This window comes from Eulemur rufifrons, chromosome 12 (assembly GCF_041146395.1).
Source record: "Eulemur rufifrons isolate Redbay chromosome 12, OSU_ERuf_1, whole genome shotgun sequence".
Taxonomy (NCBI): Eukaryota; Metazoa; Chordata; class Mammalia; order Primates; family Lemuridae; genus Eulemur; species Eulemur rufifrons.
The window spans coordinates 11,502,973-11,733,501 of record NC_090994.1 but is presented as its reverse complement, the minus strand read 5'-3'; the positions used below and the strand labels follow the sequence as shown (position 1 = coordinate 11,733,501).

Sequence of the window (230,529 nt, the reverse complement as noted above, 5' to 3'; positions counted from 1 at the left end):
TTTTTTTTTTTTGAGACAGAGTCTCACTCTGTTGCCCAGGCTAGAGTGAGTGCCGTGGCGTAGCTCACAGCAACCTCAAACTCCTGGGCTCAAGCGATCCTCCTGCCTCAGCCTCCCGAGTAGCTGGGACTACAGGCATGCGCCACCATGCCCGGCTAATTTTTTCTATATATATTTTTAGCTGTCCATATAATTTCTTTCTATTTTTAGTAGAGGTGGGGGTCTCGCTCTTGCTCAGGCTGGTCTCGAACTCCTGAGCTCAAACGATCCGCCCACCTCGGCCTCCCAGAGTGCTAGGATTACAGGCGTGAGCCACCGCGCCCCGCCCCACTGCGCGGTTTTGAATGTGTGCCTGGCCTGGGTCCACCCTGTTGTGTAGACTCATAACCACAGGATCAGGCTTTATTTCTATGCGTTTTTGTGTGTGTGTGTGTGAGTGTGTGTTGCTGTTGTACGTTATACATTACTGTCGGCATTTAGTTGCTTTGTTTGCTCCATTATTTACTCAACTGGTGTTTTTGTACAGTGCATATTTCATCTGGGCACATCCTGGTGTCCTCAAACCTCTTGAAATTTCTCGTCTACAATTTTTGCTTAGATTTGGTGGGAATGCAGCTTTTGCTGTTATGCAACCTCACACTGGAGCCAGCTCAACCTGGCTCACATTTTATCCACTCCTCAATCCTGCCCAGCTCCTTTCTTTCCTAGGAAACTCCAAGCAATTGCCAAAAAAATATTCTCGTTTGCAAAGTCCAAGATGGTTGTGGGATTTGAAGTTGAGCGTGAGAATCTCAAGCCTACAGCCCTGCTTAATAAAGTGCAGGCAGCGCTTCTACTGGGGGGAACGATACTTAATCCCGTGCCCAGAGAGAAGTTGGCATGAGTTCAGTTTGTAAAATGCAGCATTAAAATGCTCCTGGCGGGTCCTCATATGTGATTGCTGATGTGGCGGAAATGCAGTATTCAGTGTCACTTTTGAATAAGGCAGAAGATGGCCAGACAAAATCATTTCAGATAATCCATTCACTTGTTTATACCCAAGATGGCAGTCTTGGGGGCTCAGGAAACGACTTCAGTTTCTGTCTCCTGGCTCCTTCCCAGCCAACGTGCACCCAAACCATGTAAATGATTACAAACATCTGCCTAAATCAATTAGCATCTGTTTAAATTGTAATTCATGCAAACAATGAACATTTAGGAGACAATCGGCGAAAGCGGAATAGAGACTGAATATTTTATAAGAAATAATTGATAAGTTTTAGGTGTGATACCAGCACTGTGGTTGTGTTTTTGAAAGTACATATATAAGTATAGACTATTTATGGATAAAAATACACATCGTGCTACATTAAATTATGTAACAGTTTTCCTAAACCTAGGAAGAATGTTTTTCCTGTTTCCAGTTGTGTGGGGGGTTGGGGCCAGGCACAGCCAATGAGAGTGGATCACGCCCCCTCCCCCAGTGCTGGCCTCCAAATTGGCAGGTTGGTAACATGCTGCCTGCCAGGCTATCCCAAAGCCCAAACTGGAAATCCAAGGCCCACAAGTCAACTTGTCCCACTGCCTTTCAGTTTTTGCAAACTTTGCCCTGCCTTCTAAAATGCTTTCAATTTTTGGAAGCAATGTTCTTTCTCCTTGGAAAGAGTGAAAGCTGGAAGGGCACATAATATTTCATGGCATCAAACTGAGGCATGAAAAGTCAACAAATAGCCCAAGATCCCACTTAGACATTGATCACGGCACCTGATGTTCAGCATTTATATGGAATATGTACCATTGAGTTTATTGATACACTGCTGCTAGAAAGTATAAAATCCCAGGCACTTACCAACCTTTGATTACCTACGTATTTTTATTCAATGTCAGGAGCAAATGTTAATGTATGTGTTACTGCTGTTTTGGTGAACAACACCAGAGCCTTGACCCATGCTAATTTAATCTTCAGTCTAACATGGGTTTATCTTGCATCTTAGGAAAGCGTTTTCTTTCTGGGAGGACTAAAGAGATTCGTTATGGTATCAGGGCAGTACAGCCAGATCTGTAGAAAGGCAAGGACAGAGACAAATGATAGTGATTCTCTAATCAAGACCCTGTCTCACGTCTGTGTCTTAGTTTATTCCTTGGAAAAAGAGACTAAAAATTAGTTCAGAAATCTTTATAATGAAAAAAGAATTGTAAGATTCCTCACGTTTTATGAGTGCAAATCATGAAGGGTTTGAAGCATTTAGGATCTTTGCCTGTATGTTTCACATACAAAGTAATCTCTGATCCTTAGAGACAAAAAAAAAAAGAAGAAAGAAAAAAGTTTGAGGGCAAGAGACAGGGAGAGCCAGGAGATTAGAGGAGGGTGAAAAGTCCTCAGGTGTGTTGGTTTTTCCTGGAGAAGGTTGTAAAACTCTTTCTTTGCTCATGACCAAAGGAAAAGACCAGATAATAAACAAAGACATAATTTCAGGAAGTGCTAAGTGGCTTGAAGAATCATTCATCAGGCTATATTAGTTTCTTACAACACAGTAGCGTGAACTTGGAGGCTTAAAACAACAGAAGTTTGTTTTCTTCCATGCTGGAGGCTTGAAGTTCAAACTCAAAGTGTCAGCAAGGACAGGCTGCCTCTGAAACTCAGGGTGGCATCCTTCCCTGCCTCTGCTGGCTTCCGGCAGTGGCCGGCCACCCTTGGCGTTCCTTGGCTTGCAACTGAATCATTCCGATCTCTGCCTCTGTTGCCACTGGCCATCTTCTCCCTGTGTGTCTGTCTTCACATGGCCTTTTAGTCTTCGTATGTGTCCCTTCTCTTCTTAGAAGGACATTAGTCATAAGGGATGAGAGCCTACCCTAGTGACTTCATCTGAACTTGACTACATCTGCAAAGACACTATTTCCTTCCAAGTAAGGTCACATTCACAGGTGCTGGGGGGTTAAGATTTCCATGTATCCTTTTAGTGGACGAAACCAACCAATAACTCAGGGTAAGCCGTGGATCAGATTGAGGAGGGGAGTGAGGGTGCTGTGCTGTGTCCTCACAAATTCTCAGGTTGACATTTTATCTCCAATATGGTGCTGTTGGCTGTGGGAGGTATTTGGATCATGGGGGCAGATCCTCCATGAATAGGTTAATGACCTCCCTCGAGGGTGAGTGAGCTCTGTAAGTTCCAGGCAAGAGCTGGTTGTTAAAAAGAGCCGGGCACCTGTCCCCACTTCCTCTCTTGCCATGTGATCTCTGCACAGCCAACTCCCCTTCCATCATGGGTGGAAGCTCCCTGGCGCCCCCACCAGAAGCAGACGCCGGCACCGGGCTTCTTGGACAGCCTTGTTCTGCTGATGAAGGGCCTCCCCACAATGGGAACTGATCCCAAAGGACCAGAGAAAAGAAACATGAGTTTATCTGGGAAGCCTACATGCCAGGGCTCCAGTGGTGGCTGACCAGCCCCGCCATTCTCCGTGCCATACTCAGAAATAGCAAGTGATTATATAGGCAAGGACAAAGAAACACTAACTTGGGGACATGGTGCGTGTCACCAGGTATGGTAGGGCATTCTTCCATGAAGGTTGGCAGGGTCTCAGCCACCCCTGGGGCTGGGGAGAGGGGGCTTCTTTTCTTTTTCCTTTCTTTCTTTTCTTTTCTTTCTTTTTTTCTGTTTTTTTGTTTTTTGTTAACTGTGTTTCCTCATTTCACCTGAGCATCTCAACCTGCAGCTTTCTTTAACCTTTTCAACCTCCCAGAGCGGGATTGGGGCTAAGTACTCCACAAGCCAGCAGACCCGTGAGCCAAATAAATCTCTGCTTTATACACAACCTAGCCCGTAGGTATTTCTTTATAGCAGCATAAAACAGACTAAGTTAGAAAACTGGTGCTGAGCACTGGGCATTGCTATAAAGAGAACTGAAAATGTGGGAGCAGCTTTGCAACTGGGAAATGGGCGGAGGCTGGAAGAGTTTGGAGGGCTTAGAGGAAGACGGGAAGATGAGGGAAAGTTTGGAACTTCTTAGAGATTAGTTAAGTGGTTGTGACCAAAATGCTGATAGAAATATAGACAGTGAAGGACACGCTGATGAGGTCTCAGGTGGAAATGAACAACATATTGGGAACTGGAGCAAAGGCCACCCGTGTCAAGCTGGAGCAAAGACCCTGGCTGCACTGTGTCCAAGCCCTGGAATTTCAAAGTGAAGATCTAGGATAGCTGGTGGAAGAAATTTCTAAGCAGCAAAGCACTCAAGAAATGGTGGATGTGGCTACTTTTAAAAGCTTATGATCAAGAATAACTGGCAGCAAGGAAATGACCTAAAGGTGGAATTTACAATTAAAAGGGAAGCAGCGAGTAAAAGTTTGGAAAATTGGAAGCCAGGCCAGGTGGTAGAAAATGAAAGAGCATTTTTTTCAGGAGAGGAATTCGAGGTTGCAGCTGAGAGGCTGCTTGTTAAAGAGATCAGCGTGGCTAAAACTGGACCCAGGTGCAGGCAGCAAAGACAATGGGCAAAGGCCCCACGGGCATTTCAGGAACCTTCCATGGGCCACTCCCACAACAGGCTCAGAGGCCTAGGAGGGCAGAATGGATTCGGGGGCACCAATCCCCGGTGCCACCTCGGGATGCTGCTTCCTGCATTCTGGCTGCAGCCTCGGCTCAAGGGACCCAGGTACCGCTCTTTGGTCACTGCTCCAAAGCCTTGGTGGTTTCCAAATGGTGTTAAGTCTGCAGGTGCCCAGGATGCACAAGTGGGGGAGGTATCAAAAGCCTGGCTGCCCAGGCAGAAGTTTGCAACAGAGGAGGAGGCACCACAGAGAGTCCCTACCGGGGCACTGCCTAGTGGAGCCGTGGGAATGGGGGTGCTGCAGGGAACCCAGAATTACAGAGCCCCCAGCAGTGTGCACCTTGAAGCTTGGAAACATCACAAGTATTTGACTTACGAGAGCAATTGCGTGGGCTGTGCCCAGCAAAGCCAGGGGAGGGGTGCTGAGGCATTGGGAACCCTCCCCTCACCAATGTGACCGGGATGTGGGACTTAGGAGTCAAAGGAGATTATTTTGGAGCTTTGAGATTTAATATCTGCCCTGCTGAGTTTCAGAATTGCACGGGGCTTGCCATTCCTTTCTTTTGCCCTGTTCCTCCCTTTTGGAATGGGAATGTTTCCTAAATGTCTGTTCCACCCTTGCATGTTGGAAGTAAATAACTTGCTTTTGATCTTACAGGATCACAGTCATAAGGAACTTACCTTGAGTCTCAGATGAGACTTTCAGACTTTTGAGTTGATGCTGGAGTAAGTTAAGACTTTCGGAACTATTGGGAAGGGATGATTGTATTTTGCAACGCGCAAAGGATTTGAGTTTGAGGGTGCAGGGATGGAATAGCTATGGTTTGGATATTTAACCCTCTCCAAACCGCACATTGAAATTTGATCCCCAATGTTGGAGCTGGGGCTGAATGGGAGGTGTCTGGGTCGTGGGGGCGGATCCCTCATGAATAGATTAACGCTCTCCCTCTGGGTGAGTGGGTTCTCGGTTAGCTCCCTGGAGAGCTGGTTGTTAAAAAGAGCCTGGCGTCTCCCCTCCCCTTCCTCTCTGGCCCTGTGACCTCTGCACACACCAGCTCTCCTTCACCTTCTGCCATGAGTGGAAGCAACCCAAGGCCCTCACCGGATGCCCAATCTTGAACCTTCCAGCCAGCAGAACTGAGAGCTACGTAAACCTTTTTTTTTTTTTTTTTTTAAATAATTGACCCAGACCCAGGTATTCATTTCTAGCAGCGCAAAGGGACTAAGATAGCAGGAGCGCCAGGGTGGAAGCTGGGAGCTACTTTGCAGGTGGTTTAACAGTCTGGGTGAAGAGTGACTTGGCCCAAGGCGGTAGCAGTGGACAGAGGGAGAAGAGGCTGGGTTCAAGGTCTGTTTTCCAGGTGAAGCCAAAAGGATTTGCTGCTGGATTAGACGTGGTCTAGGGGAGAAAGAAAAGAAGGCAGACTGAGGTTTTTGTCCTGAGCAACCGGGGGAACAGAGTTGCCATTTGTTGATTAAGGAAACACCGGGGAGGATCGGTGTGAAGAGGCATCCAGAGGTCAGTTTTGGACACGCTGAATTTGAGATGCCTACTAGTCTCCCAAGCGGCCCTGCTGAGTAAGCGACAGAATATTCAGATCTGGAGTTCAGTGGCAGAGTCAGGACGGGACCTAGGGCAGCTTTCAGCACAGAATTGCGGCAAGGGCCTTGCGTGGGATGGCTTGAGGTCACCTGGAGAGTGAAGGTAGTGCGAGAGGAGTGGTCAGGCAGGAGAGAAAAACGAGGACGAGCTGCCAAACGGGCTGAAGTATTGTCAGGGACATAGGAGGACGACCAAGACAGCATGGTGTCCTGGGAGCTGCGTGAATCTGGGTTTTCAAAAACAGTCATCAACTGTGTTCTAATAAGAGTTCTGGAAAATGCTTCAAATGAAGGTCTTTATCCTGAAATAGAAGGATCTGATTCTCAGAAAATGATACTTTAGAAGCGGCAGGAGAGTTTTTTGGAGTGGGGTTCTCGAAGGCAATGGGGAAAGGAAGGATTCTGATCTCTCTACATTTTCATCTCCCTAGTGTCACCTTCTCAGCTTTGTTCTTGGAAAAGTGTGTGCGTTCCTGTGGGGTGTTTCTGAAGAACAGAAAAATGAGAGGGGACTTTTTGTGTTCATACAACTACTTGGGAAACAACTGAGCTGCCTAGGAAATTTATAGTGTGGTTATCTGGATGCCACCCACGGGGCTGGCCTTTCCCCGTAACTGCCCATTAGGGAGGAAAAACCAAACAGCTCCAGCTCTTTGATACTAATGACCGTAACATGCAAGCCTCGTCCAAGCAGTGGTCAGTGATTCTGCTAATGAATTTATTTTCTCCTCCACAGCTCTGTGGAATTAGAGAGGTTAGTAGTCAGATCACTTTTAATGAGGAAGGTTTGATTGCAATTCTCCGTTGATGCTGAATAATCATGGTTCCTTTTCCCTGCTTCCTTCTTGCTTTGTAACATTTCTTCATTCATTTTTGAAGATGAGTTTTTGGCCAGCATCACTTGGGGATTCTAATGTGTGCCTGGGAACGGCATCTCCAGCCCTTCAGGGAGGTTGGGCTCCCATCCCCAGCATCAAGTTCTGTTTGACTTGGAACTCCTCATCCAGTCAAACAAAGATGTGTGCAAATACAGTGAAGCCGCAACAATATGCTAGTCTCTGAGCGAATCGAGAGGCAAAATGGCATGAACCAGAGAAATCTCTAGGCTTGGAGTCAGAGGGTCTGATTTTTTTTTTTAATACCTTTTTAATGACTGAGGGTGAGACGCTTGGCATCTATAAACTTAAAAACAAATAATAGCTGCTTTGCTTCTACCAGGAGTTTGTCATGGAGGTCACATAAGACAACCATGAAACAAGTAGCACTCAGCAGTTACTTACTGTGGCTCAGACACTATTGTCAGCATTTTAAACATTAACTCATTTAATTCCTGCAACAAGCCATGAGATAGTTATTCTAACCCTATCATTCTCAATTTACAGATGAGGAAACTAAAAGAAGAGGGCAAGTAACTTCCCAAGGTCACGCAGGTAGTAAGTGGCAGGCTTGGATCTGAGGTCAATGATGATATTTAATTGTGAATTTTGCTACTTACTTCTCTATAAACTATACTATGCAATGATCTCAAAAATGCAATAGTAATGGACTTTCTCTTATCTACAATATACATTCTTTAAGTCTTTGGAAAATAACTAATTTACATCGGCTGAAGAGTCATATTCTTTCAAAAAGTTAGACATGGGATTTGGGAGTCACTCAGTCCCAGGACTGTCTGGCTATCTGTGGGGTCGCTAGGCTGGCTCCTTTAACTGAGCATCGTTGCCATCAAACCGTGGACCCATTCTGTAGTCCGACAGCTGGATCAAGTATATAGTTAGATCAGCTGGTCGGGATATTTGGTCGACAGATCAAATTATCTTACAGGGATAATAGCAAACATTTGGACACGTAATATCTGTAATCAGCTAATCTAATGTTCCTGAGTAGCATAGCAACACAAGATCTGATAGCTTAGAAGTCAGGCAGGTAGCACTGATAGCCTAAATTCCATAGGCTTTACAGATGATGATTGTTATTTCTGATGACTGAATTCCTGTTACATGATAAAACACCCAATTAGAAGTAATCCAGAGGTTCATTAATCTTAATAGGCATAGTGTGACTAATGCCATAAAGCACAGATTACTTGGACATCACAATGATAGGCTTTTTCTTTCTTTCTTTCCTTTTTTTTTTTTTTTTTTTGACAGAGTGTTGCTTTGTTGCCCGGGCTAGAGTGCCGTGGCGTCAGCCTAGCTCACAGCAACCTCAAACCCCTGGGCTTAAGCAATCCTTCTGCCTCAGCCTCCCAAGTAGCTGGGACTACAGGCATGCGCCACAATGCCCGGCTATTTTTTTTTTCTATACATATTTTTAGTTGGCCAGATAATTTCTTTCTATTTTTAGTAGAGATGGGGTCTTACTCTTGCTCGGGCTGGTCTCGATCTCCTGACCTCGAGCGATCCACCTGCCTCGGCCTCCCAGAGTGCTAGGATTACAGGGGTGAGCCACTGCGCCCGGCCAGCTTTTACTTTCTGTCTTAAGAATAATGTGACTTCTACACTCTTGGCAAGCTGAGGGTTGTGCTTCACAAGTGATGTTGCTGAATGAATGTATTTTTGTTGGTCTGACGTGTTCCCACCAGTTACAAAGCCATTCCTTCTAGGAGGCTGGGGACTGTGTACATGTGAGCCATTGTCTGCCGCTGTTTAGCATTAGAACCAGGGCCGCCAAACCCAACACTCAGGTTGGTGGAAGTCTAGGCAGACAGCAGGTTCAGCGGCAGGTGCTGGGGACTCGGCCTTGGAGACTGGGGTTCAAGGACACAGCTCTGCTCCCTGGAAGGATTGAGAAAGCTCAGCAGGAGCCATAATGCAGAGAAATGAGAGTAGAGAAAGAAAAGGAAATAAGAAACTCAGGCCTAGGAGAGGAAAGAAATCACAGCCAAACCTGGGGTCACAGAAAAGAGGGCCATAGATGGGCTCTCGGAGAGCCAAGAGGGCTCCGGGAGGAAGACATAGAAGCTTGAAGAGTGAGGATCGGATGTTGACACTGAGCTGAAAGGTCCTAAGAGCAGCATTGGTTCTAGAATCAGGCCAGACTGAACCAAGAGTGGAGGCTAAATGGCTCTTAAAGGTCAAAGGGCAACACACAAGAGAAGACAAGTTTCATCATTACACAGTTGAAACCAAAGCAGCTGAGTTTTTTTTTTTTTAAAAATTATCTTTTTAGATATGGGGTCTTGCTATGTTGCCCATGCTGGTCTCAAACCCCCAGGCTCAAGTGATCCTCCTGCCTCGGCTTCCCAAAGTTGTGGGATTACAGGCATGAGTCACCACACCTGGCCTGAGTTTTTGATAATTTTCTCTTATTGCATTTTCCCATTTTATACAAGTGCCCTGTAATTCTCTCAATTGGCCAAGGTGTGTGTATTTATTTAAAATATGTACAGAATGTTTATCTCCACATAGTGAAATGAGCACTTTGGAATTGAGGCTAGGAGACCTAGGTTCCTGCATTCTGCCACTAACCAGCTGAGTGACTTTGTGCAATTGATTTAACTTTTCAGGGCCTCCTTTATTTATGTTTAATCTACAACATGAGGACTTTACCTAAATAATCTCTAAGAATCCTGTAAGTTGGGACATTTTGTAATGCCATGAGCATATATCGAGGTGGCCTTTGAGCTTCTGCAGACAGATGGTCAAACTGAAACTGGAGGACAGTCCCCTTTTCATCTTTGCTGGGTGGACACAGCTGCAAGGCTGCAGGGACCCTGGCTGAGATTTCTGGAGCCCGGTGGCCTTCCGAGGGCAGGGCAGTGGGAGCGACCTTCCGTGGGTACAGGCAATAAGGGGTTCATTGTCTGTAGAGGAGGCAAAAACGATAATAAAACCAACTTAATTAAAGTCGGTCAGCTCTTTATCATCACTATTTACTGGCGACTCAACAACTTCAGTGATAAGATACTCCTCCCCCTAAAAATATTTTGTTGGCTACATTCTAAACCATAGCTACAGTTACTGTTGAGTTTTAATAACTTACTTTGTAGGCTTTAAGTTGGCATATGTTCAGTACTTTAGTAAACATTGTGTTGTATTAATACATGGACATTTTAGCCCCCGACAAATGTAGATGCCACTCAATGCATTTGTTCTCAGAGTTCATTATGGTTCGAAATCTTTTGAGTGCACTTTCAGTACAGTTCATGTCTCCAGTCTCTGGGAGGCTACATATTCCTACGTTTAAATACTAGATGCAAAATGAGCAATGATAACATAGAAATTGCAAAGACAAGAAACAGACCCAAGTGCCTTCAGTTCTGCCATTGTGTGTGACCACTTGGAGATTGTGAGACAGTGTGTGAACTACATGGAATAATACTTTTGTAAGGACAAATTTTAGTTCATACGTGATATATTTTGCTGAATTTGAATAATATCTTTGATGCTGAAATATTTCTTTTTAAGTGCTTTAAAACTAAAGAATGAATCAAAATGATGGTTACTACATGATTATCACTGAAAGTAATTCTGACATATGGGGAGGGAGGCGTTCATCTTGCTATAGGTATCAAATACTCTGTGAATGCCACTGCTATCGCCCACTGCTCTCTGCTCACATTCGTGCAGTGATTGGCCAACACCCTCCCAAGAACAAACGTCCAAAGGAACAAGGAGAAAATCGAATCAAACCTACCAACAAGAAGGTGAAGCCCAAAATTCCTAAAATAAAGGACAGGGACTCGGCTGATTCCACTCCAAAGACACAGTCTATAATGATTCAAGTGATGGATAAAGGTCGCTTCCAGAAGCCTGCTGCTACCCTGAGTCTGACAGCAGGGCAGACCGTAGAGCTTCGATGTAAAGGGGGTAAGATCGGATGGAGCTATCCTGCGTATCTTGACACCTTTAAGGACTCTCGCCTCAGGTAAGCATTTAAAAAAATTTTTTTCTTAACTTGTGTTGGGAAAAGAGTTTAGTTTCAATCCCTCATTAAATATTATTTTGTTTCTGACATCTACCATTTCACCTTAACAGATGATAAAAATGGAAGCTCAATGAGCAAAAGCCACAGATTTTATTTCTTTGCCCAGTTAAAAAAAAAATTATTGTAAATCCCACCAACATTGGTTGAAAGAGCAAAATTTTATAGGAAACTATACTATATGGTAATTTTATATGAAAACATGGCAAGAGAGAAATGTATAGAAAACCAAAATTTTACAGAAAACTGTAATGCATAGAGATGGAAATTTAAGAATTGTGAAAAATAATGGACTGTTAGCTGTTTTTTTTAAGTGATCATAATGGAAACTGAAATGATCTAACAGATTCCTATGAGCAACTTGACCAGACACCAACTTAAATTACTTTTAGACTTTTCAACCGCTCGTGATGATTTTTACTTTCATGAATAGGACTTTTAGATACAGAAGCCTCAGTGGGTAGGACAAAGATTTCTCGTGTTTGCATGAGTATGTTTTAGGAGGCTGGGCTTCTTGTTCAGGAGAATTGGTAAAGATGATGGTTGTAACAACTGTGATGAGTGAGAAATGCTGTGTGGGAGGGGCCCTGAGCACTGGCTAGGGCTTAGGGCATGTGCGTGGTTTAGAGTCCTGGTATCTTTGGTTTATTTCACTTTGCATAATGCCCTCAAAGTCCTTTCATGTTGTAGCATATGATGGGGTTTCCTTTTTGGTTAAGGCTGAGTAATATTCGTTGTACGTATATATATTTTTTTATCCATTCATCCAGTGAAGGACATTTAGGTTGCTACTGACTTCCGGCAATTGTGAGCAACACCACAATGAACATGGTTGTGCACATGTCTCGTTGAGATTCTGCTTTCAATTCTCTTGGACATACACCCAGATGTGTGATTTACCATGTACATTTTAAATGACCTTATTCAACAAAGGCAAATTCACACATTTTGAAAAAAAAAAAAAACAACCCTGAATTGATAAAATTTAAATTATTCTAAACAGTTAGCCTTTGACTTACAAAAAGTATCTTAAACTTAGAGGATTTGGTACTTGAAGATTTAGTATTTTTCTAAGAGTATTTTCAGTGTTAGAGCTAAATTATATATTAAAGTATGTTTGAAAACATTTTAAGGACCCAAAGTGAAGTGAGCGTGAACCTTGAATCAAAGAGAATGTCCAGGACCTGAAAAAAACCAATCTTGACTTTTTAACATGAGTGTTCATTCAAAGTACAATAAGGGCATTATAAGTAAGTAAAGACAGATGTGGGCCCCCCAAAACCTCAGGAAACATGTGAAAATATGAAAAACATGTAGTCATAACTCTAAATTAAACAACAACAAAAAAAGCACGATTTATTTGACACTAGAGATTCAAGTAATGGAGTCTTGACATCCTTCCCAGAACGCGGTGTATTTGGATGGAGAAGTATTCATCCTGCATTTTCTTTTCCTGTGGAATGAATTCTTTCCAATGCTATGATAGCCCTGGGGTTGGAAGTTCCCCAGGTGTTCTTCCAACAAAGGTTTGTAGTTTTAACTCACATCAGTGGCTTTCTGGAACTAAGTTCACATGTTACCACGTTGCTTCAAATTTAATCTTCTGACTACTTAATTTTTTACCACTAAATTGTGAGATGTTCCTTGTCACTAATCTGTAAAAGCAGCCCAACAGGGAGAGCGATTCACGAAGAAGATAGGTCTAATGAGATTGTGGAGCCCCAGGAAGTAAAACTGGACCCAAGTAGAGAAAAATGCCTATGCATTTGTTTTTTCCCAATGTGCCGGGAATGTTGTCAATGCTTATCAAATAGCTGAATGAATTAGTATGTTTGGCTTTGTTCATCAAGGCATTAAACTTTTGGTAAATGATTAAAACATGATATCAAGAAAGGAAAATTAATGTTACCCAGTTATAATTTGGTTTCTCTGTAGGGTTGAAGGATGCAGAAATCCAGCTCTGCCTGTTGATTTTTCACAGTGGTATTCTAGCATGCACGCTGCCTCAGTGTCTTAGCCTGTAAAACAAAATGGTCTCTAAGGACCCTCTCAACTATGAATCTGAGATTTGAGAAAATGCTTTTAAATCAATTTTCAGTAGGTTGACATATAATTTTTTATAGATTTTTATATAGATCTATTTATAGTATACTTATTTATCATTTCAATAGCTATATGGCATTCCATCAACATAATATGATATTGTTTTCTTAACCGGTTCCTAGTTTGTGGCTGTTTGAGAAGTTTGTACTATCATAAATAGTGCAATTATAAACATTTTTGTATTAAACACTTGGTGTGATTATTTATATGTCTAACACTAAGAGAAGGAAAATGTTCAATTTCCTCTATCAAATCATAAGGATAAATGTGTTACTTCATATCTTTCCTATGAAAGGAATTTTCATGTCTGTGAAAATAACTACATGTTGTATCTAAATTATATGTTAAAATATGTTTGAAAACATTTTAAGGACCCAAAGCGAAGTGGCTTTGTTGGAAGAACTACAAGGCTTTGTTGGAAGAACACCTGGGGAGCTTCCAACCCCAGAGCTATCATAGCATTGGAAAGAATTGATTCCACGGGAAAATAAAACGCAGGATGAATACTTCTCCATGCAGACATCCAAAGAGGGGAGCACATTATGGAACAGAAAGGCCAGATTGAGGCACAGCTAGATTTGAAACCTGCCTTTCCCACTAACCAGCCAAGTGATCTTTGATCAGTAATTTCCTTAGAAACTCATTTCCTGATCTGGAATATGGATATAATGTTACCTATTCCAAGTGCTGCCAATGCAATGCCTGGCCCATTATATTGGTAGGTGTTTAATCTCATAACTAATTGTTACTAGGCAAAGCATATTTCTCAGGCACAATAATCCAACTGTTCTGGAACAGTTCTGACCAGGATTAGCACAAGTGAGAGAATTGTGCACAGCTAACATGGCGGTTGATATACAGGATCCAAGATAGTTCATACACCTCTTTCCCAACAATGTATGTACTTCTATTAAATCGATTAATTCTTTGTAATCTGGGGTCTGGTTGGTCTTCCCTCATGAGAGAAGTAAGCCCCTTGAGGGCAAATACCATATCTGTTTGGTTCATCATTCAACTCCTAGAACAATGTCTGACACTCACTGGAACTCTGGAAATGTTTTGGTTCCCCCAGGGTATTAGTGCTCATGGAAGTCAGTTCTTAGTCCCCCATTCATTCAGTATTTAAAGATCATAACTTAGTGCTGGTGCATGCACTGCATGTATGGCAGGGAGGAGAGGATCTGCTAGGCTAGTAGTAATGTATTTCATGTCGTGATGTTGTGCCACCTGAATCTGTCTGCACTGTTGCTTGTCCTCATGGAGCCATTAGTCAGTCGACTTCCTCTTCTTTCTCCATCTCTGTCCACACTGCCCCCTTCTGTCTTCACTTCTCTCTCCATTCATTTCAGCTTCTGGGGTCTGGCATTTCTACTAAACTCTTGAACCTGTCCTAAGTTCCTTTGCTTTCTGCTCTTCCTTCATTCTCACTTGGAAACTTCCAGCCCCAAATGAACCTTCCACCCACTTTCTCTTGCCCACGTGTGGATGCTGAGTGCTGCAGGAGGAAGCCATGCAGCTGGCCACTGGGGTGTCATTTGATTGTGGGCACCTTGATTCTGCCTGGTAAAGCTGAATACATTTCTCTAGAGAGCTCACTTTTTCTCTCTTCTTAAACCTTGGAGCTCCTCCATCTCTCTCCCTCTATTTCAGCTAATGGAGTTATCACCTAATTTATCGAGAAGTTGGAGCTCCAGTCGCCTCAGCTTTCTCTTACCATGTCTCCTCCTTCCCTGCTCTGCCAATGACAGCGGAGGAAGGGTTTCTGTTCCTAAGGACAAAGCTCTATGCTGGATCTCATGCCTACCCACATTCCCAACCCCCTATGTTCTGGGTCTTCAACCTCTCTCCTCCTTGACTGGATCCTTTTCATAAGTCTCCACCAAATTGAGCATTTCTGCTGTGACTCTCCCATGCACCCTCCAACCACCTTCCTCTCTCTCCTGACCTTCACAGCCAGCTGCCTAGAAGTGATACTCATTGTGTTCGCCATTTCCTCCTATTCACTCTTCATCTACTCCACCTGGCCCCATTACTCCACATGCATTTTATCAGCGAGGTCAACAGGGCGCTAAATTCAGAGTTCATTTTTCCATCTCCATGCGACTTGCTCCACCGGGTCCACTCAGCAGACTGAAGCATTCTCGGCATCCACAGTGCCATGTGTCTCTGGTATTTTCTCTCTTGGTTTTCTTTCCGTCTCAGCAGCTCTGAATCCTCTGCTCTCCCAGACATTAAATGTTGGTTCTGTTCCCTCTTCTCTTCTCACTAGATGCTGCCAAATGCCCTGGATTTATCTGATGCTCTGGTTAACTGTTTATACTGAGCACTCCCAACTGCCTGCTAACCACACTCACTTGCATCTTTCATGAGTCTTTCTTAACTTAACCATCTAAAGCTGAGCTCATCTTCTGCACACCTGGGCATCCTCCTGTGTCCGTCAGTTCAGCGAATGGCACTAACTCCATCCAGTTGTCCTTGACCAGAGGCCGAAAATCACCTTGGATACTTCCCTTTTTCATTTCCATATCCCAGCAATGATACTGTGGGGGTGAGGGAAAACTTCCCCTCTCCCCGTGAAAATTTGCTGAAAGATCAACTCACCATTAAGGCAGATTAATAAGAGAAAGATTTATTTATTGTGTGCACAGGGAAAATCACAGAGCAATTACCCAATATCCCAGTGAGGTCCAGAAATGTTATGCCCTCGTTTTAGAGGGGAGGGGGGATGAGGAATATAGATAATTCTGTTTAGGGGCAATAAATGGTTGCTAGGGAGGGTGAATGGGTGGAGGAAACAGATTGACTTCTAAATGAGTCTCTTTGCAAATTAAATTAACCTGAGAGACAGATACTATATTTAAAATGATTTGGGCCAGGTCTGGTTGCATTCTTGCTTTTTCCTGCAATATATTGAGGTAACAGGGAGGGAAATGGAAGTCAACTGTTCTTTTGATGGGTCTGTCTGGTTTAGGCAGAGAGAGGGAAAGGCCTGTTGATCTCTGAGGGTCTTTAATTCAAAATACTCTGTCTGCCAAGAAGTCATATTTTGGGGTGAAATTTTCTGAGTTCCTTCAATACTACTATCTAATTATTTCTTGAATTTTCCCACTTCTTCCTACCCCAACAGCAGTGGCCCTAGTGTCTTACCAAAGATAGTGTCTGTTTATTTCCCTGGTGTCTCCATTATACCCAGCACAGTGCCTGGCATAAGTATTTCAATGAACAAATGGTGCTGGGGACACTGAGCCTAGAGTGGGTCTCATTTCAGGGCCCTGAGGCCATGTGACCTGTGGCTCTGGGAATAGGCTCAACAAACTTGAGACCTAAGAGAGACCTTAGTGGTTATTTTGCTTAAGTCTCTCTTTTTAACACATCAGGAAACCAAGAGGCCAGTCCACAGTGACAAGCTAGTGAGTGGCAGTGTGAGTCCTAGAACTTGGGCCTCCTGGTCCCCAAGGCAGAGCTGCTGCCTGATTCCAGAACTCTATAGTGTGTCTAGCAGGATACATTTAGATCAAAGTACACTCTTGGTCTGATGAGGGTAGCTTCAGGGAAGATGGATTTGTTGTCTACTTTTTTTTTTTTAGCTCTAGACTAGCTTAGACTAGACTAATAAATCTGATTTCTAAAGTTAAGATGTAAAACAGAAATAAAAAGGATATGCTCATCTGAGTGATGCCTGGATTTCTTGCTGGGCTAGCTTTGAATTGAAAGTGGTTGGCATTCCACATTGATTTAGGCTAACTTTTTGGACACTGGGGTATTAAAACATTACATTGGGCTATTTAGAAAGGAGAGCTCTGTCAGTAGAACCCAGAGGTAGCCTTTCCCTACCCCTAGAGGTCAGGGCCACCAGGAGGTGGCTCTGGGAGTTCTTCCAGGTCTCCTGTGATGCTTGTCTCCTTGGCATCAGCAAAGAAAGCCATGTCAGTAGAAGGTCCACTAGGTGGCAGGTTTCAGCTGTGTTAGAGTTAACCAGGGAAAGAAACATTTTAAACAAACACTGGGGCAAAATATGTGCTCACTTGTGCCTGTGGGCCTTTCACCCTTTTAGGTTACTCAGTGGTCACAGTTTCAAATTACAGTTTAAACAATATAGAATTCAATTTACCAACAAAGAAAGAAAGAAGGGGTGGGGTGGGCATTTGAGAATTTATTACCCACACAGAGATAAATTCATTTATAGCCCTGAGCCCTGCTGAGTTTTTGAAGAGCAATGGCTATCTTGGACAGTGTAGTTGGTCCCTCGGAGGCTAACAACAGCATGCTGAAGAGTCTACATTTTCAGGTGCTGAAATTGATTCAGATTTTAATTCCAGACTCCTTGTATCCTTGATCATAAAGGTATCCCCTTTCTTTGAGCTCAAAAACAACAAAGATATTTTTTCTGATAATAGTTTTTATTTTTTCCATTTCTTATTTTTTTTAAATTTTTAAGTATTATGTTGTATATATCATGGTTGTGTATATTTATGTGGTCCGTGTGATGTTTTGATCCAGGCATATAATGTGTAATGTTCAAATCAGGATAATTGGGGTATCCATCACCTCAGGCATTTATCATTTCTTTGTGTTAGGAACATTTCATTTTTTAAATTGGATTATTTGACTTTTTTCCTATTGAGTTGTTTGAGTTCCTTATATATTCTGGTTTATTAGTGCCTTGTCAGAAGGGTAGTTTGCAAATATTTTCTCCCATTCTGTGGGTCGTCTCTTCGCTTTGTTGATTATTTCCTTTGCTGTGCAAAAGCTTTTTAGCTTGATGTGATCCCATTTGTCCATTTTTACTTTGGTTGTCTGTGGTTTTGAGGTCTTACTCAGGACACCTTTGCCCAGACCAATGTCCTGGAGTGTTTCCCAAATGTTTTCTTTTAGTAGTTTCATAGTTTCAGGTTTTATATTTAAGTCTGTAACCCATTTTGATTTGGTTTTTGTACATGGTGAGAGGTAGAAGTCTAGTGTCATTCTTCTGCATATGTATATGCAATTTTCCTGGCACCATTTTTTGAAGATACTGTCCTTTCCCCAATGTATGTTCTTGGCAACTTTGTTGAAAATGAGTTTACTGTAGCTATGTGGATTTATTGATGGGGATCTGTATTGTGTTCCATTGGTCTGTGTCTGTTTATGCCCGTACCATCATGATTTAGTTACTATAGCTTTATAGTAAAATTTGAAGTGAGGTAACATGATTCTTCTAGTTTTGCTCTTTTTGCTCAGATGGCTTTGGCTATTCTGCATCTTTTGGATTTCCATATAAATTTTAGGATTTTTTTTTTTTATTTCTGTGATGAATGTCATTGGTATCGTGATAGGGGTTGCACCAAATCTATAGATTGCATTGGGTAGTACGGATATTTTAACAATATTCTTTCCTTCAATCCACGAGCATGGAATATCTTTCCATTTTTTGTGTGTGTCCTCTTCAATTTCTTTCATCATTGTTTTATAGTTTTCATTGTAAATATCTTTCACTTCTTTGGTTAAGTTTATTCCTAGGTATTTTATTAGTAGCTATTATAAATGGGATTACTTTCCTGGTTTCTTCTTCGGATTGTTTCCTGTTGGCATATAGAAATGCTACTGATTTTTGTGTGTTGATTTTTTTAATCTTCCAAATTTGCTGAATTAATTTATCAGTTCTAATAGTTCTTTGCTGAAGTCTTTAGTTTTTTCTAAATATGAGATGATATCATCTGGAAACAAGAATAATTTAACTTCTTCCTTTCCAATTTTGTTATGTGTTATTTCTTTCTTGTCTGATTGCTCTAGCTAGAACTTCTAGTACTGTGTTGAATAATAGTGGTGAAAGTGGGCATCTTTGTCTTGTTCCAGATCTTAGAGGAAAGGCTTTCAGTTTTTCCTTATTCAGTATGATACTAGCTGTGGGTCTGTCATATATGGTTTTTATTGTGTTGATGTATGTTCCCTGTACACCCACTTTTTTGAGAGTTTTTATCATGAAGTGACGTTGAATTTTATCAAATGCTTCTTTGGCATCAATTGGAATATGTTTTTTGTCTTTCGGTCTGTTGATGTGACGTATCACACTTACTGATTTGTGTGTTTTGAACCATCCTTGCATCCCTGGGATTCATCCCAGTTGATCATGTTGTTGAATTTGGTTTGCTCTTAATAGTATTTTGTTGAGGATTTTTGCATCTATGTTTATTAGTGAAATTGGCCTGTATTTTTTCTTTTTTTGTTATGTCTTTGTCTGGTTTTGGTATGAGGGTAATACTGACCTCATAGAATAAGTATATGAGTTCGGGAGTATCCCCTCCTCCTCAATTTTTTGAGATAGTTTAAGTAGTGTTGATATTAGTTCTTCTCTGAATGCTTGATAGGATTCAGCAGTGAAGCCATAGGGTCCTAGGCTTCTCTTTGATGGGAGACTTCTTATTACTGCTTTTATCTCATTACTTGTTACTGCTCTATTGAGGTTTTGGATTTCTTCCTAGTTGAATCTTGGTAGGTTGTGTCTAGGAATTCATCCATTCCAAGTTTTCCAATTTCTTGGCATATAGTTGCTCACAATAGTCGCTGATCCTTCAAATTTCTGTGGTCTCAGTTGTAATAGCTCCTTTTCACCACTGATTTTATTTATTTGGATCTTCTCTTTTTCTCTTAGTCTGGCTATAGGTTTTATATATCTTTTCAAAAGACCAACTTTTGTTTCATTGATCTTTTGTGGTTTTTTGCTTTCAATTTCATTCTGCTCTGATCTTTATTTTTTTCCTACAATTGTGGGTTTGATCTGCTCTTGCTTTTCTAGTTCTTTGGGATGCATGAATAGGTTATTTGAAGTTTTTCTACTTTTTTGATTTAGGTGTTTATTGCTATAATTTTCCTTCTTACTGCTTTCATTGAATGTTCTTGTTTCTTAACTCCTCCATTCCATCTGCCAACAATTTTTTTTTTTAAAGCATGTTCAAGATCCCCTGCTTGGTAGATGCTGGATATAAAATGGTGAACATATTAGACACAACCTCTCTATCCATAGAACTTTTAATCTTATGGGAAGACAGACTATTAAATAAGCAATTTTAATATGGCTGTGTGGGCTCTTTGCTAACAGAAATACAGCATGAGGTGGGAGAAACTCAAGCTAATGTCTGAAAGGTTGAGAGTTCACCAGGTAAAGAAGGATGTAGAAGGAGAATGTAGGAAAATTCCAGAAGGAGGGGACAGCATGAACTGCCAGAGGTGAGAAAAAGAGTATAGGACCTGGAGCATTTTGAAGGTAGGTAGGAAGATGAGATGGTTGGAGCCTGGGGGTTGAGGGGAGGAGGCTAAGAGGAGAGATGATGTTGAGAGTTGAGCAGGAGGCAGACCATGGAGGGCCTCGTTGGCCACGTGGAGGGATTTAGAGTGAAATCTAGGGCAGTTATGAGTCATTGGCTTAAAGCTTTTATAAATATATATACAAAGAAAATGCAGAATAATACAGACCACTACATGAGGGTTAGCACTCCTCATTGCCTTTGGAAGAAATACATGTCTCTTCCTATCTCAGGTGTCCCCACCTGTCCTCCTTGTGTCCTGCACCCATTTTCCTCACCCTGGGGTCTATAGACATCTTCTTGGGTATAATGCTTTTTTGGCAGCATATTTTTTTTACTTTTTGCTTTCATTTTGTTGATAATATTTTTAAAATAGTATAAGAATATTCTGGATCATCTGATCCACCCCTGCTATGGGGGATCGACATGATCATTTTCACCTTCTCTGAAAACATTTTATGTCTTCATAATACAATTCCAAAGTTTACAGCAGGGGGGATTCTTGGCTCAGGGAAGAAAATGAGAAGAAACTCGGTATAGGCGGCCTGAACCGTGGCTTAAATAAATCACTGCTGGTAAGAAACAAGGAGATGTTAGAGATTGCTCACAGCAGTAAAAAAACAAGCTGGGCAGATGTGGGAATAAACCCCGATCCTGCTCCCTAAGAAATAAGGGTCCGGGCATTGTCTTTCAGGATGTGTCCGTGGTGTCTGGCCGGATGTTAGCATTTTTCAGTGCAGAACTGGAAGTTGGGTGGAGTGGGCGGGGCATAGGAGATCCCTTTGATGGCTGGTTCCTCTGAAAACAACAAATAGCTTTTGGAGAGAAGGAGGCATCTGGGTTTTCACTTGGCCACAGTTGGCGACAGCTCACTCCACCCACAGGCCGCCCAAAGGGAGGGAGGGCCGGGGGCGGAGGGGAGAGGGGAGCAGACCTCCGGGCTCCAGGCCAGTCTCGTCTGCTCTCGGCATCTGGAAGCAGAGTGGGCTGGGAGCCATTTTAAAAGGAAAAGATGTTAAAAAGTGTTTATAAACAGAAGAATCCCACAGTTGACAACCGATCTGCACAGACTTTGGCAAACACTGTGGACAACACTCCAGTGTTGGGCTGAGGGCAGGTACCTTTCTTTTTTTCAAATTTATTTTAGGACAATATACAAAACATGAAATTGACCATTTTAACCATTTTTAAGCATCCAGCTCAGTACATTTAAGTTGCCTTCACATTGTTGCGCAGGTGTCTTTTTAATTGAAACTCTTTTTAATTCAAAGCTCATTTTACTTTATTTTCTGAGCATAACAAATGACGATGATGAGGTTCTACCTTTGCCTTCATCCTTACCTTGGGGATACAGTTTGGGTCCCACTTGCAGTGGCAAATTGAAAGCAAACGCTGCAGCCAAGCCCTGCTACTTCCCTTTCTACCCCAGAAATGACAAATAATTGATCCAACTGAAGGTGGAACTTTCTCTTCCCAGACCAAAAGGCACCAGCACCAGGCCCTCCAGTAGATGGCTGGGTGGGGGCGGCAGGATACAAGACATCCCCGGGTGTACTAAATGTTCTGACGGTGTTCAGGCTGCAGAAAAACACAGCTATGCTCGGTTCAGGACATGGGTGGGGGGAGGGTAATAATAGGACTGATCTCATTGTGTTGTCAGGATAGAATGAGGTCACGTGTGGAGAACGCTTGGCACACTTACCGAGCCATCACAATTGCAGATGAGCTATTTTGGTTCACCACACTGTACCCAGAAGAGGTAAACCACAAGAAAACAGTTTTTCAGGAAATTTGTTTTAAGAGAATGTTTTAGACATGCGTCTGGGTCTCCTACAAACTCTGTGTCCATAACCCTGGAGCAGTCACTGATATTTATGCTAATGGTCCAGCTATTCTGCCAATCTAGTCATTAAGGTGGGGGAAATGGGTTGAAACATATTCTGTGGTTTTGGGGAAAATATTTTCTGCTAACTCGTATTTAAAAAGAATGTTTCATTAAACAATACATTTCTTGAACATTCTGGTAAGCCTAGCTTTGCTTATCCCAGATGCGTTTCACAGCATTAAACTAGAGTAAGAAGATTATAATAAAATTAAGCTAATGCATCAAATGGAAGACACTATAGGAATATCACAAAATTATTTTAGATGATAACTTTGGAGACTTGCAAAATGGAACATTGTTTACAGCGTAAGTGATTGCATGTCTTCTATGAGTGAAATCTTTAATGAATACATACATGTGGATGAGGTCTGGGATTTAGTGCTCAAAAATGAAAATTGGTGTAATGATCAAGAGCAAGATCCTGGCCGGGCGCGGTGGCTCACGCCTGTAATCCTAGCACTCTGGGAGGCCGAGGCGGGCGGATCGCTCGAGGTCAGGAGTTCAAGACCAGCCTGAACAAGAGTGAGACCCCGTCTCTACTAAAAATAGAAAGAAATTATATGGACAACTAAAATATATATATATATATATATACACAAAAAATTAGCCGGGCATGGTGGCGCATGCCTGTAGTCCCAGCTACTCGGGAGGCTGAGGCAGTAGGATCGCTTAAGCCCAGGAGTTTGAGGTTGCTGTGAGCTAGACTGACGCCACGGCACTCACTCTAGCCCAGGCAACAGAGTGAGACTCTGTCTCAAAAAAAAAAAAAAAAAGAGCAAGATCCTGAGCAAGATCATTTTTTACGAAGTATTTCAATGTGTAAAATGTGAGTAAATTTGTGAAGGGTATGTCAGAGGGGAGCAAGAAAAGTCGAATAAAGCATAAGTTATAAAATGGGAAGTTTTACATCCACTGGGATATAACTGTATAAAATGGCACGTCATAAAACAGCAAAACACGATGTGAGGGGTTTTTGCCTCCAGTGTCTGAACTCGGCTCCATCCCACCCACACGGCCGGCTGCAGGTGGGCAGGTGCTAAGTCACTGCCCAGGGGAGTCTGCCCAGAACCTTCCTGTCACTTGCCATCCTGCATTCCACTCTTCCTCTCTGTCCTGGGGCCTTGGGGTCTTGTCCCCTTGCCTTGCCCATGCGCCTTACTGCTCAAACCCTTTGGTTGGATTGCCTTTGGGGCTTGATCTGGACTTTGGCCCTGGACGCTGCCTTTCAGAGCACATCGTATTGCCCAAAGCCCTGCTGTCACCCACAGCCCACTTCTAGAACCCACGGGAGATCTGGTGTCTCACTTGCCTTGGGGCAGAGATCAGAAAGCATAAGCTCACCCTTCCCTGTCACAACACTGCCCTTTCTTATGAACTTGACTTTGTAGCCAGGACAAGGCAGGGGGGAGCTGGGACCCTGTATACCAAGCAAAATTAATAGGCAAGAATGTGCCCTTGTGCATTTATTTACCTAAGTGACTCATGGAATGGCACAATGTGTCATGTCGGCTGGTGGGCATCTGGGGGAAGAGGCAGATAGGACGGGAGGGGTGACCACGGCTGGAGAGTGATGGGTGTTCAGCTGAGCAGGATGCATGCCGAGGGCAGTACTTGTTTGCCTAACTTATGTATGAGGACAGTCCACTAAGTCAGAAAGGCATATGAGAAGAAAACCAGACGTGGTCCCAACCACAAGCAGCGTAAGAGCTAGTGAGATAAAGAAACGTACACACCAGGTGTGAGCGCTGAGCAACAGCAGACAGCCTTGGTCAAGTGTCTCTTTGGGAAAAAGATGGCGGCTGCCAGCCGCGGCTGGAGAGGTGGATTGACCCACTGGGTGAGCGAGGACCTTGCTGTTGGAGACCCGGCCCTGCAGATAAGATGGAGACACAGGAAGGAAGGGCCCAGGAGAGGAGCATCGAGCCTCCCCGAGGGACTGCAATATGCAGCCAGCTCGGGGGATCACTGGTCTGCACCCGACATTTTCCATATGATTCGGTTACACCCACAGAGGGTAAGAGGCTTTCCCGAGTTTGCACAGCTTTTAGCAAAGTAAATTAGAACAGAGCCTGGCTCCCAAGACCCTTGTAGTCTCTACACCAAGAAAGCTATTTCTTTAGGTTTTTGGCGATCGTTCAGTTTTCTGTCCAAGTGGCATTAGCGTGAGCCAGTGACCTTGAAAATGTTGGCAGCAGGGAGAGCTGGTGGATCTCTCTCTGCAGTGTGTGCATCGTGCCAGGTGTGAACGGGCCGCTGCTGTCACTATTCTGATGCAGCACAATATGCTCACTGTGCCTGCGTGGCTGCCGTTAGTAACCCGCAGCTTGTTTTCCTAGCACGGGTGGCAGAGGCTTGCTCCATTGTCTTGCTGCATTGTCTTCTGTCCCTCCCCTTCTGGGGCCTATTCTTCCTGAATATGTGGCCGTGAGTGTTCAGCTAAGCCCGGTGTGGGGTAGGGGGGTGGGAGCGGCGGCGGTGGTCTTTCTCATGTTACCCATAGAAAAGTGCTGATGAGCTCGTTCTCTATGGTAAGACTGGACTTGCTAGAAGTATAATACCGGCTGAGCACTGCTAATCCCCAAATGCGCCAGAATCCAAAACTTTCTGAGGGCTGACATGCCACTCAAAAGAAATGCTCCTTCAGACATAAAGGCTAATGACTCATGGAGTTCTGACCCTCTCAATGGCGTTCACTGTTCACCAGTGATTATGTCATTAGGAATGAATGAGTCAGTGCGGTCGATCTTTACATCAAAGCTGCCACTTGGAAATTTTCAATAATCTCTGCACTCGTGGGATTAGGGTGGTGTTTAAGCCATTGCTGTTCTGCTGTGGTTACGTGGCCATGAAAAATGGTTTTCTTATGGTATCTTTTTCCTTCTCTTTCCTTCTTTCTTTTTTCTGAGTAGCCGTATTTATAAAAGCTTGGGCTCTCTGATGATTTACTCTTGATGCAAACAGCGAAGTAGAACCAAAACAACATGCTATTTAATATCTGGAAATTGCAGGAAAACAATTGAGTAGAGGTCAGAGGACTGTTTTAAAGAGTGGACATTCCAGAAATACTGATAGATGATGATTCTTGCCAAAGAGGGAAAAAAACTCATTGGAGCATTTCAGATTTCCAATTTTCAAATTAGGGATGCTCAACTGGCAAGTGTTATAATGCAAATATCCTAAAATCTGCAAAAATTCAAAATCCAAAACACTTGTGGTCACAAGCATTATTGGATAAGATGTGCTCAACCTGTAATGGCACTTTTTAAAATGAATAACCCCTATGCATCTGAATCATGTGGTTGCAAAGTTTGAAAGGTGACTTTGTTGTCAAAATTAAGAATGATGATTTAATTGTTATCTCCATAAGTTTCTTTACATGGTGAGTGCACATCTGCTAAGCTATATGGTACCATCATCTGTAAATCTCCAAGTCACTCATCTGGTTTATGTAATTGGAGTCAGACTCATGCTGCTTTTCCAGTGCCCAGTGGGAAGCTCACCAGACTCTTCTCTCAGGAGTCCCCAGGGATTCCAGGCCCAGCTCTGACTCTAACTGGCCTTGTCACCTGGGATGAGTCACTTGGTATCTGTAAAGTGAGGGATCCAAGCAGATGATCCGTAAGGTTCCGTCTAGTTCCAAGATGACTTATGGCAAGTAACTGACATTAGATAAAATGGGGGACAAAAAGTAAAGCCCCTTGTACAAGTTATTCAACTATCCTTCACTCATTGAATTCTGTTCTATTCTGCACACAGTCACTTTTAACTGTAGTTCAAGGTCACACAGCCAGTAAGGGGCGGAGGCAGGATTTGAACTGAGGAAACCTGACTCCTGAGTGCACGACTCTTAACCACTGAGCATGAAAGCTCGCCTTGAGAATAGCACCCTGAAGAGTAACCAGGTTTTGGCCAGAAGGGAGAAGAGGGCCTTGCAGGGGGGAAAGAGACGGCTGGAAGGCTCAGAGGTAGAAACGAGCCGATGTGTCTGGGGCCGGTGAGGAGCTTGGTTGGATGGAGACCAGGGTCCCTGCTGGAGGGGCTGGGTTTGCGGAAGACAGTGATGGCTGCATGCAACTTTGTACGCACCACGAGCAGCTAATATCGTAGAACTGGAGGTAATGATAAAATGGTTTTAGGAAAGTATATGTGACAGTTGGTGAAGAGCATCTGAAGGGAATGGAGGAGACATTTTTCCAGACGGATCGATTTGTCCACTGATGGAATAGAGATGAGATAGGGAGTCAATGGTGATGCCAGCCTGGGTGACAGGTAGAGTTACGGCTCCATGAAAAGAAAAGAGAGATGTCAAGAGGGGAAAACCAATAATAAGGCTCTGGGACATCGAGGAACCTGGTTAAACTCCAGGCAGGTGGCAGAGCCAGGGCGGGTCCATGCAGGCAAGGGAGCAGAGTGGCTTGAAAGCAAAGTCCTGCTGTGCTCGTTATTTTTGGCCAGTATTCTTATCAATCAGAACAAAATAATATACTGGAGTTTTTAGGCCTCTAAAGGAATTCCTGCTGGCCCTGCCTGCTGGAAACTGATGTTCTAAAAAGGCAACATCACTTTGTCGTGAAACTCACCTGCAGGTATTTTAAGTACGCATAAGCCATTGTGCTCACCCATTTACAGTGCATCTATTCAGCACTTCGTTAAGTGGTTTAGCTTGTTTTGCTTTTATTATAGGTTTTCTTATTATAAAAACATACTTACTTGATTTAGAAACTTTAATTATAGATGAACAAAAAGAGATCACTGAAAATCCCAAGATACACCCTTAAAAAATCCCAAGATACTGTTAATATTGTAGTGTAGAATCTAGTTTTTTTTTTTACATGTAAAAAATTACATAAAAATGTACAAACAGTTATGATTAACTTTTTTTCTAATGTGACTATTTTTCTGTGTTACGGCTGTAATGTCATCATAGATGTAAATAAATTTCTTTGATCTCTTGGTCTCTTAGCTTATGCCCCCTTTTATATTATCAGTCATTGCTACAGCTCACGTCTGGGTAGCAATGCTCTGTTTCTGAGGGTGGAATTGTTGGGCCCCAGACTACGCACAGTTTAAGGCTGTTATTTCAGGTGGCCAGACAGGATTTGCTGTTGGGTGGATCTCTGGTGCGTCACTCACGCCTGGTTTTGGTTTGTGGCATCAAAGGATAGCCACTTATCATTTTCTCAGAATCTGGGCAATCTCTAAAGGAGGAAGAAGAGCTTTTCCTTTGTAAAGAAGCCAGAGGTACAGGACAGAGAGGCAGAAAGAATGCAGACCTCAGCAGGCTGGCAGAGGGGGAATGACAAGGGAAGAGGGGGACATTCCAGCATGGTGGTCAGGGTCCAGTCGATGCCAAGGAAAGGACCCAGAGAAACCAGAGAGAGGCTGGCAGGGCCGGTGGGTGTCGTGTGTGATTTCCTATGGAAAAGCAGAAAAGTGCCTAGTGTTGCTTTTTTAATAATACAGAGGAATCTGGTATCAGTCACTGTAGAAGAGAGACCTGCTCACATGTCACGTGCACTGACATAACCCATACTGTGGAATGGTATGGAAACATTGCAGTTCTATTGCAAGGATTTTAAGTGGTTCTTTGGACAGTACTCAAACATGAAGATGACAGAGTAGATAGAGATATTCCAGCCTTGTTTCTGATATTGGAACTGTATTCACTTTGAACTTCCTTCGCTTGCGTGTTTGGTTTTCTATGAGTTTCTCATGCATATTTCTTTTATCTTTATTTAAAAAAAGAAAAAACATAAACAGCGACAGCTTCGATATGTTCTACCCAGCTGTCTGTTTCCCAGAACCTGGACGCTGTCATGTGGCTGTGTTCCCAGCATGTCGTGGAGCAATTCTTTTCTGACACATTCTTAAATGGAAACTTGGAGTAAACACAGGCCCTGTTCGAGCACTTGAAACACGGACAAGCAAATGCCCATGAGCCTTTATCTCTCTTGGCTCTTGGCACAGTTCCTTACATGCAGTAGAGTGAAATGAATGTTGAAAAAGGAGGATATTCGACTGTATCTTTGCACCTTACCCCTTATGTTTCTGTTGTATGCCAATGGAGGCAACAGCAGAGTGTCCAAGGCAGAAAATCTGGGTTTCCATAGTCGAGTGGCCCTGGGAAAGTTATCTCAACTGAACTTGACATTGTTCTCCTGTGGCTCCCACCCTTCCCGTGTAACCTTGGGAAAGTCACCCAACCTCTCCAGCCTGTTTGTTCACCTGCAACATGGCAATAATAATAGCAGCTATGTCACACGGCTTCCTATGAGTCAAAATGGGGAAAGGGCTTACAGCGGTGCTTGGCACATAGTAAGCGCTTCTGAAGTTTAAGTTGTTATTAATTTCATTATCACCATCTCATGGGATTGAGACAAAGTAGTGTGTACTGTGGGTATTATCACAGTAATAACTGATGGTTTTCCTGCTCTGGTTTTTCTTCAATTAGTTACTGGATGGATTAGTGTCGGGTTAACAGAAAATGGTGCATTTCTGTTATGGAATTTCTAATTCGCAGCTACTTGAATCAGATCTTCCATGTTTTCACTTATGTGTGCATATGCCCATATTCAAGTCAGAGGCACCACGTCTCAGTCAAAATTGCTTCAGTTCATCTCATTTCACTAGGATGAAAACCTATGCCCTCTTCACTTACAAACCTTCCGAACCTGTGTCTGGAGGACACTAGATTTAGATGCTTTGCCGATTACCAGCGGGGGCGCCTTGGACAGTGACTTCTCTAAGTCCCCGTGTCCTCATGAATAAAAGGGAAAAGATGGTGCCTCTATCCAAATGTGGTTATAAGATCTAAGAGGGACCATTATAACATTATCTAAAATGTACTGAGCACTTAGTCTGTGCCGGATGCCATGCCCAGTACTCCGTAAGCATCTCTTGTTACTATAACTCTGGAGTGTAATTGTAGCCAGACCGTGGAAGGCATGAGCTGTAGCTAAGGTGTCGGAAGGTCTTGGTGGAGCTGGTATTTGAATCTGGTCAGTAAGACTCCAAAGTCCATGATCTTATGCCTCTCACCAATCTTCAGCCAACTGTGCTCCAGTCAAGCATCTCTTTGATGCCTTTTTTCTCCACTCAGGAGAAATTCCTTCCCTTGGAATTCACATCCCCTAATTGTGCATATTGAAATCCTCCCCTTCTACCAAGACCCTCTTGGCCCTAGAAGCTTTTCCTGGTTACCCTCGGAATTCTCATGGCCCTTTGCACAGGAGAACTTGAGAGCAGGGAACTCTCTAGACATCACTGTATCCTTCCTCTCCTATCCAGCGCCTCCCACTTAATTTGTACTTATTAAGTATTTGTGGGACTGATGAATAATTATCTGGTAACCTAGGGCTCACCCCCTGCCCTTGGTTTGCAGAGTCTGGGGGGAGGACAGGAACACAGGACCCCACCACTCTTACCTGGTCACCAGCCCAGGTGAGATGCACAACGGTCCCTAACTTGGGAGCTGTCAGCTCCTTCCTCTGTGCCATCCCATGACTTAGGTGGCCTCCAGGAGAGAGTAGGTTGGGCTGAAGGCAGCAAGCCTCAGGCCTCCACCAATGGGAGCAAGACTGTTTACAAAGGCCATGGCAGCCCACCGGAAGACTCACACACACAGTCTTAAATTTTGAGCAAATGCTCCTTGAAACCTAGACTTTTCCATCACTGACCGCTCGGTGGATCGAGGCTAGAAGTGCTAGATCAGAAAAAAAAGAGCTGAGGTGAGCTGATGTGCTGGGAAGTTCAGAGCTGCCTCCAATTAATGCAAATTTTGCTTCTCTTGTGATGCTGTTTTCTCTGGCACTTGATCGTAACACCTTTATTTTTAGCTCCACTCAAACTTCACATCCTCTACCTCTTCCATCCCTGGGGGATGTTCAGTGGTTACAAGAAAAAGGGAGAGTCTTTGGTGAAGCATCTCCACTGAGGCTGTGGCTCTGAAGGGGTCAGTGAACTCTTGTCTCTGTTTCATGGCACAGACACGGTCGCAGGGCTCTTAGGTCATTTCCGACCCCTTGGGGAGCCCGCTGCCGGGACTAATGCGAGACCATTAGTAGAGATGGACGTTTTAAATCCAGGCGTTTAAACTGTAATCCTACTAAGTAATTTGTTTCCTGTTTTATATTGTTTGCATAGAAGAGGGGGTGGAAAAATGCAGAAATGTTTTCCAGTGCATTTCCTTCCTTCCACCCCCAAACCTGCTAAAGATACAGCGTGCAGCTTTCATGGTGTTGGTGGAGTTCTCCCCAGGGTTAGATTTTTATGTGCTCAGTTACTTTCCTGGTAGGAATGACTTCTTATACTTTGTATCACTAAAGTGAAGGTGCTCAGTGAATTGATTGCTTACCTGCAGATCTCATACCCTCGTTCTGAGCTCTACGGGAATGTGGCCGGCAGATATTATGGTCCCCAGGGGCAGACTTCCACCTCCATTTTTTCTTACCTTTTCCATTTTTTATCCACTGAAGTCCTGCTCCATCCTTAAAACTGAAATTGATCTTTTGGTGGTTGCCGAGACTTTCAGTCCGTCAGATGAACGTGTGTGTGTTGTCATGAATCTTAGAGGCCTCTGAGACCGTCCAGCATCCATTCTTGAACCTTTCTCCTGTGACCTCCTTTCTCTTTATTTGACTTGACATTTTGTGCTCAATCTTCTCTTTTGCTTCTGCTCTTTTTCGTTGAGTTCATCCATTGCTTTGGCTTCTCCTCCCACCCCTATGTAGATGACTCCCCCAGATACAAATCTAGTGCTGTTTTCTCACCTTTGTCCCAGTCTTGTGTGTCCAACTGCCCACAGGACATTCATACTTAAATGACCCACATTTCATCACACATTCATAGTCTCCCGGGGGAATCTATTATGTTTGCCTACTCAGATCTCTTTTCTCTTCCCAATGATTCCATTTCAATCAGTTACAGCCCCGTTCTCTCCAACACACAGAAATGCAAATTGAGAGCGCTGTAGCACACTCTTCCACCCCCTACACCCAGTCTGTCACCATCCCTCCCTGCCCTTGGATTTGCCCTTGATTCCCAGCTACCATCCAGCCCAACCCAGACACTTGGTGTCCTTGGCAATGACAGCCTCCCAGGCTCTCCGTCCCTTCCTGCCTTTCCCACTCCGGTTCTCTGTGCCCATGCCTGAGCTATGGGGTCTCCCCCACTTCCCACCTCTCAAACTGGGGATCGTCCCTGCTGCTTGGTGAGTGAGACATGCACCCCTCTTGCTGTTGTCAACAACATGCCATCATGTCCAACCCCCTCTGCGCTCTCACTCTGTAATTAGTGGATGAAATCCCCAAGCCCTTGTTGAGTGCCCTTGATGCAGACCACGTCCCTGGCAGCCCTCGTGTGGCTGGCAGTTTCCTGAGCAGGTGTGCTCACTGCCCTTGTGGTCCCTCCTTGCCAGCTCCTCTTCCAAGTTCAGCTTCTCTCAACCCCTCCTCACGGCTGCCTTCAACCTCTTCAACCCACGGGGATGAGTCCTTTTTCAGAATTCTTACTGTTCTTGTTGTGAAGACCCTTTCCGTTATTCTGATTTTTTTCGTGTATATTAGTTTTAACTGCTTGACCAGATTGGAATATTTTTAAGGTCCACTGCATTGTATTTGCTGTGCTAACTGTTCACAATACTAGTTGTGTATTATTTCTCATTGCTGTAGTAGTATTCATGATTACTACTAATCTCTAATTATATGTAATTAAGATACAATTAGGATAAGACAATAAACCAGGCATTGTATAAAGTGCTGTGTGTGCATTTTGTTATCTAATGAGTAGGTATTCAGCACATACTTAATGGACTTAAGGAAAAGACTTGCTCATCTGTTCACCAGCTGTGGGTATCAGGGACACTTCTGTTGAAGACTCAGTTTCCTCTACAAAATAGCGGGCTGGCATCTTGCCTTTCTGGGTTCTTTTCATTTCCAACACTGTGGGTTCAATTCAGTTCACTCGTGCTTAGGGAATCCTTTCTGTGTACTTCGCACAGATTTGTTGCTTAGAGAATATAAAACAAATAGAACTCGGTCCCTTCCCTCGGAGGTTTTACCAGATAGTGTATTAACAGGAAGCAGGGGTATCCGAGGGCTGGAGCACAAGAGAGTGGATTACATCATTAGGAAAACATGGGGAGATTCCTGAGAGTCGATCTTAATTAGAAGCTTCCTGAAGGAGGAGAGATTTCCGTTGAGTTTAAAGGAGCCGGTTGATGGAGTGGGAGTAGAAGTACCACTTGGGAGAACCGGTGGGCAAAAGAAGCTGTTCAGCAGGGAACAGAACAGGGCTGTGTTTAAGACCAACCAAGCAGACATTTTGCTGTATGCTAAAGTTAGAATGGCCACCGTATTGATGTTGCTTTGAGATAAAACCGGAGAATCTCCACTATATCATGAAACTATGTGGATTTCAGAGGAGTAAAACATTTGGATATTCAAGATGGACCCCCAGATTAAAAACCTCTTATTTTGGCTCCCCCATGCTGACTCATGAGCCACAGGGGAGCTTCCATTGCAAGCCTGATACATCTGGATTTGTCACTGTGTAACATAATTAATTACCATTACCACTGGCTAATGTTTAATAATAAATATTTATGCCTCTCTTCATTTCAAAAAGAAATTGAAGAGGTTTGCAAATATATTTGCCAGGAAACAAGTAAAAAAAATACAAGAGATAAAAAAGAAAAAAGTAGAAATAATAGAGTGAGGTCAGAGGAAACATTTGAATGCCCAACAGCTCTAAATACTTTATTAGAGGTCAGCTGCATACTTAGAGGTCAAGTATCTTAATAGCCAATGCATTTTTTCCCCTAAAGGAAAAGGTTTTATTTTTAATATGATGTAGCATCTCTAAGATTCCAAGTTCATATTCAGAGGCTTATCCTTATTGATGAAAGGGATTTTGGATATTGGATAATGCTGTGTGCTTTCATTCATGCCGACTGCTTTTAAAGGAACTCATTAGAAACAGGCTGAAAGCAAAACACTAGCCCAGGGCTTCCTGGCTGAGCTTGTGAGGCTGCATTGCTAATGCACCTATGATTCTACTTAAGGAAACCCCGGCTCTGAGGTCGGAGAGAATTTCCTCTCCTTGGAAAACTTAATTGTCATTTATTATTTCCTTTTAGGAAAGGTTTTTCTCTCTGCCTCCCCCAACACACTCGTTTATCACTTTGTGTCATTGGAGGGGGAGGGCACGGGGTGGATCTGAGAACAGTGGAGCCCAGCGTGATGGCTGGAGGGTCCCTAGACTGGGGCTGACCTGCTTTGAGTTCATGTCTCTTTTTTTCATAGCGTCAAACAGCATGAGCGCTACGGCCAGTTGACCCTGGTCAATTCCACGTCGGCCGACACGGGCGAATTCAGCTGCTGGGCCCAGCTCTGCAACGGCTACATCTGCAGGAGGGACGAGGCCAAAACGGGCTCCACGTACATCTTTTTTACAGGTAAAACGTTCGGTGCATTAGTGAGGCTCTTCCAACTTTTGGACTTGGCCCAGATCTGAAGGGTCCCACTACATGTTGAGTAGCAAAAGATGACAATAAGAACACACGCTGTTTGCCAGGCCCTCCCTGGGCTACACGCTTTACGTCAATTATTTATTACTTCATGCAAGTCTTGCAGTGAGCCTTGAGGGTAAATACTAATATCATTTCCATTTCTTTTTGAGATAGGAAAGTAAGAGGTGTTTAGAGATTAAATCCTTAAGGTCACATGGCAAGTAAGCAGTGGTAGCAGGATTTGAACATAGAACCGTCTGATTCCAGTGTCCGTACCTCTACTGTCCAATATGGTAGCCACTGGACACATAGGACTACTTACATGTAAATGAAAACTAATTAAAATGAAATAAAATATAAAACGGTTTCTCAGTGCACTTGCCATATTTCAAATGCTCAGTCGAGACACGTGGCTAGTGGCTGTTATAACGGACAGCACAGGTAGAGAATGTTTATCACAGAAAGTTCTTTTGATCAGCACTGCTGTTGGCTTTTCTTCACCATGCTCTCAGAACCTGTGATGATCTCCTTCCTGGAAACTCCATAATTATATGATTCTTTGCTAAAGATCTCCTCCCATTTGTTCTTAGGGGTACTATAAGCTGAGGTTTTGGGGACAGGATTCCCAAAGGTGGTGGTCCTTTAGGGCTCCTCCAGTCCCTGTCCCTGTGCCGAGGTGGGGTGCCTGAAAATGTCAGGTCACAGTGGAGAACTCTTTTCCCCTGCAGCATGAGGTATGTTTGCATGGTGGAACTTGCACTTTGAGAAAAGGGCCTTGCAGAGTAGCTGTTCAGCCTCTTTCCTCTGCAGAGTTCTCTATGCTGAAGTCCGGGGAATGAAGTTCTCCAACAAGGAGAATCTTGCAAATTCTACACTTAGGTTCTGTTGCCGTCGAGGCATTTCAGGGGAATCCAGAATCCTTTCTCAGTGTCTGGGCGGGGGATTTCATGAAATTTGTCTATGCCCTGAATCCACCTACCTTTCAGGCCTAGAATGACTGAGGCCTATGACCCAAATGATCTTCTGCCCTGGCCATTAATGCTTTAGCAAAATTTCATGTGTTTTTCCCCTTCCTGCCCAAATAGCTCCTCTCTGGCAAGAAGATGCATTAGCAGGGCATGCTACACTTCTGGAAATCACATGTATCTGATTTCCACAACATTCCTATGAAATAAGCAAAAACTATTTTCTCTATTTTAGAAATAATAATGCTGACGTGGAGACTCAGTGCTCCATGACTTGTAGTAGCACAATAAGGAGTCCAACCCTGGTGTTCTGACCCAGGATTCAACGTTCCTACTGCCCTGAACCTGTTCTAGGACAAGGTAATGGGTGGACTGACAGACAGACGCCAGCTGGCAAAACTGGTGTTGTCAGGAGAATTGCTAACAGTTGTTCATGGGCAATCCCTTTGGATCTTCATTTTGGAATATGATACACAGAATTGCCCATGTCCCCTTTGTATAATGTCACACTGTGGAGCAACAGTGGAAAAGGCAACCAATGAAAACCAATAAAAGTCTATTGTTACAGACAGGACTGATGCTACATTGCAAATTGCAGAATGAAGACTCTTGCCAAAATGAGCACTGTTGTGTCTTCCCAAAGTATTGGTTGGTGTTTTGAACTGAAGGCTCTCTTTCAGTTTTGGGGGCAGGTCCTCTTTCTTAATTTACTGAGGTCCCTTTGTGAATCAAAGGAAGGCTAAAACATACTTTTCAACTGTCAAGACACCTGGATCAAAAAGGGAGGCGACTTAATGTATTGTATCATTTTCTTAATCCTCAACACTACGCTGGAAGTCCAGTTGGATTTTTAGTACAGAGTTTAGCAATTTGTCTTTTCAAGCATGGGTGGGTTTGAAAATCCAAGATGGGCCGTTACAGAAGCTGAGGTTCCCATCCTTGGCTCTGGATTCTTTCCGAACATATGTTTCCCAGCTACCCACGTAGAGAAACGTCTGTCATTCATTATGTTTGTATGTTTCCTAGCATGAAGCTTCTTTGGCGGGAGGAAGTGATTGTTGTTAATTTGTGCAAGTTTTGCTTAAGCAACTGCCATATGTATTTCCTCTTTCATCTTTACTCAGGAGGCTTTTGGAGGGGTTTTCCCCCCTTTTCCTCTGTTTAATTGACATGTATAAAGAAAACACTCAAATCCTAATCATACAACTCAATAAATTATCCTGAAGTGAGCAGACACATGCAACTACCACCCAGGTCAAGTATGAGAACGTCACCAGCCGACGGGGCTTTCTCGGTAAAAGGCTTTGGGCTCTAATTTTCATATGTAGGAAAACAATATTAATAAGTAAGTACTTTATTAAATATTGAGCTTGCTATCATTCGGTTTTAGTTTATAGCTTCCTAACTTTATTTTTTTTAGAAATATAAAATCCCATGTGCTCACTTTTCTTAAAGTAATATGTTTGTCATCTACATATGTGGCTATAAATATACTTGCAGGGGACATATGTCAACTGTAACTGTTAAAATGAACTTCAACACACGTTTTGCTTTTGTAGATGGAGGCTACTGACTGCAAACACATTTTTAAAGCAATGGGTGTGGCCACTTATTTCAAAGCAAGTATTTTAGTAAAAGAAGTCAGATGACATTTTTGTGTTCTGAAATCCAGATGGTTGAGTTATTTTTTTTATTTTTATTTTTTTTAGACAAAGTGTCACTCTTTTGCCCTGGCTAGAGTGCCGTGGCATCAGCCTAGCTCACAGCAACCTCAAACTCCTGGGCTTAAGCGATCCTCCTGCTTCAGCCTCCAGAGTAGCTGGGACTACAGGCATGCACCACCATGCCTGGCTAATTTTTTCCATATATTTTTAGTTGTCCAGATAATTTCTATTTTTTTTTTTTTTTTTTTTTTTTTTAGTAGAGATGGGGTCTTGCTCTTGCTCAGGCTGATCTCAAACTCCTGACCTTGAGCGATCCACCCGCCTCAGCCTCCCAGAGTGCTAGGATTACAGGCATGAGCCACCGCGCCTGGCCTGGTTCACTTATTCTACTGGTTTTGCTTATTGGCTGAGATTACTCTACATACCCTTATTTAAAGCAAAAGTTGCCTCTGAATCTTATAATCATAAAATCCTGAAGTGTCGTTGCTAAAGAGACATGTTTAATATTATCTATGCCAGATTCTTCTCTTTACGAATGGGGATATGGAAGCGCAGGGAGATTCACATATTGAAGGCCACATAGACGGGACTGTGTGAACACGTGAACATTGGGCACAACGTTAACAAAGGTGCCCCTGGCTGAGCCTGAAAGTGAGTGTATTATAAAGTAGCACAAATCACCCGGACTGATTATCAAGCCTTGCAAGAGATAGATTCTTGATGGGCTAGGCCATACCATTTCCTAATCTTGGAGCCAGGAGAAAGAACCTTCGTGTTAGCGCACTCAGCAATCATAGCCCAAGAACTCTTGGCCCATGAAGACATTTGATGTTGTGTCCAGGAATTCTGTCCCCAACCTAAAACACCATACAACTGTGACTCAAAGGCTGCTGGTGGAAGAGAAAACCAAGAATAATTATTTGTTTCAGGAACATTGCAGGGAAAACACAGGAAAAGATTTAACAAGTGTTGGAGCATGATTAGCTCCAGAGAGTTCTCTTAGCAATTACTAGAATATTCCCTCACAGAATGATCCAGAAAAAGAAAAGATTTAATGTACCAAAGGGGGAGAAAAAAAGGAAATAGAAAACCCACCATTAGCTTGAGCTAACCACCTTTTTCTGTTTCTTTTAAGAAGATGCAAAGTAAAAATTATTCATCCAGAAAATGAAAAGCATTTTTAAAAAAATCAGCCTTTTCTGTTCATAAGGACGCAGCATTCTGAGTATATTGCCGGAGTCCTTAAGGCACTCTCGGCTCATTGCTCCAGAGTCAATAAACCTGTGTCTCCCCCTTTGCAGAGAAAGGAGAACTCTTTGTGCCGTCTCCCAGCTACTTCGATGTTGTCTACTTGAACCCGGACAGAGAGGCCGTGGTTCCCTGTCGGGTGACAGTGCTGTCCGCCAAAGTCACCCTCCACAGGGAGTTCCCGGCCAAGGAAATCCCCGCCAATGGCACGGACATCGTTTATGACATGAAGCGAGGTTTCGTGTACCTGCAGCCCCACGCGGACCAGCAGGGGGTGGTCTACTGCAAGGCCGAGGCCGGGGGCAGGTCGCAGATCTCGGTCAAGTACCAGCTGCTCTACGCGGAGGGTGAGTCTGGCCCAGCCCTGCCCGGATTCTAGTCATCTCCGTGGCCGGTGGCCGGCATGCTGTTCCTTGTGGGGGGCATGCTGTTCCCTGTTAGGATGGGAACTCGTGGCACGGGATGAAACAGAATTCTCGACACAAAGATCAGGATAGAAAGACGTAAAAAGTTTATTTTACCCTGAGAGAAGGGGGAAAGGGGTTTGGCACATGAAAGAAAGAAAGAGTGTGGCTGGAGGCTAAGCAGCTGGGGGGTTTTTTTGGGGGGGGGGGAAGGAAGAAAAAAAGTGTTGCCAGCTGATAGCAGAAAATGGCTGCATCTGTTTTTCCTTTTTTTTCTTTGTCTGCAAGGCTGACTTATCAGGGTGGTTGGAATGTGGGCTGGCAGGAGCTGGGGATGCATCAGCTTCTGTCTGCTCAGTTCTGTTCAGGGGCTGTGAAAACAAACTCTGAGAGGCCACAGGTGGTTAAACAAAGGGGTAGTTGTGTTGTGATCTTTCTCTTCAAAGGGCCATTGTGGGTTGAGTTTATCCCTGTTTCTGTTAATTTTTCTCTGTTAGTTTATTAGTAAGGCCGTCCTAGCCTAGCATTCCCTACTTACTAAGGGGGCACAGGATGCTGTTCTTAAAGGCTCCCCTTTTGCGCCACTGCTTCTGGAATGTTCTACCACCTTGCCTGGGACTCTGACCCAACTCCCCTCTTTCCCTTCCTGCCAGATCGTTCCTTCCTTCCCTCTGGTGCTGCCTGTGTGTTTGATCAGCAAGTCCCCTCTGTCCCTGCCTCCTTTGGAGCATCCTCCCAGCCTCTTAATTCTAACCCAAATCTGCTGTCTCCCAAGGCCCAGCTGGAGGCTGGTGTCCTTCTTACGCCCATTCCTGCTTTGGACCCTCAGTGTCTCCCTTCTGCTGGGAACCTACACTCCTCCCGTGGCCTCATCTCCCTTCCTGTCGCTCCTCTCCATTCCTCGAACATTTCAGCAGTCGGCCCTGACGTCCCCTGGCTACTCTGTCCATCCTCAGGGTGACATGAAACGCAATGACTACCCCGTCCACTCCACCCCATCACGACAGGACCCCAGCTCCGGCCACAGTCTCAAATCTTCCCGGACTGTTCGCTCAGTGCCCCCCGCTGCCCTCCCCTGTCCCCAGGCCCCCCCACTCCCTGGCTTGGATCCGGGTCTCATCACACCAGCGCTCTGCTGACACTGCACACCTTGCCCCTCTGCACTTTCCTCCCGCCTGTCCGGGAAAAACCCTCCCAGATGAACGTCACCATCCCGTCTCCACTATCCTGTCTCCCTGTGCCTGTGTTGCCTAAAGACTAGGGTTCTTTCAACGCGCGAGTGACAAATGACTCTTCGGGAGACAAGGGTCTTGATCTGTAGGAGTTTTAGTCGCTTGTAGCCAGTGACCGCTGAGAATAACCTCCGAATTCGTGTCTCCCTGAGGGAAAGTCGTGGGGCTTTTACAGGGTTGTAGACAAAGATGGGTCCTGGCATGTAGGGGCGGAGTTTTCCTTACGCATGCGTAGTTGTCACAGGTGTGTTACAGTAATAAAGCTATAGCTGTTCCTGGGTGGAGACTGTAGCATAGTCATGAGCAAAGTTCACTGGTGCTCACCTACAGGCGGCCAGGGTCTGTCCGGCTGGTTTTAGCCAGCTGAGTAGCAGGGTAGCATGTGCCAGCACACCCAACTAATTTTTAAAAATATTTTTTTGTAGAGATGGGGTCTTGCTATGTTGTCCAGACTGGTCTCAAACTCGTAGGCTCTAGTGATCCTCCTACCTTGGCCTCCCAAAGTGCTAGGATTATAGGCATGAGCCACCATGCCTGGCCTATGTGCACTTCTTTCCTCCAAGCTGCAGTGTGGTCTGAGAAATGTTGGAATCCTGAAGTCTCTGTGTCATTCCGATCCTGTCTCTGGAGCATGTGGCAACCAGAAACTTATAGCAGGGACCCAACCTGGGCCCCCTTGCCTCCCGGCAGCCCCCGCCTGGGCTTATGGCACAGGGTGGCCAGTGAGCAGATCCCCCACAGAGCTGTACGCCACCTCCCTTCCCTGAAAAGTGGGTCCCTTGGGTCACTCTCCCTCGATGGGCACCCCCTGGCCAGCCCCTGCGGGGGAGCAGAGGAATTGGTTTCTCTTCATACACTGTAGTCCCAGAAAGGTGACTTCTGTCTAAGAACTCTCAGCCTGACCCGGGTGTGTGGTCTGTGGGCAGAGTCCGTGCTCCCGCAGTGGTGTTGGGCAGGCAGCCCTGCGGAGGGGTGAGTGGCCCCACAAGCTGGTGGCCCTCTGGAATTAGAATTCAGGCTCCTGCCGGCTTTGTGTTCTTAGCCGTGGTGTCATTCAGTGGGCCATGGCCCCAACGCTCTGTAACCAAATGACTCTCACAGCCCTGCTTTGACCCCACAGGCTCCCTGAGGCCAGTGCCCTTTGCTGGCACATCCGAGTCCCTGCTGGAGCTCTGTGTCCCCTGCCCCCACTTCCCTTCCTGTCCCACGCTCCTCAGCCCACTCTCAACTGGCTTCCCTCTTGCCCTCCGCCCAAACAGCTGCGGCCAAGGTTCCCAGGGACTCCCAGCAGGCAACTCCTGTCCTCCTCGTCTCCTGCAGGAAACGGCCTCTTCCCCGTCCCCCTCCGCTGCCCCCCACTGTCACTCTGCTTGGTCGGCTCTTTGCCTTGCGTCAGCTTTTTGGCATCAGAGCTCCACAAGAACCTTCTTTCTCTCTCCTGGTCGCTTCCTGGGCAGCCTGCGCCATGTCCCTGGCTCCGCTTTACCCAGGTGTGCTCTAACTGCTAAAGGGACACGTGTGGCCCAGACTCGCAGTGCCAGGTTCACCTGTCCAACTATCCACCGGAGGCCTGATGGCCCTTCAGACTCCTTGTCCCACCCCGAACCCAGGGTCTTCCTCCCAACCTGGTTCTCCTGCCTTCTGTGCCCCGGTGAGGGCACCTCAGTCACCCAGGGGACAGGCCTGTGGCTGCAAGTCAAGCCCCACCTCCCTTCTCCTCCTGGTCCTTTCTACTCTTTTCATTAAATCAATTTCAAATCCTGTTTCTCTCCATCCTCACTGCAAAAAAGGGTTCAAGCTGTCATCGTCTCCTCCCAGGACTAATGTGAGTAACCCTGTCATCAGTCTCCCTTACGGTCCCTTTTTCTTTCTCCATTTCCCACCCTGTAGATGACAATAACTCCTATTACACCATTCAGTAGGTTCTGAGTCTAAATCTTTTGTGTTCTCACCTGACCTGCCTCTGCCCTCCGCCCCAGCCTGGTGGCATCCGTCCCTGCCCTCTGCCCAGCCTGCCTGGACCGGGCCACGCCCTCCCCTAGGGCCTGTGCACGGGAGGTTCCCGTCCATGTCTTTGAAGCCCACCCCTGAGACTTTAGTTCAAACATTGCTTCCCCCCAGCAGCCTTTCCCGGCTCTCAGACTGTCCTGAACTTTCTGGGCTCCTGTGTTGTACCTCTTAACACAACTAAAATTTTAAATTAACTATATGATCCCTTGCTCCGTGTCTCCCCGTCCTCTGGCATACAGCCTACAAGGGCTAGAGCCCAGGTTGTCCCAGCTCCTGGCCCCCAGCCTTGCTCAAGGCTCCTTGAGGGAAGCAATTTGTTTCTGAAATGCCGTGCAGTAAAGGCACTGCCAAGCCAGGTGGCGCTTAGTGCCCTGCGTGTCCGTGTATTTAGACTTTCTCTTCTGAGAATGGGCAGCCACACGCCTACCATTCCCTGCCCCCCTCCCAAGGCCCCACCCCCGGGCTGTTGTCACCATGTTCTATCTGCTGCCCTCTCACTGTTTTATTCTGTTTGCATGACCCGACAGACCTCTGAGCCTCCTCCCCCTAATCACAAGCTTGGTGACTGTCCCTGGGAGTTCCGGACCCCCAGAGTTGAGAGAGAAAGGTGGCTTCCAAGGAAGCCGAAAGTGGTGGGCTAGTGCTGGCCTGGTGCTGGTGGGGAAGCCATGAGAAATGTCACCTCTCCCCCGAGACCACGTGTGTAGGTTCACTTCCAATGTCCTGTTCGCAGTCTCATGTCACTCTCTCGCTGACTTCCAGTTCCCAGTGGCCCTCCGTCAGCCACCATCGTGGCCTCCTCCACCAAGGTGAGGGGAGGAGACGACGTCAGCGTGGTCTGCACCGTCCTGGGGGAGCCCGCCGTGGAGGTGGAATTCAGGTGGATCTTCCCGGGGCAGCAGGTAAGCGCCACCCCTGAGCCTCAGCCGTTTTAATTGTTTTGTCCCCACCCAGTGTAACCAGCCTTAACAAAGTACCAGAAAGGTGTGGGACTATGGAAGGGGCCAGGGCTTGTTTTCTACTAAGAAGTTTCAGTATATTTGCAGATGGATTTTTTTTTTTTTTTAAAGGCCAGGGAATAAAAGATTGGTTTCTCTTAGGCAACTGGCTAAATGTACCCTCTTCATCCAGTTTTTCTTTAATTATGGGGGGACTGTGGTATGAAAGGGAAACAATCTTCAATCCCAGCTTCTGGGTTCTGAGGTCCTTCAGGATGTTCTTTATATAAGCTGCGCCCCGGGCCAAGGAGCTCTGAGCAGACATCCACCCCGTGGGCAGAGACACACACACAGGCCCTGGCCAAAGGTGCTGTGAGGCCAGAGAGCATTTTAAAATAGGCTTCCCATAAAGGCAGCTGGAGCATATTTAGCCCTGGTGCACGGCCTGCTTACTGAAATAAACAGCTCTGCCACCACCATGGAATCATCCCTCTGTTGCCAGCAGAGACTGGGCCTCCTCGGATACGCTCAGCAGCTGATGTACTTCTGACCTATGGGGCATGCGTGGTGGAAACTCACCCGCCCTGGGGAATAGGGTTTACCAGCGTGCCTGCACTAGGGAGTTGCGAAGATGCTGTCCTCCTTACAGGTCATTACCGATACTCCATAGAGGGTGTGGGTTTTTTTTTTCTCTATTGCTAGTTGGTATTTTCTAAGCAGAAAAGGGATTCAGTTATAAATATTATCACCAGAGTAGGCTGAACCATCTCAAAAGTGCCTCCCTTGCTTTCCAGAAATCGGGGGTCATGTCATCTCATGTCTTCCTTGGCACAACTTTTCTCCCACCGGAGTCCTATGACACATTTGCCTAATCAGACTTGTCCCTTTCCTAACTCTGTCACTGGCGCAGCGAGTGCTTCTTCCAGCCTCTTTCAATTCTGTAAATAAGCCACGAAGCCGGGGGAGAAAGTAGGCAGCATTGAGGAGGGGCGCAGTGGAAAATTCTGGCCCCGTTTGTCATGCTTAACACCAGTTCTTCTTCCGTGGCATTCCTAAAGGATAAATTTTATATTAAATAGAAACTTAGTGAAGAAAAGGCCCAAGAGAGAATGCCAAACAGCTTAAAGATTTTCTTCCAAATTCAATGGGAAAAAGGCAGCCTAAAATGATTGTACAGTCCAGCAGCGCCCACAGCCCGTGAGCTCTGCATACCACGGTCTTTTCCCAGCATGTGTTTTCCACTTTGAAAGGGACACTCCCCAGGGGTGGGTGAATGGAGCTGTTTCTAGCAGCTTGTCCCTCGCACTTCAGTCTGTGTGGGTGTCGTTTAACAGGATGAAAGGCCCGTGACCATTCAAGACACATGGAGGCTGATCCACCGAGGACTCGGACACACCACGAGGATCTCCCAGAGTGTCATCACGGTGGAGGATTTTGAGACCATTGACGTAGGGTATTATATTTGCACGGCGCAGAATCCTCAAGGACAGACTACGGTAGCTACCACTGTTGAGTTTTCCTGACTTGGAAAAGCAGGTACGATGAACTTAGGGGAGGCCGATGTGTGCGCACAATCAGCCTTGGGGTTTTTTTCTTATTAGTGCTCTGCTGGAGGCTGAAGTCCAGCACCAAACCCCGACCTTGCTTTGTGAGTCACACCCAGACATTCAAACTAAAAGCAAGTCAGGTGGTCTATTAATGGAAGTGTTAACTTTTCTAACAGAAAGCATATATTTTGATTGCTTGCCTAGTTTTTATAAGTATATATGTAAACAACTTTATATAATCATTTCTATTAAATGAGCAAGTTTTTGTAAAAAAAAAAAAAAAAAAACGGGCTAAGTGCTTGTTTTTTTTAAAAGTTGGCTTAAAGTATATCCAGAAGGACTCCTGGCACCAGGACTTGCGTCAATACCTCGTGTTCTTTCCTATGATCACCACACTATATTAGAATTTTAAGATGTACTAATGTATAGTTCAACTATTTAACCACACACAGCAACTCAGGATTCAAACGTGTAGACCTGTCACTTCTTCTAAGTGGCAACATTAAAAGCAAATGTGAGCTAATTTATGAAGGTATTGAAAAACATCACGGGTCCTTGGCTTTTCTCTTAAACTGCTATGCTCCAAAGTACTAATTTCTAGATTAGGCTATTCAGTAAGAGTAAAAAAATGTTTTTAAAAGTTTAACTTCCACTATAAAATAGATGCACAGATTAAGGAAGATTCAACTGTGTTTAGACATTTTTACCATCTTGAAAAATATCTCCACCACAGCTATTCTAATTTTTAGGTCATACAGTACAAATTGTTAAAATTAGCCAAATGTATTTTTTTCTCAAATACACATAGCGTTGAGTTTAGAAACGCTTAGCTCTAGCTGTGAGCAGAAGCTCTGCCCTGACCACGTCTGGGGACGCACTGGACAGTCCTAGGAAATAGCTTCAGCAGAGACACAATCTTAATGACTGTGCTCTGAGAAGGGCCAGAAACTTTGCAGAGTGAAGTATGTCAGAGGTTGCAATTCTTATATTGAATATTCCAGCATTATTTATTTGATCCAAGTAAAATACACTTTCCATCACTACAAACTGAGCACAACTACAATTGTTTACACATCCATATTTTCATGACGTGCCAGCATTTTGCGTCCTACGTGAAACATTTGGTTTTAAAAAACAAAACAAAACTGAAAAGTTCTCTATTGTGTTTCCTATCTTCTCTCCTGTTCTATCGTCCGAAGAACATTTTATATTAATTGCTCTAAGATTTATTTCCCAGACACATAGTAGGGAGGACAGCAGGGAACAGCACAGGACTTACCATGTGTAGGGGATGAATGGCAAACCCAACTTTGGCTAATGTCATCGAGAACACCTTGGAAGCGAGAGCAGAGACGTTCTGGGAGGTGGCAGTTTCCATTTGTCAGAAGCAAACGTGGAAGGTTACATACGTCATAGACTACTGGAAGTTAAACTTCAGACAATCACTAATTAAAGAAAACATGCATCGTGAATATCAATTTGGTATGCAATGTACAGGTAAATGACTCAAATATCCACCTCTCGTATCCTGAAGCTCTTCTTACTACAGGGGTTATTTGTACGGCCACTGAACGCAGAGTAGTAGATACATTGCAATGTTGACAAATGCAAGGAGAGGGAGAAAAAGCCACAGTTCTTCCTTCTGCCTTTTCCAAAGTCTTAGAATTGGGGGAGGTAATAAGTTTTGTAAGGAAATCGAAATGTATCTTGGAGAAGAGTCGTACAAGCCACACTTTCCACTCTCTGGCCGTTCTACCAGCTTCCCAAAGACAGAGGGATTCCTCTAACCGTACCTGAAACAGTAGCATGATCTTCCCTCACTGTTTTCTTCTAGTAAATACTGCATCATTGGTTTAACGCAAGGTGCTTCTATTCATCCATACGCACTGAATCCTATTTTAGTTCTACTAGCTGATGACTTTTCCTTGTTCTTTATTCTAAGATTTTCTCCAAAACTACAGTGCCAGATCCAGGCCTTAGTGTATTTGGAGAGTGGTTTCAGCACCTTGAAGATGAGCTGGTTCTGGCAAAGCACGTTCCTTTGTCCTTGTCCCACGGCAAAGCAGGTTGGAGGTAGGAGGTTTGCTTTTGTGGCTCTGGATGGTGGAGAAAGGAAAGGGGGGATGAGGCGGATGGGAGAGCAGGGGACAGTGTAGGTCTGCAAGGGTAGCTCAGATCAAGGTAAAACTATACAGATCTAAGAGAAAGTAGGGTCCTACGTTTACTCGTAGCCTGAGAGAATGGATCGTAGTATAGTGTTGGCTCACGTGGGTAAGTAAAAACTCTACAGAAAAATCAAGCTAGTTTCAACAGACATGGCTGAACGTTGAGAAACTGCCAACAAGTTACCCCAAAAACATAGCGAGAAGGGACAGAGCGTAGCCTCTCCCCACCGTGTCCCAGGGCTGAGCGGAGTTGGTGGCAAGACAGAATTCAAGCGACTATTGCTTTTGTTGCTATGGCTTTTGCTGAGATGTGCACGCTGACTTGATTAGTAGGTTATCCAGGTATGTTCAGCTTTTGACTTAACACACAGCCGAGGCGGCCGCGTCGGACACGTGACACTGTCACAGCCAATTCATTCACACCCCACCCCCCAGCCAGACCAAAATAAAACTCACAAGAAAGGTGTCTGCGGTGAAGAACATTATAAAGGTTATAAATCTTTATCTCAATAGGCCCCTGAGAGTTTTTCCCCTTACGCTTAGGTGAAAAGGCAACGAACAAGATTCTCTCGTTCTTTAAGTGCTTTGTGCAATAACGTCCATGTCGGTTCCGAAATCTTCTTTGGAGGAGTCTTCTGGACCGAGTCCAAGAGTCTCCCCTCCAGAGTTCCAGTCTCAGAAGCAGCCGATTCTGATGGCGGTGACGTTTCCAGTTATCCCGCGGTAATGCCACGTGAGCCAAGGGAGCTCTTGCTCCCACGATCACCGTCAGGGTCAGTCCTGCAGAGCTGGGTCAGAACGCGCTCGGACAGTCTCTGCGCCTTCACGAGGTGTCATCTGGGTGAAATGCTGGGGTTGGAGAAGGAGCCGGAATTCCTGGGTGACTGGAAAGGGACAGCAGAGGACGTGGGGGACCGCTTGGGGCTACACAGGTCCCCATTGTGCAGCTTCCACAGAAGCTCCTCATTCTCCATGGAGAGTCGCTTGTTGACTTTCGACTCCTTCTCCAGGGACTCCTGCAGAACGGCCTGCTCAGTAGACAGTTGCCTTGAAGATGAAAAAGAGCCAGAAACCATGTGAATCCAAGTTAAAAAAAAAAAAAAAAAGAATTCAAGATTTTTTGGGTTTTTTTTTTTTTTTTACCATTTTAAATTTCAAAGTCCCCAACTATCAGCTTTGGGATAAAACAGAATCCTGCACAGGGTCAAAGGTATTTGGCTGGCTAAGAAACCCAAATAGTACAAATATGACCTCGAGCCAAAAACAAACAAACTACACTTTGAGCAATTTCACTGTAGGCTGAGCGATACTTCTGCAAGTATCCTCCATGTTTGATGACTATGTCACATTTGGGGCTGTTTTCTATCACTGTTTGGTTTCGTGCTGCTCCTTCTCCGAGAGCATCCTCACGGTCAGTAAGCCAGAGCTTCTGTGAGAAGGCTGGCGCTCCTGGGTCTCAGTGTTTGGCCCAGGCCCCTCTGGTGAAAGCATCGACTGCTACAATCATATTTTCCAGAGAGAAATCAGGACCCCTTAAGCACTGGCTTCCGTGGCAGCTCCAGGAGGCGCCCGGGGGGAGTGTGGCAGGAAAGTAACACCAGATGTTTGAGGAAGGGAGGAGCTAGGGAAAAACAGGACTGTTTTATTTTTACCTTGAAATGGCCATGTGCTTGTCCATCCGAGCTTTTAATTCCTCGTTCTCCTGCTGGAATCTCTTCAGTTTGTCAACCAACGCTGTGTTGTTGTCCACCTAGACACAAACAAGAATTCTGACATTGACATAACAAAAAATAACCCACCCTCATTTTTTTTTCCTTCCAGAACTCACAGTCTAACCCCTCATTTCTTAAAGCACATTCATGATGGAAAGATTTAATTAAGGAAAATCTAATAGCATACTGAAATACTTACACACAGACGTACCACAAAAAGAACCTCCAGCAGCAAAAATAGAGCATCTAGATATTATTTTTTTTTAAATGTATGCCAGGCTGCTTAAACACGGACATTGCCCAGGGGGAAACGGATTTGTACCAGGGCACACAGTTCTAGAATGGCCCCTGAGAACTGCCGCCCTGGGCAACCCTGGGTGCCGTGTCTCCTTCTGTTTCAAGGTGAAACCAACACCACAGCTGGACAGCCCGCATGTAACAAAAGCTACTACCATTGTCTTATGGTAAATTTTGCAAAACAAAACATTCCCACATTTGATGAAGACTCATAGGCTAACGCTTCACAGTTCTCAGCAATGTCTAGTATGGCCTTAAACATAGTTTCCTGGTTACTCCTTAGCATGTACCTCTGAGTGGCCACACAAAGTGACAATACGACAAAGCACTGTAGAGCATTAAGTGAAAGAAGTCACACTGCAGAAGGCCACCCTCCTTGGTTCAACTAAAGATATGTCTGTCCCGTTCTCCTGCGGGCCTGTCCAGGCTAAACTTTCAAGGAAAACAAATTAATCAATGGAGAGACTAAAGGATAAGATTCCCTGAAGACATTTAATCACTTAACATGATGAAGAGCTGATTACACCCCAGCTCACTTTCTAAAGGTAAGATTTTATTACTTGCTCAGGAGGCGACATTACAGCTCCCTCAAAAGTAATCCTAAGTCCCTGTCCTTGTAGCTTATGACTAACTTTCCAGAAAACAAGTCTGGAATATATGAAAAAAGGAACCTCGAAATGTTCAGGAATTATAGAGGAATTCTAGGTAAAACATGGGTGGAAAAATCTGGAATCAGAGACTGAGCAGTGATTGGCCTGTAAGTACTATCTCATCCAATCCTTCATTCTACAGAACAGAAAATTAGTCCTGATGGTGTCACAGAGCTAATTATTGGCAGAGCTTTCCTAACCAAAGCTTTCTCGCTCAGAAAACCTCCTTGTGCTAAGTGTCTTAATTTCTTCAAAGACCTGGAATTTACAAATCAATAAGGTACCAGTAGGTTTCCCCGTCATCATGTTAACCCATTCTTCCACGACCACACAACGCAAGGCTGATAGATATTACCCTGATACTTCTTGGGCATGGCAAGAAACAAATACTATGGATCCACAAAAATTAAAATGTGTTGGTAATTTTTGGAGAAGTTCTGATACATGAATTGCACACAGAGCAACTAATTAACAACAGGATCACCTGAGTCACCACTGACTGGGGGATTAGCAGAGTTATCGGACTTGGTACAACAGGATGACCTCTGGCAGGGACTGACATGTATACTAGGTTGGGTCCATTAACAACCACAGGTTCCTTGCCTGCCTTTAAAAAGACAAAATTTCCTGATAATTCAGAGTGTCCATATATCCCCATGGGGGCTTCGCCCTGACCTCCCTCCACAGAGAGGTAACACTCTCTACCAGAAAACCAAACCAAACCCCCAAACCAAGAAAAAAACAAACAGAGTGATCACCACGTTCCCTGCTGTCCAGGGCTGGTTTGGGTTTTAACGAGGTGCTTGTTCAACGATGCGTCTTGCGGGGAGAAGAGGCAATTAGTGCTCGGCAGCTGGTACAGTCAGGTGCAGACGACAGCAATGGCTGGGATCACTTAAGCCACCCTGCCAAACCCTGCCCACGTGGGTAGAGTCCTGCCTGGTAGCAGTTGTGTTTGGGGCCTGAGCCAAGACTGACATTGAACACCAGGCACTCCACTCAATCACACAGTTCTGGGTAGACTTGTCACATGCTACATCATTCTTTGTCCTGTAGGCTGCAAACTACATTTTATATTCGTATTTTTCACAAGGCTTGGCTGTATGTCCAACTGGATTAATCTTATTAAAGCAGAAATTCTTATCGCATGCCAGTCCACAATAAGATGAAGAATTTAGGTAGACTGTGTTGCTTGAATGGGACTACTTTACAGATTCAACTATTTTTGGACATGAGAAACCCGCCCAGAGTTGGTGGTATATTAAAAAATTGATTTTATATTATAGGTATTTAAAAATTTTTCTTAGGCAAGTGAAGATTCACAGACCACTAAAATTTGTTTGTCATAGTTTTCCCAAGAACTGAATAATGCTGCTTCAGATATTCCTTGGGGGGAAAAAATGTTTTAGAAGGCAGCAATGAATAAGCCTTCAACACAGTTGGAAGAGAAACTGTAACCTTTATCTTTTGTATGATTTCCAAACGTCCGTAAGTAGCAGTCAACCTAATGCCAGAGTTCCAAGTTCAGAGCTCAATTCCTATTTCAGAGACACTACACCCCATTCAGTAAGATCCTCAATCAGCTCTTCTGAAAGAGACATACCAGTTTCTCCATTTTCATTAACTTGATGTCTTGCTGATGCAATTTCTCATTCTTGATCTCTAACACAGCTTTCAGGCTCTCCAATTCTTGCTCCAGATACATGATCTGAGGGTTTTTCTGGAAAGGACACAGCAAGATATCGCTCTGACTTATCTCACACAATCACATGGTCCAGATTCTTAATATAAAGAACCTTTGATTGGATTTAGACAGTAGATAAACAAGTAGCAAGTGACTTCCATCTTCTTATAGCAGTTTCAAAGCAAGAGGTAAAAACAGAAGAGTTAAGATCATTTTAATCTCAAAGACTTTGGTCATAATGTTGGAAACAAACATTTTACTCATTTATCAGTAAGTTAATATGGAAAAACATTGGTTTCATCAAATACGTTACTGGAAACAGGAGAAAAACCATTGCTTGCGATTGAGGACAGGATTCTGGCTGGAGAGTAGGCAATCTACAAGTCCTTTATTGGTGTTTGCAGGGGGAAAAGGGGACAATGGTTGCCTCTAACCAAAGTAACTGATTAGGAGTGAAAAACATAGTACATTTATGGGGCTTTCTGGAAAATAACAGAAATAACAATAATGTCCTCAGTCTTCAGATTTTTCTAATGATGGGACTATGCTGCCTGGGCCATTCTTCTAGGGCAGCCATAGTACCCCAAAACCTACTTGGCGTACAGTACATACTCCACTAAAATTCTTCCCAAAATAAATATTATGTAAGGGAAGGTATCCTCTAAGAGCACATCGTCACCGTGGCTCCCTGCCGTACTCCTTGCTTTACTGATGGAAACTCAACTGAACCATCTGCAATTTGTGATACAAATTAAAAGCATAAGATCTACTGATCAGGTGTTTAATGAAGGAATTTCTTAGGTGAGATTCAGTGGTGTAGAGCATCATCAAAACCATTCTCCAGGGCAGTGTTCTCTCCTCTGGACCAATCCTGACTATAGTTAACACTCAGATCTTCAACTCCAGGCTCTTCCGATAGTTACCTGAGGCTGGGAAGGGTACGTGGGTGGGTAGGGGGTGAAGAGCGGTAGATTCACGGGTACAAACATACAATTAGATAGGAAGAATAATTTCTCGTGTTCGACGGCAAAGTATGGTGACTATAGTTAACAACAATATATTGTATATTTTAGACGAGATCGGCCATTCAGGGTGGTATAGCTTGGACTACTGTGTATTTCAAAGTATCTAGAAGAGAAGATCTGAAATGTTCCCAACAAATGATACGTGTTCGAGGTGATGGACGCCCTAAATATCCTGACTTGATCATTACGCAGTCCATGCATGTATGAAAATGTCACATGTACCCCATAAATATGTACAAATATTATGCAATAAAAAAACTTCATAAATTTTATATAATGTCCTTGTACCTCCCTTTTTTCTTTACCCTGAAAATAGCAAATCCTACTTTATTTTAGAGGGAAACAGCGTAATTTCCTCTGTCACTTTTTAAGTTAGGGAGCCTTGTACCAGCGGCACTTTCTCCTGCTTCTCCGCCAGCCTGTCCCTTTCTCCCCGGCCCCCTCATATGCACTCTCCTTTTCCACAACCTCAGCATGCTAACCCGGGGGACAGCCTTGGATATTACACAGTTCCTCAATCTGTTTCCTCCTCAGCTTTTCCAAAGTAGCTGCAGGAGGAGAAACTCCTTCGTGTCCTAGGAAGCTCTTTAAAAACCTGTTCCCGGAACCATTCGTAAGGTTTTCACTCTGCATGTAAGTCCAGATTTTCTTTCGAAATCACTGACTTTTCCTAAGAATCTTCCAGAATAAATAGCTTTGCTGTTTCCTTGAATATGACCTCATCTAATTTTATCAAGTGGCTAGAGGGTCTCTTAATGACATTATCAACAAAAGATCTCACTGAGAGATCCACGCATGCACTTTGGGAGCTGGCCGCAGATTTTTAAGTGGTGGAAAAGCTTCGCTTCTGCAGTCCCAGAGCACACACACACGGAACGGAAATGGTACTAAAGGCGCAGCAAGAAAAATTCTTTTCTCAAAAAAAAAGGGGGGGGGGGCAGGGGAGTACGATACATGTTGCAAGAGAAAGTTGAGCTTGCAAGAGATTTGTACTTTTCAAAAGTGACATTCATTTGTACAACGAAACATTATTCATGCATAAAGAGATGAAGTACTGACACGTGCTACAACATGGATGAACCTTGAAAACATTATGCTAAGTGAAAGACACCACTCATAAAGGACCACATATTGTATGATCCCCTCTGTATAAATTGTCCAAAATAAGCAAATCCATAGACATAAAAAGTACACTGGTGGTTGCCTAGTGCTGGGGACTCGGGGGAAAATAGGGATTGGCTGCCAATGGTACAGGGCTTTCTTTTTGGGGAGATGACATATTCTAGAATTAGATATTGGTGACCAATGCACAATTGTACGAATATACCAAAAACCACTGAAATGTAGATTGCGAAAGGGTGAACTTTGGGGTATATAAATTATATCTCAATAAAGTGGATTTTTTTTTTTTTCAGGAAAGTTTCCACTTAAAATCCTGATCCTCATTGGCAGTTTTTTTGTTTTTCTATAGGTGTTAGTTTAGACCACCCAAAATATCTCACACTTCATCTGTATGTTACTTCTTAGGATGCTAAAAAACACACCACTAAATGAAGCTGGTTTAACACAGCTGAAAAAGCACAGTGCTAGACAGGAAAAGGATTCCAAACCTGCAATATTCTTCTGGCTGCTGAACACTTAATTGCCCCTAAAAGGCAACTGAGCAGAAGAAAAACTGAGTAGTGATCAAAGAGCACACGTAACTTACCAAATTTGCTTTCTCTCTTGATATTCTTTTTTGTTCTTCTGATTTCAACTTTTCATTTAAAGCATCATTTTCACTCTTCAGATCATTGATTTGTTTCTAAACCACAAACGATGAAATGCGGAACATAAGTTAACGAGAAGATGCCAGAAACGTAGCTAACCATCCACAGAAACACATCAAAACCACAGAAACATCAAGAATGATGGATTTTGGGGGGGCGGGGAGGAGGTGTTGAGATTCACCTACCTCTAGTGATTCCTGCTTCTCAGAAAGTAAATCTTCGAGTGATTTCTTTTCTATTTCATGGCTTTTCTTGATTTCTGGGGAGAAATATTTTTAAGGCAACAACATTCTATGAGACCACCGTACTGCACAACCGCTAACGCATATAGACGTAGGAGCAGATTAAGCAGCGACAGGACTGTTATGTTACGTTTGTAGGATGCTTTCATGCAAATTAAGCCATCAGTTCTCAAAACAGTCTTGTGAGGTGGGCAGGGAAGATATTCGCATTTTATGACTGACAGCACTAAGGCCCACAGAGGCCAAGAGACCTCAGGAAACACTAAGTGTCCCTTTCAGGGCAGGCTCTCAAAACACTGGCATTTGGACTCTTTTCAATGAGCCAAACAGACGTCTAAAATTAAACTCACTTCTAGCAGCAAGGAGGAAAAACAGTGTTTACTAACTGGCTCCCCTGAGGCAGCCACTTTCACATGTCATTATCTCTGACTTCACACAACTGGATCTTTCTGGTGAGGGGTGTCCTTGCTAAAGGTCACACGGCCAGTTCCTAGCACGGGCCCACTCGCTGCTCAGTAAGACCCAACTGGGTTGGTGGAAAGGCTTCGGCCACGGTGCCGATTCTGTTCTGAAAGCAGCGGCTTCTGACTCTTTTCCTATATGCTTCAACCCCTCCAATGACAACAAATGAAATAATAAAAAAGACTCTTTTTTGATTCAGCAAATGCCATCTCTATTTCACAGTGGCGTTGGTAGGTGAGAGCACGTAGCGCGGATCCTTCACTCTGGCCAGGACCTAAACCGACACTTCCAACTTCCCAGGAATCTAAACTGGCAACCACCACCACAAAGGCCTTTAAAATCTTCCCAAGTCCACCCTAGTCACTAACAGGCTGGCATGTGCAAGAAACTACTATTTGCGTCCTCAGTGGTAAAGGGCATCTGTTAACAATGAACAATGCAGAACGGAACCCAGAACACTCCAGACCCCACGCCACAGGGCTTGCTCAGAAGGGGAAAGTTATGAATCATTTCCGTCCTCAGATATATCATGCTGTTCCATTAGTTCTTTTCCTGTTTAAAGAGGAAAAGAACAAAACAAAACAAAACAAACAAACAAACAAAAAAGCCATCCTTGCCTGAAAGGGAGGCTTCATAGGCCGCCTTCAGCAATTCGATTTTCTCCGAGTGGCTGGCTTCGATTTCCAACTTAGAGGTTTCATGGGCAGCATTCAAGTTGTCGAACTGTAAGAAACAAACAAAACTGCATTTCAACAGGAAAACCGGAAGTCCTGAGTTGAGTGAGCAGCAGCGACATTAGGGGACGGCACGCTTAAGCCTGGGCTGCAGTTTAAGGGCCACCTGGCACACTGAAGGATGGGAAAAGGACCACCCGACTGGGATTCGCCACTCCCAACTCTCTGCTCTGTCCTTCCCCTAGGAACAAGACGCAGAAGCTCCCTGGGGGGCGCCGACGGAAATGGCCGGGTCCCTCCGAAGGGACGAGCATGTGTTTCGCAGTGACAGGACCATACAGGCTCCATGCCACGCGTGTCAGCTGCTGCATCCTCCGTTCCTATCACGTCCTGGCCTGGAGGAGGCACTGTAAATATTTACTAAATGAAAACTGAGTTTTAAAAAAGCAGCCAGGAAATTAAAAAGAGGCTTACAATATGCTATTAAGTGAAAACAATATTGGTTATTAAACAAGTGCCATTTAAAAGAAAAAAAAAAAAAAGAAGAGGAAGTGTAAACCAAGGGTTTGGCAGCACAACACGGGATGCTCACAATGGGATGATTTCTGGGTAGCAGAATAAAGGGTTCTTTAAATTTGATCTTTTCCTTCTTTCTTTTTTTCTTTCCTTTTTTACTCGATGTATGTACATTGCTTTGGTCATAAGAAGAAAAATTTACTTTAAAAATGTTTTTCACCTATTAAGCTAAAAAACAAAGAGCAACTCATCACAGGGGGTGAACAACAATCAGAACTCAAGTCAACAGCCCCGGCCAAGAGCACGCTCCGGTTCCAAAGGCACAGACCTGCTCTTGCAGCTGGGTTTTGTACTTCTCTGCTTCTTCGATGTAAGTGTCCCGAAGCTTTTCATACTCCCTCGTGTAAAACTCCTTGAGCCGGTTCTCTCGCTCCGTCTTATCAGCCTGGTGCTGCTGGACAAACCCTTCGTAGGCTGTTTCTAACTCGTTCCTGGCTTTCTCCAATTTCTCACAGGTGGTGGAAGCAGTGACTGAAAAGAGATGAGAAAGAAAAAAGAAGGTTGACATTTCATGTGTTCCATGTCCTAAATTCCTAACAGTCACGCACGGCTGTGATGCCACCGGATGCATAAACACAATAATGTCTCCGCTCTCTGGGGACCAGATCTTCAAGCGTAACAGTATGGAACTGAACTGTAAAAAGGAACAAGAGGAAATGATCTCTGGCAGCAAAACACAAACCAACAGCAACAACAACAACAACAACAACATCCAAAAAACTGACTACCAAGCAGTAAGAGAAGAACTGGAGGAGAGCCGGGTTGCCAAGTGAAGACCCCCCTTTTGCGTGGTGACCGGTCAGTACAGTAGCCACCAAGACAGGAGCCTCTAATTGGCTGTGACATTACTAAGGACAAGTTAGTCCCCTCCCGGCCAGCGAGTGCAGAGACTCGGACAGAGAAGCAGCAGGACAGGTCGGGGAGAGGAAACAAGAGCACTGTCAGCTTGTGCTTAATTTGACCCGATTTCAAATTGCTATTTCAAAAGTACAGTAATAAAAACAAAGTATTAGAACATAAAAACACGAGAACATAAAAAGTTTTAGGAACAAACACATTTTAAAAGTGCCAATATGCATCTATGGAGAGGTTACCATAGTTTAAACAGGCCAAGTAATTTGATGAACATAATTTAAAATCAGAGCATCCTCCCTCTTTCCCCACTGCCACCCCCAATACAATGACAAACACCACAACACACGGCAGAACACATACAGAGATACGTGTACGCAAACTATAATAATCCCAGATGATCTCGAATTTCCCAGGAAGCTTGACTTTGGCCATTTCTGGCCTTCCATCACCGACGTGTGAATACAGGTACAAGGGAAGCTACTGTCCCTGTCACTGGGATGCACGTTCTCAATACCCGGGAGTGCCCCTGGAGTCACCTAAAGTGGTTACGGGTGAGTCTGTTACTCTTGACGTCTCTTTTGGTAAGGAACATGTATTTCGGGAGTTGTGGAAGGAAAAAGATTGTTTTAGGGCAGAGAAAAGGATAGTTCAGATTAATGATTATTCTCCCTAAGAAATATGAAACTGGCAGCTTCCCGGGACAATTTAGCTACATTATAGACTTTTTTCCTCAGGAATAGCCAGGTGGTGGCAGAAATACCGGGCACTTGTTCCAACTCAGTTCTCCTTCAGAGGCGAAAGAGGCCACATTGCAATAATGGCAACAAGTATCTGCTAAAAAGAAACCTTAAAAAAAATTAAATAAATCTACTAATGTTTATTAGAGGCGGGAGGAACTAACACTTAAAAAACAGACACGCAAACAAACAACTACTACTGGATGCGTGGCACAGGATGGGGCTCTCATCAGTCTCATTAAATACATTGACATCACTGTGCGACCATGACCACCATCCATCTCCAGAACTTCCCCCCGCAAAACTGAAACTCCATACCAATTAAACAGTAACTCCCCTCTCCCTTTCTCTCTCTATGACTCTGTCTGCTCTAGAGACCTCATGTAGGTGGAATCATCTAGTACTCGGACTTTTGTAACTGCTTACTTGACTTAGCATAGTTTCCTCAAGGTCCATCCATGTTGTAGCACGTGTCAGAATTTCCTTCATTGTCAAGGCCAAATAATATTCCATCGTACTTATATGCCACATTTGGTTTATCCATTTATCCACTAATGGACACTTGGGGTTGCTTCCACCTCTTGGCTGTCATGAATAACGGTGCTATGAACACGGTGTGCAAGCACCAGCCATGTGACATCAATAAAAACCTGGTATCGAGGGTGAAAACCGCATTCCAACACGAGAAATAGTGGGAGACTGCGCACTGTGCTCTGGGGACTGAACCACTCACAGAGCAGAAAAGCTGAAGACCCAGAAAGACACTGGATGGAGGCCAGAGGTCAGGGGCCATCGCATGGGACATCACTGACAACTCAGTCCTTTGGGACTAAATATGAGAAGTTTTTCCCTTAAAAGGATTTAGGAAAAGATAAGGGCTATCCTGGTTGCTGAAGAACACCCTCTTCACATTCACTTCGGCTTTTATGACACTATTGACCACAGGAGATAAAAAGATCCAGGAAGTCAAATGTGAGTCAACAGAACCTTAGCTTCTGCCAATGAACCTTCCAATGTACACAACTAATGGAGCCACACGCTTTTGCTGAAGGTTCCTTGTGTGAACCCCATATTAGAACTTTAAGTAGGCAACAAAAATACTTTGCAGCCAATCAGTTGAAGGCATCAAATAGCTTTCTACTCAGAGAAATCCTGCTTTGACGCAGCCTCTTCACTTACTTCCCTTGGAATTTCAGGTAACAGCAAAATTTAAAAAAAAAAAAAAAGTGAAAACATGATCCAAGTCTGTCTGAAAGCTCGTATCAGAGATGGAAGCGTCTAAGTGAACCCAGTGACTGGGGACTAAACTAAAAAGGACCATCGTCACGCTTTGGACTAGAAGAGCTTCTAAGCCGAGGTGAATAGTATGCTACACCTGCGTGATTTTAACACATTTGCTTATCATCAAACTACCGTCAGTTTGAATATACCATATGGGACATCAGATTTTAAAATCAAATAGGATACACAGAAATCCTTTCCCATCAGCCACCGGACAGAGCCATTTCCTGTGTTTACCAAAAAAAACCCAAAAACGAAGCTCAGATAGTGTGCAGTGTTGTTGGCGGCCAGGAGAGGTGAAGGGAGGACAGAGAAAATGGGTCAAATGGGGGAGCGGGCAGCTCGCCGTTGTCATTCTCATAGCCCAGCGAGGCAGGCCCGGCCCCAGTGACGTCAGCCTGCAGCTGTGCACAGACCTTTGCTCTGTTTACCGTGTGAGGAACAGCTGGGTCGTGGCGATCACTCACACGAACAGCTTGAGTTTGAACTAACTGGACCAGGCTCCTAAGGAAACGTTTATCTAGCATAGAGACTCATGAGATATGTTTATGAGGATGCACATGTAAATGCTATATTAAGGTCCTTAGAGTGCTCCTTGTCTGCTGTGACACACTGTGGGGGGTGAGGCAGATGTCACCCTATGATTTTAGGCCATGGGCCTCCCCTTGTACTTACCACAACATAGGAGAGCGTTACGGTGCCATCTGTGTGTGTCTTGCTCCTGTCCTCAGTCCAGTCTCTTCCCACACGTGCTCCAGATTCTACTAGCTCTCAATGGATTAGACACCCAACAAAAAGCCAAAACCAAACAAAGTCTTCTGGAATTTGGAACAAGCATGCTTGGAATTTTCTCCCAGTGCTAGGTGCAATTGTTTGAAAGAAGGTATTACACAAACACAAAACCCACACGACAAAGTCCAAGTAGCCCTTTTGTCCTTGCCATTTTAATCAGTCCACTGGTTGATTTTTAAAAGCATATATTAATATATGCTTCAGGGCACCAAAAAACCACTGCCTGTAGAAGAACTGTTGGATTATAACCTTCATGCACACATTTACAAACTTCGAAAGCTACCTCCAGCAATCTAGCTTAAAACGAGAAATACAGTTTTCGGAAGTGAAAAAGAAAGAAAAGAAAAACTAACTCATTTACAAAATCATCCCTAAAATGTAAGGCCAACTTAAGATTAGAAGTCAATTATTTTCACTCTGGAATGAACGAAGCTGCCCTGGGAAGCCGGCCACCTGCCTTTAGTTCTGTCCTCCTTCATTCCTCTCTTCAATAGCTCACAGTCAATACACTTTTGGGGCTAACCGTAACTTTCTTATCTTACTTCTCCTGTGCCCCACCCCTAGAACCATGCAGGGATGCCACCTTCTCCTGTAGTAGTGTGAGGATTTCACAATTCCAAGGGAAATCCTAACACGACACACTTCCAGGGCAAGTGACTATGTTGATGACTCTCTTAACACAGTGTCTAATCTGTTTTGAAAGGGGAGGTAGGAGTATCACTCAACAGGGGAACCAAGAAGCCAGTTTTAAATAGCAAACTGATACTTTGTAGACAGGCAGCAGCCCACAGAGGAAGAAAAGGGCAGGACCTAGATTGTGTCACCAACAGGCATGTCCAGCTTTCTGGACCTGTGTTTCCTGATACGCAAGGAAGGAATCAACACCACTGTGCTGCCAACCGTATAGTTTGGTGAGAATAAAGTGAAACACAGAGTTATTACACTTTGTAGAGAAAGCCTACACAGGCTGTCTGTGGAATGATCACCGACTCATGAGAGCTCCAGGGTTTGCTTCCCTTAATGTACTTTTTCACATGGCCAAGAAATCTGGCAGACACAAGGTAGTCAAGGGTCTTTTTCTCAATGTCAAAATTAGCTACAAATGGCTTTCTGATCGCTCTTGGGCATTGTATCAATGATTCCATATGATCCAATTTAAAAGTCTTCCCCTAATCCTAACTTTTCCAACAGGCCTCACTATCCAATCAATCCTCCAACAAATAATACCACTTTAAGGCTCAGCTCATACTTCAAACGTGCTCTAGCATGTGTTGTGTCACGTGATATAGCAATGCTCTGAGTTCATAAAATACGCATGATCACAAATCTCATTTTGCTAAAGAGGAAAGGAAATGGCAGAGCTGGATCTAGAACTCCCAGCCTCTTTGAGAGCCTCAGCACAGAGCACCACACAGCATCTGACTGGCTGTTTTCCCAACGAGAGATGAACAGAGAAGTTATTATAATTCATACACACAATGGATGCCTTGGCGTAGTAGGGCTTAATGCTCTTATGGAAGCCTTGCTGAAAAGACTGCAAGATAAGGAAGGTAAAATATGACCTTTTTTCTCCCTACAACACTGTTTAGTCCTGATGATGTCTTAACTCACAGGCGGGAAGATGGTCTGGCCCAGGCAGCCTGTCTTCCTTCTTGCTCTTCGAGCCCAGGTGCCAGCCCGGCCTTCGCTGAGCCCCAAAGCTGTTCCCTGCCAATGCCCTCCCTCCCACATCCAAAGAAAAGTCTCAAAAGCCTTTGCTGTTTTTCAGCTACGCACCAGCCAACAACATACTGCAAAACAGATGCTCGTCTTATCACAACAGCAAAGATTGCATGTGCAAATGAAAACATTTAGGACTAAAAGTGGATTGGAGGCAAAAGCATGGCTAAGTAACTGACAATATGTGCTGAGATTCAGGCCTGAGAAACATAAGGCAGACTTGAAAAGAAATTGCATTTCAATCAAAAAATAAATAAATTTTAATGTTAATAAAAAGTTGATTTTGAGTCTATTCTGCCTTTCCTCCTCCCTGATAAGTTACTTTTTGGGCACAAGGGTCAAAAGAGCTAGTAAAAACCCCGGCATAAAATTTGAAAGCCTAATTGTAAGAATGGACTCGATTCAGTTGCAGCCATTTGATATTTTTACTATGCTTACTTTTTATAGTTTTTTTTTTTTTTTTTTTCCACAGAAGAAACAACATTCCAGACAGCTAGTACAGGGTTAAAGTGCAGTCCTAGGAGCACCTGCATTAGAATGACCTGGCTGATTATTAAAAGTGCAGATTCCTGGACTTTGTCCCCCGCCAACTGTGTCAGAACCCATGGATGCTAGAACTGGGAATCTGCATGGTAACCAGGTCTATTTTATTACACAGTGAAGTTTGAGAACCACCATTCTAGACAAATGACATTAAATTAGGAAAATCAAAAGTTGAGAATCTGGAGTTAGAACAGTGAACAGGACAAGGAAGAATAAATGCTCAATGGACTTTCAGAAGCAGATACCCTTGGTATCTGTTTGGCCTAAGTCCAAATTTAGGTCAGATGTGGAAAGGAAAAGAATGAGCTAAGTTTGAGGTGGCTATCAACTCTGTCTTCAAACAACTCAACGGGATAAATAGCTCTGTTTCCACGTACAGTTGGTTTTCATTACATTAATAGATTTTTTATCAAAGCCTACTTCAAAAAAATCACTTCTGGAATTCTACAACTCAAAAGTGACTTAGCTTTAAAGAGTTTTTAAATTAATTGAAATACACAGCCTTGCTAAACCAAAATTGTAGACAAAATCAGGACAATGGAAGAATTAACACATCCCATAAGGTGCCAGCTAGTCTGAAGTTCATGGACGCTGGTTAAGTATTGATTAGACAATCTGTGTACTGCTTTTAGCAATATACTGTTTTTTGCAAGTTACTTTCCCCAGTAGGTAAGACATTTTAATTTAACAGTACTTCTTAAACTCTTGATTAGAAGGAAAAAATATTTCAAAAGTAGCTATCAATGAAAACTAGTGTTTATTTTGAATAATTTTCAAACCTTTCAAATGGTTTCATCAAGCTTTCTTTCCCTGCTGTGATTATCCAAAATTTTGTATTCTAGCCATCTTGGGTTCTTGTTCAAGCTCTTTGCTTTCTAGCTGGTTGGCCTTAGGAAAGTTACTGAACTTCTGAACCTCAATTTCTTTCTCTCTTCTTCTCTTTCTTTCTCTTCCTAAATAAAATGCAAACTAATAAAGCTGAACGCTGTTAAGAGTTGGCAGCCAATACATGATACTGCTATACCCAGCTCATAAATTTTACACCCAAAGGGCAACATCAACTAGCATTTTAGATAATTCTTATGGAAATTCCAGGCATATTTTGTGAATTAAGGATTAAAATCCCATTTGTTTCATAAATAGAAATAATCAGGACTAATGTATAAAAAGATGTGAGTTAGCTATTATGATGGCTAAGAAATAATTTTGAAATACAAAATAGCTTTTGTTACATTAATTTAGATGAAAAAAGTGATTCTAAGGATTAACATTTATGGAAAGCAACAGGAACTCAAAAGATCATAGTTATGGCGCTCTCTTGCACCAGTTTTTATTTAGCATGATTCTAGAAAGAATCAAAATGATATATCTACCCCCTATCCTAGGGGCAACATGTTTGCTGTGGAGATAGAACCATTAAATTTAACTGTAATCTATTTGAAAGGCTGATACTTTCAAAATGATCTGCTGATTAACTGGGATTGTCAGACATAATATAAAACGTTCCCAAGAGAATGATAGCTCACCTTTATTATTATTCATTCCTAAAGACAGAAATATTCTTTTTAAACAAGTTTATAAGAAAACCTTTCTGCATAAAAACCATTGAGTATTAGCATATTCTAAGGAGAAAAACCACCTTTCCCCACCTAACATCCGCAGTGGCAAAATCACTCAGTTGCTGAAGTCTAAGCACCTGGTAAGTGCCAGGCACAGGGAGGAAGGGCTAAAAAAATGAGATACTGGCCTTGCCCTTGAGGAGCTCACACTTCTGGATGGCGAGAAGAGTGCTATAAACAAATAACCATAAGAAAAAAGTCTTGAGTGTTTACAAAGGACCTAGAAGGACACAGTAGAAGATGCAATTTGCTTGAAAGATTCTGGTGAAACTCATCTGAGAGCAAGCTATTTTATCTAGGACTTAAAAATTGAGTAAACGGGGAGTTTGAGGCATCAAAGACACAAGGGCAGTGGAAAGAGAGCGTGCTTCAGGCAGAGAGGATAACGCGTGCGAAAGGTGCGGACAGGTGTGCACGACAGGTACAGGTATGCGTGAACCCAGGGATAGGACCTGGGGGTGGGGGCGGGGGGAGCGGGAAGGAGGTGTCAGTAGAGGGGAACAATCGACTGGAAGGTTACGGTCGATCAGATCATAAAGGGTGAGCGTTAGTAGTCTGGACTTTTTCCTAAGGCCCAAATGGAGTCCTTCACGTTTGTTGGAAACGTCAGTAGAGGACACACGTCCCATTTACTGTAAGTACAGTGCTGACAGCAAGTGCAGAGAAGCAGCCCCAAAGGCAAGGTGACCTGGTGGGCAGCTACCGCAGTGTCCTCCAGGTGAGACATTATGGGACTCGAATTAGAACAGTAGCGGCCAGAATGCTGAGGAGGGCTGGACCCGAGTGATATTCAGGACACAGACTGATAGGCATGTGGAGGGTGGGGGGAAAGGAGCGTGACTTCAGTTGTTAGCGTGGGCGGTGAGTGAATGATGATGCCACCACGGGAGCTGCCAGATGGACTCTGAGGCAAAGGTTTGAACGAGGAGACGCCGCACAACGTTCAGGAAGCAGCAGCTGTGCAGCCGGGAGGGTCTGACGAAACTGGCCCGGCTCACCTGGAGGCAGGTGGGCAGGAGAAGATTAGAAAAATGAATCTGTGAGTCGTCATCGTATGGGCAGTCGCTGAAACCACAGATTGGGTGCGAAAGCAGCTGACGGTGGAACCCGTGCTACATGGCGACACTGTTTAAGGGTAAGAGAAGTTATGGTACAGCCACTCGACCCACTTCCCCAGTCATCGAGCAAGACCGTAACGAAGACAGACGCAACGTGCAAAAGTGCTCAATGTGGCAAGTTACAAAGAGCAGAGCAGCCTGCAATGACGTGCGTGGATCCTGAGAATATCATGCCATGCGCAGGAAGCCAGACACAGAGAGGAGCTACTGAGTATTTCCACTTACATGACATTCTAGATTAGACTAACCCTTGATGATAAAAATTGTATCAGTGTTTGCTTCTGGGGGGTGGGGGGATCCACTAGAAAATGGCATGAGGGGATTTGCTGGGATGACAGGAATGTTCTATGTCTACTAAGGATTTTGTAGGAATATAGATGTCTGCCAAAATTGATGCAATGATAAACATTCCATTGTACGAAAATGACACCTTACTTTAAAAAATAAGAGTGCAAAGTTGCATATATTCATATAAACTAAGACAAGGGAATATGCAATATAAAAGTTACATCAGGGTTGTGGAGTTATGGGCTGTTTTTTTCTCGCTTACGAATTTTAATTTTTATACACTGTTCTTAAATAAAAAGATTAACTTCAAAACCTCAAATGCCCATAAATATTTACCAATTACCCATGAGAATGGAAAGTATATTGTATTTTGTTCCCCATAGGAAGCAGGAAAGAATCTCTACAATTAAGGACTTTACTGTCTGAAGACAACAGGAAAACACAAAACACAGTAAACACATCAACGTAAAATATCAAGAGATTCCTGGAATGAGGGGACCTCATGGTTTTGTTCTGAGGAGACCGAGGGTTTGGAGTTTTTTTGAAGAGTCTTTGCAGAAGGAAAGGGTAAGTCATTTTGTGAGGGGGGCGTGGCTGAGACACCCAGGCTGCACTTGAGGGATATTAGCTTCACCTGGCACCTTGGGGACACTGGTCAGAGTACGAGTGACATGACAACGGGAAGGTCAGTTAATGACGGGGAAAACTGGAGACTGTGAGAGTCCGAAGGCCAAAAGCACAGAAGACTCTACTTGGGTTTCCGTGCTCCTGAGTTTATGAGTTGCCCTTTATCCTTGCAGTTCTTAGTAGTTTGGGAACCTTGTGTCTCAATTTTCATAGAAAAGATAAGGAAAAATTATCCAATGGGAGAGTGACACCAATGACTCCACCGTTATTTTGGAGGTTTGGGGGGATATTCTGATGACAGTGATGGTGGCAGCTCTCTTCTCTTCCGTTGCCTGGGACTGGTCAGGCATGGTGGCACGGTTTCACATACAGTACTGTTGCATCCGAGCTCCACGACCACCCAGCAAAATACACGATGACTTCTACCCGCCAATGAAGAAACTGTACTGGAAGAAGTTTGGTAACTTCTAACTAGGTGCGGATGGACAAAAACCTAGACTATCGACCCCACACACTGAAGTCTACTGTGTCAGGAGAGGACTCATGGGGTCTCACTTCCATTCAGTCCAAAGAGCCTGTCCTGAGGGGTTTCTGGTAATGGTCTAATTACTATCCCTTTCTGTAGCGTAGTTTATGCCATCACAAAACAGCCAATGTGGTTAATTACCACACAGCTGTAAAACTGCATACATCTCAATACCTATTATTTAATAGCAGGTGACACTTGGTGCCACCTTTGGGGCAGACAATTACTGCCATTTTACAGAGGATGAAACTGGGACAGCAGAGACATCATGTGACTTGCTCTAGGTCACCCGGCTACCAAAGATTTGAACCTGGATAGCGTGACAACACAGTCCTAACCACTGTGCCCTGTCTGCCACCTCAGTGTTTAAAACTGAGTTTTCAACTTTGCTGTGTCAACCTACCTGTTTCCATCTCAACTAATGCTGAACTAGCCACCCGACTGGCACCTCTGAGTGCATTCTCCCCGCACTGCTTCGTCAGAAGCGTTTATAGGTTTTGCTTCTCTCCACGTACAGAACCGAAGCCCTTCCCGAAATGCTCTATACACTGTCACCGAGCGACTCTGCCTGATTCAGGGGCAGCAAGGACACATCCCCTAAGAGTCCAGTGCTGGGTGGCTGAGCCATACGGACGGGCCAACCGCTGCATCCTGACACCCTGACCACAGCAGGAACAGCACACCAGGGCTCTGCCCTTATCACAGAGGGAAAGGTGACAGGGGGACAAACCGTTCCGGCTATTTCCTGTCCATCTGGGTGACTCACTGGCGGTGCTGAGTACCTGAGTTGCTTCATTGTGCCGTCCACTCAAACGCAAGAAGAGGAGTCCCCCATTCAAGCAGAGTGAATGAGCACAGTGTTCCGGCCTCCTTTCTGCCTTGTCTTGGGAGAGAGGCTGAAACGTGAACCACGAGGCAGGCTCACCTCCACCTCCGCCAGGCTGTTACGAACTCTGAAACACACAAAGTCCTCTTTCCTGATCTTCTAACTCTATATCCGTTACGTTATTCAAGGCACAGGCAACAGCAAATCAGGCGGGTCGTCTGGATCATCGGAAGGGCAGCGGTCAAGTTCAGTAACATGGCATGAAGCCCTGACAGTCTTCGAGAGCTGGGCTGCCTCTCAGGTGTGGTTTCCTTGAACTATTTCACAAGAACTCTCAACTTTGGTTCTGAAGTTTCATCTGCCTTAAAATTACTTTTCCATAAAGAGTCCTTCCTTTCCACAGTCTGAAATAAGGTCAGGACTGATGTCGTGGCTGGGTGGTAAGAGCCGCAGAGTCGGCTGTGAGTCTGGCCATACCTCCCGCTGGGAGGTCAAGAGAAGAGGATGCAGAGACAAAGTTCTGACCCCACATTCGCTGCCCTTCCGTTCTTGCCCTGGTGGGGAAGGGGTGGGATAATTGAGTGTGTTCAAAGTCCAGCAAATTAGATGGGCAGTGTTTCAACTCTGGTCTTGTCCAACAGAAAAACGTGTAAGTTTCTCCTAGAACAGGACGAACACAATTTGTTTCTCTGGCTGTGACCTTTGCGTTATTTAGACCTTTCCAGGCACATTGGAAGTGGAGACCGTCAGCGCTCACAGAACGCTGCAAAGCGCAAGGAAATCGGCCTTTGGGGGAACGGCGCCAGATCTGGCTGCAGCCAAAGCAGGAAGAGGATTCTCCAGGCCGAGAAGCCCAGGGCAGACAGGGGCACCCCAAGTCCGTTCACTCGACGTGGCAGTTGAGGTAAAAGGTGGTGTCGTCTCTGCTCCGTGAACCCCAAGGACTTCCCAGAGAGACGGGAACTAAGACACAGCTTTTAACTTTATACTCACAAACCATCCCTGGCAAGTGTCATGTAATTACGCTTATCAGAGAGGGAATATCCCCACCACCCTAAAATGAAAAGTGATTCAGGGAAAACAAAGGAAAGACAATGACGGAATTATTTAGCAGGAAATCATGTAATTACAAAAATCATTCTGTCCCTCCCTTGAGCAAGAGAAATGTTTTGGTCATCAGAAGCTCAGCTAGCTTAGTCACGTCAGTGCCAGGAATTCTGTTGAACTGGAGGTCAAGCTGCCAAGATTCAAAAGAAACGTCGATAGTAAGTGTTTGCACAGACACCAGCCAGTGAGAGCTCACAGGCCCCAGCACCCGTGCAGACAGGAAAACCCAGTCTTCCCATTTTCCCCTCATCCCATAAAATTTGACAAAACAAACAGCAGCAAAAAAAACTCTTACCCAGCTCTCCCCGGAGGTTAACAAGTTCTTGAGATAGCGTCTTCTGTTGTTTCAGCGCTTCCTCCCGCTGCAGAAAAAACACACATCAAGTTACCAAGGTTTGCAAGAGGGTCCCTTTCATTAAGGTCCACGTTTGTTATCGCCTGGGAAACGAGCCCCAGAACTGAGAAGTCAAAGATAGGAATCATTTAGGCTAACAATTTGTGTTGTTTAAAAAAACATAGTCGTCCTTTAGTTGTTAAGGCGATTCGTGTTTCAAAAATCTGTATTTTCACAGGTCCTCAGGAAACTTTCATTTGAGGCGGTGAAGGACCCATTAAAAAATATTTACTGTGAGCCAACGTTTCACTGCTGAACCATAGACCCTTTCAGCTAATGCACGCGTGCTTAGGACGTAAGGCGTTCCGTCCTCCTCCTCCTCCAAGGGCACTAAAGACCTAATCAGTTTAAGATAAATATTTAATGTTCTAAACATAGGCACTTACCCGTACTTTGTCCTATCTTTGCAAATACAAAAACTTTTGTTACAAGGCCAATCCTTCACTTTTCAAAGAAAGACAAAAACTTTGTTAACAAGCTGCAGGAGACAGATAATCTTTTAAAGACAAAATTAATTTTATTCAGCCACACACTATCTTCTAAGGATGATGATATTTTGAGCCAGCTGTAATTCTAAACAGATGTTAAGAGAAACGAACCAAAGAAACCCAGGTAGCTGTTTTCGTATTTAAAAGCAATTATCAACCTTGGGATAAGGGATAATTTTCAAGTTATCAGCAACTCACAGCAATCGCTAACACACACACACACACACACACACACACGCACACATACTTACACGAATACAGTAATTAGACACAGTTCCTTAAAAAGTAGATTCCCTAGCACCAGAGCGTCACCAAGGCAAAGGAAGAATTTCAAAGCTCTCTGGAAAATGCCCTTACTAGGATCACCCGAGACGGAGCTCTCACCGCATCTTGATCACGGTATTGCAGAGATCATGAGACCTGGCCTTTGCAGCAGCAAGAGTTGCTTGTCATTCAAAGCATTTCCCCCAATTCCAGACAACCTCTGCAGCAGTCCCTGACATTCTTCCAGAAAAGCACTATAAACAAATACTAATTACCCTGGTTGCTGCACATGGAGAATAGAGGCACATTTTGCTGCTGGAGCAGCCCATATTCCAGCTTCTGTCTCCAACTCCCCCCACCCCTCTCGCACTCTCCGAGAAGTGCACAGGTGGCCGCGCCACCCACCGGGCGGGTCTGTCTACATTCAAAGCTCTACCGGGAGGTGCGCCATTGGCCCGCGGGCAGCCTTACTTCGTCCTGCAGGTTACCGTAAGCCTCGGACTCCTCTCTCCTGCAGAAGCTGATACTGCAGCCTCTGCCTTTGGCACAAGCAGCCTGCGATCACTTAAAGCCACAGCCCTTCATTTATGAAAAAGGAGAGCCAGACATTCCACTGATCGATTGCCACTTAGTTAAATATCAGCCGGAATGGTGGAAAGAACAACCGGCCCTCTCTGCGTGGATAATGGAGTTATTTTTAGATTTGTGAGCCTTTTCACTCCCCTCTCTAATTGAGGTCATTGGATTATTACACTTACTAATAGAAAAGGGAAACTTGCTCTTCCAAACCCATATACTAAATGAGGTTATGAACTAGGTGATGGGCAATGAATGAAAGGAGGTGTTTGTGACTTGGATGTTAAATGACATTACAAAATGAATGGTGTTTCCCTCTAAATTTAATTGGACCACACAGAACATGGTCCATTGGTGTTTTTGCAAAAAAAAAAAAAAAAAGTCTGAAGTGCTGATTTGAGCATTGGAGATCACACATATTTTTAACATTCACTCTGTAGTTGTCTCTCAGTAAGAGCCAAGGAGGTGAGTGCTAAACGCTAGCACCACTAGCATCGTCGTGTGGGCAGTTAGCAGCGACTGGAATTTAAGAAACATTTTGTCACTGAGCACCTTTTGGCCTCAATGGTATCCTAAATGCTTGATTTTTAAAAAATGTGGTATTAAGTTGTTCTGAAATCACACATCAGTGAGGCTAAGTTTTAAAAATTATTTTTAAAAAAGAAATAAAATAAAAATTAATAAGTAATTGGTTTTCTAATGTAGAAATTGAAGTTTGAGGAAAATCAGCCTGGATAATAATAAAAGAAAAAAACTACATATAACATATACTTCTCTTCATCTTAGATTTAAGCCCTAATTTTATTTATTTAATAATCTACTTCAAGTAAATATCAGCAAATTTTGTCACTCAGGGGACAAGAAAACCAGAAGACAGCTTTACTAAATACCCACAAGCAATTCCAAAACACATTCGGTGAACTTACTTAAAATTCACTTTCCAATAGAGGCTGAATTGCTAATAGAAGGAAGAAACAGAAAGAAAATTTAATCACTCTGCAAATTTATGGAAACTAAAGGGAAAATGAAAAAATTACAGTTGGCATAATTTTGAAGCATAATTTTATGAAAACCATTATGTTCTACCACAAATATATACCAGGTGGTATTTTTGCTTATTAAAAGGGTGCTGGGAACCGGGAATTTCAGTATGCACGTGGACATTTCCCCCAACCCCACTGCACTCAACCTTCCTGTCCTCAATGCCTCAGAAGCCACCGACATCTTCCAACCTCTGCCAATCACAGCAACAGCAACAGGAAAACCCTGAGGTCCTCCCTCATTCTGTGTCTACATGGATTAACAGTCAGCCAGTTCTGCCTTCTTAATGTGTCTGAATCCACTGCACTTTTCCTACTAGTGCCACCTCCACTCTAGTCCCGATGTGCACCAACAGATTCCAGGACTCTCGAAAACATCTCTTCACCTTTCAGAGGGCTACTAGATTATTATTCCATATTTTTTTTAGAGACAGGGTCTCACTCTGTCACCCAGGCGGGAGTTCAGTGGTCTGATCAAAGCTGGGACTACAAGCAGCACTTGCCACCAGACCATCCGTCCATTCATTCATTCAGTTATTGAGACAGGGTCTTGCTATGTTGCCCAGGCTGGTCTTGAACTTCTAGCCTCAAGTGATACCCCTGCCTCAGCCTCCCAAAGTGCTGGAATTATAGGCATAAGCCACCACACCATATTCTTTGTACATGTAAACTCCCTTCCTCAAAAAGAGCCTCTTATTGAATACATTAAAAAACAAACAAAAAAACACAACACTTCCCTGTATAGTTCCACGGACCTGATTCATGTGTGAGACTCCCAGCCTTTCTTCTGGCCAAGTCACATGTGCCAGGCATATCTCACCTCCATAGTCTTGTCAATGCCACCCTCTCTGGAATGCCAGGCTTTCTTCACTGACCCACTGTATAAACCTTCTGGGAATGCTAAATGCCCACCACAGACACCATCCCTTTGCCCAAATGCCTAGAAGGGACATATATGCTTCTGGATTGGTTGGCAAGTTATTACTCAGAACCAATTAACCAAGTGTTTTTTCACAGTAGATGCTATGAAAATACAAAAGAAATTTAAGATATGGTCCCTGCCTTCAAGGAGCCTGGGACCTAGGTCGAACTAAAACATCCAGGCCCAATTCTTTGGTTAGCTATCAAAGCAGATGACCTCACCGAAGGGGAAGCAATACAGGAATGCAATGATAAAAACCAAAGGCTTTAAATATGGAAAATGCAGACCACGATGCCTATACCATAACAGAGACATACTGCTAGTCTCTGCCTGATTCTCCCTAGTAGCTTGCCCTTCACAGGTATTTACCCTCTACTTACACATGATAAAAGGCACTGTGTCACTTAGACACTGATTTAATTTTTTTATTCAGCTGCTCCTAGATCAGTGTTTCTGTCTTAGATAAACTCTTAGCCGTCCAGATAACACGTTTATTTAATTCTCTTTGTATTGTAACACGCGGAATTCCATGCAACGTGAAAAGTGAGAAAGGCGGGAATCTGAACAGAAAGATGTTTTATGCTCATGCATTAAACATATGAAGTGCTCCAAGAAAAAAAAATGGATTTACCATAATTGAATTAGGAGTCCCAGGGACACAGGCACTTTAGTCTCTGGCTGTCGTCCCATGAGCGTGCCTGAATTTTGCTAGCTACCAAGCAGCATCGACTACAGAGGAGATCTTGCAGGGAAGAGCCGTGTCAGATGGCTCAGATGTGCGCATTGTGTGACCTCCTCCTCCCCCATCACCTACCCATACAGGGACCTGCTCCACCTTTGTCGCTGAGACAATTTTTTTTTTTTTTTTTTTTTTTTTTTGAGACAGAGTCTTACTCTGTTGCCTGGGCCAGAGTGCTGTGGCATCAGCCTCGCTCACAGCAACCTCAAACTCCTGGGCTCAAGCAATCCTCCTGCCTCAGCCTCCCGAGTAGCTGGGACTACAGGCATGCGCCACCATACCTGGCTAATTTTTTTTTTAATATATTTTTAGTTGTCCATATAATTTCTTTCTATTTTTAGTGGAGAATGGGTCTCGCTCTTGCTCAGGCTGGTCTCAAACTCCAGAGCTCAAACGATCCGCCCGCCTCGGCCTCCCAGAGTGCTAGGATTACAGGCGTGAGCCACCACACCTGGCCACTGAGACAATTTTACTTTCAGGAGACTGCTAATGTATTCAAAACCCACTTTTGTTTAGGTACTACTTTAGATTCGATTTCACTTGCAAAAAAGATTTAGAGGCACTTTGAAGAATGAGTTAGAGGTTTGGGGGTGACCTGGGTCCTGTTCAGGCTTACCTAGAAACCCATCTGTAGACCCTTTTATGAAGAAACTGGGATTACTACCATCAACACTGTCATTCACTTTGGCTGTCTGTGCAGAATACTGTCCAATTATGCAAGCATAGAGCAAGAGTCAGGAAAAAAAAGCTAAAACTAATGTGGGTGTGTCCTTTGAGAAATAGAGAGTGTGACATTAGTTTCTAGATACATAAGACATTTATTAGAACTTCTGCTATGTAATGTAGTAATATGCCTACCACTGAGGCGGGTAAGCTGTTGCAAGCAATTCAATAGACTTGCAACAAAAGGACAAGTGACAGTTCCAGGATACCCTATAATCAGTCATTTTTACCCAAAATCTAATGCTCCAAAACCATTTAGAAAAGGTTAGCAATAACAAGATATACGTAAACATACATGCAATACTCAATTTATACATACATAAAAAAACAAACACACAACATGTATGTGCGTATATACAGATATACACAGTATATATACTTCTGTAACGGGTATGAGAAAAATAAAGGGTTAAGGGAATTTGTTTTAATTACTTAACTTTTGCCCTGGTTGTATCTTTCCTTTCTAATTGTTTTATAACAGCACCCAGTACACATTAAGCAATCAGTAAATATTTGCTAGTTATAAAAGAAAGAACACTTACATAAAGACTTTATGTTCATCTTACATCTGGTGCTCCACCTTCTCCACTCACTTATTCAGTTACATGTATACTGTGTATCCATCACAGCTGCTAGGGTGGTTCCCTGAGAAAGAACCAGATGCAGCTCCTGCCCTCAGTGAATTTCCTATCTCAAAAAAAAAAAACTGAGCACTAAACGGATCCCTCTAATATAAAGCAGGGAATGAAAAAGAATATAAATCCTCCTGGAATCCAGAAGGTGGACAGGATATAGACCTAGAAGGGTCAGGAAAGTCTTCATTAAGGAGGTGCTTTGGAGCTGTATTCAGTGGAATCACAATTACATGGGTACTGGGACCCAAGTTTAGTTGTAAGGAAAAACTCACACACAGTGCAAGAGTCCTGGAAACTCATTAAGTTTGCCATGTTGAGGACCGACTAAGCCTCTCTCTGCAGATCCGACCCAGCAACATTCTCTTCTAGGGTGGGGCTTCTCTTTCTCCAGCTGAGCACCTGCTAAAGGACTTGGCTTGGTTTAGGGGCCAGGCTGTATTTGGGGAAAGTGCCTTTAAACACCAGGACCGCATAGAGTACAGAATGTTCATGCCATAAGAAGTGTTGAGGGACTGAGTGGACACCTGAAGGGAGGGCGCATTCCTGTCCCTCCTCTAGAATCTACTCCTGGGCCTTTGCTCACTGGGGGGCAGGAAAGGCAAGGCTACCTTCTTTATTTAATTTGCAGGGGTTTTTTTTATTTTAGTTGTTAGTGTACCGGATCCGTGTAAGTTAAATGCAGGTGGTAATGCCAAGCTGCTGTACGACAGATATGAGCACGCAGCTGGCAGGGGCAAGGGCAGTAGCCCAGTGGTGGTGTCTGAACAGAGAATGAAGAAGTGCAGGACGTCTACAGGACACTGCATGTTCGTGGTATCCTAGACCTGAGTTCAAGTCCTGGTTCTCCTCACGCTAGCTGTTTGATGATAGGCAAGTTACTTAACAATTCTCTGCCTCGCTTTTCTTATTAGTAAATTCCAACTCATTGTGGTTTTGGTGAGGATTTAATATGCTAACTAAGACTATCTGGTGCTTAGCAAATAGTCAATAAATAGTAAGTTCCTCTTGTTTCTCCTTCATCTCTTTAACGCACAGCTGGAGCGTCTGATTGATGGAGACGGCATGATAAAGGGCAGTTGGTGCCAAATTATACCAAGTCCAAGTTATAAAACAGAGTCTTCCAAAAAAATATAATGTGCATCATGTAGGCAATTTTAAATTTGCTGGTAGGCACATTGGAAAAAAGCTAAAAAAGCTAGTTAATTTTAATATTTTATTTAACACACATATATACAAAATATCATTTTGATATAGTCAGTACAAAAACTGAGATATTTCGCAACTGTTTTTCATTCTAAGTTTGTGAAATTTTTGTGTATTTTACACTTGCCACATATCTGAATTCAGACTGATTACACTTCAAATGCTCCATAGCCGTGCAGTGGCTACCATATTGGACAGATTAGCTGCAGATAATGGAGAACCACTGGAGGTTTTCATCAGCAGGACGGGATGCTTTGGAAAGACAAAGCTGTTCGCTGTGCTTGGGATGGATTATGGGGAGACAGAGTGCAAACATAAAGACAGCTTACACAGTTGCCATCGTCATCTAGAGGACAGTCGTCCAGGGTCTGAACAAGGATGGCATTGGTGGCCGTGGCAAAGGCAGAAGACGGGAGGAAACACTGTGGATCAGAGTTCACTGATCTCATGAGGAAGACAGGAGGAGAGAACAGAGTTGAAGACGGGGCTGTCAGGCTGGATATGGTAAAATAAGATAATCTGGTTTATCTCTAAATAGAAAAACTAACTGTTCCCTATATTGCATATTATATGGTTTCTGATTTAGCTCACTTGGTTATATAAACAAATTCTTGAGTTCCTTCCTTCCTTACAGATCAAAGGGAAAATAAAAACACTATATACTACTGTAACTAAAAAACTAAATGTTTCCACCTCTTCCTCCTCAAAAAACTAGACAAAACTGTAAAATATTCATCTGTCTACTAATCTGGTAGCTCCTCAAAGGCAAAACCCAAGTCTCATTCACCTCTCCCTCCCCCTCCCTAAACAGGCAGCCACATTACAGAAAGCTCTGCATGAGATCAGTACAGTTTTGTTGGATTGAACTGAACCGTAGAACCACCCAACTGAACAGTTTTCTTCTTCTGAGATGTCATTTCTACCCGCCTTTAAAACAACTGTGATTATAAAATATCCAAAGAGCTCAAGTTACGTTCTTACCCCACTTTTCCCCTCAGATAATTAGAGTTTTTGTTGTGATGTCAATAACATACGTTCACATACACTTGGTTTTCTCAATGAGTTTTAACCAGTTCCTGAATTAACATCCCTGCAGATTATCAGCGAAGAGGAAATGAACAAAGAAAACCTGCCTTGCTTTTGTGGGACCACAGATTATTTTAGGAATGGATGGAAATGTCAGGGAGAGTCCCCATATATGATTCTGAAAGTTACCTCAGAAGTGTTCTTTGACCTTTAAACTTTAAATATAATTAACCTCATTTTTTTCAAAGCATGAAACTAAGTGTGATACAGAAAGCTACATAGAGTCAGACAAAAAATTAAGTGGGGAAAAAAAAAGTTAATGCTAATTTAGGTGCAGCGGCACAGAGGAGTATAACAGGCAATTATCTTTGTGCCATTGTCCTTCTAATCAAGAGACTCTAAGGGAGAAAAGAAAGTAAGAAAAGGTCCCCATCCGAAATGTCTGGAGACTGACTCAGGTATCAGGTGAGTCGAAACTGCGTAAATTGCGTAAATGATCTTCCCAATCATTAACTTAAAGATAGTCACAAGCTACCTGCATGAACACTGCCCCGTCTCCCCACCTCCCACCTCCATGAGAAAGACCATTTCGAGGGTGCACATCCTCACCTCCGAGAGAAGATGCTGGATCACAACTGTCAATGCTTCGAACTTGGTATTACCGCGGGAAAGAAGCTGCTTGAGCTGCAGGATAAATCCACTCTGGTTTTCACATTTCGTCTTGTACTGAGCCAATTCAAGGGTTTTTTTGGAGGACAGCGCATCCGGAGACGTCTGCGTCTGGATACATAAACTTCTGGGATTCTTTTGCCTGCCCTTTTCAACTGCAAAAGGAATGAATACAGGCACAGAGATACGTGATGTTAATTTTTACAATCACCACCACATGGGTTCAGAAACAACCGGCTAAACCGCAGAGCAGCATTTAAGTTATGTTCACATAAGGGGCGCACAGGGATGAGAACTGGAATTCATCAGAGATCTAGATGTCTGGAATTCACAAACACAGACAGTGGCTTCAGTTCTGACTTTACAAGATTTATAGGGACCAAAGAATCATGAACACGAAACAAGTAGAGTCAGCAACCCAGAAACACAAAAATTGTGTGCAAAGTGATGTTGATTTCACAGTTTCTAATTTCCCAGTTAAATTGGCAGAGAAACCTGACTGTGGCTCGTATCCTAACTATTCTGATCACAGATGCTGGAAGAAAAACACAAATGACTGGACTTGAAATGTCTTTCCCTCCTCCCTCCACGTTTTCTACAAACATATCATCCTTTCCCTGATGGTGGCCTGGTCATTACAGAGATTTATACTGCAAATGTGTCACATTTCCCAATCTCTAATAAATCTTCACATACATTGAAAATCTACTCACATTTTGCCTCTTGTCAAGTTCATTGTTAAGAGTGCTGTATGTCTGACTACACTACTCCATTTTTTATCAAACACAAACTTGATGGTTCTTTTTCTGCCAGCAGTGATAATGGCTCTAAATATCTTTTTAAGAGCACATGCTAACACTCCAAATCCATCTAAGATGCCATGCTGTGATTATTCGCTTCCTAATGCCATGGTGCCCAGGTAATTACTCTATTGTAAATGAAAAACTGTTCAGTTTTGGAACCACTCCAAATGTGTCAGGCACTTTAAATATCAAGCAGAAGTGGAAACACAGGAAACAAACTGCTTAGCTTCTTGAAATAAACAAGTCAAATAATCAAAACATATCTAAATCTGGGGAAAAAAAGACACTAAAAATTATTAAATTAAAAAAAAGTTTCCTTATTCTAATAGGCTTTCTCTATGGCATCCACATTTTCTGGTAAACTAAGACAACTTTCTGAGCAATTAGTAATTATTTCCTCTAATCGTTCAGGGAGGGGCAAACTACTACAGTGATTGCATGAAGGAAAATAAAGAAACCTCAGCATTCATGTTCCAAGAACCAATGGCAAAATATATACTCAATATACTCTAAGTTAAAATCAGAAAAAAAGCCTCTCATTTCCTATGGTTGCATTAGATGGTTAAACAACTCATATTTGTATTAATACATAATAATTCTCAGTTCTAAAATTACTAAAATATCCTTTGTGTTTTAATACTTGGAGAGAGGAAGAAATTATTTATCCATTATTGGCAATTATTAATAGTGGCGTATCAATGTTGCCATTTCCACACCAGATGGAGAAAACAACCGAGTTAATATCGTCGTAATATGACAGTCCTGAAGGAAGAACAAATTATTACAGTCACTTAACTATATTCATGAAAAATAATCTATTGGACAACTTGTCAAATGTCTGAGGTTAGTATTCCTTTATGTCATTTCCTAAGTGTTCTTTATATTTGTCACATCACATCATAATCACACAGTGTTTTACTGTTCATGGGGCGTTCTCACTTTCCCTCTCTTTTGATCCTCCCGGGAACCCTGGATAGGGAAGTGAGGATCACGGATGTGGAGGTGCTTGCCCAGGTGTAGACAGCTTCTATGGGATAGATTCAGAGTCAGAACCCAGGCTTCTGATGCCACAGTGCTGCTGTTCCCACATATTTTGGAAAGTGGATTGAGTAGAAACACATTATGTAAATAAAAAATATTTATGCAGTAAGCTTAACAAAATGCTACTTTAATATATTCAAGCCCATTTTAACTCATTTAAATAAACCTACACATAAACATTTGTGTGTCATAATAAGAACACAACAAAAGAACTTAATTCTTTGACTATCTAGATTGTAGGTAGTCCAAATTCTAGATTCTAGAACTTACCACAACATAGATGTAAACTCATTCTCCTGATATCATTTCTGTATGTCCTGCCAATACTTACCCTAAAATTTATTTGATTGGTAATTGCTTTCTCATTTTTTGAGGCCTAAATAACATGATTCTCTTTCTAGAATTTCTATGCTAATCACTGTTATTATTTAACACAAAATTAGAGTTTTAAAACTGTCAGGTTATAATTATTTACTTAATCTCAGAGGTCAATCTTTTATGGTAATATTTCAGAGAAAATATTCTTAAAATTGTTACTTTTTTGCGTATAACAAAAATATTGCATAATACATATAAAACAATGTTTACTTTTTCAGGGAAGAGAAGAGGAACCAGATATATGAAGGATGCCCTAAAGCATTTTTTTATACCTTTTAACCATGGGGTAAATGTATTACCTATTTCAAAATTAAATATAAAATTAAAAACTAAATAAAATTATTTTTAAAAGATGGTTAAAGTGAATTTTGAGCACTTACATCTTTAACACTTATCCATCGGGAAAACATGGTCTATCTGGAGTTCTTCCTTGGGGAATGTACAAAGGAATCTAAATATTACACAGGTTTTGCGACTACTCAGAAGAGGTTCACAATTAAGAATAAAAGGTCAACTTAAGATAACATGTCTTCAAATTTTAACGTAACAGCAAATGAGCAAACAGACTGCCCTCTACCTGTCGCTGGAAAAGCGTGTGCTGACCTCGATCTTCCGCTCCACATACCATGCTCCCTAAGGACAGAATCCTAACACGTGGCAGCCAATGACCCAATTTGCACATCCCTCCCTCTCTCCTCACTCCTGGCTCAACTGAAGATCAGAGAGCATGCAAAATTCTCCAGTAATGCTCAAAGCCCTAAGGCTCATAAATACAAGGATTCGTTAATGCTGAAAAACCATAGGTTTTCCTTAAGTCCTGCAGGATTCATTATTTACATGAAACTAGCATAATCTGAGCCAAACCTTGCCATCAGATCCTGTTTTGATAACGCAGCTGTATTTAAAAGTGTAACATATTTTGTTTATCATACCTATGTACAGGACACATTCTGATTTCAAAGGATCAACTTAATCGGAAACCTTAAAATTAAATGTTGACTTCTGCACCTACTCAGATTTCTCCCAACAAGATAATGACCACCGTCAGCTCTGACCCAGCCTTACTGGGAATCACCCTAGTGACACTGAAACCTCCGTCAGGAAAACAAAGCCCTGAACCAAATACATTTACTTACTTGAAAATCAGCTGCATAGCACGTTTTGCCATCTTTGCTCTTTCTACTCAGAAACCTCAATTTAATAAAAATTTAAAACTAGCCTAGTGAACTCATTTATCATCTTCTTAAAGCAAGTAGTTGGGTAAAGAGGAATAGGCTCATTTTTCAGACGCAACTCACTTGGGCGTGTATACCCCAATCTCAAGACTAAAAACAACTTCTGAGAAGACGACTTAAAACCATTAAGATGCAGACTAACCATCATCACATACTAGCTGCTAAGGATACATTTATTCTAAGGCCAAACAAGCCATACCATTACTAAATCTACTGGTTTTCCAGATTATTAAAATCAAGTTAGATAGAGGTAAGATCTACTAAGAGAGTTTGCCTTGGGTTCCATGAAACATAAAACTAAATGCAGAATTCAGTAACTAATGTTGCCTAGTTCTTTGTGCACTCATTAACCTACTCATCAAATATTTATCAAAATCTACCCCGAGGTATTGCTGTAGTGTGGGCAGACCTGCCTTGGTGCCTTGAGGAAGTGGCGGGGGAGGCATCACACGAGAGGATGGCATTGCTCAGAGATGCACGAAGACACCAAAGATCCCTGTTGACTCATGTTTCCCTAGTGTTAATCTCTTCCTGTTAAACTCTCAGATATCCACCTGTCTGTATAAAGGTGACAGCCACCAGGTGGTATGTACTTTCCACTACATATTGCATTAAAAAGTAATGTCTGTAAGTTAATAAAACGTAGATAATGAGCTCAGGGGCTGGGGAGGGGTCTCTGAATCTCTGCCTTACGCCAGTATTTCCAAAAGCTATTATTCTTGTCATCAATGATTACTTTAAGTTTGTATCAGGTTTTCTAGTGTTCCCTTCATTATGTGTTTACTCTAAAAGAAGAGTAATCACAATTTAGGAGGCACATAAATATTTTTCTATGTCGAGGGAGATATGGCATTTACTGAATATGGAACATTTTAAGCTCAGCAAAGCACGCAGCGTTCAAACTTTTACAATGACTCAAGCCAATTCTTGGTGGGGAGAAGGGACTTTCAGACACCTTGGCATTGAAAATTTTACATCACTACATTGATAGGATGTGTTACAATGGCTTGTATTATATGTAAAAGGGTTTACTACTACTTTCTTCATTTTAAAAGCAGGTTAGAGAATAGAAGCATATTCATATAAAAATTCCTGTCTGGGGTTAATCGTGCTTACAAAATTTTTCCTGAAATAACGTCCAAACCTGACCTTAAACATTTTCCACATAGCCAGCAGGAAAAAAATGCTGATTTTTCATGCTCTCATGTATCCAGAACAGACTAACAACTACAAAGAATAAATAAGAATTCACACATTCAGAAGGACTTTTAAGAAGGTATTGCCGCCCTCCGTTAGATGGACTTCCAAACAACCTAAAAATCCATCTCAATATGTTAACTGTACAGATTGTTTCAGGCCTAAGAAGAGCATGCCATAAAAATGAGACACAACAACAACAAAAATCTGCAAGTAACAGAATTTCAGATTAGTGTTAAATATTCCAAAGATATGAAGATATTTTCATTCTAATCATGTAAAAAACAAAAATTTCATTAAGAATGTGAATTTTAATGTTAAAAATCTGAATTTTTGTTTTAACTTAAACTAGGAAACAAGCATCTTGTGTTTTTGTTCACACTATATATATATAAACAAATTAGATAGGTCTTTTCTCAGAGCACAAGGAAAAGGATAGGATTTAATATATCCAACAAGTTCCCACTGACGTTAACAAGGTGTTGTTTTACAAGATAGCAGCCACTAATACTGGTTTTCCCCTGTCTTATTATATCAATTATAATTTCTCTTCCAAAAATATTAAACACTAGCCTTCATATAGACCTTCATTTTTTGTTTTTGTCTTAATGATCATTTTCACTTACCAATTTTATCAGGTGTCTAAAAGACTGCTCAGTATTACAAAGCCTGCTTATGTCAGCAGCTTTGAAAAAAATTTCAGTAATGACAACATGCACCAACAAAGTGTCCTTTTAAATTTAACACATGGAAGAATTCAGTTCCAGGAATAGTATTCTGTCACCACTAGGCACCGATTCCAAAACAAGAAGAAAAAAAATCTCATGTTCCTTCTCTTTGAAGTTACTACCTCCAGTGCATTTATTATAATTTTAAATGCTGTCTCTTCCGTGGCTTTTGTATCTTGACCTCACCAGCTAAGGTGCCATTACTGCTGTGCCAAGGAGGCTGTGCCCTGTGGGTCCCCAGCCCTCACTGCAATTCTTGCCATCACTTTTTTTGTTAACAGGGCCCCCAGTAAAGCAGCATGGCTGAATCAAGCAGACAAGCAACCTGAGTGGGGAAAAAAATCCCCAAAATACACTAAACTGGGTTAAAAAAAAAAAAATCTCATTATTGTGTATTAAAGACAATAAACTATCTTACAACAGAAACAAAAATTAAGATATCCCATTAAAATATTCAACATTAGGAATATCTATACACAATAAATAAAAAGAGAACCTCATTTTCAAAGTATTAACCAGTTAAGGAAAAGCAACTTAAGAGAGAAGTGCCCATAACTGAGTCACCAGAGCAACAGGAAAAAGGCAAATCTCCCACCCAAAAGAAAGCTCTATTAGTCTCTATTTTTCCCAGAGCTATATAACTGTTGGTTTTTATAAAAAGGACCCTCATGGGCTAAGATAACCCAAAGTATCACCTAAGACAAATACAGAAAAATGACATTCAATATTAGATATATTTAAAATCCAACCTGTTGTCTTTTTACCTAAGGAAACAAGTAATGTGCGATACACTATTAATATAACATTATTTATAGCTCTGAAACATGCTTTAGAGCTAATAAAAGGTATCATTATATTTTATTTATAGTTATTCTCTGCTGACCGAAACGCAACCAGAATATTTCAATTGTCCTAGTTAAGTATTTACTATATATAGCTAGGCGTATTCCCCTAGGTCTTCTGATGAAAAACACTGCTGTACTTCCCACTCTGAATCCAACTCCAAACCATAATTGCTGCTTTACTTTTCATTTTTGTGTGAAAGTAGATGCCACATTAAAACACAATTTAGTGTAGTAAAACTCTAGCTATCTGACACCTGTCACATTAAGATGTGCTGGCTATCTCCTTCAACACTGAACTTCTAAACACTTATCAAAATAGTATGTAGTATGAATGAAAAGTCATTTAACCCCTCACCACCTTCTCCAATGGAATGCCATAACTAAGAAAGGACAGATTTTCATGTCATAGCAAAGCTAGAGCTATAGCTATAGCCATAGCCATAGCCACAGAAGCACAGAGTCAATCTGTGACAAAATGTTCCCAGCATAATACCACTCATGACAGCAGCTCTTAGTAAATGCTCATCGGTGTGGCAAGAGGCCAGCAAAATCTTCAAGACGGCTTGCAAGGAAGCCAAAGAGACGACTCTGGATTCACCATAAAATAACAAAAAAGCAGTGGAAAGACACCTCTCTCATCTGTTATTCTTCATCTTTGTCCTTTTGATTTCTTCTGTGTTCTACAAATGATAGAATCTTATCTTTTTACACGCAAATTCTAAAATAAGCCGGCCATGGTGGCATGTGTCTGCAGTCCCAGCTACTCGGGACGCTAAGGTGGGAGGATGGCTTGAGCCCAGGAGTTGGAGGCTGCAGTGAGTTTATGATCGTGCCACTGCACTGCAGCCTGGGTGACAGAGCAAGACAGTCTCAACCCCCCCACCCCAAATCTATTATATATGTTTTTTTATGAAACCTTTCTAGAATGGCTTCATTGACTTCTATATTTTGTAGCGTGAGAGAAACGCAAGAGAAACTAAAGTTTATTTACTGTCACCTTAACAGTACAATCCATCCAGAAATGCACCACTAATAAAAATATATAAAAGCGACATCTCAAGTTGAGAACATTCTTTCTCGATGTATTTTGTAACTGAAAATTAATTCCTTTAAGAGATCAAAAATCCAATATTAAGACTTATGTCCAAAACAACAGAACTTAGAAGTTCAATTGAAATAATTACAAATAGGCAATCATTAATCCACCATCCCAAAATTCACATAATAGACAAAAAACAGCAAGGCCTCTTGCAAGATTCAACTTGTTAAATCATATACTTCCCTCATTTATAAGTGGCTAACGTCAGCTTCTGAGAAGCAACTCTCTTGCCTTCTCTGTGGTAGATACTGTAACAAGATTCAGAGATCAGATGAGAGAGGGTCAGACGCTCCACTTCCCAGCCCCCCTTGCAGGAAGAGACACCATGTAACAGAGATTTAGTCAATGAGACGTAAGCTTAAGTAGTTTGGCACCAGCCCTTCCTCTCTCCTTTTTTTTCCTTCCTGGAGCAGCCACTGTGAGTTCATGTGGCAACAGGCACGAGAAAAGGGCTAAGAACATAGCAGAACATAGTTCTCTTTAGTGCTGCTTTAAGTAAATAGAAATGTTTTGTTCTAATACTACTTCTGCCTTTCCTTAATACATATGTACGCACATCCCTTGTTTTTGCTTTTAATCTCATCAGCTCAGCAGAAAAAATTCTACTTCTCAGTGCAGTAAGTTGCCTTCACTTGAGTCAGGAAGAATAAATGGTATTCGTCATTCATCATGATAACTAATACAAGTATTTCCAGCTTCATAGAAAAAACTGAATTCTAGGTGGCAAGGAACATTTCTTACAAAAGCCTTTTCTTCCCCTCCAGTGGCTCATTATAAAATTGGAACTAACATGTTCAGGTAAAATTCTGAAACAGACTGAGCTTAATACTTTGGGAAGTCAGTGAAGTGACTTCTGGACTTCTCAGAAGATTCCTCCCTGATCCTGACATCTTCATCCGTGCCTGGCATCCTGCAACATCACGCAGAACAACTGATGAGTTCACTCTCTCTCTTCTCACCTCTGTTATTTACAGAGGAAATGACATGCCCAACTCGACAATGCACGTTGTCAATGGGCGCCACCCGGTAACAGTACAACAAAGCGCACAGCACCCTGCACATGGGTTCAACGAAAGGGCTTGTTCTGCCTGGGTCCCTACCATTGCCAGCCCCTCCCTCGCACCACATTCTATCAACATGTTCAAAAATATTACAGTTCTTTTGTTTCCTTGAAGGAACCATCTTTTCCTTCACCTCCAGGCCTTCACATGCTGTTTTCTCTGTCTGGAACACTTTTTGTTTCTTGGCTAATTCTACATATCCTCAGGATCCAACTTAAAAGGCACTTCTGGAAGACGTGGACAAAGCTACCTCCACGTGCTAAGAGCTGCCGGGACACCTTGTCTTAAATGTAGGTCCTAGTCCCATCCCTGCCACTCACTGTGTGCCCTGGGCAAGCGAATTCACTTCCCTAGGCCTTAGACTTCCTGGTGTAAAATAAGGTAGACTGGATCATCTCCATGTGCATGGTAGCTTAAAAAAAATTATGACCACAATCACATGTTTAAAGATATTTTAATACAAATTGTACCTAATAAAATGCACCTAAAACATCACTGTTAACTGAACTCTTGTGTCTTTTGCTGAAGCTGCCGGGCCCACCATGATGGTCCGTGTCTGTCTCCTGTTAAGTCGTGGGCTGTGCGAAGGCAGCGGCCACGTGGGACACAGTCTGGGCTGTAATTTCAGCACCTAGAATTGTGCCAGGCACACAGTCCCTGTCTAATTGACACTTCTTTGTCAAATGAGTGAATTAATCTGTAATGTGAAGGACAGTTTAGAAGCAGGGAAAGGCCCGAGGTGGCACAGACAGAATATCAAACTCTTCAGAGTGCCCAGTCAAAATCTTAGGTTGGATTATACAAAACTGTCAGTATTTGGCCACTTTTTACTTCTAAGAAGAGCAATTTCAAAGGCTTCGACCTAATAATGCTGGAACTAGGGTAGTAGCAATGGCTCAAAACAAAGACTTCAAAGGATGGAGTCTTACGTGCTTGCAATCAATTGGTTGGGGACAAATGAGGGCAGATGGTGATTTCAAGGTGACAGAGGTTTGATGACCAGATGAGGGGAAAAAAAAGGTGTCATGAAGAGAAATAGGTAAGTCAGAAGTATTAACGGAATATAGGAGGTAAGGAACAGGAGAGAACAGATGAATTTCCCGGAAGAGTAATGCATCCGAGGTTTTTTAATGTATAGCTAGAAAATTCACAGAACTTAAAGTTAAGCGGAACTTGGAAATCATCTCATCCGATATCTTTATTTTGTAGCTCTGTGAGGTTAGGTGCACAAGGTCATTCACTTAGTTACCAGCAGAACCAAGGCTGTGACCCAAGTCTCTTGGAATCCAGGTCACCACGACCGCCACCAAGGCAACCAACACCAGGTCCTTCATTAGGAATACAGACACAAGTGACTACTTACAGTCCACTAGATAAGAGTTACTGAAATGGTTCAATATCCATTTTATTGGAAGATTTCTCAGAACTTAAAACTACACAATATAGATAAGCTCACAAAAGATGCCTTTTGGGGAAAGTAGAATTAAATGCTTTACGTGATTTTAAAATGCTTCCCACACACCAAATCCTTTATCACTACTATTCTCTGGGTCTAACAGAATTACAGCAAAATTCGCAACCCCAAATTCTCAAGCCAAAGATTCTAAGTACAAGTTCTAGGCTTTAATTCCATCACTGCCACTTACTGTGTGCCTTGGGCAAGCTAATTAATTCACTTCTCTGGGCCTCAGGCTTCCTGGTGTAAAATAAGGTGGACTAGATCACCTCTCTGTGCACTCCAGCCCCAAAAAGTATGACTACAATCAAATTTTTAAAAATATTTTAACATAAATTCAGAAAATAAAAAGTACCTAAAACATCACTATTAACTAAACTCTGATCATAAAAGCCTTGCTGTCTCTTGCTTAAGCTCTCTTGGAAAGCTATGGGCTTCACAAAAACACTACAGACCACCTAAAATGTCCACCACTAGAGGACTGGTTAAATAAATCGTGCCTCACCCAACGATGGAATGTTACAAGACTTTTGTTTTTAATTGCGGTAGATAAACACACGTTACTGTGAAAATCAAAGATACATTCACTTTTAAAAGTAAGGTGTGGGAGAATATATAGCATGCTTTCATTTATGCATAACGAAAAAAGGCTATAAAAGACCAACATAGGTTTACACACAGTTAGAAAATTACAGGAAGGATCCTCAACCAGCCGAGGGAGCGGCTGCCTCCAGGGAGAGGGCAGGGAGCCCGGCTGAGAAAGGGGCTTGCTAGGATCGTACCACCTTTTATACTGTCTGATTTTTACTTTTAACTTGGAGCATGGATTGCATCATTTAAAACAATAGCTAAAATTAAAAGCTATTTGGAGCTACTTTAGATCCCACAAATTATTGCAAATATAGGGTACTCTTGTATTGCTTTTTTCCCCCACCTTTTCATTTTGTCAGGTTGGAAGAATTACAGTGGGGCCTGGGCTGGGAGAGGAAGGGCCACTGTTGCTGTACCTGCAGCTGTGGGCTCGGACCGAGAGCCAAAGGCTGGCAAACTCAAGGGGCAGGTCAAGGGCGGTTATGAAACATGAGAAAGAGGTGCTGGAGAGACTGACAACTCTCCCACGGAGAAGGCAGATGCCTCTGGGAAAACTAAAAACAGTCAGCTGGGGAAAAAAAAAGAAAAGAAAATCACCAGGGACAGAGCCGAGCCAAGTGAAAAGCAAGACACGTAAGAGCTGACGTGCAAACAGAAAAAAAAAAAAAAATCTATCCACATCCTCATTGAACAATCCTACAACAGTCAACACTAACCAGCGGGAAACAACTGACAGCATCCCAGTTACATATTTCACAGAATAAAATCAACTCAGTTGACCACAGTTGTAAATATCATCCAGAACAAGAGGTAGCAATGCGAGTCGACCGAATCCCCTGCCAGAGGGCAGACAGGTGTCCACACACCTGAAATGTATCCTCAATCTAGTTCCCCCTTGGGCACAGAAAATAGAAAGCACAGAAAATAGATAAGCATCAGGGGAAGTATTTTGTAATTGCAAACATTTTTCCTATGAAGATTAGGAAAGCTAAGTTCGTGATCCACTTACTACCTCTCCACAACCATTAGGATGTTTTATTTCAGAAGTGTTTAGACTAGAGAAATCTTATTAAAATAACCTGGGAAAACATCAGTGAGACATCACATCATGAAAAACCAGAGAAACCCTCTCATCTCCTTCTGTAAGGGAAAGAGAAATTTTTTTCTTAATTGACCTAAGTCCTATCTCCAAAATCATGTGAAGTAAAGTGTAACTTGACAGGTGTTGATTTTCACAGATTTGGTTAGTGACAGAGAGGAGAGCCAGGGAGCACCCGGGCGACAATCCCATAAACACAACAGAACACAGTCTGCTTGCACACATTGAAGTATCATGCACCCAAGTGCTTGAAACGCAAGAGAAAACCGCTTACTTTTACAAATGAAGCTTAGTTCTCTCATTAGAGAGTGCTTTACTTCCCTTTCCACAATTATCTGTCTCCTTACAAAAATCTCTGATAAACATCTGCAAGTTAATAAGATGCCCCCCACCCCACCCCCACCCCGTGCAACACTGAACAGAGATCTGTGCAAGACAAACCTGTATGGAAAATAACAGTGCTTTTCCTAAACCCCGAAGGCAGTCGAAGATTCCGAAGCAGTCCCTTGGCAGTCAGCCGTACGTGAATGGTGGATAAGGAGAATTTGGGCGACAACAACATGTCTTCAGAGCAGGTAGGAAGATTTCACAGAAGAGGCAGCCTCCATCGACCATCACATACTGTCTTTTTAAACTCAGGACTCTCCAAGGCCAAGAAACACAGCAAGAGGAAACATGCTCCACAGAGCAAATGTTATTCCACCAACAGACGCGCAAAAGGGGAAAGGAAAAAAAAAAAAAACCAACCCAGAGCTTTCCAAGTGTTTCTGGCTTCCGTTCCCACTCCCAGATGTTGCCAAAACAATGCTCTTCCTCCGAATAAAATCTCCTCTTAGCAAACCCAGAAGTGAGCAGCCTCTGAATTACATCACACCGTGCATGCTTATGTTATGGTTCTCATCAGAGAGGGGGAAGGGAGGGACAGTGGGTGGTCTCCGGGGGTTTACATAACAACCAATAATGTCACAGAGGCTGTAAGACTTATGAGATCATTAAGGAAAATTAACTACTTCGAGCGTCCGATGTTAATTTAGTGATTAGAAAGAAACATTAAGATTCCATTCAACTGTGTCCTGATTTTAAAATTTTTAGTTACTTATATTCACATTAATAACATGAGCATTTTTGCATCAGGTGTTTTGCATGTAAACCTATATGTAAAACTGATACCTTGAATGAAGTTTAAAAAAAAAAAGACTTCAAAGCAACAAACGTTCTCAGATACACTCTTATAAAATGTCTGCTCTACTATATTAATAACAGATTGTCAAAATGTTACAGTGCAACTTGCTCATGTGCTGAGGACTCCACAAACAGTCAATAAAAGGTTCATGCAATTTCTCTACCAGATGAGACATAAGAGATCCAGAAGTTCCAGAATTCAGAAATAAATACAGAAATCGTTAACCATAAATAGCCCTATTAAATGATACCAAAATGGGCAGGAAGCAGCTATTTTTTTTTAGAAATTCTATAGAGCATTTAGGATACAAGAAGAAAGGAGAAAGATAGGATAAGAGTCATTCAAGCCCCCAAACTGCCATTTCAGAGGCTGCCAACAAGAGAGACGGACCCAATAACCTGCCAAGTGATAGATACAACCTGGTCATGCACAAACAACGAATCTTCTAAATATATTGCACCACGGCAACGGAAGCATAAATGATCAAGGAATGTCAAGAAAATCTACATTTAAGTGTCGCCTTTTTACATTATCAGTTTATTATTTTAAAAAAACCCAAACACCTTTCTCCACCAGATTCTGAATATTAAAAACATGCCGAGACTTTTCTCTACCCTCAAAACCTTGTAAAACCCAAGATACCCAATTGACATTAAAATCACAAATAGAAGAACAGAGTCAAAAGTTGGTATTATTAAAAATAGACATGACACAACTCCATATAGGAGAGGATTTTTGTTTGTTGTTGTGTTTGGTGTTAGCTAAGTAGTAATAAACTCTAAATTATCCTTGTGGAAAGGAAAATCCTTTAGCCGAGACTGCCTAAAGGAAGAAGGTAGCAATCTAGTCACCAATTAATCAAATTTGTTAACATTTTTAATTGAATTATATTAAGCTACACCACATATATGAAAAGCAAATGTTGCTAATTATCTTTTCCTAACAGCTGAACAGGAAGCTGCAGGAATAAACAGAAATAGTTCCATTTAGAAGGAAAAGACTAAAGTGGATCTTGTTGGTCCAGGGAAGCACACACACAAACGCTTGGACACAACACTGCCCAGGTTGGGTTTCAATTCCTTCCCAGACATAGTCTGCCCCCTGGTGGCCACCTGGCACAAGTGTGCCAAAGCAAAGGAGCTGGTTTGCCAAGCCATCAAAATAGTCAACACTTACAATCTACTATTCCAGGCACTCTTTTATACACTTTATTTTTTGTTTTATAAACTCACTTACATAACTGAATAAGCGAGTATTTTAAGGTTGAAACTATTCTTATAACATATATGCTCCTGGGAGGAGCAAAGATTAAACATTGGTTCAAAAAAGTTCTTTACTGGAGCAGCTCCTATTACTTATACTCTGTATTTTCAGAAATTATACTAAATATGGGAGAAATACCTAAATATAAAAAAGTGTCAGTCTTTGTAAAGTCTTAATTTGATTTAAGAGAAGATAAAGATCACCAAAGACAGTAGGGAGAGAAATTAAGGACATTTTGGTGCCTAAGATCAAACAGTTTACAGGTATAAAATTTAGGCAGAAGATGAGACTTTATGAAGTACAGCAAAGCCTGTATGGGGATGTCAAGTGGGGAAAAAAAACATGATTTAAAATTTTATGCAATGTAGGATATCAACTTTAAACAAAAAGGATAAAGAATACTGAAGCAAATATACCAAAATGTCAGCAATGCTCTGAGAGGTGGAGCAGACATGATTTTTAATTTTCTTCATTGCATATTTCTGCATTTTCCTTTTTCTTTTCTTTTTTTTTTCTTTTTTTTTTTTTTTGAGACAGGTTCTTGCTCTGTCACCCAGGCTAGAGTGCAGTGGTGTCGTAGATCACTGTAGCCTTGAACTCCTGGCTCAAGTGATTCTCCTGCCTCAGCCTCCCAAGTAGCTGGGACTACAGGCTTGCGCCACCAGTCCCCAGCTAATTTTTCTATTTTTTGTAGAGACGGGGTCTCACTCTCACTCAGGCTGGTCTCAAACTTCTGACCTCAACCAATCCTCCCACCTTGGGCTCCCAGAGTGCTAGGATTACAGGTGTGAGCCACCGTGCCCAGACCAATTTTCCTATTTTTTTTAAACAAAGATAATAAACCTGGGGGAGGGGGAAAGCTTTTAAAGAAGTTTAAATGTATAATAGTTTTAGAAAGCCTACAAAATATGCTGAGTTTCCATTGATGACACAGACAAAAAAACAATTAAAAGACTGTAGAAGGTCTAGATTAAGGCCTAAACAACAAAACATGACAATAGGTGTTTGGCAGGTCAGTATGTTGTAATATCACAGTATATTCAAATAATAGAATTCTATTGTAGTCTGTGTAGAAATGTCTGGGTTTTTTTTTTTTTCCAAATCAGTGATTTAGGAAACAATGATGTCATGATTCTAGACATGAGAACATGTGCTGTGGGGGGTGTTCAGATGCTGGGAAATGCATTCAAACTACAACTGACCTGTTTGTTGTTATGATCATAAAGAATCAGGAAGATTAAAATTTAAACCAACTGGTTTGTTTCAGAGAGTCAAACATCTCTATCCAACCAACCTTCCTTAGCCCAATACAGAATAGTAATCTTAACATTTATCTCCTTGTCTTCCCTAACACAACATTAATTGCAACATTTTCATTTTATTCTTCATAATCTTTAATGTAGTCAGTTCAATTCTTCATTCCAATTGTAGAACATGCAACTCAAGGCCCAATTTTTCCACAATGTCCTCTTCCTTAGTAGGAAGATATAATCATCAAAAACTTCACACAGAACAATTAGGAAAAAAAAGATTCAACCTCCACCCATAAGATTATAAGCTCTTCAAGAACAGTGACAATGCCTTTTATTTCTTTGGTCTACCAAAAAAAACCAAAAAACTAAAAACTAAAAAACCTTAATTTAAAAGCAGCAGTACTTTTAATTCATGTACAATGTTTTCTTTTAAAAAACAACCCCCACGTGTTCACTGTAGAATATTTTTTAAAAATTTAAATTACTTTGTACATCATACTGCTTTGAAACTAGTTTTTAAACTTAAAAATTTCACATTTATCTTTCCATGGGATTAAATAACCTCTGTATTATTATTTTAATGACTTCAAAGACGTCATTAAAATGTTCAGTAAAGATAATTTAAATATCTGTGAGACATGCAGGTTGGTTCCAATTTCCCCCCATTTTAGACAATTCTCAAAAGCAATAATAAATAAGTAAATCGATTTTCCTAGAACCAATTCTGACAAATGGAGCTCCCAGGTAGAAGCCCTTTGCTACTTGCCACTGCTGCTGTAATTTATGCGCAATCAGCACTACGGGCGAGCACCTGCTCATTACTCTCCAACACCAGGTGCTACCATTAAAAATTAGGCAAGAACTGATAGTACATTATTTTAGTTAGTATTTGGTAATTTTGTTTCACGTGTTTCTTAGTTCTCCATATCATGTTTCTTTTTTTCTACCTTCACACTTATTTTTCTACCTTCACACTTATTTTTCTTTTGTGTTTAGTCTTTTTTTTTTTTTAATTGTGTTAAGAACCCTTAACCCTCTCAACAAAATCTTACCTGCACACTACCATATTGTTAACTACAGGCACAACATTGGACAACACATCTTTCCAACTTTTTCATCTTTCACTGAACAACGACGTCCCATTTCCTGGCACCCACCCCTCTATTCCCCGCAACCACTACTCTACTCTCTGATTCTAGGATTTTGACTATTTGAGATACCTCGTGTAAGTGGCATCGTTCCATATTTGTCCTGTGACTGGCTTATTTCACTTGGCACAATGTCCTCCAGGTCCGCCCATGTTGTTGCACATGGCAGGCTCTCATCCTTTTATAAGGCTGAGTAATATTCCATCCTATGCATATACCAGATTTTCTGTGTCCCTCCATCTATTCATGGGCATTTAGGTTGCTCCCACATCCCAGCTATGGTGAAGAAGGTTGCAACAAATTTCAGAGTGCAAATATCACCTCAAGATCCTGATTTCAATCCTTATCAGATGTATAATTTGCAAATATTTTCTCACATTCTGTACATTGTCTTTTCATGCTATTGTTTCCTTTTCTCTGCAGGAGATTTTAAGCTTGATGTGCTCTTACTTGTCTATTTTTGCTTTTGTTGCCTCCGCTTTTAGTGTCATATCAAGAAATCATCACCAAGAACAATGTCATGAACTTTTCCTCCATGTTTTCTCCTAAGAGGTTTACAGTTTCAGGTCTTCTGTTTAAGTCTTTAATCCATCTTGAGTTGATTTTTGTGTATGGTGTGAGTTAAGGGTCCAATTTCATTCTTTTGCATGTGGATATCTTGTTGTCCCAGGACCGTTTGTGAAGAGACTATTCTTTCCTTATGGTGAATTCTTGGCACCCCTGTCAAAGGTTAGCTGACTGTATGTGCACGGTATTATTTCTGGGCCATTTTATTTCATTGGTCTATATGTCTATCTCTGTGCCAGTATCATACTGATTATTTACTGTAGCTTTGTAATATATTTTGAAATATGTAATTGTGATGCTTCCAGTTTTGTGCTTTCTCAAGATTGTTTTGGCTATTCGGGGTGTTTTGTGGTTCCACATAAATTTTAGGATTGTTTTTTGTATTTCTGTAAAAAATGACATTGGGCTTTTGATAGGGATTGCATTTAATCTGCAGATTTCTGGGGTTTCACGTCCATTTAACTTCTATCGTGGAGTTGTCTTTATCTTGCTGATTTGAAAGAGCTTTAGAAGGAGTAAGCTGTTGTCCTACTCTGTCCTTTGCTTATTAATACCGTTTACAACGTTTTTGACAAAGGGGAAGCTTAAAGCTTTTGCTGCCTTAATTATCAATCTCTTATACCTGCGCTCCTAGAAAGATCTTCTCTCTTTAAGTCTATGTTCTTACAGCTTTAATTATTTTAATTTTTGTGTTTAAAACTAATTTATTTGCAACACATTTGCATGTGATGTTTGAGAAAGCGATCTGGCTCCTTCTAAATAGGTAGCCAGCGAACCAACAAGGTTTACTAAATGACCCAATCCCCCCACCACCGCTACCAATTTGAAACACCAAATTTATTCCATGTCACAACAGCGGCTGCTTTTTGAGGATGAGAGGACAAGCAACAACGAGAGACGGCCTTCTCTCTCCTCTCACCAGAGGAAACGCTGGCGGCATCACCTCCCTCACCACGGCTGATTCCCAGCGCTTGGAGAAGAGGAGACAGAGAAAGCCACCCTATCTCCCCGTGCCATCTTTACCAAACTGGTACAGAAGGAGCAGCGCATTTTACACTTTCCGAGGCAGACACCATGGCACCCGAGAGTGATGATCTTGCGGAAAAACAATCTGGGAACTGGATAAACACAACTCCGAAGCCTTTGGTATCCCAAACAACTTTAATGTGCCTTAGAACCAAGGTAATAATAGTACGCTGTGGTATGTGTGACATCTTCCTTATCAACAGTGAGCCAAGTTTTATTTAGAGGCAATCTCGACTAGAATCTTGTAGCATCATAACCTTTAAATAAATTATAACAGCTAGACCCCCTAGTGATGGTTCTTGACTTTTAGTGGTCTTCCCTGCTTGCTTTCGGGATTTAAAAGAATACAACTTCCTGGATAAGAACTCCAAAAATATGCCACTAGCATTATGAAAACAATATAAACGATTATCATCATCATCCCTAGCAGCAGAAGTAGCTATTATTTGAGAACCTTTTACACAACAATTCTATAATGTCAAAATTATTCTCATACTGGGAATTATTCTTCAGACATTCTTGTATTTCCAAATGAGAAATTGGAGACTTGGAGACGCCTAGCAAATAGCCCAAGGTCAGGACACAAATAGAAAATGGCAGGACGGAGATTTAAACCAACATCCTATGTCTTAAAAGTTCATTCTCTTTCTGTTCTTCTTCACTGTCTTATGAGATAGTGGCATGTCTTTAAAACAACTGGTTAAAGGTTAAACTGAGACAGTCAGCCTATCCTTTCAAGCTTTGAAGCCAGGCACCAACCACACTTCTCTGGCTAGGGAAGTCTGAGATGGCATCTCTTCCGACAGAGGGCTGTTTCCTCTGCATTGAGGACCGGTTGTTTAGTGTAGTCGCCTTCCTCAATTATCTTAGCTACAGCTTCTGGACAACTTGCTGCTTCACCGTCTACTTTTATGTTATGACTCTGGCTTCTTTCCTTAAACCTCATGAACCAATTTTGCCTGCTTCAAACTTTTCTTCTGCGGCTTCCTCAGCTCTCTCTGTCTTCACAGAATTAAAGAGACTTAGGGCCTTTCTCTGAACGGCTTTGGCTTAAGGGAACGTTGAGGCTGGTTTGATCTTCTATCCAGACCACTCAGACTTCCTCCGTATCAGCAGCAGTAAGGCCGTTTTGCTTTCTTATCATTCGTGTGTTCACTAGAATAGCACTTTGAATTTCCGTTAAGAACCTGGCATTCCTAACTTGGCTAACTGGTGCAAGGGGCCTAGCTTTCGGTCTATCTTGCTTTCAACATGCCTTCCTCGCTAAGCTTCATCATTTCTAGCTTTTGGTTTAAAGCGAAAGACGTGCAATTCTTGCTTTCACTTGAACACTTAGAGGCCATTGTAGGGTTACTAATCAGCCAAATGTCAATATAGCTGAGTCTTGGGGAATAGGAAGACTTGTGAGATGGGGGAACAGTCAGAACACACACAACATTTACTGATGAGGTTCACTGTAGGCGGCACCCAAAATAATAGTAACAACAAAGATCACCCATAATAGATCACCATAACCGATATGGTAATAATGAAAAAGTATGAAATACTCCAAGAATTACCAAATGTCACACAGAGACACAAAGTGAGCACATGCTGTTGGAAAATGACACCAATAGATTTGCTTATCGTAGGGTTGCCACAAACCTTCAATTTATAAAAGACACAACATCTGCAGAGCACAATAAAATGAGATATGTCTATACCTTCCCTTCTCCTGATTCGCTATTCTAATTAGCAATGGATTTAGAAGCCACATAACTGTATTATCACCGTACATGAACGAAGAGGACGCGGCCAGGGCCCTGGGAACCTGATCAGCTATATATGAAGTATAGGAATTGTAGTGAATATATTAAATATTTTATGAAATCTTTTATTGCTTCTCGAAAGACAAAATTTTTGATTCTCAGTTTGTGGTTCAGATGTTAGAGGCTGCAGGCTGTCTTAGGGAGAGATGTGAGTATGTTCAAAAAAAGTATAAAAAAGAAAAAACAAGTACAGGCTGCTGAAATGTTAAAAGGTGCTAAAACCAGATCTTGAGACTGTTTAGCAATTAAAGACTGTCCAATTTAAAAATAGCATTTATCTTAGGAAAACTATATTTTCCATTTCATTTAGACTACAGTAACAAAATCATTTTCTTTAAAAAAACAGAATTATCTATCATTGACAAAATGTCCTTTTAAGCCTCAGATGGCCAATCCTGCTCACCGTATTTTAAGGCTACACTGGCCCATCATAAACAGCTATGTTTACACCTCAAACCTGAAATTCTATTCATCAGCATGCCAGTGAAAAATCACTATAAACAAGTTTAAATACTTTTAATAATAACATGACTTTTCAAAAAGATTATTTTTCCCCCTCCATATTTAAAGTAGTCACTCACCCACATTAAGAGCTGTAAATAGAGTTTTTCTTGAAGGACCTAAGATACAAAAAGAAAATATGTAATATACACACATATTGGAAATATCGCACAAAAACAAATCATTTTGTAAATAAGAGCTGTTTTATTTTCAAAAACAATCAATTCATCTCTAGATTTGAGGTTTCCAGGTGGGAAATAACATTGAAATGAAATGAAATTTTATCATATTATAAGATGATATTCCAAATAACACCAAAATGATAGTTTAAGAGTGATACGAATTCATTGTCACAAACTGAATATGATCAGTTTTAATAGGACATGCCACAGTATTTTTTTATTTTTATTTATTTATTTATTTTTTTGGTCAAGAATAGCTGAAGTTCAAATTTTAACAGTACTGAAGTCACGTATTTGCTCAGTGCAAGATGCTGCTCCACTGCTGACAAAGTCGGCTGCCACACTTGGTGAGAGACAGCCACTGGCATGTGCCTTCTGAAACTGCCAATTAATGCTCAGCTATGAAGACAAGTATAAGCTTTTTCTCCAAACTGATACAATATAAAATACAACCCGGAGGGGAAATAGATACAGTGCTTTAAGTCACTAGAAGAAAACTAACAGTGCCTCTACTTGGCGTAAGATAGTCATTTCTAGGCATAATCACCTGCGGATTACTCATTAGAACAGCTACTATATTCTACCTGAGAAATTTTACAGAGATGACAATCTTTTAAAACATGTGGCTATTATAAACAGAAAGCACTGATTCCCACTCAAGTAAAACCTTTGTGACACAAAAAAACTTACAAATTCAACAGTGAGGCATTTAGAGAATACTGGAGTTCCCTGTTCTATAAAGTCATCAGTGGCATCTCTAAGTCCTGGTTCTCTGAAAGTTACTTTAGTATCAAAGTTCAACAATGTTCATTTTCAGTTAGTGATGTATGAATTATGGGGCTTTATCATTATCAATGAAAAACAGTTTCACACCCTGATATTAACCCAGCAAGAGTTCAATTGATGCCTCAGAAATTTATTTAAGACCCTGGATAAATGAGAACCTGCTGGCATATTGGAGAATCCTCCCTCCGCCCCCAGTATTTATGCCTATCGTCTCTTGGATTCAGTAGAAAGAAAATAGCATGGAAATATGCACTCACTAGATAATTAGCCTCAAGTTAGCACGTGACCCTGTACACCCTCCCCCCATCCAACCCACACACGCAAGGGTTGAGGCTGCAGAGCAAACAGATACTCTTGTATGGTGCTGTGAGAGAGTAACACCTTTTTAGAAGTTATTTAGTAATATATACTAACAATTCAAAGAAGTTCATGCAGTTTAACCCAGAAATTCTCTTTCAGGGATACCCCATGGAAGTGTTTAGAACCGTTAACAATGAACGATGATTCTCATTCAAAGATACTCATCCGACTGTTATGTAGGACAATGAAAGTCAGAAGTTGCACCACAGAATTGGGAAACAGTGACCGTTACACAGCCATTTAAAGTGGTACGTATACTTTATGATATACATGATACACTAGCTCTCATGATACTACTAAAATTTTTAAAAAGCAAGATACAGAAGAGTGTATGACCCCAGCTTTGTTGAAACAAAAACAAAATCATGTATGTATGCAAAAGAAAAAAATTGGAAGGGAATGCAACAGCAATTGGTGGTTGATGGAATTCGGGAAGACTCTTCATATGTTTCTGTGCTTCCCAAATTCTCTAATATAAATATGAATTTCATTTTATAGGTCAAGTTTCTCAATCACAATTATTCTTTAGGTTAAGCAATTTTTCAATTCACTAAGCACAAAGAAAACCTCTGACATGCTTCAAGCTCACTGTGATAAAGTTGCATGAAAGTGTTTTTGCATGTTAAGTATATATCGCATATTTTGTAAACCTGAAAGGTCTCCTTAGTATCCACGGTAATCGCAAAATAAGTGATACAAAGAAGGAATAGAGATGGAGAACATTTAAAAAAAAATACAGGAAAAAAAGAACATGGTCTTGGACTAAAGAAATGAAGACACTAGTAATGAACATGAAACATCTACTCTGGGAAGTAAATCATGCATTTCTACCCCTTTCTATCTCACTACTCTAGAGCACTCTATCTCAGAATAATGTAATTCTAGAAGTTTTGTTATTTTCACCTTCTACCTTTGTCCTGCCTGATTTATATGTTAACAAGTTTTAACTATGGAACCTACCCACTTTCAGAACTCCCTCGTTGTAAAAAAAAATGTATTATATCTCCTTACTCGATATGCTTTTTACAAATAATTATTAAATATACCATAAACCTAACTGTGAAAATTTAACTGCCTACCAGCCAAGGACTTTCAAATTGTTGCCCTCCCTCTTCCGTCCACAGTGAGGACCATACCTTTTGAAGGAGTCTTTAGCAAGTGAACATGAGCTCTGGGTACCAAAGGCTTCAAATAAAAGGATCCTGAAGAACCATTTTGAAACGCTGGTTTGGGAGGTTTCTCCTCATACTTGATGATAGCAGCATTACCAGCTGTAATAAAACAGAAGCGTGTATTTTATAGATAAGTACAGTACCAATTTTCCACATTTATTCCTGCCTCCTTGAATCAGCAAGTGCTCACTAGGCACGTATAACATGCCAGTCATTACCGAGTATTGGGAATACAAAGGTTCACAATAGGTAGTTTGTGCGCTTAGGGATACAAAGTTCGCACTATAATCAGAATGCCCACACATCCTCGTATGCCTGGCACAGTCCAAGTTTATGCATCTTGCCCAGTTCAGCTTTCATCCCAGATAAAAGTTGGGAAATAAATTATATGGCCATTCACGCTAGGTAATATATATGCCCAAGGTGCGGGTAGGAAGAGCGTCCATCAGCGTGCGGACAAGGCAGAGTACAGGCAGTCAGCTGGCTAATGGTGCAAAAGCAATAATGTACGAACTCCTTGGTAGATGCAAGGACGAGATCTGGTTCGAATCCCCGGCTGCTGCCCCGAGGACCTGGACACCAACATCTGCCCTGGAACAAAAATCCCTGGCCCCAAAGGGAAAGCATAAAAGGGAATCTCGCCTAAATAATAAAAATCATCTTTAATGTTATGTGTAAAAATTTCCCCTCCACCACCTTAGGCCAGATATTTTAACTGTCTGTTTCTAAATTATCTTCGATACCCAAGTCTAAGCATCCGATATTATTCTATTATTCAATACTCATAATCATAAATTTACTTATTACCAACTTTGAACCCTTTTCTCACCTCACACTTCTAGCAAAGGGTAAGATGCCTACCTTGTTTACAAACACATTATAAATGTCAAGATAGCTGGAAATTTTTCTCTAGCTGACCTGTTACAAACTCCTACAACAGTGCTTGTAGATGTCACATTCAAACCTTGCAAAGGCATGTTATTATTCTCCCCTGATCCACATCCAGTCCCTGTACAATGAGCCATCTGTTAATCCTTTCTGTGCCCACATAACATTGATAATATTAGGTCAAATCAACACAGAGCCTTCCCTCCCGCTGACAAGCTTCTGTCAGTTTCCTACCCTTCCTTCTTTCTAATTCTCACCTTCCCCGGAACCAAGGGACGTGGTTTTTCCAGAGTTGACAGGAAGCTAGTGGGAACGACAATACCAAAGATACTACTGTAAAAATCAACTTAACTTTTAAAGGAATGGATGGGGAATGACTTTATGGTCTTAAAATAACAGAACCGAAATTTCATAGGCATATTTTTTAGATTTTCATATCAAATAAATATTGAGTTTCAACTAGCGTTTCAGCTTTTGCTGAATCAAATCCAATAAAGCAAGCAAATACTATTATAAAGCCTTAGCTATCTATTATAACAATCTTACTTTTCTTGAAGCAATTTATTATGTTCAGCAGCAAATAAGTCACTTACTCATATATTGAAAAATTGGGTTCAATTTACAAACCTAACATAAAATCATTTGATTCTAAATTCATGCTTTTCTTTTCCAAGCTTTAGACACGCAGCCCTCCAGTTTACAAAGAATTGAGTGAAAAGAACAGGAGGTGTCATGCTGGAGACCAACCGTCTCACTGCCACTCTTCAGACTTAACACAACACTAGATCCAGCACCAGGCCCAGCATCAACTTCCTAACACGCAATATGGAGTCAAAGATCCACATTCCAAAGAAACTGTCCGCATTTGACTCAGGTACAAACACACAAGTACTTTTAAATATAAAAAAACATTTCTATTTTTATACATATTTACATAAGAAATATATGTACATACATGATATATATCCCTGCACTCTATGATCATCTACTATACACGCTTCCCATCTTATTAACAGCAGGCACAAACTGTGCTGAGCCGAACATACTCTTATGTCTAACACTTAAATATCTGTCAATTCCTGAAACACTCTGCTCCAGGCTGCCCACTGCTTTCTAGTAATCTCCGACTTGAAGGATGCACATCACTATGAGCCACGATCGCCTTAAAGTATTTCTCACATCCTCTATTTCAGTTCCTAACATGGGAACTGGTTGGGCACCCTAATGATAACCAAATCCTTCCCCATCCAGAGTTATTAGAGCCAAACGATAAAGTCTCCAGTGGCAACAGTTCCAACGGAGTAACATGCATAATAGTTTCCATAATGGAATGGTATCTACAATATCCAACTTCTGGTCCTGACTTGGCCCCTGCTGTCAACCTCACCTACGTGTGGTGAGTGGGTCTGAATGTCAGGTATGGAAATAGTATGTATGTGTCACAGCGGCCCCATTAACTGACTGTGGTACCCAGTCCCATTGAGGCCAGATGCAACCCCAGAATCATCCTAAACACAGTGCTGCAGGGAGCCATGACCACTCGCCAACAACTGGTCTGTAGAGTCAAGGTGTACAATTCCACATGTGGTCACCCAGGTCTCGGCCAACTTTAATGTGTGGTTTAAAATTGTCCCTGTTACGTTGTCATCTCTCATCCTAGCTGTCCCAGTTATGCCAGAATAATAGATTCTCTGGCATCCTTATTGTCTTTTCCCCACGGCCAAAATGCGGTTCCAGTGAAATAAAAAAGAGATGATTGAGTCTAAAAGGAAAAAGAAGAGAGAGTCTCAGAAAAGTCCAAGCAGCAGCAGAAACGATTTGCCTATTAGAAAAGGGCTACTCGTTGTTCCACACTTTTATTTGCAAACATTTCATACATTGTAGCGTCTGGTTAAAATGAGCTTTTGTTTATTACATCATGTATATACACACATAGCCAACATTCTGTTCACTTTCTGGATTTTTTTGTAAATCAGTTTAACACTCCTCACTATGCCAGATCATCTGCCCACCTGGCTTAAAATCAAATAACTACTGACGTCTGTCTAAGCTTTCAAACCTCACAAGCAAGATCGCCCAACTTTGTAATAACAAGAATGTCTCACAGATACCTTCGAAACATTAAAAGAGAAAGAATGAGAACAGAACTAATAGTGGTCTGGATGGTGATACTTTCTTATTAAATAGGCCATTCAGAAGCATGGAAGTACTAACACGTGTCGTAACATCGAGCCAGCAGAATACACCGCCCGTCTCTCTTCTCCACCTCACCCATGGCACACATCACTGGTCAGACAAAAAACTTTCCCTCTGAACCTGGAAGTAGCCTGAGAAACGGTTAACACTGTACTACAGGTGATTCTTGTCAACTAACCAGTGTCGGCAGGTGTGACAATACTCCCTTGCCATTCCCGCTATGAGGGGAAAAAAAAAAAATAACAGAGTAAGATTCATCTTTCTATCAGCTTAATTGCTCAAACAACGTAAAACGCCCTCCTTCCAAATGATCAGGCACCATCCCATTACAGTGAAGGGAAAAAAAGAGGTCAGAGCCAGGATTCTGCAGATGATCTAGTCCTCCCCCTCACTGATCAGATGAGAATACTGAGGCTGAGAGCAGAGAAAGGCTGTCTGACTTCACACAAGCTAGTAGGAAAACTAGGATGAGTCCGAGTGGGGTGACCTTTTGTGTACATCGCTCCACCTCAGCCAGGGCTGGCCACCAAGGTGCAGGAAAAGAATGCTCTGTTTCTTTCTTTAGTCTCCCTCTGCTCTCCTATTTCGCAGACAGTGCAAACAGCTTTGGTTTGCATCTCTTACGTTTCCCCTCACCATCTGTCTCTCAAAAATAAACATGTTTTGGTGGCCAAAGTAGAAGGTGACCGACGTCTTTTGACTTCATATTCCTGCTAACATGGCAACATTATACACTCTCCCGAGACGACCTTCTAAATTGCATAATGATCCTCAAAGCCTCCCTTCTATTCGAGACCTACAATGTATCATTTATTTTTATCCAATCGCTCTAATGATTTGAAAAACTGGATGTGAGGTATCTGAGTCTACAAGAGCTTACGATGTTTATCCTCTATACACGAGCACATTTGGTAAAGAAACTACCGTGCAATGTTTTACACTAACATCCCAAAGGAAATCAGTATCGTAACTTCGAAATTTTTTATGCTTAAAAGCACACACACAAAGAACCCGCTAAAATTCCTAAGAAAAATTTATTGCCTTACACATATCTGGATTCTGTCATTTTCAAACTTGGCAATGTTATTTCTTTAGGATCCCAAAGTACCGAGAACCAGATGCTAATTTTACAACACACTATGCTGTCAAGAAGTTCTTAAATGAGGCCACTAACAGTATCACAAAGAAACCAGCAGATAAAGCAAGAAAGCAAAATTCCTTAAAAGGGTTCAAATGCTTAAGGCATTATGAATCAAAACGCTGATCAAAAGATTGAGTTATTTCCTAACATGATCTTTCATTATCAAAAACAGAAAAAATTTCACCTCAAAATGATTTTTTTTCACATTTTGAGGTAGTCTTTTAAAAAGTACATTTTTAGTATTTTTGTTTATAATTGAGGAAAACAATAAAAAAAGTGATGCTTCAATTTCAATACTAGGAAAGCATCTTTCTATATTCATACAACTATAAGCTACACACACAAAACCCACTAGTTATTAAACCAGAAATTAAACCATCAAACAGTCTTTGATAAAAGGATAATCTCATGTGCTAAGAACATTGACAATGCTGCAGAATTATATGCAGTAAGAGTCTCAAAACATGAAATGTACAATAAAATCGGTTCTATACAGAAAGCATTCACATGTTAAATACACATAAATACGCCCAGGAAATACATCTAACATAAATTACAAGTTACAAAAAAACAGCAATCAACAGATCCTAAATCAATTTATTCAATAAGAATTTAAGCATGCTTATAAAAGAAAAGAATCAAACCAGAAATCGACGACCTACTTTTTTTCCCAGTAAACGTGGCTAACAAAGGAATTATACAAAGGCTGTAGGATCCCACGACCAGCAGTGTCAATAAGGTAGCATCATAGTGCCTCTCTGAACCAGCCGGTGGGGTGAGTGTAGAATTGATAAAGATTTTTGAAGAAATATCAGTTTCTGTACAACTGCGAAATCCTCCTGGTACAGTCATTTAAAAGGATCAAAGCTAGCTTAAGCAGGAAAAACTACAGCCATGTTCACACTCGTATCCCTCATGCTTGCTCTTAGTGAATTAGAATGGAGGGAAAAAAAAAAAAAATCCGTAAGCTCCAAGGCACTACACAAAACAGATTAAACCAGCTAGCAAATCAAACTAAGAAAGAGACTCATTGATTTGAATGCTTAATCTGCAACGGGGACACATCGCCACTAGACAGGCTCTGTGGGTGTACGGTAAACCCTTTTGTTGAAAGACAAAAAGGAATGGACAAAAGCATTTTACAACCTCCTTAGGAGTGTCAGACACGGTACTGAATCGGTGGCCAAGTCAACATGGCTGTCGAAGGAAACTGTGCGTCTACGGCACTACAGACTGTGTCTGCTTCAAGTGCCACAAATGCCATCGCTACAACAGTTTCCAGAGCATGCTGGTGATTCTGTTTTGGCAGTTTGTTTTTCAAACCGCATTGCATCATGCAGAGCGCCAGAGTGAAATGATCTTAAAATAATACAAGTGTGAATTACTCTTTCAAATTCACAGAGAAATCTGGTACATGCAAACCCTTCTGATTTCGTGCCACAACTTTAAAATTCAAACAATAAGCAGAGAGTAATCCTGCTTAGTTTTCAGGAACATATCCCAGTATTCCTGAAGTGCCAGCCTGTAGCTACTTTCGACCACATGAGACCAGCTACCGCTGCTGAGTGACCCATTGGAAACGTGCTCATTAATTCAGTCATTAATTCAAAGCCTTATCCTCCACAGGCACACTCCCAACTCTGGCACATACTTGCTGTGTGACTTTGGACCAGTGACAACATCTCTGAGCTTTAATCGCTTCATATATAAAATCAACAGAAGTTATTTGAGAGAAAAAGAAATGCAATAAGGTTTGGCAACCCTATAATACTACTGTACACCTAGAGGGTTCAGTGACCATGATTCCACTTGGTCCCCATCCCCTCACCAAAAAGAAGAAATTGATCTGTCCTTGAAGCAGAGAGGATCAATTCTCTGCTCCTCTCCACACCCTTGTATCTTGTTTTATCTGGTATCACCCATGGAAATATCTCCTTTCTCCTCACCCGTTTTTAAAGTAAGGACCATTTCTTTTCTATCCTGGTCCCTCACGGCACCTATCGTGGTGTCTGTGCACAGCAGGTGCTCCAAAATTATTTAAATTCATTAATTTATGAATTATTTCATGGGGAAATATAGGAAAGAAATGAGAAAACAAGTACTAAGTCCAAATACATCTTTTGAATGAAAGGAGTCGCCCAATGAATTCACTCATTTTAAACCCACAAAACAGAATTTACATTAATTAAAACCTTTAAAAAATATTCCGACTTTTTAGAATTAGGTTTTAAGTTATATTAGTCATTTTACACTGAATCTAGCATCCAAAGTAAAATATTACAAACATATAAGAGATAGTCTTTTATAAAGCAAATGAAACTGAAGTCATCTTTTTTTCTGATTCTAGTCGGGTAACAGATCCCCTAGGTTGCTATTCTTTCCTTAAACAAGCCCCCAAACACCATTACTTCAAACGATGCACTTTAGAATCCTTCATGCAAAAATAAACCTCCGACACATAATTTTAGTGTTTCACAGCACATTCATCAAAAGATAATGTTTTTCAAAGAATTTGTTTTTCCTGTCAAATTTTCAGAGCAATTCCAAGGAAGCAGTATGCATATTTTCCCAAAATCGCAGAAGAAAAATTACACTAAATTATTTGTACACCATTAGTTTTTCTTATAACTGCTGTTTCAACAGAGCTTGACATGAGGCTGACTTACAATTATTGCTGTAAGCGCTCAGGTCGCTGTGGGTGCTGCCGACGGAGGGGGTGCTTCCTGTCCTCCGCAGAGCAGGACTTTTCAAAGAGGCTTTGGATTTAGGAAGTGGTCTCGGCAAATTCACCCAGGACGGCTGTATAGTTTTCAAGGATGCAGGTTTTCCTTGGGGGTTTAAAAAAAAAAAAAAAAAAAAAAAGTTTCCATTGCTATTCATCTTGAAAGCTGGCACTTTAAGCTTGTAAACTCAAACTTTGGCACTACCACTGGAGTCAAAATACAGAATGCATATTCAGAATCATGTAACTTCAGATGAAAGTCGAAAGCTTCACACACAGTTATTTCTGATAACTGAGAGGCAAAAGAGCAGAGATGAGGGAGCGATTAGGATATAAGAAGTGTGGCTGTAACCCTGTAACCTAAAGTAATTAACTCACAAATCTAAGCCAGATCAGAAAAATCATGTGAGAAAGAAGCTCGTGGCAAAGCTGAAATCAAACAACAAATTAATATGACCCCCCCAAAACTGTTGATTAAAAAAATAAAAAATTAGTCCATGTACAAACCCAGGCTACCATATAGAAAGTAAATAAGTGAAAATTTAAAAAACACCACATCAGGAAGAAAAATTCAATTCGGTAAGACAAATTTCATTTGAAAAATGCCTAATGCCTAACACCAGGTGGTGCTATATTAATATTCTTTTTTCATCTCATCTTTTCCTCTTTACTCCCCACAGTTTATTTTGCCAAACTTAAATGGTCTTCAGACTTCTAATTCTTTCTTGCAGCAAAAGTGTTTCCACTTATCAGTGAAATACACACGCTCCCTTCCCATCCTCTGACCCGTCTGGAACCACACTAGCCTGATGCTCATACCTGCCACCCTGGCAAATAAGGGGCATTTGCCAAGTTCAATCCTATGCTCACTACTCCTCACATTCATTCTCTTGGAGAGTCTATTTTATTTACTTTAACCACACAGATGAATCCCACATTCTCACTTGTGGCTTCGTCTTCCTTCTGACTTCCAATGCCACTCAAAGTTTTAAGTTCCTTGTTGAGTGTTTCAACTTCGACTGATGCTCTCCTACCTACTGATGCTAAGTAGAGCCCCATTTCTTTTCTTTTTTTCCAGCCTCAAAACAGTGGAATCATCTTTTCTTCCCGTATCCTCACACAATCTAGCACCAGGTCCTTCAATGCTACCAGTGCCACATAATTAAAGAATATCAAGAGTTGAAAAAAGACTTTTGATGAAAATAATACTGTCCCATATGACTAAGGACACGATAGGGAGTCAAGTAATGTTGCTGGAAAGCAATGCTCATGGCTTTGTCCCAGCAATTTGACTTATAAAAATTTCATCTTAATAGACAAAAATGGGGCTGGGCATAGTAGCTCACGCCTGTAATCCCGGCACTTTGGGAGGCCGAGGCTGGAAGATTGCTTGAGGCCAGCAGTTCGAGACCAGCCTGGGCAACATAGTGAGACCTCATCTCTACAAAAAATTTTAAAAATCAGCCAGGTTGTGGTGGTGCAGGCTTGTAGTTCCAGCTACTCAGGGGCCTAAGGTGGGAGGATAACTTGGGCCCAGGAGTTTGAGGTTACAGTGAGCTATGATCAGGCCACTGCACTCCAGCCTGGGTGACAGCAAGACCCTGTCTCTCTCAAAAAAAAAAAAAAAAAGAAAAAGAAAAAAGAAAGAGCTCAAGTTCCTTAGGTCTGGCATTTGAAGTCACCACACTAAGGCTCTTCCCCTAGCTCCAGCCCTACTCCTGTATTGCCCTTTGACCTCAGCGTACATTCTGCCCCAATCATTCTGGTTTTCTCCCTGACACCAGGGCATACCATGTGCTATTGGACTTTATTAGACATGTCATTTCTTTTCAAAGCATTCTTCTTCCTCTCAATCCAAGTCCTACAAATCCTTATTTATGCCCCTACATCTTGCCTAAACAACTGTATTAGCCTCCTGAAGTCCTGTCCTTCCATCCCTTCCAACTCCATCATGTCGATTTCCTGAACATGAAAATCAAGGTCAGGACCCCACCTAAAATTTGGGATTCCCAATCATCTACAGGATGGTGATCTTATTTTTAAGCCTCTTAGTTAATATTTAATTTTAAAGGCATAAAAGGCAGTCCTAGGGCCGATTCCTGCCAACTTCTCCCTTACGTCATGTCCCCACCCCTCGAGCCCCACACGTGCCCACACAGTTGCTTTTCTCCAGGCTGCTTCACTCTGTCCTGTGGCTGGTGCCCATCCTTGTGACTGAGAAGGCCTCCCTGCCATCCAGTCCCCTATTTCCGCCCAGTGAATACAAAGACAGCTCATGCTTCTCTTCTAACCCTTGCTACTCATCTGCAGCTCCACCCTGCATCTACTGAAGCACCACCTGCACTTTGACATGATTGCCAGGTGACTAAAACACACAGTAAGTTTCAGAAGCACCACTGAGAATCGCCGTCTCTCTGTGCACCTCTCCTGCCAGGGCACCCTCATCTGTGTACCACGGGCTACACCTTCCTTTCCGCTCATGCCACACTTGCTACTGTCACAGCATCTGCTTCCGTGTGTCTCCTGGACTAGTCTCTAGGGTCCCTGCAAACAGGAAAAGCTCTGGATTCAACTCTGTCCCTTAGGAAATGGCGAGTATCTGGCATGGAGTACAACTTAGTAAACGTTTGCTGAATGGATTAATTTTTCTTTTAATGCCAAGAGTAAATGACAAATTTTTATGTCTTTTCTCATCTACAGTGAAGCATTAAGCACTAACTAACCCATTTTCACAAGCTTGTCTCTTCCATCTATTAACTACATAAAGAGAGACGTTTTTCTTTATATCCTTTGCAAGAATTAGAGAATATTAGATAGCAATAACTTTTTATTTATATTTAGCCACCCATTTTACTTGCTTTAGGGGGTCGGTGAAACAGATTTTGAGAGTATCAATCTACCAAATTGCAGCCCCTGCAGCAGAAACATTCCAATGAGTCATCGGCATCAGACATCATGAGCAAGGTTGGGCAAGTAACAGATCAAAATTACTGGGCCACAATGTCGTCAAGGCTCAGTAAGTTTTGAAAATGAGCTTATTCTTCAGAAAAACCATGTTTCCTAGCACTGTTTCTGAAAGCATCGTAGCTTTGCAGACATTTCTGAGTGTGCCTAAGAACTACTCCAGAAGCCCTGGGCCCTCTCTGATTCCAACGTATGGCCTGGACAAGCCCAAATGTCACTCCCTGACCTGCCCTATCCCATTTTCACAAGTCTCACTGTCACCTGCATCCAGCCCCACCCCTGCACCTAAGGATAACTTGTCCTCACCAAAGTTGTCCCCATTCCACCATTTCTCCTGAGTGCTGAGCATACTAAACAATGCCTCTTTCACCAAGAGATTAGCCCCTTTGATACCGAAAATAATCCTAACAGTGTGTTACCATTCCTATCCCAGTTTATAGATAAGAAAACTACTTAGGTGGTTAAATGGCTTACTTGGGTCACAGAACCAACCAGGGACAGTGAGGCCTAGAATTCAGTTGCCCATCGACCAGCCCGATGTCCCTCTACTGTGCCAAAGAATAGAAGCATTGCAGTTAAAGAAAGTAGCACTGGGCTTGGAGGCAGACAGGTTCTACCTCTTACTAGGCGGGAGCTCCTACAGTGGAATGGTAAAAATAGTGGGGACAACAAGGCAAACTGTTTCACCAACAGGCCTAATGTTTAACTTAATAATAAAGTTGACCGCAAGTAGTTATGATTCGATTTCATATAAAGAAGCAGTAAAACAGACACATCATAGGCAATATTAAAAAAAAGTAAGGCATGGCAATACTGGGCCAGTTGAGAGACTGCAAGTAACTCATGCACTAAATTCTTAAATGGTGACATCAACACAGGACTTCTCAGTCTTACAGTTCTGAAATGGTGACATTTACCAGTTCACATCACATGGTGTAACTTATCCCAGATGTTGAAGATAAAGATTTAAGATCTACTTGCAGAAATATTATTGACCTTAGTGGTACAGTTTAAGCTCATGCACTTAGCGCACAGACTTACATACAGACAACAGATTTGTTTTGATTCCGTAATTATAACCATCTTTTGCCTGGGGGAAATCTGGAAGGAATAACATTTGCACTTTGCCATAGATTGTAACACAAAGAGTCTACTGGATTTGAAGCAAATCTTCATTAATTGATTTACTAAAACCACCCCCTTGGAAAACCTGATTAAGTGTACTGTATTCGAGCCAAAATAATCAGTGAACAATGCCTTGCAAAACTAAAATTCCAGTGGAAATACTTATTAAGTGAAACAAAAAAAAGGACAATGTTAATATTATCCTATTTTATAGAAACAAGAGAGTAGAATGGTGCTTGCCAGCGGCTGATGGGGAGAGGGAAATGGGGAATTATTCAACAGGTATAAATCCAGTTACGAAAGATGAATAAGTTCTAGAGATGTGCTGTACAACATAATTCCTATTTTTAACAATACTGTATTGTGCACTTAAAAATTTGTTACAAGGCTAGACCTCATGTTAGGTGTTCTAACAAAAAAAAAAAAAAAAGAAGAAGAAGAAGAAGAAGAAACAGGACTTGGAGGGAACAGTGATAGCTATGAGAGGTGGGAAATGAATGAATGGGACCAAATTGTAAACCACAGTCACTGAGAAATGATCACACTGGGTTGAGAAAAACTCAGAATTGGGTCCAGTAGGCTAACGGTTCAAACCCAAAAATAAAATTATACAATGAAGTTGTATTTTTGCATGTCCCTGCAAAAAGAAAAAAGCATCGTATGTTTTTTAAGTTGAGACTTACTTATATACTGACAAAGTCCAGAAGGCTACACCACAATTTTACGGGATTATTATGGGGTACAGCAGAATAGGACACGGAGGAAAAGAGAAAGGGACAAGAATAAACAATTTTCCCTTCATCCTTTATTAACCCACATTACTTCTCTTTGTAAAAGGAGCATATTTTTATAAAAACTAATATTATAAAGTCAATGGGTCTAGTTTAATCAGACAAAAGACACCTAAATCAAAACAGATAAAGCAATCAAGAAAATATAAATTGGATCAATAAAGAAAGTAGTTTCTAATAATTGTTTTCATTCCCCATCATCTGTAAGCGTTAGCTATTCTTCAATCATTTTCATTTCACAGTACTAAGAAAAAATAAACAATGGAGCCAATGCCTTAATTGATGCTTATATGGCTATTATGAAAACAGTCACTTTACAACTGGAAAGTTCTTCAGGACACCATAATGGGAATGTTTCCTAGGACTGGAAATTGAAGCCAAAGAATGAACTCCTGAATGGTATGCCTTTGTTCTGACACTTATATGAAATGATTCATACTCCAGGAGAAAGTTCCCAGGGCCTTCCCGGGGTGTGCAATGCCATCTCTCGGAAGCAATTTGGCCTTCTCCCTCCCGTAAGGAAAGACCTGGGAAAGAGGGTGGGTCCCATTCTGCTCCCGAAACACCCTCAAAGCAATGAGAGCCACATAAACACCTACAATCAAATGTCTCATCTTTGAACTATCAACTAGACACAAATGAACTCAGCTTTACCATATGTTTCATGAGACATTTATTTAGCATTAAAAAAAAAACAACTTCTCATTCCATACATTTGATAATGTTTATGGGTTTTGAAGGTGAGTTTCAATTAGTTAACAAAAAAACCCACACTGACCACTATATATTACCTGTTTTAGAAGACATAGATCATCTTAATGAAAATGTGGATGATGGATTCACATCAAGGGGCTTGTTACCCAAGTATTTACTTGCTTACCTTAGTAAGGTAACTACAGGTGATCACAAAGCTCAAATGTGTGCAGTGCTAGAAACACCTGACATCTTATTGTAGAACTCACTACCGGCTGTTTTCAGTAAAAACTGTGAACTACTGGAAAAGACACTGCGTCCCATCATAGTAAGATACGTTGTCTGTAGTTTACACTGCTTAATAGGAACAGTGTCATGGGGAAGAAAAAGAAAATGAGGAGAGATGGCACCGAATTCAGGCTAAGAACTTTAGACCTTAATTGCTGGGGGCGGGTATGGCAGGAGGATGGGGCGGTAGGCAGCTTTCTTAGCATTTGCACAGAACTTGATCCCGTGTAGAACTGATGGAAGAATTTGCAATTGGGGAAGCAAGTTAGGAGGCTAGTGCACCTGCCAGGGCTAGAGGAGTGAGAATTTTAACTAGATAATGAAAAGGAGATTACTGAGGTCAGTTTGTAATTCACACCATTACAAACCATTAACTACTAGAGTTGGAAAGGGAAAATGCCAAATTAACAGGCACAGTTAAAATACAAAAGATGAGAACATGTTTACAGCTATAATTGTAACTTGGGTTCTTTAAATGCAACTACACAAAGTTACCTTTAGAATAATTATAATATCTACGGTAACTAGGAATTATTACAAAAATCAAAGTGAGTCTAAAAATGATAAAAAACAAAAAACCTAGTAAGTTATGAAAGAAATCATACATACTCAAACCATCGCTGCAGGTTCACTTCCAATGAACCCTAAAGAACCAAATTCTTCTAACTAATGTACATGTTTAAGAATTTAGCTTCAACGGTAGAGTACTATATAAATCACTTAAATAAACCTGATAGGCTGCTTACAAAATACATACTGTACAAACATCAACATCTTTCCTATGTGCCAGGAAAAAATAGAAATTCTTTAGCAACAAAAATAAGTCACACACACACTATTTCTATGAATAAATTTATCAAAAAAGCACTATTCTGATGTGAAAATTACAAAAATGAGGTAAATAAAAGATTTGGAAAAGTGTACATACATGTTACTTCTTTCCTGTATTAGTATTTTAATTGAATGCTATTTCAATCTAAACCCACATGTGATTGCTTTTAAAGGGGGATTTGGGAGAATTTTTTTTTAAACTTTAAATTACTCTAGAATTAAGATAAAAATACCTGAAACATTCTGCAGAAGAAAAATAAGACTACAACTAAACAACAAAAAACCAAACAACCCAATTAAAAATGGGCAAAGGAGCTGGGCATGGTGGCTCACGCCTGTAATCCTAGCACTCTGGGAGGCCAAGGTGGGCAGATTATTTGAGCTCAGGAGTTCCAGACCAGCCTGAGCAAGAGCGAGACCCCATCTCTACTAAAAATAGAAAGAAATTATAGGACAGCTAAAAATATATATAGAAAAATTAGCTGGGCATGGTGGCACATGCCTGTAGTCCCAATTACTCGGGAGGCTGAGGCAGGAGGATTGCTTGAGCCCAGGAGTTTGAGGCTGCTGTGAGCTACGCTGACGCATGGCACTCTAGCCCAGCCAAGACAGTGAGACTCTGTCTCAGAAAAATCAGCTAGGCTGATGCCATGGCACTCTAGTCCGGGCAACAGAGCGAGACTCTGTCTCAAAAAAACAAAACAAAACAAAACTACTTGATGGTAGTGAGATTAAAGGTGATTTTTTTCCCCCTTCTTACTCTTCACTTAAAATATCATACTTTCAAAAAAAGCCTCCTGGAAAGGGGGCAGTGGAAACTTTATAAACTATCCAAATTGTCTGGTTAAATTCAAGATACAACACGGGTAGAATGAGGTTTGCCTTACTTGGTTGGGACAATGATCCCATGTTTTGTTCTCGACATTGACAGACATTGGCTCTGTCTCGGCCTCTTTTGACAGCCAGAACTCCACCGGATCCATGATGTCCTAATAGCCTAGCAGCCCTCCTCTGCATTTCCATGCCTCCGCACTGACACTGTGATCAACTCTACATTCTACACCCTGAGCCCTAACTGTACCCTCGTCCTACTTCCTGGTACACCAGCCAAGTACCAAAAAATACTTCAATGTGTATCCTTATTTCTGAGATCTCAGTGGGTAAAAATGAAATAGCACAAAGGATCAACACTAAACCAAGACTAGCCCTTACCTAAGTAAGGGTGTACCTCTATTATACTACAGAAATTCCTGTATTACAGAAAGAAAGAATTTAAGCAAACTTTAGTATTTGTAACCTCACCCTGTCCTGAAATCCTACAGCTCTGTTTTTTTCAGTATTGTAAGGACAAATGTGATGAGCAAAGAACTAATAATCTCCCCTGTTTGGCCAATACCCTGAGGGCAAAAACCATGTCTACTCATCCCACATGACTTGTATAGCATACGCCTTCAAACTGTCTCTTAAGTAAATGAATTATCTCCCCGAACACAGAATTTCAGTAGCACTCTACATTTATATATTGCAAAATGTGATTTCAGTATTCCACATTCTTGAGTTAGCCAAGGCAATATTATACCAGCAAGGTCTAAGAAACTGTGCTCTGTTTAACCATCTTCATTTGCTTACAAGCAAGGGTAGGCTCACAAGACAAAGTCACAGCCATACAGGTGAGTCACAACAAAAACACAGCAAGTCTTAAGAGGGTGGCAATGTGACAGAGAAACAAGAACATCCCACAAAGCAAGGTTCTCGTGATGACTTGAAATGCACAGGAGCGCGGTGTTCACGGCGAAACCGTCAGTACCTGCCCCTGCAAGTAGGCTCACAGATGTCTGCTGCTTCAGGTGCGGATTAAACAGAAATAGCTTCCTTAGTCACAGGCCTGGGAACACGTGTCCCACAAGAGAACACTGAAAATTCAGAGTGGAATAAAGCAAAGATTTAGAGGTGTTGCAGCCTTTCCCCAATTACCATGCACAGAAGATGAACTGGGGTCTTCATACGTTCATCAGCGAACTTTTTTATTCATGCCGGGAATTCCTAACAAGAACAGAAGGAGGGGCGCACGAGCCTCCTGGCTCCCCAGAAGTCCAGGTTCACGAGCAGAGCTCCTTTGAGCAGTGAGATCATCAAGACCTCAAAACTGAACACCATCTTAAGCTCATCTCCTTTTCTGAGGTTACAAAAATGAGTGAGTCAATAAAATCTGCACAGGCTCACTTGGAAGGAATCACCTAACCTCATAAAAGTGAGTTGGAATGTATGACAGAGGAAGCTGTCCAGCCCATGTACCCACAGCTGCTCTCCTGAATCCTCACTCCTGAACCTCCAGATGTTTCTACATCCACACACTTCTGCACTCCCCTCTTCGTTCCAAAGATACACTGAGTCTTCCATCACCTGGTTGGCATGGTTACCCCATCCCACATATCTTTATCAGCTCTTTCCCCACAGGCTTCCTTGGCCTCTGCACACTTTCACTGTATTAAACCTCAAACATGCACACACCCCTTTGAGGAGCTTCCAGGTCTTTGGTCTCTTCAAATGTAACATGCCCCAAGCTAAACACACCATTCTCCTCCCCAAAACCTCTTCTTGCTACTCTGTTCCCTAGTTCACTTTACGGCCCCATCCTCTGTCCAGGTATCCGAACAGGACACCTGGGGAGACACACGGGACTAGTCACCACACCAGAGCTGGTCAGACACTCTGTCTCTAAAATGTTTTAAATACGTGCTCCACTTTCTACTCCCCAAAACTCGTAGGACCCTTAAAGTCTGTGCCTAGACTGTTTGAACTAATCTGCCTCAACCTTCTACTGACCCTGACACACGTTCACTCAAGGCACGCTGACCCCAGCCTTGACATTCCTCAAATGCACCGCATGGCTTCAGAACTCAACATCTGCACCTTGGGAAGGCTAGCAACCTTCTCCGCTGACAAACACCCGTAGGCACATTCCAAGACCAGTTCAAAGGTCACCATCCTCCTCCAGTCTCCCTTACGACGAACAAGTCTCCATTCCAATCGAGCCGAACAACATTTTTAAACACCTGTTGTGGAATAGGTACACACGCAGTGCTGGGCACTGCAAAATATAAAAATAATGAAGACCTGGAGTCCTGGATTCCATGGGTCTCCCAGTGTATCAGGAGACAGATATGTAAGAAAACAATTACCGTGCAACATAGTAAATGCAAAGTGTCACCGAGGCCAGGCCAGCTGCTCCGGGATGTGAAGAAGTTAGAGCTTGTATTGTAACGATTTGCTTCCACACCCTTTCCCCCCATCACCTTCCAACTAGTGAGCTCCTTAAGTGGGCATATTTGCTCCGTCATGTTCAGATTCTCAGAAGCTAGGCAGCTTCCCAGCACACCGCAGGTGCTCTAAATACTTCTTGAAAGGATAAGTAAGAGAGACTGCATCGTGACATATTAAGCAGACTTCATGAGTCATCGCATAAAGCAGTCTATTCCAGAATTACTGCTAAGTGAGAAGTGTGTGAAATGCCTGGAAAAGATCAAGGATTTACAGTGATGACGTTAGCGAGGAAGAGGAGAGAAGACGTTTGTCTGCTAGGTACCTACATGGCCCTCTTAGGTCTGGCCTCATCTCCTCCTCCCACGGCGTCCTCCCCAGCCCCGACCACGCGACCACACACCATGGGCAGCTCACTACTCCTCCAGCTCCCCACGCAGCGCCGCACCTCGGTGGCTTTGCACGGGCTGTGCCCTTTGCCCGGAAAGCCCTCCTACCTGACACCCGGGTCTCCCACCTCTCCCTCTAGTGTTTGCTACAATGTCACCCTCTCTTTTGACCACTCTGTTTAAAACTCTAACTCCCTTCACAGCTTTATTTCTCTCCTCAGCTCTTATCATCACCTTAACATGAGAAAATTTCACTTAGTTTATCTTCTGACTCCCATTATTAGGATTTAAGGTCCCCAAGGGCAGGAATTGTCCCTTTTGTGCACTTTTGTCATTCCTAGCGCTTAGAACAGTTCCTCACCCCTACAAAGGTACCAGCAACTGTTAACACAGGCATCCTCTGATGAAGAGTTTATTCATGCCGTGGAGGAAGGACTGAGTGTCAAGGCCACCGCATGCATGTGACGGGCGAGTGAGCGCACAGGGTCTGGGCCAGGCTGCCTGGCCACCTCCCGTCTCCAACGCTCATGCGCTGTGTAACTGCGGGCGAGTTACTGAAGCTTTCCAAGCCTCAGCTTTCTCCTCTGTAGAATGGGGATAATCATAGCATCTAGACCTCAGGAGCTGTGAGAATTAAATGAGATTATGCATTTAAGAGAGCTTAGCACAGTGCTTCAGCACATCGCATGCACCCAAAACATGCTAGCTACTGCCACTATTTTTATGGAAAGAAATCCTGAGACGCATGATTTAAAAAGCTTTCTAATTACATATAGATATAGAAACTTCTGGTTTTTAATCATTCACTTACATTAATATCTCATAATGTTGCTTACTGCCTCTCTCAAAGTCTCACCTAAAAAAGGCTTAAAGGATATAAAAATAATTTGAAAAAGCCTGTAAGTTCCCCTTAATAAACAAATGAAAAACTCAGTTTACACAAACCAAGAAGGAAACAACTGAGCAAGAAAGAAGAGAAAGCCATCATGATGGGCAAGCCGTTGCAAGTCTCGGATGTACTACTATGTCGAAAGGAATTTACTTTATTAACCCACAATAACCTGAATTAAAACAAAGGTTTGCCCTTTTGAAATGTTACCTCGCTTTCTCTAAAGACAACTAAAAAACCATCTCTTTCACAAAGCCTTTCTTCACCAGACCCAGCCCTGGATGTTCTTCACGTAGGGGGCCTTTTCCACACCCCTTCCACATCCTTTCATGGGGCCCTGGGGTTGCAGTATGAACACATATTCGCCCTCCTCGGGGAGGCTGAAGGATCCGCAGGGCAGGGAGGTGTTCTGTGCTCCTTCTGTTATCCTATCTGGCTCGGGCTGCCCACTGAAAGGGCAACTGCTTGTTTGCCCAGAGGAACACATCCATTTATCATCTAAAACCTGGTAAGCACTGCTACTGCCTCCAGAAGAGGGGGACAGCCGGTCTCTGCAGATGCCAGAGTCAATCATCGAGTACTTACTGAGCAGTTACTTATTCAACAGCGTTAGTTTTCAAAAACCACATAAAATCAGTTATATCACAGTAAGTTGATATTGAGCTTAAAGTCAAGGGCCTAAAAGAAGAGTGTCAGTTCCTAAACCACTCAGCTGAGCACGAGAATGTTAATTTTCTCAAAACTCATGGTCATGGCCAGGCATGGTGGCTCACGCCTGTAATCCCAGCACTCTGGGAGGCCGAGGTGGGAGGATTGCTTGAGGTCAGGAGTTCAAGACCAGCCTCAGCAAGAGCGCAACCCCAACTCTACTAAAAACAGAAAAAATTTGCCGGGCATGGTGGTGCACCCCTATAGTCCCAGCTACTCAGGAGGCTGAGGCAGGAGGATTGCTCGAGCCCAGGAGTTTGAGGTTGCTGTGAGCTAGGCTGACGCCATGGCACTCTAGCCCAAGCAACAGAACGAGACTCTGTCTCAAAAAAAAAAAAAGAAAAAAAAACCCTCATGGTCATACCAATAGCATTTCTTAGAGATTAATAAAGTGAGGGTTATGGGCATGGACTCCAGAGTCCTAAAGACTGGTCTGAAGGCCACCTTTGCCCCTCTATAGGTGCATAACTTTGGACAAGTTATTTAACTTTTTCTGTGAGGGTTTCCTCATCTACATAATGGGTGTAAGCCTCAAAGTTACTATGAGGATTAAATGAATGTATAGGAGAAATTATTAAAATAGAGCCTGGAAGTTGGTATGCATTGAAGAGTGTGAGCTACTATCATTCGTGCTATAATAAATATTATTGGAAGTAACTTTCATCACTATCTCACCTTATTTGAGTGCAATAAAAAAATACACACTCCTAAGAAACAAAGGTATTTTAGATTTGGTTTGTTATAATCGCTTATAATCAGGTTGCATATAACTTTCCACATTTTGACAAGTAAAATGAACAGCTCCATTGGGTTTTATACTATTCTTTCTCATACTCATTTTAAAGCTTCAAGAAAACGGCTATTTCAACTCTAGGTCTGGTTTTCTACTTAGCTTTCTGAAAGGATTTATTGAAAACCCCAAACTGGCTGGAACATTCCTGTCGCTTACCTTTCAGGAGAGTAACTTTGTATGAGTCCAGTGGGTATCCATTTGGTTTCAGTTTTCTAATACACAAACACTTCATTGTACAATAAATGGCAACAAGCTTGCAATGATCTAAAGGCACATTGTTCTTGCTCCTTGATTTTTCTGTTCTACTTTTAACCCTGTGGCGATTAAGTTTCTTGTCCCCCACAACAAACACCTCTCAATTTATTGTGAACATCCAAACAAGTCAGTTGCTATTAATTTTTTTTTTTTTTTAAACAGAACACAGTATAAGCAAGTTAGTCTTCTTAGTCTGCTCAAGCTTCCATAACAAATACCAGATGAGACAGCTTAAACAGAAAATATTTTTGCGCAGTTCTGGAGGCTGGGAAGTCCAAGATCAAAGTGATAGCTAAAGTGCTTCCTAGTGAGAGCCCTCCTCCTGGCTTGCGGACATTCTCACTGTGTCTCAGTGGCAGAGAGAGAGCTCTGATGTCTCCTTCCTCTTCTCATAAGGGCACCAAACCTATAGGAGTAGGGTCCCACCCTTATGACCTCATGTAACCTTTATCATCTTCCCACAGGCCCTATCTCCAATTACCGTCACAGTGGGGTTAGGGCTTTAACATATGAATCTAGGAGGACACAAACATTCAGTCCATAAAAGTCTTCTAACCATTCAACTATAAAACTCAAGTTCAAATCCATGATGTTTCTGGTTGCATGACAATTTTTTCCATTCATATATGGAAAACCGCCAGGTAAAATATAGTTTTTAACTCAAGACTGAAAAAATCTGAATGAATAACTCAGTTATCAAGCTCCGTGACACAAGGTAATTAAGGCTCAAAAACCTTCCCTGTCTTTTGATTAAGACTAAACAGATCAACTTTTCTAAGACATGACAGTATGTAACACATAGTGAAAGTACTCCAACAAATGCTTCACTGTTTAGTGGGACTGATGGCCTACATAAAGGAACTCTATCTTTTAAAATGTACGCTGGTTTTGGCCTGATTTCTTAAAAGTATGTGCACTTAGGTTTTCTGGAGATTCAAGCACCATGTGGAATCTAGATTCAGCCCAGTAGTAGCCATTGCTCACTCAGAAAGTTAGGTGAGTTCCAAACTGTCCCCAGAAAGGTAAGGACTGCAAAGGCTCACAGGGCCCGATGTGAAAGAGTGAAGTCCAGGGAGGGGACATGACTTGCTCAGGCAGCTCACTGGTACCAGAAGGTGCTAAAACACAGGGCTTCTGACGACAGGCCAGGGTGCCAGAGGCCACGCTCCAATGCCACCAAGCCAAGGTGCTGCTCACATCCAAGGAGATGGGTACTCCCCATCCTCTGGCAAACACCATGAGCCTCATTGGGCAGCAATGGTAAGAACCAGAGCTCTGATCTCCCTCATGCCTCGACCTCCCCAACTGTGGCAATACCCAAAATAAAAACCACTATTTTTCCCCATGTCTTTCAGCTTCTCTTTGCTTTTTCTCCCAAATGACAGACACTCCAAGCTGATGAATTCCTCTTTCCCACTTAGCTGCCCTGGGGATGGAAATGGCAACCATGCTACACATCCCATTCCTTCCACACACACCTCTTCCCGGGCCTGCTTCCCAAAACCACAGGCCGTGGGCTAGGCTTGAGTCTAAATAAACAGCCCTTGAAACCCTTCTGTGTGTTATAGGCTTCTCACACTAGACCCTTCATGACAGGGTTGGAAAATAAAAACCTAAAAGTAACTAAATTGTAGAGTGGTAGAGAGAGTTTCTGGGATCTGGCTGGTTTTGTTAGTTTCTATAAAAACATTCTCACCACAGGAAAAAAAAAATTCTCACCTGTGTGGACACATAACTCCGGAGGCACATTTTTCCAGACCACTGAAAAGTAGTCACTATTTTTACAAGGGAACTTCTAAATCGATCCGACATGGCTTTAATTTGCTCAAGGCTATACCCACAGAAATAAAGGGTGTTCCCTGCAGAGTGTTCTCAGTCAACTGGAATGGCTGGCAGGCTTTTGTCTTATTCTTTATGAAACTGGGACTGGCTCTTCCATTTCCTGCTCTGATTTGTAACACAAAGAAATCTGTACATCTGCCAAATTTAGTATCACACTTAACAGCTATTCTTGAAGCTCACAAGTTTCATCAGCCTCACCTGACTTTAAAACTACAACTTCTAAAATACAAGCCAACACTAATAAAAGTTCACATTAGAAAAGTTTAACTTTTTAGTCATCTTCATATCCCTGTAAATTTGTATCTTTCAGTAAAAATGCAGAAAAAAAACCTCATCTCTTCACATGTGGTGAGCGCACATTATGAATCTACTAAAACTTGAGTATTGTTAAGCACTTAACCATTTATAAAAAATTTTTAAATAAAATGATTCATATGTACAACTACTGAATTGCATATTTATGTATGCCTACTTCTGAATCGCTTATAACTTGGTTTATGCTCATGTATGTCACCCCAACTAGCCTTTGCATTGTTCAACGAGAAGGGACGTGTCTTTTTCTCCCTTCTTGGCTCAGGATGCTGGTCCACAGAAGGCTAAATGCTTTAGTGACAGAATGTGTTAGTCCTATAACCAAAACTGTCTTTCTAATTTCACTTTCAGATAATTCATCAACTGCTATAAGCACAGTTGACAATTTTAGTCTTACCAGAAGTGGTCACACGCCGGATCCTCTGCGGAGATAAAGCTCGATCAGAATTGAGATTTCTGCTGTCGCTGTTCCGCCTCAAACAGGAAACAGAAGGGCCCACTTTGGCTTTTGGAGTAGGTGTTTTCCTCAAACTGCAGGAGTCAGGCGTGGATCGACGCCTACCTGAGGTGGCTGTAGTTTTTGAAGCAGCACTCTGCGAAAACAACAGTCCACATTTCAGTTCAGATCGTACTTTCTCCTCACCATTTCCTTGCAGTGGTAGTTACGTGAAAGAAACAATTTCTGTTTAAGAGGATGTACCAGATGAGTACAGTTGTCCCTTCGTATCATAGGGGAGTCGTTCCAGGACTCCCAGAATACCAAAATCCATGCATGCTGAAGTTCTTGATGGAAGATGGCATCCTATTTACACATGACCCACACACGTCCTCTTCTATACTGTAAATTATCTCTGGATCTCCTACACCTAATACAACGCCTACACATCACTTCATTCGTGTGGATTCAACATGGTAGCCCGCACACAGCAAATTCAAGTTTTACTTTTTGCAACTCTGTGTAATTTTTTTTCCTGAATATTTTCAATCCAAGTTTGGCTGAATCCATAAAACCCATGGATATGGAGGGCTGACTGTATCTAATTTTCACTTCTACTATGAATCAGTTAAAACTCTTCACAGTTTTCTCTTCAACCATGATCTGCCTTTGTACCCACCAGTGAGGCTGTGTTCTCAAGGTCACTGGTGCTACGAATTCAAGCTACAGTTTTCAGTCCTTTCCCTGAGCACCTTCCCTATGGAATCCAACGCTGACAACGCCATGTTTTAGTTTCCTGACAGAGCCTGCTCTTGGTTTTCCTTCTACCTGTCTGGTTATCCCTTCTCTGGGTCCTGTTCTTTAGTTACCTTTAAATGCTAGTCTTCACAAGGGTCTAAACTTGACCCTGTTCTCTTTTCTTACCGTGTACTCTCCCTATAAGGTCTCATCTGCCATTTCAACTGTCACCTAGGCACTGGTGCACCCAAAATCCACATGGATTCTTAACCTCCCCACTCAGCATCATTCAGGCACCTCTATTTAACAATAATAATATTATTGTTGGTTTTTACTGATGTGGCCCTTCCGCTATGCAAAATACCATTCCAAATTCTAAATACATATATCAAGTCATTGAATCCTCAACAATCCTATGAGGTTGATATATTTATCATACCCCATTTTCCAGAAGAAGAACATGAAGCACTTCCTTAAATTAAACTTACTTTACCCATCCATCTCAAAACTTCTCTCTTCCCACATTCGCAACACACCCAGGAGCCCAAGTTAGACAACAAAGGCTACTTCTGGGTGTTGTTTTCTTACCTCCTCTGCCCCTCTTTGTCACCTGCCTGCATGTAAGCCACATCCTTTCTCACCAGGATTACTGAAACCACGTCCTCAGGATCCTTCTGGTCTCCCCAGCTTCTAGCTCATCTTCTACGCCCCTGCTAGAGCCTCTCTCCAAAACTCAGATAGGATTGGACGGCTTCCCTCCGCCTCCCAGATGAAGTCAAATCTCCTTAACAAGGCACAGCAAGCCCTTCCCGATGGGGCAGCCCCCGCCACTCTTCAGCTTTTCCCTCAATCCCCACAGTTCTACACTCCCAGCTCCTGCCATACCCACTACTGGGAGTCCCCTAAAAAAAGAGTATCTTCCTGTCTGTCTTCCTCTTTGTACATGGCATTCCCTCTACCCAGAATACTTGCCCTGCAAGTTGCAGCAAGTGACTAACATGACATCTCCCCTGGAAAACCTCATTGCCACCACCCTACTCCCCCTCCTGCAGTACAGCAGGCCATTCATATTCCCAACTTAGTATTTTACGTACCCTGCTGGTTTACTTCCTAACATTACCCACCGCACTAGGCAATACATTTGGCCAGGGGCTGTATCTTCCCTCCCTATATCCTAACAATCATCACCATATATATATGGAGGGGAGTGGTGGGGAGGGAGGGAACACAGTAGGTGCCCAGTCAATGTTCCCATCCTACATAAAAGGGAGGCTGAACCTTACTCAAAGGATAAATTCCCACACCATTCTCCCTTTACATAAAGAAAAACTTGAGCCTCCTAGAGACTAAGTGACCTGCCGGAGGTCACTTCTCCAGTGGATGACTGGAGTTTGAAACTACTCCAGAATCCATGCTTGTGCTTCAATGTTGCACATTCCCCACTATTACCCTTCTTTCTTCATTTAATAAATCCTAAGTGTTAATTTCCAACAGAGATACATAGAGCCCTGCACTGACGGCAACTGAACTCGCACAGGAGGGGAATTCAGCGCTAACTAGGGAGGCTGATACCCTAAGAGGCAGCTGGAGGTCAGGTTTTGGCACAGGAGAACAATACAGAATTGGCCAAGAAAAGCAGGTGACTGTACACAAACTAACAAAGATCTTCTGTCTCTGGCTGAGTTAAATTAAAGCTGGCTAAGTTCATCTCCCAGAGAAAACCTTCTTTTAAAAAGTAAACCAAACTTCTCATCAACTTACAAAAGTGAAATTCTCAGCAAAGCACTTATTTTGCCTTTCAGAGCCAACATTCCACAGCATTTTGGAGCAGAAAGGGCAAAATTCAGGTCGGGGGACCTAAGTTTGAATCCCAATTTTACTAGCTACCAGCTGCGTGAGTTTCAAAGTGACCTCACCGGAGGATTAAAATGTCGATAACAATCGCCCTGTTGTTACTGGGCAGAGTAAACAACAATGTATGCAAAGCACCTGAGCCTTACTGGGAACATTAAATGGCATAATATTTATAAAGCACTTGAGCTAAGTGGTTGGTTGAGAGCAGGCCCTGAACAAATATTAATTCCTTTCCTTTTAGATAATTCCCCACTCCTTTTATCTAACACACTGTCACAAATACATGACCTCTGTCACAGGGAGCTACATTTAGCCTCCTGTATCAAATTAAAATCAAATTCCTTCTTCCAAATAAGAAACTTATGAAAGATCCAAACAAACCCAGACCATCAAACAGCAGCCTAAGGATTCAATAAACTCAAGGCCTAATTTAGGGCAAGATCAACAGAGCATGTTGAAAACTAACATCCCTCCAGCACTCTCCTTTCATAGATTCAAGGCAGTTAGAGCCTTTGGGCATCGCTAAGTTACCAACACACATTGGAGTCCCGGTGAAACATGCAGCAAATGTTCATTCATTCCGCTGTCTGCAGTAAGTGCACAGCCTGTGGCCTGCGACAGTTCGCCCAGCCCCTCCCATCTTCCTTCCTAGAGACATGTGGAAATGCATAAGAGGTGATCATGGAAGAAGAATGAGTCCTTTATATCAGCTGATGAGTAAAAGCACCAGTGCTGAGAACAGGAGACAATCCTTCAGGACTTCTAAAGTACTTCGTATCCAATTATGAATCTTAACCGCCAGATTCCTAAGATGAAAAGCAGCGCTTCTCCAGGATAAACTGGGATCGATTTCAACCTGATGATTCTGTTACCTTACTTCAATACCACATCATGAGCCTGAAAAACAGGCTTCCATCCTGCACATGAGAAATATAAGGCTAAGACTGAATGCACAAGTCAGAAAAACCATTGGTTTCAAAATTATACAACCAATTTATATTCGAATGTCATTTAAGAAAACTTTATGCTAGTTTTTCTGGTAGTCAGGGATTGATACAGAATAAAAGTTTCCCATAAATTAAGGAGGAATAAAGGTCTTGTTTCTATGTGTATCTATACACACCAAACTAAGAATGCTGATTAGAATTAATTATAATTTAATTTAGCAAAATATTAAATTATAAATGATATGAGTTTTATAAGTTTGACTTCAAGAGAACTTAAAAACAAAATCTGAGTTCGGAAACAATGGACAAACTCATTAGGTTAGTCATCACTGGTGTACCATTTTTTTCAACAGAGAAGACTTAGTTAGAGCCAAAACATCTCTAAACTGACCCAGCTCAAGAACATCTTCAGTCTTTCCTAACCTCATCTCCTAAAAGGACCTGACCTTTCCCCTCCCATGTGGCCTCTATGCACCCTGAAAACATTTCTAAAACAGCCCTTCAGCTCTTGCCAAGCTATGGGTTTCATTCCTCTAAGCCATGAGCCCTCCAAGGGGCAGGCTGTCCGTGTCACACCTGCCTTCCTCCCCTGGCACCTTCCCCGATTCCTAGCCCAGAGGACAAACGCCCAAGGACAGCCTGTGTGGGGCTGAAAATACACCTAAGTCCCCACTGCCAAAAATAGTGCCGAGGACGAGTACACGACACCCTACAGCAGCCTGTCAAATCTTTTAAAACCCAGCAAACTAAGCTTTTCCATATTATTCTCAAAAACACATGCATGATTCAAGAAAGGCAATCTCTGGACTGCATATGATTTATTCTTTAAAGAAAATGAATTGAGGTACCCCTAAATATCTGACAGGTGCTGTGGAAAACATACTGCTTTTTCACTATGCATGAATAAAACATTTTAGTTCTTGTACCAGGGATCAATATATTAGGGCTGCAAGAAACAGTAGCTATCCACTAGTCCAAAATTGTCACCTTTGGGTCTTGAAGAATTACTTGCCCAAAAGTACATTAGCTGGTCAGAGGCAGAATCAAGACCAGGGCTCACAGAAGACAGCTCTATTTCCCAGGGCTGCCTTCTCAGTAACAAGAGACCGGGAGTTATTTTTATGTTGCTATGTTTACCAGCTCTCCCTAGCCATTTCTTAAATGGGGTCCAATACATTTTAAAATTTATAAACAAACTTTTTTTCTGAAAAATAAAATATAAGCTGATATCACGTATTTCACTTCAAATAACTGCACTAAAATATTAAAGTAACTTGGTCTTTTAGCATAATATTAAAAGCAACATTGGTACCTGATACAAAATACTGAAATCGAGAATTTTTTTCCGATACACAGACAGGTTTGTTATATTGTGATCTAGTAACACTCTGATATGCACTGACAAGACCAAGAATTAATACCTGAAAAGCAAATTTGCAAATCTAGATCTGCAATGCTATTGACTAATGGTTAACTAACTGCTGTTTTCTCCACCGTTCCCCAAAGCATACCAAAAAAAAAAAAAAAAAAGGAATTCACTTACCAAAAACAGAGAACCACATTCAAAAGTCTCATTCATAATTTCCTGTTTGAGCTCTTGTTTTTCCATAGGTGTCGCATTTTCTTTTTCACCCTTCTCTTCAGGGCTAATCCTATCGATGTTGGAAACGTATGTTATTCCCAAACATTCTGCACTTTCCATTTTCACAGGGAGCATGCCTTTGATCTTCTGAAAAAACGCAGCCACGGCCCCAGTCTCACATGCTGAGTTAGAAGAACTTGCTTTGTCAACATCTTCCTGATTCGATTTCACGGCAGATGTTGTTCTTGGAACCTTGTGGGAAGCATTTTTAGAATGAGTTGTAACATGCACAGCCTGGCTAGTAATGAGTTTATTAAATTGCTGCTTATGCGTCTTGTTAATTAGGATTTCTGCTTTCGTGTCTGCACTCAAGTCCGATCTTGGTGGTTTGCTCACAACTGTCGACTGTCTTGAGGATGATGCTGATGAGGGTGAAGAGACACTGGTCACCTGGGGTTTGGGTGGGACCTTTGATAAGGTAGCGTCTTTGGGCTGCAACACTGGTCTAGACATAACTTTAGCTTTGACATTCTTGAAGTTGGGTCTTGGGTAACTTATGATTTCAGTTTTTCTAACTTTGCAGCCTACGGGGGTATTTGTTTTGGTTGTGGATTTTCCGAGACTAGGTTTAGACATGTTCACAGGTGCCCCCTTCAAGCTGGGTAAGTTTTTAAGCTCTCGATTACCCTTCTCCACTTTCTTACATTTCTCTGTCGCTTCAATAGGTGAAACAGAAAAGGTTATGTTTGTGGGTTCCTGGACTGGTGTTGACATGCAAACTGTGTCATTTGTGCTAATGACCATGTTATCTGCCTCCCAGGTCAGTTCAAATGACGAAACCATGTTTGGTCCTGGCAGGCTACTTACTATCAATTCTGGGGTACAATTTTGGGTTCCCAAATCCTTTTCATGGGAGGCAATTTGTGTGTCTTTAGTCACAGTGACCTTATGCTCTGGACTCAGCACTTGGGCTTTATTTTTCTCAAAAGCTGGCACCACTAAAGGGCATTCATCATCAATAAGACAATTGGACACTGTCTCTCTCAGATTTTGGCCCATTTCCTTTTGCCCATATGAGCTCAGTGAATGTGTGTCAGTATTTGGTTCATCTTTAGATAAACAAAAGAACTTTTGTACTACGGACCCACTGGGGACTTCCACGCCATCAGAAACTGGTGTTGGAGCTTGTATCTCTTTTTCTCCAACTAGTCTTTGCTGTGACCCATCTGTGTACTCACTGGTGACCTTTCCTGGAGAATACTGACACCGATTTTCAATATCTGGAACAAAAACCTCAGTTTGCATCACTACATCAGAAACCACTGCATAAGTTGTGTCTCGAGCCTCTAGTGGTGTGGCTTGAGGGTTTTCAAAGTTCTTTCTGTTGTAACTAGTTTCTCTTGCCTGCATCTTATCAGAATGGGAAGACATCCAAGTGGAATGGGATAAAGAAGATGTATTCCCACTTCTCATACTGGTCAGTGGCAGACTTCCAGTGGTAGGCAAAGACGGGCTCTTTTCAATGGCATGATGTGATATAATGGTGCAGTTAACTTTATCCACTGTCATGTCAAATGTCCGGTTTAGCTCCAAGGAAGGAGAGTAGTTGCTACGGGTCAAATCATCATTAGGGTTCCACACAAAAGGCAGAGATGGCTTAACACTCTGGTCCTGAACTGCTTCCAGGGAATGACAATTGTCAGGCAGATACTCGTGCTTCTCTGTACTGACAACAAATGCCGGAGACTGAGGAATGGACTCTGTATGCATATCTAACACCTGCTTACTAATGACATCACGTGAAGACTTTTGGTGATCAGGTACTTCAACACGCTGATGATTTAAAGAAATATTTTCACCACTGTTCACAGCAGGGTCAGTTTCATATTCGACCACCATGTCATCTGGGTTGGCAGAATTCCAATTCACGTTTCCGGTTGACGCGTTTTGTGCAGATGGTGAGGTTTGGTTGTATGCATATGTATTTCCATTTTTATCACTGGTAAGTAAGGATTGCAATTCATCTTCTGTCTTATCATCTGCATTATCATCATTCATCCTGAATATTAACGTTAAGCCTCTGCCATTTTATTTCTTCTTCAATTCCTTTCAAATGAGAGGGAAGGAAAAATTATCCACCTCGTAAGTTTTTCAGCACAGTTGAAAGTTTCTTAGTCTAAGGTGCTTTGAAGACAAAATGATTTGTTGTTTCCTGGAAAAAAAAATATGTAATTCAAGTAAATATTAGGAAAATTAACTGTTCACCCCTTGATTAATTTCATTTTCACACTTAGAACCCACAACTATTTTTTTTTGTTCAGTAAGCACCTTCAGAAGAATGAATCCACAACTATTGATGTGGGTAATTAAGATATGATTAGCTAATCTACCACCCCCTTTCCAAGATACTTTTTTTTTTATTTGAGGGAAGAGGGCAGAATGGGAAATGTAGACATGGCCAGTTGTCCCTGTGGCTGACTGCACAACTGACATTCCCTCCCTCCCTTCTCCCAGGGACTTCCACTTGTCATAATAGAGAAGGAAACTAAATCTGGCAATGGTTTTTCCTTCTTGTTGGTTGACAGAGTGACCATTCTAATTTGCTTCAGACAGTCCCACCTTATGTCTGTTGTCCCTGCATAACTAGTAATAATGTCCCTTACCTTTCAGTCTCCAAAGGGGCCACTATTGTTTCCATGAAGAATGATTATCAGATAAACCATGAAGGCCCAGCAAATGAGCTAAAGATCAATGAAGATTTGAGGAATTAGCATCTCTCCTTCCCCTGTTTTCATTCCTATTTTTAAAATACGCCATTTCCAAAATAAAAAAAAAAAAAAGTTTTGTTGACTCTTAAAAGTTAAAGTGGTACTCTGTTGGAAGTTCCTCAAAAATCTTAAACAGAGAGAGTTACCATATGCAATGGACTAAATTGGGCTCCCCTCAATTCATATGTTGAAGTCCTCACCCCTGTTATTGTAACTATATTGGAGACAGATCCTTTAAAGGAGGTGATTACGGTTAAGTGAGGCCATAAGGATACAGTGCTGATCCAACAGAACGAGTGCCCTTGTAAGAGGAAGAGATACTCAGTAGCCATTCTTTCCACCAAGTTAGGACAGCGAGAAGGCAGCGTTCTACCACCAGCTAGGAAGAGAGCTCTCCCCAGAAATGGAACCCTGAAAGAACCTTCATCTTGGACTTTCTAGCCTCCAGCACTGTGAGAAGCTACATTTCTGTCATTTAAGCCACTCTGTGTATGGTAAGTTTGTTACAGCAGCCAGAGTAGACTAAGACAACACATGACTCAGGAATTCTAAGTATCTACCAAAGAAAAATGAAAACACTTGTTCACACAAAAACTTGCACACAGAGGTACATGATTCTAAATGGAAACATTATTCACAACAGTCAAAAAGCAGAAACACAAATGTCCATTGACTGGCGAACAGATATCAAAATGTTATATAGGCATACAACAAAATATTCTTTGGCAATAGAAAGGAATGCAACATTGATACATGGTACAACATGGATATAGCGTTACAACTTGAAAAAATTATAGGACGTGAAAGGAGCCAGTCCAAAAGACTAGTATTACACAACACTATTTACATGAAGTGTCCAGAACCAGCCAATATATAGACACAGAAAGTAGATCAGTGGTTCTTAACGCTGGGGAAGGGCAGAGTGGAAGGGAATGGAGAGTGGCTGCCAATTGGGATGACGTTCCTTTTGGAGGTAATAAATATGTTCTAAAATTAAATTATGGCGATAGCTGCACAATGCTGTATTATATACTGAAAACCACTCAATTGTACACTTAAAAATAAGAACTTTAAAAACACCCATGAAAAGTTTCAAATCCAAGGCTTTTGGCAAATAACTAAAACTTTATCAAGCTTTTGGTCAAACTGAAGTGTAAAAGGTCCAAATGTTTAAGCTAGGACTACAAACAAGTCATATCAATACACGTTCACCTGAACTGACTTTCTAATCCTAGTATTCAGTGTCATCAGATGTCACAGTGCTGCTCTGAATAAGATATCCATGGTGGGGGAGGGATGACACTCTAAGTGTGACCTATAAATTTCCGAATTAAGAGTAGATCTCATTTTTCTATTTTGCAATGTTTTCCCTGTATTCAAACTTCAGTGACCTGAATAAAAGCAGGATAGGAACTGTGGGAGAACTGAAACGATCAGCTATCGTCACCGACAGTGCTCTGTGTGTTTCTAGCTGAGCACCCTGAAACCAGCCTTTAATGAAGAACAGAAAGGCTGCAATGTTCAGCTCCACGGCATGTTCACGCGTGCGTGTACACCCAGGCTTGTGCACACACGCTCAAAAAGAGATTCTGAATTCTTAAATGAAGCCTGATTTATATACTAATGGAAAGTGCAAATTAGTCAAATCTTTTCACCACGTAGCTCTTTAGTTAAAAGGAATCATTGAACAGTTTATTGGCTAAAACCTTAATGAAAAGGCTTTTATAAAATACAAACTAACATGTTTAATCCTCTGGCATAAAATATGTTCACGCTAAATGTTCAAAACAAGAAGTACCATTCATTTTTAGATTTATGTCTGTGGGATATAGTTTCCAAAAGCACTAAACATGCTACTGCTCCCATGAAGGCCAGCACAAGATTCTAGTATAAGCAAATACGAGCAAAAAACACTGCAAGCATAAGCAGTTAGCATAAATCATGCAAATTATATGTCTTTAAAAACTGAGGCAGATTCAATTAATGGAATTTTTATCACCCTAAGCTCCCTTTTCCAAAGTACAGAAGATGATTTTTTTAAAAACCTGACAATCTTTGACCTCAGCATTTCCTTTGGGAAAACTTTGTGAAAATAAAAGTATTATTGAGGAAAAGGATGAGATTACTTTAAAGCTCTTGGTATAATTTGCAAAATTGTTATATGAAAAAAATGGGAGTGGATTCTTTATAATGTATATATTAATATATGTATATAATAGATCTATATGATTTGAGCTTTGATTTTAAAGCTTATGTATTTTGCTCAGCACTGTCTCCCAAGCATTTTCCCACATTGTTACGGTATAAAAACATTCCTGGCCAGGCGGTGACTCATGCATGTAATCCTAGCATCTGAGAGGCCGAGGCAGAAGGATCACTTGAAGTCAGGAGTTCGAGACCAGCCTGAGCAAGAGTGCGACCCCGTCTCTACTAAAAATAGAAAAAAAAAATTAACTGGGCATCGTGATGCCCAACTAGTCCCAGCCACTGTGGAGACTGAGGCAGGAGAATCCTTTGAGCCCAGGAGTTTGAGGCTGCAGTGAACTATTATGACATCACTACACTCAACCCGGAATAACAGAGCAAGACCTTATCTCAAAAAAAAAAGAAAAGAAAAGAAAAGAAAAGAAAAGAAAATAAAATCCCGATAGTTGTAAAATTCCACCAAAGTGGAAAAAAGTTATTTAGCAAAGTTAAAGTAAAATAAAGAACCCATCAATCATTCAACTTTCACATGACTGTTTAGTTCACTTGGGTTTATGATTGTTTTAATTCACAAAAACAAAGAAATTTCAAAGTGGTGATCATAGAGATTTTTAAAAACTCACAAACATGTAATCATAAGAAATAAGAAGCGTTTTGATATGAAATAAATTTCCTGAAGCCTTTTCTACCTTTGTAGATAAGAATAAAGAATTAGTGGTACACAGATTTGGATATCAGAAAGGTTCTGCAGTTAAGCTTATCAGTTCCAGGACTAGCTGGAAAATCAACTTCTCCATTCACTAAAGAAAACAATGGCTTTAAGTCACCATCACCATAAAGATAAAGCCATGAACAAGAAAGGGTTGACCAGCCTTCCCTCAGGAGTTTGTCAGGAAAGTTAAAAGTTGGCCATTTTGTCTTATGGACAAATTCATTCTTTATCTCCTTTAAGAATGGGACTTAAGCTCCTACCTTCTAGACAGGTATCCTTTGACTTATTCTTCACCTGACTCGTTAAGCACCATCTTCATAGTCCTGTGGTTACGATAATTTGTAAAGCCTTCAAAGCCACTGTCCTGGAAATATTTTAAAGCAGAAACTTGAAATAAAAAAGAAAGAAAGAAAAACTTGGAACGTATCATTCTCACTCAAAGGGATGGATAATTTCTCAGTTCTCTTTGAGTAGCACTATCTACCAGAACAAAGTAGAACGATCAAGTGTCCTTTCTCAGAGAACCATTTGGAAAAATAGATCTTTTCCAGAGAACATTTTGGACAAGAGAGAAGAAATTCCCCACTTATTAAGATTTGGGGAATACAACAGGGCAGCTCCTCTTGAATAAAAAGATTACCAAAATATATATCTTAATAATGATTTACAAGGTTGAAGTTGGTAAATATGTACTAGAGGAAACAGTCCAAGAAAAGAATCACTGGTACAGATAGTATAATTTTAATGCCTTTGTAAAAAATTAGGTTACTTTCTAAATCTTTGCTTAAAAAAAATTATTCCTCAAAGACAAAAACTCCATTATTTCTTACTATGAATAGACACACCTGAAAAGTTGATCATGTTAATTAAAATCAAGCAATAGAATTCATAATCATTACCATGTCAATGCTAAAAGAAATTTTAGAGATCCAATTTGAACTTCTTCATTTTATAAATGAGGAAACCATCTTTGAGAAATAAACTGCATGACATGGCCAAATCAGCTGTCAGTAAAAGTTTACTATTAGATTATACAAAAGTTATGTGCCTTATTTCACCAACTGAACTGGAAACTCAGTAGAGGCTTACATATCAGGAGATATCTTCTATATCTTCTGTTATCTACAATGTCTTGCTCAGTAATCTGAACTCAATATAGCTAAACTTGCTACACCATATGATAATTATGAAATAAAAATGTTTCCAAAAGTCAAACTTGGAAACTAGCTTCATTACTGTACAGCCATACAAAACTCAATTTTACCCCTTATTTATGTCGATATATGGCATGCGAGTCCTTTAAGATATGAATACAAATACAGTTATAATTTATAGCTTCCAAATCATAAAATCACATTAGTGTTTAAGAACTTACAACAGCAGTTTAGCTCTGTGGACTTTAAAATCCAAAATATTACCTGGATCTTCAACTTGCTTTACGGAAAAAAAAAAAAAAAAGACACTGGCACGATACCTAAACTACCAATTTTATCTTACTTTAAATTCAAAAATAAAGCAGTTGAACAAAAAGTCATTAGTATGTATTATTAAAAAACGTATTCATAAATCTCTATCTCCTGTTAACATCATTCAAGATAGGTAATAGTTTTACCTTAAGCCTCAGTTTACTGCTATTTTTCACGATTCAGGCTTAAAATCCTACCTTTTTGACAAACTCAATAACCCCCTCAAGCACTGAGTTTGGTAAAGCGTGCATTCATGACCAGTGGGTTTTTTGGCACTCCTTTAATTCTGGACCTGAAGCCAAGTGCCTCAGTCACCTCATCCCAGTCCTGGCCCTGCTGCTGGCAGAGCACAAGGTCCACTCTGCTCCCCCAGGGCAGGCTCTGTTCCCGCCGTGGGGAGGGTGGGAGGAAGGGGCTGCAGGTGAGGTCAACACAGCTCTGAGCCTCAAGCTAGCTTTCTTCTAGAATCCATCTACAGTAAGTAGAAACAAATCCCTATGATTACAGAATCTGTAACTATAGTTCATCTATAATTTCACCTATAATATCTATCTACCTTACTTTTTCTTATTTATTCAAGTGGTTCAGAGAGAGGAAGGAGGTAGGAATAATATTCAAGCACTGGCCACAGCACTGATGAAGCAGGGTTCTGGAGGTCCAAGGAATCCCCAAGGGGAGGCTGCAGCAGCCCCCGGGAAGCACGGGGTTGGGGGTGGGGGGCCTTGGGGAGTGGCTGTTCACAAACTGCTGCAGAGAACACCTCCAGGAGGGCAGCTCCAGATGGGCAGAATTTTTTTTTGTGGGGGGGAGCGGGGGAGGGCTGTTTTATTCACTGACATATCCCAACACTCAGAAGTATTTGAGTGAGTTTTCAAAAAACATTTGTTGAATTAACTAATGTAGGAAAGGGCCAAGAGAATTTGATTTTAGACTTTAACTCCTTTGGATTTCAACACATTTGCACTTTAACTTGCAAGGGAATTCAATCCTAAAATTAGTTCTTCCCTGGGAACTTGATGGTGGCAGAGAATTTATTCAAAATTTAGGGAATCTCTCTGTCACTGGCATCTTCACTTTGTCATTGGACCTCACCGCACACCTCTAATAAACCGCGTGGGGGGATGTGGCTGTATAGAATTTGAGATTGGAAAGAAGAAAGTAAATGTAAAGCCCTTGGTATGGGGAATTGATTTAATTAAGGCACCTGTCAGGGACTTGTAGGACAAAATCTCTACTGCCCCTCGGAGGTGGCCAGAAGAGTATCCAAAGGGACAGTGGTTTCACAGGGAGCAACCTCTGGAAGGTGTGGGTCAAGTCATAAGCAGGATGAGTTAAGAGAACAAGAAGCAGTGGTGTCAGGGGTGAATGCTTCTGCCTCATTCCTGGTGCTTCTCTTCTTGTGGGAGCTCCGGGTAGTCTCTTTGCTTCAATCTGACCATTTATTTTCCTCCTGCCCAGAGGAAGCAAAGTTGCTTATCTGATAGAATACGTGGGAGGACAGAACAGGGCTGTCTGTCTTGCTGGGGGTGAGTCAGTCTGGGCAGAGCACGGCACACTCCGCACCGGGAGCAGCCAGCCCTGGGCGATTAGGAGAGTGATAGGAGGGTTTGCTGTTGGGAATCCTTTGTGCCTCTCACCCTAAGCTACATCCTTCCCGAACAGCCTTTCTCAGAGATGATTTAACAGTTCGAATGCCTTACCTGTCTTATTTCTCCAGGGGTCCAGAACCCTGATTGAGAAGAACAGTGTGACTCATGGGACCATCTTACTGACTTTTGTTTATTGTTCTTTAATTCCTACCTTAAACCTCACATGACAGGTCACAGTCAAAATGCAGTCCAAACTGTTTCATGCACAAAATCATTAAAATTATTATATAAAATTACCTTTAGGCTTTGTGTATAAGGTGTATATGAAACATAAATGAATTGGTTTTAGACTTGTGTCTCACCTCCAAGATATCTCATCATATATACACAAATATTCCAAAATCCAAAAAAAAAAAAAAAAAAAATCCAGAATCCTCAACACCTCTGGTCCTAAGCATTTCAAATCAGGACTACTCAACCTGTTGTGGAGAGGGACATTTTTTATATTCCTATTATAGATGAAATTGTGTCCCCCCCAAAAAGATATGTTGAAGTTCTAACCCACAATGTCTATGAATATAACCAATTTATTTGAAATTAGGGTCTTTGTGGATGTAATCAAGTTAAGATGATGTCATTAGGGTGGTCACTAGTCCTATATGACTAGTATGTCCAAGAACAGGGACTCTTGGACACAGACACACACACACACACACACACACACACACACACAGGAGAGACTGCCAAGTACGGACAGACACACAGGAGGAAAATAGCCATGTGAAGTTAGAGGCAGAGATTAGAGTTATGCTGACATAAACCAAGGAAGTGCAGGGCTGCCGGGTAGCTAGGAAGAGGCAGAGAAGGGTCGTCCCCTGGAGGGAGGGACAGAGGGAGTGCTGTCCTGTGGACACCTTGATTTTGGATTTCTCACCTTCGGAACTGTGAAAGAATAAATTTCTGTTATCTTAAGCCACCTAGTTTGGGTACTTTGTTACAACAACCCTAGGAAACAAATAAATGCCCATCATGGAAAATTAGTGGATTCTTCAAGTTCTTTTATGGATTAGTTGTCTGGAATTCAGAACATAGTTTCCAGTATTAAAAAATATGCATAAAAAATTGTTAGGGTCCCTGACAGCCTACAGACTGTATTTTAACCATTCAAATTGAATTTCTTTTCCTAAAGATGGTCCATTGAGTTTATTTTCAGTCTGGTTTTGCTTTTTAATGAATGCAATAGTACTTGAGGTCTACCATGCACTGGGCATCGTTAGGTTCTGGGGCTGATAGACTGGATCAGGAGCACTTAGTGTATGAGACATGACAAAGAACTGAATGCCTAACTAAGCAAAGATCAACATACAACAGAAGCAATGCCCAGACCACAATCGAGGGCGTACTGATGTTTGCCTAGGTAAGTCTGGGGAAATGCGTAGGACTTTGTCAAGTACAAATGGAGAGAGAGACAGGCCACACAACCAGAGGGAATCGCACAGGCTCTCGAGTGTGACGGGAACTGGAGTGCCTGGAAGCAGTAAGAGGTTCCAAGCTGGGGTGGGGGTGGGTGAGAGAAGGGGAGCAGTCTGGCCAGCTCAGGAGTTTGGATTCTATTCTATCAGCAGAGAGAGTCTGCCAAGGGTGTTAAGATAGACATTAACACTTCGGTTCCGCTACAGTGTGGAAGATGTCCTAACCGAGACATCAAGTAGACACTACAAGCAGGAAATTGTTGGGATGAAGAGAACAAGCCAGACGGGCTGGCAGGGCTCACCTCCGTTGTCATCTGCACCCAGCAGCAGAGAGCGTGGCACAAAGTGCGTGCCCAATAAACATCTGTTGAACTAAACAACATTTTAAAACACTATTTCACTTACATTAATATTTAAGGAAGGATGCCACGGCAGACAGTACAGGAGAGCTGCATAAATAATGTATCACATTCTAGACAGACACAAAAAGGATTTAAGCTTTTAGTACGAATTGGGAGAATACTGTAACGTTTTTTTTTTTTCTTTAAATAAAATAATACATGAGTTTAGGGTATTAATTCTAGATGCATTAGAGGCCCAAAAGGTTTGGTTTTATTTTTCCCATTCCAAACAACAAATAAAGGAGAAGTTCAAAGAACAAATAAGAGATCTGGGTTAAAATGAATAATTTATTAAGCACAGAGACAGATACTGTTATAATTAGCCAAGGGAAAGTAATTTCTTTCTTTCTAAAATACACAAACTTAAGAATTTTTAAAAGAAAATCCTACTCAACAAAGAAAGACAGAGAAATTGTCTATGCCATGGTAAAAAACAAACAAACCAAAAAACTACCAACAAAAATGTATCATCCCCTTTTCCCCACCTACCCTCAAAACCACATAATGAGGCTTGTATTTAAAGTATCTTTAAAGAACCTACATTTCACTCATTAGAACATTTTATAGGAATAATCAAATATTACCAAGTGTCTTAAAAGCAGATAGAAGCCCCCCATCTCCAAAAAAAAAGCCACTACCAGACCACCAGCAGAGGACAGAGAATGGTAGCAGACAGCACTCCAAAGTCATCTAAAGCTGATATAAAACACACAAGAAAAATAAAAGCAGCATCCAAGGGAAAGTTATTTTTACACTAATAAATAAAGATTAAACAAGTGGTATTCTGTTTAAACTTAATGGATAAAGTTTTTTTTTTTCTTTTTTAACCTACAGTGACAATTTAAATAAGCATTGGCATCAGAAACTGACTTACTCTGTGAATACTGCAGTCTACTCAGTCAGTCTTAGATAATCCACACTATGCAATTAAGAGCCTTTTTGGAGAGGAAGGGGTGGAAGGAGTAAGGCCCTAGCTGATTATGACAAGGACACCACTACTGAAGAAAAACTCCCAGCGAAAGCCCGCTGGAAATACAGTGATTCAACACAAAGCCAACGAACTGACCTACTGAGGTTCAAGCATTCTGATTCCTGCAGTTCATTACAAAAATATGCTTTTATTCCAAAATTTTCTGGCTCAAGAACTTCCTAAAACCTCCAATCCAGCACGTGGAAGACCCCACACATTCACAAACTCTTAAAACTGCATTCCTGAAAGCTTACTCAGTAATCTTACAAAGTGAAATGGCTTAACATTTTCCTTTTACAAATAACTGTACTTTAGGGCATCCGATATTCTTTAAACATATCACAAAAGGCAGCATATAAATAACAGAGCTGTCTTCCCCCAACCCTCATCTCTTGCTGCTAAGACAGTGTGAAAGTCAAATTGCAAAGTTTAAAATGCTCAGAGAATTCTAAACACTCAAGTAGTTTCAGTTTTCTTTCATCCCTACCTCCCACTCTGACTCATTCCCTTACCCTTTGTTTACACTCACACAGAGAGAAAGTGCTATAACTGGAATTATTACACAATACAAAGTTGAAAAATAATTGTGGTTCTAGACACTTTAGATGACTTACTAACTAAAGTACACAGTGTATAATAATTTCCTACCACACTCCATGTGACTGTTGGTGTAACCATAAAATAACCATAATCATGTCTAACAATATATAAAATTTTTACATGTTGCTTCATGTGAGTTTTTGTATCTGACAACTTACACTCAAAGCACAGCACCATATTTAACTATTCTCCTTTCCAGAAAGGAGGTAAGAGTGTAATCACATTTCTTCATAATTTTTGCATTTTCACACACTCTAGAATTTATCCTGAAGTAGGAGTAATCAATACGGTATGATAAATACCACAAACAAAATGTCAGGAGATACCTATTTTTTTTAAATCACTTTTAAAACTTTAGTGTTTCTTCTTAATTTAAATGCCCCAAATCAACTATATCAAGCTAACTTACCTACATTCCTCAGAATATCAAACTCGAAAAAGAGCAGATATGCTGGCCCAAGATTGCTATGAAAGCAAGCAAGAGATGTCTTATATTCAAGTTATTCGTAGCCCCCATAAAAATACTTTTGGTTGCACCTAAGAGACTGTCTTTTTCATACAGCAATGCAGAGACTACAGCCAGACTAAAAGAAATCCAAACACCAGACCATACAATGAATCCTCTCTCTAGAGACCACAGTTATTCAAAGACCAGCTCGACCTTGCCCAGTAATAGGGCTGAGCGCAAAGACTTTTTTTTCCAAACTGAAGAATTTTCCTTGGACTCTTTGCCAGTGAAACATCACAGAGTTTTTGGAGGCTTCACAGACAGAAAACTTGTGTGCAGATGTTTCTTGGTTATACTGTACATAGCTTACAGTAAAACTCAAAACAAAACAAAAATGGCAAGTTCTTGAAGCAACTTACTGGTCTATCCAGACCATCCCTGAGAACAGGAAGGACTTCTGCTTGTCAGATTAAATCAGCATTCACTGTGGCTGGGTGACTGCTTCTGGATTAAAGAAACCAGAATATTCCAATGACTTGGATAATAAAAAAGAAAAAAAGTTGTAAAGGAAAGATGTTAAGTGTGGATCTATATCACAACTGGAATTAAGATTTAAGGTATAATCATTCATCTGTCTCCAATTTTACTTCTCATTTCCTATGCTAATTTCCTATACCAGTAAATTTTCAGGGGTTTCATATGCTTTAAACTTAGGAAGTTCTCAGGGCTCAAAAATTCTCAAAATAGTGTGTAAGGGAAAGTTCTAGAAAGATATGTAGCATACCGTAACAGTGGTTCACCATCTCAGGCCAATGGTGGTAGAGGAGGGCAGAGGGATCTTTCATATTATAAATTTGCTTTATACAGGTCTATTATTTAAAGACTTAGGATTGCTTTTAGAATTTTATTTAAATATCAAAAAATATTTAAAAATATATGCATGCTCCAATGGTATAAAGCATGCTTTATAGATTATGCTTTCTGATCAACATTTCTTTCATAGAAACTAAAATTGAAAGATCTGGAAATATTTTACTCGGACTCTTCGGCCACCAAATGTGTTCTCTGCAACATGAAAAACTAGTGTCATCAAAGCTGTTACTTTACAAAATAGTCTATGCAGTCCCTAAATATAAATGCCTTTCAAATTTCAACAACAGATTGTCAGATTCAGACACCTGAAATATATGCCAAGAAGTCTTGCAAGCAGGCAGTCTACACATGAAAATAAACCCTTCAACAGATGAGCTTTCCTTGAAATAAAATACTATTTTTACTAACAAAGATAATTTTACTGTTTTCCTATAAACAGAGCCCATTCATGGGGGAGAGAGATTGACTAACACTCATGAATTATCTCCCAGGGTTTAGAGTATCTAAGTTCACTTAATCCAATCTACTTATTCTATATGTGAGAAAACGAGGTCTAGAGAAAATATAAGTTATGATTTTTAGCAATGCCTCCATTACATAACTTTAGGAGTCACCTTTCACACCACAGTCTATGGAACCGAAACCCCAAGGCTACTATTTATATCAAAGATGGTGGCTACGGTGCTCCTAGAATTGTGTAGTGTAACAGCCCTGATCACTTTCAAGTTCATACAATTATTTAGAGGCAGAATCAGGATTAGAATCATCTCGAGCCTGTTCTTTGGCTTACCATCATCTTGCGTCATAAAACTATGAAAGAAAGAAAAATTTGGTGGCTCACGTCTGTAATCCTAGCACTTTGGGAGGATCACTTGAGGTAAGGAATTTAAGACCAGCCTGAGCAACATAGCAAGATCCCACCTCTACAAAAAAAAAATAGAAAAATTAGCCAGCTGTGGTGGAGAGCACCTATAGTCCCAGCTACTTGGGAGGCTGAGGCAGGAGGATCATTTGAGCCCAAGAGTTTGAGGTTGCAGTGAGCTGTGATGAGGCCACTGCACTCTAGCCTAGGTGAGAGTACAAGACCCTGTCTAAAAAAAAAAAAAAAAGCAAAATGTAATGGTGCATTTAGGCTAAAACCCTAATTTTTATCCTCTTTAACTCTGTGCATTTAATCTCCTTGGATGAAATGATACAAATATCATAGACTAATCCTGCATAAAGATCATCATCGATATTAAAAGGAACGCTAAAGAAACTAGAGATAAGACTACAGAATAAAAAACTTATAAAAAATTACAGATGTCCTACATCAATATAATATATTAGATAGTTTGTATCCCAAAGCTACAGGTGGAAACAAGAGTAAATTTCACTTGCATTATCCAAACTTGAATCCCTATTGTTTTCAATATCCCTACTGACTGTATCATAGGGGATTTAAACTATTCATAATTATGACTGTCATATTGCATCTGCTAAAACGTAATTATCTGGTCCTGCTTCCCAGTAGAAGAGCCCAGCTTCATTTGTATTGATGTCATACCAAGGAAGCACTTTGGCTACAATCGCTGATGCCAATTAAGATAAGAAACCAGTACATTCAGTACTCTACTGGGCTGCAAAGATTTTCTAAAAAGACAAACTGGGCCAAAAACTAGACACAGTATGTTCAACATTTTTATAACCAGTATCATTCAATGATAAAGAAGATCTAGGCACTCAGTAACAACATTTCAGATCATTACACTGTCAACAGCCAGAGTAGTTCTTCCAATTTCTGAAACTACACAACCACCTATGATTCAACACAAAGAAACATACACAAGGGATAAAAGGGAGAAAAAAAAATGGACATAAGGTACCCTGGAAAAAGTCCTGGCATGGAAACTACTTGACAATTACATGACACGGCTAATTTAATCCATAGTAGAGAATCGAAAGGAGATTAAATCCACGAAGATAAAGTCAGAAGAAAAACTATCTACTATCAATTAAATTATCCTCCTAGTTTCCTAAGTTTGTGCAATAGACCTGCACACACAAAACCCCCCGACCCTTTTCACCTAGTAGGTTTGAAAAGTTAACTTAGGTTGAGCAGCTAGTGTTTCTCTTCACTCCTGGCGTGCCAGTAAGGATCCGAGAGGAAGAAGGTATACAGTAAAATACGAAGACTAGGAATCAAAGTATAAGAAAAAAAGATAATAAGGAACTCCTTCTCCAGGGTTAAATAACCCTTAATTAGAATGCATGGTTCTGAGAATAAGAGCTGTCTGATAAACTTGCTTGGATTTGCAGTCGCCCCTCTGCATCTGAGGATTGAAAATATTTGGGAAAAAATAAAAACAAAAAATAATACAAATAAAAAATATAGTATAACAACTATTTATACAGTATGTACATTGTATTAGGTATTATAAGTAATCCAGAGATGATTTTCAGTACATGGAGGGATATGAATAGTTTACATGCAAATACTACATCATTTTATATCGATACGTATCCACAGGCTGGATTTGGTATGCACAGGCCTGGAGGGTGGGGGGATCCTGGAACCAACGCCCCACAGATACCAAGGGATGACCATATAGAAGTTTCCGACAGAATACTTGCATAAAGTGAGCCTTCAATACATGTCAGCTGTAAATTAGATTTTCTCAGCTATACTTTAAATATCACTCATAGGTGTTGGGTCAAGATTAAGAAGTGGTAAACAACAATTTTTGATATCTAAAATATAAATACAAAGAAACAGATATATATATATATAATTTACTCCCCCAGCCCTCTCCTCTTTTAAGACCTAACTGTAACTGCTCTTTTGGAAAGGAAATGTAACAGGTATAAAGACGGATTTTATGTTATCTTCCTTTAAGAGGAAAACTGAATTTAGGCTCAGTTCACACCAACGCCCTTTTCTCTGAAAACAACCCCTCCTACCCACAGAGGTGGGCTCCACTATGCCAACTAGTGAATCAGCCCTTGTGTAGACACCTACCTCAAATGGGGTCAGATTTTCCTGCCCCAACCATTTGGATGCGAAGCAGCTGGTCAGGCCCAGTGTGTTCCTAGAACTCCTTGGAACTGAAGAACATAAATCCAGGCCCTAAGCACCAGCCACCTTCCTCCACACACCCAGAAGCAGAGAAAGCAAATCTCTACAGAGAGAAGAATGGGACCAATGTACTAAGAGAAGCAGAAATGGAAAACAATGATGGGATGACTGCCTAACTCACTTGGTTCTGACAGCCTCCTGGACACTGAGTTCTAAGAAATAATCCATACCCCGATAATATTATAGCTACCCAGTTCTCGTCTCCATTTGCTTCAACTGGTTTCTGTTCCTTTCAATTGAGAGTCTTAAAGAAACTGTTACCAAAATTTATCACAGGAAAAACTTCAGAAGATTTCTAGCATATTTTTTACAACTGAGAAGACTCCAAAACAATCTAAATGGCAGCAATAAGGAACTAATTGGAAAATTACAGCATGGCAACTCAATGAAATACAGCCATTTGTAAACTACGCAGTTTACAAAAAAACTAGGAAAAATATTTGTGGGTTTTATGACTGAAGCCATGTAATCACAGCAAAAGAACACGGGAAAATGAAAACGGCAGATGGGAAAGGGGGTATGAACCTGTGGGTCACTGATGCTGTCTTTATTTCTTGTAGGTGTTATTAATTAAAACTGGGAAGAAAATTCTAATTGCCAAAAACTAGAAATAATTCAAATGTCCATCACTGGTAGGTGAACAACAACAACAAAAAAAAAATGGTGGTGCATCCATGCAATGAAATACCACTCGGCAGTAAAAAGGTAAACCACTGATACGACACAGATGTAAATCCAACATACATGCTACACAAAAGATGCCATGCACAAAAGGCTACATAACTCCATTTATATAACGCTCAGAAAGGCAAAACTAAGGAGCCAGGATCAGTGTTTGGCTGGGAACGGGGGAAGAGGACAGAGATGGGCACAAGGAAACTGTGAAACGATGGAAATTTCTATTGGTTGATTGTAACTGGTGGTTATACAACTATGTATGTTTGTCAATGTTGACTGAACTGTACACCTAAAAAGGGCACATTTTGCTCTATATAAATTATAACTCAGTAAACCAGACTCAAAAATAAAGATGACACTGAGCTTGGAAACCAAACCAAAGCTACTTCAGCACCTCTAAGATGTGTTTTCTAACACTGGATGGCGTTCATTCATCCAGCGTATTGAGTGCCCAACTCATGCGCAACACTCCGCCCTGAGTTAGTATAGAGGGAACAAAACAAACAATAAACACAACTACACAAACAAACGGTAGTCAATGCAGAAAAGCTCGGATGCTCTGACGGCTATCATGGGAGTGGACGTCAGGGAAGGCCTCTGTGAGCAAGTCACAGGAGCCTGAGGAGGAAGGAGCAGGTGAGGTGGCCCAGAGTGGAAGGATTCTGAATGTTTCAGGCCACCAGCAGTCAACACCAACTCACTGTTTAAATACATGAAGTACAGTTATATTTTAACATTTGGATATCATGTGGAATGGAGCCTCCTAAGACAGAGCCCGAATAAATGAAGATCTTAAAACAGCACTCCAGACACTGACCAGGAGATGTGTTTTGGATTCTAGGGAACTGCAAGGAGTATTATGGTTCCTCCACCCATTGTCAATATTTCAAAAAATGATCAGTGGAATGTATGTATTTCCCCGAAATGAGGTTGCCTAAGGGTAATCAAATCCCATGTTCTGATTTTTTTTTATTTTGAAAGATGTATTTGTTTTTACTTTTGGCTGAATTTACCATGACTTATTGACCAGTTTCCTGAAGCCCATCAAAGTTTCTAAATGATAATTACACACACACTTTCTTACCAAGAAGTGAAAAAACTATTCCCCCCTTTGGTAAACAAAACTCTTCACTCTATGGGGCTCAAGCTGAGGACACCTCCTTGGCCTTAGCTTCAGAGGCACTATCCTATCTTGGTTTTCCTCCAAAACTCACACTTTTCTCTTTGGCAAATGCCTCTGTGGGATTCTTCTCTGATCAACCTCCAAGTGTTGGGACCAAGGCAGGGTTCAGCCCCTACTCACTGCTCTTCCTACACTCACATCTTGTCTATTTGGTAACAATTTCCACAAGCCCATCTCTAGCCCTGGTCTCTCCCCAAAGGTCCAGATTTAAATACTCAACTGTCAGTGTGACATCTCTATTTGCATATTTAACAGGCATCTCAAATTTCAAGTCTGAAAAGAAACTCCAGGTTCTCAACCCCTGCCAACTTGCTCCTTGTCCCAGTGTTCCTCATTCTCAGTAAGAGACACCACTAACGCACCCACCCCACGTTGATCATGCCAAAAACCTAAAAGTCAGCCATAAGCTGTCCCCAACAGCAATTCCAAAGGGCACTACCTGCAAAAGACATTTCAAAAGCAACCATTTCTCACCTTCACCATTATCCCTTGGCCCATACCACCACTGTCTATCTCTGGGACGACTAATGGGCAAGTCACCAGCCCCCTGCCTCTTTACAATACACTCTCCACACAGCAATCAGAATGACCCTTCTGACCTGTAACTCAGTTCCTGCCGCCTCCAAGCCAAGACTTCCAATGGGCGCCCATCACATTCAATACAAAATAAGACACCCAGTGATGTAGAACAATAATTAGCAACGGACTGACCTTTGTGCTAAAGGTAACAACAAACATCTTTGAAGGCAAGGGAGTCCTTGCTGTCACCTCAAATCAGACAACACTGCTTAAATTTAATAGTCAACCCTGAGAGGCTGTTGAAGAATCCCTGCAAACCAATGACCTAAATCAGTACGTGTTCTCCTCTTACCTCATCAATTACCCTGAAGGCTTCCAGGGAAAAGGGTGCTCTTGCCCTTTGGCCACTGATTGCTTAATTGCACAACTTCTAAAGTGATTTGGTTCTATCTGGAATAGAAAAAAGAAGTCGCCAAAAGAAATAGTAAGTTTCAAATATTTTATACCCAATCAGAAAACAGCTGCCATTCTGAAATGATTATTTTATGTCTCGATTTCCAATTGAAGTTTCTTCTCGCCCATATGACTTCAACATAAAATTTGGACCCCATCATACCCAGAGTTTTATTAGTAAGAATGTTAAAGAATCCTCGCATCAACTTCAGTTTAAAATGTATAGGTCTTTGTTTCCATGTCCTATTGTCTACAAGTTTTCAAACAATGGTCCACTTTGTGTTCGGAGGCAGTATAGGAAACAAGACATGTTACTGTTTCGATTTCTCAGACTGACAATGATTAACATGAAACACAAAAGAGTTTTTCTGCAAATGAGAATCAATTGGAAATATATCTCAGTAAGCCAAGCCTCGTAAAATGAATAAACTCAATATTTACTTTTATTGTTCCTAAAATTTTTTTTAAATCAGCCATTAAAACTCTTACCTCCCCCTACACAAGCCAAGAAGAAAATACTTACTCCACACTCTTAGCACCTATCTTTAGACAACACACCCATCCCACTCCACTGCCTCCTTTCCTCCTATGTGATCCTCTTCTGGCAGCAGGGAGGTGGCGATGGCTCTGGGCCATTTAGGTCCTCTCCATAAGCTGTGACTATTTTTAGGCCAGCGGCTCCTCTCTTATTTCTAACTTGGCCCTAGAGAAGCATGAGGCAGTCTTTAGAGAGAAACCCTTCAGAAGCCAGGCAAGCCCCAGTAGGATTAGCAACACTTCTCCGCTAACAGAGCAAGAATCTCCTAAAGGCTCCAAAGGAAGATGCCCTCCAAGGACAGCCAGGGTAGGACAGCCACCTCTAGCCTTACGGCCCTCAGCTGGCCAGATCTGAGGCTGCGCTCCCATTTTTAATGTGCAAGGCATGGTGTGTGCGATTTCATCAGGTTAACGAATCGAAGCTGAAAGAGATATAGTACCCGTGTAAGGATTTTAACCCATGAGTCAGAAAATCCAGAACAATTCATTGATGAGATTTTTTTCCCTTACATGTCATGTCCATTAGCAACACTAAAATTTCAGATTTGTGTAACAGCTTTGGAAAGAGGTATTGATAAAAATATTCAAAGAAAATTTTAGTCACCCTTCAAAAAAAGAATAGCATACCAAGACAATGTAGTAAGTCAAATGCCCCCTTGTGCTATTTATAAATATAACCATATACTGTATCATTTCTAATTCAAACGGGCCTACCAGAAACACTAAATACATCTGAAGCTAAAACTATGCACTATCTACTGCTACACCTCTATAAAAGACAACTATAGTAACATGAATTTCAAGAACTACAGATTCAAGATAAATGTTTGGTTGGTTTTTCCATCTTACTATTAAAATGAAGCATAATGACCTCAAACTAGGTTTAAATGTTGAACAATTGAAATTTTATGGGAGAGTATATCCAAAAATGTAAGGAAACATACATTTATGTATTTCATATTGCACCTCTCCTCCAAGGATATCAACACATATCAAAATCGATCTCTCTCCTTTACCCCTAACTTGGACTTTGTAAAGAATTGTAACATCTCTTCTGAACCCACAAGTCTATGGTGTCAAAAATATTTGGTCTCCAGATTTGTGTTGATAACATTAAGTGAAGACCTTATGAAACCGTTAAGGATAACACGGTGGCTCTAGTATTTGAGAGGACAACTTGGCTAGACTCCAAGCTGCAGATGCAAGAAATAAAGAAGATTCACTCATTGGTCCTGGCTCTGGCACATCTGCTTATCAGAGTCTCTGGCCCTGAAGGTGAGAACACCTCTACCTGTCTTCCTCTCCACTCACTGTGGAGTTGGGATTTTCCAGGGACTGCTCAATGTGGGAGTGTGCCAGGAAACCAAAAGAACACAACATGGATCTCAGGAAGCAAGAAGCCCGGCCAAGTTCCCTCCCTTAGCCTCATAAGCAAACAAAATCTCAGTGCTCGGAGACTGGCTACTTTTTGCATTTCTCACATGGGAGTGTAGGAAGAGGGAGCCTACCAGATCTTAGCATCTGCCCTCAATAGACATGGTGGAATAGACGGTGTAATTTAAAAAGAGAGAGAGAGAAAGAAAAATAGACATTCAGTATGCATGCTGTTGTGCTATGAGACAAATTTGGAAATTCACAAGTCGGGCTTTGTTTGGCTTTATATTCCTAAGACTAACGTGTTTAACCCATAGCCTCCATGAAAACCGTCCTTGGGTCTGGTTCCCCGGTGTGTGACAGCCTAACTGTGACAGCCTTTAAAATCACTGGTTTACGAAGGTCAATCAGGATGGAAACCTCAATCAGTGCCCTTAGCAACAAATTCAAAAGAAACGATTTAGTAATATGCTGATTCCATCCTTAAATGCAATCTGCGGTTCAGTTATGGCCAAAAAATCCCAAACTGACCGAGGCCAGGACCACTGCTCCCATTCTCACCCCAGCTGTGGGCCCTGATGGTCTGACAGGTCGGTGCAGATTTTAAAAGCAGAGCTGACTGCAGTGAAGATTTTTCCCTGAAGGCCCGGAGAGAAATGCTCTACCCATCCTCACCCCCTTGATATTTATGGAATTCAAGAGCTCCCACATTTTTTTAAGTGAATAATTCCAATATCCACTCATGCCTTTCTCCAAATGATTTCAACTGTCTATAAAGTATTTTAATCAGAAGGAAAATAGCATCTGGTTTTTTGGTTTGTTTTTGTTTTTTTTTTTTTTTTTTTTTGGTTAGCAGCTTCCTAACTTAGCTGTTACAGGCAAGATGGCAGTGTGGGTTAACTCAATCCATACTTACAGCTGAGAATAATACCATTCCTTGCTGTCTTTTTTTTTCCCCATTTCACTGCATCCTGGCAAACATTTTGTCACCAAGCACCCCTGGTTCCTAGATCCGCATCTGGAACCTCTGACCTAGGGGAGCAAGGCAGCGGGTGGGGGGAGGGGAGGGCAGTTTCCCACCCTCCAGAAAGATCAGAGCAGCAGACCAGGAGACCTGGGGGGAGGGTCAGTGTATGCTGACCCTTCCACTGGAAGCCACTAGAGACAACATTCACCAGCACACACGAGCCCACGGGATACACAGGGACAGGGGCATCCTGAGACCAACCACGACGAGCTGCTTCAGCAGAGACCAGAGAAGTCCAGAAGGAGCATCTGGACCAGACGGCCTCAGCCACGGCCGTGACGCTACGGAGCCCCTCCGGGACCCAGGTACCACCTCAGAAGTGGGTGCCCCGGGGAGGGAGGAAAACCACTCTGCCCAGGAGAGACGAACTCTAGATACCAAGTGTGAACTGCCCAAATTTAAATCCTAAAGTGAGTATTTACCCATTTTAAACCCAAAGAAACCGTGTTGTATCTAGAGATCACTACATTTATACCTTCTCCACAAGAGGAAATGGGGGTGTGTGAGGCAGGTGTGTTATAAAGAAATGCAGTTCCATTTTGAACCATGTGTCAGGTGTCGAACCTGCTTCTGCAGTTGGCAGAACGGCTGGGGCTGGAAGAAACGGACCCATCTGAGCGACGTTAAGGAGCTGGGGTTCTATGTTAAATACGAAGAGTTAGGGCACGACGATGAATAACCAGCGTCGAAACACACTGTGGGAGGAGCTCATCTTCAGGAACACAGGAGAGGTGCACGAGGTAACTCAGCTCGGGCCCGGATCACACCACAATTCTGTGCATCACTTAGGAACTCACCCACCTCGACCAACACATACTGTTTCATATCACAGCTGTCTATTTCCGACAGAAAATAAAAATAGAATTTTCTTTAAAAAGACTCTTTCCTAATACAGTTGACAAGTATTATGGAGTGAGGCTGACCTCATGGCTGGAAAAAAATGATCTGAAGCCTTTGAATGTGAGAGGGGCTTGCGAGAGAAGGTGCTGTGTAAACAGTGTTCAGCACATCCAGGGACTGACAAGGAGGCACCGCCTCCCCCTGACACTTTGTCACTTCACTTCTCTGCCCACAGTCAGCGGACGGAGTGAGGCCAGCATGGGGGAGCAGGCCGCTGCCTCCTCCAGGGACAGAGAGAGCGACATATCGGGGCACAGCTCTTCAAAGTCCACAAAGTGTTCTCACAGTCTTCCTCCCAGATGACAGTCCCGTGGGACAGGCAGGTCATGTGACAGTCACCTTTCCCCATGCCCCCTCCCCTTTTAGAGATGTTAAACCTGATGTTTCTTTCAAGAAACAGAGTTAATAAGTAGCAGCAATGGACACAAAACTCAGTTCAGATGTGTAATCCTGATCTCTTTCCACCTCTTTAACACAGTAACAAAATCATCTAACATGTGGAAGCTCTGTACAGTGACAGGTCCTAGAGCGGCCTGGACACAGAGGGCACACACTACTCATGCAGCTCCCAAATTTACTCAGGAACTGGGTTACCATGGGCAAGCCAAAAACAATCCTGGCCTCATTTTCCTCATCTGTGAAAACTGATTTAACAATAACAATCTATCTCCGAGAGTTGTTTTAGAGTTAAATGAAAGTTTTGGAAACTTTCTAACTCATACACAATGGTTAGTTGCTACTGTTATAATGTGAACAACCTTGTAAGACAAGCTTTATTATTACCCTCACTTTACTGATGACCAAAGCTCAACAACTTGTTCATCCAGCCAAGGGAACTTTCTGGGGTGATGGGCATATTCTGTATTCTCACTGGTGTATTGGTTGGTTACAAAAATATTTGTCAAAACTCATATAACTGTATACTTAACCCAGGTGCATGTAATTTCATGATGCCTAATTTTATCTCAATTAAAACAATTTTTTCAGCTGGGCACAGTGGCTCACACCTGTAATTCTAGCACTGTGGGAGGTTAAGGTGGGAGGATCGCTTGAGGTCAGCAGTTCAAGACCAGCCTGAGCAACAGCGAGACCCCGTCTCTACTAAAAATAGAAAAATTAGCCAGGCCTGGTGGCGTGCACCTGTAATTCCAGCTACTCGGGAGGCTGAGGCAGGAGAATAGCTTGAGCCCAGGACTCTGAGGTTGCTGTGAGCTAGACTGACACAACCGGCACTCTAGCCGTGGTGCCAGAGGGAGACTCCATCAAACAAACAAACAAACAAACAAAACCAAGGGGGGGGGGACTCTTTTCAAAGATCACGTGTGGTAAATAGCACTGCGTATCCTGGAACATATCCATTAATTCTTAGTGAAACCTACTGATGTTTTTCCTGGTTCTTGTTCTATAATCTGCTTTCCAACTAATCTTTCCTACCCAACTGAAACTCCTGAATGTTAACTATACCTACGACCATTTCTGTCTCATCTTACAGACATCTGTCTTAGTCCATGCTGTATTGCTGCAACAGAAAAACTTAGGCTGGGTAATTTAAAAAAAAAAAAAAAAAAAAAAGGCTTCTTTGGCTCACGATTCTGGGTGGCTGGTAAGTCCAAGACTGGGCAGCTGCATCTGGTCAGGGCCTCATGCCGCTTCCTCTCATGGCAGAAAGGGGAAGGGGGAAGGGGAAGCGTGCAAAGAGATCACATGGTGAGAGAGGAAGCAGGAGAGAGAAACCATGGAATCCAGATTCTTTAACAACCTATCACAGGAACAAATACATTTCCATGAGAACAGGAATTCACTCACCCCCTAGAAGGGGGTTAATCTATCCATGGGGGATTAATCTGATCATGAGGGATCTGCCCCCATGACCCAAACACCTCCCAGGAGTCCCCACCTCCCAACACTGCTGCTACACTGGGGATCTAATTTCAACGTGAGTGTCAGTGAAGACAACCACATCCAAACCACAGCAACACCAACGCTGACTGTAACTACTACCTACCATTTTTGTACGTCCTATTTACTCAGAATTTTATGCTTTCCTGTTATCTCCTGAATCTATTCACCTAGACCCTCCTACAGAAGTAGGTTTCTGGCTACAACCCTGTAGGGCACAACGTAGCCACAGATGAAACAATCACCTCGAAAAACAGCTCAGGGCCATGTACCAGTCACCTACAGTCCCAAGCCAACATACTTCAGAGAACCTGAAGTATATTTCTCAATCTAAGTCAGCATTCCCTCAACAATTTATTGAGCAACTAGAGAAATATAAAGCACCCTTGTAAATGCTGATATAGAGTGGTGAACAAAGTCCTTGTTCTTTTAGGTATTACATCGTATTGCAGATAATTTTCAAAATTCCATCCAAAAGCAAGTAAGCCTTTTCACGAAAATCAGTAAACAAGTATGAGAGTCAAAACAGCAAGACTAAGTTTCTAAGATAGTACTGAACCAACATAGAAAGGACTGTTTCTATAAAAGTAAATAACTAAAACCAAATCACCATTTACACCCAGCACCTACCAGAGGCACTGTCGAGGAATGTATGGTTAGGCTAAAGAAATGATCTGATGGAAAGACTTTGCATCGTTTTTGTTTCTAAATTATATACAATTTGCTTAAAAAAAAAATTACCTAAAAGGTAGCACAGGTTGTTTGAGGGACACAGGGGTAGACCAGGTGGGCAGGACAGAGTTTATTGCTAAAATAAAATCTTTTCCCAAAGGTGTTAAATGACAGTGAACAGACCCTGTTTAGAACCTTCAGACAGTTGTCATATCTTTCCAAAGTCCACTTGGCTAAAAGGAAATAATTTTCCACTTGAATCATGCCAACACCAATTGAAAAATGTCACTATGCGTGTGTAGTTATACAAGTTGGCACCCCACCTTGTACCTCCCAACCTTTATTAAACATCAACTTCCTGTACCCTTTACTTGAAAATGATTACCTGTGTTGGGCTTTCTCCTGGCCAATCAGTGAGATAGAACAGAAGGTCATTGTATGTACACATTTAACTCAGAGCAGCAGCCCAAAGGAAGAGCCATGCTCCATAAGAGGGGCTATTATTAAAATCCTAACACTGGACATTCCTCAGAAGACAACTTGGTAAAAGAGAACTGACAACCTTTAGGGCTAAAAGTCGTGCCTAACACTCAGTTGTAACTGTGGTTTTATAAGGGCATTCATTTTTTCATGGTTATGACTGGCACCTGGCCTCACCTCCTAGTTAAATTTCCATCTGGGATTACCTCCATCTGCGTCACTAATTACCTGCCTCTCTGTAGCTTAAAATAAGGAAACAGGATTCAAGATTTCCATTTGAAAAAATTTCCTATATATACGCATATATTAGCCCCTATTCAACACACAAGACTTTGGACTGCTTAGCTGTAAAACAAGATATAATCAAATAATTCAAATAATCAGCCCTAAAGAATTTTATTAGGTCTTTTTGAAATGCAGTCTAAAAACTACAGTCCTATAGAAATGGAATGTTTCATTGTAATGAACTGTAAATGTCAATTTTCCACTTGTGCCACTAATCTAAATGGCTTATAACATTTGACATTCTGTTGTATGTTCTGTAGTTAGAAAATGAAAAAAAATAAAGCATAATTCTAAGCTATGCCATGTGAAATTTTGCACATCAAAACTATTGCATGACTTTGTCCCATTTCAGCACCAATGTATAGAAAATCCTAACAACTTATTACTTCTACTGGCATTAAAACTAGACAAGTAACAGTATCACATTGAGAGTAGAAATGGACCAGGGGAAGACCTGGTACTAGTCCTAGTTCCACTATGTATTCACCGTAAGACAAAACATTTATCCCAATAGTCTGGCCCCCAGTTTCCTCCTATATAAAACAGAACACTCATGACCTTCTCTGCCCAACTCCTAGGGTTGATGTGGACAACTGAATTGATTCTTAATGCCATGTTTACAAAGTGCTTTCCAAAAACATTTGGAATTATTATTTCACTTTGCTTGAAAGATGAAAATTCAGAATTGCTGTAGTATTTGAATATTGTATCTGAATAGTAACATTTTACAATTGAAACTCTTATTTTTTTTTTTTTTTTTGGAGACAGAGTCTCGCTCTGTTGCCTGGGCTAGAGTGCCGTGGTGCCAGCTTAGCTCACAGCAATCTCAAACTCCTGGGCTTAAGCGATCCTCCTGCCTCAGCCTCCCAAGTAGCTGGGACTACGGGCATGCACCACCATGCCCGGCTGATTTTTTCTATACATTTTAAGTTGAGATGGGGTCGCTGCTCTTGTTCAGGCTGGTCTCGAACTCCTGACCTGGGGTGATCCTCCCACCTCCCAGAGTGCTAGGATTACAGGCGTGAGCCACCACACCCAGCCTTGAAACTCTTAAATAAGACTGTTTTGGGCTGGGTGCGGTGTCTTACACCTATAATTCTAGCACTTTGAGAAGCTGAAGCAAGAGGATCATTTGAGGTCAAGAGTTCAAAACCAGCCTGGCAACATAGCAAGACCCCATCTCTACAAAAAAATAGAAAAATTAGCCAGATGTGGTGGTGTACACTTGTGGTCCCAACTTCTCGGGAGGCTGAGGCAGAAGGACTGCTTGAAGCCAGGAGCACAAGGCTGCAGTGAACTATGATCATGCCACTGCACTCCAGCCTGTGCAACAAAGGAGACCCTGTCTCAAAAAAAAAAAAGAAAAGAAAGTAAGTAAGTTTTGGACTTTTGGACGAAGTTACTGATTAAAAATTAGAACAGGGGATGTCAGTACTTTAACATCCACAAGTACATTATGAGTTCAAAGTGATGACTCAACTCCAAGTGTCTTTAGAATGTGCTGATAGAAAACTGGCAACATAATTTACAGACTTTAGCAAAGATGAAAGTATCTGCTTTTATTTTTAAAAATACAGTTCAAATATAACAAAGTATCATCAGCTCACTAAACCCCATCTCTAAAGAATACAAAGACATGATAAAGCTGGAGCCCAAGAATAAATCATCTCATATATCACTGGGACAAACCAATTACTTCTAAGGAAGAGGGAAAGTTATCAGGCTCCTGTGCCTGGAATTGAATTCCCAACAGAGAGCACCAGCAGATCCAAGCAACGCCTCCACCAAAGCTAAGTTACAGAAATTAAATCAAACACGTATCTATGAATCAGAAGAGATTTAAAACAAAGACAAAGGCAGATTATTAGCACCTATTGATCATCTTCTGTAGACCTGGCACAGTGGCAGAATAACCCCAGAAGACAGGTACTATTCCCGAAGTCCTAGTGGCGCAACTGGGGTGCAAAGGCAATGAAAACAGCACCCAATGTCGCACAGCTAAATGCAAGATCCCAGATATGAAGCCCAATCTGTCCAACTGCTAAGTCTGTGCACTATTACATTCCCATACCAAATGCGCTGGACACCCACACCATTTTTCCACTTCTATAATAGAGTATGTCTCCAGGGTATCAACGGATGTCAGAGTGAGCAAAATCTGGCCAAATGTTGAAATAAAACAAAACATAATTTGTCGTCTTATTCCAAATTCAATAACAACAGGAGGAAGGAGAGAAGAAAAGCCATGTCCAACACTGAAGGATGGGGAAGAGGGCTACTCATTCAAGACCAAAACTACTTAACACTGGATAAATAACCAAATGAAAATTATTTTCTACTTATCTACAGGGTTGTAAGTTTTAAATGTTCAATAAAAAGCTATAACCAGCATTTTCCAACAGAATAATCGCATCTGCATTATGAAATGATTTCAAGTTTTCCATAAAAAGAGAAACGTAAGATTTTTTCCTAGCTCCATTTCCCTTTTCATTGACTGAACCCGCTCTTTTCATATTTCAACTAAGAGCCAGTAAATCCCTCCATATAGCTGCCATGAATGTCCCCACAAAGCGACATCAGAAAGCAAAACAGAAATGTTTTTCAAACATTAAAACATCCAATACTTCTCGAGAGCCTTAAATCAAGCTCAATAACCAGCATTTCTAGTGAGCGATCTAAAAGTTCTACAGAAAGGCAAAACTCCTCTGAAACACAAATCTTATGAAATGTAATAAAAGAACAGTCCTAGCCTGAAAAGTCATCTGAATTCCCCTTTAAGTTGTAAATACATATTTCTCTAAACAGAAAACAGCCCAAATCGCTATTCAAGAGAAATTGTCAGCTTGCAGTTGTCTGCACAAATAGAGAAGGTAATAAATTATCACAAATGGAATTAATCATGTACAAGTATTTGCACGTGGGTATGCCAGATGTTCTGAGAATGGCTCTTCATAATAAAAGAGTGCCTGGGAAGGAACAGGAACCTCAGCACCTTCCAGCTGTGTCGCTCTGCTCCTAATGGCACAGATATGCAGGACGACACAAGACCTAAGCCCAGCTGCCTGCCCTCACCTTGCTTGCAGAGTATGCAACACTGGATGAGGGGTGTGGGTGAGAGCAGAGGTCAAGAAGTAGAGAAAAGCAGTAGGGAGCTCAGTATCTCTGGTTCAAAAGACCTGCTAGTAGCTGTGACTACCTGAAAAAAGAATTTCAAATTCTTATGCCATCACAGCTTTGATTTATTTCAGGCTATATCTGGGACAGATAATTACAAAAGCACAAACGTACCCAGCATCAGAAGGTTTAGACCCTAAAGCTTACAAGATGTAGCAAAACGATATTAGAAAAGATAACGAAACATTATTCAGAGGAATTAAGAGAAGCCAAAGAGTGCAGTACTAAGTATCTTCCTTCTCAATCCTTTTGGTGAGAAGAGTAGCAGTGATTAAGGGTGAGGATTCTTTAGGTAACCAGGAATGTCAATATAGCTTTATGTTCACCAAACTTCGGTGAAGATAACTGGCAGAACTGGCAATGACACAAGGTTAACAACCTGGGGGAACATTTCTAGCAACACAAACATTTCCAAAACTGCACTTTGCATCGTGGTTAGGGTTTTTCTGACGGACTTTTCTGAGAACTGGGGCCAAATTCTTTCCACATCTGTGCTCTTCTTTCTACCTTGCAGTGTTTGGCCCACTGGCTGAGGCTGATGAAAATCGAACATAATATTCCAACACCAAGGGTTTTTACTAATGCCTTTTATTTACCACTTAGCACGAAAACATAATCCCAACTACACACTATGTATAAATGACTTGGATCTGTATGTGGGGTTTAGATTGAAGATCTAATAAAATAAGTGCATTTTTTTCTTGGGAGACAGGTCCTGGCCTGGCTCGGCCCTTTTCCATTCATTTCTCGTTTCTCCAATCCTTCCTACGGTCACTGGCCAAGTAGGACTTCCATGCTCCTCACTTCCAGTAAAGTCTAACAGGTTAGGTTAGTAGTAACAAGGAAATATGGTTCAATTTTGTCATTTGGCTAAGAATGAGATGATTTCACGTAGTAGTTTACAGTATAATAATAAAAAAAAAATTTGTATAGCAAAAGGTGATTTAACCAGTATTCTGGTAAATATGACTCAATCAACTGGGCACAGAGGTGGAGGGAAGGGGTAGATCTGTGTCCGAATGTCATCTCTTAGATTGCTTATGTCTACACCGGCTTCTAGTTTTGTTCCATGAAGCTAGCCAAGCGAGTTATGCTTTAAAAGGACACGCAGTCTCAACCTGGTATCATTAATTGTTAACAATCAGCAAAAAATCTACAAGATAAAAATGGAAGAAAATTAAGTTCTCATTTGTCACTGAACACTGCTAAACATCTCATATCAACTTTATCTGAAATAAGGTGAAGAAATACTGATTTTTCCTTCAGGATTGGGAAATGTGTAAATAATGCCCGAGTTAAACATTACCGAGTTTCCAATGTACAAAAAGCCTAGAAGGTAACAACCCAACAGTCACAAACTTAATGAAATACTGTCACAAACATTTAAGTCATATGTTTATTTATACAAGAATATATAAATATACATATTTTAAGAGATGGAGTCTCACTCTGTCACCCAGGCTGGAGTGCACTGGAACAATCAGAGCTCACTACAGCCTTCAACTCCTGGGCTCAAGCATCCTCCTGCCTCAGCCTCCCAAGTAGCTGGGACCATAGGAGTGCACCATAACACCTGGCTAATTTATTTTTTGTAGAGACAGGGTCTCACTGGGTTGCCCAGCTGGTCTTGAACTCTTGGTGGCCCCAAGTGATCCTCCTGCCTTGGCCTCCCAAGTAGCTGGGAGTAGCTGGGATTACAGGTACAAGCCACCATGCCTGGCTAAGAATATATTTTTATACCTCTCCTCCATACTCTTCTGATAAGTATAGATCTTTTCAAGAAGGATTCCTTTCTCAATGACAATTTAGGATACAAAATTTCCTGAAATGTTTTCCTTCTTTGTAGAAGATGAGGGCAATTATGGATTGGCTTTCAAACTTAACACTAATTTTCTTCTGCATCAAGCTTAAAACACAATTTATTTATAAGACGCAAATATCTGTATTTAAAATAACAAGGCCATTTATTTAATGGATTAAAAACTCTTTCCAAGGTACCTTATCCAGAAGACCAATGTGTTTCCAGTCTGTTCTTCCCTTTTGTTGTGTTCGCTTTGTGGGGAGGCTCCCAGGCCTGCCCTTCCACTCAGCACAGCCCTCACTGAAGTATGAAGTCAGAATAATTCAGGCACACGGCACTACCTGGAAGCCATTTCCTTGTCACCTCTTTGCCATTTCCAGCAGTCTGAGGAACCTGGGACCTGCACGTCATCTTCTTTCATTGCTCAAAATGATTCTAGTCAACTCTACTCAAGAAGTAAACATGTTTCCTCAACAGAAACTTTAAGTGACTTTAAAACCATCTTTACTGACTTAGTTTTACAACTTCAAAATGAAATAAAGTTCTTAGGTTAAAATGAAGGTAAGAAGTGTGGTTTTTCTTTCATTCATGTAACTACTGTGTAAACAAGGACATTCTTAATTTAGATGGGGACCTGCTAGTAAGATTTAAATGCAGTTTATCTTTAAATAAACCCATTTTTATTACTCTTCAGTATGGAACTTAAAGTCTAGGAAAAACCTACTAACTTTAATGAAAACTAAGGCTGTTTCATAATCAAGGATCAATAGGTAAATAATGTATTTCTGAAGTGCCTGAAAGCTATTTACTTAAGTCAAGCACCTCTAGGTTCACCCTTGTTTACACTCCAGATTTGTTGAGCAAACCTTTCCTCCTTGATTGTGTAACATTCAGACACCAGGGCAATCATGGACTGCAAATTAGCCCGCGGTGTGTGAAGGTGAAGTTTTATTGTATCTACCCACACTGTAAAGATCAGCCCCGAAATCTGCCTTCCCCAAAATGGAAAAGTCTTTTTCCCCCATCTTATGCCAAGTGGACAAGAAAAAAATCATGCATTAATATCATCGTGGAAAAGTACCCACATAAAAGAGTTATAATCGCTGATTTCAAAGATGGATGAGGTAATTTTTGAAAATAAACTATCGGCAGGGCAATCATTTATAAAAACTTGGCTTAGAAATAAATTTTTCTAAGAAATCGCTAGTCAATTCCTGGTTATACTGGACGATCCTAAGCTAAGGATGGAGACCCCTGGTCAAAACAGGCTTTCTGAAACCAGACTGAAATCTGGCAAAGGTCGTACCATCTCACCTAGTCCCTCTTTCCCTGCAGGGTGGGATCACTCATCCCCCACCTCTGGAAGCCACAGCCACCACCGCCCAAGTAGCTGCCAGCTAAGGGGTCACCTCCTAGGCCTACGTTCCTCCAGAGAAAGTCTGGGGCCATTTTTAAAAGCCCCCAAAACCCACGCACCCACACCAACCTCATCCTCACGGCTCTAATACGGTGTTGTGGCTTATTAGGCTCTAAGGATGGAGAGTGAAAGAGATTCAGGCTCTGATGGAAAACACACTCCTTTCAGTTAGGCCTTTAGAAGTCCTCAGGGTACATTTACGCGTCCACAGTGTAGAGAGAGAACTCAAGTTTGGAAAATTGGGAAGGCTTTTTTTTCCCTTTCAAAGAAACAGTTTAATCTCTGAGTAGTGTTGGAAATTAATTTGGGAAAAATTTTAAACCATGTATACAGTATATCTTTCTGGACATCAAGATAAGATTCACATCAACAATTCAGTAAGAAACTACAGCAGTGACTATAAAAAGAACAATCTGGCAAAATAATAACACTACAAATGTACTACTGAGAATAAATGGATTGTGGGCTAGTTTCCATACTCACAGAACAACAGATCTGAAAGACTTTCAATCTCTGGGATTTAAAACTTTATGCTCTGATTTCAAAGGATGCTCCTAATGGAATATACCACCCACAATGACTTCTCACCAACAAATGCAATTGGTTTTGCAACAGTCTTGACTCCAAGGCACAAAAGGTCTTGTAAGGGATTTGAAAAGAATCTAACTCAGAATGTGGGAAGGAATTCTCGTCGTCTTCTACCACACTCACATACAGTTCTCAAACTATGATTTACAAGTGTCAAAAATTCGGTTTTGAGAAAGTCAGATTTATCAACATTAAAGCACAGAACTTGTGTAAGTCAAAACCACTATAAACATGTTTAGAAGGCAAAGACAAAATGGGAAAAACATCTGCAATATGAATGGGAAAAGTTTACCATCATCCATAAAACATTCTTATGAATTAATAGAGAAACACTAATATTCCAGAAGAAAAATCTGGTATTGCATTCAACTACAGAGTGGAAAACAACTAGACATTTTGGTGTTCAACATCACTTGTAATGAAAGAAATAGAAATTTAAATACAGAGATAGCACTATTCACCTATAAAGCTGACAAGAATAATTGTTCCTTTTAAGAATGATTCTCCTGACTGACAATAATATAGTAACATAAGGCAGGAGCATAATTTGGCTAAACATTTTGTGTAAAGCAAATGGTCAGTATGTTCCAAGAGACCTTTGAACCATCAACTGTATTTCAAAGACTTCATCCTAAAGAAATATACCCTGTACATAAAGTTTTCAGAAGGATATTTGTTGCAAAAGGATATTTAGTAATAGTAACTGGAAATAAATGAAAAGTTCAGCTGTAAGAAATTAGTTAAATTGTACATCTATATAATGTAGTGTTATGTAGCCACTGAGATTTTTGAAGACTTAATGACATAGGAAATTTTTCATGTTAAGTAGAAAAACACTTAGCATGCAACAGTATATTTATTTGTAAAAACTATGTAACTACAAAAATATATTTGTTATATATAGCAACAAGCATAAAGAAAATATTAACTGATTATCTTTGGATGATGGGACTGTTTAACTCTTCTACTTTTCTGAATCTACCTATTTTTATAGAGAAAGCATACATTACTTTCAAAATCATAACAATGTTAACAGAACTAGGATATTAAGTAACAGGCTTTTTAAATGCTTAAGTCTAATTACTGCAGATTAGTTTTGAAAAAATACCATAAGAGATTTATCTAGAATTTCATAATCCTATTATTTAATAATCCCATTATTTAATTTACTCCAAAATGAAACCTTGAATTATTGACATACTAAAAGAGGCATACCTTCCACCAGGCACTATTTTGTCCACATAAACCTGATTTTAAGAAGGAAACAGAAAAGTTAACACAAGTTACATAAATATACCTTAAACTAAATTCCACTCCTGAGGGTTTTTTTTTTTTTTTTAAGGATTAATAAGTAGTTCTAATCTTTTCTTTCTGTAACTTTCTTTATGGAATGTAGTACTTAAAGGAATCTATAACAGCACTTCCAACACTATAAAGCACTATACAAATAGGGTATCTCCGTTTTAATTTAAATTGTGCATCAGGGCCAGGCATGGTGGCTCACACCCGTAATCCTATCACTCTGGGAGGCCGAAGCAGGAGGATTACTTGAGTTTAGGAGTTTGAGACCAGTCAGAGCAAGAGTGAGACCCCAACTGTACAAAAAAAAAAAAAAAAGAAAGAAAGAAAGAAAGAAAGAAAGGAAAAAGAAAAAGAAAAATACAGAAAAATTAGCCGGGCGTGGGGGTGCACCTCTGTAGTCCCTGCTACTTGGGAGGCTGAGGCAGGAGGATCGCTTGAGCCCAGAAATTTGAGGTTGCAGCGAGCCACTATGACGCCACTGCACTCTACCCAGGGTGACACAGGCCACTGCACTCTACCCAGGGCGACACAGCGAGACTCTGTCTCAAAAAAAACGAAAAAGAAAAAAAAAAAAAAACCCGTCCATCATTTCCTGCCCTAATCGTCCCTGAAAAAGAAGTTTGTCTACAGAATTGCAACTCCGTTTAAGCAAGTTCCTTTAGGGTTATCCATACACTGTCATCTGCGTGTACAAAGCCTCCTTAAAGAGGTCACAGGACCCCAGGAAGCAGTGACTCGCATTTCTTTTCCATTCCTCTCCCTCCAACGTTGCCTCCCTTCCCCGAGGAAAGCTCTCCACTCCCACCCTCTGCCCCAGCGCTGTGATCTGGCGTGATGACGACTGAATTCCGATCACCTGGCAAAACTTGAAAAGCTCTCGCCGCCAACCCCCCTCCTCCCAGTTTTGCCCAAGACTTTAGTTTCATTCAAACAAACAAAACAAACAAAACGCCGCTGGATTTCCTTTCTTAGTACACTCACTGCTTAAATAGTACTTAACAGAGCCCGTGCAACTCCGCAGGCTAAAGGAAGCATTAACCCCTTCATTCCTGCTTCCAAGTAAATCACTCCAAGTCGAAATCAACACATAGTAGGAAAAAAACATGTCTTGCAAAGAAGAGGACAGAAAGATTAATCTAAGGTACGTGAACACCTAAGTCCACTAATTACTACAGAGTAGTCAATACGATGACCTTAGTGACAATTACAAGCGAGCCGCAGCAAGTAACGAGGCGCGGCTAGGGGACCTTAAACTGCAGCAACCCCGTTTCTGCCACTTTTTCAGCCCTGATTACTTAGGGCTGGGAAACGGCCCGAGCAAACGCCCGGCAAGAAGGGCAGGACTGCGAGGCCCCGGAGGGTCCAGTGCCTGGTGGGCGGTGTAACCCAGGCTGCTGTAAACCCCTTCGGACACTTTCAAGGTGACAGCAAGAGCCGCATCTGTCCCTTCCGCAAGAGCTGCGCTGACCCCACGTGAGAGCTGCCTCCGCTCCGCCGGCGCTGCCACCCCGCTTTCTCCCCCACCCTGGCACCCCGGGCCCTGGAATACCCGCCCCCTCCCCGAAAGCGAGTCCAGTCGGCGTGACCGTCGCGGGCACCGCGCCCTCCCTCCGCCCTGGCCGCCGGGCACTGGGAAGCGACTCAGCCCCGCACTCACCGCAGCGCCTCCGAGCCAAGCCCGAGCCGCGAGCCCAGAACCCGCGCTGGAGCCCGGGCGCCCTCAGGACCCTCGCGGGGCGCTCCTGGCCCACCCGGGAGGCCCGCGCCGCAGCGTCCGCACCTGGGGGCGCGCGCCCCGGTCCACCCCGACCCCGCCGCTGCCAGGCGGGAACCCCGAGTCCCGGCGCCCCAGCTCCCCGCCTCCCGGGCCGCCAGGGGGTGGAGCGGGGCGGGGAGTTGGGGAAACTTGGAAATAGAAAGCTCCGCGGCTCAGCGCCCCCACACCCGCGGCGGCCCGTTCGCAGCAGGCGACACGGCCAGGCGGCGAGCCAGGGGGCTGCGCCCCGAGAAACTTGAAAGACGCGCGAGGCGGTACCTCGGGACGCCGCCGGGGGAGGCCCCGCTCGCTCCGTCCTCTCGCGCTCCCGCGTCCCGATCCCGAAGCCCCGCGCGCTCCCGGGCTAAGTGCGGACGCGCCCCGCGCCCGGGCGTCCCCTCGGCCTGCGCTGCACCTGTTGCCACGTGCGACGCGGTGCCCCGGGCTGCCGCCGCCGCACCTGGCTGAACCCAGCGTCCCCGCGGGCGAGCAGAGCTCTGCTTCTCCTAATGCTGGCGCCCCAGGCCGGGCCGGGCTGGCCCGAGGATCTGCCCCCACTCCCCTCGCGCCACCTGTGCGCTCCGGCCCAGCCCTTCGCCTGCCTGGGGCGGTGGGGCCACTGCGGCGCGGGGCAGGTGGGCGGTGGGAAGGCTGCGGGGTCATCACGGCGGAGGCTCGCAAGGATCCAGCAACGATTACCTCTGACAGGGTCCGACTCCCAATCTATATTACCTTCATGCTTCCAGAAGTTTACCAGCAAGCATCTATTTAAGGTTAAAGAAAGCACTCCAGCTGTTACAAGTTCAGATAAAGAGTTGAAAGACCAGAACACCAGAGAGGAAGAGAGAGAGACTAGGCCCGACCCACTTTTCTCTAAACACAAACTAAGTCCTTGCTGTCTGTTAAACTGAGCAAATTTCATCCACAGCTGACTTTTAGGCCCATGAGATATTTTCTTCCCTAAGGCACATTTTTGATACAAAGCTCTGCCAAAGGTGATATCCTGCCCATGAGAGATGGAACATTACAGAACCATTCAATGTCAGACAACTAAGAACAAAATTAAAAAAAAAAAATTTTTATTACCTGATTTGGGTTTGCTAAAAGCTTTTTAAGAAAAGTAAGCTTTTTCTGAGAATAAACTTGAGGATACTGTATTTCAGTTTTCTATACCCTGAATATTAGATGTGCTGACAGATGTATTGTGATCTATACAGTTATAAAGCCTTTTCATGTATACAGTGATCCCTTCTTTCCTCACAAGACCCAGGAGTATATAGGTCAGATTATCTCCATTATTCAAGTAAGGAAATTGAAGCTCAGAGAGGTCAAGTGACTTGCACAAGGTCACACAGCTAGTGAAGGGCAAGTGTAAACCCAGAAGGCCTAACTCCTAACCTTCTTTTTTTATTCCATTACATAATAACACCTCTCATTTGCTTTTGAAATCCCTGTTGTAAAGACAGACATGTTAACTGACATGATCTATGACCTTAGGAAAGGCAGGTGATCAATATTAAAGAGATACAGCACAAAACACCATTGGATGATTCTCCCTTATGCAAAAGCACACACAAAAACAAAACAAAAAAAAAAATCACTGACATTCTTTCTGTAAGTTACAGGTCACAAAATAAGTATGCTAATTAGCAACGTGCCTCCTCCCTAAGCAGAATATTCCTTGTGTTAAACATATCATTTAATCTTTTTAACCCTCCTGTGACCCAAATGATTTGGTCCAACCCCCCACAGTCCTATTGTGTGGCTTAGTTATATCTATAAATATAGAACCTGTTTTACTTCATTTTTCTATCAGATGGATTGAGGGAGAAAAAAAAAACACCTACCCTCTGCTAAGTAATTAGAGCTACTTTTGTGGGCACTGGGAAATCTGAAACTTAGCTTCTAATTGCATCCACATAAAAACAAGTTTTCTTCTAAGGACATCATCAGGGACTCCGGCAAGGCAAATATTCGTGAAATGAGGCCTATTGGCTTTTCTTTTCATCTTGGTTCTGGGCATGATGCCATGTTCCTGATCTCTGAACTCTAATGCTGACCTGCTACAGACTCCAGGAGCACATAATTTTGTGGTCCTTCACCCTAAAAAAAAAAAGTGAGCATGATTTTTTTCTCTATGAGAAAAATGAACATTAAATCTATAGTGAGAAACCGTCTTTTCACTTATGGAATTACTAAAGATTACAAAGTTTGATAACCACTGTGTGTTGGTAAAAGTGTGGACAAGCAGTTACTGTGTGCATATAAATTATGACCTCCACCATACCTAAGAAAATTACAAATGTGCATATTCATTGAGCCAGTAAGTCCACATATAAGAGTTTATCTTACAACACACATGAGAAATGGCATGTATATAAAACCCTGTTTATTTCAGCATCATTTATAATAAAAGATTGAAAAAAGTGTGAATGTTCATTAGCAAAGCACTGGTGAGTCAAAATACAGCCATAAAATGAAACCCTATGAAGGCTTAAAAAAATGAGAAAGCATTTGCCTTATTTGCAAGATTTTTTTAAAATGCAAAACAATTATTTAAAAGGATGCTACAATTTCTACTAAATAAGAAGAAATTAGGCTTGGTGCGGTGCCCCACACCTGTAATCCTAGCACTCTGGGAGGCCAGGCCGAGGCCAGAGGATCACTTGAGGTTAGGAGTTCGAGACCAGCCTAAGCAAGAGTAAGACCCCTGTCTCTACTAAAAACAGAAAAAATTAGCAGGGTGTGGTGGTGCGTGCCTGTTGTCCCAGCTACTCAGGAGGCTGAGACAGAAGGATCGCTTGGGCCCAGGAGTTTGAGGTTGCTGTGAGCTAGGCTGATGCCACAGCACTATAGCCCAGGTGACAGAGTGAGACTCTGTTTCAAAAAAAGAAAAAGGAGGAAATTATATACGCTTGTATGTATACATATATATATTTACATAAGTATAAAATACCTGAAAAGGTATACTGAATCTGATAACATTGGTTGTGTCTTGGGAGAGGAGTTGTACAGTTTGATAGGAGGGTTTGAAGAGAAACTTGTTACTAAATACAGTTGTGTACTTTTTTGGATTTTGTGCCCCATAAATAACAGTATCCATTCTTTTTTTTTTTTTTTTAGACAGAATCTCACTCTGTTGTGCGGGCTAGAATGCCGTGGCATCAGCCTAGCTCACAGCAACCTCAAACTCCTGGGCTCAAGTGATCCTCCTGCCTTAGCCTCCCCAGTTGCTGGGACTACAGGCGTGCACCACCATGCCTGGCTAATTTTTTCTATATATTTTTAGTTGGCCAGCTAATTTCTTTCTATTTTTAGTAGAGATGGAGTCTCGCTCTTGCTCAGGCTGGTCTCGAACTCCGTACCTTGAGTGATCCTCCCACCTTGGCCTCCCAGAGTGCTAGGAGTAGGCCACCGCACCCGGCCAGTATCCATTCTTATATTTTAAAATTTTTGACCACTTTAAGTTTTGCCATCAAGAATGACTAATCTTCTCTGTCAACTAATTTCACTTATAGATAAAAATCAATGATCAGATTTCTCATGCATGAATGGGAGTAGGGCTGCTTTCAACCCTATTTCTTCTCTAGTTCATCTAAAAAAGAAGAATTTAGTACATAAAACTCTAACAAACATGTGTGGTTAAAAGGATGAGTTAGCAAATTCCTTAGAATTTTATTAGCACTGACATCTGCTTAGGGTAGAGCTTCCAGCTAACTTTCCCAAAGTCACATTCAATCAGGAATGAAAAAAGAACTCCAGGCTTAATTCCCACGGGGAACACGCTATAGTATGTTGATTTCAGTATGCAGAAAGGAATTCCAAGGGAATTCCAAGGAGTCATATTACTTTGTTCCCAATCCAGGTCCCTTTTCTTATTTGTTATTAATATTTATTTATATTTACTTATATCACCACCTCATTGAACAGGGATTTGAACAACTCTAAAAGACAGGAAGAGGAAATTAAAAAAAATAAATATTTAGAAGTATACATATTTTTAGTATAAAATAGGATCCCAGGAAAATCATGCAGGCAAGAGTAAACATATTATTGGGTAACAAATGAAAACTCTGAGCTTCCTGGTAGCCAAGTGCCCCAACCAGTTATATAATTGCTATTTTCAAAAGGGGCCTGTAGTTCCTTAAAGGAAGCAAAATTTTTCCTAGCACTGAATTCTAGGATAAGTTTTTGTCACTCATTTTTAGATCAAGACTACTTACTGAATGGAAAACAACAGTATACTATTAAAATACTGTAAGGAATTTTATATGGTTATTTTTCATAGTGGCTTTGAAGAAAACCAAAAGTGTTGTAATAAAATTCAAACTTAAGGAAGATATTCACTCAGTCAGGGACACTCGTTTAATGTCATCCAATCTTTATAACAGCATAATGAGATCAAGGATTAGATATACTAATAAATAGAGGTGTGTATACATGGAAGTTTCTTCAGATATACTTCAGAAAGTCAAATATGCTCATGGTAAAATTCTAACATCTCCACAAATTCCTTGCCTCAGAGGTAGTAAACACAGTTACTTTATACAACATTCCAGAAATTTTCTCGTCCGCCAGCCATTATGAGGTAGGTGCTAAAGAATTGTTAGAAGTTGTAGTCGTCTCTGACAAAGTCTCAGAATGATGGAATTTTGTGATACAGTTGAAGACGTTTTTCCTATTTTTGCGGAAAGCAAATGCATATTACAAATAGCCACATGACTTTTAATTCTTGCATCCCAAGATAATGAGACATCCATAGTCAAATACACAAACTGAGTGACTCACGAATAACCACATAGCAAGAAAATGAGAGCATAAGGACAGTGAATGGTCCTGATTTGTCTACAAATAATTCTCCTGTTCCTGATTACCTATTCTTCTTCTTAGTGGGCTCAGAGGGTCAGCTGAACTCTTTTCTTACTGTTCCAGAACGGTAACTGTCAGATGACAAATATTCTTATGCAGGAATCTGCACATTTGTAAGTAAAGTACCTCAAGAAAAGAGTTTTTTGTTGCAAGTTCAAAGCAGTAGCAATAATGAGAAAATTATAGCTTCCTCTTAACAAAATGACCTGAGAAAAATCTGCGAAGCTCTTTCAGCTCCCCGTACCATGGAAGGCATCTTCAACAGTCCTTCTGTTCCATTTATAGACTACCTAGAAGGAACTGTTCTTATAGCATGATGCCAAAATTATTTTAGCTCACACACAAACAAGTTGTCCTGTAATTCTGCTGTGGACTTCCTCATATTAGGAAGAAATTAAGAAAAATATAGCGCCACCGGTTTGTTATGCAATCACTTCGAAAATGTTTACTTTGAGTGATTAAAATGTCATGACTAAAACTACTGGTCTGCGTAATCTGCTCTTGACTATGAATCATAACTATGTGACATTGGACTTGGTTAGGCTTTGCTCCAATTAGATGGAGTCTTTCCTTAAAAAGGGACGTATTTTCAATTTCAAAGTATTTACTGCTTTATGGCAAGTATTAATAACAAGTCTGTGCATTTGAGGTCTCATACCTTTGAGACTAGTACAGTCTACTTAGACTTTGTGAATTTGCTTTGGATTTATGCCTCTGGCCTTGTTCTTTTAACCAAATATAAGCCCCGCATGTGCTGCCGGCAGCCTTCCAACTTGCCCCCGTCCCTCTCAGGCCTGCTGATTGGTCAGTGATCGCTTGAAATGAGTGCAAAGAGTCACGAAGCCTCGTGGGTTCTGTGTTTCTGCACAGCGACCTTGCTGGAGTCCAGGCCTGGACTACCGGTTGACCTCTGGTTCATTCCACTTGCAATTTTTGGTCTTGATTCATATATTAATAGTTCCTAATTCATGATTGACTCTGCAATCCTACCCCACCCCCCGCCCCTTGCAAGTGTTACTCAGTCAAGTGGGCCAAAGTGCTCTATGTTCTAATAAATGTTTGCAAATCATGATAATGTAGGAAGAGAGCCGTCAACTAAATGAACAACAGCGATTAGCCCTCATGCTGTTACATAAGCATGACTCAAAATATAATCACTTTTCTAAACAGGGGCTGGCAATTCAGGAAAGAGTCACTGAAAATATTACGCGCATTATTTTCTCCAGACACTGAGTATGGACGAATTGTTCCTAAATCACCTTGCGGCGTACCAACATCCTAAATTAGTGCCTGATTAGTTACCTGAAAGTAAGACAATCTTACTTTGGGGCATGTAGAACGCGGAGAAATCCAATTGTTAATCCAGGATGGTAATTTAACACCACCAAAGATGTATCTATTTTGGTAAGCATACTTCTGATCTCTTTTTTAGCACCTACAAAATTAGGATTAATCCCCACTAATTTACAAAATCATTATCTGCAAATCTTAAATAGTAGAATAAAACGAAAAAATATCATTATCACTCCAAAACTGAGGACACAAATTTAAGTTAGAAGATTTAGTTTTGACACCTAGATATGTTTCAGTGGATTAGACCCTTCTGGATCTTAGCTTCTCTTTTCCGGAATTAGTTCTTTAGATTGCATTGAGACACATGTTGTGAGAATAAAATACAAGGTATTATTATTAATGTGCTTATTAGTTGTGTAGTATCTTATGTTTGGAATTACTGACATTGCTCATTTCCCTTCCCGTTGGTCTATGAAATTGAAGCCATGGAAAGATTTCTCTTTCCAAGACAACATTCCCTCCAGTCTACCAAGACCTGCCCTCTCCTCTTATTTCTGGCTTTTAGTTCAGCCATATGACTCAAGAGAGTAAACCAGCATTCTCTAAATCTTTTGGCTTACGCTTGCCTAAATATGAAAAAAATTGAGTATGCATGCCCAATATGCATAAATTATATATAGCACTAGACTACTGCACACAATAAACTACGCCAAAATAGAAAAGAGAAAAGAGTAAGATTTAAAGATGATAGATACATCTCATTGTTTTCCCACACTTCACCAGATACCTTCTGGTGCCAAGAAAGTATCCCATTTCTTTCCTATGGTCTTTAGTATAAAAGAATTTTCCATTGCTGAAAAGTTAAAAGATTAAAAAAAAAAAAAAAAGAAGAAGAAAAAAAAAATCACTTTCAGAGTAAATACGCAGTTACCTATTTTAAAAGTTTTAACATTCCAGGTAATCTCTCCAGAGGTTTCTATTAAAATGCATGTACTTGGAAGCAGCTCATTAAATATCAGTTTAATTTAAACTTGCATCCAGAATAATATAGGTGAGTTTTTAAACCTTCTATAATTGTAAAATATAACACAGACACAGAAAACTGCATAAAACAAATTCATAGCTTGGTAAATATTACAAAATAGATATCCTTTAAACCACTACCTTGGTCAAGAAATAAACAGAAGGTTGCCAAGTACCCATCCTAATCATAACCTATCCTTCAGTCATAACAGTAAACACATTCTGACTTTCCTGGTTATCACTTTTTTGCTTTTCTTGTCTTCTTTTTTTTTTTTTTTTTTTTTTTTTTTGAGACAGAGTCTCACTTTGTTGCCCAGGCTAGAGTGAGTGCCGTGGCGTCAGCCTAGCTCACAGCAACCTCAAACTCCTGGGCTCAAGCGATCCTCCTGCCTCAGCCTCCCGAGTAGCTGGGACTACAGGCATGCGCCACTATGCCCAGCTAATTTTTCTATATATATATTTTTAGTTGTCCATATAATTTTTTTCTATTTTTAGTAGAGACGGGGTCTCGCTCTTGCTCAGGCTGGTCTCGAACTCCTGACCTTGAGCGATCCACCCGCCTCGGCCTCCCAGAGTGCTAGGATTACAGGCGTGAGCCACCGCGCCCAGCCCTTGTCTTCTTTTTAATAGAGATGGGGTCTTGCTCTGTTGCCCAGGCTAGAGTGCAGTGGCACAATCATAGCTCATTGTAACCTCGAACTCCTGAGCTCAGACAATCCTCCTACCTCAACCTCCCAAGTAGCCAGAATTAGAGATGTGCACCACCGTGCCTGGCTAATTTAAAAACAAAAACAAAAAAAAATTCTTTTGTAGAGATGGGGGTCTTACTATGTTGCCCAGGTTAGTCTCAAACTTCTGGCCTCAAGCAATCCTCCTACCTCAGCCTCCCAAAGTGTTGAGATTAGAGGCATGAGCCACTGCACCTGGACTTTTGCTTTTCTTTATAGTTTTATCATCCACATGTTCATCCCTAAATGATATAGTTTACTTTTGCCTGTTTTTAAAAAATGTTTATTTTAATCTACATGTTCTCTCTTTTCCCCCCACCCCTGTCCCTGCTTTCTCACTGTCTTTGCAATGTATTTGTGAAGAAATTAACTCATTGGATCTGTGGAGTTTCCCACTGTCAGTGTTTTGCTGATCATACTCCCAATTCGGTTTCTTTTCTCTGTCTCCAGTTGGTTGGTGGTTGGGTCTACAGGGTTGATAGATGTAGGTTTGATTTTGGTGGGGGAAGAGAAGCTCACTGGTCGTGGTATGTTCTTTCAACAGGAGGCTTAAATGTCTGGTTGACTCGCTTTTTGTGATGTTAGCAGCCATTGATGCTAAATGTCTACATCCATTAATTCATTAGAGGTCACAAATAATGGTAATCTAATTCAATTATTCATTCTTCACTTATTAGCTGGAATATTTCTATAATGAGAAACTTGCCCTCCTCTACTATTTAATTACAGAATGGAATAGTTTATGTAGGAAAAATACTAGATTCTTACCCTATATTTACCAATTTTAATAAAGCAGTGAGTTGTTTCCCTGAAATCCCACAAAGGTAACTAACTCAATAGGTATTTATTTGGTTTTTTTAAATTATGCATTTGTACATTTCAGTCCATTATAGTTATTTTCAATTTTTCTCATCTTTGCCCTTTGGGAGCCTCTTCAAGTTGGCTCCTGCGTCCTTGTCACATGATACTAGTAACTTTTGAGAGCTTCCTTGCTATCTGATATGACAGTATTTTCTACGATTATCTTGCACATTTCCTGGCCCAGATTTGGAGTTAGTCATTGCTTCAAAATGCTGGTTTCTTTCAGTGGTAGGGTACTCCTAGACCACAATCTGGATGCTAAGGAAGTTCATTCACATTGGGTCTGTCACTGTTTCTAGGCTAGAGCTAGGGTGCATTCTACATCTATATGTTATCTAGTGTCTATGCCTGTACCTAGACTATATGTCTATTTTGATGCTGAGAATCTTGGTTTGCAAGGACAAAGGAGATTATAGGATTAGAATACTATAAATACATAATCACTCATTTGCTTAATGAGTGTACACACACACACAATGGACCCAGAATGCAATACCATTAATACCAACTGCAGGAAGATTACTGAAAACAATTAAAAACTTGTTTTGTATTTTCTATCCCTCTTATAATTCCGTGTTTTTAATAGTTGTATTTTATCTACATTGTCAAACATATAGTCATTACCTATTGTACTTTCTCACACAACCCTGATTTAGCCTTAGTTCTGCTGGCGTATGCACGTATCCATATTCATACGTGTGTGTGTGTGTGTGTGTGTGTGTGTGTGTGTTTAAAGCTTATCCCAGTTCGTATGTCAATGTCTCTCTAGTCATTATGGTTGTCTGAAATTTGTTGTCAAGTAGATTCCTCAGGAAGTGCTCATGGGAACAATATTCCCTTTATTTTAGCACAGTGATATCATTTTATATGTGATCTTTATCCTGGAAAACCCCTGACTCATATTCTATTTTGTTGAGTATCTTAAATATGCTACTCTATTTTTTCCTGTCTAAATCATTACTGTTACAAAGTTTAAAGACAGGAGGCCAAGGCAGGAGGAGTGCTTGAGGCCAGGAGTTTGAGACCAGCCTGAGCAACATAGTGAGACCCTGTCTCTACAAAAAATTTAAGAAGAAAAATTCACCAGCCACACTGGGCACACCTCTAGTCCCAGCTACTTGAGAAGCTGAGGTGGGAGGATCGCTTGTCCCCAGGAGTTCGGGGTTGCAGTCAGCTATGATCACACCACTGCACTCCGACCTAGCGAGACTCCTTCTGTAAATAAAAAATAATAATAATTAAATACCTAGGAATAAGTTTAACTTGAAATGTTGCTTTTTAAAAAAAAAGATTAAATGCTAATAAAAAGTTCTCTTTTAGAGAGACTACATAAAGACATCCATTTTTAAAAATTTAATATATAGATTTGTTGCAGTAACAAATTCCTGTGAGAACTAGTAGTGAACAATAAATGGATGGCAATATCAAAGCATTTTCATAAGTAATAAGTGTGGATTCAGCAAATTTGGAAAACTGAACACATTGCAACAATGATCAAAATCATATGGTCTTGGGTTATCATAGTTTAAAATAACTTAACCTGTAACAGAGACAAAACAAACACAGGGCAAGGGCTAACCAATTAATAAATTGTCTTCCAAAGAGTTGGCTAACGGGTTGGAAAAAATCAACTTAGATACATAAATACATGAGACAAAACAGTACAATAAATTCCAGCTGTATCAAAAAGTGAGAACATTTTTTAAAAACTGAGGAGTGGCTTATTTATCCCATATGGGAAGAAAACATGCATTTCATTTTCTAATCACTGAAGAAAATGGGGGTTGTTATCAGAAACAAAAGGGATTAACTGAATATAATTAAAAATTTTAACTTTCATACAACAAAAGGTAAAATAAAAATATTATAAAGGAAAATTTCTCGTATAGAATAGATACATTACAAACATAACCTGATAATAGCTTTCTCCCCCAAATATATGAGAAAATAAATGATTATCTAAGTCAATAACCACTTTCCACATGATGAATGGTCAACAGATTAATAGTCAAGAAAATTTAGACTAAATCCTTGTGCTTTTAAAAATCACAGTTTTATTAAAAATGATAATATAAGTAAATTTGGCCAATATGGAGACTCCCTTACAGACATATTAGACTGGAAGAAATTTAAAAATCGTAAAACCCAATCTTGACAAGTCTTTGGACGGAAGCCAGAAGGTATATTTTATGCGTTAATGGTAGAAATGTAAACTGGGCACGTGTTTCTGGGGGACAATCTATAATATGCTTTGTCCCATTACACATTCCTTCCCCTGAGGGAGGAAAATTAACTTACAAAGCAATTTTCATTGCAGCATTATCTATAATGAAGAAAATGAGCACCCATTCCAATGCCCAACCATATTTAAATGTTTGAGTAAACCATGGTGTATTAACCATAAAGAAATTAAAATGGGCCGGGCGCGGTGGCTCATGCCTGTAATCCTAGCACTCTGGGAGGCCGAGGCGGGTGGATCGCTCGAGGTCAGGAGTTCAAGACCAGCCTGAGCAAGAGTGAGACCCCGTCTCTACTAAAAATAGAAAGAAATTATATGGACAACTAAAATATATATATACAAAAAATTAGCCGGGCATGGTGGCGCATGCCTGTAGTCCCAGCTACTCGGGAGGCTGAGGCAGTAGGATCGCTTAAGCCCAGGAGTTTGAGGTTGCTGTGAGCTAGACTGACGCCACGGCACTCACTCTAGCCCAGGCAACAGAGTGAGACTCTGTCTCAAAAAAAAAAAAAAAGAAAAGAAATTAAAATGACAAGTGGAGGATGTAATACATGGATATGTTTATGAAATAAAGTCAAGTAAAACAACTTCAATGCATGATCATATTACAAAATTATATAGAAATATATGAATGTATATTGCTCTGGACCAGAAAAGGATTTTGATTGATATAAATGGTATAACAACATCTATTACATTTCTTTTTTTCTTGTAGAAATGCAAGCAATTATAACAATGTGTAACATTTATAGAACATTTGCTATGTGCCACTCTCCTCAGTGCTTTTATATGTGTCCATTTTATTTGATCTTTGCAACAACCCCATGTGTTGAGTACTATTTTTAGTCTTCATTCTATAGATGAAGAAATTGAGGCACAGAGTAGTCAAATAAGTTCCTCCAGGTTGCACAGCTTAGCTTAACTGTTTCTTTTTTCTCTCTCTCTCTCTCTTCAACTGGGCTGCTGAGATTAGCTTATCTGTTTCAAAGTCTCTTTCTTAAGAATAGCTTACATGATTTCTATTTGCTAATTGCTTTAATTGGCTCCAAACTCTAGGCCTTATATCTTGTCTATATCCACATTCATTTCTCTAAAGTAAAAAAAAAAAAGGAAAGAACTGAAAATCTCAAGAGAATTCCAAGAAGTCAGAACAATGAATTATTGAATAAAGAATCTGAAAGGAGAAAATAGAACCAGAGCAAAAAAAAGAATTTTATTTAAGGAGATTAAAAATAATAATGGAGAGCTATTGATAATGGGGGAGGCTATTCCTATGTAGGGGGAGGGGTATATGGAAAAATCTCTATACTTTCCTCTCAATGTTGCTGTGAACCTAAAACTGTTCCAAAAAAAAAGTATTTTAAAACATAATACTGAGAAAGTAAATGTATTCTGGGATTTAGGAGTCTTTGCAGAGTCACCTCCCTCATTGCTTCACTCAAAATCTTGCACGGACACACCCCCTGGGCCCATCATCCTAAGGTTTCAAGAAAATCAAGTGACTCTCTCTCAGAAAAAGGTTAGAATCTTCAGGAAAAAAAATCCTCAAGGAATAAAAGCACAGGCCACTGCATTTCTCAGGAAATGGACTCACAAATCCGTTGCTTTTAAAAGGAGAAATTGTCCCAATTAGATGGATTCCAAACCTTCTTTAGGCGAACTGTTTCCAGATAAGGCTAATCTACCAGACTTTTTTGTTGATGCTTGATCTGATTACTCCTTATTTTTCCTACAGAGACCAAAGGGAATGACCTTTTGTGTTTTTGGAGACAGAGTGTCAGGCTGGGGCACAGTGGTGCAATCATAGCTCACTGTAACTTCCAACTCCTGTGCTCAAACGATCCTCCTGCCTCAGCCTCCCCAGTATCTGGGACTACAGGCTCGTACCACCACGCCCTGCTACTTTTTCTTATTTTTTATAGAGATGGGGGTCTCACTACATGGTACAGGCTGGTCTCAAATTCCTGGCCTCAAGTGATTCCCACCCCTAATACCACCTTGGCCTCCAAAAGTGCTGGGATTACAGGCATGAGCCACCACCTCCTGGCCTCAAACAACCTTTTAAAAACATTGTAGACTGTTGACATGTCTTCTGTTTTGTACAGAAATGACAAGGCAAAGAAAAGAAAGTTAAATTCAACCTTAGGCTCGTGGATCCAGAGTGGATAATTATAAGTTTGTATTATCTATATGTATGTGATGAAGCTTGGTGGACCAGGAACACGGGATTTATAATAAACCCACGAATTAGTATTTCAAGACAACAGCTATCAAGCAAAGACTTAAAAGCTTTTATCATTAGACTAATTGGAATTCACTTGATCCTCCAATGTAACAAAATCCTTCAATCTACTTTCCCAAGCCATTATTCCTTACATTCAGCATAATTAGTTTGTCTACTATTAAATATTTATTTTCTACAGTGCTTTTTGGAAGGCAAACAAAGCAGTCACTTTGCTGCTTTGTATTGATTCCGGGTTGTCCTTAGGAAAAGCTCTCAAGAAGTTTAATGGTTTTGAATGACACTTAGGTTTCTGCCATGATTAGCAAATATGCTTCTTTATTTTTATTTCAATAATAGAGTCTTAGAACTTAGATCTTTATTTTTGCATTTAGTCTATGCTATCATTATTAATGAAGACCTCAAATAACACTTGTGAACTGTAACCTATTTATTTAGAAAAATATTAAAATAGAAAACAGGGCAACTACGTACGCTTTTACCAGACACAATTTTAATTGTTTTAAAAGGAAGTCATGCAAACAAGGGTTTTAGGTATACTTTTGCCTTCTTTGGGGAAGAACTAAATAATTTTATTTAGCAAGAAATGACTCTTCATCAAGATTTACTTAAAGCTGACTTAAACCTGAGCTTGTGATTTACAGAAACTTTCCAAGCATTGTTTTTATAAGATGGTTATCACAGATTTATCTGTTATCGTGGGAGCTTCAAGTCTATATGTCTTATCTTCCATAAAGTAGATTGAGGTAAAACAGTGCAATCTGCAATCTCAAACATATTAGCTATATATTTGATGTGGTAAATCTAGGAGGGGCCAATTATTATTATAAAAAATACATTGAAATACTTGATAGTACTTTACTCTTTATTGTAGCTAATCCAAAAGTATTTACTAAACAGATTTTTTTTTTTTTTTTGAGACTGACTCTCGCTCTGTCGCCCTGGCGAGAGTGCAATGGCATCATCACAACTCACTGCAACCTCAAACTCCTGGGTTCAAGCGATCCTCCTGCCTCAGCCTCCCAAGTAGCTGAGACTACAGGTGCACATCACGACATCCAGCTAATTTTTCTGTTTAGTAAAGACAGCATCTTGCTCTTGCTCAGGCTGGTCTCAAACTCCTGAGCTCAAGCAATCCTCCCACCTCGGCCTCCCAGAGTGCTAGGATTACAGGCGTGAGCCACCGTGCCCGGCCAAGATTCCATTTCTTCCTGTGTACTGCATCATATGCAGATACTCAAAAAAAATCCACTGGATATAGCATAAAACAAAGTATAAAATGTAGTTTCTGTCCTATGGGAGCTGAGAAGTAATAACTATCTGAAATTTATATAAAACATGTTCTTACATTTTCAAAATGTTTAATTGGTTATTTTATTACTAAGACTCCACGTTTCAGTTTTCTTACCTTGGTTGTGGTCTGAAATAGCAATTAACCTTGAAATAGCCTTCATTGTCCTCTATCACGACACTTCCCTTAAGAACGTCAATAAATTATTTTACTGAAGAACATTGTTCTTAACGTGAATTTTACTGAGCTAATCATTCAGGAATTGTGACAATAGTCGTATTGAACAAAGCACGGTTATCTAAAGTAGTTCAGTGTAAGTACCTGAGGCTCTAGCTAAGCCCTCTGCTTCAGGCCTGTGCCAGTGATTAGAAGATCAGGTTATCTTTAAGCAATAAAACAAACCACGTTTTTCAGGGCTTTATTGACAGCACTAAACATGAAAGCATATTTTTAAAAGTGATCACCTGTAGTTTCACTTTTGGCAATGGCAGAGCAGCTGCCGAAAACAATTATGCACTATGAAAAAAATATAAATAATGTCTATTTGAAAGCACTTGGAGAGTGATCCAAAGCAGTAGAAACTAGAAGGGGGTCAGTCCTTGAAAGAAGGGAAGTGTATATGGTTTTTCAGTTGAAGATACTGCTCAGTCCCTGTGGTTAGAGTAGCTACAATTCAAGCAAAAAAATAATAATAATAACCATTTTAATTTGTAATTTCTAATGCCTAAAGAATTAAAGGACAGAGTTTGGGGCTGCCAACATGGCTGAATCATAAGGGGAGAAATTCCAGAAAGATGGTAGCCACAGATAGGGGGCCGCTAAATCTGTGTGTAAACGTCACATTCATTCCTGCAGACCTCTGAATTGTTTATGTATTGGGGGGGATGACTCCGAGGAGCCCAACCGGGAGGCTGAAAAACTAAACAGAGATTTCAGCTAATTCCCTGATAAGGGAGATAAAGTTTGAGTCCAGCCAGGTAACTGCCTACTAGAACACAACTCAATAATTGGCCAAAAATAATACAATCAAGAGCCTTTACTCACACCTGTAATTCTCGCACTCTGGGAGGCCGAGGCGGGAGGCTCTCTCAAGGTACGGAGTTCGAGACCAGCCTGAGCAAGAGCAAGACCCCGTCTCTACTAAAAAATGGAAAGAAATTATCTGGACAACTAAAAATATATAGAAAAAATTAGCCAGGCATGGTGGCACATGCCTGTAGTCCCAGCTACTCAGGAGGCTAAGGCAGGAGGATTGCTTGAGCCCAGGAGTTTGAGATTGCTGTCAGCTAGGCTGACACCATGGCACTCTAGTCCAGGCAACAGAGCGAGAATCTGTCTCCAAAAAAAAAAAAAAAAAAAGAGTCTTTACAATGTATCATCAAATGCACCAAGTGCAATAAAAAATTACTAGACATGCATGCAAAGAAGTAGCATATCTCTTGCCCCATAATCAAGAAAAATTCAATCAGTAGAATCAACTCCAATATGTCCCAGATGTTGAAATTAACAGAAAAGATCTTTTAAGAAGCTATTATAGGCTAGGTGAGATGGCTCACTCCTGTAATCCTAACACTCTGAAAGGCCCAGGCAGGAGGATTGCTTGAGGCCAGGAATTTGAGATCAGTCTGAGCAAGAGTAAGACCTGTCTCTACAAAAAGTAGACAAATTAGCTGGGTGTAGGTGGCACACGCCTGTACTCTCAGCTACTCAGGAGGCTGAGGCAGGAGAATCACTTGAGCCCAGGAGTTTGAGGTTGCAGTGAGCTATGATGCACTCCAGCCTGGGTGACAGAGTGAGACTCTGTCTCCAAAAAAAAAAAAAAAAGAAGAAGAAATAAAGAAGTTATTATAAATACATTAATACATTTAAGAACTTGACAGATATCAGTGGAAAAACAGAAACAAAAAGAACAAAATGCAAATTCTAGAATGGAAAATTATAATACTTAAAATGTCAAAATTAGGATTAACAGCAGATTGGAACATTAAAAGAAAAGATTAGTGAATTCAAAGAAAGATCAACAGAAATTATCTAATCTGAAAAACAGAGGAAAACATTTTTTAAAAAGTGAATAAAGCTTAAAGGACCTGTGAAAAAAGGTTAAACAGATTGATTCAGGATTAGTTAGAGTCTCAGAAGAAGAGGAGGGAGATAATTGGGTAGAAAAATATTTAAAACATACTGGCCAAAAATTTTCCAAAATTTGGTTAGAACATAATTTTATAGATGTAGGAGGTTCAGCAAACATAACCAGAAAAAAAAACTATGCCTGTACATGTCATAGTAAAACAGTTTTTAAAAAAGATAAATCCTGAAAGCATCCATAAAAACACTACACATGACAGAAAGGGGAACTGCCAATCAAACTTTGACTGACAAGTCAAGAGAAATAATGGATTCCAGGAGATGATGGAGTTACTTTTTTTTTTTTTTGCCACTTCCTCAGACATATTGGCAGGAATTACAACTTTGAGGTGCTGAAAGAAAAGCCTGTCAACCCATAATTCTACATGCAATGAAGATGTCCTTCAAAAATGAAGGAGAAATAAAGACATTCCCAAATAATGAAAAGTGACAGAATTAGCCACCAATCATATGCACCACAAAACATGCCAAAGAAGGGTCCTGAGGTCAAAGGGAAATAATACCAGATGGCAACTTGGATCTGCAAGAATGAATGAAGACCACTAGAAATGGTAAAAATGTGGATAAATACAAAAAGCTACATTTTTTCTTCTCTTAATTTCTTTAAAGGACAAATGAAGATTTAAAGCAAAGATTATCATACTATATCATGGGGTTATGTTATATATTTAATAAAATAGCACAAAGAATGGGGGCAAATAAAAGTAAGCAGTTGCAAGATATATTTTACATGAAATGATATGACATTAACTCCAAGTAGATTGTGCTAAAATGAAGGATGCATATGGCAATCCCTAGAGCCACCTCTAAAAAATGAGGTCAAGAGGTAGAACTAAAAATTCAATAGAAAATTGAAATGAAAGACTAAACATATCTGATTAACATAAAAGAAGGCAAGAAAAGAGGAACAGAGAAACAAGTATTAGAATGGTCAAAAAAAGAATGGACAAATAAGAAACAAATAAAATGATAGACCTAAATCCAAAAGTATCTATAATTATCTTATATGTAATTTGATTAATCAAATTGAAATTTAAATTTTTTTCAGAATGAATTTAAAAGAAAGCAAGAGCTGGCCGGGCATGGTGGCTCATGTCTGTAATCCCAACACTTTGGGAGGCTGAGGCGGGAGGATAGCTTGAGGCCAGGAGTTCAAGACCAGCCTGGGCAACATCACAAGACTCTGTTTCTAGAAAACACGCAAAATACTAGGCAGGTGCAGTGGTGTTCACTTGTAGTCCCAGCTACTTGTAGTCCCAGCTACTTGAGAGGCTGAGTTGGGAGGATTCCTTGAGCCCAGGAGTTAGAGGCTGCAGTGAGCTGTGGTTGCACCACTGCACTCCAGCCTGGGTGACCCCGCCTCCAAAAAAAAAAAAAAAAAGAATCTAAAAAAAAAAAGAGGAGCAGACAAGTTAAATCCAAAGACCCAAAGTAAGTAAAAGAGAATAATATAAATAAGAGTAAAAAATCAGCAATAGAGAGGCAAACACAACAGGAAAAATTAACAAAACCAAAGTTGATTCTTTGAAAAGATTAGTAAAATGAATACATCCCTTATAAGACTGATAGAATGGAGGAGTGGAGGATGGCGGAGAAAGGTAGAGAAAGAATACAAATTACTAATATCAGAAATAAAAGAGGGATATGACTGAAGATCCTAGAGAAAACAAAATGAAATAGAAGAATATAATCAACTTTATATCAATAAATTTAACAACTTAGATGAAATGGAAAAATGACTCAAAAAACACAACTTATCACAATGGACACAAAATGAAATAGAAAACTGGAATCACTATGCATCTATTACACAAATCTTTTCAGGAAACAGGAAAAGGATATACTCTCAACTCATAAGGCCAGTAAAATAGTATAACAAATACTGTTTTAAAATAGTTTAAAACTATTATCTGACTTGTCAGCATAACTGACAAAGATATAAAAAGAGAAAATTAGAGACCAATGTTCCTAATAAATGTAGATACAATAATCCCTAACAAAATATGAGCCAATTTACCCAATAATATGTGAAAAAGATAATACATCAGGACCAAGTGGGGTTTCTCCCAGGAACACAAGATTGGTCAATGTTTGAAAATCAGTATAATTCACCACAGTAACAGAATTTTTTAAAAATGTGATAATCTAAATAGATGCATTTGTGATAAAAACTCTCAACAAATTAGGAATAAAAAGGTACTTTCTTAACTTAATAAAGAGCATATATGAAAACCTTTCAGCTAATATCATACTTGGTGAAAGAAGCAACTCTTCTTTTAGGATTGGAAACAGTGCAAGGATGCCTATTTTCTCTAAACTTCTATCCTATTTGTAGTCTGAGCCAGTTTGATAAAGTAAAAAATGGCAATAAATGACATAACAATTGGAAGGAAGAAGGAACTGATTCCTGTTTGTAGATAATATGGTTGTTTATATAGAAAAATCTTAAGGAAGCTGCAAAATAGTTACTAGAACTAATGTGAATTTAGCAAGATTTCAGGATATAAAGTCAATATGAAATATCAATTGTATTTCTGGATACTAACAGTAAACAATTTTTCAAGTCAAATTAAAAGATCATTCCATTAACAATGGCATTAAAACATAAAATACCTAGGAACAAATTGAGCAAAAGATCTGTAAATCCTCAATGCTAAAAACTACAAAGACTGATAAAAAAAAAAAACAATTAAATAACACCTAATAAATATGGAGATGCACTATGTTCATGTTTTGGAAAATTCAGTATTGTTAAGACGTCATTTTTCCCCGATAACGTAGAAATTTATTATAATCCTAACCATAATCCCAGCAGGCATTTTTGTAAAAGTGACAATCTGATTCTAAAATTTATGTGGAAATTCAAAGGCCCTAGAATAGCCAAAAAAAAAAAAAAAAAAAAAAAACCCCACGAAATATAAGGACAAAGCTGGGGGATTTGTACTATTTTAAAACTTCAAAACTTAATATAAATTATAGTAGTCAAGATGTGTGATATTGGCAATAGGGTAGACACACAGACCAATGGAATGGACTAAAGGGAAGAATCAGACCAACATCTATAGGGTTATTTCATTTTGGACAAAGATGCCAAAGCAATTCAGTGAGGAAAGGAAAGTCTTCAATAAATTATGCAGGAAAACCGGATATCTATATGGAAACAAAAGAACTATAACCTCTACCTCACTCATTCAAGGTAAATCATGGATTTAAATATAGAAGCTAAAGCTATAAATATTCTAAAGAAAAAACATATTGCCAAAAGTGGTGATAAGCAAATATTTCTTAGATAGAATAGAGAAACAACCACAGAATAAAGAAAAGATAAATTCAGCTTTATCAAAATTAAAAACTTATTAAAAGACACTTAAACTATGAGTAGGAAGCCACAGACTAGGAGAAAATATTTGTAAAACATATATCTGACAAATGGCTGGACATGGTGGCTCATGCCTGTAATCTCAGCACTTTGGGAGGCCAAGGCAGGAGGATCACTGGAGGCCAGGAGTTCAAGACCAGCCCATCTCTAAAAAACACAGTGAGACCCCATCTCTAAAAAAATAAAAATAAAAATAAAGAATTACCCAGGCATGGTGGCATGTACCATGCTGTGTCAATAAAAAATATAACAGGAAAAAAATCAATTCATGAGGTTTCATATTTTTTCCCACCATCACCACCATTCAAGAAATCTCTTGCCAGAAGCTATTTCATTTACATTGAGGACAGAACAAGTGGAAGAAGAGGAAAAAGGAGGAGTAAGAGGCCAGAGAGACGGGAGCTTCTCAGGCTGAGGGTCAGAAAGAACCATGGGGAAATCAGTTTTTATCAGTGGGTAGCTGCTGAAATGTGGCTGGGCATGGTGACTCATGCCTATAATCCTAGCACTTTCAGAGGATCACTTGAGGCCAGGAGTTCAAGACCAGCCTGGGCAACATGGTGAGACCCCCATCTCCACAAAAAAATTTAAAAATTAGCTGAGTGTGGTGGTGCACACCTGTAGTCCCTGCTACTCAGGAGGCTGAGGCAGGAGGATCGCTTGAGCTCAGGAGTTCAATGTTGCAGTGAGCTGTCATGACACCACTGCACTCTCTAGCCTGGGCTACAAAGCAAGACCCTGTCTCAAAATAAAATTTAAAAAAAAAGAAGGTAAAGGAAAAGATGTACAGATGTTAAAGTTCTCCTGTTGTGCAACAAGAATGGACTCTTTTGTATATTTTCTGAAGAGTTGCAATAAAGATTTGAGTTGCTTTTATGTACCATTTAATTAATGTTTTCTGCTGGACTAAGAGAGTGGCTAGCTTATATGGTTTATGCATATTTAATATTAATTTAACAATGCTGTCTGCCCCTCACCTCCGCTTGCATACAGACTTTATCTGGTCAGCAGCCTTGTCTGTTTTGCTTGCCATTGTAACGCTGGTGCTTACACAATTAGTTGCAGGTGTTGAATCCATACTGGTTAAATGAATGTGGGATTTGGGGCCATTTGCTTAACCTCTCCAGACCTCAGTTAGAGTTGCACTTCAAGCTTCTTGACTCCTTCAATAGAAATAGCACCAACCGCAGAGAAGAAAAAACGTTTACCACCCACCCACCCCCAGAAGGCTGGGGTACCTGAAGCAGCCAATTACAGTTCCGTTATTTCTCTGGAGTTTCTTTGAAGTTTCCTGTTAAAAAAAAACTTGTTTTGTGATTCATCTTAAAACTTCCAATTTTATATTCCACACCATTATAGATCAGTGTTTATTTAAAATTAATTTCATCTCAAATCTTCTAATAAAAAGGAATGCTATTGTACTTATTACTCCCAGGGCTGCACAAACTTCAAACCTGTTTGAGAAACACAAGTATTCATGGAATGATCTATAAGACCTCTCTTGAGCTCAAAGTTTTATGACTCTTTGAGCCTAACAAGTGAAACAGCTAGTTTTTACTGAATTTCTTTCATTTTCAAGTCACAAGAGAGAATATAATGAGATAAACTGCCTTCAAGGAGATTGATCAGGTTGACAAGTCATACACAACATAGAACAGTAAGATTTGGAAGCAGTATAGAGTGAGAGCTAAGTGGGAACAGCTTGTTAATGCAGAAGAATTCAGGATGATTCAGCCCTCAAGAACTCAATGTCCTCACTTGTAGCATGGGGTAACAATGCTTGTATTTTTTATATCACAGGATGGTTGTGAAACCCAATAGGACAAAATATGCTCATATACAAATGAGAAATCACCATGTGAAGTGATCGGAGGGGTTTCAATCACATGGTGGCTCCTTGAGATGTGGGTAAAACAAGCTGACAGACAGCACGGGGCATGGCCTTCGTGAAGTCACAGAAGGAGACGCCACAAAGATACAGGAAACTAAAAATGACAATCTTTATGGAGTAGAAAGCTCCATTAAGGGAGATAACTCTGCAAAAGTAGAATATTGTGAGTCTCGAATTCTCAGTTATGGAATTCAGAATCACTACCATGTTCTTTATTTTAAAATGATAAGTCCCTTGGCATAATTTGTTTTATGGTTTGAAACAGCTGGGAACATTTTGGCCCAGACAAAAGGGCTATTTTAAATGCTTCAACTCTTTCAAAGAATATTGAAAGGAGACTTGAAGAAACCAGATAATTGCTTGCAGAGATCAAGTGTCAGGATGGTAATATTACTAAAAGACTAAAGGAGAAGAATATGGTTGTATTTTTTTAGTAAAGTATGAATTGGTATTATGCCAGATGTGGGCAGAGTAGAAGCAAGTTCAGAAAGGAATTGCAATATAACTCTTGATGGGAGGCTAAAAGCAAATGGCCTTCAGCATAATTGGGAATAAATTCCAACATTATTGGATGAATAACACATGGCTCAAATCTTAATCTGAAAGCTAAAGCAGTTATATATGATGAAAGTATGGCATTCATGGAAGGCTGAGCTTTTTGAGCATGATACAGGGGAAATAACCTGGTGATAATGGAAATTCTATATATTTAATCATTTAAAGGAGATTTTTGAAAATCAACTGAAAAGAAAATACATTGTTAGTATATGGTATTAGCATTTGTTTAACGGAAGCACGTAAATGCAAAACAAATCTCTATTTCAGTAAGTTTCTAGAAAGCATACTCCTTTTGCAAAACATGGAAAAGACCACAAAAGTTAATGTCAAAACCATATATTTTTGAGTGGTATTAAAGACAGTTGCTCCCAGCTACTCAGGAGGCTGAGGTGGGGGGGGGGGAATCCCTTGAGTTCAGGAGTTCGAGTTTAGCCTGGGCAACATATCAAGACCCCCATCTCTTAATAAAATAAAATAAATTTTTCAAAAAGATGGCTGTATTTGAACAGTGATAGAGCGTGCTACAATTTGTAAAGAAATGAAGGTCAAGAAAGAATACATCTACTTGCTGGTATATGTATAAAATAACCCTGGAAGGATACAAAACAAACTGATAATCTCGGTTTGCCTTTAGGACATAAGAGTGAAATGGAGAAATTTCTTTGAACACCCTTTTGTATGCTTTAAATTGGAATCATGTAAGTGAATTATGTCGTCCAATAGGCAAACAAACAAATCAAATGACCTCAAACAAAATGGCTCTCTTGGACCTGATTTCTAGAGGTTTGAAGTTCACTTTATGAATAGATAAGTCAACTTACATCACATATTCAGGTGGGTGGATAGTAATTCTTCTTCTCCAGCACATTCATCCCATACTTCAGCATGCAGCAGAATCACCTGAGGGCTTATTAAAAACAGATTGCTTGGCCTCCACACTCAGATCTTTTGACTCACAAAGTCTAAGGCAGGGCCCAAGAATTTTCATTTCAAACAAGTTCCCAGGTGGTGCTGTTTATCTGGGGAACAAAATCCCAGAACCACTGTTCTAACAGTTGCACCAGCAATAAGCTACCGGTGCTGTGAAACACCTCGCATTCCAAAGCAAAAATAAACCTATGCAATGAGTTAGAAATCATGACCTTACAGAAAACATAAGCAAAACTTTGCAAGTCTAAAATGTAACAGGATCTGGAGATACCGTCTCTAGATGAATTGCTTCCTAAAGTCTTCTCAGTGAACAATAAATCAACACCAGACCCAACATTCTGCTATTTATTATGAATAATACAATACCATATAAGATGTCATTTTGTCATCAAGAAACTTTAAATCTAGTTTATACCAGTGTGTCCCTTTCTGAAGGATGATCCATTTAAATGTTTGTCCTAATATCGAATTATATAGGAGGTGTAATGCATGGAGTTTTGTGACAAGTTTTAGTATCCCTTGTGTTTATTTCCCATTAGCTTTTACCCAAATTCAGATCTGTCATTGCTCCAGTGAACAGTAAACAATTTGCGATTTTGACATGGTGAATTGAAAGCCCATAAAATATAGATGTGATGCCCATCAACACATGAGTGGATTAATAAAATGTGGTATATGTATACCACGGAGCACTACTCAGCTATAAAAAATGGTGATCTAGTATCTGTTGTAACAACCTTGATGGAATTGGAGACCATTCTTCTAAGTGAAGTATCACAAGAATGGAAAAACAAACACCACATGCACTCGATACTAAATTGGAACTGATCAATCAACACTTCTGAGCACATACGGAAGTAAAACTCAAGGGAAATCAACTAGGTGGGAGGGGGAAGAGGGGATGGGTAAATTCACACCTAAAGGGTAGAATACACACTAAATGGGTGAAGGGCACACTTATAACTTTGACTCAAACTGTACAAAAGCAAATTAAGTAACCAAAACATGTGTACCCCCATAATATTCCGAAATAAAAAAAAACAACAAAAATATATCGATGTGGATTTAAAGACAAGCTCTACTGCTAAGCTTAACTTGTCTCACACCATTTCTTACCTGAAACTGAGTATAATCATAATTACCTCGTTAGGTGCTCTATGGTGGTAATAATAAAATATAATACTTATTGAACACTTACTATGTAATTTACATGCATTAATTCATTTACTCTTCACAGCAACCCTATGAGATATATGCTAGCATTATCCTCATTTTCCAGATGAGAAAACTGAAGCTTAGAGAGGTTTAAGAAGGTTTAACTTGTCGAAGGTTAGTCACACAGTAGTGATAGAGCCAGGATTTGAATACCTGTTGCCTTCTGTAAACACCATGCTTGCTGCCTTTCTTCAAAGTTGGAGATGAAGATAAACCTTTTCTCAACTCAAACACCACCTTTTGTTTAATATATTCCCCTGATTTTTCTATAAATGTGGAGAAAACACATATACTTACCTGATTGTATAATGTTTTTTGTGTGTGCACAATGTAGTGCTCTATTGGACCATTGTATATATTAACTCACAATTAATATATACATTGTATATATTAACTCACCTTCATGATTAGACCATTAGACTGTTTATGTACCAAATTGTATATGTTAAAATCAGGTAATATTTTTGTTACAAAAAATACATAGTGAACGTTTGTTGAGTATTATACTCTTTCTAGTTCTTGGTAATTTTTTAAAAACTAGACTATTTTTAGGGCAGTTTTAGGTTCATAACAAAATTGAGCAGAAGGTACAGAGGGTTCCCGTATATTCCACGCTGCCACGTATGCACAGCCTCCCCCGTAATCAACATCCCACGCCACAGTGGTACATTTATTGTAATCAGTGAACCTTCATTGGCACATCATTACCACCCAAAGCTCATAACTTAGGGTTTACTCTTGATGTGCATAATATGAGTTTTGACAAATGCATAAATGTATCCATCATTGTAGTATCATATAGAATAGTCTATAGGATAGTTTCACTGCCTTAAAAATCCTCTGGGCTCTGTCTATTCATCCCTCCTTTCCCTATCCCCATAACCCAGTAATGGTTAAATATTTTATTATAGAAATAATATATAAGGAGGAAGAAGCATTTTCATCCAAATAATGTAGTATATGTAGGAATGTCTGCCTAGGATAGACATGGAACTAATTATCAAGAATGTCAGACAATTCTGTCAGGCACCATAACTTCAGAATGATACGATGATCCTCCATGTATCTTGTACTTAATTCATCCTCTTTTATAGATAGGTGAGGATGTCTTAAACTGGTCACAAAAAACCACTAACCACAAAAACAAGATTGGTAAATGTAATTCAAGAAATGTCCATCAAAAGAGAGTGAGAAGGCAAGTCAGAGACTGAAAATATCTGCAGAGTTTATATTCATATATAAAGAAAACCTACAAATCCATAGAAAAAGACAAATAACTGCATTTTAAAATGGGCGAAAGAGTTGACTAGATCCTTCCTAAAATTACCCACATGGTTATAATGGGATAAGTATGTGAACAGGTGCTCAGCCTCTTAGTCACCAGGGAAATGCCTGTTGAAACCATATTGAGATGCCACTACATACCCATCAAAATGACCAAATAAAAACCAACAGAACAAAACAAAAAATCTGACAATGCAAACTGCTGGAGACAGTATGGAGCAACTAGAACTCTCCTACGTTGCTGATGGGGGTATAAATTGCAAAGACAATGCTGGAAAATAGATCAGCAGGACTTGCCAAAGCTAAACATCTGCATCCCCCATCAACTAGGTACATACACAAGAGACATTAATGATTTTGTTCACCAAAAGGCATATACAAGAATGTTCATAGCACCCATATTCGTGATAAACCCAAACTGAAAACAACCCAAATGCTAATCAACAGTAGAATAAATAAGTGGGGGCTATATTCATACAATAGAATGTACTACAAGCAACAAAAAGAAATGAACAATTGTTACATGCAATCAAATGGATGAATCTTACTGACAAATGTTTAGCAAAAAAAGCCAGACACAAAAGTACCTACTCCACTATTATCCCATGTGTATGTGCTCATGTGCATTTGTGTGTATGTGTATATAGTTCAAGTAAGTGCAGGAAAAACTATGGTTTTAGAATTTAGAATAGTATAATAGAATAGTAGTTGTTTCAATGTTCAAGGGCAGGGAACAGTAACTGACTGAGAAGGGGTGTGACAGAACTTTTGGGTTGCTGGAATGTTCTATATCTTGATTTAGTCATTGTTACACAGCTGAATATATATATGAAAATTCATCATGTGTCCAGCTGAGATTTGTGCACTTTACTATATGTATGTTACACCTCAATAAAAAGAAAACAAAGCCAATCTCTCTGATTAATATTATAAGATATATATTTCCACAGATTAAAAGATTGAAAAAGTGTCAAGTAGTAACTCGGAAAGATCCAGATGACTCTATTAAATATGGAATTGACATGGTAAAATTGCAATTTACCCACGGCATGATGTGCAATAAATGCATCAGTGGAACATCTCAACACTTTCTGTTGAGAAATGCTCCTGATTGCTTTTAATGTGGGAGTCAGAACCCAGGGGGAGAGGAACGAAACCATTCCCCGCTCTCCTCCCACTCGGCGTCCCTGCTGACCACAAATCCTTGGCTTTGATTCTTATTAGAGGTTTTCCGTCAGATTTTATGGTTTTCCATGTTCTAAAATACAAGTTGTATAAATAAATGACACATGCTTAGGGCCTGCAGATGCCTTGAGCTGTTTCTCAGACTTCCCTGGGGGCCAGTTCTCCACCTTCCTGTCCCTTCACCCCTCCGTCTATAATATAACACAGATCAGGCTCGAATTAGCAGCCAACAATTGGACTTTCATTTGTCTGTTGTTCTAGTGGCTCTAGGTACGGTGTGATTAGGGTATAGACCACAGGATTTCCAAAGCAACACATTTCTAGAAAGGGTTTGAAAAGTCACATCTACCAAAATAATTGTTTTAATGTCTCAGTGAATGTTAACAATATGTTAGTTGTTATAATGTTATAATATGTTGGTGTATCATTGACTGCATTATGTAAAACAAAACTAGAACATACCAAATGTAACTGGTAAAAGTAGAACTGAGTCAGCGCCTACTCTCAAGTTCAAGGATATTTTCTGCCAAGGAGGCAGAAAGGATCAGCTGAAATTTCTGCACAGGAACTTGACTTAAGGTTTCCGGAAGGTCAGCACACTGGAAATGGTAAAGAATATTTATTCGCCAGCTCTTCCCTCCCTTGATGCTGACAGTACCAGATTACAGGGAGAGAAATACGTAGGCTCCAGAGAAAGAAGTGAGTCTTATGTTATCCTGACTTCCAGCATCAAGTGCAGATTAGGGCTTCCATGGGGAAACACCGTTTTGAGACTGTAAATATTCATCCATTGCTCAGCACCCGCCCTGTGCAGGACATGGTATTTCCTAATTGCCCTGAGTCTGTGGGTGACTGAGTCTGGACTTTTAGTACAGAGGCAATGATTGTGAGAGGTGCCTTCTTCTCTTTGTCCCTGCACATGGTTGCAAAGGGAAGGCTTGCAGGCATTTATCATTGGGGTATTAGGTCAAATCCATGCAGCACACATGCCAAGTGGCTAAAGGACATTCCAAAGTAAATGTTAAAATGATTTTAACAAAGAATTAGAATTATGCTAAAAAAATCTTTTTTATTTTTTACTGGTTTTACATAAAATATTCACATTAGTGGTTATTTACCTTTTTTTTTTTTTTTTTTTTGAGGCAGGGTGTCTCTCTGTTGCCTGGGCTAGAGTGGAGTGGTGTGATTATAGCTCGCTGCAACCTCAAACTCCTGGGCTCAAACAATCCTCCTGGCTCAGCCTTCTAAGTAGCTAGGACTACAGGTGTGCTCCACCAAGCCTGGCTAATGTTTAAATTTTTTGCACAGACAGGGTCTCACCATGTTGCCCAGGCTGGTCTCAAACTCCTAGCCTCAAGTGATCCTCCTGCCTCAGCCTCCCAAAGTGCTAGGATTACAGGTGTGAGCCACTGCACATGGCTATTTACCTTTCTTTTAAAAGTAGAATTCAGAGAATTAAAATTGCTAGCTCATTAGTCCTAAATCAGTTTCTTTACATTTGCCCTGACTTCTTCCCTCCATGACTCATTTCTTTGTTCTCAGCTTGGAAACACTTGGGAAAGTGTGTTCAGGTGTTAAGTGTGTCAATGTTAGAGCCAGGATGCCTGGATTCAAATCCCAGCCTAATAGCTGTGTGATGTAGGCATTATTACTTAACTTCTCTGTGCCTATGTTTGTTCATTCATCATCAAAAGGGGGTGATTATGACAAAACCTAGCTCATGGGGTTGTTGGTAGGATAGATGAGTCAGCAGAGACCAAGCTCCTAGGACAGTGTCTGACACATAGTAAACACCACATTAAGTGGCAGCTTTATTCCTGTTCTTGCTGAGGGACTCTCCTGTCCCTTTTCCCCCATGATTTCCCTCTTCCTGATGCTGTTTCTTTCCTGGTCTTAACTCTAGGCTTTGCTCTACATCAACATGCTGACTTTTTGTTTATCTCTTGGCATATATATTTTCCTCAAACGCTTTGAATCATAAGATTCTCTGGGTGGTAGAGGAGGAGTAGATTCCTACTGACCTTCATTATGTAACTACAAAGACCTTGGTGTAGTATGTGAAGATTGTCACTTGCTAAGTGATTCATTTATTACCCACCACTGTCATGCTCTGGTCATATGACAATGGAAAGGCACAGATGAAAAGAAAGCTCATTTACTTTAATTGCTATGTTTTGGAAATGTGTCACATTAAAACCACAACTCCAAATGATAAACTCAAAGGTTTGGAAGAGACCAAAAGATCACGTAGTCTAACCACCCAGGTGATACTCATGTGCATTTGCAATATTCTCTGCACAAGGTCCACCCTCCATGAAGCCAACCTGCCCATGATAATCTTATCAACTCAAGAGGCAGTTTATTTTCTCTTTTATTAATAGATAGCTCTGATTCTTGGAAGGATCTTTCTAACTTTAGTCAAAATTAGCCTTACTTGTAGGTTGCATCCATCATGTATTTTTTAGTTACTTGTTTAATTTACTCTTGAAGTCTTATGGAATAAATATTATATATCTTTCCATAAAAACCCTTCCGATATTTGCTAATTGCTCACATGTTTCTCCTAGAGTTCTCTCCAGATTTTCCAGTTGAGCTAAATATTACTCATCTTCTCCAATGTGGATGGTCTGTTCTGAATGAGCTTATGGTTTATTAATATCCTTTTCATTTTGGTCCCAAATTGAACCCAATACTCCATATACAGATGGGTAGGCCCAAAGTAGTTGCTTCCTGTGTCTACTATTCTAGCTTCTAGACATTATAGTTCTATTAGTGAGCCCCAAGATCGTATTAGTTTATTTTTGGTAACTACATCATCTTTGTGAATAACGTATTAATTCTGTCCAGCTGAATTTTTCCCTGCCCTGAGACAGAATTAATTAGCAAGTCATCCTTTGGAGGTTCCATAGCGTTTTGTACAGACTGTTATCTTAAGACAAAACTCAAAGGTATTTTACAGTCAAGTATTGCATAACAACATCTTGGTCAACAATGGACGGCATATATGGCAGGGGTCCCAAAAAATAAGATACTGTATCTTTACTGTACCTTGTCTGTGTTTAGATATGTTTAGGAACATAAATACTGACCATTGTGTTACAATTGCCTAGCATATTCAGTACAGTAACATGCTGTACAGGTTTGTAGCCTGAGAGATAGGCTATACCAGGTAGCCTAGGTGTGTAGTAGGCTTTATCATTTAGGTTTGTGTCAGTGCACTCTATGATGTTCATAAAATGACAAAATTGCCTAACAACATATCCCCATTGTTTCTCAGAACATATCCCCAATTGTTAAGCGATGCATGATTGTAATTATTTCATTGTGTTTTTAGTCTAATTTAGTCTAATTATTAATATTGTATTGTGTTCTTACATTTGACTGTGAACTCTGCATAAGTAAATTTTTCATCATTTTGTTCTAGTGACTAACAACCCATCTGTTTGTCAAATGTCAAACTAATCCCTTGATCATGCTTTTTTAAGTAACTCTAGTTAACAAGGATCACTGTACCATAATGTCATATGAAAATTTTGGTATCAGAGGCCCACAAAAATCAAGAAGTCTATCCCCTTTCCTAGAGGCTTGTACCTAAATCATCCAGCTGAACGTTTGTATTACTTAAGCCTAATGGACATCAGGAAAAGGGATTATTATATTAAACTCAATACATTAGTCAAGTGTGTGCATTAGGTATACCTCCAACTTCACAATGTTGGAAACTTTACGTAAGGGTATGGCTACATTACTGTGCAGACTCAGCACCCACCATGGCAAAGCAATCAGCTCTAGAAGACTGAAGCCATGTACGAGCCTATTCCAAGGAAACCTGATACTGGAAACTTCCAGTGAATTCTGCTGCCTTGGCAGTTACATGTCATCCAGCAGTCTAGAATAAGAAAACATATTTAGAGAACAAGCACGCCTTTCAGGATTGCAATGAATCTGATCTTAAACAGAATCTAGGAGCCTAGAAGATTATGGTCCTGTTTATGCGGCTCGTGTTGTACACACGCTGCACATCCTTTCTCAAGAGGTTTTTGGTTAATACGCATCCCTTGCTAACGGCTGTTTATTGAACACAGAGGAACAGAGACTCAAGACCTTAATTCTCCTGATTTTGCAAACTTGCTCTTCAATTTCCAGCTCAGCTTTGATAGCAATACTTTTGAATGATAATGAACACAAAATGTTGTAACAGGTTCTCCTGACAACGAGGTCCTGTGTGTACTAGGTGGTGTGGAGCATACTGACAAAGCAGGTGTCGGGTCTTTGATGGGATTTGCAAGATGCATCCAGTTACAGGTTCCTTCCTTTCTGTCCACTAATTCCCATCAGTGAAGTTAGACCCAAAATAAAACTGTTTCCATATTATGAAAGGGCATTTCTACTATCTGAGAAGGAAGGGAAGACAGTCTAGTTTTCCCTTACTAGCACCTTAGAAGGCATTATTGAATCTTGTACCTGAAAGAAAAGGCACAGGAGAATATTACTGAAGGACTAAGTCCCAAACACTCAATCCCCAGGGACAGAGTGGGCAGCGACTGTGCTTGGCCCCAAAACCACACGTGGCACCTCCCGAAGGCCCTGAGCAGCCCGATGCAGAGACTGCATCCGTGTTGGGGCATGAAGGCCCCAGGGCAAAGTCGAGAGAGTTCCAGTGCACCAGGCCGGCCGGCAGCTTAGGGAGAAAAGACTTTAAAAAGGAGAGAAGAGGCCTAGATTCACCTAGGATTTGGTTGGTGAACAAAGTTATCTATGGATGGCATCTTTTGCACCCATAGTTTTGCAGGGAAAGCAAAGGCATGCTGTAAATTCATAGTGAAATCCCACCTGGGAAGCTGCAGGGGCCCCCCACGAAGCTGCCAGTCAGCAAATAGACAGGCTGTCACTCTGAGAGCCCCCATTGTGCACACAGGGAAAAGAGGCGTAACTGCAGCCGACTCTGCAAACAGTGGCCACAGTGTCTCACCACGATGACAGAACAGAGGTCACAGCCACCTTGTAAAGGACCCTGGGTCTGGCACCCCTCCTTCCCTGCCAAACTCATAAACACCAAAGCTGGAAAAAGCTAATAAGTGTGTCTTCACATTCCCACCCCTGCTGCAATTTTTTTGGATCAACCACTTTGTAAAATCCCCTCCTAACACAGAGGAAGGCTCCTTACATTTCTTTTCCTGTTACTTTAGGAAATTTGAGCAAAATATTTCTTCAGGTAAAATACACAAACATTTATTTTAAAATATTTGTGTATTTTAAAATACTCTCTAGCCCAGAAAGTATGCTTAATGGAAGACTTGTGACATCTTGGTATCTAAGACTCCGTGTTTTGGCAGGTTTTATTTAGGGATATAGGAAAAAAAGTAAAAACGATCAAATAGATGGGCTCACACTATAACAAAATAAATAAATAAGTAAAATCCTTTTTTTTTTTCTTTTTTGGCTCCGGGTCTGAGTCCAGCACGGAAAAGTTGAAGTCTCTAAGTAGCCTCTTTCAGGGAGGTTCAGGTGGTGAAGATGGTATAAAGAAAGTGGTGTATCACCCTAACCTAGCTTTGATAAATACGTTCCTATGAAAAAATTCAAGTGATCAATGAGCTCCAGGGATGAGTTTTTCGTTAAATTATAAAGCAGCTGGCATTCACACTCCCTTGGCAGGTAGTCCACTCGGGGCTTGCTGACTGCAGGAATGAATGTGGGGAACTAACCAGCTGTCTAAGCATCTTGCTTCCGGGTAACTGACACGCAACAGGCTGCTGAAGAATTTAGGCAGCACACCTGAGAGCCACCTGCAGCCTGCAGTCACCAGTGAATTGCTGTTTTCTTGTTTCGTTTTGTTTTGTTTTTGAGACAGGGTCTCACTCTGTTGCCTCGGGTAGAGAATGCAGTGGCATTTGAGGCTCACTGCAGCCTCAAATTCCTGGGCTCAAGCAATCCTCCCGCCTGAGCCTCCCGAGTAGCTGAGACTACAGGCACGCATCACTACACTTGGCTAATTTTTCTGTGTTTAGTAGAGACAGAGTCTTGCTCTTGCTAAGGCTGGTCTCAAACTCCTGAGTTCAACCGATCCTCCCACCTCGGCCTCCCAGAGTGCTGGGATTACAGGCATGAACCACCAAGGCTGGCCAAATTGCTGTTTTCTTGCTGTTTCAGAAAACTGTATGAGAATATAAATCCAAACTTCTCATATAAACTTTTATCATTTTTAGGCTTGTTTAGGAAGACTGTCCTTGAACTGAAACTAATATGTCAAAACTGCTCAGCTTCTCTGAATGAGAAGAGTGCTGAGGAACGACATCAAGGATCCTGAAATTTTGGGGTGAATCAGACTTATTTGTGGAACTTGTTAAAAACTAAGTGGGCCAGGCCTAAAACCTGATATTCAAAACAACCTTGGAGTAAAACACATGATTCCTCCAAACTCCTGGTTCCTCTGAGTCACTCATTCCACTACATGATGACTCACGTACAAACAACATACAGATGTTCTTTGAACCTGGATTTCAAAAGATCCATATTTAGAAAATGTTCTTAATCATATTCACCAAGTTCCTTACATATTCTGCAAGCTTTCAGAATTTTATTTTTCCTGGTCTCTGAACAGCAACATGAAACTCTTGTTAAAATTTCATTTTAATTTGGCATTGCTTTCTTTTGCATAATCATAGCCTATATAAAAATCTATCAGCTTTTGACTTTTTAGAAAAGAATTATTTAAAAAAAATGTTTTCCTGCTTTTTCAACGAGCAAATGCATGAGGACCAAAAACTCTTTTAAACCACATCTATTAGTATGGAACAAAAGTTCAAAGGGAATCATGATTTTCCACCCGGGAGCTACTTATTATTGTTTCAAATATAACTTTCTTGTAACTAGGGAAACGTGGGCTATTTTTAATTCTTTTTTAAAAACTAAAGATTAAAAGGCTAGTATTATCTATAAAGGACTTTTTTTAAGGAGTATGTGATTCCTAAGAATCTCAATTAGTTGGTCACCAGAAAAGGACAGAGAAGGCTTTATAAGTAGCTGACTTGTCTAAGGTTTCATTTTACAATTCAAGAGCTCTGTGTTCTAATATCACTCAACTGAAAAGAGATACTGTAGGTGTAATAAAGGAGGAGGGTAAAAGAGATGAAACAGCTGGCATATGTTAGCCACCTTAAAGAGCTCCAAAATTACCTGGTATTCCAAAGAATAAAGACGTGCGTCATGATTCCTGAGGGTATAATCATACTTTCTGGGAGAGAAGCCACAACAGAAACCAAACAGTGAGCTAGTATCCAACAAAAGGCTATCTGTTTAGCACCCCGAAGAAAAAAAAAATCAAATTACCCCCAAATCTAAAAAGTCTGTGTAAAGGTTGTCATCTTCTAATGAACTTCAAAATCTAGTTCTCCTAAGATATACTCCTGGCCCCATTCCAATTACTATATGACCTTGGAGAAATCTCTTTTGAAGTTTTCTGTGTCTATAAAACCTGCATAATAATACTATCTGTCCCAGATGGTTGGAATTGTATGAATTAATTAGTTCAAGCTGGAAAGGTCTTTGATAATGTTAAGTGCTGAGTATTGTTATTATTATAGCTGCAGGTGGAAGCAATGTTACACAGCACATCTATAATTAGAAAGGCCTAGAAACTGCAAATGGTGCCAACACCCCAGGAGTTAAGGAGACAATACCCTGTGTCATTTTCTGCCGGAGACTCAGTCAGCTTGTTGTGACTGAATACTTCATTTCCTTTTATCCTCTTTGAAAGGTTGGAGCTTGTCTTGGGCTTGCCTACCATGGAGCATGTAGTTTTTACTGGCTGTGTTTTTTTAAGGCTCTATTCTAAATGAAATGCTGACATCCATTAGAACACAGGGTACGGTCTTGGGTTTACAATGCTTGTTAACTGATCTGAGTCAAGAGAGTAAGAAAGTCCAATCGCAGAAATACCTGTCATCTCAAAATGCAGAAATTTCCTTGATCTATAAAATGACGAAGAGGGCTGAACCTTCTTTTAGAGCTAAAAGGTTTTCTTTTTTTTCCAAATAAGTAAATAAATTACAAAGTGTAATGTGGAATAAAAATGCATAAAATAGGCAAAACCCGAGCTGTGCTGAATGAAAGGAAAGAGGGAGAGATTTTCCTATCCTCTGTAATAACCCCAAGGAATGTTATCAGAATCTAAGTCTTCCCTGAGCTCAGTTTAGAGACCACTGGACCAGATCATCTCTAAACCAGGTTTCAACATCTAATTTTTGAGTATTCTAACTGCCAGTAACCTTAAAAACCTGCACTGCTGAGCTCTTGTAGAAGATAAAGTTTACCTAGACTTATAATTCATTTTATATCCTCTCTCCTCTGGAAAACCGTCTCCTCTCCTCTCGCACTTTCAGCTCTTGGTGAAGATCACACATCCTCCAATTCACCATTTCCACATTCTTTGTTTATCTTCTTCTCCATCATCAGTACCATCATCATGGCAAATATTTCTGGAGCACCTACCATGTGTCTAGCATGGTATTACTTCATTTAATCCTTACAACACTACCACAGGATAGTTATAATATTATTCATATTTTACAGATGAGAATAATCAGAGATGTAAAGTAGTTTGTGACCTAAAAAAGGGCAAAGACAAAAGGTAAACCCCAAACAGCCTGATGCTAATCTCCTTGGGCAATAGCTAAATCCCAAATTATCTTGTTTGGCATTTGGTGTAGAGTAACTGCCTCTATGTTTACTTGTTTATCTTTCTCCCCAACTAGACCTGTCAGTTCTCTGAGGGCAGGAACTCTGTTATGTTGATCACTACATCACTACGACCTCACCGCAGTAGGTGCTCAATAATTGTTTGTCAGATGATCAGACTAACACCCTGTTTCCTCAAAAGAATAAAACAATTTGCCTGTGTTTATTCAAAAGAGTAAAATGTTAGATATATTAGAGTGATGCTTAATAAAGCTTAAAATGATGGAGGATTTTAAAAAATAATTTCTCATAGAAAACACTAACCTCTGAACATTTGGGATGAGGATACTTCTGTGGCAAAACCTAACTTCTTACTCTACTGGAGAAAATCAAATTGACACAACTTTGGGAATGGAATTCAGCAATTCGTCTTCTGCAAGTTTATCTTAGAAGATAATTCAAAACACAAAACAAATCCTTTCTGTAAAAATATATTCATTATAGCATTGTTTGTTATAATAAACTATTGGAAATAGCCTGAATATTTAAAACCAATTAAAAATTTTTTCAATGGTCAAAAATTGTGGTATTAATTATAACCATATGATGAAGTTTTAGAGAAACTTCAAAATTGTGTATGAAAAGATATTTTCATAACTTGAGGATATAGTTAGCTCATAATACTGTAGTAAGTAAAGGAAGAAAAATTCAATTCTACATTAAATGTGATTCCCCAACTATTATGAACAAAACCAAACCAAAAAGTCATCCCCAAATGGTAACACAGTTTATTTAGCTCTGATTGATGAATAGCATTTTTTTCACCCCCTGCTTTTTAAACAGCTCTGCATTTAAATTTTTTTTACAATATTTGATTCTTAGATGAAAAATAAACTCTGTTGTTGTTTTTTTTTTTATAAGTTATTAAAGAGCAACCAACTGGTATCACAAGGGCAGTTAGGTTAGATTTAGGAAACTCTTCAAAAAATTAAAAAATTTTAGAAGAGCAAACTTGGTTGTTGAATTCCTAGAGTCAAATCGCATGCCCCTGTATGTGGTGTGCTATATCACATACACATAATCAGTTCCTCAACTATCAGAAGTCAAGAAGACACATGTATTGAAATGAGAATTGATGTTATGTTCATATTACTTCTATTTTTTTTCTACAGCAACTTCTGCTAATATTGAAAGTTTTGAATTCAGATGATAAGATAATATTTGGGTTCATGAACATATTAAATACATACTTTATTGCTTATAATTTCATTTTTCTCTCTCCAGGCCGATTCAATATGACCTACAGTGCTAGATGCTTTTTCACTGCATCTCACTCAATTTAATTCCTACAAGTTTCTCAAGCCAGTTTTAATGTCCACACTTGACAGATGAGAAAACTAGCGTCAGAGAAGTGATCAGTCCAAGTTCAAGTCATTTTTTGGCCTATGAATTCTGATCTTCAGCACCTGAAAATCTTTTAATAATGTATCAGAGCTGGACCATTTTATTCTATTAAAATCTAAAAAGTAACAATAAAAATATTTAGTAAAAAATTAAAAAGTATTAAAAAAAACTAAAAGTAATAATAAGAACAATTCTCATATTTTTTTTTTTTTTTTTTTTTTTGAGACAGAGTCTTGCTCTGTTGCCCTGGCTAGAGTGCTGTGGTGTCAGCCTAGCTCACAGCAACCTCAAACTCCTGGGCTCAAGCAATCCTACTGCCTCAGCCTCCCAAGTAGCTGGGACTACAGGTATGCGCCACCATACCTGGCTAATTTTTTTCTATATATTTGTAGCTGTCCAGATCATTTCTTTCTATTTTTAGTAGAGACGGGGGTCTCGCTCTTGCTCAGGCTGGTCTCGAACTCCTGACCTCGAGTGATCCTCCCGCCTTGGCCTCTCAGAGTGCTAGGATTACAGGCGTGAGCCACTGCACCCGGCCCAACAATTTTCATTTTTAAAGAAACAATAATCCCTAGGGCTTAGTTACTGGAAAAACAATAATTAAGTTATTTTTATATTACTTTTTATTTCTTTTTTTTTTTTTTTTTTTTGAGACAGAGTCTCACTTTGTTGCCCAGGCTAGAGTGAGTGCCGTGGCATCAGCCTAGCTCACAGCAACCTCAAACTCCTGGGCTCAAGAGATCCTCCTGTCTCAGCCTCCCGAGTAGTTGGGACTACAGGCATGCACCACCATGCCCGGCTAATTTTTTCTATATATATTTTTAGCTGTCCGTATAATTTCTTTCTATTTTTAGTAGAGATGGGGTCTCGCTCTTGCTCAGGCTGGTCTCGAACTCCTGAGCTCAAACGATCCGCCCACCTCGGCCTCCCAGAGTGCTAGGATTACAGGCGTGAGCCACCGCGCCCGGCCTACTTTTTATTTCTTTTATATTAATTTTTTCTATAGCGTTTGATGGTTGCCATGTACTGAACAAATAACATGGCCTTTTGGGACAATGAATACCCAGTATAGGATGCTTCTGGATTGTGTTTAAACCTGCAAACCTGCAATAAAAAGAAATGAGTACAGACAAGTCATGCATGCAAAATCAGAAGCCTGTGATCTTCTTCTAAACCACAGCCATTAGGACTTCTCAAAACCAAGCTGGTATACGTGCAAACGTGTGTGTGTGCATGCACACGTATGTTAAGGAACATGTATTTGATGGCGTTAGAACTCATAATTTGGAAATCTGTTGTGAATACCTTAGAAAAGAATGAATGAAAGGTGAAAGGATATTTAGCCTTTTTAAAAAAAGTATAAGCTGGGTAAAAACCTATTTTCACATGATTTTATAATAACACTCCTTGTTTGTAGTGACATCTTGAGCTTATAATTAGCCTCAGTATTGTTCTATGAATTAATCGTGTTTAAAAAAAAGAAACATCTTCCATACAGGCTGTGAGTTCCTCAAAGGCAAACCATGTTTACGCATGCTGTATTTACAACACTTAGCACTGTTTTTGTAACACCATAGGCGTTTGATAAGTATTTTCTTTTCTTTTCTTTTTTTTTTTTTAACTGTTGGACTGGATCTATTTTCAAAAAAAAAGTACATATCTAGTTTTTTTTTAAAAAATTAACTCACTCAACAATCACATCCAAACAGACTTATACTATCCATGCAGTTTATAGACACATGTATATATTGATTGAACAAAATTCTCTGGCATTGCTATCCAAATAGAAATATAATACAAGCTGTATTAGATGCAAGCTGAGTCCTTGTTCCTGTAAGACGAATACATCCCTATTTGTTTGGACTTCTATAATCAGGTGATTTATACCTCACAGCTGAACACGCTCTTAACGAGATATAAAAATGCTGCATGCCATCTGTCCCTCTTGCAACTTCACCATGCACACTGGCATATTAAAGGACCTGAGAAATTCTCAAAACAAGAAATTTGTTGAATTTTGTCTAATACATCATCTAAATGTATTTGATCAAGAAGCGCTTCTCTTTATGTACTAACGGTTAGTATCTCGTAGAACTTCGGTTCTCCACATCCTTGCTTTTCCAAGTGTGATTCTTCTACCCGCAGCATCTACATCATGTGGAAACTTGTCAGGAAACCAGAATCTTAGGCCCCACCCGAGCATCAGAATGTACGTTTTAACAAGATCTTCGGATGATTTGTATGACATTAAAGTTGGAGACGTGCCGCTTCGGAAAGCACTGGTTTAAAGGATAAAGTACAGCTAACTTTAACATCTTTATATGACCCATGATTTCAAAGGCATCTATTATTATTGTCTCTTAATGTCTACCTCACTAATAATCACATCTAGCTCTTATTGAATACTTACTTTGTGCAAGCATTATGCTAAGTGCTTTCCTTGTGTATGCCTCGAAGCAACTCTATGAGGCAGGGGCTATTATAATCTTTGTCTCCTAGATGAGCAGCTGAGGCTCAGAGAAGTTAAGTAGCCTCCCCAAGGTCACACAGCTATTAAATGGCAGAATCCTTGGTTTACAGATTTAAGGATCACTCAACTCCACTGCCTCTCCAACATTCTTCTGTTTCCACGCACTTTCCTGCTTTGAGTACTTTACTCCTATAATCCCCTCTACCTACAATAATCTCCCCATATACGCCTAGTTGAAAGGTTCTCTCTCTGCTCTGCACCAATCCAAGTTCTACCCAGAAGAAGCTGTAGTATGGGGGCCAAATATTTGATTTAGCATCAGAAGACTTGGATTTGGGTACTTGTTCCTCCACTTATTAACTTTGTAATTTTGAGCAGTCCCCAAAACTCAGATCCACCAATTGTCAGCTCTGTTGTTAAACAGAGATGATGATGCCTCACAGGACTGGCATAAGAATTAAATTGAGGCCTGGGGAAAGAAGTGTAAAACGTACATAAACATCCTAAAAATATAAGTAGTGTTTTACAGTGATTGAAACCCTGGGTTGTGCTGAAGAGTTTCAGTGCTGTAGTCTGAGACCTGAGTTCAAATCCCAACTCCTAATATTTATCGTCTGTGCAGTTGATTTGGAAATCCATTATTTGCTGAATTTTGTCATGTGTTTTGTCAGTTGCATTCATAATTTGTTATGCATTTGTGCTTGTAGCTCCTAAGTCATGATATATATTCTATGCTTTTTAGTTTTTGTCCAACATAAACTCTTGTCATAGTCCTTTGCACATAGGAATTCAATAAATATTAACATAATCTACATTTATTTGGTGAATACTGCATATCCGCTATACTTAAAGTACATTAAGTAATAAAGGCAAGTGAGGAGAATGAAAAGGAGTACACACAACAATTGCCATTGTTATACATGAGTATGTTCAGAATTGCTATTTTCAAATCATTGAAAACCAAGAAGAATTTCAGAAATGAACGCCCAACAGGGACAATTAAACAGTATTTGGAATAAAATCATTTGGTCTAATTTTCATAACCACAGACTTCAAAGAATACCACCACCCCTGCCAGGTGTACCACACAATCCCGTTGTCCGTCTTAGCGGTGTAGGGGCCACTGTAGTACAAACCATTCAGGTTTGCAGAGTGACATCTAGTGGGAGGAAAAAAAGAAAGAAAAGAAAACAATCAAGAGTAGAAAAATGCCATTTAGAAACCCTTTTATCTTGCTAACAAATAATTAAAACTTTTAAACTATGGATTCTGCCATTTTGCAGACAAGTAAATATTTATTAGTTTCCATAAGCTGAGAAATTTCTGGGTATTTTAAACCGGTGAGTTTTACTGCCATAACAAATATGAGGCTAAAACCCAGGCCTCTTGTAGGGTGTTGAAAAATAAGCATTTCGGTTCTTAATAGCCTGTAAACAAAAAGCAAACAAAAACATGCTCTTGTAACCTCCAGCCTTACAAACTCCTCACTCAGAACAGTGTTAACCTCGTACTTAGCAAGAACTAAGGTTGTGTTAACAAAGCAAGGTGTGGACAAGGTGCTCTACTGCCAGCTTCCCTGGATAATTTGCACTTACATGTTCATCAACATGCTGCCAAGACTCGGCTTTCATAATTCAAACTCCCTTCCTCCCCTTCTTTCAATTGCTGGCATATCAATTATTTTAATCTCAGGGGTAAGCAAATAAAACCTAAACCACCATTTAAAGTTTTCCCAGCCATCAACTGATAATCACTTGTCTGAGTCGCTGAGTTAATTTTTTACATATATTGCACCCATCTAGATAAGTTGGTTAGATTATCATCAGTTAAAAAATGTTCCTCTTCCTCCTCTGGAGTCTATAAATTTGTCTTTGATATGTATATGATAATTTTCTGCATTGTGTTGTTATGAAATTAATTACTGTATATTTCTTTATTGATATGATCAATGAAAAGGTGTCAGAATTAGAATATAAGGAGAACATTCACAAGAGATAGTTCTGAACATCTATAGAAAGAACCCAAATTATGGAATCAAAGAAGCTTATAATTTATCCATAAAGGCTGAGTGGCTAGCTTGGATCATTTATCAGCTTAGTGATTCCGTCCTGCTGACTGTTCTGGCAGTCCTTCTAATTGAAAAGGATGTAATTTATTGAAACCATGTATGTTAAATCTGCAAGTGTCAAGAGCCCACTGTTTTTAAAACAGCAAGAAAAACAACATTAAGAAAGAAAATACTGGCCGGGCGCGGTGGCTCACGCCTGCAATCCTAGCACTCTGGGAGGCCGAGGTGGGCGGATCGTTTGAGCTCAGGAGTTTGAGACCAGCCTGAGCAAGAGTGAGACCCCATCTCTACTAAAAATAGAAAGATATTATATGGACAGCTAAAAATATATATATAGAAAAAATTAGCCGGGCATGGTGGTGCATGCCTGTAGTCCCAGCTACTCGGGAGGCTGAGACAGGAGGATCCCTTGAGCTCAGGAGTTTGAGGTTGCTGTGAGCTAGGCTGACGCCACGGCACTCACTCTAGCCTGGGTAACAGAGTGAGACACTGTCTCAAAAAAAAAAAAAAAAAAAAACAAAAGAAAGAAAGAAAATACTGTAAATTGAGTCACCTGAATATATATTTTGGCATATATTTGTCTGTCTAGAGACATCTGCTACACACACTTTCATATTTGGTCTGTGATTTAAATCCCATTAGGAAACTGACTCTATGGTCAATTTACGAAACCTATGTATTCTGAGACCAATTTCCCAGTAACCTTCAGTTTCTAGAACAGCCTGGATTTGAAACTAGGCTGGGGGACTTTTGGAGCTCCGATGGTGAAGAAGTAGCTGCGTGCATTCACATGAGACGCTACGTCAACAAAGCAGAGAACATATCAACGCTCAGTGATTGCTTTGCTATGTGGAAAAAGAACATCTTATAGGTGGGTAATAATTATGAAGTGCCAACATTTCATGTAAATTAGAAGAACTATGGGACAGGACCAAGAGTAGGGAGGAAGAAAGAGGATGATAGAGTCAAACTACAGTAGTAGCAGGCATGGTAGAAGTAGCACCAAGTTTCTGGAACAATCTACCTTTCCTCTAGCTTTTCTGATTTTCCAGCTGCACAACCTTATCATCTCCTTTGACTCCAAGGACAAGACAGGCTTATGGGTGGCTCCATGGGTGGCTCCAGCCACTGAATTGCCTTTCTTTATTCTCCCTGAGCCCATGTCTTTAAAGGTAGGTAAATCATTCATTTACCCACATTACTGTATATGGCAGTTGTCACCTGGGTGCCATACAACCAATCAGCTGGATAAAGCACATGGCTTTGATATCAATATTACTGATTATTTCTGGATATGGAATTCTGTTCAAGATCAAACATTACTGATGCTTACAGATGACTTCATGAATCACAGGTAGGTTTTGCATAATGCTAACTTACAGGAACAAGGGGAAGGAAAAGGAGGAGGAGGAGAAGGTGAAGACAATGGGTTTTAAAAGAACAGAAAAACCACCAGGAAAAGACTACTACCGTCTTCAATTTGTGAAGCAGGAAAAAGAACTTTATTTCTCCCTTCACACTTGCTGCAAGTACTCCAGTTTCCTTGCAAGTGACTGAGTGTTACATGGACTCAAACTTTTTTTAAAGAAAGGCAAAATCCAGAAAAGACTACTGTTTTTGCAACCACAGTAGTCTCCCCTTATCTACAGGGGATACCTCCCAAGACCCCCAGTGAATGCCTGAAACTGCGGATAGTACCAAACTCTATGTATACACCATGTTTTTCTATCTGATAACCAAGACGGCTACTAAGTGATTAACGGGTGGGTAAAGAAAGTAAATGAAAATTTAAATGTCCAGATATTTTGAGGTGGCCTCTGTCTTCTAAAGAGGAAGGAAGACATTCAAAGCTCAGACATTGCCTAACGGTTTGAGCACATCTGCTTTGCAGACACAGCAGGACCATTGGGTCATTTTCAAGGAAGACTACGGATGAAGTGTCCATGCCTTTCTTAAATTTGTGACTACAACAAGTGGAGCTGTCTGGAAACCAGCTTAGGTAAAGAATAGTTAGAGGAATTAGGGGTATTTGGCCTAGAGAAGAAAAAATATTGAGGAATACAGTAAATACCTTCTCATCCAGGGCATGAAGAATTTTGCCAGAAAGGAATTGTAATTCCTCTATAGCTACTGAGGAAAAACCTGTTGAGCAGGTTTCAGGTCCATAAAAGAAAAAGCTTTGTACCATCAAAAATGAATGAATTTGCTGATAAAATAACATTAAAGTATTCAGGCAGAGTGCAGAATTAGGTTTCAGGAATATTGTAAAGGAAGTTTCTGCATTGGGAGAGGCTCAGATTCAATGAATTAATTAATGAAAGTCATGGTGATTGCAAAGTCGTACTACATAGAAAAAATACAGCAGTAACTGGCTATTTTGTGGCTGTTACACAGGAGGGTGAAGAACTAGTTGGTTATTAGGATGCCACAAATATCTTTCATATCTATATATGCTCTCTATTTCTTTGTGTCAATTTGTGGCATTCTATTTCTAACTCATCTATAATTCAGGTTGCAAACAATCTTTGTAAAAGCAATAATTTGATTTTGTTTTATGACATAGCTTTTAAACTTCCCTAATGTATACAATGAACAAACCCTCACAAATATTTTATTGCCAAAGAATTCTAATAAGGATGATTACATAATAATACTAGCATTATAAATAAAGATCGGAATTATCTCATATATTATAATTAATGCCCATCAATGAGATATCATCAATGCCATTATAACTATGTTCATAAAACACCAAACCTGTTAAACCACCAGCCAGACTGATCTTCCTCTGCGCAGTTCCCTTCATAGTTGTCATGGTCTCTGTCCCATGTGCTGAATTTCATTCTTTGGTGACTCGCCCACCACTGCACCTCAGGATGAAATCTCCCTGCAAGGGAGTCTCCAGCTGTTCCAGAATATTCCCCGATATTCAACTCATAGGAATTCTAAAAGACAAAGAGGCAAGTTCTACTATCAGTGGTCACTATTTTAAAAACATGTTTATTTAATTTAAAAAAGAATGAGCTCTATTGTATAATTTTCTTTATACTGACTTGAGGGTTATATTACAAATTTTAAGTATTAATTTATGGTGTTACTCATTTGAAAATTCTAGTACCTTTTCATCTCCAACTTTGAAATTTTTATATTGTGCATAACGGCTATTTTTTTCAAAATCTGCAAGGTCGATTTTTAAAGTGTAGTCATCTGGAGAGAAAAGCAACAAAAAATTGCAGTTTTTAAAATGTGTGACATGATATTAACCACTTATGCTTGAAACCGTTTCCTTCTGCCAAGAATCAGTTTTCAAAGAATTAACAGTGACTCCACTGTATTTATAACATGAACATTTTATTGTGTAATTTGCTTGAAAAAAATGAGGGACACAAGATTAAAGGTAAAATATTTCTACTAGGTCTATCACAGGTAAAAGGTAACGCAATTCCCCTGATAAGAAACAATAGAAAAAATAAGTTCTTATTTAGTGAGATTAAGAAATCTAACAATGGAAGGAAGGGTAGACGTTTTAAGGAGTTTAATAGTTTATCCTCTTTTTCTTAATTTCAATAAGAATGTTGATCTTAAAAATAAATAATGACTATTAATGACATCTTTTACTCTCTTGTAGCCAAACTACTACGTTGTCATAATGTAGTTGCCATTGGCTGCATATGCAACAACTTGGTTATTTTCCTGGTAGTATAAAAGATCAGGCAGCAAATTTTTAAGGATGATTTGAGGAAGAGATATGAATCCTGGTTGTTATCTGAGAACCTTCCATTAATAGTGGCTCATAAGATTAAGAGAGTGTTAGCATCACAGTGTATAGAAATGGATATTATTGGAAGAGAATTTCAGAGACAGTAGAGGAACACTCTCAAGAAATGCTGTACTACCAACAGTCTTGATGGTACTACCAACATTCTTGATAATTATTGAAAAATACACTAGCATCAATGACTCAGCAACTCTGAGTCAAAAGGTATTTCTGAAGAGTTAATATCTGAATGTGAAAGCATTTTATGAATACTTTAAACAATTTATTTGACATGTATTCTTTTTTATATATGGTAAAGAATGATATGATATAAACAAATTTCTATAAAAGAATACTTTAATGACTATAAAAATTCTAAGTGATAAAAGAGCATTATCAAAAAAAATAATGACTGAAATAATTGCTATCTTCAAATAGTCATTTTTCTCCATTGTGCCATTGTTTGCAAATAACAAAGACTATTCCTTTTTCAGAAACAGAACTATTATCAAGCGTAAAGAAAGTTATAAAATAAATTGATTATTAGATCATATATGTTCTGCCTTCCTACTTTGATAAATAAAATACCACAATGACCTGTAAGGCCAGGTTGGAATTTAGAGTCTCAGCCTCCTTGGAGTTCCAAGCCAGAACATGGAGAGAGAATCCTTGTGTTCTACCTCCCAGGCTGAGTCTATGGCCGGCCTTCCTTCTCTCCTCATCTCTATCTTCATCACGCAAGCGGCCTTGGACACACTTGTGGACATTCCAGGCTGCATATCCAAGCTCTGTTCACACCCAGAGTAAAAACTGTTCTTTAGCCACCTTGCAAGCATAGGGGTGGGCACACCAGCTGCACAGGAGGACAGACAAGGAAGAGGCCTGTAGGGGTCTTGGAAATAAGCTCAAAGCTGTTTGGGCAGGGAATTCTGGATTCCTCATTACTGAAGCAAGCTTAGGAGTGGGTGCGGGCTCCTGTTGGGCTTGCTGCTTCGGCACCATGGACTCCTCGCCACACTGAGCTTTCTAAAGGCAGTAAAGGTCAGGTGAGCCAAGACCGTGAGGTGAAGAGGAGCAATAAGACAGGCTAAGTCAACTGTGCTAAAAAATAAATTTGAGTTATAGGAGAGATACAAAGTCGGTCTCAATTTTTTTTAGGTAACCATCTAAATATCTCTTTGATCAATAAGTAAACAAAATTGCAGTTACAGGCCATTTCTCAATTAATTTTATTATAAACCCTTCCAGTCAAAATTTATGTAATGGGGATAAAGCTATTTTCAGAAGCAACGTGCTAGCCTTAAGTGCTGTCATATTTAAAAGGTGCAGAGACAAAGGCACTGCCTTTTGCTGGGAATAACGTGATACACAGTTGTGAGGCCTTGAACTGATAAGTACATTTTTGCTACCATGAGAGTAGTCAGCCTGAATTCCAAATCAAAACTTGAAGGGGAAGCAGGTTCATTCAAAGTCCATCTGGGTGAATGTGGACATAATAATAACTTGAAAAATAATAAGTCTGAATTTTGTATAATTAGAAGGAGCCAAGAATTACTGCTTTGGAGTTTTTAACAGTTTTAATAAAAAAGCAGATAAATATTAAATGTGCAGACAAAACAAAAGCTGGTACGATAAATGTTATATATCTGGCTTAAAACACTTAAAGTTTGGATAATAAATACATTGAAGAAAAGGAAATCTTATATAAATTTAGAGAACACTGATCACAAGAAGGGCAAACAAAGAAAATATTAGGCTTCTGGGATTATACGTCCTCTCTAGCTATCATTCTAGTGTCTCATAATTATAATCCTACTGTTATGAATATAGAAACACCAACAACCTTCCTGAACTTGGATGGAACAAACAATGTCTTGCTCTTATGTTGAATGCATTGCCAGTGTAATTTAGCATGCTTTGTGGGGCAATACAATTGCCTTTTATGAAACATTCAGGATCAGACCTGAATGGGACTGACTACAATCTCAGACTACAACTGAGGGCAGGAAGACAACAGATGGGAATGAAAGAACATGGGAAACAGAAGCTTGGAAAACTTGTTACCAAACTAATGATATTTTAGACAGATATTAAACTCTACTTAAAGATAGGAATTGTATACATGTCTGCAATTTACTTTGAAATATGTGTAAAAAAGGTGGATTGATGGATGAGTGGAGTAATGAGTAGCTAGATGTGGGATTAAATGAGCAGAGTAAAATGTTAATGTAGAACTGAGGCGGTAGGTTAGAATCTCTTCGAAATTTCTTGTATCTTGGGAAACATTTCAAAATAAAAGATGGGGGCGTGTGTGGAAACGAGAACATTTAGTATATTACAGTATTTGATTGCAAAACACAGCCCCAATTCTTCACCTTTCCCCTTTGCAATATGACTTTGCAACTCCTCCTATCACCTATTTCCTTTCTCCTTAAATCTGAGCTGGTCCCGTGACTTGCTTTCCCCAACAGAAGGAAGCAACTGTGTGCCAGTTTTGAGCTTAGGTTGCAAGAGATTTATGTGCATCTAATGTCTTTTTTGGAATTCTGCCTCTGCTACAAGAACAAGTCCAGGCCAGCTAACTGGACAACAAAAGACCATATGGAGCAGAGCTGAATCCTTCATCTGAGGCCAACCTAGAGCAGCAACTTCAACCAGAAAGTTGATTGCAGACCATGAGCAAGCCCAGCCCTAAGCAGCAAAATTACCCAGTCTACTTGCAGGTTTGTGAGAAATAATAAACGGTGGCTGTTTTTAAGCCACTAACTTTTAAAGGGGCTTGTTACACAATATCATTGTGGCAACAGATAACCATTGCAGTGTATATAATCTTCAGGCACACAAAGCATTAAAAGAGAATAATTATGGGCTGGACCACGCCTGTAATCCTAGCACTCTGGGAGGCTGAGGCAGGAGGATTGCTTGAGGTCAGGCGTTCCAGACTAGCCTGAGCAAGAGCAAGACCCCACCTCTACCAAAAAAGTAGAAAAATTAGTCGGGTGTGGTGGTGTGTGCCTGTAGTCCCAGCTACTCAGGAGGCTGAGGCAGGAGGATCGCTTGAGCCCAGGAGTTTGAGGTTGCAGTGAGCTATGATGACACTGCAGCACTCTAGCCTGGGCAGAGTGGACCCTGTGTGGACCCTGAGTGGACCCTCAAAAAAAAAAAAATTATGATATTACATTTCCTTTCCAGAAATAGAAAATAAATATGAGAAAACAATGTCCCCCTAAGCCAACTCTAGTTTCTTTTCCTCTATTTCTAATTTTAAGTAGCCTCATTTTACAAAGGGGATTATTGCTCAAAAGTTTCATTGCCATCGGTAAATCACAGCAGTTATTGAATTAATTCTATTGCCTGTAGTTGAGCGGAAAACATTTTGGTGTTGTTTTCTTTGTATTTCAAATAAATTTGATGCCAGGCAAACCTTACCTTGTGCAGTCAATAAGTGAATATTTTTGTTACCCAGCCAATATTCACCATTTTTCTGGACAAAATTTCCAAAGCCATTTTCATAGTCATTCCAGCCTCTAAAAAATTTAAAGTATAAGCTGATTTTAGCAAAGATCTGCAGTACCCCAGGTGAGCAACCTCCGCCACTACCCTCACCGCCAATATTTTCTTGATTAGTTAATTCACTTTCATATTCTTATTTAGAAAGTGTGAAATTCTAATTCATAGACTTCAAGACATGATCAAAAGATTTAACTTCCCCATAATACTCTGAAATAAAATAATAAAAAAAGAGAAAAAATGATTTAACTTATAAATCTCTCATTTGCTACTCCACACAAATTCATGTGTCATAATTAGCACACCTGTTAAAGTTCTCGCTGCCATCAGATCGTCTCTGAATTACAGTCCATCCACCGCCATCAGACATGTCACAATAAACAGAGAATTCTGCTGGGCTCCGGAGAGGTTTGATTTTGTAAAATCCACTGTTTTTATACCCATCATTGAAAATCTCTGAACAATCTGTTTATAACACAAGGCAGGTAATGCAATATTTATTATATGTCTTCTTTGTTTTCTCAAGGGAGCCTTTGAATGAGATTACCCAAGACTAATAGAGACAGATAAACACATTATGTAGATAATCAGCTTTTTAAAACTGCATCTTCTACATCTTCCAGTGGATATTAGGAAAGTCTAATTTCCTTTCCTAGCATGTGTCACGTGACTCCTTGATAGGAACACAGAAAAACAGGAGTGACATATGGATCTAGTTTCTCATTTCTGATTTTTGTGGAAAACAATTTTAAAAAATAAATTGTATGTGTTCAGTTAGAGTATATTTAAGTGGAAATTATAGGTTTATCAGGCAGAAGAGTAGAATTTCTCTTTCTTATAAAGCTAAGAATGAAAGTTGAAATATAACATCAAACAAATAATTTAATATAGGTTATCTTGACTTAGAGCCTGATTCTGAACATCTGGAAATGAACTCAAAATAGTAATCTTATCAGATTCTTATACCATCCAGTTTCACCAACCCACTGAAATTTCTAACAGTCCACACATTCTTGGATATTTTTGCTAAAAAACTGGAAGCTTCTACTATACCTTTTTTCCCCTCATTTTTTCTTTGCCGTGGTTATTTCTTTGACCATTGAAGCAAACATAGCTACCAATTTGTCACCAAAAAAATACTATTGGTTTCTTAAGCCTCCTGAGGGTGGGATAAATTAATATCCATTGGGTCTTCCTAGGCTGATCTGTACAGACTTAGAGAATATGACGAATATGGACTTCTCTACTGTCTAGGTGCCTAGGAAGCTACATTTTAGGATGATTGAAGTAGTGGCCACTATAAAGAGATAGTCTCAAGAAGACCCAGCTACAAACATTTGAATAAAAATACTGCAATTGAACATTGCCAACTTTTACATTTTACCCTTATCCTTTTATTAATTTCCCTTTTTAAAAAAAGCTTTCTCTTCCTGATTGGATAATTCCATTCTTTTAGCTTATTTTTAAGTTCTTTCTTACTTTTCATTGTTTTAATGCCAAATTATCTGCAACTCTCTTTTGTTTTCTTACAGATAAATATACCGCACATTAAATAGGTTGAATAGGCCTTAGAAATCAGAAGAGAAAAGAAAATAAAGAACCTTTGTCATTTTATAAAGCCCTCACAAGGGTGAGACCAATCATATACCACTGCTTTGGTGAGATGTTTATCTTTGTGATTTAGGTTTTATTCATAAATTTATTTTCAAGATTCAGAAGCATAAGTGTTCCTTACACATGCTGAATTAAGAAAAGGATCCTGTTTTGGCAATTAAACAAGAAGAAAAGCAATGGGAAAATGATTCCCTAAAAGTAGCTCAATGTTGTTAACAAGCTTACCTCTTGTGGTCAAGTGTATTGGACAAAACTTTCATTAAAGTCTGTAGATTTTAACCCCCTTAGGAAAGGAGCTCCTTGTTTACATTTAATCTCCTACGAAAGAGCTGAATAGTAAAATCTCACAGGGTTCAGACTGTTTTCCAGGCAAATATGGAAACGATTAGCTATAACATTTGCCTCTGGAAAAATTAGTGAATACAGAAGTTTCAGCCAACATTTTCTATTTGTTTTCATTTTACGACAACTGTGAGTTTGTTGTTTGTTTTGTTTTGTTTTGTTTTTCATTTTCCTTCTCCCCAGAAGAAAAACACAAGATTTAGAGAAAATTTTCAACTGAAAAAACAGCAACAAGAACAAAAATCCCAACAAATAAGTAGATAGTAAAAAAGCACGAAGCACTAGTAGTTCAGCTGCTTATAGCACACACGTTAAGCAGCCTGCTTTGGGAAATGTGGCTTAAACTGTCACAGCAGAAAGTTCAAGCAATGTAGAGTTTAAAATGTTAACTACATATTTACAACCATGATTTTCAATATGTTTTGACCTGCTCAACTCCCTGGAGAGTAGGTAGGGGGAAGGCAGGGTTAAAGAGCTCTGTGTTCATGGAAGTTAAAAAAAAGAAAAAGCAACAGGATTTTTGGATACTTACATAATACTAGAGGGAGGCCAGGGCTTCCTGCTTTCTGTTTTGACAAACATGGCATTAAACTGGGAGATGTGCAGAGTGTCTCTGATCATACAGAAAGCAAGCCTTGTGGGAAGGCTGAATGTTTAAGCTCAGAAAGTGACAGGACAGCCTGCCAAATGTCTCAGAATGGTGGCTGAGGCTCAAAGCTGAGTACCAAAGTACCCCACATTCTAAATGCAAAAAACAAAAAAACAAACAAAACAACGGACAGCAACGGAGGTCAGCGGCTGCCACTCCACAGAGCATGCTGGGACATTCCAGAACTGGCCGGGCCACCACCAGCCTCACCCCCAGGCAACATAAGAAGCAAACTAAGAGAACAAAGGAAACTGGCTCTTTGGAGAGCACGTATTCTTGTAGGATGGAGCCAGTGGGCTCTCTCTTCTGAAAACAAGGGAGGATATAATAATGTCCATAAATAACCAACATTTATTGAGTACTTCTTTTGCACTAACTGCTATGTCAAATATATTAACTCATTTAATCCTTACAACAAATAACAGATATTCTTATCATTCCCATTTTACAGATGAGGCATATGAGGCACATAGAGGTTAAGTAATTTGCCCAAAGGCCACAGCTAGCAAGATGGGCAGCTGGTGTTTGATACCAGGCTTTAGAGTCAACCCCTTATCCTCTTCGTATACTGCCTCAAGAGACCCACATAAAGATTGAGGGCTCCTGCAGAAGGAGGCATGGTGCAGCCAGTGGTCTTGTCGACTGAACAGATGTAATGATGCCAGATTGCTGTGATTGTCACCACCTAACGTGAATTTAATACAGTAGTCTCTTAATTCATAATTCTATAGCACTCAAATGCTTAAAAAAAAAATACAGCTTAATTATGTGTTGTATAAAACCACGTGATTTGTGCATTGTTTGCACAAATTGCTAGGTTGTATGTAATTAGGTGTTTTCTACCATGAGACGAATTAGAATTCAGAAAATAACTAATTCAGTAATAATATAGTAACTTGTAAATCAGAACAAAAAAATTCTATTTCTACAGATCATATATATGAATATTTAATTTTTTTAAATTTAAGGACACCAAAAACACAAACTTGGATGTGAGCAAGTTCTTATGTATTTTATATAGTATTATATAATATACATGTTATGCTATAATATATTTTTATTGGAATTTTTGTTATATATTTATTGAGTGTCTGTCCTCGGTAGGGTCCCTAGTACTATTTGTGTGCTGAAAAACAGAGTATAATTGAATTGTATTTATATTTTATATTTTATTCCTCCTTCCCCTCTTTCATGCTTGCACCATATATGAAGAATATTAAGTGCAAATCTACTGACTTCTGGATTTTTTTTTTCGCTGTTATACCCAGAAACAGTCATCTAGAATGCTTATCATCTGTAGTATTATTATAACACATCATATAACGGTTTGTCTGGGCTTTCTCCATCTGGCTCTTCTATCTAACTCCTGCTCTGACCTTGGCATTTTAACTTCCTAGTAACTGATTTCTTGCCTTATTCCTTGGTGACCTCTTGTTCCCCAAGGTCTGCTCCCTATACAAAAGGACTCGATTTTTAGCTCTTAAGCCTCAGTCTTCCCACTACTGGTTGCAGAGTCCCAGTAACAAATGTTTACCCGCCAGCCTCCTGCCATTCTTGACCCTTGAATTTTGTTGACAACCTGCTCAGACTGTGTTTAAACAGATACCCTGAGTCTCGAGCTTGATTTGCAATTTGGAATAATGGCACTTCACTTGCATCCATAGGGTTCCTTGACCTTGAGATCAGTTTTGGACCTACTTTTGCAACCACATATCTGTAAGCTCATCCCTTGAAGGACAGCCCTGTGTTTCCCAAGCCTGCTTTTATCTGAGTGGTCTCTGGTTCCTTTGTTCCATGCTCCAGGAGCACAGCCTATCCTCACCCTATATCCCCTGACTACAGGCCAGTGGCTCTGGCCTCCTTCTGGTCCCTAAGGGCGTGGGGGAGGGCAGTGGACTCCAAGGATCAAGGTTAAAGGATAAAGATGATGGTCAACAGAGGGTCAGGAGCCCAGGGCAAGGAGTCTGAGCAGAAAGAGATAAGGATCTTGGGAAAGAGAGAAAAAGGAGCATTTTGCTGAAGCACAGGCTCTAAGGTTCTCACAACTCTTATATCCTATACTGCTGACTATATGTAGAAACACAAAATAAAGATGTTTTTATTCCCACAAGCTTTGGTCTCTACAGTCTTTTGATTATAGTTAGATATATTTCCCAATTTATATTTGCTTATCTTGCTATTCCTCTCTTTATGTAATACCTTCGTTTCATTCATAAATATAAGGATTATGTCCCAGGCACTTCTGATAAGAAGGTAAAAGTGCATTAAATGTCATCCCAGACCTTACAAAGTGCCCAGTTAATTGGCCAAGATAGACTCACAAATGGAAATTATAATGTATCATGGTAGTGTTAAAGTCAACCTAAGAACAAAGTGCTCTAGATAGTGTTATCTTTGTGACAGTCATTGTTTGTTTACTCTAAAAGATGCCTTTTACTTTCAGAGGAAGTCAAATAAACAGTTGTTGTGTTTTTTTCAAATGAAGACTTTTCTATAGAGAATGATATGTGCAGTGATGTGTATAATGAGTTGACCGTTTAAGATCATTTAGTGTCTGGGGAGATATACTGGCCTAATCAAAAGGAAAACTACCAAACCATAAAATACACAGATAAAAACTAGTCTTTTATTTTCCTTAGTAATTCTGGTTCTTTGTCCCTTTGTGCCCCTTTTATTCTATTACCTTATTTGCCACCCCGTGGTACATTAGGGTTTCAGAAGGGAAAACTGCATAAACGCAACAAGGAAAGATACACAAATAAACACAAAGCTCAAGTGTAAAAATTCACAATTATAATCTGCCAATTGCACACTGATATTTAAACAATCTATTGTTCTGATATCTTATTAAACTACAGAAATTCTCAGATATTTAGCATTCACATTAAATGTCTCCTAAAGAGATAACAGAGAGAAAAGAGTAAAATATGGCATGGGAGAAGACATTTAAAATTGATACAATATTTCATGCTTGTTACTGGAATAGGAAAAGCGCTTCAGCAAAACCTGAAGCGAATAACTAACTAGCACCATGACTGCACATGGGTGTGTGATATAAGTTGTTGAAACATTTAAGAAAAATAAATTCTGACCTGCATACTGCCTCTTGCCTCCAAGATCAATGACATTATTCTCGGCTCCATCGTCCAGGAACTGGACTTCCTTCTCGTGCAAAAGCTGCGCGATCTTGACCTGTTGCTGTTTGACGCGGGTCTCGAGCAGGCGCACCTGGGCTCTGAGCCGCGCCTGCTCCTGGGCGCAGTTCTCGACAGCCTGCAAAGCAATGTGCGTTTCGTTTTCATGGAAAACAAATGCTGCCAAAAGCTGAGATATGTCAATGATTCCATTTGCTCTCCCCTTTTAGAATATTATTTCAACCAGAAAGTGGTTTGAAAGTTCTCATACGATTTGCCATTTGAAGAAGAAGAAATTAGGGCTTACGCTAAAGTTCCTGAACTCAAGAAAGGAAATAATATAAAATGATCAGAATCACTGGGCTACTAGCTTTATAGTTGTCTCATTTGATCTTCATAATAATTCCATAAGGTAGGAATGGGGTCAACCCTGATGACAAGACCCCTCATGAATACCCAGTGGGTAAGAGGAGTCAGGATTCAAATCCAGTTCAAGGACCATCCTCTCAATCTCTGAGTGATACCAGCTATGTGTTTCTTAAACAGTAAAGTGCTTTACAGAAGTGAATTGTATCATTAGTATGTCAATCTCCAAGATAAATGAGGTTTTTCAATGACCTTTTGGTGTATGTTTTAAAAATATAATTTAATGCATATAATCTGATGACATATGGCACCTTTATAAGGGATGCTCATATCCCTTATATATGCACTTATCCCTGAGTGTCGCCCTCATTTATTTACCTGTTGCTAGAAATTCTACTGGAGTCACTTTCACTTTTGTTTCTTTGTTATTTTTCCCTCAGCTACTTAAAAAGGGGTGGGAGGAAGTTGAAGTCATTTATGTTTTTCGCAAAGGCAAATCACCCAAGAATGTTACATGTGAAAGAACTTACCAGCTGCTTTCTAAAGTGCCAACTGTCTGAGCTGAGCTCTCTAAAGATAAAGTAAATTTTGTGGGGGAATTGGGAAGGAGAGCTGCAGAGGTGGGTCTCCTAGGAAGAGTTACTGAGGCCAAGAAGTTGCAATTGCAGGAGGGCCATCAGGAGTGGTGGAAAAGGGTCTCAAGACCAATTTTTACCATTTTCCCATTTTTACCTTGACATCTCTATTTTCAACTAATGTCATGATCTCCTGTGAAGTATATAAATGTTTACTACTGGGAAATTATGAATTTCAACATGCAATTGTCCTATACTGCCTTCATACAGATTATTTCCTAAAAGTCGTTCAATTATAGTCAGACATATTTTCTAATTTACCTTTGCACAACTTCCTGTTCCTATCTTTCTGTACTAGCTTGTATTCATTCCATCAATATGAGGACCTACTGTGTTCCAGGGACTCTGCTAGGCAGTCAGAACAGCGCAATTGGGTATTCCATGTTGGGCAAAGGGAAGAGGTAAGGTACACTGCCTTCCCATAAAGGATTACATGGAGTCCACTTGCTCAAGGCTTCTTGGGCGTGGCTCCGGAAAAAAAAAAAAAGAGAAAAAAAGAGAAAAGAATAAAGGATTACAATTCAGACTATACATTTCAGGAGGATAGAAATTCAGCCTCAAAACACATTCATACACCAAAATATATGACTGGAAGTCATATAACAATGCAAAATAGTGGCAGAGGCCCCCTTCCATCTCTATCCAAGTCCCTGAACCTCTCCCAGCTATTTGTCTAGGATTATTTGTTATTTGCTCTTGGTACTCTCTCCTAATCACTCTCATTTATCCTCTCTGAGAGAGCTATTTGCTTAGCCCTTTGAGTCACACAAGCCAAAAAATGAACAGCAAGAACATTGTATGGTGTCTGGATCCTGTGTTGTTTTGCAACAGTGGGAAACTGGTTGCGATATTATTACATATAATGCACTATGTAATTTAAAAATAACTGAAGGCATCACAGGCCAAGTATGTCCAATCTTTATGAGACTGCATATAAAGGCTTAATAAGCCTATTTAAAACTTAGGAGTTTTCTTTCTCCCAGAACTTGAGTAAATGAGTATCTTGTCCTTTTTACTCATGAATGGAGGAAGGCATGAGTTCATTATAATTACTTCCAGATAATCTGGTTAGTTTACACTAATAATGTTCAATATTAGAAAGCCCAAAGCCAATTTTAATTACCATGGACAATTTAAATTCTTAATATTACATAACTGGCCAAATGACTCCAGTGAATTAAAAAAAGATTTTACTCATTTTTTGTGGATATTGATTTTTACTTAAACAATTTTTTTAAGTATTTGGTAAGTGCTACTATTGCCAGCCACTTCTGCCAGCCTTTTTCCTTTTCCCCACTTAGTTAAGTTTTTTCAGTGGCAAGTTACTATGGGTTTTCTGCAAAATAAAAGAATTCAAGTCAGAGCAGACATTATAAATACAATAAGAGTTTTCACAATAAGCTTACCCAACTTTCCCTGGCCATCACCACCGCAATGGCAGCAAGGATGAAACTGAACATCTTCGCCATTCTCCCCATTGAAAGAACTGCAAGAACAAAAAGAATTTCATTAATTTATCAACTTTGAATTTTCCATGAGACTAGAGTTGGGTTGAGACGTAGGTAGCTCCAGGAGGTCAGATGCAGCTGTAGGACATCTGTAATCTGAGAGTTGCTGAGGGAATTCTCCCAGACCTCCCAGCCATCTGCCACACAGAATGATGCTCAGTGTTACCTTAAATAGAATTGAACCTGATCGATTACAAAAAAACAGAGGAAGGACTCTAGCTTTTTTAGTGGTCCCAATGTGCTGCTTGTATGATGGTATAGAAAAGACACAGGCTCCATAAACAGAAAGACCTGGGTATTTTGACTGAGCCCCTTCTAGCTGTGTGACATTAGACCACTGACTAAAATGCTCCTGTTCTATAAAAGGAAAATAACATTTCCTACCTTACAGGACTGTGGACATTTTGAGATAATATTTTTAGATAGCCTGGCATATGATAAGTGTAAAATGAATAGTAACTCATTTTGTATATGGAAGACTGCTTTTGTTTTTAAAAGAAGGGAAAAAAAAAGAAGTTATAACAAATAGGAGGGAATATGCATTGTTTTTCTCAATATCACAAGCTATCGAGATAATATAAAACTTTTAAGTGCTGCTTAAATTGTGGAGGAAAATTAACTTTATCGCTTCTTGAGGTTCTTTTTCTAGTCAATCTTGAAGTCATGAGTTGGGATGAAAAATTTTGCTCATACTCAAAATAGTTTCTGTGTGCTGTCAAAGTGGTGAGTTTTCATAAATTTTAGAAGCTAAGGAGCCTAGAAAGAGAAACTATCTGCATAGTCTTCAAACAAATTTTATACTTATGATTTTTGCTAAAAAAGAACTGAAATCAACTGGATGATTAAATCAACTTAATAGAACCCATGACCACTCATCCTTTGCAAGTATCACTTTCCCAACTTTTATGTAATTAAAGAAGTAGTTCCTAAACTTTGCTGTCCATTGGAATCATTTGGGGAGCTTTAAAAAATCTACATACCCAGGGATTAAATCAAATGTCTGAAAGTGGTAGACAGGCCTTAGAATTTTTCAAAGAATCCCACTTAATTCTAATGGCCAGCAAAGTTTGGGAACCAATGATGTAAGCACTTAATAGACAATTTAACAAAAACCTATGCCAACAAAGTAGGTAGTTCTCAGTCCTCCCGGAGCCAATAAAAACAGTAACAGAATGGGAAGGCCATTGAATTCAATGGCAAACAGCATGAAGGGCAATTTACAACTTTGAGCATTGTGAAATACAATGTGAACATTTAAAGTATGTGAAACGTGAGCATTACAGAGAGCGATAAGCAGTCTATCAGATGTGACTGTATACTTTCTAGGACTGTGCTATGCATTTTCATGCATCGTCTTACTTAATCCTCAAATAACTCTCAAATAATAAGGCAGGTACTATTATCCCCACCATCCAGATGAATAGATTAGCCCCATTAAGTCACTTTTCTAAGATCATACAACCGCTGTGTGGAAGACCCAGCAATTGAGCAAGGTGAGCCACACCTTGCAATTAATATTATTGTTTCCCCAGCATTTAACTCATTGTGGTAACCCTAATAAAAGTTTAGTTGTTGTCTCTGCAGAAATTATTTCCCCTCTGAGAAGGAGCCAAAATTTTTTTCAGAGGGGAAAATATGATTGCCTCGCCTTAAAACTGAAGTCTGATAATACTGATATACTTTCCTCCTGTTGGAAAACAATGGGCTAAGCATATTTTTGAAAATAAGTGTTAAGAAGGAGTTACAAGGTTTTGACTGGATTGAACACTTGAATTTATTTCTTTCTCACAAAGCCTCACTAGAAAAGGAGTAAAGAATATAAGTGTAGGCAGGGTGCCATAGCTCAGGCCTGTAATCCCAGCACTCTGGAAGGATTGCTCAAGCTCAGGAGTTGGAGACCAGCCTGAGCAAGAGGGAGACCCCTCTCTACTAAAAATAGAAAAAATTAGCCAAACTTGGTGGCACGCACCTGTATTCCCAGCTATTTTAGAGAGAGGCCGAGGCAGGAGGATCGCTGGAGCCCAGGAGTTTGAGGTTGCAGTGAGCTATGATGACGCCACTGCACCCTATCCAGGGCAACAGAGCCAGACTCTGTCTCAATAAATAAAAAATAAATAAATAAATAAATAAAAAGAAAAAGAAATTTTGGGGAGGAGGGGATGGGTATATACACACCTAATGGGTGTGGTGCCCACCATCTGAGGAATGGACACGCTTGAAGCTCTGACTCGGGTGGGGCGAGAGCAATATACGTAGCCTGAACATTTGTACCCCTATAATATGCTGAAATTTTAAAAAAAAATTTAAAAAAAAAAGAAACTTGTTTTGAAAATCTGGTCTCCATCATTCATTATAGTAAACCATTATTTATTCTGCAAATATGGCTTGTGGTAAAGTTGTATCAAATTATTATGTTCATTGCTACACAACTAGTTGTAATTTTTTTTTTGGAAATATTTTTGCTTTAGGCTGTTTCAAAACTTATTATAAAATTAAAATTGTTTTCAAATGACTATTTTTTGATAGACTGTATTATTTGATATAAATTATTTTAAGGCTACAAGTTCTAATTCACTGCTCACTAAATTTTAAAGAATTATTTAATTAATTACACTGCATTAAATTTAAAGACAAAAATATTAAATTTGGAAAGGAAAATTTCTACAGCTGACATGTCACTTTTAAAGACAATTACAAAACAAAGGTACATTAGTAGCATGTAAAAATTTCAAAAATGGTATGGTTTAAGCAAGCCATTATGAAAAGATAAGAGATAAAAGAAATTTAAAAAAGAAGGGAAAAGTTTTTGCAGGAAGCATGTTTAACAAGTTAGCATTCTACAAATGGACTATAACCTTAATGTAAGACAGTTAGTTAAAAATTTACCCATAAACACAGTCTTAGAGATTCCTTTTAAGCTATTTTCTTCTAATGTTTTTCCTTTTCCTGAAAATGGAATATAACCATGTCTTTGTATTTTTCCTCAAGAACTCATACTCAATGAAAGCCTTAAAGAGCTAAATATGTTTGATACCCAAATAAATGAAATAAAGAAAAACATTTCTGAAGTTTTTACTTCTGGTCCATTTTGTTTTCCATTTTGCATACTGAAACTGCAAATCCTATCATTTACATCCAACTCCCATCCAATTCGTTCAAAATATAAAGGAAATGGTAAATAGATCATTTTAAATATCTTTTCCAAGTTGCAGAAGCAGCCTTCTTGCTAATGAACCTGACCTCTCCCAAAATCTCACAGTTGTTTCCTGAGTTATGGCTACTACCATGCCTATGAAATAAATTAACATTATTATGATCATGTCAAAAGTGCAGAGACATTAAATAACTTGCCTAAAGTCAGAAATGAGTCAGAGACCCAGCTCAGGCTCCATCCAGACACTCAGCTTCCCAGGATCCTCTAACGGCAGTCAGAATTTGTAATTGTTTCTCCATTATTTGATTAGAAATAGAGACAATGTTGATTCTGGCTTTAATCCAGAAACAACAAACATGAGGAAATTGGTTTAACTGGAAGGGGGAAAAAAAAAAAAAAGGAGACTCAAGGACAAATCCCATTACTCTGATATTTTCTCTTCCCCCCTCCATTTGTATGACTTTTTATGAAAGATCCAATAATATATCTTTATAAAGATATTTATTTTTAACCTGTTGTTATTGTTTTCATTCAGAGAATTTTTATACTTTAACTTCAGAAATGCTCAACTGAAGATTAAGTAAAACCAAACTTTGCTTTGTAGGTACTAAGGGTAATAAAATTTTACCTATGAAGATATGAATTAAAATGTCATTTCAGGCCGGGAAAGGTGGCTCACGCTTGTAATCCCAGCACTTTGGGAGGCTGAGGCAGGAGGATCACTTGAAGCCAGGAGTTTGAGATCAGTCTGGGCAACACAGTGAGACCCCATCTCTACAAAAACACTAAAAATCAGCCAGGCATGGTGGCACACGCCTATAGTCCTGGCTACTCAGGAGGCTGAGGCAGGAGGATTGCTTGAGCCCAGGAGTTCGAGGTTACAACGAGCTATGATCATGTCACTGCACTCCAGCCTGGGCAACAGAGCGAGACTCTGTCTCCCAAAAAAAAAAAAAAAAAAAAAAAATCATTTCAACTAAAATATGGAGAGAAGCCAAATTTTTCTTAGTTATAAAACATGAGGCAGGCTAATAATTGCCAAGATGACATGGTCGGTTTACTTGATCTTTGAGAAAAGCAAACATATTCCCTGAGGTGCAAAGTTGTGAAATTTATCTGTGAGCATCGATTATACTCTGAACAAGTTGTTCCTTTTGTTATAAAATCCTCTAGAAGATTTTCTAATGTGTAATCGGCAACTTGTTAGCTCCATTAATCACACTGTGTAATAGTTTCAGACTGGAAATGAGGTTCATCATTTCTTTTTTCGTGGTGATGTAACTCAAGCAGTTGTTTGCTATTTGTTCTGTGGTCCCATTTATGAACTCAGATTCCAGTAAAATGTCAAAGTTGTCTTTTCTTTCTATTCCTCTTCATTTACTGGACTCAAACATTGCTGGTGTTTGGTCTTTAACACATTTTCCTGTCATTCGCTTAGAAATTTCGACACTTACTAAGGAAAAGGTAATCCTGATGACTTACGGGAAAAAAAAAGCCCGGGAAAAAAAAAGCCAACTGGGCTGAAGTGCTTTACACATACAGAAGTGGAAATTATACACTCATGACTATAGAGAATTCAAGCTGCTAACATTAAATTTCAAAAGCAAAAATATGGTGTTATTTGGCTAATTTTATAATTACCTCTGTGGTAAAATAAGACTATTTTGAAATACAAACCTATCTTTCCTCCTTGTATCCCTTTTGCTTTCTACCCATTCAAGCCAGTAATAAGCCCTGTGTTCACCTCCTCAGAGAAGGGACGATAATAATGACAGTAGCTAACACTTGTGGCATACTTACTAGTGCTAGACATGGTAATTATATTAGCTCATTCAGCTACAACAGCCCTATGAGTAGGTACTGTTAATTATCTCTATCTCACAAATGAGGAAACTGAGGCACAGAGGTCGAAGTCACTTGCCCAAGGTCAGGCAGAGCCAGAAGTCAAAGGCAATCCAGCTCAGATCTGCGTTCTTCACTCTTTAAGACAGACTCTGCTGTCTATCAGGGACTTGGCTGGGATCACTGCCTCAGTAGAAACCTGGAAAAAGCTAATCAGGCAATAAAAATGGAATCTGGGGTCAGAGTTGTGGAGGCATGCCAAAAAACTGAACTTGCTAGGAGCAATATTATTACTTTAGGCCGTGGATGTATTGTCAGAATACGGTGGAAAAACTGCCATCAAGAAAGGTCAAAATTGTGTGATCTCGCACAATTGTACCAAAGGTATTATATAAAATGAGAATGAGACCTGAGATAACTGGCTAAAAGTATGAGAAAAGAATGATACAACAGGAGCAGGTTGGATCTCCCATTTTGAGGAGATGGTCTAGAAACAGAAGGGTTGGGATGCATACTTTAAGGCAGCGGTCCCCAACCTTTTTGGCACCAGGGACCGTTTCATGGAAGACAATTTTTCCACGGACTGGCCGGAGGCAGGGTTGTTTGGGGATGATTCATTATATTTATTGTGCAGTCAAACCTCTCTGCTAATGATAATCTATTAATATATTTGCAGCCACTCCCCACTGCTAGCGTCACCACCTCAGCTCCACCTCGGATCATCAGGCATTAGATTCACACAAGGAGTGTGCAACCTAGATCCCTCGCATGCACAGTTTACAGAAGGATTCGTGGTCCTATGAGAATCTAATCCACTGTGGATCTGACAGGAGGCAGAGCTCAGGCAGTGATGCGAGCGATGGGGAACGGCTGTAAATACAGATGAAGCTTCACTGGCTTGCCCGCTGTTCACCTCCTACTGTGTGGCCCAGTTCCTAACATGCCACAGATTGGTACCAGTCTGCAGCCCAGGGGTTGGGGACCTCAGCTTTAAGGCACAGTTTTTTAAAGGGGATTAACTAAATAGAATTGCGAGGTCATTAAGATTCACATCTCAGATTAGCTTGTCTACAAGTTGGATTTCATGCGCTTACCCTAAGAGTTCAGTTTCAGTGGTACATGGGGTGAAACCTGGTCAGAGTGAGTTTAAGAGAGAATGGAAGGGGAGATACTGGAGATAGCTAACAAGAAGAGCTGAGCAGTAAGGGTAGTATTACTACAAGGAGGAAGTGGGCAGAGAGGTTTGTTTATTTTTTAAAGGGAAATATTTGCAAAAGAAAACTCCCCCCAAACTATACTTATTAATATTTTCAGAGAAATAAGAGACAAAAATAAAATGATTTTTTTTTTTTTTTTACAAAAGAACAATTAGTGAAGAAGAAAGATCTCAAGGAAATTAGTACAATAGTCTGAGAAAAAGTCATTGAAAGAGTTTAGAATATATATTCAAGGAGACCTCCCAGAAAGTAGAATAAAATGACAAGGATCTGAAAAATAGAAAAGATAAGAAAATTAGGGGTCTAATTCAGGAAATCCAGCATCCACCTAATCGACATTTCAAAGAGAACACAGTAAACACAGAAAACACAGAAGAGTGAATTATCAAAGAAGTAATAGACAAATAATTCCCAGAACTGAAGGAGATGATGATGAAAGAGCCTATTTAGTGCCCAGCACAACAAATTAATAAACAAAACCAAAAACACCCACCCCTTGGGCACACCGTGATGAAATTTTGAACAACAGTGTTAGTGAAAAGTTGCAAAACACTTTCAGAAGCCTTGAAATCACATGTAAGGGACTGAGACTAAGAATGGCAGCATCCTGTTCCACGGGAAGAATGCCTTAAAAAATGCTGAGGAAATTTATTTGCCTAATGAGGACTCTCTACACAGCCAAGCTATCAATCAAGTATGAAGATAGAATAAAGACATTGTGGAGAGTCAAGAACTAAGAAAAAAAAATCCACCTTCACATACACTTTCTGAGAAAGATCCTGACAATATGAACTAGAAAAATAAATGTAAAGATGGATAAAGGAGGAAGATGAGGAAAAGGAACCAAGAAAAAGTGAGGTGCTTTGCAATGTGTCAGCTTGGCTAGGCTGAACTACATTTCCCAGAATTCCTTTTCCTTTCTGTTTCCATAGGATTACCACAAGGGGGATTCTGGCGTGAGATTCAGAGGGCAGGAAGGAAGTGGCAGCCATGTTTGTAGCTCACCTATGCTGTCACATACCTCGTTGGCATAAGAGTGGCCAGGCCTCAACTGCTCCACCTTCCCCTGGATATAATTTGGATTTTCCTTTTAGCCCATGACAGAGGGTCTGGCTTCTGCAGGACACTCATGTCACCAAAGTCAGAGGCAACAAGAACCAGACGCACGTTTCAGTCCATCCTCATGGTCTCCAGCTCCTGCTTCCATTACACCCATCTACCCTCTCACTTACCTGCCCTGCGTACTTTGAGCCCCAATATTACCTGTGGAGACAGTGGCCTTTCAGAGAGTGCTTAAGGAGCTCCCACAATTGTATTAAATCAACCCTCTTATATACCTACAAGTTCTGCTTCTTTGATTGAATTCTGTTATGGTACTCTTGAAAGGGGCAGCCTTGCAAAAATAACAGGAAAATACTTGATCCCACATAGGAAAACACCTAATCCTACAATTTCCCCAATAACAGTTAAAGATCAATCCTTTGGGTGCTCTCACTAACGGGTACCCTGCAGGAGTTCTGCTTTGCGGAACTCCTGAAAAAGTTGAATGGACGGAAAAGAGATGTAAACCTCTCTCTTTGAAAATTGTTTTTTTTTTTTGGTTTTTTTTTTTTTTTTTGAATCTGCTTTTACAGAGTTTCTGAATAAACAGCAAGAGAACAAGCTCCAAGCCTCAATCATAGCTCGAGGACAGAGTCACATCTCCTGTGATAATCCCTTCTTCAAGAAGGCAGGAAACCAAGTCTTGGACTTTGACATCCTTGCAGTTTTTGTTGTCTACCTGCTGCCATTTTTGTTATGAAATGAAATCACTTTTTTCCTCTTTGTCCCCTTAAAATCAGCTAGCCACTTGGCCTCGATGCTGGCATCTCCCTTCTCTTTCTTTGAGATGCCGCGCCATGTCTCTCTCTCCCTCCTCTATGAAGATAAAATAAATTTTACTTTTATATCTTAATTTCTGCATGACAAATTTTTCTCCACCTGCAACGTGAGCACCTACTAAGCCTTTCCACCCTAACAACTCTGAGCTTCCCAAACAGGAAAGCTGAATGCCAGAGAAGGAATTTTTCAATGCACTATTGTTTCTTCCTTCCCAGAGTCCTCTGTTCTTTTGCTCAAATCTAGACTGCGCTCCCTCTAGGCTTGCTACAGGAAGCATGTGAGTAGTATCAACAGACATTTGACAGATCTCCAAAAATGTTTAGCCTCAGGTTCCACAAAACCTGTATCCTCCCCTGCTCGCCTGTTAAGATAAAATGAAATGCTTATTCACCACTATTTTTTCAGAGGTTTCTCACCTATCTACTTGGAATTTTTTTCCTCCAATTATTTATACAAGTCTATGTTGGTTCCCTAACAGGAAAGGTGCAAAAGTTGTTTTCTTATTCCACTTTTTTTCCCCTTTGAAAAATAAAAAGAACTCTGGCTAAGGAATATGTTTGTTTTTCTTTTGCTGTGTATGCAAGGACTTCAGAATTGCATATATTTTATGCTTCTGAACAATAACATCTTTCTTATTAAAGAAGAATCCCTCCATAAGGTCACGTCATTAAAAAAAAACAATTTCAACCAAATACATGTTAAATTCTAATAGAAAACAGATTTTTTGCACTTAACAAGTGAAGAAGAAATTCAGCTATAGTGTGTAAAAATATGTGGGGAGAAAAGAAAACAAGAGCTTATGTTAAGCAAAACCACATTTTACAATATGCCTTTAGGAATAAGGGAGATAGAAGGTAATAAGATATCTGCTTTCATTTACTGTCAGTGATGATGCCTCTGCTTTCTTTGATAGATTTGCTATAAATATTTTTCATTCAGATACCTAAATCCAATCTCTATATGTGCCTCTTTTGTCTACTTTTTAGATTCTTCAAATTTTATCTCTTCATAAAGTGTCATTCAACTAACTTGAAAATACATAATGATGTATATTCTTATGACCATATCTGAAAGTAGAATCCCAGGGTTGTTAGCTAAGCTGACAACATTTCTGGACTCTAGCAGAAAATTTAAAAATATACGTTGACAAAAATGTATTTACATATTTGAATTTTAAATTTATCTTTGCTTTTTCAGCTTTTATTATTTTTATTTCTTAGAAAAAGTAAGACAACCTAAATATAATGCTCTGAGATGTAGTTTCTTGCTTTTACTTCAAAATAACTGTACCTTGAGAAAAAAGAAACATTTATTGTATATAATTCCGTACACATCCTGATTAATTTATTGGTTGGCATATATGTGGTTCAAATGACTTATTTTTTCTACACATGCATTTAAGACAAGAACTTGGCATATTAAACTTTTGAAATTTACATTTAAAAATTGTATCTTTGCACTTGGATGACTGTACCATTAACTAGAACTCCCTGAAAAACAAAAGCTAGGTACCTGACTCACATGTGCATGACCAAGTGTACACAACAAAGTAAATCCTCTAAGATTGAAGTGTTTTTTTCCTGCTTCCCCCTTAGATATACTGAGGAAAAATTCTAGAACTTTTAGAATAGGCATTTTTTGCCTGCCTCCAGCAATCAAAGATTCTGAAATATTGAGGCCCAATCTCAGAGTCATACACTTAGACTGGCTTTTCATTTTGTTTACAAGCTAAAGAAATAAGTTTCATCCAGCCATGTAGAGCAAAAATAAAATAGGATTTGTTGGAAGGATATTGAGGTAAGTAATAGAATCAGTGACAGACTGACTTAAGCCCAGGGAAGGTAGAATAAGGACAGTTTCCAAAAGCTCACCAAGGGGAGTACTTGGACTTACTCTGCACTATGCAGCCCTTAAAATGTTTTAGCTTCAATGATATTTTAGCCTCTGTGTTTTTCTATACAAATCCCACATCTCTAGGAGAGAGAATCCAATTATCCCAGCACCTGTATTTCAATGTACATCTAGATATTAATATATGACACCCACACATTGGGGCCACACCACCACCCATAGACCTTGACAGACGTGGTTACCGGGGGATCTGTTGTGAGCAAGGAAGGCTCTGTAGTGTGGGCCATTCTCCTACGATACAATCAGGAGATTTAAAGAAAAAAGAAAAAGGGATCTATACAGTTTATGGGAGATTGCCTGGTTCCATAAAGATGCCTGGGAAGCCTAACGTTTCATCTCCCATGACTGTTT

General features: G+C 40.6%; 3 protein-coding genes across 10 annotated transcripts; 1 reads left to right on the top strand and 2 right to left on the bottom strand.

Moving 5' to 3' along the window:
- The first annotated feature begins 10,555 nt into the window (after window positions 1-10,555).
- PDGFRL (platelet derived growth factor receptor like) lies at window positions 10,556-44,041 on the top strand. Its single transcript, XM_069484795.1, has 5 exons — window positions 10,556-10,998; window positions 33,627-33,778; window positions 37,763-38,056; window positions 42,118-42,257; window positions 43,628-44,041. The coding sequence occupies exons 1-5, from the start codon at window positions 10,556-10,558 to the stop codon at window positions 43,814-43,816; spliced, it is 1,218 nt and encodes a 405-aa protein (XP_069340896.1). The 3' UTR covers window positions 43,817-44,041.
- An 800-nt stretch (window positions 44,042-44,841) lies between these two features.
- On the bottom strand, window positions 44,842-163,733 carry MTUS1 (microtubule associated scaffold protein 1). 7 transcript variants are annotated; one of them, XM_069484918.1, is made up of 15 exons: window positions 163,637-163,733; window positions 126,202-128,452; window positions 121,081-121,276; window positions 105,487-105,648; window positions 98,560-98,694; window positions 96,176-96,214; window positions 75,754-75,968; window positions 67,430-67,496; window positions 55,365-55,567; window positions 54,464-54,569; window positions 53,328-53,401; window positions 53,082-53,177; window positions 50,268-50,384; window positions 47,658-47,755; window positions 44,842-47,052 (listed from the first exon to the last, which is right to left on the bottom strand). In XM_069484918.1, exons 2-15 carry the CDS (start codon window positions 128,296-128,298, stop codon window positions 46,839-46,841), a joined length of 3,819 nt encoding a protein of 1,272 aa, XP_069341019.1. In that variant the 5' UTR covers window positions 128,299-128,452; window positions 163,637-163,733; the 3' UTR covers window positions 44,842-46,838. The 7 variants fall into 7 exon arrangements, with proteins under 7 accessions (XP_069341019.1, XP_069341016.1, XP_069341017.1 ...); XM_069484915.1 differs by lacking the exon at window positions 163,637-163,733 and adding an exon at window positions 162,806-163,444; XM_069484916.1 differs by lacking the exon at window positions 163,637-163,733 and adding an exon at window positions 163,184-163,444.
- A 38,984-nt stretch (window positions 163,734-202,717) lies between these two features.
- FGL1 (fibrinogen like 1) lies at window positions 202,718-223,604 on the bottom strand. 2 transcript variants are annotated; one of them, XM_069484912.1, is made up of 8 exons: window positions 223,525-223,604; window positions 220,072-220,151; window positions 217,623-217,803; window positions 212,231-212,390; window positions 211,845-211,942; window positions 207,777-207,865; window positions 207,416-207,603; window positions 202,718-203,749 (listed from the first exon to the last, which is right to left on the bottom strand). In XM_069484912.1, the coding sequence occupies exons 2-8, from the start codon at window positions 220,141-220,143 to the stop codon at window positions 203,590-203,592; spliced, it is 948 nt and encodes a 315-aa protein (XP_069341013.1). In that variant the 5' UTR covers window positions 220,144-220,151; window positions 223,525-223,604; the 3' UTR covers window positions 202,718-203,589. The 2 variants fall into 2 exon arrangements, with proteins under 2 accessions (XP_069341013.1, XP_069341014.1); XM_069484913.1 differs by lacking the exon at window positions 223,525-223,604 and adding an exon at window positions 222,143-222,218.
- Window positions 223,605-230,529: the final 6,925 nt, after the last annotated feature.

What these genes read in the sequence shown, in the direction of transcription:
- PDGFRL (XM_069484795.1), top strand. Translation starts at nt 10,556, where the DNA reads ATGAATCAAAATGATGGTTACTACATGATTATCACTGAAAGTAATTCT. An exon ending in CACGTACATCTTTTTTACAG is followed by an intron (nt 33,779 to 37,762) that starts GTAAAACGTTCG and finishes CCCCCTTTGCAG; the next exon opens with AGAAAGGAGAACTCTTTGTG. An exon ending in GGATCTTCCCGGGGCAGCAG is followed by an intron (nt 42,258 to 43,627) that starts GTAAGCGCCACC and finishes GTCGTTTAACAG; the next exon opens with GATGAAAGGCCCGTGACCAT.
- MTUS1 (XM_069484918.1), bottom strand. Translation starts at nt 128,298, where the DNA reads ATGAATGATGATAATGCAGATGATAAGACAGAAGATGAATTGCAATCC. An exon ending in TAACCTCCGGGGAGAGCTGG is followed by an intron (nt 55,568 to 67,429) that starts GTAAGAGTTTTT and finishes ATCTCTTTTCAG; the next exon opens with TCACTGCTTCCACCACCTGT. An exon ending in CTATGAAGCCTCCCTTTCAG is followed by an intron (nt 53,402 to 54,463) that starts GCAAGGATGGCT and finishes ATTTCTCCCCAG; the next exon opens with AAATCAAGAAAAGCCATGAA.
- FGL1 (XM_069484912.1), bottom strand. Translation starts at nt 220,143, where the DNA reads ATGGGGAGAATGGCGAAGATGTTCAGTTTCATCCTTGCTGCCATTGCG. An exon ending in TCAAAGTTGGAGATGAAAAG is followed by an intron (nt 207,604 to 207,776) that starts GTACTAGAATTT and finishes TTTGTCTTTTAG; the next exon opens with AATTCCTATGAGTTGAATAT. An exon ending in TCTGGCTGGTGGTTTAACAG is followed by an intron (nt 203,750 to 207,415) that starts GTTTGGTGTTTT and finishes TCCTCCCACTAG; the next exon opens with ATGTCACTCTGCAAACCTGA.